Raw genomic sequence first — 288358 nt, forward strand, 5'->3', positions numbered from 1 at the left:
AATAAATAAAATAACCAATATTTTTTTTTGTTTTTTAAAAAAAGAAAGCTTAAGGCCAGTCTGGGCCATAAAGGAAACCCTGTCTAAAATGAAAATAAATTGAGAGAGATGAGGGAAAGAGGGAGAGAAGGGAGGACGGATAGAGGGAGAAGGAAGGGGAGATGGGAGCAGAGAAGAGCTTTTAAAAGGTAGAGTCACAGAGAACAGTCCAACATTTGCTCCCTTCCTGCAGTCATGTGTCTGAGCGCTAATTCTTCTCACTTGCGTGCCAGGGAGCTGCTTCAAAATGAAACCAGAGCACTCTTAGCCTGCAGGTGGCTCTGGTAGCCAGAAACAGCTGTACGTTCTACAAGGACCGAGAAGTAGGGCAGCATATTTTTTTTTCCAAAACAAAGACTGAGAAAACCACAGCTGCAGTTGGTGGGCAAGCGACATCCTGGTTCTGAGTTTGCAGTGCCCGAAGGAGGAGTTTTGAGGCCAGAGGAGAGGTGGGGTCACCTAGGAGCTCCCGAATTGTCAAGATTTCAGAGACGTTTCTCAAAGATAAGCGCACTATTATTTTTTTCTAAAAGGAAATACATAAAACTTGGGGTTGAAATTAAAGACTAATGTTTTCTCCCACAATCACATTTCTCTCTCTCTCTCTCTCTCTCTCTCTCTCTCTCTCTCTCTCTCTCTCTCTCTCTCTCTCTCTCTCTCTCTCTCTCTCAAAGTTGAAACTAAAGAACCATGGTGTTTTGATCTCTGTGCTGTATGCAATGGCAGACATATGCTGGCAAGTTTAAGATGTCTTTTCAGTTACAAATATTAATCACATAGCTGTCTGGCCATGATGGTGCTGGTCTGTCGTTCCATAGCTTGGGAGGCTGAAACAGCAGGAGTATAAGTTCAAGGCCAGCTGGATACAGAGCAGGTTACAGGACGGCCTGAAGCACCAAGACACCTATCACATTTTGGTGATATCTGCCTCACAGGAAGCATAGAGAATTATGCCTTTATATCTTGCCTTGTCCTGTGAGACAATAAATCCCATTCTCCAAAGACTTATGCACCTTGGATTCCTACTGCCTCCTTGTGGAATCCCACCAGATGTCCCTGGCTTTTCTAGATTATCAGATCCCAAGGTGGAAACAGGAAGTGTGACCAGAACCCTGGGCTCCAGGCTTTGTCTGCCAGCACGTTGGAAAAGCAGGAAGCCAGATCCCAGCCCAGACTTCACAAATGCAAACGCTGCATTTATGAACCCCTAGTCTTCACTGTCCCTGATGGATTTGAGATAGGTCACCAACTTGTATGAATTAGGGCAAAGCCAGAGTGAGTCTCGGGGCTCTTGTTGTCTTTTGTGAAATGAGGGCATATTGGAGTTCATAGGCTAAAATCGAGGCGTCTACAGGGCCAGGAAGCCCTGGAGGACAGTGTGCTTTCTTGCCTGCATCTCAAAATCAGCCAAGGCCAGCCCTGTGTTCACTCCATGTCACTCCACCCTAACCTCCTTGCCTCAGGCGGTTTTCTGTTGGTATAAACACCAATGACTTTGATTTGTAAAGGGTAGATTTATTTAGGTTTTCAGTTCTGGGCACTGCAAATCGAAAATCAGGGAGCCGCATCTGGAGAGGCCTGTGCCTTTTTGGTAAGCCAGCCATGATGACACGCATCTCTAGCTGCGAGACCTTTGTGTATAAATCCATTGTAGTTGCTAAATCACAGCCTCATTATGCAGTTTTAGAATCCGCCGATGCCATGTATCTTCTGGTGTCTGTTCATTCACTCATTCGTCCACTCTGTGGTGATTAATCTTCATTGTCAATTCGGCTGGACTTAGAACCACCTACCTCTAGACATGTCTATGAGGATGTTTCCAGAACAGGTTGACTGAAGAGGGAGGACCCAGCCCTAGTGAGTGGTACTGTTTAATTGGCTCAGGTCCCAGATTGAATAAAGGAGAAGGCGGTCTGAGAGACAGGAATTCTCTCCTCTTTGCTTCCTAACTGCAGAAGCGATGTGGGAGGGGCTGCCTCATGCTCCTCCCACCACAGTACCACGAAAAGAAGGACGGTACCCTCAAACTGTGAGCCCTAGTAAACACTTACTTACTTAAGGAGCTTCTGCCAGTTATTTTGTCACAGCAACAGGAAGCGTGCACACTCCTTCAGTGAATACTGAACTTCTGCCATGTACACGGTCCTGGCGATGCAGTAAGGACTGTGGTCCTGCGTCTTAACAGATTCCTAAGCAAGCTGAGATGCTGGGGGTCGCTGGGAAGCTGGGATGCTGGGGGGGGGGGGGTCTCTGAGAGTCTCAGGGAAGCCGAGCAGCCCTGGGTTGGCCAAGCTTCGCTTCCACCGTTTCCTGTTTCACAGTTGGTACCTTTCTAGTGCCTGACACACAGGAAACCCTTAAGTAAGGGAACACAACAGTCTGTAAGTGTCTGAAGACGGAGACAAGCCCTTTTCCAGCTCATCCTCCAGAGCTGGCCTCCAGCATCTTTCTTCTCTTGGGTCATAAACAGATGCCCCTCCACCACCCCGTATCAGTCAACTGCCTCTGATTTTTCTCTATTTGCAAGCCTTGTCTGTTGCTGTTGAGGCTATTTCTGTAACCTCTTTGATCTCTCTCTTCTGCGGGGGGGGGGGGGGGGGGGGGGGGGGTCTTTTTCCTGATCACAATTGTTGTATTCTTCAAATCACAGTGGGGCTCCCTCACCTGGGAAACTCGGTTTGCCGAAGGGAGAGGAGAAAGTACCACTTGGACGCTGTGCCCTCTCCTCCCCCACCCCAGCCCTGCTCCCTACCCCTGTGCCCTCAGCTCAGGGCAATAACCAACACCGAGTCCCCTCATGCAGCTCTGCAGAGGACCCGAAGCTGCTTAAATTAGCTGTCTCTGCACTTACTTTCAACATCTAATAACACCTGGCGATTTCCAGAGCAGTTCACAAACCACTTTGACAGGGCTGCATTTAATTTGAGCACCAACGCCCTTCTGAGGTAAATGGCTCTACAGAAAAGGAGCTGGGCTTAGAGGGAGCTGGTACCTCCCAGGAAGCCAGGGGGACTAAAACAGCAAAAGAAGGCCCAAGTCCAGAAGAAAATCTAACACTTTCCACACATATGGTCTATCTCACCTCCAACACAATTACTAAGGTTTCAGGACCTGGTCAGTGTTGCAGATAAACGTGTCCAAGAAAACAAATAGGATTAATCCTAGCTTTGAGGGAAAAAACGGCCACACCCTCCTTGGTGTTAGCGCTGGTTCAGTTTGGAACCATAAACAAAGCTAGTAGAGAGACGACAAAGCTTCTATTTGTATTTCATTCTGGACCCTCCTTGGAGCTGAAAGAAAAAGAAATGGGGAAAGCCACATTTCTGTCTCATTAATGTTCTGCAATGCCACAGGGAAGTTAAGCCAGCTTGGCTCTGAGATGCTTTTCCTCTGATGAAGTTGTGCAGCCATTTGCAGACAATGAAGGAAGGCACTCAGCCAAATCGCCAGCAGACCACTGACCTGCAAGATGATTTTCCACACCAACAAGCTTGATCTGGGGCACAAGCATACACACACACACACACACACACACACTGCCATTAACACATCCTCACACAAACACATCCACACTCACAGATTCATGTTGCCATTAACACACACAAACACACCATATACACATACAAACACGCACAGATTAGCACTCTCACACTTTGCCCTCTGCTCTGGCTGATCAAGTTACACGTGCACAGACCATTTATTACAGGGACTACTAATTGCCTTCTTGTCTGTGTCTTTGTTAACTTGAGGGGTGCCATGAGTTCCTGTAAGTGGCTGTGGGAAAGAGCTTGGAGTCCTCCTCCCAGATGAACTGGTACCATGGGTGTTTCTTAAAATCTACCCAAGCTAGGTGAAATCCTTCAGAGTTCCCTCTTCAGGGAGAGGTGGCCTTCCTGTGGAACAGCAGACTAATTGGTTGTCCAGTGCCAAATGGTCAGCCCTGAATACATACATACATACATACATACATACAAGTAACATTGTACAAACTAAACAGGCCTTTTTAGAGGGGAGGGGATATGTATATACATATACATAGAAGTATACAATAGCAATTTTTAAAAAAAATTTTTAAAGAGGTCATGAGGGGCTGGTGAGATGGCTCAGTGGGTAAGAGCACCGGACGCTCTTCCGAAGGTCCAGAGTTCAAATCCCAGCAACCACATGGTGGCTCACAACCACCCGAAATGAGATCTGACACCCTCTTCTGGTGTGTCTGAAGACAGCTACAGTGTACTTACATATAATAAATAAATAAATCTTAAAAAAAATAAAAATAAAAAAAATAAAGAGGTCATGAATTTGAAGGAGAGTGAAGGTTTGGAGGGAGAAAAGGTAAGGGGAAAATGCTCTAATTTAATTATATTCTGAAAAAGATAAAGTTTCTCCTCTTCAAGAAGTTAGCTGTTAGCTCTGCCATACATGTTGGGCCAAGTATTAAATGAGCCAGATGTAAGTGCCAGGAGTTCCTTGACACAAGGCCTGGATGGAGACTAGGAGATCTTAGCCATCTGGTCACCCTTCTAACTCTCTAGTAACACAGTCATTTCATCCGTAAACAGGCATGCTACAGAAGCCATGACACCATAGGCAGGTATTCTTACACTATCCAACATAATTTCCTAACCTCAATATCACAGGCATTCATGACAACATAACTCTTCCCAGTGAGAGCTGTCCTGTGCACTAAAATATTTAGCAAAGTGTTCCTCATCTCTACTTGCTGGGTGCTATAGTTTAGATCTTGAACGTTTTGTTGTTGCTGTTTGAGACAGGGTTTCTCTGTGTAGCCCTGGCTGTCTTGGAACTTGCTCTGTAGATCAGACTGACCTCGAACTCAAGAGATGGGCCTGTCTCTCTGCCTCCCAGCACTGGGGTTAAACACATACACTACCAAGCTCAGCTTATGTTTTTAACTATGAAATAAACTGGCTTCTTCTGCCACATTTTCCCATCTCTGATACTCTACCATTCCATGGAACTTGAGTAATAAGCCAACTGACCAAGAGATCTGAAACTTCCAAAACTGGGAGCCAAAATGACTTTATTATTATTATTATTATTGTTGTTGTTGTTGTCGTCGTCATCATCATCATCATTGAGACAGAGTCTCACTATGTAGCTCTGATTATCCTGGAACTCACTATGCAGACCAGATTGGCTTAGAGCTGCCTGCCTCTGCCTCTGAGTGCTAGGATTAAAGGCATACACCACATTGCCCATTGATCTTTCCTCTTCTAAAAATAAAAAATGAGTTACTTTTATTTTACGTGCATAGGTTTGTTGCCTGCATCAATGGCTGTGTGAGGGTGTCAGATCCTCTGGAAGCAAAGTTACGGACGGTCGTGTGCTGCCGCTATGTGGTTGCTGGGAATTGAACCCAGGTCCTCTAGGAAAGCAGTCGTCAGTGCTTCTAACCACGGAGGTATCTTTCCAGACCTCCTTTCCTATTGTTATGTTAATTACGTTTTTTTTTTGTTATAGTGATAAAAAGATAACTAACACACCTGTAGATTCTACAAAGTCGCCACAAACAAGTCTCCTGGGACATGTATATTCCTGGATGAGCTGCACTTATATACATAAATATCATTGTAGAAATTGGGTTACTTTCTTGGTTATGATAGTCTGAAATTGCTGCCATCATCACTGCCCCTCCCCCTTTCCCTGTGTCTCTCTAGTATCTCACTAATTAGACTAGGCTGGTCTTCAGCTGACAATCCTCTTGCCTCAGCCTCCCACGTGCTGGAATTGCAGGGTACCCTGCCACACCTAACACACCTTACCATTCCATACTCAGCAATTACATATACCTTCATAATGCAAGTGTCAATTAATTATGTGGAGAAAAATAGAAAATAGTGTGAAGTCATTATAATTTGAGTAATGACGGCCTTGTTACACTGCGATACATTTGTCAGTTCCTCTTGTGGGACCTTCTTTAAAAGGTTCTGCTTTTTCTCTTACAGCGCACACTTCTAAGAAAAGCTTGCATTGCACAATTTGTTTTCAATTTTCTTTCGCCTAAATAGGGGCTGGGGTAAAGTAACCCGTAAATGCAAGCTGCAGAGTCAGTATTTATAAAGCATCTCAAAGGGCCTCTTACCCTTGTCATAATAGAGCAGGTCGGGAACCCAAAGAGGAAGTAAAACAAAGACAAGAAAAGATGATCTTTTAAAATTGGAATATGCAATTTCCCATGCTCTCATTATCACTGTTTGCTGGGATAGCAGGATTTTTTTTTATGAGTTGTTACTGCCTGTGACCCAAGTAAAGGGAAAGCATTCATTTATCAGTCTTTATTTCTGAATAAAATACTGTGGGATAAATGTCTTTCTGCCTTTGCAGCCCTGAGTTCCTTTTCCGTTTCCGTCCAGGACCGGCAACTGTGTATCAGAGCTCCCCACCAGCATCTTTGTTTCAAGAGACCCAAAAGCAAACAGCGTATATTGCTCGGCTTCTTGGTGAGTCACGCAGCTTATTAAAAGCATAGCAAGGCAAGCAAGAATGACTAATGAAACAAATACAAGAAGGTTTCTTGTTTTGTTTTGTTTTAATTAAAGAAAGTTTACTTGGCCCGATGTTAAGGTTCCTTTGGCTATACTTCTTACCAGTTTAAACGCTTGTATTTAAATGTGATAATTACCTTTAAGCAATTAAAGCAATTCCAGTTTAGATACAAAGCAATCTGATACAAAGCTGAAGAGACAGCTCAGTCAGTCAAAAGTACAAAAGAGAAAGCTGACTTAGATCCCCAGGACCCACATTTAAGAAGGGGAAAACATTGGCTTGGTGGTCCATAGTGCTGGAGGTGAAGGGCAGATCTCTGGGGCTCAATGGCCAGGAAGCCCAGACTACTTAGTGAGTTCCAGGCCATTCAGAGTCCCTATCTCAAATAAGAAGGAGGACAAAGCCAATGGTGGTCCTCTGGCCACCTCCATGTACACACACACACACATGCTCACGAACACACACACACACACACACACCCCGAAGAATAGAATTGATAAATGAACAGAGACTAAAGGCATGAATACTTCTTGCTCAACTGTGGATCTGGAACCTGGGGATCGTTAGGACAGGAATTTCAGAAATTTCATATACCAATCCTTATTTATATATTCATTCATTCATTTATTAACTAATAGAACGGAAACCACACCTGCAATCTCTCAGGCCACCTGAACAGGAAGCCACATGTCTGAATAAGTACTTCTGTTCCTACATCCTCTTCTCACATCTCGAGGGTGAGGAGTCTGAGGTTTCCTCCTCGGAGCTCACTGCTTCCTGCAGATAACGTGCTAGATCTCCCATCAGCACGCACTGCCTTTTCTGCATGGATAACACTCAGCAAGAAGATGCCGATTAACCCAAACTCTGCTTGCAGTGGGGTAACTTTCTAGCTTATCACCATCAGAGAGGGTTTGCTTAGCACAGCACAGTTATGTCCCAGAGTTCTGAAGCCATTTCCACGAACACTGGCTGGCTGGGCACCGAGGTCAGTGTCTGTCTAGGTACATTTCCTGCAAGTTCTTTAACTCTGTCTCGTGATGTCAAAAACATCAGAGTAGCCGTGGTCCAATTGCTGCTTAAAGAGTCTGTAAATCCATAGATTTGGATGTTAATCTGGCTCGAGATCTGAGATACACAGTGACAATAACCTGAAAATAAAATCATGACTGTGTGTTTATAGTGATTTTTACATATTTTTAGGTTAAATGTTACCATAAACAATGGAATCTACAAAAACAAAACAAAACAAAACAAAACAAAACAAAAAAACCAACAGCACCATTTAAGGTTGGATTTCAAAGTCTTCAAGAAAGGAATAAATCAGAGCACTCATCATTACACTTAAAATTCGACACAGTTCACCAAGTGAATCCTGGCTGATGAGGTGACTGTCTTACACTGAGAAGGCCCCTGCATCCACTTGAAGAGAACAGCATCCAAAGGGGAACCGCACTTACGGAGCCACCACAATGCTCCAGACACTGGAAGGGAACCCAGGGAGAGAGTCTTCCTGTATGATTTCAGAGGCAGTAACAGGCAGGGTATTTCAGGGGACAAATAGGTAGAAACAACAAGATAACATTGAACCAAGAGACACTTCAGGATACGCTAAGGAAAAGCATGCTCATTAAACGTCTCAAGCTAATCACCGCTGCATCGCACCATATAATGTTGTTGGGGCTATTAGAATTAATAATCATAATCATCGTTTATTATGAGGGCAGCGTAGAGGGCAGTTTTGCAGCAGTGGGGAGATGAACAGATAGACTTGAAAGCAAATCTCCCCCGAGTCCTGGGATGCCGAGCAGACCAGCTCCAGGAACAAAGGTTTTAACTACTTCATTATTGTAAAATTACCACCTGACCACATGGAAGGCAAGGGTTTTCTTCCCAGCTCAGTTCCTGTAATTGAAGGAGATGACACTGATATATACAGCTGACTCTGGCGACTAGAACCAGGAGTATGTGCCAGTTGGGAGCTCAGATGTACTAATATAGTTTTCTTTTTCAGAAGTAATCCCCCCCAAAAAATTTATCTTGTCATTGTACTAGTCAAAAAATAAGACAAGGGCTGGTGAGATGGCTCAATGGGTAAGAGCACTAACTGCTCTTCCAAAGGACCTGAGTTCAAATCCCACAACCACATGGTGGTTCACAACCACCCATGATGAGATCTGATCCCTCTTCTGGTGCATCTGAAAACAGCTACAGTGTACTTATTTATAAAAATAAATAAATCTTAAAAAAAAAAGACAAAAACAAGGTAAGACTATAAAATAGAATTTCAGGAGAAAATAAAAGGTTCCATCAATAATAACTTAAGACAGTTTGTTAATTTAAACTTTTACTGATATAATTGTAGATTTCTGTGCCAATATAAAAAATAATATAGATAATTCTTTCTATCAGTTTTCCTATGTTGCAAAACAGCCTACTACTATGAGCAAAAATTAGCATTGATTCAATTCAACCCGAATGCCTTATACATATCTTCCTGGTTCAACATGTTTTAATGTTTGCATGCTTCATTCTGTACGGTTTTGCTACACATGTGTGTCTAAAACATTTTATTTTTAAGCCCAAATTACCAACAGCATACAGACTATATTGACCAATGTACATAAAAACAGAAATTTAAGACGAGCCTGAAATGGAGGGGAAAAAAAAAACCCCAACAACATAATTTGAGATATTCTAAACCTGAATGGGATTATATTAACTTAGCATTGTAAAATTCATGAGCTTTATAGATGATAATATAGGAATTTTTTTTAGATTTAAATGCCCACGTTTGGCTGGAGAGATGGCTCATTAGTGAAGAGCACTGACTGCTCTTCCAGAGGTCCTGAGTTCAATTCTCAGCAACCACATGGTGGCTCACAACCATCTGTAATGCTATCCAGTGCCCTCTTCTGGTGTGTCTGAGGACAGCTACAGTGTAGTCATATATAAAAGTAAATAAGTAAATCTTAAATGCCTACAATTGGGCTAAACACATTTATTTCTCAGGGTTCCCATCCTGACTGGCTCATTCAATCACAGAAGTGGTCAAGTCCCAGTATCAGCCGTGTGCAAGCTGGAATTCCAGAAAGGGGCTGAACAGTATAGTTTCAGTGCAGCTGAGATGCCCAGGAACTGACTGGGCAAGTCTCATACTGAACACATAGGCCTTAGGACTAAGAGCGCTCTTGTCCAACATAACAAGAAAACAGACGCCCCAGCTCAAGTGGAAAACACAAATCTGCCATCCTGCCACCGTTTTCATTTTATTCAGCTCTAAACTGATTGGATTCTGCCCTGACTTGGTGATGGCAGATATTTACTCAGTCTACTGTCTGAAATGTGAATATCTTCCAGGAATATACTCACAAACATAACCTGAAACCATAGGTACCATCAGTGCAGTCAAGGAAAATATGCAGGCCTCCCAAGGGCACAAAAGCAGAGGTCCTCAGGCTTACTTGTCACTTTTATACGGAGATGTCACATAGAGGTACTTCTTTCTTATCTTGTTTTTTGTTTTGTTTTGTTTTGTTTTGTTTTTCAAGACAAGGGTTTCTCTGTTTAGCCCTGGCTGTCCTGGAACTCACTTTGTAGACCAGGATGGCTTCGAACTCAGAAATCCGCCTGCTTCTGCCTCCCAAGTGCTGGGATTAAAGGCATGCGCTGCCATGCCCCGCTCTTTCTTATCTTTTTATTTTTACGTTTCCTCTTAAAATTAATTCATTCACTGAATCCCTCAGGATCCTTCCTAGCACTGCAGCACACCAGCTGTAGCCTCTCTTCCCACCACTCCACTCCTCCTCCTGTGGATCCCACAGGATCCCAGGCCCTGGACTCCCTCCCTCCGATTGTTGCTGTGTCTGAGCTTCTTCCTCCACTGGGCAGGCCACAGGCCCTGCCTGACAGACCAGGTAGGATAACCACAGACCTTCTCTGCTCTTTCTGTTCCCCAGCAGACTCAATACCTCCCTTCCCTCCTCTCCATACCTCCTGTGGTATCCCACAAACTATTTAATCCAGATTCCTAGACCCAGGATAAAAACACCATCAGTAACGGCCAGGACATTGTGTCTCCACTAGAGTCCCAGCTATCCTACCACAGCAGGCTCTGAATGTTCTAACATAGAAGCACAGGAAAAAGACCTTAAAATCACCATGTAAGGATGATACAGGTCCTTAAAGAGGAAATGTAAAAATCCCTTAAATAAAATAGCAGGAAAATACCAACAAACAATTGCAGGAAATTAATAAATCCCTTTCTAAAAGGCAGCAGAAAACAAAAACAGTTGGGGGAAGCAAACTGTTAGAAGGCCTGACAATGAAAACAGAAGCAACAAAGAAAACATAAACTGAGGGAATTCTGGCAATGAAAATGTTAGGAATTCAAATAGGAACCATAAAGGCAAGCAGATAATAAGATATTATCATATTATTCAACAGATAATAAGAGATGGAAGAGAGAAGCTTAGGCTTTGGGGATATGATAGAAGAAATAGATATATTAATGAAAGGAAATGTTAAATCTAAAACAAATTTTGACACAAAGTATCCAGAAAAGCTGGTACCTATGAAGAAACCAAACCAAAGGACAATAGGAATAGAGGAAGGAGAGGAATCCCAGAAAAATATTTTCAACAACAACAAAAAAAAATGATGGAAGAAAATTTCCTGACCTAAAGAAGGAGACACCTTTAAAGGTAAAGAGAAGAATAAAAAGTCCCAAATAAATTGGCCCAGAGAAGGAAGCCCCCTTAGCACATAATAATTAAAACACAAAAACATTCAGAACAAAGAAAGAATATTAACATCTGCCAGGGAAAATGACCAAGTACACATGACCTCTCAATGGAGACTCTAACAGCCAGAAGGGTCTCGATGAATGTGCTGCAGACTCTAAGAGATCACGGCAGCCAGCCCAGACTACTATACCCAGCAAAACATTCAATCGCCATACGTGGAGAAAATAAGATATTCCATGATAAAGTCAAACAAATACCTACAAATCCCGCCTACAGAAGATGCTATAAAGAAAACTCCAATGAAAGGAAGTTAACTACACCCACAAAAACACAGGAAATAAATAATCTCACACCATCAAAACCAAAAGAAGGGAAACACATACATTCTCTGTTACACACACACCACCACCACCAATAATAATTACAACAACAAAATAAAAATCAACAATCATTGGTGATTAATATCTCTCAATATCAATGGTCTCAATTCCCTAATGGATACACAGACAAACAGAATGGATGTGAAAACAGGATCTATCCTTCTGCTGCATCCAAGAAAAAACACACCTCAACATTAAGGAAAGTTATTATCTTAGGATAATAGATTGGTAAAAGTTATTCTAAACAAATAGATCTAAGAAGCAAGCTGGTGTAGCCTTCTCAATCTTAATATCTAACAGAATAGGCTTCATACCAAAACTAATCAAAAGAGACGGGGAAAGACACTTCACGATCATCAAAGGAAAAATACTCCAAGGTGACCTTTCAATTCTTAACATCTATGACCCAAACACGATTACAACTTGAATCACATATTGACTGAGAGTGGAAGTGGAAGGTTTCAATACCCTACTATCCACAATGGACAGGTCACTCAGACAACAGCTAAACTGAAAAATACGGGAGCTAACAGATGTTATAAACCAAATGGACCTAAGAGAACACAGACCATTTCATCCAAACACAAGAGAATATACCTTCTTCTCAGTGCTCTGTGATACTTTTTCCAAATTTGAGCACATACTCAGACACAAAGCAAATCTCAAGATACAAGAAAATTGAAATAATTCCTTGCATCCTATCAGCCTACCATGGATTAAAGCTGGAATTCTATAGGATCAACATAATAAAAATGACTATCTTACCAAAATCAACCTACAGATTCAATGCAAGCCCCACCAAAATTTCAACACAATTCTTTACAGACCTCCAAAGGACAATTCTCAATTTCATATAGAAAAACAAAAATCCCTGAATACCTAAAAAAAAATCCTATACAATAAAAGAACTTTTCTAGCAGTATCACCATCCCTATTTCAAGCTTTACTACAGAACTATAGTAATAAAAAAATAAAAACTCAAAACTCATGACATTGGCATAAAAACAGACAGATTGATTAGTGAAATTTCATCAAAGACCCAAATGTAAATTCATACACATATATATGGACTCTAATTTTTGACAAAGAAGCCAGAAATATACAATGGAAAAAAAAGAAAAAAAATGGTGTTGGTCTAACTGGATGTTAGCATGTAGACAAATGCAAATAGATCCATATCTATCACCCTGTGCAAAGCTCAAGTCCATGTGGGTCAAAGACCTCCACATAAAACCAGATACACTGAACCTGGCAGAAGAGAAAGTGGGGAGGAGCCTTGAATGCATTGATACAGAAGAGGATTTTTTGAACAGAACACTGATATCCCAGATGCTTAAGATCAACAATTAATAAACGGGACTTCGTGAAACTGAAAAGCTTTTGTTAGGCAAAGGACACTGTCAATAGGACAAACCAGCAGCCTCCAGACTGGGAAAAGATCTTCAAGTCCAAATCTGACAGAGGTCTAATTTCCAAAACATATAAAGAACTATAGAAACTAGATCAAAATCCAAATAATCCAATTTAAAAATGGGGGACAGATCAAAAACAGAGAATCCTCAATACAGGGATCCCAAATGGCTGAGAAATATTTAAATAGATGTTCAACATCCTTAGCCATCAAATCAAAACTACTTTGAGATTCCATTTTACACCTGTCAGAATGGCTAAGATCAATAAATAACACAAGTGACAGCTCATGCTGACAAGTGTAACCTCCCCTCCCCAGCCTGAAACCTGTTTGTTCAGGTTTCAGTGTTAGAGAGCATGGGGCGGAGCTTGCCGCCCTATCGTCCTGCCACTCCCACTGCCGCTGCCTGCCACCTAGCTGTTCCGGAGCTATCACGTGGTCACCTGAAGCTTTACTCCAGGATGATTTGGCGGGAATTGGCCCCCTTCCCCTGCTTCATAACCCAGTGTCGGAAATAGTAAAATCGAACCTTGATCAGACTGATTGTCTTGGTTTTGTGTCTCTCTCTCGCGCGCCGCCTAGTCCCCCCTCTTCTCTTCCAGGTTTCCAAGATGCCTTTCCAGACTAGAACCCAGACATGTGAGCCGCTGGCCTGCCACAACAGACAAGGATATGGAACAAAGGGGACACTGTTCTACTGAAGGTAGTAGAGCCACTACGGAAGTCAATATAGCTGTTCCTTAGACAATTGAAAATCCATCTAACTCAAGACCCAACTATACCACTCTTAGGCATATACCCAAAAAGAAGTTCCATCCTATCACGAGGACACTTGTTCAGCCATGTTCGCTGCCAGAAACTGGCAACAACCTAGATGTCTCTCAACAGGAGGGTAAAGAAAATGTGGTACATTTACACAATGGACGATTACTTAGCTATTAAAAAAAAAAAAGAGGTCATGAAATTACTAGACTAGAAATTATGGGTGGAACTAGAAAAAAAATCATCTTGAGTGAGGTTACCCAGACCCAGAAAAACAAATATGGTGTGTATTCACTGATAAGTGATTATTAGCCATTAAGTCAATGATAAGCTACAATTCATAGACCTGGAGAGATTAAGTAAAGAGAAGGGCTGTAGTGGGGAAGCATGGATCTCCTAGGAAAGGGGAAACAGAGTAAATTTTGCAGATGGACTTAGGGCAGATGGATGGGAGCCAGAGGGATCAAGTAAGTGGAGGGTAATGGGATGGAAGACAGGAGTGCAGAGGAGGTGACTAGAATTGGGGGGGGGGGGGTGAGGAGGAGCCTAGTGTAGTGGAAACATCTTGGAATCTATGAGAGTGATCCTAGTGATGACTCCTACTAATGAGGGATGCAGAGTCTGACCTGGCCATCTTTTGTAGCCAGGCAAAGCTCCCAGTGGCAGTACTGGACTGTATTCAGTTGAGTTGTTGGCCTCGAGTGTTCCATGGTAATCTCCAAACAACTCAGGGTGATGTTAGGGCAGAGGGTTGCTCTCTGAGAAATGACAGCAGGGCCGCATTGCTGAGAACATCATCCACCCAGCTCATTGATGTGGAGAGGTCGAGCTGGTGCATGCATGGAGCCTTTATCCCTAATCTCCTTGGTCAGGCAAGATACACTGCTGACTACTGAAAGAGAAACTTGACACCAAGCCAGCCACAAAACCTTTGACCTACAATCTGTCCTGGCTGCAAGATGTGTTGGGACAATGATGGTGCAAAACTTCTGGGAGTGGCCAACCAATGACCCGATTTAACTTGAGGCCTAACACTGCTTGGATGGCCAGGAACAAGAGACTTGGATAAACCAGAGAACCTAGGGTCAGTGCCTTGTCGGGTTGTCATCAGAGAGGTTTCTTCCTGCAGCAGATGGGAGCGGATGCAGAGACCCATAGTCAGACATTCTGTGGAGACAGGAGTCTAAATTGGAGGCCTCTAGTAAGTCCTTCCTCTCAGAGCTCAGGAAATCCCGTGGAAGAGTGAGCAGAAAGACTGAAGGAGTGAGAGGAGATAGAAGAGACAAGGATAACATGGCCCACTGAATTAACTAAGCAGGGCTCACATGGGCTCACAGAGACGGAAGCAGCTAAGCATGGGGACTGCTGGGGTCTGTACCAGGTCCTCTGTGTGTATGTTGTGGCTGTTAGCTTGGTGTTTATGCAGGACTCCTAATGGCTGGAGTGGGTGTGTCTTTGACTCATTGGCCTGCCATTGAGACTCCTTCCCTCCTGTTGGGTTGCCTTGCCCTGCCTAGGCATAAGGGTTTTTGCTTTGTCTTATTGGATTTTGTTTTGTTGTGTTTGGTTATTGTCTCTAAGAGGTCTGCTCATTTCTGAAGGGAGATGGAGGGGATGTGGATCTGGGGGAGAGGGGAAGGGAGGGAGAGCTGACATGATCAGAGGCAGGGGAAACTGATCAGAATACACTATATGAGCGAAGAATTCATTTTCGATTTTTTTTTAAAAAGAGACTCAGTACAAAGGTTAATTCATTCAGAGGGTAATTTTTATAACAAAATTTAATCATATACATTCCATAAGCTCTACTGAACCCCTCTTTTCTTCCAAATAGTTCCCTCCTACTTTCATGTCTCTGGGTGTTTGTGCATGTTAACTCAAAATGTTATTCTGCCACGTTCATTAAAACAAGCCCAAATGTACAGAGTGCTCTCTATATAGGTCAGAATACTGAAGCACAAGTCAACATAACAAACTTTCACAATTCAGTTAGAGATTGCTAGCTTCAAAATATACTTTAAATATTGGATATATAAAATTTACCCTTATAAACACCATTTGCTCCTACAATACATATTTAAACATGTCTGACTGAAAAAGGACATTTCACTGAGCATTATCAGGGGAAGATAAAATGAACTCCGACTAGTGTTTTCATCTTGATCCCGCTTAAGACTCAGAAATGAGAAGTCCTAGCTGCAGAATTCAGGTTCTGTGTGCCCAGGGTTAGTAACCAGGGTGGAGCAAGAGGCCCTGAGTGTGTCTGTAGGGATCCTTTCCTTCAGAGCTTTGATTTTCAGCTAAAACTGAGAGTGGTGATGAGATCAGCCGGCTTCCGGAGAGCTACAGATGACCACAGGACTTCCCCCTTCCACCGCCTTACTTTAGTTCAGTTCTTTCGAGGCAGCCTGCTACCAGCTGTTGGTGCAAAGAGAAGACAGGGACAGAAAGTAAACATTTTTAAGGCAAAACAACCAATAAGTCTGCAGATTTGGCAACAAAATCAGCGTTCATCACTTAAAATATGTGTTGCAAAAGTCTCAGTCATTTCTGGGAAATTCTGTGTAGTAGCCATTCCAAACTTACTTTAAATGGCGATTGAGATTGGAAAATTCACACTCTCTTGTGTCTTCTCTGTATTCTCGTGGTTAGCAACCTATGCATGAGTTGGTTAGAGCTGGGCTCTTGCTCTTTGAGATTCTGTGGGAAAGTGCCACAGCACCACAGGATAGGGAATTTCATTTCTCCATTACGTCTCTTCATTGTTTAAACAAACAAAACAACAACAATAAAAAATACGTAATTGTCATACTTTTATGTATGTATGTGTGTGTGTGTGTGTGTGTATATATATATATATATATATATATATTACTTAAGATGGAGTTCTGTACCTCTTGATTTCCACTTCAGTATAATAAACAGTGTGCTCAAGTCCATTAACATAGACCCAGCTACAACATATATGAAATCCATAAAAGCGGTGTCTGGAAGGAGGCAGCTGACAACTCTGTCATCACTAGAGACTTAGGTTCTTTCTAGAATGTCACTGTTCTTTTTTACATACATGTGCCACCTCCTGGTCCAAGAGGCTACTCTAGATCTCGCCTCCACATCCAGAGTCTGACCAAAGAGGAGGAAAAGGGGAGGAGGCGTATCCTCAGCTCTAAGGACATCTTCCAGAAGTTGCTTATATCATCTCATGCTTACAGATCCTTTCCCAGACGTGGCCAGATGCCATATCTAGTTACAAGGGCAGCTGGGAAACAGAGCTGTTATTCTAGGTGGCTGGTATCCAGGAAAATACTGGGACTTCTATTACAAGGATGGCTGCTGCATTTGAACCAATTTACGCCTGTGATACCACCTTCTTGCCTTCCTTGTTTCCCTTCCCAAATGAGAGAGTATCAATCTGATTCCAAAACAATGTCTGGGTCAGGCTTACTCTTGGGAGGAACCATTGCACAGGAAAAGGTTTCATATGTGGATACACGGATGCAACCCTCTACAAGGGTACAGCTTCATGTTGTCCTTCCATGTCACTGGGTTGGTAAAATATTCAGGCTTGGTCTAAAACTCCCACCAGCAAGGCCTTCTGTAATCTTACCAAACCATTAAACCCACCCTTCCAGAATCCCCTCCAAGGCTGCTGAATTGGGATTCACTTTCCAACCCATGGACTCTCGTGGATACATTTTGGCTTATAGCATAGCCTTACCCAGACTATATGAAATTGAGAAAGACCTTGGGGGTCCCAATGAAGGAGTTGCAGAAGAGACTGAAGGAGCTGATGGGGTTTGCAGCCCCATGGAGGGAACAACAGTGTCAACAGGAGCTCCCGGGGACTGGACCACCAACCAAAGAATACACATGGAGCAACCCATGGCGCTAGCCACATACGTGGCAGAAGATGGCCTATTGGACAATAGTGGGAGGAAAGGCCCTCAGGCCTGAGGGTGTTCAATGCTCCAGTGTAAGGAATTGCCAGGGCAGGCAGATGGGAGTGGGTGGGTGGGGGAGCACCTTCATAGAAGCAGGGGGAGGGAAAATGGGATAGGAGATTTACAAAGGGGAGACCTGGAAGGGGGACAATATTTGAAATGTAAATAAAGAAAATATCCAAGAAAAAAAGAAAAAAGAGAGAGAAAGACTTCTTTGAAGGAAGAGATGCTATGACCAAATGTGCCAGTTGTATGGTCTGAATGCATATTGTTGCCCATTGGTTTGTGTTGAAGGCTTGGTCCTCAGCCGGTGGTGCTGTTGGAGGAGGGGGGGGATTGGTTGAAGAAAGAAGGCCACTGAGGGCATGCCCCTGAAAGGTAAATTGGAACTCAGGTCCCTTTCTCTCTCTCTGGAAGCTTCCTGGCTGCTTCAAGTTACACAACTTTCTCTGCTATGTGCCTACCTCCTTCACAGTTTTCCTTGCTGCACCAGACCAATAGATCCTGCCAAATTTCCAAAACCATGAGCTAAAATCAAATATTTCACCCATTTTAAATTTTTTCCAGGTATTTTTCACAGTAACAAAACCTGGTTAATATGTTAGGCAATCAAAACAAAACAATAGCCTAACTCTAGTCTGTCCACTCTACTATGTTTCCTGTTTTTTAAGATGAGGTAACTACTCCAGAACTGAACAGTCAATACACTCCAGTCACTGCTGAAGTGGAGAATAGATAGTGTGGAGAAGTAGAAACTGACCTATTATATCTAGAAGGCCTCTCAGGGCTGGAGAGATGGCTTTCTCATCCAGTGTGCCCAAGTTCGGTCCCCAGTACCCATGTCAAGTGTCTTACCACCACCTGTCACTAAGAGATCTGATGCCATCTTCTGAATTTCATGGAACTTTTATTCACAAATGCACATACATCTTCCACACACATACACATATACATATAATTAAAAATAAAATAAATATTTGAGAAGTTATATTTACAATTAAGCCTATCTAAATATTAAGGCATAATTCATAATTCATAGAATTCTGATACTGGAGCGACAAGCCCAGAATGAATTAATGGAATTTTTGTGTCCTCATGAAATAATCTCTTGAATGCCATTGAGACCTGTATTCGTTGCCTAAATATAGTGAGAGATTTAAAGGAAGTGAATACCCTCAATCTAAATTCTCTTTTTTCAGAATTCATTTTATAGCATTACTATCTGATACTATCATGTCCAAGTTATAGCACTCGGCTCAGTTTCTCATTTCTGTAATATATTGTAGAAAATGTCGAATTTAAAGAGAGTTGGGTCTGAATCTCAGTTCAATTTGAACAAGTCAAGTCACTAACCTTGGTCAAGCTTAAGATTATCCTGTGTAAACTGAGGATTGTATCACAGTGCTTACTTCATGGAGTCACTGTGGGGATTAAAACAGGTCACATGTGGTGACTTGTCCCTTAGCACAATGTCTGACACACAGGTGCACACTACAGCTATGATCATTATTATTATGACTAATTGTACCTGTACTGGGTATACAGTAGGTACCCAATGGATATCTGTTTCTCTTTAACAGGGATTCTTTTTGTAGTGGTCCCGGATATCAGATCATTTCCTATGTACAGGTCATAGCTGACTTCTGTTTCAGGACCAAAATAGTTGAGGGAAATGGAAATACAGAGAGATGGTTTTGGAGATTAGACACTGAGAATACCAACCTTTTGCCTGAAACCTAGTGTTGCCTTATAATCACAGTCTCTGTGGTCAGAAGAAAGTCATGAACCTACTCGTGCTGACTACTTCGCTTCAGCACCAAAGCATGATCCTTCATCCTGCAGGACACACAGCCAAAGGGATCCCCAGACCCAAGTTTTCCAAGGAGGCTCGAGAGACAGTCATGAGTGTGGGGATAATCATCCCCCAGGCTCAAGCACTGAATGAGGAGGGGTTAGTGGAGTGCTTTAGCTCAGTGGTTCCTCTGAACTTTTAGGCAGATGTGCAAGACTCACCTGAACCATGAACTAGTTCAAGGTCCCTCACTAGAGGAGGAAAACAAGGACTCGTGTGAGCTAATGGCAACCAGAAAGACTGGTTAAACAGGGTCCAGGACCTTTTGGTCAAAATGGAAGAACTTTGGCCATAAATGCTAAGGAAAGAGAAAGAATTTCAAGATATTCAACACTGGGTGTCACTGCCAAATTCTAATCAAGGATCAGTCCAAAAGAAATACCCATCAAATTCTTAGGAAAGTAGGCTGGGATGAGAGATCTGAGAGGGACATTGGCTAAAACCATAGGGTCAAGTGGCATCTCACCATACTGTCCTAGTTTTTCATTGGTATTGTTATTTTTAAAGACCGGGTAACCCTGGTCTTGCTTGAAGATCAATATGTCCCTCAGACTGACCTTGAACTTCGAGTGATCCTCCTGCCTCTGCACTAACCCTCTCGGCCTTCTTGGTTTCTTGATAATAAAAGTCCTGCCAGTTTGTCAGTGCTGCTGTGACCTGTGGACTGGTAACTGATTCTAAGGTACTGAGTTTACCCCTCATTTCCTCTCTCCATTGCTCTAATGTTCCCTGGCAGAGAGGCAGCAGCCCTGTCACTGACGATGCTGGCACAGAAGACAGTCTGCACATCAGCTAGGCAGCTCCAGAAGACAGAGCCAGGAATTTTCTGTAGTCTTTCTCCCAATTTTAATTTTGGAGCTCAGACCTCTCGCATGAAAATTTGTTTATTTTTGAGACAGGGTCTCTCAATATAGCCCTGGTTCTCCTGGAATTCACTACGTAGATCAGGCTGGCCCAGAAGTCACAGAGATCCACCTGCCTTAGCCTCCGAAGTGCTAGGAATCAAGATGTGCAGCAACATGCCTGGCTATTTATTTATTTGAGACAGGGCTTCATGTAGCCCAGACTATCTTCAAACTTGTTTATAGAGCCTAGGATGACTCTGAATTTCTGACCCTCCAACATCTGCCTTTGAGTACTTGGATTAAAGCTATGACCAATCACAGCCAGTGTACACAGTGCTGGAGATCAAACTCAGGGCCTTGTATATGTGAGGCTAGCACTTTACAAACAAGTTTCTTCCTAGGCCTCCACGTGGATAAATATTTCAAAGTATAAAAATAATTAAAATATCCCTTCCGTTCCTCCTCCCTTTGAGATGTGCCTGCAATCATCAGTCCGGAGTGTACTCGGAGCTTTGGAAACAGGATACTCGGCCCTGCAAATGTGATGGGCCATTAGTCCCATGGCTTCTTTAGTGACTTGGGTCTGAAGCACCAACTCCTAGTTTTGACCAAAAGCAGTTTTGAGATGCTCTTGTGCCTGGTTCGGAGAGTGTCCAGTTTCAGCCTCCCCTCAGGTTTCGGGTTTGCTGAAGTCCTCTCTAGATTCACATTGGCTCAGGCTTGGTTGGCTTGGCTGGTTGGGTCATGTTCAGGGTTTTGTGTTTGTTTTTTGTTTTGGCTTGGTTTTGCTGTTAGAGAGAAGCCCCTGGAAGGCCTGTGTCTTACCCCTGATAAAACTTAAAGGCAGTCTGTTTCAACTTTCTGGAAGCCACAAGAATGCTCTATGGTAAATTCCTGAGGACCACTTTACTGGGGGCCTTGAGGGTAGGACAGGAAAGAATGACAAGGTTGTCTTATGGCCCAGGGATCGCTGGGCTGCTGTAGTTCTACTGAGGTCAAGGCCACATCTCTATTTGTAAGTAGGGATGTAATTTCCAATGTCATTCATCAGGTGAACGGGTGGATTTATCTAACTAAAGCACAGACCAGCAGATGACCTGTCTGGGAGTTTTGCCACATCCATACTGGCTGCCCAGAGTGAACTATTGCTCCCGAGAGCTCTGACCTGGCAGTGGACAGAGAAAAGCTTGTTCTCAGTTTTCCTGCCCCTGCTGAGATATCACAGCTCTCTAAAGAACCCAGTCAGGCTCTGAGAGAACAAGAGGCAAAGGCTGGAGGCGAACTGCATGAGTAAGTACCTGCTTGGTCAGTACTCTGTCTTTTCTGTCCCAAAGCTATTACCTGGGTTCGCCTGGACTCCGCCAACCATTTCTTGGTTTGCTTCCCTACACCCACCCCCTCTTCTCTGCCACTCTCACCCTCTGGGAACTGTCTTTGCATACTCATTTCATGTCCTTCTGGTATTTACAACTTCAGTACCAAGTCCAGGAGAGCAAAGTAACCACCTACATTTTCCACAGAAGCTGTTCTAATGCTATTAGGATGTGGGACATGCAATGCTGGCTCGGTGTCCTTTGACACTGTGTGATGGACTGGCAAGATCTGTCACAGAGTCACTCTATAGACAGAAAGGCTTTGTTCTGGAAGCCTTGCATTTGTGTGTGGGGGACCGAGTATGCATGGGAATGCGTAAATGTGTTCATTCAGATGTGTGTGCCCCCTGATGCATGTATGAAGGCAACGGTAAGCCCCGGGTAGCTTTCTCTACTACTCTCTACTTATTATTACTTGAGATGGGTCTCTCTCCAATCCTGGAGTTGGCTCTTCGGCTAGACTCTGGAAGTAAAACATTCTCTGCCTGATGATCATGCTACAAGAAAATCATGGATACCAGAAAACAAGGACTCGTTTTTTACAAAGTTTTTATTTTTGATCTGGGTCTTACAATGTAGACCAAACTGATCTTGAACTCATAGAAACCCACTGCTTTCTGACCTATGACTGCTGGCATAAAAGGCATGTACCTTTTTTTGCCTGGCAAAAAGGGACTTTTATGATGAAGCTATTTATTGGGGAAAACATTATAAGTAACATATAATAAATAGGAATTACTTGGAATCATACTTTTTTTTAATTAGGTATTTTCCTCATTTACATTTCCAATGCTATCCCAAAAGTCCCCCATACCCTCCCACACACACACACCCCTACCCACTGACTCCCACTTTTTGGCCCTGGCGTTCCCCTGTACTGGGGCATATAAAGTTTGCATGTCCAATGGGCCTCTCTTTCCAGTGATGGCCGACTAGGCCATCTTTTGATACATATGCAGCTAGAGTCAAGAGCTCCGGGGTACTGGTTAGTTCATAATTTTGTTCCACCTATAGGGTTGCAGATCCCTTTAGCTCCTTGGGTACTTTCTCTAGCTCCTCCATGGAATCATACTTTTAAAAAAATTGCCACACCATGAGCATTTCAACTTTATAGAAAAATTATGGGAAAGTAGAAATTAGCCAACATCTCATCATCGAGAGAACGGCTCGATGTTAAAGTCACTGTATTTCCAAGCAGGTTTTAGTGTAAACGTGCACTTGGTTTTGACTGCATGTGTGTGGTTCTAATGGTCTGTATTACACCTGTCAAGAAACCTAGGCCTCAGTACTTGTATCATGTGTATCACCAGGCTGTTCCATCCTTCCATGGTAGGTTCCCACACAAGTCCTCTTGCGACAGAGGAAACTTGGTGACTGGGTGATGAGCCTGTCTCCAGAAACCTCCTGTTTACTTCCTGGTCTATGGCTTGCACCAGTCACATGCCAGCCTTAGACACTGTCAAGAATGGCCCGGTGTGATCAACTCAGAAGCTATGAATTCTCTACGATCAGCTGAATTACCATGTAAGTAGAAATCAGGGATCTCTGAAGGAGAGATTTCCAACATTTACTGAGTGCATGGATGTAGGCACTGAGCATCAACAACTATCAATGTCAGAGAAAGAAACAACCCTACTTACTTACATGCCACAGTGGAAGGAGTCACTGCAGCTGCAGAAATGAGCTTGCCAAAACCAACCAACCAACCAACCAACCAACCAACCAACCAACCAACCACTAAACAGTCAAGACTCTATGTGGTGAGTATGTGAGGTGTATTCAGGGAAATTAAACTTGGGAGAAAACAGAGGGGCAAGTAACTTGATTTCTTCAATTAATAAGTTGCATGGAACAGAAGAGGCAGGAGATGGAATTTATAGATTAAAGGGGGAGATGTGAGGATTATAATACAATCACTGTGTCTGAGTTCCTTCCAGTCCCAAGTCAACCTGCTAAGGAATCATGGTACTTTTTAAGTACTGAGGACTTAAACCAGAACAGAGTGTTGGATGGCCAAGGAGCCAACGTTAGTTTTGGTGGGTGTGATAATATTTTGATTAGAACTTTCAAGATTCTTGATCATTTAGAGATATTCACTGAAATATTGGCAGATGAATAAGATGTTTCAATATAACATGATGGTAGGGAGAAGAAAATCCTTATAAGTCAAGGTGGGTCACAAAGTACTGACTGTTAAATGAATCTCAATTTTATTTTCCTGGTTAATTATTCTATTTTAACATATTTTTTACTTTTTTCTAAAATTGATAAGAAAAAGTATGGCTTTTGATCTGCAATGCTTTAATTTACTCAAATATTCTATATATTTATCAGATAAATATATAGGTTATTTCTCGAGTGTGTTATGCGAATGGTGGTGTCTTTTCTTTTTCATGTGTTAGAACCTGGTAGCCAATTACAGAGTGGGCCTGACAGATGTGCTTAGGTCATAGGAAAGGGATGAGATTCCAGGGAGCTCCCTCACCCTTTAGTTACATCAGGACAGGGTTAGCCTTTCCACAGTAAGGGGACAAGTGTGGTCTAGAGCAGAGAGCAAGCCTTTAGCAGACACCAGGTCTTCTGATGGTGTCATCCTGGCCTTCTTGACTCCCAAAAATGTGACACTGAAGTTTTGGTGATGGCAGCATGAATGGACAGATGCCATGTTCTCCAGTTATAAACAACGCTGCAGTGATGATCCTTTGACGTGTTTCCATGCCAGGAAAGTCCTGACCGTGAGACTGTTAAGGCAAAGGGCAGATTGTCTACCGGAAATGACTTCCTCTAACAAGCTAAGCTTTGTTATATTTTTAAAACATGTAGGTAACCCCAGGCTTTTGGCTCCTATTCCATTGGGTTTGTGGATTCATTTTAGAATAGATTCCTTCCTAAGGACAAGGTTCTTCACTTTGCCTTGCCCCTGGGTAGTTTTAGTTCTCCTCGCTGATTTTATGTTGACTTTGTAACTGGACATCAGTCCATTCCTGATGACATCCACAAGCGCCTTTGATTTTAATTTCAGTTCATTTCCTAAAGGTTTCAAAGTATGGTTAGGTCAGGCCCAAAGTGAGAATAGTTTAGGTGGTGTTTGCCCAGAGATCTGGGGAAGCCCACTCCTCCTGGTCTTCTTGTTTGAAGTCTCTAGATATACATACTAAGCAAAGCATGCGAACGAGATCACTGTTTCAGGCTTGATACAGGCTGATGTTAAGCTGGTGCAAATTAGACCACAAACATTGTACTATAAACATCTACAATACTCAGAGCCCAACCTGCCTGTTGAAATCTGCTCTGCTCGTCCTAGCACCCCACCCACAATCTCAGTCCTTGTTCTTAAAATACTGGGAAAGGCTACTTTGGAGCACACCACTGACCAGAAATTTGTACAATCAATAGTCAAAGAGCATTTTGTTCAGCACCTTGCTGTTTCAGGCACAAGGAAGAAAGAGCTGAAGAAACTAAAACGTCACCTGCCCTTTTGGGGAGGGGTTCGAATGTTTTCTCTTCCCTCCAGCTTTACATAGAGCAGTGAAAAGGGTCACTGCCCGAGCCTATCACTAGACAGGTACCCTATGAGCGGACAGTATGCTACCCTAGCTCCGTGACAACTCTGCCTTCTAGGACAGACATCCATAAACGCCTCTGAATTTAACTCATCAAAAACTGAAATGGGGTTAATCATGATGGTGCATGCCTACAACCGTATCTGAGGGATTGGTTGGTACGAAGAGTTCAATGTCAGATTTTGCCATTTGGTCTCAAAATACTTTTTGTGTGTATAACTGCATCACCTAAAGCATCTGCTCCAATTTCAGGTCTCTTGGTCCAGCGTCATCACACGCTATCAGGGTACTATGGGGATGCAGCAACTGTATCCCCGTACTTCTTAGACAGACTCTTGTTTGTTTGTTTGTTTGTTTGCTTGCTTGCTTTGGTTTTTTGAGACAGGGTTTCTCTGAATAGCCCTGGCTGTCCTGGAACTCACTTTGTAGACCAGGCTGACCTCGAACTCAGAAATCCACCTGCCTCTGCCTCCCAAGTGCTGAGATTAAAGGTGTGCGTGTGCCACCATGCCGGGCTTAGATATACTCTTAAGAGGTTTATTATTGAGTGAATGTAGCCACTTACTTTGATCAAAAGGACCTTTGAATTCTTTATCACTTTAAATGGTTAACCAAAACTTGCCTACTTCTTTGACTTACTTATAAGACTAACTTTCTTACATTGTAACATATTTATATCACTGAAACAATCCCTGCGTTGATCATGGTATTTATTGTTGGATCCTATTTGATGACATTTTATTTAGGATTAAAACAATATGTCATCTTTGTCAGGTTTTATCAGCATGCTTTGTGAGATATTAAACAGTAAAATGCTCTATTTTAAAGGCAAAGATTTTGGGCCCATAAACACGTGACACACCAACCTCACACTTTTTTCTGGCCTTCCACATCTTGTCCTAACTTCATTTTCTTTTCTCTTTAAGCCCAGCCCATTGTTATACTAAGTTCACAGACTGTTGTTTAGCCTAAGCTGAACGTTCAGCCTCTGAACAATGAACTTGCTCAAGACAAAGAGGGGATCAAGCCTGCCTCTTCCAAAAAGCCCTTTGTGGATCCTGTGAACCAGCCTGTAGTTACACTGCTAAGGCCTTCATTATCTGACCCACTTTTTAAAGTCATTTGGAAAGAAACCACATGGTCAAGAGGTAAAAGAAGCCCTGTGGAATGAAGAGATGGATTTGAGTCACCTCTAATCATATGGCCCAAGGCAAATTACCCAAATCCCCATTGTCTTCCCCTAAACTGATGTGTATATATATAAACACATACATATATGTATATACATTTACTATATATAGCACAATATTTTAATGTATGTATATAATGTGAGGGCAAAAATCAAGAGGAGGAGGGTGGGAGGCTAACTTGTTTGAGGCTAACTTGGGCTAATACAGAGCCCCTGTTCCAAAGCCATAACATTATCTCTTCTCTTTGGACTTTTCTAGTGCACACTGCTCATAACTGTAGCCACTATGTAGCATAGCAGCCTTCTTTCTGAGCTTGCTCCTCCTAACTGAAATTTGATCACTAGCCCCACAGGCTCCCTTCTCCCTAGTCCCAGTAACCACCTCTCTACTTTCTGTTGGTGCGACTTGACTTTTTCAGTGCTCCTTAAATGAGATCCGTAAGTATTTGTGCTGTATGTCTACTTTGCTTAACATCTTCCAGGTTCATTCCAGATCGTCCCAGGTGACAGGATTTCCTTCATTTTAAAACCGGACAGCTCTCTGGGCCCTCAAACAAGAGACAATGAGGTGGGCCTCCTGGATGGAGTTGCTAAGACTGGACTAGCGCGCACAGAATGCAATTAGCCTCCTATTTCGCAGCAAGCAGGAAAACCAGCGCCTTTGAATGTAAGACCTAAAACCAGAGAGACGCAGGTTCCCCGAAATCGGGGCACTACGCTAGAAAGCGGGGTCCAGCACAGGGTCCCCAGAGAAGCCAGGGTCTCCGGTCCTGGCCGAGGAGGGAGGAGGGGCGCAGCGCGCAGCCCCCTCCCTTCTCTTTGTCCCCTTCCCCTTCCCTCGCTCCCTTGAACTCGCTCTCCTCCTCCCCTGGTTTCTCTTCTTGCTCCCGCGGCCCCCTCCTCCCCGCACGGCTGAACTCGAGCTCAGCCCGCCAGGCCGGGCCGCTTCAGGGGGAGGCGCCAAGTGTCCGCTGTTCTTGGCCCCGGGCGAGCAGTCCCCGCTGCCGGGGAGCGGAAAGGACGCGCGGCGCGGAGGTAAGCCTGCGTGTGGGCGGCAGGCGCCGGTGGGCGGGCGAGTCCCGGGGGCGAAGGCCAGGCGGAGGCCTCACCCTGCGCCCGGCCCGGTGCGCAGCCGCTGCGGGGGCAGGGCGCAGCGCCAACCCACCCCGGCCGGGGCCCGGCGCGCACGCGCGAGCCCGTGGACCAGGTCGCTGCGGTGGCTCTGGGTTCACGTCCCTTCCCGGGCCCTGGGACCGCTTAGCGGTGCGCATGCGCGCAGGCCCAGCCTGGGGGGGGGGGGTCCGTTTTGTGCGTCGCCCTGAGGCCTCGGCTGTGGGGTTCCCGCTTCCAGCTGGGGGAACCCCTGCCCCCGGTGTCTCCAACCCTCCCGTGCACGCGGCGCGGGCTAGCGGTGACGTTTCCAGGACTTTCCGCTCTTTCCCGCCCGCAGCCGCCTCGCCGACTCCATGGCGGCACACGCTTTAGGCCTTTGGTCCCCGAAGTGGAGGGATGGCTGGGAAGGCCTGGCTGTCCTAAGGGTTTTCAGTCCTTTGGGCGCTGCTGAGGCCGGAAGTGGAGGAGTTTAGAGGTGAAAAACTTTCCGATGCCCCTTCTTGGCGGCGATGGAACTTCCGCCTGAGTTGAAGCTAGGCTTCCAGCCGACTTTTTGCCTTTCTTTCCAAGGTAAAGATTTAAGTCGGACTGTAGCAGAGGACTTAGAGATGCTGCTCCCTTGCACACCCAGAGATTGCCCTGCCTGCACGGACTAAGCTTGGCCACATTGGGCCACTTGACGAGATTGTTGTGACAGTCAGAGAGATTTCATAAATGTGGCCACGTTGGGAAAGGGAACAAAGAGAGGTTCAGTGACCCAGGACCCCTTAGAGGCCCTAACTTGAAGTTTAGGTTTAAATCGTGAGCAAGGGGTGTATGTGCAGAGTTGGCCTGGTCCAGGTTTGGTCCTGCCTGTCACTGATCCATCCTGTCTCGGCTTCAGTCACAATTCCATGGAGTCCAAAGCCCGATACCTGAAGGGAGAGGCGAACGTGTTTCTCTTTAGAATTATCTTCCATCTTGATAGAACGGTTTTGGCCATTAAAGCCGAATAAAAGAGACCGAGTTCACAGTCCTGTGGAACTTGGTTCTTTAGTGCATTCCTGTGATGGTCACTGTTTAACGGTCATTGAGTCCGCTCTGTATTCGCACCTTCCCAGTAAAATCTGTCACCGTACTGGCCAATGGCATGCAGTTAAGTCATAGTTTCCAGGGCTACTATGAAGACTAGCAATGCCATAACTTCTGTGCTTTCTAGTCACGTGCTTATGAGTTAAACCGAAAAATCCTGATACTTTCAACTCTTACCTATACACTGGGAAGAGCAGTGACATCTGTCACAGTGGCAGTTCTGTAGGCTTCAGGACGGAGCATTGAAGTATTCCCTCCTAAAAGGACTTTCCATTCACCACAGAAAACGAAGAAGTCAGAATCTTTCATATAGGAAAAACTAACCAAATAACCTCTACAGATGTGCTCAGAAAAACTACATAGCCAACTTTCCATATCCTTATATTCTGCAACCGTGGATTCAACAAATCTTGAATTGGAGATATTAAGAAAGATCCTTGACTGGACATATAGAATTTGGGGGGGGGGGGTTATTATTAACAATAAAATACATCAGCGTTTTAAATTTAGTTTTTTTCTTTTAAGACATGTACTTCGCTGGCTCCGACTGGCCTGAACAACGTGTCAGGGTAGCCCAGGTTGGCCTCGAATTGAAGAGTCTCAGCTTCTCCAGTATTGAGATCACAGGCACCAAGCCTGGAAGGAGAGCAATCGCCCACACTAGTGTTAGTTCTCGGGCTGGCTGGAAGTACACAGGAGCGGGTGTGCCTGGCTGCGTGGCACATTGCAGCTTTTGTAAGTGACTTGCTGGGGTTTGGGTCCTGCAGCAGTCTCACTCTACTCTGGCTTACTGTACCTTAATGTCCCCTGACATGAAGTCATGGAGATAACTAGTGTGATGCCATGATTTTAGCGATCGATCCCTAGAGGTGGTTTTATATGAGCCAGACAAATGTAAGCGGCCATTGGCTCTGTCTGTAGAGGACTTAGAGAAGACATGGATGAAGAGGGACTGTTTTAGGACATAAAGTGTGGTTCCATTGAGGTCTTTCATTTAAATGAAGTAGATCAGACACTCTTTTTTTTTTTTAATTAGGTATTTTCCTCGTTTACATTTTCAATGCTATCCCAAAAGTCCCCCATACCCACCCCCCCAATCCCCTACCCACCCACTCCCCCTTTTTGGCCCTGGGGTTCCCCCGTACTGGGGCATATAAAGTTTGCAAGTCCAATGGGCCTCTCTTTGCAGTGATGGCCGACTAGGCCATCTTTTGATACATATGCAGCTAGAGACAAGAGCTCCGGGGTACTGGTTAGTTCATATTGTTGTTCCACCTATAGGGTTGCAGATCTCTTTAGCTCCTTGGGTAATTTCTCTAGCTCCTCCATTGGGGGCCGTGTGATCCATCCAATAGCTGACTGTGATCATCCACTTCTGTGTTTGCTAGGCCCCGGCATAGTCTCACAAGAGACAGCTATATCTGGGTCCTTTCAGCAAAATCTTGCTAGTGTATGCAATGGTGTCAGCGTTTGGAAGCTGATTATGGGATGGATCCCTGCATATGGCAATCACAAGATGGTCCATCCTTTCATCACAGCTCCAAATTTTGTCTCTGTAACTCCTTCCATGGGTGCCTTGTTCCCATTTCTAAGAAGGGGCAAAGTGTCCACACTTTGGTCTTCATTCTTCTTGAATTTCATGCGTTTAGCAAATTGTATCTTATATCTTGGGTATCCTAAGTTTCTGGGCTAATATCCACTTATCAGTGAGTACATATTGTGAGAGTTCCTTTGTGATTGGGTTACCTCACTCAGGATGATGCCCTCCAGGTCCATCCATTTGCCTAGGAATTTCATAAATTCATTTTTTTTAATAGCTGAGTAGTACTCCATTGTGTAAATGTACCACATTTTCTGTATCCATTCCTCTGTTGAGGGGCATCTGGGTTCTTTCCAGCTTCTGGCTATTATAAATAAGGCTGTTATGAACATAGTGGAGCATGTGTCCTTCTTACCGGTTGGGACATCTTCTGGATATATGCCCAGGAGAGGTATTGCGGGATCCTCCGGTAGTACTATGTCCAATTTTCTGAGGAACCGCCAGACTGATTTCCAGAGTGGTTGTACAAGCTTGCAATCCTACCAACAATGGAGGAGTGTTCCTCTTTCTCCACATCCTCGCCAGCATCTGCTGTCACCTGAATTTTTGATCTTAGCCATTCTGACTGGAGTGAAGTGGAATCTCAGGGTTGTTTTGATTTGCATTTCCCTGATGATTAAGGATGTTGAACATTTTTTCAGGTGCTTCGCAGCCATTCGGTATTCCTCAGGTGAGAATTCTTTGTTCAGCTCTGAGCCCCATTTTTAATGGGGTTATTTGATTTTCTGGAGTCCACCTTCTTGAGTTCTTTATATATATTGGATATTAGTCCCCTATCTGATTTGGGATAGGTAAAGATCCTTTCCCAATCTGTTGGTGGCCTTTTTGTCTTATTGACGGTGTCTTTTGTTTTGCAGAAGCTTTGCAATTTTATGAGGTCCCATTTATTGATTCTCGTAGATCAGACACTCTTTACTCAGGCACTAAAATAACTATTACTCTTACAGTATAGCTGTAGGGAATGCTCTTATTTCCCTTTGTCCATTGGAGATTATCATATTTAATTCCAGCTTTAACAGATCTGAAGAGAAGTTAAAATGCCTAGTAGATATTGCTGTTTTCAAAGTTTATCTGACATTATAACAAATCAAAATTGTTGGAGAAAGGATGCTGGGAAAAGAATCATGAGTGTGGCAGAGAGGCATTAAAGTCTCCGTCCAAGGCTGAAAACAAGTGGGCCCATGTGGGAATGCCCCCTTACGCAGATCAGCCCCCCATCTGTAAAGAATATTCATAACGTCTGTCATGGGATGCTTCAGGTGACCCTTCTCGCTTTCCTTACCTGGAAGGAGCATGTGTCTCTTTCAGGTGGTGACCTCAATCTGAAACCATGATCTGAAGGAGATTGAAAGTACAGTAGATCATTAAGCATCAGGCTGACACTCGAGTGTGTGTTTTTAATGTTTTCAGCTCTGCTCATCTAACCTGAGCTAATGTACATTTGTTCTCCCCACCCCCAATACACTTTTGAGCTAACAAGTGCTGATGAATGATAGCTAAACTTGAGTGTTTTCTATACTGTGCCAAGTGTATACAAAAGGATTCCCAAGAGGAAACAAGTGGAGGTCAAGGATCCACTGTGTTCAGGAGTCATGTTGTTGAGCCAAGTCTTTAATAGGATAATAGTTACCTCATCTGTTAATACCTACTTAATCATTGTATGTATAAGAAATTACATCTCAAATGGACTTACAGATGGCTCTCTGTGTCAGCTCATGTCATTTATGGAGCAACATAAAGTATATTTTCCCACTTGACGGTGACGTTTTGTCATCAGTGTTGAGCTCAGTAAACTGAAGACTACCTCAGCATTGCTGGAGGCTGGTTTACCCCTTGCCTCACTGCGAAATTTGGAAACCAAACAGACAATGACAACAGCAGTTATGTGCCACCGTCAGTGCACCCCTTTCCGTACGCACTGGGTGGCACTTCCTTTGACAGTGCGCTGGCTTTCCCATTGCTCCTGCATAGTTCTGTCCACCTGGTTATCCACCCTGGTGCACCTAGCAGCTGACTATTGACATTATTTTTATTCGCTAGATGTAATTGTCATCTTGGAGGCTTATGCCTCTGTCTAACACATGTTAGGCCTAACACGGAAGCTTCTAGCGCCATACAATTTTATCGAGGCCTAGACTGTTTTCAGCCTTTGAAACCGAATGTTGAATAAACTCACCCTTCCTAGTTCTTTCTGATTGCAGGCTGGCTGATTTCAACTCAGGTGTTCTGGCTCAAACACCCCTCAAAGCTGACTGTTTCAATCTGACTTCTCTCTGGGCCACTGACTGAATTGTTCTGCTTGGCCTCATATGCTTGGCAATATGTTCTAATCTTCCGTCTCTTCTCATTCTGTCTTGTTCTCTCTTCGCCTATCTCCAGCTTGTTCTCTCTGCAAACTGTAACACTCCTGGTAGAGCTGCCTCCTCTTCTCTCTCTCTTCTCTCTCTCTCTCTCTCTCTCTCTCTCTCTCTCTCTCTCTCTCTCTCTCCCTCTCCCTCTCTCTTTCTCTCTCTCTCCCTCCCCCCCCCTCTGCTGTTCCCTCTTAGGTTCTCTCTCTTTCTTCTCGTGAGTTGGGTGTATTCTGTCTCTGACTCATTCTGTCAAATCTTTTCTCTGACTCACTTTGTCTGCCACTCAATTAGAAGTCATTTCCAAAGATGGGTGCTTCTAGAAACTAACTTTACCTTCATTGTCTGGGACTAAAGGTGTGTACTAAGAGCATGTCTGCATTCCCGCCCCAGGGATTAAACATGCATGCTAAAGACTGAGCCACACCACAACTAGAATTTTTTTTTCTCTCTTTTTCTTTTTTTCTGTAAATAGCCTGAGGGCCCACAGTTTGATCAGACATCTTGCAGCAGTCAGGTGTCTTACTGTTATCATTTGTGACTTCCAGCATCTCATTCAAGAGGAGCTGAATTATAAACAATGCAGTTGACCAACTGAGGCTGTGTTTTGTCACTTTACATACTTACATTACCTGTAACTCAGGGATGACACTAATAAAAGGAAATGATACTGTTTGATTTCTCAGTGAACACGTGTGGGGACCCCCATGGTCATTCACTTTGTCTGCAGCTTCCTTACATACTGATACTGTAAACCCTGCTCTCCTGCACCGCCTTCCTTTGACTCAATAAGGAGAATCTCGGATGGGAGAACTTGCCAGTAGCATTGAGTTCTCTATCACAAGGAAAATGCATTATGTCCCTCAAGCCTGGCTTTAGAGCTGATCTCATGGAATTGAATTTAAAAGCAAATCTTGGATTTCTCTGAGGAATTCCTCCTCTTTTTTTTTTTTTTTATTTTCTTCTGAGATGACTTCTCATAGATAACTTATCAGCGTTTAGAAGCCTCCGGTCAGCCCTTAGCTCTTCAGGCTGTCTGCAGCACTTGAGAGGCGGCTCTTTCTGTCTTCACGGTTATGTTCTTTTACAGCTTTGTTTCCCCTCCCTGGAAATGCAGACAGTAAGACAGCATTAGTCAAGTGACTTAGGCAAATGAACAAGTGCTCCAGCATCACCTTAATGCCTCTGTGTGTTCCTTGTTTGTAAGTAATGCGCCACGCTGTGCTGCAGACAACTCCTTAATAACGATTATTTCACTAACAGTGAAACAGCTTTGTAGGGGTGCGAAGTATTCACGCTGTTCTCTTAAGGACCAGGAAGGGATATGTTGGTCACGTTATACTCCTTTTGTTTACCAGTCTTCAGCTTTGCTGTTACTAACAGGGTTGAAAAAGCCTACAAAATATAATATATTCAAATGAGGAGTTAGTCTGTCTCAAACAAGGATAATTTAGAAACAAGCTATCAAACTATACAAGTTTAAGAAAACAGCTGGAAAAAAAATAGCGAAACGGATGGCCCTAGTGGATACTCATTTGGCAGTGAACCCAGGGCTCCTGGGCTTCCAGCTATGAGCCTTGGAAAGTGGACACAGGGGCAGGAGCTTCCTCTGGTAGAAGGTCTTCCTTTCTCATCTTGGTTTGTATCTCAAGGAACAAACAGTGATATCCCATAATGTTATTTTTATTACTTTAAACAAAAAGAGGAGATGTAGAGGAAACTGTTTGCAGAGCGTACTATGGAGTATGTAAATAAGCCAAGTCATATAGCCTGCTATGGAGTATATATATGAGCCATGTTGTATAGCCTGCAGGAGTTGGAGGATGCAGAAGCAGTGAAATTCCATGCGGTAGAGTAGTAAGGGCACCCACTGTGGTCCCCACTACTGGGACCAACTTACTGTAGGTGTGACACTGTTACTCTGAAGAGTTGTCCCAATATGGATATCCACGTCAACTCTGGTCCTTCAGGAACACTGCCTTTCTTTACAGAAAAGGGGGACTCCTGGAAGCCAGTATAGAGCAGAAATAGAAAGCATTTGTGTTATCCATCCTAGCATCACCAATATTCAACATTTTTTTTCCTAGCTCAGATTCTCCTTGCCAGGCATTTAGAATGTTGTATTGTTCGATCGTATTAATTTGTTTTTAAAATGGCAGAGGGAATCTTGGTTTAGAAGTCATCATTATCAATATTCTATGAAATTCCTGTGTTCGTGGCAAAGGTAGAGTCACAATGGCGGTGCTCTGGTTTTAGTGTTGGTTAACATCATCCCACTTACAGACTGGCCGTGAACTGACAAGGTAGCTAGCTGAGGATGGCTTTGAACTCCTGACCTTCCTAAGGACAGGGATCGTATGTGTGTGCTAGCACAGCGATCCGATCCTGCTGATTGGAAACGTGGTAGCATACAGATCCATCGTTATAATTACAAGGGATCTTTTAACTTTGGCGTCACCTTCATCAAAAAATTTTCTGTGAGAATTCTCATCACAGCCTAGCCGTGAATTAGGTTACATTAACTGAGGATTGTGTTCTCTGTGCCCTTAAACTTTATCAAGTGGTCTGTTACACCGTTTGTATTATTTTGTGATATAGTGGTTTGTTCAACATTGCTAAATCTAGGAAGTTATTTTTAGAGGTTTATTTTTAAGTGTGTGTATGTGTGTGTAGGTTTGTACATGTGTGAGAGGGTGCTTGTAGAGATGGAAAGAGCTGGAGTGCAGACAGTTGTGAGCTGCCCACTGTGGTGCTGAGAGCCAAGCTCTGATCCTCTGGAAGAGCAGAAAGCTGCACTCTTAACTGCTGAGCCATCTCCCCAGCCCCTAGAGAATCTATATTAGTTGATTATGGTATGTTTGTGCCACGGGTTGTCAGTCTGTTGGTAGATTCTGTTCACCCCATTTTTTGTTTTTGTTTTTTATTATTCCTTAGGATTTTTTCTCTGGTTTGCTACTACTGCAGGCTTCATGTAGGTCATCTTTTTACAACTGTGAGGTCACGTTAACCACATTCTCTTTTACATTGAACAGTATGGAGTGACATGGGACTGTGATGGACAGAAAAGCAGAGTAGTGTAAACAAAGAGATTCACTGTCTCATGGAGGAGGGGTGAGAATTATTTAATAAGATGATGTATTAGTCACCATCGTGTTGCTATGACACAATGCCGAAGGAAAACCTTTAAACAGAGGAAAGGCTTACAGCACAGTTTCAGGCCTCTTGCTTTTGGCGCATTCTAGTTGTAGCCCATAGTAGAGCTGAATGCTTACTGGAAACGGAGAGAGGAAAAGACCAAAGATAAGATATGTCCTATGGCTGGCAAGGTGGCCCAGTGGTTAAGAGCACTGACTGATCTTCCAAGGGACCTGGGTTCAATTCCCAGCATCCACATGGCTTCCCAAACCATCTGTAACTCCAGTCTCCCAAGATCCAGCACTGTCTCCTGGCCTTTTTGGGCACTAGGCCAATGTATGTTTCAAAGACAAGCAAATACGTAAAACCTATACATGTAAAATTAAATACATGGGTGTGTGTGTGTCACACACATGCACACACACCCTTCCAAGGCATGCCTTCAGTGTCTGTTTCCTCCAACTAGCCCTACCTCATAAAGATATCCACCCTTCCAGGAGCCTATGGAACTAAGATTCCAGTAATCTCTTCATAAGGTTGGAGCCTTCACAACCTAGTTGCCTTCCAAACACTGCTGCACTTGGGACCACAATGAACACATGAGTTTTGGGGATAAATGTGTGAAATTCATTCCATAATAATTGGGTCCATATATGCATTAAATAAATAAATAAATAAATAAATAATGTGGTGACCCAAACACTGTGGAGCTGTTTGTCAGAGTGCAGACTGGCTGAATCATTTGTGTGCCTTTTACCCCTCTGCAAGGACACCACTGTCCCTAGGTGCTGTGCCCTGTCAGTTTCTGAGGGTCTAGGGGATAAAGATGAATCCTGTGATGAATATAAGCATCTTTAGCTCCTTGGCAGCAGTTAGTTCTGGATGCTGCAGCCATCTTCTCTCGTGTTGTGCCTGTCATAGCTTACATTTCCCCACAAATCTACTATTCTTTGTGGTCTGTGCATCCATGTCTTATTTAAGAAAGCTCTTGCTGGGTGAAAGGCATAGGCCTATAAACATAGCTTTGGGGAGGTTGATTTAGGAAGATTCCAAGGTTTGAAGGCAACTTGGGCTAGGTAATGAGTTAGTTGTTGGCCAGCTTGGGCTATACAAAAGGACCCTGTTTCAAAAACAAGCAAAAATCTTCCTGTCCATGTAAAAATGTCATTGTTTGGCTTTTATATTTCATGGGGCTTCTTTTTTGTTGATGAGTACAGTGAGAGTTTATTGTGTGCCTGGATGTCCTGGCTTATGTACTTGGAGGCAGAGCAGGGGATCTAGAGTTCGATTTACATGGTGAATTCCAGGTCAGTCAAGGCTACATAGTGAGACCCTGTCTCAAAATCCAAAACCCAACTTTGTTAATATGTATTTTTGCATTTGTCTCATTGTTCACACTGTTGAAACCTTGTCTTAAAACTTATAAAAAGTATATCCAGAAGTTGCATTTTATCATTTTAATATTTTCTATTTATGTATCTCCACTGCTATTTTTTAATAGGAGAGATGATACGATTTAAGAAGCATTTCCCTTAAATAATGGATTGTTAACTTTGGAAAATTGTGTATTTTCTTTTTTTAATTTCTCTAATAGAATTTATGTGCTTATATTTTTAGTCACATTAACTTTTTTCTGGAAGACAGCTTTACAAGAATTTAGTCGGACCAAATTTCAGGCTCCAGAACATTCCACCAACCAGGTACAGACACTTGTCGAGGGGATGCTCCTAGCCACTCTGTGTAAGGTATCTGGGATGTACACAGGAAGACTGCCCCAGCAGTAGGAGCAGGCAGACCAGCTGTGGCCTTGTGACATCATCATGCCATCATTTACAAGGTTCTCACTCGAAGACACTTAAGTTACAAAAATGTTACACAGCAAATCTCAGAATGTCTTTGGTAATTTTGCAGTTTTGGTTAGGACACACTCGTGGTTGGCCCCTGGCCCGTGCTTGTGACTGATGGGTGGCAGGTTGGATATGCCCCCCAAGAGGGTCCAAGAGCTTGGACGCACTCCTGGGTTTCATTCTAAGTTCTGATCTGACCGGGTAGTGCTATTAGTCAGGTCCCTGAAGTACCCTAAACTAAAATGATTATGTTCTGGATATTGCAGAGAAGAAATGAAGTGCACGCTAAATGTCAGCGTTCCACACACAAGGCTTATGTTTTACAGGACTGCTGGTCACAGTAGAAGAGTCATGCAGGTGACAGAGACAGCTATAACCCCCTACACACACACACACACACACACACACACACACACACACACACACACACACTGCATCCCAAATGGTGCAAATTAGGGAAATCAGTTTTCTCTGTCGTAGCTGTTACTTTGACATGGTAGAAAACAAGTCTACCATCATCTTTCAAACAATACTAAATGTGTTTACATTATTTCACATTAGTAATTTGTCTTGAGTTATTTTTAAACTTTGACTAACTCTGGATAACATGGAATTCTTAGCATTAGAATTAATTCTGATTGGCTCTTATGAATACTTCCCCTTTGAATGTGTTATTTCCTTATGCTAGGCATACAGCTACATTTTTACCTGACTAGTTTAGTAAACAGAATGGACTATTATTACCAGTGTTCTTAAGGAGTTGATTATATTTACAGTGATCAAAGAAGGATACAGCTAAGAGCCATTTTTTTTTTTTTTTTACATAAAATGCTGAGGATTCCTAGTCACTGATGGAGGTTCCCGTGCCACTGCAGCAGGAGACCTAAGGGGCAGCGAGAGCGGCTACCTCTGTTTGCTCCTTCAACCTCTCCCTCCTCCCCTCCTCCCAACTTTCCCTCTACTCTTCCTAATCATTCCCTTCCCTGCCCCTTCCATCTTATTTTTATTTCTGTGATGCTGGCATTGAACCCGGAACCTCACCCATCTGCTCTCATTGAGCTACACCCCTAAGCCCAAATCTCTTTTCTCTTTTTAAAATTTCTTATTCTAGTAAATTTGGTGTTAAATATGAAAAAGGTATTTTCAGATCGGTTGAGGCTACAAGAGAGGGGAAGGGCACCCTTAAGTGCTTAGGCCAGGGATTGTTGCTCAGTGGTAGCAGTGCTTGCTCTGTGTGTTCGAGACCCTAGGTCTGATCCCTAGCACTGAGGTGTGGGAGGGAGCCTCAGTAGGCATGCCAGATTCTAATATAAAGACCCTATTTTCCATAACTTGAAACATAATGTATATGTGTCATATGTCCTGGTAGCTCTAGTAACAAAGGATTGTGGTCTCCTCTCTTGAACAAGCTTGCCAATTAATAGAGAAAATAAGTCACATAGTGTGAGGCAGAACATGTGGAGAGTGCCATTCTTGAGGTTGCAAAGAGAGAAGCCTATTGGGTGAGTCAGGAGGCACAGCAGTAATGGTTACAGTAGGGTTTTAAGAAAATGAGGATTCCAGCAGATCTGCTGAAGTGCCATAATATATGATGTTGATTAGCTATAGCAAAAATATTTTACCAAGTCAAATCATGTAATTTTACAAGAGAAAAGCTTTAAGTGATCTCTCTTTTGGTTTTAGTTTTGGGTATGCAAATGGTCTGCCCCCGAATTTCACCTTCAGCAACTAAGTAAGCTTTTAAATATAAGCAGGTCTTTTTAAAACTGACTTTTCAAACATTAGAAAGAATTCATTGTCATTGTCTTAAATTCAAATTTTCTGAATGCATTAGTCTTTATAAGACCACTTCCAGTTGAGAAAAAATTACAAATTTCATCAAGAACATATAAAACACTGATAAGGGTCATGGTGACATTTGACCCCCGCTTGATTATTTTTAATCTATCTTTTTTGACTTTTAGTGACTGAAGCACATATCAGATAAGATGCTGTGATAGCAGTGCTTGTAAGATGCATTGCATTGAAGTAATCAGAGCAAACCTAATACATTAGAAAACAGTGGCCATTACTAAAGACAGGTTTTTTTTGTTTGTTTGTTTGTTTTCTTTGACAGGGTTTCTCTGTGTAGCCCTGGCTGTCCTGGAACTCACTCTGTAGACCAGGCTGGCCTTGAATTTAGAAATTCCCCTGCCTCTGCCTCCCGAGTGCTGGGATTAAAGGCGTGCACCACCACGCCCAGCTCTAAATACAGTTTTATTTAAGTTGACTCTCAGAGGGAAATACTGCTTCATTTACACTGTGGTTGAACCACAGTGAAGAGCCTGCATGTCTTCCCTGGGGTTGCCCTGCTGTCACCTTAGCTCCTGTTGTCACTTTGATGGGAGAGCGGGAAGTTACTAATAAGCAAAGAGTATTCAGTGATCTTGCTACATACTTGATAGCTTCAGTTTCAGACTTTTGTTATTGTTGTTGTTGTTAAAGTCCAGGGTGACAAAGCTGCATTCATCCCTTCAGCTGTTCATTCATTCATTTCATTCATTTCTCCTTTTTTTTTTTTTCCAGCTTAGCAGATCATACATTCTTCAGGAGCTGAGAGCTGATAAGTCTCTTCTTCACCGTGATTTGAAACTTTCCAGTCTCAGAAAAGCTGACCAAGGTGTAGAATTTTTTTTTTCTCTCTATTAATAGAAAAGTCATCTGTGAGATGGGAACTCCTGAGCACTTCCTTGTAGACAGAAGGACCTCTGTTTCTGCAGGGTGACCTCTCCAGACTTCAGGAGGATGGTCCCCTTTGGAGCTCCTGAACAGGAAAAACCACTTGTAGGGCTTAGAGCTGTTGCCTACCATGCTAAAGGCATAATTTTGCTATCACCCGCTCACCATGTCGGGACTTCTTTTCCCTGTTAATGAGAAGTAACATAACTTTGTTTGTCTGGCACAAGGACTTCCTTTGTTGCCCAGGTGTCTCTAATTCCTTAGCCTCCCCAATGCTGAGGATACAGGAACCTGCTTTATATAGCAGTTTCTGTGTGCCTTCATGTGGCATGGCCTCCTGATTTTACCACGTACTTTTTCCTCAGGGACTGCACAGGACTGATCCATATGGAAGAAGAAGGGCCTGGTTTCTATGGAGAAAGTGGCAAGGTTAGAACAAAAGCATGCCTTGGAGCTTCTCTGTTGCATGAAACAACCACTGTTCACCTGGTGAGGAGAGCAGGGAGATCACAGAAGTCTCCCTAGGAGACACTGGCAGGGTGGTGCCTGACATGCCAATACATAATAGTATAGGGACATAGGATGTGGATGGGGCCAGCAAGGAGCTGATGTCACCCAGGAGGTTGAGACAGGGCTTCCTGGGATGGTGGCATTTGGACTTCTTAAGGACGTAAGTGTCTCTTCACAGATGACTGGTAAAAGGCTTTGCTTAAATAATGTTTATTCCTTTCCCAAATATTAAAAAACAAATAAAAATAGTCATAGAAGCTACGCTTCCAACTCACTGTGCTCTTTTATTCTTTCCCATCACATCTGAACATTACAGTCAACCAGCTTAAGTCAATACAGTATCCAGTGATGCTGTTTCCCATGCAGTATCCAGTGATACTGTTTCCCACCCAGTATCCAGTGATACTGTTTCCCACCCAGTATCCAGTGATGCTGTTTCCCATGCAGTATCCAGTGATACTGTTTCCCACCCAGTATCCAGTGATGCTGTTTCCCACCCAGTATCCAGTGATACTGTTTCCCACCCAGTATCCAGTGATGCTGTTTCCCATGCAGTATCCAGTGATGCTGTTTCCCACCCAGTATCCAGTGATACTGTTTCCCACCCAGTATCCAGTGATGCTGTTTCCCACCCAGTATCCAGTGATACTGTTTCCCACCCAGTATCCAGTTGATGCTGTTTCCCATGCAGTATCCAGTGATGCTGTTTCCCACCCAGTATCCAGTGATACTGTTTCCCACCCAGTATCCAGTGATGCTGTTTCCCATGCAGTATCCAGTGATGCTGTTTCCCACCCAGTATCCAGTGATGCTGTTTCCCACCCAGTATCCAGTGATGCTGTTTCCCACCCAGTATCCAGTGATACTGTTTCCCACCCAGTATCCAGTTGATGCTGTTTCCCATGCAGTATCCAGTGATGCTGTTTCCCACCCAGTATCCAGTGATGCTGTTTCCCATGCAGTATCCAGTGATGCTGTTTCCCATGCAGTATCCAGTGATGCTGTTTCCCACCCAGTATCCAGTGATGCTGTTTCCCACCCAGTATCCAGTGATACTGTTTCCCACCCAGTATCCAGTGATGCTGTTTCCCACCCAGTATCCAGTGATACTGTTTCCCACCCAGTATCCAGTGATGCTGTTTCCCACCCAGTATCCAGTGATGCTGTTTCCCATGCAGTATCCAGTGATGCTGTTTCCCACCCAGTATCCAGTGATGCTGTTTCCCACCCAGTATCCAGTGATACTGTTTCCCACCCAGTATCCAGTGATGCTGTTTCCCATGCAGTATCCAGTGATGCTGTTTCCCACCCAGTATCCAGTGATGCTGTTTCCCACCCCGTATCCAGTGATACTGTTTGCCATCCAGTTTCCAGTAGATATTATTCCCCATCTTGTATCCAGTGATACTGTTTCCTATCCAGTATCCAGAGAATATTATTCCCCATCTTATATCCAGTAGGTATTGTTTTGCACCCTATATCCAGTCGATATTGTTTTGCATCCTGTATCTTTTAGATATTGTTTGACATCCTTTTCTAGTAGATATTATTTCACATATTTCAGCCTGCCTATTGATTGCTATCTTGTGCCTTATGGTAAGTTTACAAACTATATGCTCACCTCCATGAAACAGTTTAATATTGTCATTTGTTATTTTTCTACTTGAGAAAATAAAAAAGGTAAAAATTCAATAAATTATAATAATTATATAAAGCTAGCATAGTGCACAGAACAGCCTGACTTTGAAATTCAAACACATGCTGACATGAATGTTATGGGTGAATCCTCGTAGGAATTTATAAAAGTAACTTACAAACTACTGATAAAGATTGAGAAACTTACAAAATGTAGCAGAGGACTGACTGGAGAGATGGCACAGCAATGAGGAGTGCCTGTTGCTCTTGCCGAGGACAAGAGTTTTTGGTTCTCACACTCTTGGTTCACAGTCATCTATAACTCCAGCTTCAGAGGAACTAAGGCCTGCTCATCTCCTGTCTGTCTCCTCTCTCCCTCTCCCCTCCCTCCCCCTTTCCCCTCCCTTTCCCCCCTACACACACACACACACACACACACACAACGTGTGAATAGAAAAATTCCTACTTCCTTCTGGGAAGAGATTTCATAAAATTAAATGAATTCACAGAAACAGCAGTGAAATTACCTTACTATATACAAAACGTTACCTCTAGGAAACCTACAAAAGGTGAGGTATTGCACGTATTTTTTAAAGACATTGTTTTACTAGTCATGCTCAACATGATGTTTTGATTCTTCTATATAGACTGTAGTTTAAACTGAATTGTGACAGCTTGCCAGTTCGCTGTGCCCATACAGCGGATTTCTCAGTAGATACAGAGCCTGTTTGTTCCAGACCGTACACCCAGACTAACAGGGTGTATCTTAGTCTCTAATTCATGGCAGGTGAATTTCCGGTAGTATGTTTTCCTTGTCATAGTTAATATCTCATTACTTGCATTTTGCAAAGAGATGCCAGCTACAGGTAGGGGCAGTGGAAAGGAGGTGAATTAAGTAGTATAAGAATTCCAAAGGAAGTGATCATGTAGTCAGGAGGGTCCATGAACCACCTGGGAACTAAATTCCAGAGACACTGTCTTAATGATGAATATTGTGAGGCTCAGTTTCCTACATTTTCTTGCTCATGACCAGTTGTCTTAGGTTTCTGTTCTGTGAAACAACATCATGACCATAAGCAAGTTAAGGAGAAAGGCGTTTATTTCTGCTTAGACATTCACATCACAGAGCATCACTCCTCAGTGCAAGAGCTTGAAGGCAGGGGCTGATGTAGAGGCCATGTAGGGGGTTTAGTTTACTGGCTTGCTTCTGGCTTGCCCAATTTGTTTTCTTATATACCCCAGGCCCAAGTCTAAGGAGACAGGTTCTTGCTTAAGATTCCTTCTTCACAGATGACCCTAGCTATTGTGTCAAGTTGATAAAAATACTGGTCAGCACACTAGCGATTCAGACAATCCCTCACCTGACAGTGGAAGACTAAAATGTAGGCATTTCTGGCACACAGAATGGTTGACACATGATCGAGGCTCCTACATGTGCTGTGCAGTAAATCTTTGTACGTTGTGTCTCATGAGTGTCCTGGAACAAAATGCTACATTTCCATTCAGCTACTATTAAATATTGTCTCCAAATAGTATGTGCATTTATAAATTAAGCTATCAGTCTGCTATGTAATAGTTCCCTCACGGATTTAAAAGATGGATTTTATATGGCTACTGCCAAGCATCTAGCTGTCTCACAGATTTGAAAAGCAGTAATATACTCCTATGTCTAGTGTGCTTGGACTATTTGTGGCTACTTTGCATTAGATTGTGACCTCCTAGGAAGGAATGGTGGTGTCTTATTTTATGTCTTTAATTCAGTAATTCGATCTTACCTGACATTTCCCTGCTCAGTAGCATTTCTTACTAAATGTAGGACTGCAGATTGCATGAACCTCATTCACACAGAGCAATCCTCCTGTTCAGAGACTCATGACCTGAGTATTATGCAGATCTGTACACGTTGCTCAAGGAGATGGTTCAAGTGACTAACTTGTAGACAAGTGTTTAGGAAGTGGTTAGAATTTACAACTTGATTCTTGGTATCCAGAAAGCCACTTGATGTTGTAGCAAGGGCCAGGATAAAATCTCAAAGCATGCTTGAAAGGAGAAACGGCTGAGGTAGTTAGTAATCAGTTACTACAGCTTGGCAATGCATGGGAAGCAGCCACTGAGGACTCTGTGAGGGTGGTACACTGGGCCCTGAGGGAAACTTTTTGCTCAGCACTCAGGTGTACATGCATGGGCCTTTGTTCTCCTGCACCTTGAAGGAACTGATCTTGTGGGGTTGTGTGATCACTGTGAAGACTAGAGAGAATATATAAAAACCATAGAAGACCACTAATAACATCTCCATTAGATTCTTTATGCCACGTTTCAAATTTTACTCTTCTTAAAATTTACAGAAGGAAAACAAATTAAGCAGACCTCATAGGAAATAAGATTCCTTCATGATATGAGGAGGTGGGTACTTTAAAATAGAATCTTAGACTAGAATCTCACAACGCAGGTCTGTTATCTGTGAACCAGCTTTCAGCAAGTCACTCTTCTTCCAGGAGACAAAATACATAGAAAGAATTCTGATTTTATGTTAAAACTCGTTGATTTCCAAGTTAATATAACATCATCCTATAAAGCCTTCAGTTTCCTGAAATACCCATCATGAGTGTAGGGACCTAGCCCACATCACTGCAGCTTCTTGTACATGGGAGATTTAAAAACAATGCCAGATTCCAAAGTGAGGTTTATTTTTGCATGCCCACTGATACTGTTTGGCAAAATGCTCCGGTGTTTAGTGACTGAAAAAACAGTAATTACTGCTTCAGAATTGAACAGAGGGAGACAGCCATTGCTGTTGTCCCAGATATGAAAGTAGAAGGTGTCATTCTTGGCCTAGGGCTTGCAACTAGCCTGAGGAAACATGGAGCGAAGAGCTGGAAACAAGGGCATGCAGCCACCCATCAGACATTTTTTTTCTTTATTTAATGAGTACTGATTGTATACAAACCTTCATTAAAGGTACCAATGGGGTCGTGATGGGAGAGAATTTAGATATGTATATTTTTAAAATGTAAAAGTTAAGTATATAAGTAAAAGTGTCTCCAGTGTACAGACAATTGAAAACCACTTTATGACACATATATGGTCCTAGGAGAGAGGGGCATATGGTCATGAAGTTATCATGCACTGTTGGGGTTTTTGTGATCCTCCAAGATTATGTGCCAAAGTCCAATAGCCAGGACTTCAGTGCAATCAATTTATGTGGGCATGAGGTCACTGAAGTAATGAGCTTAGTTAAGATGAGGTCATTAAGGTTGGTACTAATCCAGTCTGACTTGGGTGTTTCTCAGAAAGGGAATTTTGGACACAAAAATCCACATACACGAGGCCGGCAGTACAGACAGACAGACAAAGGGAAGAAAGCCTTTTGCAAGCCAAGAAGTGGAGCCTGGAATAGATCTTTCCTGAGGGCTCTTTAGGGGCAAGCTAGCTGACACCTGGATTTGGGACTTCTGAGTCTCCAAAACTGTTAGTACATGTGTTACTTTTTCCCATAGTATGGTTGCCCATGCTAATGAGCAAATAAGCTGTCTGGATGGTTGGTTCTTAGTGATGGTTGCTTTGAACGTCAACTTGCCACAAAGTAGAATCACTTTAAAGGGAGCTTTACCTGAAGAAGTGTCCGGATGGTCTTGATTGGTGTAGGAAGGTCCACCTTGACTGGGTGGCACCTTCAGGTAACAGACCAGATAAAAAGCTTTTTCAGAAGGACGATTACTCCCCTCGCCTCGCCCCCCGCCACCCCTCACTCAGCTTTCCCTCTTGACACCAACTTGGTTTGCCCTGTCGCTGCTGCTGATCTCTTCCCTGCCAGTAGATCCAGCGTGTCCAAGTATCTGCTGTGGACTAGGGACCACTGGTTCTCCAGGAACTTTCTGTGCTTCCCGTAGCAGATTGGGACTACTGAGTCCACACCTTGTGGGCTGAGTAACTACTGGTTGTCACCTGCCAGTGAGTGAGTGGGGAAGCAGAAAGTGTGGTCCATGAGGACCACATTGTACCACGGGAAACCTAATGGGCTTGCTGATTTATTCAAGCAGAAAGCAGAAGTCTAGGGAGCGTGTGTGACCATGGACTTTAAGGGTGTGGGATAGTGGTAGAAGGAACATAAAGTTGAATCAGTCTGAGTTTGTCAATATGAGCCCAGTGAACATTGATTCTAGATTTACTATTAAACCTTGCACCATTTAGGGAAAAAGACAAAGGTACCAAGAGTTTATTTGACTGGTTAGTTGAACTATTTGGAAAAAAAGATGGCCTAATGGGATTGGGCCTGGTATTCCTTGTTTTAGTGTCGATAAAGTGATTTTTAAGGCATAGGGAAACTGGAATACTGGAGCAGATTTGTTGCTTAAAACCTAATCCTCCAGAATGGGCAGCCCAGAAGACACACCCTTCACTAATACTGTAAGACACAAATGGTGAGAGGGGTCCCAGCACATTTGAAGAGCTTTGTTGTTGCCCTTGTCCTTGTGCCAGATCTTAGGGTTGGAGATGCTGCTGCACAGTTGGATGTATTAAACTTGATGAGCTTAATGGGACCCCAGAGCAGTAGGCCAGGAAGTAGCATAGAACTGCCAAAGGCAAGATGAACCTGCTTATCACCATAATGGGCATCACAGGCAAAACAAGGCCCATAAAGGCCTGTGTCTCAGTTTGGGTTTCAATTGCTGCAACCAAGCACCATGACCAAAAAGCAACTTGGGGAGAAAGGGTTTATTCAGTTAACACTTCCAGATAGATTATAGCTCATCATTGGAGGAAGTTAGGACAGGAACTCAAGCAGGGCTGGAACCTGGAGGCAGGAGCTGATGCAGAGGCCATGGAGGGGTGCCGCTTACTGTCTTACTTCCCTTGGCTTGCTCAGCCTCCTTTCTTACAGAACACAGGACCACCAGCCCAGGGGTGGCACCAACCACAGTGGGCTGCCCCCCCCCCCATCACTAATTGAGAAAATGCCTTACAGCTGGGCCTGGTGGAGACAACTTCACACACGTGAGAATCTTACCATGACCCTTGTGCTAAGTTGATACTTAAAAGCAACCAGTCCAGCCTAGCCCATAAAGGGCAGTGCAAGGCAAGTGAGTTTTAGATGGCATGGACCTTTGGGACTAGAAAGCCAATAACTGTGTTTCCTAGGATGAAATAGATATGTTTCAGTTTTTGTTTAATATGTTTGTGTAGAAACAAAGGAAAGAAATGTTACATTGGGTTGCAGTAATGGGGATTCATGGCCCATCAGTCAGTTTTCAGAGCTGAGGCAGTTTACAGACCTAGAACCCCTTGAATGAAGGAAAGACTAGGTCTCCCTAGGGGGGTGGGGATGGGGAACCATGCTAGAAGAACTAAGAGATATGCTCTTAGCTATCTCTTAGTTTCACTGTACAAAGATGTAGCAGCTACCCTCCTTCCCCCAGCCTCTGTCTGCTTAACTAGCCTGTTTCTATAGCTACATTTAAGCCATAGCCACAGTTTAATGTGCTGTTAACATTCAGCTGGCCACGGTCCACACTTGGGTGGGTGGGTTGACTGTGAGGATCTGATTTTGCCCAGGCCAGTGGCACCTGGTTCAGAGCAGTACCGGGAAGGGCTATGTGTAGTTCTACAGCTGTGAGTGACTCTCAGCAACACACAGCACCAGATGTGGGTTACTCCTATTCAGGCCAGGTTAACGACTCTGGAGAAAGAAGAGTCAAAGAATGTTTTTGTTTGTGTGTTTGATTGGTTGTCTCAGTATATAAGTCTGATTCCTTTCAGTCAGTACAGGCTACCCTGTCATCGTTGAAGATGTTAGATGTGGGAAAGTGGCCAATTTTTTCCCTTTGTTCTGAGGAAGAGTTACAGTTGATTCGTCAGGCTTGTGTCTTCGGCAGTGCTGGCAATGAAGTTTTATACACTACAGTCAACGATGAGGTAATTTGGAAGAAAAAATTCAACCACCCATATTTTTAGTAATGGGTTTGTAAGTTGAAGACATCCGGGGAAACTAAGGAATGAAAATCCTTTAAACAAATATGGAAAGTCAATTTTTATTTATTCTATGACAAGGCAGTTTGCTTTAGGAAGGCTGCCTGAGGTAATTTATAGAATTTTCAGAAATGGAGTTCCTTGAACTGCCTGTTTTTTTTTTTTTCCCCACAGATTTTTGTGCTTGGCACAAACTGCAGTGGCTGTCTGGGGGTAGGCGACATTCAGAGCACTATTGAGCCTCGGAGACTGGATTCTCTAACTGGCAAAAAAATAGCCAGCCTCAGCTATGGGAGTGGCCCTCATGTCGTCCTTGCGACAACAGGTAACAGAAACTCAAAGGACAGGTTTGAAGCATTGCTTATTTGTTAAGAAATAAGACCAGTATGCCCTGAAATTGAGAGCAAACTCTCTGATTGAGCAAGAGTTGCTGGCTCTGCCCTGTGAGCTTGGCCATGCGTTGGGCAACATGAAGCAGGACTGTGCTGGAGTAGCAGGGTAAGGTGGTAGATAACACATGGGGTCTAAACGGATGCAAGACATGCACTCAGCCTTTCTGTTCTTAGTGAGTGGAATTATTGCGTGACAACTCTACTTATTTTGGAGCTTAGGAAGCCTACACTTTGAACTTAGATTCCTGGGCTGTGAACTGAGAGACCAAATGTTCATTTTGCTATCCCTCTAAATCTTAGCAGTCTGTGCTTCTTTCATTAAGTAGTGGCTGATAGAAGTTTGCCTTAGTAGTGTAGAGAGAACAGTCTCTTGGCTATGTCACCAGAATTTAATTATGCCTTTGAGGTGTACATTCCAGGACTTTGGGAGGGGATTCCAGTATAGGCCCGATTATTCAGACCGTTTCTTAGTTAAAAATGAACTCAAGCCTGAGGCTGGAGTGATGGCTTAGCAGTTAAGGAAAGGTGAAGTCAGGTAGGGATAGGTCAAGTAAGGATAGAGGAGACCTATAAGCTGTTCTGCTGTTGAGACACCTACCTGCCTAGCTGATGCTGAGCTGTGGTTTGTACACTTGAGGTAGAGGGTTACAGGTCAAGGTACTGTGTAACTGGAGTGTAATAGGAGACTTCCTATACCCTGGGACTGCAAAGGCCATACCCTCAGCACAGGATTGGCCTCTTCCTAAGGATTGAACACGAGGCTTTTCTTGGCGAATTCCAGAGAAGGAAAAGGAGAAGAGTGAGTTAAACCATCCCTGAATTTGCAGCTATAGATCTGTGTCGCATTAGACTGAATGGTCTGGGGAGTCTCAGGCCATGAAGTATATTAAGAGTGTGATAGAGATTCATGCAGATCCTTTCTAGCACAGTTGCCTCTACGGAAGCCTGGAAGGATCATCAGAGACAGCTTTTCAGTGTTAGTAAGCCACATGTGATCTAAGATAAGCAGTTGTGGGCACTAAGGCACTGTGGATGTGGTGAAAGACACATCTTGTGGCCTTTCCTTGCTGATTTAGAGTCAGCCAGTGCTTCTCTCCATTAAATGCCTGCTTCGGTCAGCTGAGCGGAGGGGTGGGGTTTGTACGGAAAGGACTAAAGTCTGCAAGCAGCGGACACTCTCCTGTTTGGGAACGTGGCTCCTGCTCTTCCCTGTCTTGGTCTCTCTGATCAGATAACAGCGTAGGCTTGCTTGCTCATGTGGAAAGTGAGCATGCATGAGCACTGCTACACTTGGGTTGGGGACAGCACCACAGCTCAGTCCAAATGCCAACTTCCTGTAGAGTCTAAACACAAGAGACCTGGTAGACGTAGTAGACAGGTGACTAGTAAACATGAGCTGTTAGAATATCAGATAAGATGGCAGAAAAGAAAATATCTGCAGAGGAAAAAAAGATCTACATCATAGAAGATTTGGAAAAGACCCAGTGAACAATTATTGTCAAGTGAACCTTGACTGGACAAATTCTATAGCAGTTTGTATAGCACAAAAGAAGAAAATCAAACCAGACAATCAGAGAAAGCCACTCAGAATACAGCCTATGCAATGCGGTAGAAAACACAGATAACAGGGAGCATACATGTGATTCATTTATTCAAAGTGCAGAATCAGAAAACTAAATCATTTTATGGAAGGTACGCATATCTAGGGCTTTGGGGAAACATGCTATGTTTTGGCCTGAGTAGTATGTGGGTGTTATGATTTGTTATCCATAAAATTGCACATGTTTTATGAATTTCTATAATTGTATGAGTAATATAATAAATTTTAAAATTTGGTCATCTTATCTAAAGGAAGTGAAGATCCAGAAGACTTAAGGAACACCTGACACTTTGATTTTAGCACTTTACTTATTCAGAAACCAACGTCTAGCTATATTTTAACTTTATGTATTTCAATTCCATCATGTTGCTTGGATGTGGAAAGCAGTTTGTGTTTCCAAGTAGGTTCCCCCAGGAGGGGAATTTGGAAGGGAAGTCAAGCATCCTTTGCTGCTGAATGGTGGATTCCATCAGTGGCAATCCAGGCGCGGGTTGTCCTGTCCTATAGAGAAGCACAGGCTGTGACGGCTGTTTACCTTTTTCTGTTTTCAGATGGAGAAGTCTTTACCTGGGGTCACAATGCTTATAGCCAGCTGGGCAATGGGACAACGAATCATGGTTTAGTGCCCTGCCATATCTCTACGAATTTGTCAAACAAACAAGTCATTGAGGTCGCCTGTGGGTCTTACCATTCTTTGGTTCTAACATCTGATGGGGAGGTGAGGATAACCAGCCCAAGCTGCCGACCTGACTTTCTCTCTATCTCTCTTTCCTTTTGTCAGTAGGATCTATAGATTCCTTTAACTACCCCCAAAATGTGATTAGGCAATGAAATTGAATGTCATTGTCTTAGTTTGCTTTGTACTGCTGTGATAAAACACCATGACCAAAAGCAACTTGGGGAAGAAAGAGGTTGGTTTTTTTTTTTTTTTTTTTTTGGCTTTCAGGCTACAGTTCATCATCCAGAGAAGTCAGGGAGGAAACTCAAGACAGGAACCTAGAAGCAAAAACTGAAGTAGAAGTCACGGAGGAACTCTACTTACTGGCTTGCTTCCCATGGCTCAGCCTGCTTTCTTCACTTGATCTTAGCCAAAAGGCCGAGAAGCGATTCCGCCTACTTTCTTATCCCTCGCAGGACCACCAACTCAGGGGCGGCACTGCTGCCAGTACATGGGCCATGCCACATCAATCATTAATCAAAAAAATACCTTACAGACTTGCCTGCCACCATCTGGTGGAGTCATTTTCTCTTGAGTTTCTCTCTTCTCAGATATCTCTAGTGTATTAGTCAGGGTTCTCTGGAGAAACAGAACTTATAAAATGAATCTATCTATGTATCTATCCATCTATATTCATCTATCTATCTATCTATCAATCATCTATCTTATCATCACTCACACACACACACACACACACACACACACACAATGGAATTTATAGGCTATGTAGGCTATAGCTAGTACAACAATGACTGTCTACCAATGAAAGGTCCAAGAATCCAGTAGTTATTCAGTCCATGAGGTTGCATGTCTCAGCTGGGCTTCAGTATACACTGGAATCCTGAAGTAGACTCTAATGGAATGGCCTTGGGAGTGAGGCAAGATCAAGTAGGCAAAGAAGTACGCTTTCTTCTTCCATCTCCTTTATATCAGCTCCAGCAGAGGCTGTGGTCCAGATCAAAGGTAAATCTTCCCACCTCAAAAGATCTGGGTAAAAGGTGGACCTTCTCACTTCAAATGATTTAATCAAGTAAGAGTCTCTCACAGGTGTGTCCAACCATTTGCTTTAGTTAATACCAGATAAGTCAAGTTGACAACCAAGATCCATCACACCTAGCTTGTGCCAGGATGTCAAAAGGTAACCAGTTATGCTGAGCTAAGCAGAGATATTTAACTACCCACCTCCCTCAAATTCAGCCTTATTCTTGGTAGCCATTTATTGCCATGGTGGTTTTATTATGAAGTTTCCTTGTATGTAGTAAGGACTTCAATCACTACAAATCTTAAAAGGACCCATTATTACTTTTATATTGCTGTATTATTAATTTGTATTACTTATAAAATACCAAATCCCAAAATGTTGAAAACTATGGCTGAGGTGGAGAGGTAGTTTTGTGTCATGTGATAGTTTTACAAGTGTTCTGTAGTACGCTCTCTGCCTGTACTGGGGACGGTGAGGAAGCTCCCTGGGAGGGTGCTGAGGTGCCCCGAGCGCTGGCCAGTGTCCAGTAGTGGCAGTTATGAGTCGTTCGCTTTGTTTATCAGTCTTTTCTTTCCCATAGGTGTTTGCCTGGGGTTATAATAACTCAGGGCAAGTAGGATCTGGGTCAACAGCTAACCAGCCCATTCCCCGAAGAGTCACCGGATGCTTGCAGAATAAAGTAGTTATGAGCATCGCATGTGGGCAGATGTGCTCCATGGCTGTTGTGGACACTGGAGAGGTAGGAAAGTTGTTTCATACTTTTTGAAAAAATGTTTTCTTCGCCTCCTTAGTGTCATATAATCATGACATGCTCCTCACAACAGAGCTGCTGAATGCTGAGTTCCCTCTCTTTCACCAGGTCTACGTCTGGGGTTACAATGGCAATGGGCAGCTGGGCCTGGGCAGCAGCGGCAACCAGCCCACCCCATGCAGAGTGGCTGCCTTGCAAGGCATCCGTGTCCAGCGGGTACGTCTTCTGGGGGTGGGGGGTGCACTAGAGCCGAGTGTCCTCATGCATGTTCAGCTGCTGGGATGCTTCTGCTGAAGTAAAGGCAAAGCCTTCCCCTGAACTAAGGTGCAGATCTTCAGGGAGATGCTGGGTCTATGGTACTGGTGTGCGCTGTCCTGGAAATGTAGGCTTCACACCCTTTCCTGAAGTGTCTTGGACAACATATACACCAACAGTTTTAAAAATCTTCATGCCTCTTGGCTTGTAGTAAGTCTACTCTTAGAGAATTGTCCTAAGGAACTGAAGAAAGAGACTCTTATAAAATTAGTTAAGTCACAATAAAATTCATTAATATATATAATTAATATGCATTAAAAGCTACAATTTTAACAAAGGAATTTTGGGGAAGAGAATAAACAAAAAATGGTTAAGATGAATGTAAGAAAAATAATTTACTAGTGTAATGGCAAATGAACAATTAGATAGATGATGCTGTTCAGGAGGCAGTCTCACATTAGCTCAGGCTATTTTTATACTTGGGTTCTGCAGCCTTCTAACTACAGAGATTATAATCTGTGTCATCACACCCAGGTTACAAAGGACTTTTAATAATAGGGAGATCGCACTGTAATAAAGGTGTTAGGTTAAAAAGATACAAGGTAGCTACATATATATGCTACCACTTAAAAATGTCTAAGTGCATATTTCTATATCTGAATAAGTAGGAAAAAATGATGTTGATCCCTGATCATGCCGAGCCCTGATCTTGAAAGATTTTCATATTTACACGTTTCTCCATTTTCCACATTAAACATGTTTTCCTTCAATAACTAGAAGAAAGGATTAATGCGTCTGTCTTACCCTGGGCTCATTGCCCTTGGTTTTTATAACAGTAGTCAATGCTGTTGGAGAGCTGGGTGCAGTAGATGAGCCAGCTGAGGAACTGGGGTTGCTATCTGCAGCGCTGGCCATTCAGCTGGGCCTGTGCTCGTTCGAAGGGTACTTGTTAATGTAGTGTTGGCCTTTATGGGCAGGCTGCCTGCCCTTGGTTTTCAGTTCAGTTCTTAACCTACTCTGTAGCCGTGATGAAACATTTCCTGTTACTTGCAGACCTGACTTTTTTTTTTTTTTTTTTTTTTTGTCCTTTCAGGTTGCCTGTGGCTACGCACACACATTAGTATTAACAGATGAAGGTCAAATATATGCTTGGGGTGCAAATTCTTATGGCCAGTTGGGCACTGGCAATAAAAGTAACCAGTCCTATCCTACCCCTGTTGTTGTGGAAAAGGACAGGTAATGTGTACATTTCCAAATCGCCTTAGTCGTCTCTAGTAATTAAACAGCTCTTGGAATTCATGGTATAGAATTGTGGAAAGTACTCTTATCATTAGACTTGTCTCTAAGCAGATTGTCCATTCCTTTTTAAAAGTTGCCTTGTTGCCGGGCAGTGGCGCACGCCTTTAATCCTAGTACCTGGGAGGCAGAGGTGGGGGGATCTCTGAGTTCGAGGCCAGCCTGCTCTACAGAGTGAGTTCCAGGACAGCCAAGGCTCCACAGACTCTCCTGCTGTCAGCTCCCTGTATGTCATTTGTATGTCAGCCCCAGTGCTGTCCTGTGCAAACTACAGTGACTGAACTGTCACTCGCAGTTCTGTGTGTGGCTGTCTTGTAAGTGCTTTCTCCCCTTTTTTTAATTTTTATCTTTAAGGAGAAGCTGGTAATGTTTGACATCTGCCTTTTATAGCTTGGGAAAATGAAGGTACTTTGTAGAGAGCTAATTCCCAAAAATGATGGTACTTTGTAGAGAGCTAATCTCCCAGCTACTTATAAAAGTGGCCAGTTGGAAGGAAGGGTGATTTTGTTGTTTGAACTTCCAAACTATTGCCACACAGAGGAGTGAAGTGTTAGAAAATGAGAATTCAGTTTTATGCACTGATGTAGTTTCCAAACGATCCTAATGCTTGTGAAAGCTTCTGGCTCCTTTGGGCAGTCATGTAACTGTCTTTTCCATCATCTGACTCAGTGGTATGACACATAAACATTACACTACTTCCCCTATAACCCAGTGATACTGTCGCTCTAGAAATTAATGTGCTCTTCCCATTTTTATCCCACATGGTATTTTTTTATTTGATTTAAAGTGACTACATGCATAAATAGAGTGCTGGCACGTAGGCACTTCTTTCATCTTTTTTCCATTGGAATTCTTAATACATGTCATTTTATGTACATGCTGTAAACATAGTCAATCTTTTTTTATTTTTGAGATGTACATTTTATTTATTTTTAAATTTAAATTTTATTTGTAATTCATTTTTCATACTCCATATTCCATTCCCCGCCCCTCCCCATCCAGCCTCTAACTGTTCCACATCCCACACCTCCTCCCCACCCCACCCGGTCTCCACGTAGATGCCCCAACCCCCTACCCCACCTGACCTCTAAACTCCCTGGGGCCTCCAGTCTCTTGAGGGTTAGGTGCATCATCTCTGAATGAACACAGAACCGGAAGTCCTCTACTGTATGTGTGTTGGGAGCCTCATATCAGCTGGTGCATGCTGTCTGTTTGGTGGTCCAGTGTTTGAGAGATTTCAAGAGTCCAGATTAATTGAGACTGCTGGTCCTCCTACAGGATCAAGACTGCCCTTCTCCTCAGCTTCTTTCAGTTTTCCCTAATTCAACAACAGGGGTCAGCTGCTTCTGTCCATTGTTTGGGTGAAAATAACTGCATCTGACTCTTTTAGCTGCTTGTTGGGTCTTTCACAGGGCAGTCATAATAGGTCCCTTTTTGTGAGCGCTCCATAGCCTCAGTAATAGTGTCAGGCCTTGGGACCTCCCCTTGAGCTGGACTGCACTTTGGGCCTGTCGCTGGACCTTTTTCCTCAGTCTCCTCTCCATTTCCATCCCTTTAACTCCTTCAGACAGAAACAATTATGGGTCAGAGATGAGACTATGGGATGGCAACCCCATCCCTCACTTGATGTCCTGTCTTACAAAGCCCTGGAGGTGGGCTTTGTAAGTTCTCTCTCCCTACTGTCAGGCATTTCATCAAAGCTCCCTCCCTCTGAATCCTGGGAGTAATATGGTCAATCTTATAAAACCTATATAGATCTGTAAAAGGAAACTTTTAAGTTAAGAGTTTGAAAATAGGGCCTTTGACTCCTTAAATGGGGAACAGGAGAGATAGTGGAGGCTGATAGTTCAGTGCTGAACTGGTATAGTTTCCAAAGAGATCAATGAGAACGGAAGGGATGGCTTAAGACTGTAACTATAGCAACACCTTAGACCGCCAGCCAGCCAGTAGACACTTTGTACCCTGCCTGAGCAGTGTTGCTAAAGGTCACACGGAGGCAGCAAGGACAGAAAGGTGACTCACCAGCCCTTCCCCAGGGTGCTTCTGCACTCACCTTAGCATCTCCAAATAGACTGGCTTGGACTGCCCTGCTTTCTCTGATGAAGAATGAGACCACATCTTCCCACTGGCTCACTCTGGAGCAGACTGTGGGCCACTAAAGTGGAGGAGAGAACAGGAAGCAGAGAAGCAATGAAGGGGAGGATGGGGTGCCCGTGGCTTCCGGGCTCTGAGCATCCTGCCCAGCATCCTTGACTGAAACCCTGGGGTTTCTCCTGTGCACTTGTGCGCTTGCTGGTGTCCACACAAGTGTGCTTGGTGATGCAGGATGGATATTCTGAAAGGACCATCCTGTTCTCTGTAGTTTCCCAGCATTGTCCTTCTGAGCTTGCACAGTGTCAGGCAGGCCTCAGTCGCAGGCATGTGGCAAGAAAGAAATGTGTAATCTGCTAGGACTTGTTCCATACCTCCCTGCCCTTCCCAGTGGCTAAGGCTCATTCATGGGTCATGACTTTCTTCTTACTCTTCTGGGGCTCCTTCCAGCGAAGCCTAATTAGGAAGGGATTGTATGGGTGGGGCAGGGGATGAGTCTATAGTTGTTAGTGCCTGTTCATAGAGAAAGAAAAATGAAACCTATGTACACTGGATTCTCTGCTCAACCAAATGAAACACTTTTAAAAGGTTTGGCACGTGTGTTCTTAAGTTTATCCCATAAAGGCATATTATAATTCATTATAATGTAAAATTAGCCAAGCCTTGAATTTTTGATAATTCTGTGGCCTCTTGAGGTCTTTAGTAGTCCACTGGGTGGTTACAGAACCATGTAATTCCATCTGGGAATTAGATTCTTAGTCTTTCTGTCTCATAGAATGCTAGTGAGAGTTGAGATGTCTGAGTGCTTAACAAAACAAAGCAGCAACAACAACCCCCCTTTTATTAGCTGCTGAGCTCTCTGTATGTGGAGTTCACTGCAGCAAGACTTTAGCCATGCAGTACGGCAGGGCCATAGTGTTCAGGGCTTTCATTGCAGGGCCGTGTCTGACTCCTCCTTGGCTGTTCATCCAGGTTACCCTGAAGATGGGGCTTGGCTGAAGCAGTGCCCTGCCCTGGGTCCTCCCAGATACCTCCCAGCTGTCTGTCATGCACATTGTCCTTAGAACACTGTCTTCTTACCTCACCTCCTTGTCCAGAGCTCTTTCCCACTTACCTGTCACATCAGCTCAACACTGAGCTCATGGGCCTTTGTTGTAAGAGACAGCATGGTTCCTAGCAAACCCCATGGCTTACTTGCCCCTACACTGAGTTGTCTGTTCCAGGTAGAAGCTCCTATCAGTGCCTCTTTCCTGTCTTACTATGCCTCTCTGCCTGTAGCTTGGCTATAGGTTTTCCTCTGCCTCACAGTCTCTGTGCTCCTCTGACAGCTCCTCTGACAAATCCAAAGTCTGCCAGGCCCAGTAGCTCCCAGGTCTGCTGTCTTACACAGCAGAGCTGGTAGACTGCTATACTCTCGTTTGCTGCTTCTCTCCAGGTGGAAGCCGAGCTCCAAGTCTGGCCCCTGCAGCACCTGTTTGAATGATGTTGGTCATGGGACAAGCTGCCCTTGATGCCCCAGTCTTTGGGACTACCTCATTTCATTGCCTCTGGGACAGTGGCTGCTTGGTAGCCTGTGCCCAGCCTGTCTATAAGTTGTGCATTTTGCTCTCCCTACCTTGAGTTTTTTTCCCTTAAAAATACAATAAAGCCAGGCAGTGGTGGCACATGCCTTTAAACCCAGCACTTAGGAGGCAGAGGCAGAGGAGGAGGAGGCAGAGGCAGGCAGGTTTCTGAGTTCAAGACCAGCCTGGTCTACAGAGTAAGTTCCAGGACAGCCAGGGCTACACAGAGAAACTCTGTCTCAAAAAAAAAAAACCAAACCAAACCAAACCAAACCAATAAAACTGATAATAAGAGTATAAATGATATGGCTTATACAAACTACTTTTGCCTCAGAGCTAGTGTTGTGCCCAAACCAGGATGGCTCTGATGACCGCCACTGAGGCCCTTATGTCTTCTGTGAGGTGAGAGCAGTGGGCACATTTTCCTTCTAGTAGATGGATTTCATTGGCTGAGTCCTCCTGTTTCCATATCTGCTGAAAAGCATATACTTAGAAAACCAGATCGTTTGGGCCATTTTCCCACTGTGCAGGGCCAGTCTGCAGAGCACCAGCTGTGGAAGTCAGTTCCTTGATCCAACCACACAAACGTTAGGAGAGATTAGACAAGGTCTGCCAACCCAAGTGCATGACCCCAATACAATCTCTGTGTAAGAGGCATTTCACTAAAAGCTGTGCAGCGATGAGTTAACCAAACTGCCAGACGTCCTGGCTTTGCCCTAACTCATGAGACTAAAAGTCAAAGTGGAATCTTTTATGCTACATTTCCAGTCATGGATCTGAAAACAAGTTATTTATGTAACCTAAGGGATCAGGATTAGTACACTAGCCACAGTTCCCAAACAGTCCTATTGAAATCGCGTGACACTGTAGTTCCCCGTTTTAATCCTTAGACAGAAAGGGTCACTCAGCTGGTCACTCACGTCCCTGTGGTTTTGTTGAACCGACTGACGGTCTCTGTTTCTGCTTATTTCTTTCATTCCTTCTGTTTACACCCTCCTTTGGCTTAGCCCACTTCATCTTGTGGCGTGAGATTGCCCAATTGTAGATGTGAAGAGAGAGAGCAGGAAGTTCTGATTTGCAGGAGCAGCATAGAGTGGAGGCCCTGCTGTGCTGATTGCTGTACCAGACACTGTGCCCAGCCCATATAGGGATCCACTCGGTATATCACATCCTTTTAGTGTGCAGAAGGCCCAGGAGCCATCAGTGTAAGGCATCCTCTTGGCATGCAGGAGGCCCGGAATCCATTCAGTAGATCTCATTCTCTCAGCATGCAGAAGTCCCAGGGTTGATCTCTGGCATTAAAACAACAAACTATTGAGTTCATTGTACAGAGCAGAAGCCAGGGTGACTTTTCAGCCCTCTCCTTGTAAAGTACCTGAGGGTTTGGTTTTGGTGACAGGGACAAGCCCAGGGCAGTTTTCCTGCTGAGCTAGTTTATGTATAGAACCCCATCCTACCCTGAGATTTTATGCATTGACCCAGGTAAGATGATCCATGCCTTTATTATCTAGTTAGTAATGCTTTTAAGGATTAAACATTGCATGTTTGTTTGTTTGTTTGTTTGTTTGTTTTTCTAGACAGGGTTTCTCTGTGTAGCCCTGGCTGTCCTAGAACTCACTTTGTAGACCAGGCTGGCCTCGAACTTAGAAATCTGCCTGCCTCTGCCTCCCAAGTGCTGGGATTAAAGGCGTGTGCCACCACGCCCAGCTTAAACTTTGCATTTTTAACTCAAAGTAAGATGGCATATATTTTTAAGGCCTATTGGTAATCAATAGATCCTCAAGTTATAAATGTCACTTAAGTATGGTTCCAGCATTTGGTGGCTGAAAGTTTAGGAAGTGAGTTGTCCAAGTCTTGCTTTGTTCTTTCTGTTCCTTGGGCCTATCCACTTCTGTCAGCTAGTTAGTCGGCACAGTCTGAGACAAGTGCACTCGGGGAAGGAGAGGCCAGCTCTTGTCTTCCTGTTAATGTATCTCTGTGGTGTTTGCTTGTGAATTTAGAATCATAGAGATTGCAGCCTGTCACTCTGCCCACACATCTGCTGCCAAGAGCCAGGGCGGGCACGTGTACATGTGGGGCCAGTGCCGGGGCCAGTCGGTGATCCTTCCACATCTCACCCACTTCTGCTGCACTGATGACGTGTTTGCCTGCTTCGCCACCCCTGCTGTCACTTGGCGCCTTCTCTCCGTGGGTAAGCTTGTCCTTATCCTCTTGGGACAGTTCTGAGAACGAGGAAGAGGACTGGTACTTTTGCTGTGTGACCTTAGGACTTTGGGTACAGGATCTAATGAACTTCTTTCTGGGGGCCCTCAGGGAGGGGAACTAAAACTATTGGGAACTAACACAATACTAATTAGAGGTAATTTGATGTGATTGCTTTCAATCTGAAAGTTGTCTTTTATTTTTTTTATCTAGAAACAGTCTAGACATTCTTTTTTTTTTTTAATTAGAATCTTTTTTTTTTTTTTTAGATTTATTTATTTATTATATGTAAGTACACTGTAGCTGTCTTCAGACACTCCAGAAGAGGGCGTCAGATCTTGTTACAGATGGTTGTGAGCCACCATGTGGTTGCTGGGATTTGAACTCCAGACCTTCGGAAGAGCAGTCGGGTGCTCTTACCCACTGAGCCATCTCCCCAGCCTGACATTCGGACATCTTAAATCTGATTCAGTTAGTGAAATAGTTGGAAACATTTTTGGCTTTGGCAAGTTTACAATGAATGTTCAAAGGCGTGAAATCCATACCCAGAGGCAAAAGCCTTGTATAGCTGTCAGTTGTTTGGGGGATTCAGCATTTCCTGAATGCCCAGCGAGTAGGGGTCTCCTCCTTGCCGTCATGTTCAACTGTGACTGAACCCAGAAGCACTGTGTTGCTTTCCCTTAGAACCCGACGACCACCTCACTGTGGCCGAGTCTCTGAAGAGGGAGTTTGACAACCCTGACACTGCAGACCTCAAGTTTCTGGTTGATGGAAAATATATTTATGCTCACAAAGTCCTTCTCAAAATTAGGTAAGAGTGGGCCTCTGTGGGCAAGAGTGTCTAATGATCCCTGGGACCCAGATGGTGGGTAGGCACACAGAGCTGGCTCCCATTCATGTCCTCTACATGCCTGCTGTTGTGGGTGTGTGTCACACTAAATAGATGTTTAAAATAATTAGTAAGAGCTGGTCTCTTTTGAGGAGTGAAATTAATTCATTTATCAATCACTTCAGGTATCCTGACTCTTGAGTAAGGGAACTGTGCCAGACACCTGAGTAATTAAGAGGCAGCTCTGATGAGGCTGTTTGTGCCCTTAAAGCACACAGTGTCAATGGGGTAGGAGTGGGGGAATGAGACAAGATGTGGAAGGCAAGGTGGGCCACAAGTACTGGGTTTGTTCAGGGAATAAGCCATGAAAGCTCTGGCTGTAGCTTGGTGCTGAGTATGTTTTGCCCTTGGAACAGAGCCAAATGCTCTGATTTACTTTACTGCCTGGGGCCTGAACACAGCCCTGCAGACAGCCCTGAACACAGCCCTGCAGACAGCCCTGAACACAGCCCTGCAGACAGCCCTGAGCACAGCCCTGCAGACAGCCCTGAACACAGCCCTGCAGACAGTCTTGAACACAGCCCTGCAGACAGCCCTGAACACAGCCCTGCAGATAGCCCTGCGGACAGCCCTCCAGACAGCCCTGCAGACAGCCCTGAACACAGCCCTGCAGACAGCCCTGAACACAGCCCTGCAGACAGTCCTGAACACAGCTGGATTCAGATACAGCCATGCTGGAGGAAAAAAAAAAGTGGTTTTTCCAGACCAAGAAGACCTGGGTGATACCAACACAAAAATGTTTTAAATCACACTTATTACATTTACATTTATAAATGTAAATAAATTACATTTATTTATGTGAGCAGTGCATGATATTCACCTTATCTTTGTTCCATGTCACAGTCTCTGAAGCCACCACCCTACCTGCAGATAGAAAAATCTTCCCCAAAGATCCCAAGTCCCATACTGAGCAGCCAATGATTTTTTTTCCTTTCATACACACTACGCATGTTCTAGAAGCTCATATGTATGAAATTATATAGCATCTCTTCTTTCCTGCCTGCCTCTTTCCTTCCTAGCATGATGATCTGGGACTGTGTTGCCACTGTGTCAAAGATATTGAAACCCTCTTTCCGTGACTCAGAAACCCAATATGGGATTTTGGTCTCAAGTTCCCATTGAAACCCAATATTAGGTATTTTGGTGTCAAGTTCCCATTCTGAAAGGTCACATAGTGCCACCTGGTTCACTCTCACCATGGAGCCTATACTTTCACAAAGGAAATGGGGGTTTAGTTTACTGTGACAGAGCACACACTGTACATGCTCAGCCCACACCATGACAACGCACTTTATCATATTTAGCAGTATGGTGTTTTCTCTGAGGCAGGGAGAAGAACCAGGCCTACACTTGAGCTTGTGGTTTGTGGCAATCTTTGTCTTTCTGAGGCATGACACGTAGCATTCTCCGAGTCTGCCTGTGTCCCAGTCTTCTCCTTTGTCTGATTGCCATGGGGTCTACCACAGTGATGTGGCTTATGATGATTTCTATTAAGAGCCTGTCTTCACATAAGTTCACAGTGTCAGTAACTAGGGTTAGATCATCACCTGGGAACTTTTAGGGACATAATTCAGACAGAATGGAGTAAAGAGACATAATTAATCAGTTATAAAAATAATACTTAAAAAACAAACAAACAAACAAAAAAACAATACTTATCAGTAAAGATAGTGAGAAGGAGGCCAGAGATCCCCTGTCTCTCCCCGTCTCCCTCCCCTCTCTCACCTCCCTGGGCCCCATCTCCCCTAGTCCAGCAGGCTGCATTGTCTGTCAGCTGCTGGGCCACCTGCAGCAGCAGCAACAGGCTGCATTTGCAGTCTTGCCGATTAGGCAATTGAAAAGCAAGGAGCCAAGGCAATGACAAGGTTTTTGGCAGTGTTCTGTGCCTGTACGAAAATGCCTGAGATAAGTAACTGACATAAAGGTTATTTGCTTACTTAGTGCGACTGAATTGTAACTCCAGCTTGAAAGCTTACCTTGGCTTGGGGTTGATTTGGAGGTTTTGTTTGGGGCCTACTAAAAGGCACCATATCTTGGTGGGAAGTGCCCACTGGAACCACCCTACTACTGTCACAAATCAGGGGTCACAAAGGAGCTTGGTCTCCATAAGTCCCCTTCAGTGCATTGCCCCAGTGATAGACCCCACACTAAGTTCCCTTCTCTAACCCTACCTCTTAAAGGTTCTACCACTTCCTATTATTGCTAGCAAACAGGAAAGGTATACAGCTTCAAGAGAAAGTCTTCAGGTAGTCCCTTGACTCCAGCCTAGAACCTGGGCTATGATCTTCCTTTCTTCTTTCAGGTGTGAACATTTTCGTTCTTCATTAGAAGACAGTGAAGACGATATTGTAGAAATGAGCGAGTTTTCGTATCCTGTGTTCCGAGCTTTCCTGGAGTATCTGTACACAGATAACATCAGCCTCTCTCCTGAGGAGGCAGTAGGTAATCATCACAGACCTTACCAAGAAATTGGCGAATGTTGAATAATTAGGAAGGCCAGGAGACAGACGCTGTGACGTTTGCAGGAGCTCTTCTGGTGATGCTGAACTTGCGCTTTTCTCCTTTTGGTACTTGGATGTAGCATTTGCCTTTCTCAGACTCTGCCACTGAGCTACACCCTCAGGCCCAGAATGCAGACTTCCCTTGTCACTACTACATATGAAGGTTGAGTGGGTAGGTCTAGTAAGAGGTCACTAGAACACCGATCACCACTGGAGCATCACAGGCAAGCATGGAGGGAAGGGCAGATGGTGAATCTTGTCTGTGAATGCAGAGCCCTAGAAGATCTCTTCGTCATTGTCCCAGAGTAGATCAAGGCCATGTCTGCTACACTCGGCTGTGAAAGTGGGCATTTTAGGTAACTCAGTTAAACATTTCACAATCTGAAATCTATTATATAGATAATAGATTTTTTTTTTCATTTGGAGAAATCAATGAATAAGAATGTGAGGGTTGAAGACCAGGTCATGCCCAGGGAAAATAGCCTAGCCAAGAGAACAAAAGAAGAGTCACTGATTAAAGAGAAAAGAAACATTAGCAAGTAACAGAGTGCCCAGGGTCAGAGCATGTCCCCACAGTACACTCTGGGTGAGTGCTGAATAAGACGACTCCAGATCAGTCTTTGAATTTGGCACAGTGAAGCCCATTTACGTGTGGGAAGACTCAACCCGTGGGGCAGCTTCAGACAGTGGCAAGAGAGAGAGACAGCTAACGAGACTGCTCTCTAAGAGACTGCTCTCCAGGAGTGATGCTGAAGAGGAGCAGAAAGATGGGTTGGAGGACGGGAGGCAGATGTGCCCATGACAGGGGGTTCCTTTGTGTTATTTGGTGCTGGAACAGAAGGCAGGCTTGGCCCGCTGAGCTTGTGCACCGTGTCACTGCCCACTCCCAACCCAGTCGGCTTTCTTTTTAATTCCGTGACAACATATGTGCTGGTGGGCATGGCCTCCAAAGATTCTGCTGACCCGGGAGAGGGGAAACACAGAGAAACACAAACCTGTTTTATTTCTAGGAAAAATTATTCAAGCCATTCTGATGTTAACTCCTATCCGTTGTCAGTGTCAGCTCAGCTCAGCTGTCTTCCCAGGGTGCTGTGATGGCGTCTTGAGTGCTGTAGAGCTCATTTTGCCTGACGGAAGCCCGTCACAGCCCTTTGAGCACTGGACCTCAATGGTCAGGTGCTCAGAGCACACCCGCAATAAATTCTTCTTTCCATCAGGATTGTTAGATCTGGCTACATTTTACAGTGAGACTCGGTTGAAAAAGCTCTGTCAACAAACTATCAAGCAAGGAATCTGTGAGGAGAATGCTATTGCCCTGCTCTCTGCTGCTGTCAAGTATGATGCCCAGGTAAGAAAAGCATCTTCCAGTGAGCCACAGTGGGTTAATGGGTAATGTGTAGGTAGATGAAAATGCAACACACAGAAATAAAGTCCTAGAGAACTTATGTGACTATAATGACATCAAACGTGTCTCAGGAACATTAGAAGACACTGTGAAAGGCCAGGAGACCTAATTTCCAGTGATTAAAATCTTTCTACATCAAGCATGAAATGACTGTCAGGTAAAGGAGCTTGCTGCCAAGCCTCACAGTGTGAGTTCAGGACCCACATATGGAAAGAGAGAACTGTCTCCAAAATGTCCCTGAGCTCCATACATGTGCTGTGACATGCACCATAGACAAGCACACACACATAAATAAATGACACATTGAGAAAATGTTTTCATAACATACAATAAAGCAAGTTCTTCATAGAAAAAAAATGAAAAGAAAATATGGGCAGTTTGACTGGGAAAAAAATGAGCCAAAGGACAAATGGCAAACATAATGAATGAGAGAAGCAGGAGATGATCCTGCCCTTAAAGAGCACATACTTGCACGGGGAGATCAGACGTGGTTTGTATTTCCTTCTCCTTGCTCTCTTCCTGAACTTTCTACAGTGGCTGTGTATTGTCAAGATAAAGAAAGGAAAGAGCCTTAATTTAGAGCTAAATCTGTAGGAAACAGGCCATAGCTTCTTGGAGTCAGCTTCCTCTTGGTATAAGGATATCCTCCCTCCTCATTGACTTTTTAAAAAATAGATTAGCGAGGGAGACTGGTAAAGACGGAGTGCCCTTTTCCTTTTTGGTAAACAGTAACATGCTTATGTAGGGATTCTAAGTCTGCGGGAGGAAACAATGCAGGGAGCAGACTTTATGACTGTCCCGTCCATAGGGCCTGGCTGCCCCCAGCACCCCAGGGCAGAGCTCAGTCCGCCTTCCTTTACTTTCTATTAAAAACTTTGTTTTGTGGTTCTACACATTGAATTTTAGAGCTTTGTACTAGCCAGGCAAGAGCTGACCTCTGAGCTATATCCCCAGCTGTCTTCTGTTTATTTTGAGGCAGATCTCACTACTAGTCCAGGTTTAACCTTGAACACTTTGTAGCCCAGACAGGTTTCCAACTTGCCATTTTCTTGCCCTTGGGCTCTTAAGTGTCTTGAAAAATAGGCCTGAGCCACTAGGCCTAACTTGTATATATTTTTAAATTCTTAAAACTTGTATGTATTTTTAAATACTTGAAGTTTCATTTTTCATTCAATATTTAAACAAAACCAAAACACCATGCAACTGTATCCACATGGAGTAGGTTGGTTGGTAGTAGGGAATGTCCAGTGAGGTGGCTGCGTCCACCAGTAAGTGGTAAGGGTAGCCTCACCCAAGTCGTTGGCTATAGGAATGTTGAAAAGTGCTTGAATTCTAATTATACTTGATGTCTTGGATGTGGGATGGGAATGGGGAAGGATAGATTAAGGTTCATGTCAAGAATTTTGGGCTGCGTAACTGAAAAGATGAACAGTCTTACTGTGTGATGGAGTGTGGTGAGAGCACCCAGTCAGTCGGCTAGGGCGACTAAGAGCAGCATTTTAGGAGATACACTAGGAATCTGGTCTCAAGGGTCTGTGAAGCATGCAGAAAAGACATCAGTGAGCCAGTCTGCAGTGTAGGGAGAAGTGTCCTGAGAGCTGTAAGAGGACACTAGCCGAGGACTCTACAGAAGTACCACGGGAAAGTCACTTTTAATGTTGAATGAAAAGTGAAATTTCAAATATTTAGAAATGCACAATTCAGGACAGGTGTTTCAGGAGTTGAGAAAAATCCTTAAATACTCTGAAGCTCTAGTGAGTCAGGTTGCATGCTCTGCTCCAGTACGAAAGCTACATTGTTGCAGTGGAGCCCTGCGGAAAGGCCTGAGAGAATGGAAGCGAGGAACTGGCAACCGGAGAGCCAGAAACAGCTTTTCCTGATCATTTTACTTACAGATTTAATGGGAAACAGATTGAAGGGCCGGCTGAGATAATCAATGCATGTTTGTGTAAACAGGTCAACAGCTTGAAAAGCAAGCTGATAGGGACAGTTGCTAGAGCATGTCCTCAAATAGGTGGGGCAGTGTGACCTAATGGTAGAGCCAGGAGGTAGGCCTTATATTAATCATGGACCATTCACTATGATACCCAAAGAGGAATGTCCACAGGTTTTTAGCAAGAGGCAGAAGTGAGGAGAAGGGCTTTATGGAGCCTCTTCTGAGTAAAGCAGGAGGCCCCATTCGCTCGCATAGCCAGAGTAAGAGGAAGTATTGGATGACGTATGAGTCATGTTCCAGAAGGATGAACAGGGAACAGAACTAAGACCTCTTATTAAAAGGTGGCTGTGTAAAACAATAGCATTTAAGTAGAGAAAGTGTTGGAAAAATAATAAAGAGCTTGTCTTATACAGTCAGAATTCTCTGGGAGGTCAGTTCTACTCTATATCAATTTATTTAATCCCACGAACTCTTTCTGAATTCCATTTTAAAAATAATTATGGGAAATTCCCAGTCCAAAAACCAAAGGAAGATAGACCTAAGTGGTAGTTTCTTAGGAACATTTGGTTTCCCAGTCATTATTAACTCTCCTGACTCTGGATCTCTAAGACACTGAAGGGCTCATCTCCCCACCTCCATAGCATCAGTCCTGGTGTGGGTGGGCATCCCTCCAACATTCTGTCGAACTCAGCCTAAGCGGTGCCACTCTGTCATGTATCCTTTCCTATGCTGTCTGCTACTGAGTGGCTCTCAGGGTATTTGGCATTTATCCAGACAGCACATTCTTGTTGTCATGCAGGGACATGACTATTCCGTTTTGTCTTCAAGAGCTCATGTGGGGCAGAAATGTCCCACTGCCACTGAGACTCCAGCAGACTGCCAGTCTGTTATGGGATGGCATGATTACACTCCCCTTGTGTAGCTAGTTTTCTTTCTCACAGGGGAAATGTCCTATGGGTTCGCGTGCATGTTGGCATGGCTGTTTATTTTTCTGCATTCATCTTCAGCATTTGCTAGAGTTTACATCCATGTATTTAGAGGAAAGACTATAATAGGCAATGGACATGTATAATTTCTTGGGAACTGTTGAGAGCTTTATATTTTATAAATAGCTTCAACAACAGAGACAGAACTTTAAACTTTGAATATGAACAGGTGGTGGTACCTTTGTGCTGAGTCAGATCATACCTGGGTGTAGAACGCTTCCTTAGAAAGCCTACTCTGCCCGAGGATTTAAGCTCATTCCTCAGCACTGATTTTATATAAATACATGCATTTGTATTGATACATATGTAATTCTGTAAAAATTACTTTGGCTCTGGAGACTGAACCCAGAGCTTCACCTGTGCTAAGCACACAGTCCACTGCTTAGTTACTCCTCGTTAAGATTATCAAGGGTGACTGTGATGAAGTCCACCCACCCCACCCATTGTCCTGCAGAGAAAAATAAGGATGTTAATGACCCAGGCTTCCTGGCATTAGCAGTTGTCATGTTGTCCTTTTGTCTACAAACTCTTCACAGGCAGAAGCATTTAAAAACACAGGGGAGGGCAGTGCTGTGAACAAGCATTGAAAGGGAAGGAAGGGATGACTGGAAAAGGTGCTGGAGGATGCCTAGCTTAGGTTCCTCTTTTGGAGGAAAAGGCTAGGCATTTGGCCTGGCTGCATTGGACTCTTGTGTTATGTACACTTTCAGAAACACGGACTAATTGTAGTTAATAATTGCTGTAGCTGTATCGCGCTAACAGTCCCTCCTACTGGTCATCTGATCCTTTTTCTGAGAGAAATTCTCTTGCCTTGTTGGGCTGCACTGGGAATATAAACTCATCAAGCTGTTGTTGTTGCTCCTAGGACTTGGAAGAGTTCTGCTTCAGGTTCTGCATCAACCATCTGACTGTAGTAACACAAACGTCAGGCTTTGCAGAAATGGACCACGATCTTCTAAAGAACTTCATCAGCAAAGCCAGCAGAGTCGGAGCCTTTAAGAACTGATCCTGAATGTGGAAGAGAATGCTTAAGTCTTCCCATTTCACCCCAGCAACGATAAATAAATACACGAATAAATAGTAATTACCCAAAAAAAGCCATCGACAAACAACTTCTCTGTAACTAACAGTGTTGATGAGAACGACATCTGGCCAGATTCTTGTCGTCTGTCAAAAGGCTGTAGTCAGTTCTCTCTATCTGCCTACCCCGAGATTTACAGTAGCAGGCACTGAGTGCTCCAGCTGGGTATGACATACCACATAGAAGCTGAAAGAGTACCAGTACCAGTGCCTAGTGAGGAATCTCCCTCTCCCAGCGCGTGCCAACTGGAAATAGCTTTGTGGGTAGGTGGGTGGGGACTGTGTTCACCTCCTGTCTCTGACCAGGGATCTGTCTGGTATGAGCTTGTACAGGTCTCTTACATGCTGTCAGTCTCTGATTTCATACCTGTGTGTCCTGTTCTTTCAGGGTAGGCCCAATGCTTATGAGTAACTCGCTAACAGCTTTCTTGGCTCTGTTTTGTGTGTGTGTGAGTGTGCTTTTTTGTTTTGTTTTGTTGTCACTTTTGTTGTTTTGTTGTCACTTTTGTTGGCTAGTTGTCTTTTTTGGAAAGTTGGGAGGTTTTGGAAGAGGTTGAAGTCGAGAAAGAAGAAGTATCATCTAAAAAATAAACATTATAGTTACCATTTCTTCCTTTGAGTCACCTATGGTAGATATCTGTGGGGCATTGATAGTTTGCTAATCTGGAGAAATGGTTCAGTATTCAGCTGGTTGATACATAGTTATACAAGGAATGCTGTCATGCCCACATTTTTAGCCTCTAACATAGTGCCTTATATATAAAAGGCACTCAGTTAATTCACTGTCCATCATAAGGGTGCACCAAGAACAGCTAGAAGGTTGGAAAAGGAATAAACAAAATTAGAAGTCTGTAATTACTGATATTCATATTCTTTTAGTTTGTAATTCTGAGAAACTAGCTAATTTAGAGCATTATTAGCAATCATAAAATGCCTTAGCAACTACGTTGTCAAAGGCCCAAGGGCTACTTTTGATTTTCTACTTTCTGCATTAACTTCTCATAATGGCATTGTTGAAAATAAAACATTAACTTTGAATGTTACTTCTGGAATCCTATGCCTTATGTAATTGCATAAAGCCCTTTGATTTTCTTTATACTGAGGGTCTCTCTCTATAAGATTGATTATAGGTTTTTCTTGTAGCTAGCTTTTATGTCACTATAAAATAGGTTTCTTAACCAGGCACTAGTAAATACTAGATAGAAAGGAACACATTTCATGGGTAGCATTGTGATGGAGAAATGAGTTTCTAGACCAAAACAAGCCATTGTGTAGCAAAAGAGAAACTAACTGAACAAAATGTAGCACTGGATTCCTCTAAGTGTCTCACAATATGATACTATGTAAAGGAAATCTTTTTGGAAATAGAAATCTTATTCTCATGTATATTTGATAATAAAGAACTTGATAGAACAAACTGCCTTCTTAAATTGTTGAATAACAAAATCAAAGTATCAAACTTTTGTCTCATAGGTGGATAAAAATCCCTTTTATGATCTGTACTTATTAAAAGCAGATATTCAGATGTCTTATAGCAAAGTTGACCCTAAGATATAAATGGTTCCTATTTTTTAAAGGCCAGTTATTAATTTTATTGCCTTGGTGTTTATTGGTAAAATTACTGTATTAAGAGTTCTCCACAGTCACAGAACTTAGGAATGAGTCAATCTCTCCCTCTATCCCCTCTCTCCATAGATATGGAAGGATGGATGGATGGATGGATGGAAGGATGGATGAAGTGGAATCTTAAGGGTTCTTTGGAAAGTCAGTTGGATAGTGTTCTGCTGGGGCAAACACATAAAGGAACATTTAGCTGAAATGGACACAAGTGAAAGGCTAAGGCAGACTCCTGAAGGAATGTTTAGCTGAAGCAAACACAGGAGAAAGGATGTTCTGCTAAAGCAAACGTGAAAGGACACATGAAGGATTCTTCACTAACAAGCATGTATTGGTCCTCCTTACATTTTGTAGTTGAGCTGCATTTGTCAGGACTCCATGTGCACCAAAAAAAAAAAACCCATCAGGTGGTGTGCTGCTACTTTTGTTGCCACATCCTCAGACTTGGGCTGATTGACAGAGTGATGTCAGCTGAGATAGACACATGTACTGAGGCAAGACATGCAGAAGATACGTGATGTTTGGAGGGAGTATAAAAAGAACTTTATGGACAGTGGAGGAAGCTAAGCTTGGCTTGCTTATAGAGAGCTAGCTGTGCAATGCTTGTTAGTCTCCAGTCTTCGCTGATCTTTGATTCCCTGAAAGAGGCATAACCAAGAACAACTCCTGGCATTCCTGCTGGCCTCTCCTGCTGCTGACTCATGCCAAGGCTGAGCCCTGGCTGTCTCTGCTAGGTAGTGCCCTAGCTACTGATTCTTCTTTGCTATCCTGACTCTATTGAACTGGACTGCTGGTGTATCCATGAAGTGTCTGCAAGTGGATCTAGCTGCCGCTGCTAACCTGTGAACTAAAGTGCTGATTTCCAGACAACATAGATGGGAAATGCTCCAAAGAACCAATTCTAAACAGGTCCACTTGCCAAGAACCAATTCTAAACAGGTCCACCTCCCCTGTATCCTTTCTTTTCTACTACCTTTGGTGACTGGTGGACTACAAGAGAGGTTAAGGTGTTTAAGAACCTTCATTAGAAATAGGTTTTGAAAAAAATTAAAGATACTTAGGGGATTTACTGAAATAGCTTATAGGTTGTAGTCTAACCAATAAAACAATGGCTAGCTGTGAATGGAAAGTCCAAGAATCTAGTAGTTGCTCAGTCCCACAAGGCTGGATATCTTAGCTGGTCTTCTGTATATACTGGAATCCCAGTGAGGTAGGCTCCAATGCCAGTGAAAGGATGGATGTCCTAGCAAGACAAGGGCAAGTAGGCAAAGAGCAACAGTTCCCTTCTGCTAAGTCCTTACATAGACTTCCAGCAGAAGGTACGGCCCATATTTAAGGGTATGTCTTCTCAAATCCAGATTTGGATTAAAGGCATGCATTTGCATCTTAAGATTCAAATTAAAGGCCTGTGTCCTTCAGTCTTAAGATTCAGGTCCTCATATCTTAAAGGTCTGGACTAGAAGTGTATTCACCTACTTCAAACCAAGCAAAAATTTGCCCTCCACTTCTGGATTGTAGTTCACTCCAGATGTAGTCAAACTGACTAAATATAGTCATTATAGTTACTATTGCTGTGGTACCTTGACCAAAACAAACTTGGGAAGGAGACATTTATTTCAGCTTAATTCTCAGGGCAGGATATGAAGTAGAGGCCATGGAGGATTGCTGCTTGCTGTCTTTCTCTCCATGGCTTACAGAGCCTGCTTTCTTATACAACCCAACACTACCTGCCCACAGGTGGTACCACACACACTGGCCTGGGCCCTCCCACACCAGTGATTAAGAAACAGTCTGACAGACTAACCTATAGGCCAGTCTTAGGTATTTTCTCAGTTTCAAGTCCCTCTTCTGAAGTAATTCAAACTTATGTCAGGTTGATATAAAACCAGGGTAGTTACTTGTTTTAAAGCCATAAAATTTTTTCAGAGTTTTATAATTTTACATAAAAACTGAGATGGTATAGATATGTTCCTCTGTCTCCTACTTTACCAACATGTGTTACCCTGACACATTCAGCATCTCCTCCCGAGTGGTACACTTGCTCCAGTTGATGAAAACCTTCACCCAACCTTATCCTATGAGGGCTAGTTTGTAAGTTTCCCTCTTGGTACTATACCTTCTGTGGGTTTAGACAAATAAATACACTGGCTCACCTCCATTGTTCCAATATCACATGGAATAGCTGTGGTCTACCTATCCATTCTCCTCCCTCCTCAACCTTTGACAATTACTGGCCTTTTAAAAACATATATGTAGAAATATTTTTTCTCCATAACTGTTACGTGCAACACGTATGTGCCTATTACCTGCAGAGGGAAGAAGATAGGGCTGGAGTCCCTGGAACTAGAGTTCTGGATGGTTGTGAACCATATGGAATTGAACCGAGGTTCCCCCCAAGAGCAACAAGTCCTCTTGACTGCTGAGCCCTCTCCATCCCCTCACTGTTCTTCTGTCTTCAGTTTTACCTTTTCCAAAACACCACTGAAATCTTGGCATGCAGATTCTTCACACTACCTTCTTTTATGTAGTGATAGATGCTAAAAATTGTTCCATTCTCTTTCCATGGCTTAGTAGCTTTTTTCAGTGCTGAATAACAGTTCTACTCTCTGGACTTACAAGTTTATCCATTCACCTATTTAAAGGTATCTTGGTTGCTTCCAGGGTTTGGCAATTGTGAGGAAGTGGTCAAAGAACTGTACAGGTTTTGTGTAGACATATTCTCAGTTCCTTTTAGTAAATCACAAGGCGGTGCCTGACTGTGATCTTAGGGTAAGGTTGTGTTTAGTTTCGTAAGTCACTGCTGAGAAGTCTTCTCACTAGCAATGGAGGAGAGTTCTGTTGTCCCAGCCTTTGGTGGTGTCCAGCTGGTGTGCAGCGCTGCGGCTGACGCCCTGTGCATCCCCTGGATAATGCATGACCTGCACAGTTACTGCATGCATTTCCTTGACATCTGCTGCTTCTTTGGTGATCTCCCTGGACGGGTCTTTGGCTCAGTTTTAAATGACCTTGTGATTCTGTTGAACTTTGTATATGTTAGGTAACGGTTCTTTCTCAGATGTGTCTTTTGTAAACATTTCCCCCTGTCTGCCAGTCTATCTCCTCTCCACCTCTTTTTGACATCTTCTATGTAACCCAAGCTGGCTTCCCACATATACCGTCCTGCCTCAGCTGCTTCGGTTATGAGCGTTTGTAGCACAGTCAGATCTGTGTGGTCCTGTCTGATCTTATGTTTTGTATCCGTGTCTGGCGGAGACCCTACAGACGTCTCTTGTTCTGAAGCCCACAAGTCTGCACAAGCTCACGACTGCGCATGGCCTCCTCTCATCTACTTTCATGTCTGCTTAGATCTGCTGCTGTTTATCAACAAAGTAGTGTCCAAATGTGGGAAGGCCCTGCAGCCGGCAGCTGGCAGCTAAATAGCCGCCTACTGTCCCTTCCCAGTCTTTCTGTACCCTGCTGTATACGTTGCTTTCAACTTTTTAGTGTCTCCTTTTTCCTGTTTCTGGGAGGGCCTCACAAAGCATACAGCTTTTTAAACAAATTCATTTCATAAAAAAGAAGGCACAAGAGAACAGAATATATTAATATATAATACATACCATATGTACGCATAAAAAGTATATTTCTGTAAATCTGACGGTCATCAGAATGGAAAAGATGTGAGGAGAAACCTCAGATGCAGAAAACACTTAACTCAGAGACCATATCACGCCAGTAAAGCTCTGAACAACTAGTTTATTTTAAAATAGACAAACTATTATAGAAAATAGGAACATAGCAATTTGAATGTATAGTTTCAACCGGTACAAAAAACAAAACCAATAGTGCAGTGTCTGCAGCTTTAAGAAATCTCAAAGCAGGATCTCTGAAAATTCCTATGATTCTGTCACTAATTCTAACTTGAACTTACTAGCAAAAGACCTAGAAGTATGGTAAGCCCTTGACCTAAAACCTAACTAATCTGTGTGATGATCATGCAAAACTTAATGAAGAAATGGGGGAAGCTGTCTATTGCTTTTGTTATCGAGATAACTATCAAACTAGTAAAACTGAAACTAAATTGAGGACAAAATAGAAATTTGTTTCCTAACAAGACCAGATTTCTTTTCAAAAAGTATGGAGTTTAGAAAAAGTGATTTTCTTAAATGCTAGCTGATGCTACCTTAAATATCACCTATTTTAAATTATACCATCTCTAAATAAGTTAATCCCACAAGATAATTTAAATACACCTTTAGGTGGAGGGGTGAAGGGAGTGCCTCTTTTTTCAATGCAGCTGTTTTAATCTGAAGTTTCTGCACAGCTGGACTAGAAATGGTGTGGCTTTGAAGAAGCCAGAGTTATGAGACCAGATTGGCTTAAAAAATAGATAACTGCAAGTTCAAAAGACCCTGGAAGACGTACCATTCCAGAGAGAACACAAACATCCCCAGATGTAGAAGAACAGAGTGAACTGTTGAGATGTAATTAGACACGTCTATGAGGGAAAAACTGAAGGCTTCTATAGTTAACAGTCTGCTTGTAAAACACAATTAATTTGTATCTTGATTCTTCAGGACCCAAAAACATTAGAAAGTGCACTTGGGTTGTCCTGTACTAGGGTCCTCTTAAGCACAGTTGTGGCCAAACTTGACTTTCAAGTACTACATGGGTACTTATAAATTCAGTGATCTGAATGATTGAAAGAAAAAAAACAACCTTGGAGTATTATCAATAGTCTTCAGTTTAAAGTATGTGTTGGGTGAATAAAAGAATCGGTTCTTAGAGGGTCTGAGGTATGAAATCTGTGTCAGTAGTAAGACAGTATCATATGATTATACTTTTTTGCTTGTATTTCAAAAGTAAAATATGTGAAACAAACACACGGCACATTAGATTCTAATATTAAAATAGTCCAATGTGTAGAAATTAGTACTTTTTCCCAGTTTGTAACAATCTGTTTCAGTAGAAGATTCAAGATAATTTGGTTGAATGTGGACAGTCAATCAACTTGCATTTGGAAGACAAGACACATTTTCTAAGGGTATTCACGTTAAATTAAAAAAATACATATAAATTAATAAAACCAAGAGCAAACATCACACATGTGCCATGAGGAAAGGCAAAGTAGTCAGCCAGATGTAAGGGGGTTGTTAGGACCCCCTGCAGAGGCAGCCTCACTTCTGAGGGCAGCAGGCTCATGTTGGAAATGCAAACAACTTGCTTTCATATTTTAAATGGCATGATCTGCACAAGATTCTCAATCCTGTGTGCTATCAATTCTATACCATTGATTACAACATTGAAGTGGCTTACGAATCACCCACGCAAATATTCAGCTTGTACCTGCACATTTTATATCTCTAACATGAGCAGAACCTGGGAACTAGTCACATCCAGGAGCCAGGAGTCTGGTGTCCCCAGGGCTGAGGGTCCAGGGCCCTGAGGTCCTCACTTTTCCTCCTTGTTTGAGACATCCATGCTCTCATTCATTCTCTGCTTTTGCATTCGTGTTCGAGTGGAAGCTGGAAAAGCAACAAGGAATATTAATAGTTCTGAGGACTCTGGGTAAGTGGACCAGGGGCAGGCAGCCCACCATGTCTGCACATGGGGTCTTGTGGGGTGGGGTGGGGTTGGGGCACACAAAACTTGAAAAGATACAATAGAAATGTATTAATTCATATAACTAGTATTTTAAGTGGTTAGCATATTTAATTTAGGTTCAAACGACACACTTAAGGGAAAGCGCTTTAAAAAGTAGGCAGAAGAAGTACAGTTCTGCTATGTGCTTTCTCTGGCAGCTGCCATGCATGTCCAGTACCTGCCTGTAAGTCCTCATCACCTTCACTGGCAGTGGCCCCCCACAAGCTTCTAAACACTTCTACTTTTTCTAAGTCCCTTTCTTTGCCTATTCCTGGATCTTGCAGCAGCTACTCTTACTACCACAGCTATGTGCCTAAGACAACCAGAACAGTTAGAAAATACCACTTCCTTCCATCTACTTATTTTTTTAGTCTCATAATAGCTTAGGGTGAAATTAAATTTGTCATACTATTCCAAAAATAACATTCATTTTATTGATTTACTGTATATACAGCCTGTCTGTTGCAGTGCTGAGAACTTAACTCAAGACCCTGTGCACACTAGGCAGCAAACACTCTGCTACTCAGCGACAACCCCTCGCCCCACCATTCTAGATTGCTGTCACACTGACAGACCTGATCCCAATTTCCACCAATCTGACTTCCAGTAATGGAAACCTCTGTTTGAAACTGTCTCAAAGCCTGGAGAGTAAGGAAGTTTACCAAGCCCCTGGTGGTTTGTGTGTGCTCCATGGGTGGCCCTAAAGTTGTCTGCATGCCACCAGCACTGACTGGACTCAGTGGCTATGGAAAAGGAAGAGGAGATAAGGCTGGGAGTGCAGTTTAAGGGGAGGTGCCTGGGAGAAGTGGGAAGGTGGCCAGTGAGGGGAGAACTCCATACATGCACAAAATTTCAAAAAATAATATTTTAAAGTACAGATCAACATCAGCTTAAGGCTATTCAAAGTGTGCTGACCCGCACTTTGTGGAACACACTTAGTCTACCAATGTGTGAGGTAAATTGTATACGCCTGTTTGAACTACTAGTTTGTAAATGCATAAATAACTGTGCCACTTGAAGGAATAATGTGTGGATTCCTTCAGAGTAAAAAGGTTTTCTTCAGTGAAACCAAATGCTTCTTCCCTGTTTGCAAAGTAAGAGAGTGGGAACTTACTCATTTCCGCCAGTTTCTGTTGGAATTTGGACTCCGCTGGGAGATGTTTACTGCAGATTGGGGGGAAAAAAAACCACATTTTAAAAGCATGCATGCAACTTCCTGTAACTCTGCTGCGTTCAATGACATTTGTGCTATTATTTTGGTTTAATTTCAAAAGCTTCTAAGTGATCAAAAAAAGGTATCACAAATTTATGATCTTATACATTTTTAGTGGTTCTTATAAAGCATAATTTAGAATTTACAAGAGTTTTTTAATTTAATGTTAAAACTAACAAATTTGTATCAATAGCTGTGTAAGTCCATGTTAGACTTGTAATGTCTAAGTCATCATGAATTTATAGATGGCAGATCTGCATGTTGCTTTCCACTGTACCATTTTACACTTAGTATGTTGTTTTCTCTTGTTTTTCCAGACAAGGTCTCACTGTGTAGCTCTGGCTGCCTTTGATCTCCCAGAGAGGGGCCTCACCTGGCTCCCAAGTGTTGGGATTAAAGGCATGGGCCACCTTCTCCCACATCTATTTTCTTTAGTTGTTCTCACAAAGTGGTAAACTGGCAGGACAAGGCCTGAGGGGACTCAGGACGGGGCTGACAGTGGCTCTGTGCTCTGCTCAGCTACCTGGAGCAAGCATCTCCATGGTTCCTACCTCCCATCTGCTTCATCGGCTCCCTCGATGTCAAAGCGCAGCTTTTTCAGTGGTTTGGGGGGGTTGCCGCCTTCAGCACTTCTTTTGAGCACTCTGTCACTATTACACACCATCTGGTTTATTTTCTGGAACTTCTCAGATGTCTGTAAATTACAGAGTTCTTATTTTAAACCATTAAATAGACTCATTTTGAAGTCAGCAGCTACAAATTTTATTTTGAGATGCACCAAAAGTTAGGCAAAAGTAATCTCTTCATTTTAATTCTCTGCCTTACTGGACTAAGTGACAGATTTAAAAACAACTAGCATAAGGATGCCAATTCTGCCTTCATTAAACACCCATTCCTCCTGAATCCTCCCATCTATCCCAAGCAGCTCTGATTCTGTGCTACCCCTGTGCTGTCAAGCACTGGCTAAGCTTACGGCCTTGCTGGCACTCAACGCTTGAAACCAGGACTTCTCAGAAGCAGTAAAGGTGGATCATATTTCTAGAACTGAAATTTAAAAAAACCAAACAACCTTTTTTAAAAGACAGTTTTGATTTAGAGGATTCCATAGCAAGAAGCCGGCCATAGGAGCTGTGATTTACTGACTTGCTGAGGCTGAGACATGGATGTTGATATATTACTAACCATCACTGATAATGGATGGCATTTGTTGAAATGTTACTAATTTATAAAGGTTTTTAACTTAAATATTCAAAAACTTCACAATTTTAGTCCAGGCAATATTACTAGACATGTGACCTTGGTAAGACATGCCAGAACAGGCACACCACCTGATCTCACCCAGTAGATAAGAATGTGGAAACAGTCTGTCTCTTAGCTTCCATTTCATGACTGTCTCAGGCATGTATATTACATGTTACTTAAGCCAACAAATGAAATTAGACTTTCAGATAGAACTTAAACATGAACTGATTGGTGCATTAGATAGGATCAGCTTAATTTAATGAAAGTATATGTAGAGTACATATTCAACATGGCAGAAGCTAAGTCCCACGGCCTTATTACTACGTGGATGAATATTGTCTCCATTGTTTCACAGGCTGCAGTAAGCAAAAGGGTGATGACTGTTACAGAGCTGCCTTGCGTGAGGTGTAACCGCATGGTCCCACAGCTCCTTTGTAAAGCCCAGCAGCTACAGCCCGGCTTCAATCAGCTGTCACAGCAGTGAGGATTTGTAAAATGAACTTTTACATTTTATTTAGCATATAAACTCCAACCAACCGCTAGAGCAGTGGTTCTTAACCTGTGGGTCAAGACCCCTTTGGCAAAACTCTATCTCCAAAATTATTTGTTATAATTCATAACAGTATCAAAATTACAGTATGGTGTAGCAACAAAACTAAGGTTCTGGTTGGGGCCAGCACACCCGGAGGAGCCATAGGAAAGGGCCTTGGTGTTAGGAGGGCTCAGAACTAGCGCGTGCTCTCAGGTGTGCACACAGCTGTTCCATCTCTTTCTCCTCTCTTCCTCTGTTTCCCTTTTCTTTCTCTCTTTTGTTTTCCCCTAAAACAACATTAATGCTATATAGCTCATGTGGGCCTACAAATCACCATGTAGCTCAGGTTTGCCACAAACTCTTTTTTATTTTTTCTCTTTTTGAAACTAGATGTTGTTCATATATTTTGATCAGTCCCCCCCCCCACTGAGTTTCCCTCCATTTTTCTCTCCCACTGGAATTTATACCCCTTCTGTCTTTTGTTAGAAAACAAACAGGCATCTAAAGAATAATAATAAATAAAATAAAACAAACTAAAATATGACAAAACAAATAAACAGAAGAAAAATCATGAGGTGGGCACATAGATGCAGGGACACGGGTTGGTACACCTAAGAATCCGCTCAACACACAAACCGAAAGCTGTAATATATACATAAAGAAAAAAAGCCCTAGGAGACAAAAAGGAGCTTCCAAAGTTGACACTGAGTTTGTTTTGTGTAAATTATCTACTGCTGGGTACAGGACCTGCCCTGAAAATATAGTTTGTATCCTCAGAGAGACTCCATTAGAGAGAACTGATTTTTCATTTTCAAGTAGTCACAAATTCTTGATCCTTCTGCCTCAGTCTCCTGAGATTATAAACCACTGTGCTTGGCTCATCATGAAACCAATTATTTAAAAAAAATTATATTTATTATTGTTATATATGTGTGCACACTGTGTGTGAATATAACAGTATGTGTACTGTGGTGCACATGCCAACATCAGAGGACAAACTTTAGGAGTCAAGTTTTCTCCTGCCATCTTTCATGTGGGTTCTCGGGGTCAAACTCAGGCCCCTGGGCTTATGCAGCAAGCACCTTTACCCGGTGCATCATCACACTACCTCAGTTCCTTATTGATCAGAGAAAGACTAGCACCAAGAGGGAGCAGAAGGCAGCGGGAGGTGGGGTGAGTACGTACAGGAAGGAGTGTTAGAGCGCGGGGGTGGGGGGTGGGGGTGGGGGGGGGTGGGAGGAGGTCAGTGCCAGAGCCATGCTGCAGAGGCTATGGTGCTTCAGTTCAGAGTACCTCACTTCAAACTTCTGTAAACATTTCCATGAGATTATATACATACATGTTACCACATAGAAAGATATGTGGCCTTTGTCTTCTATTCCTGCTCCTAAAACCCTTGGAACTTCCCAAGTGATAAGGAAGATAGGGCCATCTTTTGTTCTAATAAAGAGACTCCTGATAGGCCCTTAGTATCAGTATGGAGTCAGAAAGACAAGCCCTGGTTAGAAGCTGGGAATTTTCAACCACAGTTCCTAACCTTCAGAGTAGGGAAAGTGGGTAGACATTTAGTTAATCAACTATTTGTACAAAATCCAGTCCTTTAGCATTAGGCTTGGGAGAGCTCTGGAGATGCGGACTCCACAGGAGCGGGCTAGAAGCCCCAGTGGACATCACCCTATGTGTCTCTTCATCTGGCTGCTCATCTGTATCTTTTGTAATAAACTGCTATGGTCAGTAAACCATTTTCCAAAGTTTTGTGAGTATTGTAGCAAATGGTCAAACTGGAAAAGAAAGATATTACAGGGATTCTCTGACTGTTGGCCAGTTTGGTTAGAAAATTAGTGCAACCCAGGAACTTGCCACTTATGACCTGGGCAAAGTTAATGACCTGAGCCCTGGAGCCAGTGGGATCCAAAGACTGCTGGGTAATCTGTCAGACTGAACTGGACCGGATGACACCAGCTATGCATACAGTTGGAGAATTCATGTTTCACTTTGGGAGTACTGGGAGCATAAAAACACTTTATGTGTGTATACAAATGACTATTTACATGTATATTACATAATCTCAGAGAAATGTTTAGAAAAACTTGCAAGTTTCCCAATTATGAATATTATTCAAAGTTAAACCTGATTTGAAAATAAACCTGAGACAGCCTAAAGGACCTATCTAGGCAACAGTGCCTTTAATCTCAAATTATGAAAATCTTCTATTTCTTTTTCAGTTGCAATATAAGTCACTGATGTCCACACAAGATGCTCAACAGCAGAACACTAAATAAAGTATGATGCAGGGGCACATAGCTCTTGCATCACACTGTCCGGTATATTTTATAGAACATTGCATGACACCACTGTTCATAAAAAATACTCACCCCAAATGATTCACCAATTGAGACCAAGATTCTGTCAAGTTAAGATAAAGTGTGAGTTAGTTGTGAGAACCAGACACAGACCGTGCAGACGTGCCGAGATGAACACAGGCACATCACTCTCAACCTCCACATATCAAAGGCTCCCTCTCCCTGCAACCGCCAACACCTGACACCCATCAGGGGGTTGTCGGACCAATGCTAGTATGATTAAGACATAACCAGTGAGAGGTTTTTTGTTTGTTTGTTGTTTGTTTTGGTGCTGAGAATCAAACCCAAAGCCTCAAATATGCTAGTCATGCATTCTACTACTAAGCTACACCCCAGCTCTTAGATTTGCAACAAGAATTCTGTGTTTGCAGAGCATAATTCTGCCATGGCCCACATTTAAAGAGGATTTCTAGAAAAACTTAAGATAATCTTTACTTAGTTCCTCATAAATCAACAAATGTAACTTCATTCTAATTTAAGTTACATTTGATACAAACTTAGGTCAATAAATAAAACTTAAAAGACCAGTAAGATGGCTCAGCAGGTAAAAGCACTTGTGGCCGAGCCTGGTAACTTGGGTTCAGTCCCTCAAACTCATGGCAGGAGAGAGTGACTCCAGCAAGTTGTGCTCTAACCGCACACATTCACAGTAGCATGCATGGCCCCACGTAGATAAAATAAATATAAAACAAAACAATAATAAAAAAAGGTCTGGTGAGATGGCTCAGCAAATATAGGCAACTGCTCCACATACCTGGCAACCTGGGTTCTAGCTATCGCAGAAACCCACATACAGGTGTTCAGAGAGAGCAGACTCTACAAAGCTGTTCTCTGTCCTACCCATGTGTGCCATGGCATGCAAGAAATATAACTTTATAGTGTATGCTTATAAAGTAATAATCAGGTTTTAATTAGTATTTATATTGGTATTTAGTAAATGCTATTTGTTATGTGAGATACTTATTCCATTTGTCTTCATTTCAACCACATTACAAGGGGTTGAAACTAGGTCCTTGTCAAATGTGTTAAGCTAAGCTAGAACTCTATCGCTAAGCTACATCCCAAAACTTTGACCTTTTAGTTTAAGACAGGGTCTCACCAAGTTGCCCAGCAGGTTTAGCCTCCTAAGCAGCTGAGATTATAGGTCTATGTTACCAGACTTAATCTTAGTTATAATTTATACTTTTGATAATTAAGGTGAAAAAGCATTTCTATATGTAGCTCAATAAAGAAGCAGTAGCTATGTAGATTGTCTTGTCTTCCATCTCTTTGGTTAAGTGACATCCTTCCATGCACATTTGATTAATCAGAATACCTAAACATGCTGCATGAACAGAATGCTACAGTACTCTAACACTTTACCAGTGATGTGCCCATTAGGATGCTTAATAGTGTGACCTTTTCCCTGGCTAAAATGAGCACCAATGCATGCTGGGCTTGTTGTCTCATTCCTGTACTTGAGAAACTGAAGCAGTGAGTTTGAAGCTACCCTGGGCTACATATTGAAAGATAAAGTTTCTTAGAGAAAATAAATTAAGATTAGCAATTGGGGGAGGTAGGAACTGGGAAGAGGGGAGGATTGCAATCAGAATGTACGGTGAATAAATTAATAAATTAATGGGAAAAAAGAATAGCAATACAGAACTGATTTTGATTAAGATCAACAAACAAGACCATATTATAGTCATAATATGGATTATTTATCAGCATCAGAAACTTCCTGAGTATACACTGCCATGTCATGTGGCAGCATGGGACGCTGTACATTTACCTAAAGACATGGTGTTACATCTTAGCATGTTACACAGTGAGCTGAGGATACCTGTACACAGATAATCAGTTACAAGGCGCATCATACAGAGAAGGATCTGGACACACACAACAGCCTTCCACCGTATTTCCAGTTATGTTTTACTTCATGTTTTTCTACAAAGTTTGAAAATGTAATCACAAGTGTGCATTTCTTATGTAATTACTGTACTACTCAGGTAGCTTCTAAGAAGCTAATAAAGTGATTCTTCTCACTTACTTTCTTGCCCACCAGGTACAAACTACAGGTACTGAAAACGGCTGCTGAGATGCCATTAACTATACTAGTTAATGGGACTTCTACTTTATAAACATCCAGCCAGTTTCAAGTAGCCCATGATAACACTTAAGTAGTCCAGTGAAGGGCTTCAAAGCCAGACTCCAAAGAGTATTTCCTTATTTCTGTTTCTGTGTGTGAATGATCTGTGTGTGTGAGTGTGAGCAAGTGTCTCGGAGTCAGAGAACAACTTTTGTAAGCTGGTTCTCTGCTTCTTCTATCCAGGACTCAAACTCAAGTCATTAGTTCTGTGGCGAGTACTTTCATGGGTGGTACATGCTGCCAGCCCTAATGACTCCATTTTCATAACAAGCAAAACACTATAATCCATGGATCTTACAGTAAATTTTGAATAAAGATTCTGGGTGTGATGGCACACACCTTTAATTCCAGCAGTCAGGAGGTAGAGGCAGGTGGACCTCTGAGTATGTACCCTGCCTGTTCTACTTAGCAAGTTCCAGGCCAGCCAACGGCTACATAGTGAGACCCAGTTTCAAACAAACAAACATGTTAACCTAAAATGTTCTACTTTGATGGCTTATGAAACTATTAGTGTTTTGAGGCACACGTGGATATCAATTCTTAAGCTATACACAGGAGAGACCTTAGCAGCTGGGCAAGCACGAGTGATACACAAGCCCATCCAGGCACATACCTTTTCTTTGCCCCCTCCCCCCAAAAAAACTTTTCACACATTCACTAAATGCACATAAAGAAATCAGACATCCAACAGCCTATCCCATTTTGAATTTTAAAAAGCTTTACATTTTCATGTTTAAATCAAAATTGCCAAGTGCAGTATTACTGCTTCCAGCATTCCCTTAAAAAGGAAACACCAACCTTGATCTCGGAGTCATTTTTGTGGGTGTTGGCAGACCTTCTGAAATTTTATAAGGACTCTTTAGGGGTGATATATAGATGTTACCTCCAGGAATCCGTAAGGGTGAACTAGAAAACTTGTAAGGGCTTCGAGGAATGTGAGGTATTGGTGACAAGGTAGGAGGCTAGACCCAAAACAAAAGGAAAAAAAAAAAGATCATTGATGTAGTATTTTGGTAGGATCTATTATTTTGTTATTAGATTTATCCAATTAAAGAATATTTTCAACATACCCTGGTGGAGGCATACTGTAAAATATTTGTTTTTAGTCTCTGCATGAAAACTGAGTTATAGAATACTATAATGGAATCAAACTCCTCTTCTCTGATCAAAACACGTTTAAAGGTCTAAGGAAAAAAAACACGTTAAATAAATTTAAGAACTTTTCTTTAACTTTTATTTTAAAATAATTGTATTTAGTTTTATTTAAGAACATATTTTATACAGAAAACAATAATCTAACAACGGCTCCTTTAGGCTGAAATTATAGGTACCCTATTTAAAGTGAAATGTCACCAAGGTGATCCAGAGAAGGGGCCTGGCAGCCACAGACAGGATGCTGGCCATTCTACAAGGGAGTTAGGCTGTGCTAACCAAAACCCAGCACCATCAGCACTACTATATAGACAACAGTCACTGGCCCGTAGCAGCCTTCAACCCCTCATCTAAAGGGCTTAGAACATGTACACCACTCTCCTGCAAGAAACAGATATTTCGTAAGTAGATTTTACAAACAATTTTTTGTTTAATAAGCAGGGTCTAGCTATGCAACTTCATACTTGTGACATCTTCTTCTCACTTATTCTGAATGGGAATTACAGGTCTGGGACACCAGGTGTCACTTGTATAAATGTTCATCAGGTAAAACTAAAGACATATTATGGAGTGCCTCTGTTAAACAATATATATGTAACTAATTTAGAAAATAACTCCAAATATATGAGGCAAACTAAACTGGTTTGTATCACTTTCCAAAAATACAATGACAGACTGAAACAATAACCCAGGATTCATTGCTGCATTCCAGGATAGTGTAAAATGTGCATCAGACCAAGTGTGTTTTACCCTGATAGCATCTGTGGGAGAGGAATTTAGAGGTATAAAATGGGCTTGCCCTGGGAAATTTTACTAGGTCTTTATAAGGACTGACTTATAGTATCTTTTCCTGTGGAAAAATAAAAACTATATATTATGTCAAAGTTTATTTCAAATATCCCAGTTATTATTATATACAAATATAGTACTATTTATGAAAATTTGGATTTCATAGTTTGCCATAGTTTTATAATTATACTTCAGGTACAAATAATTAACCAACACTAAAGAGGTAAGGATAGATAAGGATCAGATAAGGATATCTGATCTCTATTTAACAACGGAAGTAAACTAGGAATACTGATTTATTTCTCAGTCTTACCATGAGCGACTACCTACCTCCTGGGCAGCGTGAGGAAGATCCTTGTACGCAGTTACGATGATTTTGAACTTAAGGTCAATATTCTTCACCTTGCAGATGCCATACATAGAGCACATCATAATCTAACAAGTGAGTGACAGGGGCATAAAGGACGATATTACCTCACCTTGCTCTTTTAAGTATTACTAAAAGAAGGAAATTTAATTTCTTCTGAGTTTTCCCCTTATTCCGAGCTGTTCAAAAGTCTACATAAGGTATTTAATCAAAACATTTGTATTTACAGAACAAAATGCAAGCAGCTAACTCAGTTACTCATGACTGACTACCAAGTTTGTGAAGTACCCTGACTTTGGCTTCAGTTCTTTAGTTGAAATCAAAAGCACTGAAACTAGAACAAGCTAATTGTCTGATGAACTGTCCTGTTTTAAGGCTGTGTGAAAAGTTCCAAGCTATCAGCTGAAGTGACGTGTAAGAATCTAGGGAGTAAGAAAGCGCTGTTGGCAGACCTGACATTTCTCATGCTGTTGTGATCTGGGATCTGAATGTAGGCTGGATCTGTTTTGTTGCTCAATTTTCATTAGAACATATCCTTATGATAAATGGATTTTCTACATGGTATCTTTCAATAAAACAACATTTAAAATGCAAAACTAAGATTTGAAAATGATTCCCTGGGGCCTTAAATATCAATTTTTAAAACGGCTTTTTTGGTCTAGTTCAAGTGTTGGTCATTTCTGTAACATTTTTGCTTCCATCTGCTCTGAGCAAAGGTTTCTATTCCCCACCCCCTGCTCAGTGTCTGATGACTGAGTTTCACACTGAGCGCCACTGATGATGCAGTAGACCAACTCATAGTTTTCTTCTACTTTAATATCTTCACGTATCACTCATAAAACTCGGAATTGCAAAAAAAATATTTCTAGGAATCTGGCTTTCTCTTTTATAGAAAGTGGCAGGAACATAAAATAATAACTATTTATTTAAAAACACAGTGTACTGCAACTTATACATCCAAATACATTTTAAGTTATAATTATATTTTTGTTTAAAATATCATTCTTGTTGGGAACATTACCAATCTTACTGAAATAAGAGGATTATATGAGAATATTATGAAAAATTATGTACCACTAAAATAACTAAGATGAAACTAAGTTCCTCAAACTATGCAGAATGCCAATATTGACTGAAAAATAAAAAAGCTAATTTTGAATTGTTAAACAGTAAGTGTTCACAAAAAAAAGCTCATATCTATGGGACCTCATTGGTGAATTCAGCAAAATTCCAAAAAGAAAAAAAAAGACTCAATATCAATATCAATTCTTAAAAATTCTTCTGAAATTCTAAGTGCCCAACTATCTGTATGAAGCTAATACTTTGCTGATACCAAAATCACACAGATCAACAAAACAATGAAATAAAAATAATTTCCTTTATTATTAAAGAGAATAGAATACATAGGAATATAGTTAATAAAATAAATGTAAGGGGCTGGAGAGACGGCTTAGCAGTTAAGAGCACCAACTTCTCTTCTGAAGGGCCTGAGTTCAAATCCCAGCAACCATATGGTGACTCACAACCATCTGTAATGAGATCTGATTCCCTTTTGTGGAGTGGAGTATTTGAAGACAGCAAAGTGTACTTACTTATAATAAGTAAATAACACTAGCAAGATTTTGCTGAAAGGACCCAGATATAGCTGTCTCTTGTGAGACGATGCCGGGGCCTAGCAAACACAGGAGTGGATGCTCACAGTCAGCTACTGGACGGATCACAGGGCTCCCAATGGAGAAGCTAGAGAAAGTACCCAAGGAGCTAAAGGGATCTGCAACCCTATTGTTGGAACAACATGATATACTAACCAGTACCCCGGAGCTCTAGTCTCTAGCTGCATATGTATCGAAAGATGGCCTAGTCGGCCATCACTGGAAAGAGAGGCCCATTGGACTTGCAAACTTTATATGCCCCAGTACAGGGGAATGCCAGGGCCAAAAGAATGGGAATGGGTGGGTAGGGAAGTGGGAGGGGGGTATGGGGGACTTTTGGGATAGCATTGGAAATGTAATTGAGGAAAATACGTAATAAAAAAAAAAAGAATACAGAGGGAAAAAAATAAGTAAATAAATCTTTTTTTTTTTAAAGATTTATTTATTGGTTATATGTAAGTACACTGTAGTTGTCTTCAGACACTCCAGAAGAGGGAGTCAGATCTTGTTACGGATGGTTGTGAGCCACCATGTGGTTGCTGGGATTTGAACTCCGGACCTTTGGAAGAGCAGTCAGGTACTCTTACCCACTGAGCCACCTCACCAGCCCCATAAATAAATCTTAAAAAAATAAATGTAAGACTTTTATTCTGAAAACTATAAACTATTATTCAAAGAAATTAAAGCCTGGAAGGATGGGAAGGAACCGCATCCTCCGTATGGATTGAAGACTTCAAGCTACATGTGACAGCCCCCAAACCGACACATTATCCAGTGAACTTTCTTTCAAAATCTTCAGAGAAAATGACAAGTCAGTCCTAAAACTCACATGGAAATTTAAGTTTCAGGACAGTTAAATTGATCTTGCAAAAAGAACAAAGTACAATTGTGTCTCTTTATTCCAAAAAATTGGAATGCTATAGTAACTAAGACAATGTATTCTCACCAAAATAGCTACATAGACAACAGACTAGAAATGAGTCTCAGGAATAAACATGTGTACACTTAAAAAAAATCAATAGACTTTCAACAGCTGTCAACAGAGAAAAAGAAAAAGAATAATAATTTTAAAAAAGGATGCATTTCAAGAGATGGTGTGGGGATGGGCACAGCTCAGTGAAGTGTTTGCCACAAAGTAAGAGGCCCTGGATTCACACCAAGGAGAAAGAGTAAGAGGAAAGAGGGGGTGGGGCTCGTGTGCTGGAACAACTGGAGGGAGAAGTCCTCCCATGCCCTCTTGCAAAACTAAGTCAAAGTGGATTGAAACTGAAACAGAAAACTAAGAACACAAAGCTCTTGGGAAAAATGAGGTCTTGATGCCTTCAAACTTGACAATGTTTTTGTTCATACATCAAAATGCCAGTAGCCAAAACAACCAACCAACAACAAAAAAAAGAAGCAAAAAACAAAAACAAAAAACAAACCAAAGATGACCTGAAGTTTCTCAGAGGATAAAACATTTTCAAAATACATATTTCATAGAAAAAGATATATACAGAACATATTTTTTTTAAAAAAAAAATCATTGCAGCCTGTTGTGGTGGCTTGTGCCTTTAATTCCAGAACTGAGGAGGCAGACTTAGGCAGAGCTCTATGAGTTTGAGGCCTGTTTGTACACCACCATGCTCAGTGAGGAAGACTCTTGCTGTCTTTTCAGAAAGGATTTTAACACACACTTCTCTAAAGCAGATGGTCAGTATCATTAGCTATCAGCTACATAAGTCTATGATCCCAGCCCCAGGGGATCCAATGTCTCTGGCCTTCACAGATACTGTAAATATGCATGTACCAAACATTGAAATACCCTCCCCCACACACTTAAAAATAATAAATCTTTAAAAATAAAACATAAAGTGGTAAAGCCGTTTTAGAAAATATCCCAGCCATTTCTCAAAAAGGTTAAAGATTTAACATATGACCCAGAAATTTTACTTACATATACATAGGAAAAATAAAAATACGTTTTACAAACCTTATATATGAATATTCATATTATTCATAATACATCAAAGAAGAAATAATCCAGTTTCTATCAACTGGTGAATTATAAACATAATGTAGTATGTGACAGAAACTACAACACAGATGAACCTTGAACCTGTGCTCTATAAGGAAGCCATACTCAAGGCTGGGGATGGAGTTCAGTGGTAGAACATTTGCCTAGGATTTGCAAGGTCATAGAACTCAGTACCCTACCCTGTACACCTGCACACACACATACACACACACACACACACACATACACCCTACACATACACACCCTAAATATGAAATTACATGATTCTATTTACATAAAACGTTCAGATTCGGCAAATCTACAGAGAAAGAAAGTAGATTTGTGTTGTTGAGGACTCTCAGAGACAATAGAGTTTCTCTTTGGTGTGATAAAGTGGTTTAAATAAAATAGATTGTGTTAGTAGTTTTACAACTCTACAAATATACTAAATCACTGAACTATACATTTAAAAATGTATGCTTTGATAAACTGCTACACACTCCTCTAAATGTTTTTATCCCCTTTAAGAAGAAAAAGGAAGCTAGGAGGAATTATTCTGTTTATAAGCCCCACTTTCCTTCCCCTCCCCACCTTCCTGTTTTGGAGTCTCTGATTCTTTGTAAATATTTTTTTGTTGTTTTGGGGGGGTTTTGTTTGTTTTTTTCAAGACAGGGTTTATCTGTATAGCCCTGGCTGTCCGGGAACTCAGGAATCCGCCTGCCTCTGCCTCCAATCTTTTTTTTTGTTACTAGGATCAGAGCACCAGTGCTCTGTGTATGACAGGCAAATGCTTCACCACTGAACTTCAACACCAGCTTTTTTATTATTGAATTTTGAGACAGGGTCTCACTAAGTGGCCAGAGTGGTTTTGAACTTAACATGTAGTGCTGGCAAGTCCTCAAGTTTGTGAGTCAGCCTCTCAAGAACAGTTGTGATTACAGGCATATACCATATCATAGTTGTGATTACAGGCGTATACCATATCATAGTTGTGATTACAGGCGTATACCATATCATAGTTGTGATTACAGGCATATACCATATCATAGTTGTGATTACAGGCATATACCATATCATAGTTGTGATTACAGGCATATACCATATCATAGTTGTGATTACAGGCGTATACCATATCATAGTTGTGATTACAGGCATATACCATATCATAGTTGTGATTACAGGCGTATACCATATCATAGTTGTGATTACAGGCATATACCATATCATAGTTGTGATTACAGGCATATACCATATCTCCTGGTTAGATAGCTGGCTGGTCTCCGGCTCATGTCCATTTCCACAGTAAAATGAAATCTAGCTTATCACAATACAGAAAAGGTTAAATGTTTGTGTCATTAAATAGTTATTAAAATATATACCTCTAATTTGTAAAAGCTATATAAAAATATAAATGGCATTCAACAAGGAACTCTATGTATGTTATATAATGTATGGTAATATATACTACTAAGCTAATGTAGATGGTTACTTGAATCTAATATATAGCACACAGTCAACAATGAGCAGGGAGGAACGGTGGTGAAGTGACTGCTTTTCTTACCTGGTCCAAATGCCGGTCTCTCATGAGCTCATACTCATTTTGCAATGTATGCTGAAACAGGGTCCAGATGATGTGCTCTAGCTCTGGGTGGTCAGACAGAAGGCGTGCACAGAGTGTATTTAGTCGGAGATATGCTAGACGGTACACTGCAGACAGAAGGTGAAAGGGCCTGTTTACTGTCCATTCTCTAGTAGGAGGGGATTGTTTTTGAAACATTAAATTCCTTTATACTATTGTAAGTAGCATTTAAACAATAGTCTAACGTCTAAGGCTGTTTTCCTTAAATAAATGACCCCTAGTATTAGCAGCATTCCATACACAAGGCTCAGTAATACTTGCTGAATTAGCTGTTAAATTATGAAACCGAGGTAGAAGGGAAAGGTCATATGATCTTGTGAAATCAGACAGACAAAATACGATTTGCTTTGGTTCTGTCGGTAATTATCAGCATAGGTGTTGGAAATTTCCATTAAAAATATTAGAGCTGGGAGGACGGTGGTGGTACACGCCTTTAATCCCAGCACTTGGGAGGCAGAGGCAGGCGGATTTCTGAGTTCGAGGCCAGCCTGGTCTACAAAGTGAGTTCCAGGACAGCCAGGGTTATATAGATAAACCCTGTCTTGAAAAACCAAAAATGAGGGCTGGTGAGATGGCTCAGTGGGTTAGAGCACCCGACTGCTCTTCTGAAGGTCCAGAGTTCAAATCCCAGCAACCACATGGTGGCTCACAACCATCCGTATCGCGATCTGGCGCCCTCTTCTGGAGTGTCTGAAGACAGCTACAGTGTACTTACATATAATAAATAAATCTTTAAAAAAAAAAAAAAAAACCAAAAAAGAAAAAAAATAAAACCCAAAAACCAGTATTAGAGACATTATTATTTTTAAATAATGGAATTGCATGTGATTATTCTTTTTCCCAATCCCATAAGAAAAACTCTTACCATGCATCTTTCTATAAATATCAGTGGAACATAAACTTGAAAATTGTAAACTGTACTGGTGCAAAATGACGTGACAGAAATTTTAGTTTAAGAGTACCACTACAAATACAACTTCTGAGAGAAGGAATCTGAATTTTATACATTTACTCATGGTTCAAGCTGACCCTTTAAAGACTTGCATAAACAGAACTCTTCAAAGCTAACAATTTATCCCCACAGGCTATACTTGAGAAGGGTTTGTTTTTTGTTTTTTTGTTTTTGGAGACAGGGTTTCACTATATAGCCCTGGCTGTCCTGGAAAACTCTTTGTAGACCAGGCTGGCCTCCAACTCAGAAATCCACCTGCCTCTGCCTCCTGAGTGCTGGGATTAAAGGCATGCACCATCAATGCCCGGCTTAATCCTTGTTTAAAGCATTTCATATGCATTTAATTGTCCCCTAATCCCTGTAAGTTAATATTATTGTAGGGTGTATTATTATCATTTTTTTCATTTATAAGCAAAGAAACCAAGGCATAGAGATATCAAGTGATATGCTTAGTGTCACATATCTTAAGTACTGGAGCCACAACTTAACCTAGTCCATGAGTCTGTGCTCTTGAGAGGAATCTTTTACTGACCTTTTTTGTAAAACAGGGAAAGGGAGGTAGATTTCAATGGCTTCTGAGTATGGAAGGATGAGGCTGCTTGTGTCTCTGTATTTGCAGCAGAATTTACACGTGTAGTGGAAGTTCTTTTCTTTGGAGATCTTAGAGGAGAAAGATACCTAGATATACATACAAAGGATAAGTGTTCATTTCACACCCAACCCTAAATTGTGTTCAATTGTACTCATGTATTCAGACATATTTTAACTATTTGATTAATATTCTATACCAAATTCCAGGAGTCTGCTACTTAAATACAAGCTGGAAAAGCTAGCTTAACAGGAAAAATATGCTAACTTCCTAAACTCCAATGTCCCTGACTTTCCTTTCCTTTCATAACTGACAACTGTAAAATTACTTAACTTGTACAAAAGCAGGTCTCCCTTGAGTTCTAGATGCAAATATCCAATTATGAAATGGATAGTACTACTTGATCCTCACGCCTTCTATGGCTAAAGCAGAACTCTGGATTCCTTCACCTAATCTTTCTCATCTCAAACAAATGTCACTACATCACATCTAGTGTGTTAATGTAAGAAGCCTAGGAGTGAAATTTTAAAATTTCTCAATTTGTCCAGTTCCTCAAATGTGCTGCAAATCAAAGCAATATAAAACCTGTTATACAGAATACCCAGGACACAACCCACAGGACTCAAGAAGGCTAACAAGCCCAAGGACCCAAGTGAAGATGCCTCAATCCCACTTGGGAGGGAGAAGAAAACAGTTATGGGAGGAGGAGAAGGAGGGACTTTGGTAGAAAAGGGGACAGGGAACATGATCAGGTAGTGGGGGAAACAAGACTGAAGTCCTGAGGGCCAGCAAAAAGAACGGAAACAGGTAACCCTGGGAGGTAGGAGGGAGGAGAACCCTCTAGAATGTACCGGAGACCTGGGAAGTGAGAGACTCTCAGGACTCAAAGGGAGGGACCTTGGATGAAATGTCCAACAGTAGGGAGAGAGAACCTGTAGAGTCCACCTCCAGTAGAAAAACAGGGCATCAAGTGGAGGGATGGGGTTGCCATTCTACAGTCAAAAGCTCTGACTCAGAATTGTTCCTGTGTGAAAGAACTACAGGGACAAAAATGGAGAAGAGCACGAGAGAAAGGAGGTCCAGTGTGACCAGCCCAAACTGGGATCCAGCTCAAGGGGAGGCCTGGGCCCTGACACTGTTACTGATGCTGTGGTATGCTTGCAGACAGGGGCCTAGCATGGCTGCCCTCTGAGGGGACCAACAAGCAGCTCAAAGAGTCAGATGCAGATATTTGCACCCAATCAATGGACAGAAGCCAGGAACCCCTGTGGTTGAATTAGGAGAAAGCTAGAAAAAGCTCAAGAGGAGGGTGGCCCCATGGGTAGACCAGTAGTCTCAACTGACCTGGATCCCTGAGATCCATCAGACTACGAGCCACCAACTGATATGAGACCCCTGATACATATACAGCAGAGGACTGCCTGGTCTGGGTTCAGTCTGGGAAGATGCACCTAACACTCAAGACACTGGAGGCCCCAGAGAGACCTGGTGGGATGGGGGGGTGAGGGTCCTCTTGGAGATGGAGGTTGTGTGGTGAAGGATGTATGGGGTGGGGAGTGGTTGGGGTGGGGGGGGATGAGCAGGCCAGGAAGAGGATTAAGTCTGGACTGTAAAAAAGGATTAAAGAATAAAAATAAATAAATTTTAAAAAAATTCTCAATTTGTCCAGTTCTTCAAATGTGCTATAAATCAAGTCAATATAAAACCTGCTATTTCTACCTCAAAATACATTCCAGACCCTTCTTTTCCACCTTTAATGTTTATGATAGTCCAAGATACCTATATACCTTATTATTTATTTTAAAGAATTATTTATTTTATATATATGAATATACTGTAGCTATCCTCAGACACACCAGAAGAGGGCATCAGATCCCATTATAGATGGTTCTGAGCCACCATGTGGTTGCTGGGAATTGAACTCAGGACCTCTGGAAGAGCAGTCAGTGCTCTTAACCACTGAGCCATCTCTCCAGTCCCTGTATCCCTTATTTAAACTATTCAGTCTTTGAAATTTTCTTTCCATTTTCTTGACTTGACATCTCCTAACCCTCAAGCCCTACCATATTTCAAATAGCAACTAGATAGTCTCTTAATACAGATTATTCACAGTTGCATTTGTGTGTAAATGGTTTCCCACTACCTTATAACATCTAGGCATTTAGAGCCTCTAGCTCCAGTGTGCTGCTTCAGCCTTACACTTACTGCTCTGACTGTGAGCCACTTACCCTGGGTTTCTTTCTAGTCCATAATATAGGCATTTTCCCAAAAGAGGAAAAGTTTTGTCTGGGCAGCATTACGTTGCCTTCCAGGTCTCCAGTCAAACTATGACGTCATCTCCTGGGTCTCCCCTCCTCTCATTTCATTGGTTTCACTGTTTGCGTGAGTCCTCTAAACTAAACTCATACTAGTCTATTTGTTCACTGCTTCCTTCCTCTGAGATGCAAAGCCCTATAAGGGAAAAGAACCAGGCCATCTAATCGTATCAGTAACTGGCACTGTTAACCTAGCACTTAACAAATAACCATTTCCTGAATTACAGGAACATATAAAGCTGACTTATGTGAAAATATTACCTAACAAACAAACTCATGTATGAATACACAGTCTCTGTGGGTCAGAAATACTTTGGGTGGAAGTTACCATGGAAATGATATCACAGGAAAATGGTTTATCACAGAATGCTGTATTTCCTCACAGAATCAGGCAGAAACATGAAGCACATTTCTGTGAAAGGACAAAGCTAGAGGGCTTAAAAGAGCATAGTACTGTGATCTGACTACTGGGGCTCATTTCTATGCAAGCTCCCTTGTTTCCCTCATTGCTACTTTACAGATAACTGGTGCTGATACGGTATCTCCTACCTTATGAGGCTGGTATGAACATCTAGGAAAAAACGTGAATCTGACGTACTTATGTAAATGCCCAAATACAGGGAACCCTCACTAAATGTCAGCTGTTCTTCTCTCAGCATCACCACTACACACTAGCGATGTCTAATAGTCCATTACTCCACACTTACTCTGTGCCTCTCCCCAAATGGCCTGATACATATTCTCTGAAAATCTTTCCTGCTTTCTGGCTGTTTCAGAAACAAGTAAGTTCGGGCTCTTGGGATATTTCCTCTTGCTTTTCCCATTCTCATGTTAAAATCCTGTCTGATCATTAAGACCTATCTAAAGCAGCATCAGCTTTGTCATGAACAATTCCCCACTACACCGACACCATGTGATTCAGCAGCTTTTTACTTCTTTATTTGACCTTACTTGGGTCATGTATCTTATATTCCTAATGCTTAAAGAAAAAAAAGTATCTTAAGCAAAATTTCAGTCCTACAATTTCTATATAGCACTTTGAGTTTCCCTTATGGCCAGAGTATCTTTGCAGTTTGAATGAAAGCACAATGCCTTTACTTACATATCTGCTGCAGTATGGTTACTCTGGAGAGGGAGGCTGAGAGGACAAGCAGGTTCAAGGTTATCAGGTCCTTCTCCATCCTTGGACTGCTTAATGAGATCAAATAAAGGTGAATCCTGGATAAAAGAAAATGGCATTATAACAACATCAGCAGGTATGGTTTTTCTGAGTACATATGAAAACCATGCTTTGTTGTTGCAGGATATTTGACCACACTGTGAACCTGGGATTGTGTTATTTATTGAAAAAATTTACTTCTAGTTGTGGTGTGGCTCATCCCTTCCCACACACCTTTAGTCCTGCTGACCAGAATACAGACAGGTCTTCATATACACCTGTAATCCCAAACAATGAAGGTAAAGTTAGTTTGGAGAAGGAAGTTTGAAAGTGATGTCTAATTGAGTGGCAGACAAAGTAACAAATCAGAGATAGATTGACCGAATAGGATACGCTTAACTCTCAAGAGAGAGGAAAAAGAAGCTACTGGAGGGAGCCATGCAGAGAGAAAGAGAGAGAGAGAGAGAGAGAGAGAGAGAGAGAGAGAGAGAGAGAGAGAGAGAGAGAGAGAGAACAGAGAAAGTAGTCAGGGATGAAGACAGAACGAACGAGCTGGAAAAGGAGCAGGAGCCAGAAGATCAGTTAGTATGAGGCCACATAGAGCAATTCAGTCAGAGATGCCAAATTGAAACAGCTTGGAGGAAGGTTTGAGCCAAAACAGCAGCTCTGAACCAGCCATCTAGAGTTTAGAAAGAACAAGAAAGGGTGAGTCTATTCAGCCGTAAGCCTAAGAGGCTGAACACATTCTAGGCCTAGATTAGCTTCCAGGCCTAGGCTAGGTTAGCAGACAGAAGCAGTAAGTCTCAGTAAGAGGCAACGATTAGAAGACTAGGAAGCACTGTTGCCCTCTGTGACAGACAGGGCTAAGGAGCATTAACTTAGGCAGCGTGAGATCCTTCACTCCGTTTGGATTCTTACTCGCCAGTGTTGATACTGTGTGCATGCACATACAAAAATAAATGACCTCAAGTACTCCTCCAACATGCATCTTGGCTTTTGATTTTTTTTGAATATTCGCTTATATATATTAAGATATATTGGTGATAAAACCAAAGTTTAAGCACATGATTCATTTATGCTTCAAATATAACTTATACACATGGTGGACTATAATTTTATCAACATTTTAGTTAAATTTTTTGTCTCTGATAGATCACATGGGTTAGCATCATGTTTGGATATAGAAAGTTCTGAATTTGGGCTGGAAAATAGGTCAGAGGTAGAATGCCTTCTTAGCCTGAATAAAGCTGTATACTCTACTTCCAAAAGAACAATAAAAGCTCTGGATTTTGAATCATTTCAAATTTCAGAGCTTAGGCTAGTGATGTGAATTATTATTAGAAAAGAAGGTAATATTTAGGTAAAAGATGCACAAAATATTCAAAGAAAGTAGAGAGAAGAAAAGAAGTTTATGGGCAGAATGTAGTAAAACTGAAAACAACTAGTGTTTAAAATAACAGTTAGATCTCCATTAAAGTGGATTAAAAAGGAGAAAGAGGAGCTAATTAGTGTTAGGAACTGAAAGTAGAACATAATATAAAAGGTATGAAAGGTAACTGGGGATTTAAAAAGTTATGTTAATAAATTAGAAACTTTAAATGAAAAAACCCTACAAATATTATCAAAGCTCAATGAAAAATAATATAATTTGAGTAGTCTTGTCATATTAAAAATTCGAATCAGAGCTGGGCAATGGTGACACACACTTTTAATTCCAGTTACCGGCAGGCAGATCTCTGAATTCAAGGCTACCCTGGTCTACAGAGCTAGCACTGTTAATCTACACAAAGAAACCTTATCTGGAAAAAAAAGCAAAACAAAATAAAAACAAAATTTCGAACCATAATTTAAAATTGCTCCATAAAGAAAAGCCTTTTTTTAAACCAGAAAATTTTTACCAAAACTTCAAAGGAAAGATGCCTTGCTTTTAGTTAAGCTCTTTCCAAATTGAGAAAAATGGAAACATTTTCATATCTCCTTTTATGAGTTAGCACACCATAAGAAATTACAATGATCCCTTGTGTTGTTAAGGGAGACTTTGAAACTGACAGAAACCAGAAACCTGAAGTTAGAGAAATGACTCAGTGGTTATAAGGAGGTGTTGCTCTTACAGAGTAGAGGACCCCAGTCAGTTCCTAACACCCATATATAAAGTAGCTCACAATCACCTGTAACTTCTGCTCCAAGGGACCCAACACCCTTTTCTTACCTCTGTGGGCATTTGCACATGTACATACATGCATGCAGACACATAGACACACATGTATATGCATAAATAAAAATAAAATAAATCTTAAGAAATAGAAATTGCAATGAAAAAGACAACAAATTCTGAACACATACACAATAATAAAGCCACAATTAATTACATTAAATTCACTCTTTAAAAAAAAAAAGCAATGCCAGTGAAAGATGGTCAACATAAGAAGTCATAAACTGCCGAGCGGTGGTGGTGCACGCCTTTAATCCCAGCACTCGGGAGGCAGAGGCAAGAGGGTTTCTGAGTTCGAGGCCAGCCTGGTCTACAAAGTGAGTTCCAGGGCAGTCAGGGCTATGCAGAGAAACCCTGTCTTGAAAAAAAAAAAAAAAAGAAGTCATGAACTACTGAGTAATGAGAATGAACAGGGAATACCAGATATAAAACCCTGAAAGTGGAACACATAAGTTAAGTGCTAACCTACTCACTAGGATAAAACGGTAGCTGGAAGCCTAACAGTAAAGAAAATCAACAAGTCAAATGAACTTTTTTTTTTAATTATTTGATTTCATGTGTATGTCTTCTTTATCTGCATGTATATGTGCCATGTGCACGCAGTACTACGAAAGCCAGAAAGGGTATCATGTCCTTGAACTGGGTTACAGGTAGTTATGTGCCACATGGGAGTTGGGACTTAAACCCAGATCCTATGGATGAACACACAGTGCTATTAACCACAGAAACATCTCTCCAGTCCTCACATGAACTCTTTATCCTCTAGAAGGTCTGGAAGCCAGGCTACCAGATACCTTGGGCAGTGAGGTTAAAGGGAAATTAGCAACAGGAAGATTGCAGAAGTCCACCTAAAGCTAAGCTAAGCAAGGCATTTGCCTCTTCTCTTATATACCTATAGTGATTTAAAAAAGAGAGAGATTTGGTGAACATGAAACATAACTGGCTGTCCTGAAGTCTCTAGACAGCGTCTAAGAAGAAGCTACTAAAGAAGGGAGCATACGGAAAAGTTATGATCACTAGTATTCCATATCCAGACTGCTTCCTGTATCCACAGCCTAGGGTGCTTCAAACTATGCCCATACCCTCCAGGTATGAAAAGATAAGCATCGAGCTATGCTAAGAGAACAGAACTATAGATATTATCAAACCAAAGGCTTTATAATGAAATGCAAGTCATGCAAGTCACCACACAAAATCCCTCCTGTATAAACACAGTCTCCAGCTAACTTTTAGTGATTTACACATGAATGACAATCAAGTATTTCAGGCAAGTTTCTATTATGAAAGCTACAAAGTAAAACAAACAAAAAGTATCTTGAAAGAAACATTTCAGAAAAGAAATATAAAAAGAAAACCTGCTGGAGTGATGTTTTTGTACACTGTGTGAAGATGTGTCTTTGTCTTGGCACCTTCTGATCAGTGAAAATAAAAAGCCTATGGCCTATAGTAAAGACAGAATAGTAAGGTGCAACATCTGGGCAGAAAGAGGAACTCGGGGAGAGTCAGGTGCCACGAGAACACAGGGGAAAAGTCAGGCCAGGGAGAAATGAGAGCTAACTCCTAACCCATGCAACAGAACTTAGATTGTTATAAATGGGATAATTGAGCTATGAGTTAGTTGGGAAACAAACCTACTTTAGGGCCCAAAGCTTTTATAAATAAATATAAGTCTCCATGTCATTATTCAGAATAAGAACAGGTATACAAAGAACCATGATTACAAAAGCCCAGTAAATTAAGTTATTGAATAGTCCTTTTGAATAGCAAGTTACTCATGTCTAAGAAATACATACCCAGATGGTATGTTTTCTTACCCATCTTAATTTCATTCACCTCATTTCAAAAAACATAAGGAACTAGGTTTTCTTGTTTTATTTAAAAGTTTTATAAATTTTATGTATATGTATATTTTTGCCTACATGTATCCTATATACCACATGTACATAATGCCTGTGAAGGCCAGAAGATATTATTAGATCCTCAGAGACTGGAGTTACTGATGGTTATTAGCTACAATATAGGTGCTGAGAGCCAAAGCCAGGTGTTCTGTAAGAGCAGCAAATGCTGCTAATAGCTGAGCCACCTCTCCAGTTCTGTTTGCTTTTGAGACAGTGTCTCACTATACAACCTGGCCTGGCCTGAAACTTGTTATATAGACCAGTTTGGCCTCCAACTCATATCTTTCTGTCTCTGCCTCTTGAATGCTGGGATTAATGGTGTGTACCACCACACCCAGCAAGGTTTGCTTTTCTTTCTTTTCTTTTCTCTCTTTAAGGATTTATTTATTATTATATCTAAGTATACTGTAGCTGTCTTCAGACAGCATCAGAAGAGGACATCAGATCTCATTATGGATGGTTGTGAGCTATCATGTGGTTGCTGGGATTTGAACACAGGACCCTCGGAAGAACAGTCAGTGCTCTTAACTCCGCTGAGCCATCTCTCCAGCCCAAGGTTCACTTTTCTTAAAGTTCTACTTTGTAAAATAGAGATATTTGGGTAAGATTATTTAAATCACAGTATTGTGAATCCAGATGATGCAAAGATCAGAATTTAGACACTTCGTGTTTAACACAAAGTATAAGTATTTGATGATACTATTATTATAGTCTTTATAAATGCCATTTACGAAGGATAACATATCTTTCAAATGTAAACAGAAGCCGAGTTATCCATCCATCCAGAGTACATATGTCTATTTGTCCTTCATTCAGCATCGTCACTTTATGTCTCTGCATAATAGGAACCAATCATGCTCAATCATGCAACAACCAAAGCACATGCCCCTTTCTCCTGCCCTCTGTGCTTGCTCCTTCTTTGTCTCGGATATTCTTTGCCCAGAACATCCCAAGGCTCAACCTACATTATTATTGACATTTGCTCAAACAGCACCTCCAGAGTGAAGCTTCTCCAAACATCTTGTTAAGAGGGTTTAACTCCCAATCCATCTCACGCACAACTGTTCCAATCTTACAGCACTGGTCATGACTTGTCACTCTATGTGTTTCCTTGCTTATTAACTATCTCTATTAAAATTCAAGATTCAGAAAAACATGGGTTTTTACCAGTTCACAATAGTTATTTCAAATGTTTAAAACTGCTTTGCAAATAGTAGGGGCTAAATAAACATTTATTGAATAAATTAATAGAGTGAGAAGATTAAAGTCCTCCAAATTCCTTGATATTAATTCTATTTTAAAGTAAGGATAAATACACAAACACACACACACACACACACATTTATATATATATATATATATATATATATATATATATATATATATATATTATATTGGTTTTTTGAGACAGGGTTTCTCTGTGTAGTCCTGGCTATCCTGGAACTCACTCTGTAGACCAGGCTGGCCTCGAACTTAGAAATCTGCCTGCCTCTGCCTCCCAAGTGCTGAGATTAAAGGTGTGCACAACCACTGCCCAGCTTTAAAGTAAGGATATGGTTCATGTGGTGGTGCACTCCTTTAATCTCAACAGAAGGAGATGGATCTCTGTGAGTTCTAGGCCAGCCAGGAGTTTACCATGAGTTTCAGATTAATTACACCTATACAGTGAAACACTGTCTCAAAAAACAAAATAAAAATCAAAACAGAAAAACCAAAACCAAAACCGAATCCTTTTTCTTACAATCCTCTCCACACAATACTAGCCAAATAATAATATGCATCATAGCCACAAGATATGAGCATGTCAACTGTTTCAGAGTGACTGTTCAAACGCTTTCATTCGAGTAAAGCACCAAGTAATACGACAAAGTATTCTGTGTGACATTGAGTAAAAAGAAAGTCTTCTCAACAGCAAACCATCAGGCTCTGCGCTAAGGCATGCATGTGTGAAGCCCGTATGGCAGTGGCCAGCAAACAGACATGCTTCCTACCTGTCAGCTTTCTGTAGTCTAGTGGGAGGAGACAGACAGTGATCTTGCAAGAACTAACCTTGTGATTACAAATTCAGAAAGTGCTCTGAAATAATGGCAAATATCTGCAAAATGAGTAAAGACTCATAGTGGAGGGGAATTAATACTTTAAGGGGAACTGATACAGTGTGAGAAGCAGACATTAAAAAGGGAACAAGACATAAACGGTCTTGAAAGGAAGTTAGGATGTGATGAAAGTAAAGGATGCTTTGCCAAGTTTTGAAGAAAGGGAAGAGAAAGTTGTAAGTGAATGAGGAAGCATAGAAGGGCAGTTCAGAAGTCAGGAATGCCTGCACTGCTGAAATGAGGAGACATGAACTGTCCAGCAATAATGCTATGATTAAGATTTACAAATAGGCTAAGACAAACATCCAATGATTAAATGAGCACAAATAACCCCTGCCTCTTAACTGCGATCTCTAGGCCAGAAAATGAAAATCACCAGATATCTGCCTTGGGAATCTACCAAGTATCCTACGTATGTACACACACACACACACACACACACACACACACACACACACACACTCTCTCTCTCTCTCACTCTCTCTCTCTCTCTCTCTCTCTCTCTCTCTCTCTCTCCTACAATGGTAAATGCTACATCAAACTACTCTTAGAGGCCAAGTTTTTAACAATAGTTTCCTTCTAGTACAGTATTGTTACTAAACAAAAATAGAGCAAGCTGGGTATGGTAGCACATATCTGTAATCCAAGCACTCAGGACAGTGAGGAAGAAGGACAGAATCTGAACTATCCTGGGCTAAGAAGTTCCAGGTCAGCCCAGGTTATACGGTGAAGTAAGGCCCAATCTCAGTAAATAAATAAAACTTAAAAACTCGCGCTATGGTCTAGAGGTGTGACTCAATGAAACAACACAGACTCTAGTTAACACACCGTAACATTCATCTCATTGGCCTTGGTGTCTGCTGCTTTACTTACTAGATACATGGAGTTCACAGGATTTTATAAACCATGTAGTTTCTCTGAAATTAAATTACTGTTAAAATATATGTGCCTGTGGTTTGTAAGCCACCCAGTCTCAGTATTTTATTTGTTGCACTAACAGACTTTGATATTTTAACAGGGATTCTGACAACTGAATCATTACTTTTAAGGTCAGACCTTGGAAGTTTAGATTATGCTTAGAATGACTATAAGATTCTTCTTCACCATCTTTTTAGGGGGTTGGTGAGGAAGGTTCGAGACAGGGTTTCTCTGTGTAGCCCTGGCTGTCTTAGAACTTGCTCTGTAGACCAGGCTGGCCTCAAACTCAGAGATCCAACTGCCTCTGCCTCCTGAATGCTAGGATGCATACTACCACAGCTCAGTATCTTTCCCACTTTTTAATTATAAACTTTGACTATTTCTCTGAAATATTACAAATAATCTTAGCAATACAGATTGGAGTTTTAAGTTATATATAATTTCTTTCTATGATAACTATGTTAAAGTTCCATTTTACGATTTCTGTTTATTAAGAATAGAATAGGGATGGCTCAGTGGTTAAGAGCACTGGCTGCTCTTCCAGAGGTCTTGAGTTCAATTCACAGCACCCACATGGTGGCTCACATCTGTCTATGGGATCCAATGCCCTCTTTTGAGGAGCAGATGTAAACAAAACATAGATTGAGAGATGTCTCTACTCCCCCTTGACAAAACAAAACAAATTATGTATCTACATATCATTAATTTGAAATGATGGTTCTTTTTTGTTAAAGTAAAGCATAGAATTAATATTGAATCTGGTCGATCATAAATTCTTTATAGGGCTGGTGAGATGGCTCAGTGGGTAAGAGCACCCGACTGCTCTTCCGAAGGTCCCAGAGTTCAAATCCCAGCAACCACATGGTGGCTCACAACCATCTGTAATGAGATCTGACTCCCTCTTCTGGTGCATCTGAAGACAGCTACAGTGTACTTAGATATAATAAATAAATAAATCTAAAAAAAAAAAATTCTTTTATAGCAGATCATGTTAACTCACAAAATACTTTGATGACTATGGTTAATAACACAACGGAATCAGGCTTATTTCTTTCATTAATAGAAGTCTATCTTCATGATTCTCTCATATTTAATAAGAATACATCTACTAAATGTGAGGTTTCATGCTATTTTATATACATTCCTTCACTTAATCCTTATATGTTTATAACATAGATACTATTACTCTATGCATTTTACAGGTAAAAAATCAGAGGCATGAAAGTTAACATACATGCACATGACGTAATCGGGGTTTGAACCCAAGGCTACTGGATTCTAAAACCTGTGCTCTTAGTGACTCTGCTAGGATACAAGCTATGCTCGTCTGTCCTCTCTGTTCTCTCTTTGCCTGTTGTGCAGCTTTTAAAACCATATTTCTGCCTTGTTATCTGCCCTACCTGCAGTTCTACCTCTCAAAATCTCATCAATCCATCATCTGAAAATGGCAAGACAAGTAACACATTAATGGAAGTCCCTACCATATAAGATACTCTAAACAAAAGCTTTGGTACTGTCACATTTGGATCTGGGTTATGTCCCTAATGTTCATGTTCAAAGCTTAGTCTCCAGCCTGCGGCACTATTGGGAGATGATAAAATGTTTAGGAGGTGTGGCCTAGTGGGAGGAAGTGAGGTAACTAAAGGTGTGATCTTGAAAGGGCTATTGCAATCCTGGCCCCTTTTTCCCTCTGCTTCCTGGTCAGCATAACACGGTTTCCTGTGTTATGTATTTATGGCTTTGATACTCTGTCCAACAAGACTGAAAATAATGGAGAAGCAACCTTTGAAACCATGAGTCAAAGTAACCCTTACTCCTTTAAGCTGATTTTCTCTGGTACTTTGTCAGAGATTAAAAAAAAACTAACATAGGTACAGAATGTGCATATAATCAACCATCAGTAACTCTTCCCCAGTGCACCAATGGTAAGGCATGACTGTTTTACTTACATTGTTTTATTTCCTATAAAACTCTAGGAGAAGATACTATATCTTTTACAAAAGATACAAATTAGCTAAGAGTAAACTGCTAGGCATAGTAAGTAACACAGCTGTTATCACCTCAGGGTAGAGGGAATCCTATGAAAGAGGGAGGAATTCAAGAGGGAGGAATTCCATGGTGAGCCAGGAAGCACTCTCCAGAGCACTAGGAGAGGGCAGGCCAGGCCAGGCTCACTTGTGACAAACTTCTAGCTAAAAGGTCTCACGACAACTATGCAGGCATGCTGAGAACCAAGATTCTAACCTATGAGCCTTTGGTGATGAAGCCAAGCTATGACAAATGAGACGGTATGTATAAAGTGCTTCAAATGGTGCCTGGTGTTGGTATCAGCAACAGGCTTGGCAGGTCACCTCTGAACCCAGTGACATCACCCACAGGGGTCAGGGAGCCATGCATGGCAACTGTATCCATTCCCAGAGTCCACTTCCCACCTTTACCTTCAAATGGTTATATCACAGCCTAAATAAAAGGCAGACCCTTCCTGACCTATGCACCTTTTTCTTCTCTCTCCTTTCCCCTTTGTCTCTGCCACCCCCCTTTGTTTCTGCCCCCACAATAAACCAGCCAGGTGGAACTGCATTAGCCTGGTATGATCTGTCCAGACACAAGCCGTGATTCTAACACAACGCCCAGCACATAGCCCTTAAGAAAGAAATGATCAGGGCTGGAGAGATGGCTCAGTGGTTAAGAGCACTGACTGCTCTTCCGAAGGTCCTGGTGGCTCACAACCATCCGTAATGAGATCGGAACCCTCTTCTGGTGCATCTGAAGACAACTATAGTATACTTAGATATAATAATAAATAAATCTTTTTTTTTAAAAAAAAAAGGAAGAAATGATCAGTTCCACAAAACTAAAACACAGATTGTATAATACGGTAACAAACTTACTTAAGGATATCTAAGGAGGTGATGAACAAGGCATAAATAAGACTCTGAAAGGATCTTCAAAATAAAATCCCAGGGTCTGATATATGATGAATATTCAGTAATACTTTTAGAATACTTTTTACTATCTTGCTTCTGGAGTAGGGGGAACAAGCTGCCATATACCAAGCAGCTATGGAGAGGCCACAGCTAAGCAGTAAAGCCTCTGGCCATCAGCCAATGCCAATAGCTATGAGAAAACCTCAAAGCCAATTCTCCAATTCCAGTAAAGCCATAAGCTAGCTGTGAAGCTGGCTGGCAACTTCACGATCTCTCACGAGAATATAGGAGCCAAAACCACACAGCTATGGTGCTTCCTGACCTTCAGAAATTCATATGATAATAAATACTTGCTGTTTTAATTGCCAATAGATAACTAATAACCTCAGCCAATTACTAATGCAGGTAAATTTTGATTTTTAAAAACATTATGAAGGAAGATGTAAGACACTGGTCTTTTTCTCTGCAGCACTGTTGCTCCCCAGCACTCAGGGAGCAACTCTCTCCAGATCAGGCAAGTTGCATCATGACATTACTTATCTGGCTAAACTAACTGTCAGCATAATTGTTCTCTACACATTCGTTGCTTTGGTACCTAATCCTGTGACGGAAACCAGATTCTCACTGTCAGTAAAGTTAGTGTGACTCTCATCAAATAAACAATACTGTCAGAAAAATGGAAGCTCTAAGTACATTCTAAATGACCTTCCATAATTAGCATGCATTTCTAAAGCAAGCACAAACTCCTCCAGAGATTAAAGTATGTCAACACTATTCAAACAAAATGCTCCCAAAAGAGACCTGATTGCCTAAGTAAAAGTGAAGTCTCCAGTGCTGGTAGAAACACTAACAATGGGGAAGTGATGGCAGGAATTGCTATTGTTTGCTGGGTGTTTTAAGGAATATTATTGGATCTACATTACAGGAAATGTTTTTGTTCTACCCTAAGCCAAGTTCTAAAACTGTTTTGCCTCACAAACAGAAACTAGGATAGAAAATAGAAAACTTCTGGTGATGGCCTTTCTGCTAGTTCTTTTCCATTTATTCTTGTCATTTAATGCTAGACACTCTGTCAATATATATACTACTAGAGCTGCTGTGTGGCTTTAACCATATCTATATATTTCCAGATATGCATTTACGGCTAAAGTACTCTTTCAGATTCCAGGCCCACATTTCAAATTGGATACTAAAGATTCCCATGCGAATATATCACAAATGTCTCATCTCTAATATGTCTAAACACGAACACTCATTCCCTGTATCACTAAACAGCTCTGGCAGTACTGTGAGGGTAGCTATGTTATCAGTCCCCTGACCTCCGATCTCTCTACACCATGAGAATTGTCCTTAGTGATGCTGGTTTCATTCAGCTTCTAAACTCGTGGTTCATTCCTTTAGCGTATCTGTGTCTGCTTCCGTGGACTGCATAAAGTAGCTTTGCTTTTTATCTACTTTGACAAGATTGTTTTAGACTTATTTTATGTATATTAGTATTTTGCTTGCATGTATGTATCAGCACCATGTGTGGTGCCAGATGTCCACAGAGTTCAGAAAAAGGTATATGATCCCCTCAAACTGGAGTTATGGATTATTGTAAACCACTATGTGGGTGCCAAGAACTGAACCACTATGTGGGTCCTCTGGGAGAGCTATAAGTCCTCTTAACCACTTAGCCATCTTTCCAGTTCCTGTTCTGTTAAGATTTTAATTGGGTCGTTCTTAGACTATCTGCATACAGTATAGTTACTGATAGTATCTTGTTTTATCCCATCTATTCTTTGGTTCCTTTGGGCAAAGGCACACATGCAAAAGAAACTTAATATAGACATAAAAGTTAAACAAAACTGAATTCACCTAGAGGTGGAATTCAAAGGTAGAGCATATGTTTGGTGTCAATATGCTCTACACACACACACACACACACACACACACACACTTTTAATTTTTTTTTAAAATTACATCATCACCAGATTCCGTGTTACTCACTAGTAATTGTGAATTGTTTTTTTTAAGTCCACTCAATGTTTTTTAAATTTAAGGCTCATCTAGTGGCAAAACTTCTTGTCAGATTCATCTCCAGTGATACCATGAAGTGTGCTCCCTGAAAAGCCCTTTCTTTTGTTTTCTTTTCTTTTTTTAAAAAAATATTATTATTTACTTATGTGCATATATGCATGTATCTGGGCTTGAGGTCAGAGGCACCCTCTGGAGGCAGAGTTATAAGCAGTTTGAGCTGTCTGATATGAATTCTGGGAATTGAACTTGGGTCTTCTATAAGAACAATACATGTTCTTAACTACTAAGCTATCTCTCTAGGCCTGAGAAGCCCTTTCTATATTACAAGGCAGGGAAACAGAATCCAATACTCTCCTTTAAATTGTACATTTTCCTTAGCTTTTACCACTTCTGATCCCAAACTGTTTATTTTACTGAGTTCATAGTGAATCGGACTGATTTTTAACACTTTTGAGACAACACTGCATACTTTCCTACTTTCTAAAAGTATCTAAATGTGCATTCATAAAAAGAAAAGCATGCAGGGCAGTGGTTGTGCACACCTTTAATCCCAGCACTTGGGAGGCAGAGGCAGGCAGATTTCTGAGTTTGAGGCCAGCCTGGTCTACAGAGTAAGTTCCAGGACAGCCAAGACTACACAGAGAAACCCTGTCTCAAAAAAACAAAACAAAACAAAACAAAAACAAAAACAAAACAAAAAACAAAAGACAAACCAAACCAAACAAAACAAAAACAAAAAACCCCAAAAAAGAAAAGCATATGACTATATAACCATAAAATTATGTAAGTATAAATTTTTATGCCTGTCTACAGATGAAAATATTTCACAGGCAACATTCTGGACATATCTACAATAGGTACTGAGCCCTAATTAACATGCATTTTCACCTCATATACTAGCTCATTCACTTCTCATATTGTTTAGAAAAAAATAGTAGTTAAAAATCACTTTGGGAAATTCATGGTAAGAGACAGTTTAAAAGATGCATTAGAGGCAGAAGAATCTCTGTGTGTTTGAGCCCAGCCAGGTCTATGTAAGAAGTTCTAAGCCAGGGCTATGTAGAAAGACTTTGTTTCCAAAGAAAGGAAGGAAGGAAGGGAAGAAGGGAGGGAGGAAGGGAGGGGTGGATTTTTAAAATCATACACAAAGAAGTGTTCCCTTCCAAACCTTATCCCCTTATATGAACTGAGGCACATGTGCTTGTATTCAAACACATACATAATATACATGCATATACAAAGTAAATTTTTAAAAAATTCATTCTCAGGGAAAAGCAAACATGCAATGGAAGACATCACGCTAAGCAACTCAGTGGCTCAGAGAAAGGTAGTCACAGGCTCAGGTAGCTCAGCGTGCCCAGGGAATCAGAACATAGGAGGGCAGGCCAGGGGTTGTTTCTAAAAGGCAAACAGAATCAGAAGGTTCATATAAAATTAGACTATCATGTTATCATGGAGAAAGGACATGGAGGATACTAATATAAAATCCTGAGCGTTGGGCTAGAGCAATGGATCAGAGGTTAAGAGCACTGAATATTCTTCCAGGGGACCTAGGTTCAGTTCTCAGCACCCACATGTCAACTCACAACTGTCTGGAACTCCAAGATCTGACACCCTCACACAGACATACATACACGCAGGTAAAACACCAATGAACATAAAAATAAATGATCTAAAACAAAGATTAAAGGAAAAAAAAAAAGGTTCCTGAGTGTTCATTCAAGCATAGCTGGGACAAAATACAGTTAATACATGCTACCGATGATACTGGTGTCAGGGAAATTGTACACAGAACACAATGGAGTACCTTAGGGCAATAGAGTATAGCCAAATCGCCAAAGAGCAAAAGAGAAAAACTTAATGACTAAACAGGGAGAAGTCAGGAGAGATCTGACTTGTCATGAAACTAACATGGGGTGATTTGTAGGGTGATGGTAAGGGGAGAGGGTCTCTACATGGCCCTGACTGTCCTGGAATTCACTTCTTTGAACTATTAAGTTTGATGAACAATATAAGGACCTTTCTTCATTTATCAGATGTCATTCAAAACAGAACTCGGAAGTAGACATGCTGAACGTATCAAGTGGAGGTGCTATCAATGATCTTCCGCTGGGCAGTGGTGCTATAGGCCTTTAGTCCCAGCAGAGGCAAATCTCCAAGTTTGAGGCCAGCCTGATCTACAGTGTAAATTCAAGAACAGCCTGAACTACACAGAGAAAGCTTGTCTCAGAAAAAAAAAAACAACAAAAAGACAAAAAAACAAAAGAAAAGAAATTCCCAGCCAGGGGTGTTGTGCCACCTTTAATCCTAGCACTTAGGAGGCAGGGGTAGGTGCATCTGAGTTCAAGAGCAGCCTGGCCCACTACAGAAAAACCCCTTCTCAAAACAAAACAAAACAAACTTGTACTAGAAATTTTCAATTGCTGTGAAAATCTTTATAAGAGAAACTGGATGGATTTATGAGAGAAAACTGAAAAATATAAATTAGAACAGCCTTTCAGTGATAGGCCAGCTAAAGTTAATCCCCTGAGATATGCATAAGCCAGTTTTATTTCACATCTGTTGCGACTTCCCCCTGTCAGCCAAGCCCTTGGTCCGTTTCTGAGCTTTCTTCAGGGAGCAGTGAGAGTGTTTTTCACACGTCCACAAAATGTTTACTTGCTGACCCCACCCCCAATACAGACTCGGTTTTTTGTTTTATTCAGTGCTGATCCCAGAGCTTGGAAAAGCAGCGGGCACAGAGTCAATACTAATGTTGAATAAACAAAATCAGTGAACAGATGGAGAGAACATAAGCAGGAAAGGTTATTTTTTTGTTTTGTTTTGTTTTGTTTTGTGGTGCTGGGGATGGGGCCTTGGACACTGAGCGAGCGACACCCTTAGCCCGGCAGGAAGACTTTTAAAGTACATGTCCTGTTTTCCTATGTTTGTGATCAGGACAACAACCCAGCAACCTTTATTGGTCAGGTCAAAGGGTCCACCTCTGTTTAACAGAAACAAAAACAAAAGGCCAGGCTCTGACAGCATCTCTCCTTCCGCTCCTTTGTTTCTAGCCACCTGAGGCAGTGCTGGCAACATCTGCTATTGATAGGAAACCCTCATGTTTCCTAAGAATTGGAATCTGTTGATTAAAGTAATTGAAGTGTCAGACTAATAAAAGTGCTCATGGGCCTTTTGCTGTGACTTGGGATGACCAGTGACTCAAGAGCCTCACCACACATCTACATCTAGACTGTGGAGTGCTCCTATCTGTAAAGAGAGAGCCTCTTTCAGAGCCTGGGCCTAACTGGATTAAGAGCCCACATGCCTAAAGTCATTATATTTCTGGTTTTAATTATATCTGCAATAGAGCTCATATAATTAATCTTAAAAACATGTCATCTATTTAAAAATGCAATATTCACTCACTTCCATTTTTGGAGGTAAAAACTTTTAAAGATAAAAATTCTATATTTGGGTACTAAAAACTTCTTAAGTTAAGGATAAAGTAACGTGCTTATTTAGACCCTCTCTGCTTTTTGTTTTATATTATAATTTGTTATAATTATAATCTTAAAAATATTTTAAAAGAAAAATTCTTTTTGAATATTATATAAGACATAATATGATCACCTTTTTTTCCATTGCGTGGTGACTAACAAAACCATCTGGTTAAACCTTTATCTTTCCTTAAAAACTTCACACTTTATATAACTCGTAGCTTTTAGTGCCCTATTTTTATTTGTTTCCTTTTTTTGTAAATTTTATTTTTATTTATATGTGACTGTGCCCACTGAGGTCAGAAGGTATCAGGTCCTTGGAGCCAGAGTGGAGTTACAAGTGAATGTGAGCCAGCTGATATAGGTGCTGGGAACTGAACTGGGGGGTTGCTGGAAAAGTAGCAAGCACTACTAAGCACTCGGCCATGTCTCCAGCCTTTTAGTGATGATCTGATCCAGGCTGCCAAACTAGCTAGCCAAGAGTTCCACCACTGTCCTAGTTCTATTACACCATTAGAGAGCTCTAACTAGTCCAATGTGTGAAGTGCACAGTAATTCAAATACACAATCCTTCTCAAAAGGCAAGTCTCTGTCTACTCCAAGACCAGCGTCTGTAACCCATGATCACACTAACAAACTGCATACATGGCATCACTTAAGGCCATCTCTTCTTCTGGCATACATGAAACACAGGCACTCTTATCTGCTCACTAAAAAGTAATGAAAGAAAGCTCATTGTTCTATGTCATCTAACAACTTAACCTGTATCTGAAAGATTAGAATACTGTGGCTTACTGCATCTATTCTAGATTTTTTGTTTGTTACTTGCTGTGCATGCATGTGTGTGTGTGTGTGTGTGTGTATTTTACAACCAAAATTTATTTCACTTCATTTTGTTTTTAAAAACCATCTATTAAGACAGAAGGGCATGGTTAGGATAGATTTTATCCAAGGCAAAAGTCCAAATTTAAGAACCAAAAATCCTTTTATTTCAAGATTAGATTTCTTTCCATTATGCACATACAGAATGTATTTTTTTCACTTGACAAACATGTATAAGGAACTGGGTTCAATACTTATAAAGTAAGGGCTTGTTATCCTCCACCCACTGTGCAATCCTAAGAGATCATAACTCTAAATTCAAGTTTCTTCAATTGTAATTTTTTTTTGAAATTTTAAAACAGAAGGCTAAGGTAAAAATTATTCTAGAGATCTAATTCAGTATTGCCTTTTTACAACTTTTACAACTATAACAGAAATTAAATTACTTAATAAAGGTTGGATTTTTAATACCAAAGATTAAAAACCAGGCCAATAAGAATCGAGTTTAATTGGTCTTTCCACTATTTCTTACTTCATCCAAAGTAGTTGGGCGACTTCTGAAAGCAACCCATTCTGTTATCATTTACTAGAATTTCATTATCAGATTAAACCCTTACGTCCCAAAGCATTCCCTGGACTCTTCTGATAAGAATTTAGGGTGGGACTATATTATTTAGTATTCCTCAAAGAACAAATAATTTTCTGTATATTCAGACGTGATAAGTATTTGGATTATACTAATGGGACTACATAAGGACTCATTTTTGTGAACTCTGGCTCTAGAGCTTTCAAGACATGCTTGGAGAACCTCCTTTGTTTTCTGAGACAAAATGACCGCCTGTGTAGTTCCTTGAACTGATTATATAGCCCCTAGGCTGCTTTCCAACACTCTCTTCCTACCTTAGCCAGTGGCGTGCTGAAATTATAGACACAAACCACGAGACTGTTTTTCCCCCTCAGAGACCTCATAGTCTCAAGGTCTGGGGGTGTGGGGGTAGGGTGGGGAGGCTGGTGGTGCAGAAGGGTCATAACTCTCTTAAAACCAGGGAGGGCCTTACTGCTATCTCTTGGTTCTGCTCCTCCCCCCACATCTGCTTCAGACTTCCTGTGGTTCTACCAGGGTCTCACCAAATTAACTGGCTGGGATTAGGAGTGCTGGAGTGATTCTGCCTTTCCCTGTAAGAATATAGCTCCTGCTGCTTTACTGGGTATAATAAGGAACTTCGACTTGGCCCATTTATTCTGTCTCTTACACATATTTCTTCCTCTTTGTTCCCTCTTCCCCTCTGTGGTACACATTTCTTGTCCAGACTAGTTTCAAAATTCTTAAACATTAAGGATAAAAAGTGACTTCCTGATACCAAAGAGTGAGAAAGCAAATGTGACACCTTAAACATTCAAAGAATTCAAGGAATCTGAAGCAAATAAAAAGCAGGAAGGGAACTTTGTAGAGCCTAATTCCTTTCTTTTACAGCCAAGAAGCCAGACTCCCCACAGGAGCAAGGGAAAAGGACTGAAAAGGACAAGCAGAGTTCTCTGCTGGGAGCTCTTTGCACTGCATTTTCCTACTCCCTGACCCCCTTAGAAAAAGATGTATAGTCTCTTTTTATTGCCTACAGCACAAAGCTTTATTCATGCATAAAGAATCTACACTAGTAAACGACAGTCTAGATTCCTTCTAGATTTTTCTATAGAGAAAATCCTTCAAATATTTCAGAGATTATACGCAGATATTTTTGGAGAATAGCTAGCAAGGCTTGAGATCCTCCTTCAGATCTGTGTTTCTTGTGTGCTCTGAGCCATGGTGTTTCAGAGTTCCAGAAAGGTAGGATAAAACCAGGGCCCAAGGAAGGAGATTTCAAGGGCCCTGGAGTCAGATCCTGTGCACTAAAATGGTAAACTTTACTCTGCACTGAACCATATATAGTTAATCTACCAACTGATAATATGCTTAGCTAGAATCGTAGTTTGACATTTGATGCTTTTCCTAAAACAAAGCTAATAAGAAATGTCCTTTGGCAACTAAGTATTTTTGTCAACAGGAAAGCACACACATGGATACACATGTGAAGATCCATAGTGCATTTCAGAGCTGAAAGGAGGCTTTCCAGGATACTCTTATTACACAAAGGCAACACATACACATTTTTTAAAATAAAATATATCCGATTCCTGCCATCACAAACCTTCCTTTGTGTCTTAGATTACCATATCATTTTTATTTTACCACTGTGTAAATAAATTATTATTTAAGATTTTATTTTAGTTAACACTTATTACATTTAAACTGAATAATTTTTAGAATGGATTTGTTTAGAATGGTGTTGCTTACACTTCTCAGTTTTAGAGTTTCATTTAATCATTTGCTGGGATGCTGGAGTCTGAACACAGGGCCTCCTACATGCTGAGGGTGGAGCTCCAACACTGTTCCAGCCTGCAGATCTTAAAGTAAAAGCTTTTTTTAAGCCCCCCCCCCCCCATGTATGAGTGTTTTGCCTTCTTGTATGTCTGTGCACTGAGTGCACGTAGTGCCTGCAGAGTCAGACGTGGGTACTGGATATCCTGGGACTGGAGTTACAGACAGTACTGAGCTGCCATTGGGTGCTGACAATCAAACCTGGGTCCTTTGAAAGAACAGGAAGTACTTCAAAATGTTAAGACATCTTTCCAGCATGCCCACCTAGGTATAAGGATTAAAGGCATGTACTACCACACCCAGCAAATTAGTAACCCTTTTAGACAGACTTTCCTTTACAACTCTTATATCACAACATCCTAAAAATCAGCTGACAGTATATTTTACTTATTTATTTTAAAGACCTATTTATTTATTTTTATATGTATAAGTGCTTGCCTGCATATATGCATGTATATCACATTCATGCATGTTTTCACAATGAAAGTAAACATGGACAGTACCAGGACATACAACTATTATATTTTGTAAAAATGACAATAAGGGGGCTGGCAAGATGGCTCAGAGGTTAAGCGCATTGGCTGTTTTTCCAAAGGTCCTGAGTTCAGTTCCCAGCAACCACATGATGCTCATAAGCATCTATGGTGAGATCTGGTGCCCTCTTCTGAACTGGAGGTGTACAGGCAAGCAAAACACTGTATACATAATAAATCTTTTTAAAAATGACAATAAGGAAACTTAAAAGTGGATCACTCAAATTTTATATTTTTCCTAAAATAACTATTAACAGAAAAGTTTCTTCATAGAGAAGAAAATGTTGTTAAGTGTCCCTTTGTTCATTACTGCACTCAAAGTTCCCATCTTCCAATAGGAACACATATGCATCTGTTTTCCACACCAAAACCAAAGCAGAGAAATCCAGACCCTCAATCTTTACCGCCTGTAATACTGTATTATTTGATCATAGATGACTTCTTAATCAAAACAATAAAAAGATTATAATTCACCATCAAAAGTTGATGAACATTGACATAATCAAACTTAAAAGGTATAGAACACATGATACATGTACTTAAGTATACATCTTAATATGTAAACTAAGGTTTCTATAGAGAAACTTGCTCTTAAATGCCTTCACTGACCCCAAATGAAGAGTTTCAGCTTCAAATTTAGAGATGAAAGTAGATTTGGAATATATCCCAACACACAGCCAACGTGTAAAAGAAACTGAAGGGAGAGACGGAGGAAAGGAGAATAAAATCATGGACCTACAGTTAGGTAAACAGTAGAACTGAGATTCTCTGCTGTAAGTTATTTCAATTAACTCAGAAGGGGGGAGCCGGTTTTACAAAGCACAATTTCCCACTATGCTTATATTAAGTTGTGGGCAAAAAGACTGACACTGTACTAAAAAGTAAAAGTTTTGGAGTACTGTTCTCACTACTGAGCTATAATCCTCCAGGGAAAAATACACATACTTAATGTAGTCTTTGGTGTATTAAAATTGAAATAGCTTTAGAAAATTAGTTTCAAAGAAAAATGTTAGAACATTATTTATCAAAAACTAAAGAGATCCAGGATTAAAGCTACTCACAGTCATGCCAATTAAGTTAAATGCTGGAGAGCAATTAAAAAAAAAAAAAAAAAACAGATACTAAGAGAAGCAGGACTGCCTGCCTCAGTCAAAGCCTTTATATAAACTCTTAAGGTTCTGCCTTCAGTCATAAACAGTTCTTTAATGTGTCCACTCATATCGCTAACATTTCAATTTATAAATATATATACACCCATCTGCATTTTATTTCTTTAAAGAAGGCACTATCCCAACTACAAGAGCAATAGAAGAGAATCCACCTTATGCTTCTTTCTTTCTCTTAGTTATTACTAACTAAAGCAAAGCAAATCACTTTGGAGAAGTTGTCAGAATCCCCAGGAAGCATTTTGGCATAAAAAGAGTTAATGCCCAACTCAGCTGGACAGCCAGTGACCATTTGCAAGCCTCCTAGGTACATTCCCAGCAGACACATTATCAGATTAAAAGAACTGCAAACAACTGGGTTGAAGCCTTCCTTTGTCCAAACCCAGCCTCTTCTTCCTGTGATGTCATATTACAAATCTGGGAAGCCTTTCTTGCTCACTTCAGAGACAGCCCATCTCACAATACAGCTGGCAACCTCCGAAAGGCCTCTCCAGTCAGCAAGCGCTAACATGCTTAGGAATTTATCTGGGATCCTTTAAACGACTGCCTATCGCCATCCGGAATCAATGTAGAAATACAAAGTCTGAGAATAAAAAGAAGGAAGAAGTACCCGAGGACGACGGACGGGCGGACGGACGCACAGCGAGTGTTTGTGACTGAAGTAAGGCTGGTTTGGACCTTGGCGGCTGAAGCACAAGTTCCCATGTGGACTGGTCTTGTCCGACTTGGAACAGTTTTTCCTTACACTTTCAGCTTTATGGGTTGGCTTCCTTGACTGCATTTTCTGTCAGTTAACTAAACTCCGGACTCATGGATTTTCTCGACCAGAAAATCAGACTATTTTCCTGAATAATCTACTAGAAACTCGGAACACATTTCATGTTTCCTTTGAAGAGTTAAGAGAAGAAAGTATAAGAACAGGAAAAGAAACAAATAATTTGCAAATAAATTGGCTGCTGCTGTGACCACATCTGAACACCAAGGGCGATCGATCGAGCGCTGCAGACAAAAGGACTCCTGTAAGCTGTACTGCCCGACAATGGTAAGCTCCAACGGCTCCCACTGCCCTTACGACGACTCCTTTAAGTACACTTTGTATGGGTGCATGTTCAGCATGGTGTTTGTGCTTGGGCTGATATCCAACTGTGTTGCGATATACATTTTCTTCTGTGCCCTCAAAGTGAGAAATGAAACTACAACATACATGATTAACCTGGCAATGTCAGATTTACTTTTTGTCTTCACTTTGCCATTTCGGATTTTTTACTTTGCAACACGGAATTGGCCATTTGGAGATCTGCTCTGTAAGATTTCAGTAATGCTGTTTTACACCAATATGTATGGAAGCATTCTGTTCTTAACCTGTATCAGTGTAGATCGATTTCTGGCAATCGTCTACCCATTTAAGTCAAAGACTTTAAGAACTAAACGAAATGCAAAGATCGTTTGCATTGCTGTGTGGTTCACAGTGATGGGAGGAAGTGCGCCTGCAGTTTTCTTTCAGTCGACCCACTCTCAGGGGAACAATACCTCAGAAGCCTGCTTTGAGAACTTCCCAGCGGCCACATGGAAAACTTATCTCTCCAGGATTGTGATTTTCATTGAAATAGTGGGCTTTTTTATCCCTCTCATTTTGAACGTAACTTGTTCTAGTATGGTGCTAAGAACTTTAAATAAACCTGTTACATTAAGTAGAAGCAAAATGAACAAAACTAAGGTTTTAAAAATGATTTTTGTCCACTTGGTCATCTTCTGTTTCTGTTTTGTGCCCTACAACATCAACCTCATTTTGTACTCGCTCATGAGGACGCAGACCTTTGTTAACTGCTCCGTGGTGGCGGCAGTGAGGACCTTGTACCCCATCACTCTCTGCATCGCAGTCTCCAACTGCTGCTTTGACCCTATTGTTTACTACTTCACCTCAGACACAATTCAGAACTCAATAAAAATGAAAAACTGGTCGGTTAGAAGAAGTGACTCCAGGTTCTCTGAAGTTCAGGGCACCGAGAATTTTATCCAACACAACCTACAGACCTTAAAAAATAAGATATTTGATAATGAATCTGCAATATAAGCTGCCTGACTAAGCCACTGGGACTGCTCCGTGTTCAACTGTGAAAACTGTGTTCTTGGGAACTATCTCTCCAGCTCCAACTGAAAATATTTTTAAAGGAAGTTTGTGTCTGATATGTTAAACATTAAAATATATTCTATTCTTGTATGCACGCCATTTTGCTTTCTTGAACCACTTTAACGTGTTCTTTCCTCATTAAAAAAACCTCCATAAAGTTAAGGTCTAAAAGCAATTATGATTTAAATAATGTGGTATCTGTACGTTTAAAATTTTGTATATCATGAAATGATTTAATCAAAAATCTGTTAAATGGTTTTATACTAAACCCAGATGTTGTTTAAGGAATAGTTTACTAAGTAGATTTCACTTATATTTTATTTTAGATTAAAAGTACTTATCATACCTTCAACTGTAAACAATGAAGAAAACCAGTTTGAAATAGTCAAACATTTTTAGAGCATTTCCTCCAAGAGACTACTGCTGTTTTCTGCATGACATTTTATCTTTTTAGGCAATTCATTAAAAAAAAAAAAAGTTATCTAACTATAGTATATTTTGAAATTACTATTTTGATTTATATTCTGGCTGCAACACCCAATTTCAAAATGGTATATAGTATAAAAACTTAACATAAGGAAACTAATAAAATGTTATCTTGCTAGGTAAATTATTTTGAAAGTACAACAAAAACTTTGTATTTTCAATAATGTTGGTCTAGAAATTACCAGGACAGTGAAATGCATGAGTTTTTAGAATGTGATACATAGCGAAGATTTTTTTTTTTTTTACTTCTTTTCCTCTCTCACTTTAGATCAACTACAAAGGGACTGAAAATGTTATTTCAAGTGGAAAAAAAAAAAACCTTTTAAAATGTTAAACGTATTAAGTAAAGACATAGTTCTTTACATAGAGAGCAACAAATCTAGAAGAACAAACTACTAAGCACAATTATATTTTCATTATACAAAACAGACAAAGGCATGGCTTTGAGACAGAAAAATACCAACTACATCAAAACTTGCATTTTCCAACATATCCTCTTCTAATTTAAGGTATTTTGCAAAGTTTTAATTTTAGAAAAATGATATACATTTGAATTCAGAGTTAGCCTGTATGGTAAAGCAAGTTAATCTTTCAAGTCTGAATACAGCATGAACACACACACACACACACACACACACACACACATATATATATATATATATATATATATATATATATATGGAGAGAGAGAGAGTGTGTGTTTGTTTGTTGTTTGTTTTCAAGACAGGGTTTCTCTGTGTAGCCCTGGCTGTCCCAGAACTCACTTTGTAGACCAGGCTGGCCTCAAATTCAGAAATCCACCTGCCTCTGCCTCCCGAGTGCTGGGATTAAAGGCATACGCCACCACACCTGGCGAACATATATTTTATAATACATAAATTTTACTTTTTTCTGAGTTTGGGCTGCAATGATTTTTGACAAAGCATAATCATTTTCTATCTTAAATAAGTCTCTTTGTAATAAATAGCACATACATGGATGTTTTCTTTAAATACCCATGGTTTTTTATAGGTAAAGCTAAATGAAAATAAACCTGTAACAAAAACAAACTAATGAAAAATAAGCATATCCTAAGAGATGTATATGTTACACACACTGAAGTTTACTTCAGTTGCCCTATAGGTTCCTGTACTTGATATCACTCCAAAAGAATGAAATGCATGTAGCAGTCTTGGATATACACTGTAGAGTTGAAAAGCAGCGAGCAGTCTACTGATCAAGAGGAAAGGATCATGGAGTTCTGCATTTCTCCGAACTTTCTATGTGCAGGGTTCATGTGAAAACCCTAAGGAGGAATCTCAAGGCATGTGTCTTACTTTAAAATCCTAGAAAGGCAGTCATCAAATAACTGTCACTACTAGACTCAGTGGAGAAGATCTTTTTGCCCTTGTCTGAACAACATACACGAGTCAAAAGTTTTGTAAAATTCTTTAATTTTTTTGTTTTTTCAAGACAGGGTTTCTTTATGTAGTCTTTGCTGCCCTGGAACTTGTTCTGTAGATCAGGCTGCCCTTTGAACTCAAGAGATCTACCTGCCTCTGCCTCCTGGGTGCTAGCATCAAAGGTATGCACCACCACTGGGCAACTTTTATAAGATTCTTAACAAAGTGTCACAATAGATTAAAAAGTTGTAATTTTCTCATCTTGATCAAATATTATGGGCAGGTGATACAGCCGGTGTACAGAGCTTACCTATATGTGAAGACCCGGGGTTTAATACCAACACTACCGAAAAAGAAATTTAAAATACTGGGTAAATCTTACCTATCTAGACAAAAAGAGTATCACAACAAATTTTATGTTATTTTCCTCTTTGAGTGATAAAATGTGAGGTAAGTTATGTATTTTAGGGTTTTCTATTTCCCCTTCACTCACAAACATACATGAAAACACTGAGACTATAACTTTTTATTACTTTAAAATGACAGTATCAATCCTGCCATTCCTGCTCCTCCTCAAACAGTTTTCAACATCTTCATAAAGGGACAGATGATAGAAGCCTTCTTTTTACATTGCCTTTCTTCAAAGAAAGGAAGATCAGAGTATTGTCATGGAAGACAGCTTTATGGCACCCTAAAAACTGGCTCCAAACTTAATATATATGTTGTTCATTGTCTTTCCATAGAAAAATTTAAAAAAAATCAAGATACTATCAAGGTTCTGAACAGGCTTAATATTTACATTTGAAATAGTAACAATAAATGTGAAGTATGAATCCTAATTATAAGTACTGATCATTAAAGAAATTGGCCACTCAGCCAGGAAACAGAAAACAGAAAATGAAGCAGAGTTCATACTTCCAAAGCAGAAAGACTGATTTGTGGATGAAACAGCCACAGAAAATGCATTTGGTTATATGTGGTAGAACCCTAATGAACGTTATTTTTGACACATATTAAATTATTAATGCCTAGAAGAATCTTTGCTAGTTTCTCAGCAACTAAACTTCTTTAATACTTACAGGCCATCCAACTCCAGATGAAAGGAAGATAAGACCCACTATTCTTCACTATAAATTTAGTTGTTCAATGGAAACCATGTTATAAAAAGTTCTTACCCAAGGACAACATTTCAAAGTAATCATAAAATAACCTGTTTTTAAAAAGTTCTTTTGAACTAGCCTGAAAACTGAATTACCCATTGGTAACATGACTTCTGAAATGTTCAAAATTCAAGGGGAATAATCAAGAAATGTATGAGTATAGAACATACTTGAATTGACAATTACTTGGTGATTGACAATATGGTTCAATCAGCAGTATTTTCTAGAGACAACTTATATTCATACAAGTATGAACTCTCAAATTTTTATTTTATCTTACCATTTTTACTCATCTGCTATTTTTCAAAGATGGATTTTTAGTATTAACTCTGTGTGTGTGCACGCGCATAGATTAGATTCCCCTAAAGCTGCAGTTACAGATGATTCTAAGCACCCACAATGGATACTGTGAACTGACCTTGGGTTCTCTGGAAAAGCAGTGTGTTCTCTTAACCTCTGAGCCTTCTTTCCAGGCCCTAACTTTTTTTTTTTAATAAAAGAAAAATTATCACAACAGGCCAATTATTTTAAAAATTGTTAGTTAACTCCAGAAAAACTCCTCCCCTTATCTACTTGTTTGAGTAGTACCTACACTGAGTATTAATTCATTTGGTTCTAATAATTACCCTATTCTCATTCTCATTCTCATTCTCTCTCTCTCTCTCTCTCTCTCTCTCTCTCTCTCTCTCTCTCTCTCTCACACACACACACACACACACACACACGTACATACACACAGATAAAGAATATGAGACTGTCAAATATTCAGTATTCTGGATGACAACTGCAATGGTGATCTGCATTTTATTCTCCATAAATAATTTTAACATTCTCCTTAACTCTGATATGACCAAATGTATACTCATCATGCTTAGCATACCAAGTGGGTCTTTTCTGAGTGAAGCCTCTATGTTATCAATAGATGCAGAAAATGTCCTCCGTTATTATTATTTATTATTATTATATTCTTTCCTTGATTCCCCCCTCACACACACACACACACTGATCTTTCTTGGAGAGAAGAACAGAGAGAAAATGAACCAAGTACCGCTTGATACGGAGATAAGAAGTAATGTAACCTAATCCAATAGCACAGAAGTTTCTTGTATTTTTCTCCCCAGGAAGAAAATTGCATTTTACCTCTGCACTCCTAGCACACTCAGATCTGCTACAGAAGTCTCAAGGTAGCTGTTCCTGCTCAGATTCTCCATTTGACATCAATAGGAAACTGCATGCCTGGGTGTTTATGTGTATACAAAATTTGAAGGTTGAGCCGGGCAGCGGTGGCGCACGCCTTTAAGCCTAACACGTGGGAGGCAGAGGCAGGCGAATTTCTGAGTTCGAGGCCAGCCTGATCTACAAAGTGAGTTCCAGGACAGCCAGGGCTATACAGAGAAACCCTGTCTCAGAAAAAAAAAAAAACAAAACAAAACAAAAAAACAAAAAAAGAACCCATCAAAAAATTGAAGGTTGGCTGGTCAGGCATGTATAGATGGTCCCTGATTTACAGGATGCTCACTTACTTTTTAATACAGCATGAAAGTAGTATATACATTATGTGGAAACTGTACTTCAAACTGAATTATCTTTTCCCAGTTAGTAATATGTTCCATGATATCTCTTCAGTAAAGGCAGCAACAGAGTCACAAGCTTCCTGGCAGCCACTTCATGACAGGCCAAACAAGTTACTCTGTGGGTTAATGGCATCAAAGGCATTTTTGACTTATGATATTCACAGCTTGCAATGGGTTTATGAGGACAATTCCCACAGTTAGACTAGAACTACTTATATGTGTATAGATTATGCACTGCATAATAATTAATACTAGGCTTCAATCCAAGCTGCATACCTCTGATTTACCCGCAGAGGAGCAGACACACTTGCAAGTTCCTGACAGACTGGCATGGCTCTCTGAGGCAAGGGTCCAGGAACTTCATGTTTGCAGACCACCACCACCACCATCTACCAACATGTTAGAATCACAAATTCTTGAACTCCAACCCAGAAACTTTGGGGTTGTACCTAACAATCTGTAACCTGTGTTTTTCTAAGACTCAGATAATTTTGATACATACCAGCTGGTACTCTAGAGAATTCTGGCAATGACAACTCCTGTATTTGCTTCGAGGTTGAAGCTCCCATCTCCCTGAAAGCACTTTGCTGTGTGTGTTCTTTGTATTATGATCTGTTCTGTTACACCCATCAAAACACCCTCATTTCGTTTTTATCCTCATAAAATGAATTAATCCCTCTACTTTCTTTGTTCTTTTCCTCTTGACAGTCTCAGCTCTGCTGCGTTTGTCCCGTCTATGTGAGTCCTTGTGTGAGAGTACATTTCTGTTGTTCTACAATGTCCTGAGGATAGAGGAAATAAAGGTTTGTGCTCAGAAGTTTGTTAGTTTGAACTAGAAAAATCATTTTAAGAAATAAGTATATAAAAGAAGGTTAGCTGGATAGAAACAACAAGAGAAAGGGGAGGGAAGGATACTGGAGGAGATGGGAGAGAGAGGAAAGGCACTGTACAGTATAAGTTACACATGGGAAGCCACACTAATAATAAACACCTTTACTACAGCGAAAAACAACAAAGGCTTCTTTCATAAATCTTTTCATTCTGAACAACATAATCTTCAAAATAATATTTTAAAAAGAGCTACTTCTCCAGCTAATTTTACCAGTCAGTATTAGCACGCATTTAAGAACATAAAGACACAAGTTTCAACTTGTAATATTTGTAGTATTTTGAAATTTAGAGCCAGGCAGTAGTGGCGCACGCCTTTAATCCCAGCACTTGGGAGGTAGAGGCAGGAGGATTTCTGAGTTCGAGGCCAGCCTGGTCTACAGTGAGTTCCAGGATAGCCAGGATTGCACAGAGAAACCCTGTCTCAAAAAAACAACAAAACAAAACAAACAAACAAAAAAAAAACTAAAAAAAAAAAAAAAAAAAAAAAAAACCACAAAAAACAAAACAACAAAAAGAAGGAAATTTAGAAACTTTTTTGTAATATCAGCATAAAATATTCACTCCGGACAAAACTGTAGACTGCTCAGGGGTTAGCTATACTACCTGATGAACAGAAGAAGCAGTTGATTTAAATAAAAATGGCTGCTTAAGTAACACTAAAATTATATTACTTATATCAGTCATGAAATTTCTGCTGGTGGCTAAAACGACTGGTTTCAAAATTGGGCTATATTTTATGTGCTGGTCTTTAGGATGTCTCCAGAGTAAAGAGATAGAACACACAGTTCAGTAAAATTTTAGCTACTAAAGAGAAAAACAACAACAACAAAAAATATGTTGGTTTTAAAAAAAGAGGAAGGAGCCAGAGGAGAAGGAAGAGGAGAAGGAAGAGAAGAGGAAGGGAAGGAACAAGAGGAGGAGGATGTAGAAGAGGAGGAGGAAGAGGTTACAAAAGCAGGTTGCAGAGAGAACATATTTGCATGTCAAAGCAACCTTCAGCCTTTTCCAAGAACATGGAATCGGTCACCTTCCATTTAAATTGAACTGTGGAAAAGTTTGCTTCAGATTAACCTGTTAAATGTATGAAGCCAAATGAGCCTGGTGGTGTCTCACACGCACAACGCTACAAATATCCCATCTGGAAAGACAATGTAAAAGCTATTCTAAGGAACAAATGAATCCAGTGACTCCTATACCTAATCCTCTCTCGGCTGTTCTCATTTCAGTGTTTACAGAAAAGAAACAAAACAAAATGAAAACAATGAATTTAAAAACTAGTATTTCTTAGTACTAAAAGGAAAAAAATCCCAGAAAAATTATCCTAAGATATGCTATGAGCATAATGATAAAAATGACAAAGCATTTTAATTCCAAAAATAAAAGTGACTTAAAAACAATTATCTATTAGATGGTTTTGAAAGAAATCATAAAAAAGCATAATAAAATCTTAAAGGGAAATTCTGTTATATATAATTCTCTTGTTTTTTGTCTTCCTTTTTCTGAAAGAAAGGAACCTGGGGTACTAGGCATGTTAAGCTACCTTCTACCTTGTACTACATATCCAGCCCTTGAGTTCTACATAGCAGAGGCTGGTCTTGAATTCATTATCCTTCTGTCTTTGCCTTCCAAGTGCTTAGGTTACAGATATACACAACCATGTCTAGCTTCTCTGTTATATTTTAGTGAATGGTAATACACAAACAAATAACAAAAAAGCCACCTAAAATGTAGCAATAATAATTCTTTTTTTTTTTTTTTTCGAGACAGGGTTTCTCTGTGTAGCCCTGGCTGTCCTGAACTCACTCTGTAGAGCAGGCTGGCCTCCAACTCAGAAATCCGACTGCCTCTGCCTCCCGAGTGCTGGGATTAAAGGCGTGCACCACCACACCTGGCTAGCAATAATAATTCTTAAAAACCCAGAAGAGTTAGAAATAAAATTTCTGTTCTACATTTCATTAATGTTGCTTTAAAAAATAAACTTTTAAAATTAGGTTTATTTGTTTTATTGTGTTGGGAAGTAGGGAGAGCAAGCAGACACCAGCATACACTTATAGAAGTTAGAAGTACTGGGGACTGAACTCAAGCTGTCAGGCTTGGAGATAAGTACCTTTACCCATTGGCCTGTATCTCTGACCCATATGTTTTAAATATATCACTTATAGCAACACAGGAAAAGACGAAAATCAAAAACAAACTAACAACTTTTGATATTTGGTGATCTTGAGCAAAATTATAAAATATTAAAAGCCAATAAAGTAAGTTTAAAGAGCACACATGACAGGGCTATAAATACACATGCTGAAGTGACTCTACAGTGCTGGCACAGAGGGAACAGCAGGGCATCAATGCTTAGGAAAGAGAAAAGCTGTGCTGTTTTACAAAATGCAGTCAGGAGCTTCAGATGGCTTAAGAACAACCGCCCTATGCCCTTCACTCAGGGTTGTCTAACTCTGCTGGAAAGACCTAGACAAATCCTGATGCTACCCAGTTAAGATGAACAGTTCATTCATTTCTCTTCTTCTTGAACATCTAGAACTCTATCTTCACTATACTAGTTAGGAAATCACAAGCTGAAACTGGAGATGTCAGGACTGTATTCTCTTACTTCAACGATCCCCGTTCATCTTCTAAGTTAGAGCTGGTGTACTTCCATTCCACAGGTAAAGGACAGAAGATACTTCTTGGCCTTTCTACAGTTGCTGTCTCTTGTCCTGTCTGTACTTGAATGGTGAACTAGCATTGCCATGGGGTAATTTCTAACATGAATCATAAGCAAAGCAATATAATAAACTCCAACTGCCACTTAGCAGCCAAGAGTGGTCACATCCAACAAAGTGGGGCTCAAAGACCTTTACCCTCCTGAATATTTACTACTTGGAGAAAGTCACAGGGCAGAGGAGGCAAAGGGAAAAGTTCTCAAAAAGGGGAGTGAGCCAGGATGAACAATCCCAAACTACTGTGCCCTCAGTTCTCTGGTCTTAAGAAATCATTGTATAGGTGAGGAAAGAGAACAAAGCAAGGGAAATCACAATTAAGTGTGATGTTTCTCAGTATCCTTTGCATAAATGATTATTGTCCCTCATAACAGCTCCTGCAGCTTAGTGTGTCTCCACTTTTAGGGCAGAAAATTCAATATAGTGAGTCATAATTTACTTAGAAATATACAAAGGCATGATATCTGACAACGTCTGAATCTCAGGTCTCTTTATGTATAGCCTAGCAACAGCAGTGTTATTCTTCGAGGCTTCCATGAGGAGTAAATGAGATCCAGCAACCATAGCCCACGTGCCTGTGCTGGGGACAGCACAGCAACAGACTAAGAGGCAAACCCACTGCATGGACCCAAATTACAACCATCTAACTAGTCACATGGAAAAGACAGCACAGAAGTTGGGGACAAACTGCAGCCAGAGCCTCAGGGGTGTTTCCGGATTACTCTGTGCCTTGGTTTTTTTCACCTACAAAAATGGGATTCTATTTCAATACAGCTGCAAGAAGTAAATAACTTTACACAGTAAGAACCTTTTTACAGTGCTTACACACATTCCCTCTTATTGCTCCTACACCAAACATTTCATGCAGAAGTGGGAGTCATTTTGATGCTGGTCTATATATGATAATCAGGAAGATTCCAAAGGAACGAGCACTGCTTCACTAACCAAGTTTCTACACGTTGTTAAAATTATTCTTAAAAAGCTAGATTGACTGATCAGCTGACTGATGTTTAGTTTTTAAGACAGGATCTCACTATGTAATTTTAGTTGGCTTGAAACTCGCTATGGTGACCAGGCTGGTCTTGAACTCTTAAATTTTGCCTGTCCCTGCCTTCTGAGGGCTACCACACCCTGCCTTGGATTTTTTTAAAAATAAAATTTAATTTGTTTAGCATTTTGAGCCAATGCACAAAGTAAAAGGATGGGTAATGTATATTGTTTGAATGGTGTGGTGGGGAAGGGACAAGATGGATTACAGAGATTTCTCCACAGTGAACCCCACCAATTTCTCAGTGCTAGTGACTTAAAGTTAAAGGAAACAAACACATGGAGAAAAGGATAGGCTTAGGATTAAGTATTAGAAATCACGTAAGCAACAGTTAGATGTGGAGAAGGTTTTATGTTCAAAACCATAGTCAGGTCTTCCGCAGGGGCTTGAGGCTTTTCACAGCACTTGTAAGAAGCCTTCTACTGATTTACACGTATCTTCTCTCCTTCAGGTTTTCTGTTTGGAGTGTGTGTGTGTGTGTGTGTGTGTGTGTGTGTGAGTGAAATATAAACACACTGATTTCTTTATTGACCTTATGCAATTATGAAGACAATTATTAAATTGAGCTTCTGTTTTAGTTCTTTTTAAGTGCCTGAATATTTACATCTCAATGAATAATTATTTAGATAAGAAATTATTCAGTATGCTACTATCCTCAATTTTATTTGTATTTCTTCTGCATATCTATATATATGAATTCTCCCTAGTACTCTCTTTGGTTTTAGTAGGTATACTGTGCTTTGTCACATCATGTGTCTAAATAGATATCATCATGGCAATAAAAATACTGTGACCAACTTAACAGAAATGACCTGGTAGAGCAGCAGAGCACTTCACTGGAAATCATCATGGGATCTGGAAACAAACAAATCTGGTTTCAAATGCCAACAGGGTGGCCTGGGCAGTAGACTCTTCTTGAACTAGTCCCACATTTAGAGAATGGTAAGACGACTTCCCATCAACTCAGGATTCATATGACAGTTACATTAGGCAAACATTGTCCAACGGTAACTGTCCTAGGTAACTGTTGCCTATCTAGCCAGACATTTTGTACTGTTACTAATGTTATAAGGTAACTTCCTCATGTGCTATTACTAGGAAACTTTCTCATGCCGGAGTTGATTGTATATTCTGTTTTGTTCTGTGCTTTGGTGTTCTTGGGAACCAATCACAATAGAAGTCAATTAGAACTGCTTTGTCTAGTTAGCCACAATAAGCTTGGATCTGAACCACCCACCCAGTAGTACTTCCTGCATTTGTGTGTGAGCTCTTATGGTGTCTTGCTTTTATAAGCTGCCCTGGGATGGACCCCTATATAAGAGACATCTGCACCTATATAAGAAGCCATTTGGACTAAAACTTCCATTTTGAGTAGGGGGTTGAGTTAGTTTAAGTTCCCAAGACCCCCTTGAGAACTGACAACCTATGTGAGAGAGACATACACATCCCAGTTGGCAAGTTAAGACATGAGTGTTAGACAAGCCAAGTCCCCCACCACAGTTTCATACTCCAACCAATGAGAACAGGATAATTTACAACAAAGACATGTATCTAAGGAAATTCCCTGTCTCTAAATCCTGATTGGTGGAATAACCTGACACAGACATTTGTGGATTTCAGGCTTTCAAGCTCCATAGGATTCTGCCTTGTCACTGCAGTTCAGCTCCCTGGTCTAGACTTTGTCCCTGATTGATCAGTCTTGGGGTGTGCATTCAATAAACCAGCCCTGTTTGACTGAGGTCTGTGTCGGAGTGGTTTGTGCGGCAATTCCCATACCTCAACAGATAGAACACTGAGGTGATTAATAAAAACATCTGATTCTTCTCACTAATATTAAATGTCTTTCTTCATTTGAAAACTAGAGTCATGAGTACATTTTTCTTTGTCTTTAAACAACCAATAGAGAATTTTACTTAAAAGCCCTTTAAGAATATAAGTTCATCTAAAATCAGTCATCAAGTATCTTGCTACTCTAGAGTGAAAAAGGGCTCATGAGTCCCTAAGGAGCTAGTGACAGTTGATGGCTCCTGGGGAAAGGAGCATCTACTATCTTCAGGGATTTAGCCTCTGATAGGCTGTTCATGGCCCAGTGGATGGTTCCATACCCAGGAGTATATGGGCAGCAAAAAATAGACTCAACAGGTTATTTTAGAGGATCAGGATAAGTAGGAAGACAATTTTGGAAAGAGCAAAGAGGTGGAGAGTAGATCTAGTAGATCTGGGAGAAGTGGGGTAGGAATGGAAGTAAAGTATGATAAAAATACATTGTAAAAACACTCTCAATTAATAAAAAGTATGTTTTTAAAAGATTTACAAAAAGAAAGAAAGATAAAGAGAGAGAAAGAGGGGGGGAGGAAGAGAAGAGAGGAAGGAAGGAAGGAAGGAAGGGAGGGAGGGAGGGAGGGAGGGAGGGAGCGAGCGAGCGAGCGAGCGCGGGCAGGCCTGGCAGTTGTGGTGGTAGCTTTAATCCCAGCACTTGGGAGGCAGAGGCAAGCAGATCTCTGAGTATGAGGCTAGTCTGGTCTACAGATTCAATTCCGGGACAGCCAGGGCTACAAAGAGAAACCCTCTCTCAAAAAAACCAGAATGATCTAAGAATGAACAGCAGGAGTATGTTGGGAGGAGAAGTAAAATATGATAAAAATACACTGTAAAAAGCCCTCAATAAAAAGTATATTTTAAAAAGACTCTGCCACCCAGACACCCCTGAGAAGAATGTGCATTTTCAAAGATCTCTCGATGATTCCTGTGTACATTAAAGTGTGAAATGCTCTACTGAGAAAATAGCCCTTACCATGGAAGAATATGCTATCACACAGTTATGCTTCGAGCCTTAGGGTATGAAGGACATGTACATTAGTGATTTAATTAGTGATTCAGAAGAGCAAGCTAAAGGCAACTTCTTTTTACATTTTCTGTCTTTCTTTCTTTCTTTTTTTTTTTTTTAAGGGATGGAGGTCTCACTATATAGCTGTCTGCCCTAGAATTCACTATGTAGACCAGGGAGCCCTTAAACTCAAAAAGACCCTCCTGCCCCTGTCTCCCTAGATATGTATCACTATACCCAGCTGTAAAGGCAGCTTCTTATAGGTTGGTGATATAACTGTCTTGGCAAAAGAGATATTCTAAAGACAGACACTCATGTCTTTCTCTGACTATCAAACTAATGAAACAATGAATCTCAAATTAAAATTTTCTTAGGAATTCCATGCTAAAGGAAGGGAAAGGCAGCAAGAGGAGGAACTGTATTTCCACATAGTTCTGAAACCAGAGAATAGAGCCAAGTTGACTACTGGGACCACACCTTGAAAAAGACGACCAAGTTACACATGCCTCTCAGACCTCATTTCAGGAGTCCACAGATGGATGTGACTTCCATTTGTTCCTCTTGCCAATGAACCACAGAGAGTAATTTTATCTTTCTCTGTATTTTACTATTACTTATTTCTTGTTTATTGGAGACAGGTGCCCTTGCAGGAGACAGGGAGCTTGTTTAAGATTCCAGAGCATAGGTTTTGACTCCCAAGATTCAAGCAACAGTAAGATTCCAAAACACTGAGAAATAAGCTCACTGAGAATAAGTGAGAAAAGTAGGACAACTACTGGTTTAAAAAGTTAACATTTGGGGCTGGAGAGATGGGTTAATGGTTAGAGCACTGGATGTTCTTATAGAAAACCCAGTTCAGTTCCTAGCACCTATGAACCATTAACTCCAGTTCCAGAGGATTTGATGTTTTCTTTTGATCTCTACAGGCATGAGGCACACAAGTGGTATATATACACACATAAGCAAAATACTCACACATATAATCAAATACAACTAAAAAAAGCAAACACAAAAGCCTGTAGCAATCTTTAGTGAATGAGTCCTTCAGTGCACTAACATAATCATGTCTGCAATGGCATCGTCAGCGTGAGAGCAAAAGCACTAAAGCAGGCTTTGTGAGAGAAGAAGGAAGCACAGACTGTTTCAAGAACCCTCCCACCCCACAAGCACACAAAGCTACTGCAGAAAGTTATCTGCTGTCTTCCCTTGTATAAAATGCCTCCTTGTTACTCAGGGCTGGCTTTTGATCTTCCTCAGGAGCAGTTTGGAGAGGGGCTGCTTTGTGCATTAGTTTGTTAATACAGGGTCTCCTTCTGTAACCTAGGCCTGCCTAGAACTCAAAAGACAAACTGCTGCTGCAGCTTTTGAATGCTGGGTTTTAGGTAACTGTTAGGGCCACCTTCATATCCTTGATCACTGCACATTCCCAAATCTGTTGTAAGCCGTCTCTCATCCATGTGTGCTCACTAGTTTGACTCTTGCTGGTCAGTCTTCCTTCCTTCCCTCCCTCTTTCCTTCCTTCCTTTTTTTTTTTTTTTTTTTTTTTTTTTGCCATAGCTCAGCACAGCACTGTAATTCACTTCTCTACTTGATCACAAGATCCTTGGAGGCTTGGGGCTATTTCTCAAGTTTTGTTTCTTTCACTTGGGCACTTGCAGTTCTTTCCAAATGGCTGATATGCAGAAAGAAGGAGAAAGGAAGGAAGTAAAGAAGAAGAGGAAAATGAGAGCCCGGTATTGTCTTGGAAAAAAAAAAAGGACTTTTCTTAAATAATTTAGAAACTATGAAGCAATTCTTTTTGTCAGAGACACACAACCTAAAATATCCCTGAGCCCTATTTCAGCCAGTATTGACAATGTATTCTGAACAAAATAAAATATTTTTCACTTTGACTGTGAAGTCAAGTCTCCCCAGTTACCCAAGACCATAATAGTGAAAATAAAGGTGTGATATTAAAGAGAAAATGGATCATGGTAAGATATGTTTTCAGAAAGAATTGATTTTAAGAAAAAAAAATCACATGGTAGAAAAAAATCACATTCCAGTCCCCTGGTTCTTGTGTAACTGTCAACATGGCCTGCGCTGTGTCACTGTCCTAACCCACAGTTTTAAAAGTTACTAAGCCAAGTAATCATTATCTCACAATTCAATTGTTTTCCTGTAAGGCACAATTCTTTGTAAACTGTAACTTAAAAAAAGAAAAGCCAGCGTATTGTTTCCCAGCCAATACCACAGGCAGGCAGGCCCACAACCTTTGTGCCAGTGCACCAGAGGTTAATGATTCACCACAGAACCAGACAATACAGGCTCTTTCTTTGGCTCCTTTCTTGGCTTTTACAGAGCCACAGGCTTTTCTCCCTTTTGTGTTCACTTCCTGTCAACACTGACTTTTCAAAAGATACCAAAACATCTCAAAAATCTGTTTATGAGTTTGCTACCAAATCAGGACTCAAACAGACTGAGTCACTTACTACCATAGTACTGGTGTATAATACTGTGCTTCATGTAATATCTGGGGAAAGAACTGACAAGAAAAATGTTTAACCTTTATATGTAAGAGTATAGTGATCAAAACTAATGTATAAGAGCATAGTAATCAAATTACCTGCATAAGCAAACGTCCTTGTGTTTGTGACTGAATGGAATCCAATGAGTATTGGACAGTATTTACAGAATTTACAGACAGTAAATTTACAGCCTGACAGTATTTACAGAAACAACTTTCTCGTTTTCTAGAGAGTATTAAGAGGAAATAATAAACTACTAGCACTTCGGTGTCTCCACAGAGTCAGCTGTACTCCAGGACAGCACCCACAGAAACACTGTCCTAAATAGTCCTCAGGGACTTCGACATCATAGTTATATAGATCTCACCAATCATGAAGCCTTTCACTTAGAAACTGACAGCCCTGCTGGAGAACAAGAACCAGATTTTATGGTTTTAAACACTACAAAACTGAAATAAATAAATAAATAAATAAATAAATAAAACTGTTCTCAAATGGTGAGCAGCAGGACAAAGGCCCACGAGAGGCCCAGGTGCACAGTGAGACAGCATGCTGCAGCCCAATGCAGGGAAAGTATTCTAGCCGAAACACCGACAAAGATGGGAATGGAAACCCACTGGCTCCCAACAAACACAAGTCAACAACACTTGAGGGGACAGGATTCACACAACAGAGCTGAGCAGATCTGTGGAGACCCACTTCAGCTGGGGCACAGCAGTCCACACCCATGAGATAACTCCCCAGGACTAAAGAGGAAGAAGCCCTGGGGAGCAGAGGCACTGCTGGAGTCCAAACTGCTTCCTACCTGCCACAGTAGACGAGCTTATGATCCATCTACAGGCAGCAGCAGGTAAAGTACTTACAAGATCACCTCTTGGATAGTGGGAGAAATTAGAAAAAGTTCCTGGAATCAGAAAGAAAGAAACAAAAAAGAAAAAAGAAGAAGAAAAGAAAAAGAAAAAGCTGGAGGGAGGAGAAAGAGTACAAAACAATTAAGTTACTTACAATTTAAATGTGTCCCAAAGCACAACTCAAGAAAAATTATTAAGAATATGAAAATAGGCCGGGCGTGGTGGCGCACGCCTTTAATCCCAGCACTCGGGAGGCAGAGGCAGGCGGATTTCTGAGTTCGAGGCCAGCCTGGTCTACAAAGTGAGTTCCAGGACAGCCAAGGCTACACAGAGAAACCCTGCCTCGAAAAACCAAAAAAAATAAAAAAAATAAAAAAGAATATGAAAATATCCAGGAACCAGTAAGGCAAAATTTACAATATTTGTCTAGTAAAATATCACTGCCAGGCAGTGGTGGTGCACGCCTTTAATGCTAGCACTCGGGAGGCAGAGGCAGATGGATCTCTGAATTTGAGGCCAGTCTGGTCTACAGAGTGAGTTCCAGGACAGCCAGGGCTACACAGAGAGACCCTGTCTGGAAAAACAAAACAAAAACCAAATCACCAAGAGGCAAAAAAAAAACCAAGTGGCTGTTAGAAAGGAGAGTATCAGTCAATAGGAACACATCTAAGAAGAATAGACATTAGAGTAAGCAGATAGATGTTTAAAAAGTTATAAATACCTATGCTCCATGTGTCCAAGAAGGCAAAGGAGCATAAATCTGTTAAAGGGATATAAAAGGAATCTAAATAAAAATTTCTAGAGTTAAAAATATAGTGTCTAGTATGCATATAAAATTAAGAGCAGATTAAATACTTCAGAAGAAAAATACCTTCAATAAGCTTGAAGGTACAGCTACAGAAACCTCTAAAATGAACTACCTCACACAAGCATCCTTTAAAAGAGGAGGAGGGGCGTGGCAACAGCCAGCTGTGAGACAACCACAAGCAACTTAACATACATATAAAAGAGTGGGACCTCAAAAGAAAAGGTAGATCGGTCAATAAAAATATCCTAACCTGTACATAAGGGCCTAGCTGTCCAAGAGTGATAAAAGCTACACTTTCACACACCCAAAGCAGAGAAAAGATAAAAAGGCATGTTATGGGAAAACTGATAAGAACCAACAATAGGAAGAAAACCTTACAGGGAGCCAGAGAGAAAGTCTTCCCCAGCAGAGAAACACACCACAGTGACTTACCCAGACAGTGTAGCAGCTTGTTTAAACAGGAAAAGAAAGCTGTAACCTAGATTTCTATGCTTAGTCAAATAGCTTCCAAGCATGAAGTGACCTGTTTTTCCAGCCACACAAAAGTTGAAATAGTCCTTATAGATAAATGTGAACACAAAAATTTAAATGAATGAATAAAAAGTTCTTGGAGAAAGAAGGAAAATAAATCAGATGAAAATCTAAATCTCTGTGAAAAATAAAGGACACCAGAAAGAAAAACATGTAAATAAATAAAAATACTCCCCCCCACCAAAAAAAAAAAAAATAACAGGGTTTCTCTGTGTAGCCCTGGCTGTCCTGGAACTCACTTTGTAGACCAGGCTGGCCTTCAACTTAGAAATCCACCTGCCTCTGTCTCCTCAGTGCTCACATTTTTATTTTTTATTTATATCTTATTCCCTCTCTTTCTCTAAAAGACAAGCAATAGGCTTAGCATGGTCCTGCGTGCTTTTTTAATCCCAACACTCAGGAGGCAGAGGCAGGTGGATCGCTGTGAGATTGAGGTCAGCCTGGCTTATAGAGTTGTAGGCCATCAGGGCTTAAAGGAAGGAAGGCGGATGGAGGGAAAAGAACTGATGAGTTACAGCAGAGCTAACACCAGTGCATTGTTTTTATAACTTCTGGTTGGATAATATGTACTACAGTAACAGCCCCAAAGCTGGGAGACAAATGGTAAGTATTCTGCTCAAATGTTTCTCTTTCCCATTCTTATCCACCACCCTTCCTTTTGTTTGTTTGTTTATTTTTCAGTTAGTTAATTCATTATTTATTTTGTTTTTAAGACAAAGTTTTACTCTGCTGCCCAGGCTGGCCCTGAACTTCTAGATGGAAGTAATTTTCCTGCCTTTGCCTCCAGAGTAAGGTACTGTGTCCTGTACACCTGGCTGCTAGATCCTTACACTACACAGAAAGTTGTAAAATAATATTCAAAAGTAGACTGAGATATTAAGGCCACATGTTATAAATCTTAAATTAATACCACTAATTACAAAATAAAATGAAGGAGTCTAAGTAGTAAGCCTACAGAGAAGATAAAGTGGATTAAAATATTCAATGCAGAAGAAGGCCAAAAGGAGGAAAATGAACAAGGAGACAGCTAAGAGGAAGACAGCACCAGGAGAGCTGAGTTCCAGCCATATTACTAACCACACTGATGCAGACTTCTAGAAGCTGAGCGTGGCGGCATGCTTATAATCCCAGAAGCTGGGACACAAGGCAGAAAGACTGTTCTCAACAATGACTGCAGCACAAACACGTTACAGGAGACACTGCCTCAACAGAAACAAAAAAACAAACACACAACAAATAAAACTCAGAGAGAATAGAGGAAGTGGGGGAAGGGACAAAAAAGGAAAGAGAAAGATGAGAGATAGAGAAATGAAATATTTCAAATGTCTCAAAGAAAGATTATTATCTAACTGATGACAATAAAAACCTGGATCAAGATCCAATGATGCACTGCCTTATGAAGATACTCACTTGACGAAAATGACACAAATAAGTTACAAACTAAATAGAGGAAGAGAGAGCCATACCGCTATTAACGGAAGAAAGCTGAAACACGTTTCCTACGTGAGACAGCTGTTGCACAATGCATCACCAGACAGAGCATTGTTCATAGAGATTAGCAGCTCAGACAAAGAGCACTACAAGTCTAACTTTCCCAGGCCTTTGCCTCTGCCCACCTAGGCCCCTCTGCACAGAAATCTTAGTCCCTTGTTCCCATTGCTCCTTGCTACACATGTCCTGCCCGGGTGGCTCTGACTCTCTCAGTCTCTTAGTTCCTGAATCTCTTCTTTGCAGAGTCTTCATCTCCATTCCTATTCAGTTTGCTCTCTCCTGAGATCATTTCTGTGAATAGAAAAATGCCTGTTTCTTAATATTACACTGAAACTTCTCATTTTTCTGTCAATCACGTCATCACTTCAAATGTCGCCAAACATTTCTGCTGATATAAATCTATACTTCATTAGGGTCCATGCAGGTACAACTTCCAATCTTGACCCTAAACTCGCTGGCAAACGCCCTCCAATCCCTGGCTGCACCGTTGCTCTACTGCACCTCCATAGCTGTACTCCAAGGCCTGACTGCACCTAATAACTCACCTTTTCTAATCTTGCAAGGTGATTCTGAGGAAAGAATGCCACCATACATCGCTGTGGTACAACTGCAGAGAGTTCGTTTTTGCCCTCAAAATGGCCTGGAAGTGTGCAGGGCGATTCTTTTGTCCTTCACCAGTCCACTCCACTCTTTCTATCAAGTCCCATAGTAACAACTGCCAACCGTAAGCACCCTCAAACTTTTCAGTGCCACTTCAGCCTCTCCACTCAGCCATTTTTATCAAATAAATAAAAAAAAGAAAAGCTATTAACTGGAGACCTGAGTCCTCAATTTCCTGCCAGGGCAGGCTTACTTGAGTGTTCCCCACTTTTCCCATTTGCCACAGCAGTGTTTTGCAACCCACAAGCTCTTCTGAAATGTGACCTTGACTCTCCTTAAACAGGAGGTGGCATCTGTTCCTCCGTCCCCTCAAGTTGGCAACCACTGTGACTGTTTTGACCAGCATGCAAATTCCAGATGTGGTCCTCTTAGAAGTCTTTTGCGGCCAGCTTCTATGTCAGAAGTGTGCCTACTCTAAAACCAAAATTCTCTGAGGAAGCACAGCATTCATATTAGACCAGAGGGCTAATGGGGTGGGATGCAGAGCCAGGAAGAATCAGGTGTGAGAGGGTCAGTAAAACCTAAGCCCAGCAGTGAAGATCTCAGCGGCAGAGCTACTGGCCCAGACTGTTGTACCACAGGGTCAGACAGCAAGTACCTGTAAGCTATTCCCAAAGCCTGTCTCACAAAATCATGGGCAACATAAAACAACCATTTGCACTACCACTTCCTAGCAATAGAAAACACTGTAGTTGTTTTTTGTTTTTTTCCATAACATTACATCCTCTCTCTTCAGGTTTTTTGTTTGTTTGTTTGTTTGTTTTGTTTTGTTTTGTTTTTCAAGTTAGCCCTGGCTGTCCTGGAACTCACTCTGTAGACCAGGCTGGCCTTGAACTCAGAAATTCGCCTACCTCTGCCTCCCAAGTGCTGGGATTAAAGGCGTGCACCACCACATCCTGCTCTCTCTCTTCAGTGTTAAAAGACAGTCTTCCCTGGGTTGGCACTGCCATAGTGGTATGCCACTTCTGCTCTCTGTACTCTTAGCTCACTGTGACTAGTCCATCTACTAGTCCTCTCTATTCTGACTATGGACTTCCTTGCTGCTAGAGTTCTCAATCCTTCTGGATGCTTCTACCGTGTCTGAAGTAGGCATGCACTCCTTGAGACTGTACACTCTCCCACTCATGCTTTTAACTCCTCTCTCGGTGTTCAATTTCACTTTCTTTTGTAGTCGGAATATTTTCTTTCCTGTGCATCCTTTTGATCTTAGAGCTCCTTGGCCTTTTATCTGTAGCCTTCTTTCCCCAAATTACATTATCTCCTTAATTAATATTACCTATTTTCTAAAGTTAATTAACTCAGCCTTGGACAAAGCACATCAGGATTCAAACGGAACCTCTGCCACTTAGCTTGTATGGTCTGGGGAAATATAACAAGCTTCTCTAGGTATTCATTTCCTCATCTAGAATATTACCACTTGGTAGACTACTATCAGAATGCAGTGATCAATTTTTAAAACTGTAGTAACATTCAGAAAGTGCTTACCAAACTGGCCAGCATAAGATAATTTGGCAGTAAAGATTGGCAATGTTTATTATATATATGTGTGGTAGCTTTCACATTCATATTCCTAGCCTAAGATTCTTTCCTAAGCTCAACACATGCTACAACTGACCTCAATTTGAATGGCCTAAAATTATTTTAAACTCAATATAATAAATTGCAGTTTATCCTAAAGAAAATTACGAGCCGGGCGTGGTGGCGCACGCCTTTAATCCCAGCACTCGGGAGGCAGAGGCAGGCGGATTTCTGAGTTCGAGGCCAGCCTGGTCTACAAAGTGAGTTCCAGGACAGCCAGGGCTATACAGAGAAACCCTGTTTCAAAAAACCAAAAAAAAAAAAAAAAAAAAACCAAAAAAAAAAAAAAAGAAAATTACATACAACCAGACTATCTATTTTCTTAAATGACACTACCACTGAGTTACACAAGCCAGAAACCTGGATATCATTGTAAATTGACCACCCCTGTCCCTTACTAATCCTTATATAATTAACTGCTACCTCTGCTATCATCAGGCCCCATACACTGTCTTAAGTGGTTTATATATAATAAGTCATCTAATAAGATACAAAGGCAATAAATGACTTTAGACATTGTAGGCATTAAACACAGTGAGTCTGTAAAGGAAGTATGACCACAGATAAATGTTCTGACAAGAAGCAAAGTGAAATATTGAGACACGGTGAGTCAAAGGCAGAGAAAACCCGTTCGTGCTCTGGCAGAAACAAATGTGACTGTAGGAATTAAACTGACAACTCCTGGGCTCAGCAGCAGGGGTATGAGTTGCTCTTGCAGATGATCTGATTTTATCCCTAGCACCCACATGGTGGCTCAGAACCATCTATGACTCCAGTTTTGGGGGATCTAATAGGCATGCATGTGGTATATAAATATGCATGCATGCATGCAAGCAAAGAAACATTAATATGGATAAAGGAAAAATAAATAAATCTTTTTTTAGAACCCATATTAAAAGTGGACAACTCAAACATTTTGGAGTCATAATACACCTGCTTTGACTTAAAATGTCTTCCATATTCTCATGTTTTGAACACTTGGTCTTCAGTTGCAAGGAGGCTCTGATAGGCTAATAATATATGAAGATATGAAAGCTAAGCCTAAGTTGCCATGGAGACCAGAGGATGCTGCAGACACCTGAACGGAGCTGACCAAGGAAGACACTCTATGGTCTGGGTTCAATCCCCAGTACATGAACATAGGCACATATATTTTAGGGGAGAGATGAAAATAATTAGTACTTCATTTGATCCCACCTACCATCAACAATACAATGTGAGTCCATTCTCATCAGGTTTTAGCACTACACCTACACACACACCTACACACACACCTACACACACACACACACAAACAGACACACATATATATACACACATATATATACACATATACACGTGTGTGTATATATATTTATATATGTACATGCATATACATGTATATATATTTATGTGTATATATGAATGATACAGAATCAAAAGTTGCTGTAGGTCTTGACCTGAGTATTCATTACATAGTTGCACTCATGAGTTAATGAAAACCTCATCTAATTTGTCACCTGAGATTAAATTATAAAATTATGAGATTAAGTGGATAACTGAGATGAGTCATGTCATATAAACATGATATTGTGTATTTTTCCTGTAAGAATGATTGCCATTTTATTGGAAAATTATAAAATATATCACATATACTTGAGCTTTCACAGACCTTAAAAAACTGAAATTTGGGCTGGAGATACGGACCCTCCCTTGCCCTTCCCCTACCCCCTCCTCAAGCCCCCCCCCCATAGCTGTACACCAGAAGAGGGCACCAGATTTCATTACAGATATTGTGATCCGTCATGTGGTTGCTGAGAATTGAACTCAGAAATTTTGGACCAGTGCTCTTAATTTCTCAGGAACCAAAATTTCAGTTTTTAAAAAAGATTTATTTGTTTATTTTATGTATGTGAGTACACTGTTTCTGTCTTTGTCCCATTACAGATGGCTGTGAGTCACCATGTGTGTGCTGGGAATTGAACTCAGGACCTCTGGAAGTGCTCTTAACCACTGAGCCATCTCTCCAGCCCAAATTTCAGTTTTTTAAGGTCTGTTAAAGCTTAAGTATATCCATGTGATATATTTTCCAATATAATAGCAATCATTCTTACAGGAAAAATACACAATATCATGTTTACATCATGACAATATCATGACTCATCTTAATGTTATCTACTATCAATCTCATGATTTTATAATTTAAAAATCAGACAGACATTAACAACATATAAAAAATAAAAATATTTTCATAGACTTTCACTGGCTGAGTGTTCCTAATCCAAAAAATTCTAAACTGAAGATTCTCCAAAACTTGAAATTTCTTTCATTTCATATCAATGTTCAAAATAAGTATTCTTATTATGCAACATGGTTTGAATTATTATTTTAAAATCTGAAAATCTGGTAAACCACAAGGTCTTACCTAGTAAAGTAGACTTGAAGAATATAACAGCACTTTAGGGGAATATATAGGATTTATTGCCTTTATTAAAACAAAAGTAGCTTGCATGCTCTATAGCTAACTGCCCATGGCACATAATTTCCACTCCTATAATGATATAAAAATGGTATCTACCATTAAATAATAGTGTGGACTTCAGATTATTATCTTTATGACTAAAACAAAATGATCAAACAGATAAAACAGAAAAATGTACATAATCTTTTAATTTTGTTGAAAAGTGTAAACATTTATTTATTTATTTATTTTGGTTTTTTCGAGACAGGGTTTCTCTGTATAGCCCTGGCTGTCCTGGAACTCACTTTGTAGACCAGGCTGGCCTAGAACTCAGAAATCCTCCTGCCTCTGCCTCCCAAGTGCTGGGATTAAAGGCGTGCACCACCACTGCCCCTCGAAGTGTAAACATTTATATTATGAACTTGGATTTTAAATAAATTACCTCAACCCTCAAGACTTTGACTTCAAAGCGCCGACTTTGATGAAAAGTTGCTCAGCAGGCCAGCTGGCCTGTTGTTCACAGCAGAACAAGCAGCAGCTCCCAGACCTGCACTCACACTCAGGAACTCACACCCACCCACACTCAGGCCATTCCAATATTCCACAGGTGATTCATTAAATAAACAACTGCTCCCTAACAGGTCACTTACACAGGAATACCTTCAGTTACTTAGCTAATCACTTACTGAAAGCCATGCAAGGGATTCCATGATTCGATGCTCACATCTTTCTAAATGTTTTATCATTTCTCTTGTCAAGTTGGCTTCCACTTTGATAAAACTTTCAATCACTTTGTAAAAATCAAAGGCTTTTAAATTAAGTACATTCAGAATCCACGGGAAGGACAAATCTGTTCCAGAATCAAGATGCTGTAATGTACTTCCTAAAAACAAGAGGAAAAAATGTGTCAATATGAAATATTATTGTCTGAAATGATGAGATTTGGAAGATCTTATCACACAAAACCAACATATAGAAAAAAAGGGTAAGCACTTTTTATTTACACAGCAGGTATTTCTTATTCTGTGGTCTACAGACTCTCAAGAAACTGGGTTCCAAATTTTTAAGTGTATGTGCACACATTCTCCTTAGAGATAGGAATCATAATTTCTATAAGATTTGCACAAGTTTACATGCCCTACACTAACACCCAGGCAGGTATCTTACCAGCAATTCATTATAATATCCACTTTAACTACCATTACTGCTTGGTTAGGATGAAATGACTCGAGGTTAAGAGCACTGACAGCTTTTCCAGAGGCCCTGAGTTCAATCCCCAGCATCCACATGGTGGTTCACAACCATCTGTAATGGGATCTGATGCCCTCTTCTGGTGTGTCTGAGGACAACTACAGTTTACAGTTTACTCACGAACATAAAAGAATTCTTTTAAAGGATGACTAGTGATGCTTTTAAGATTCTGCTAATTAGCCTGGCAGTAGCAGTGCTTGCCTTTAATCCCACAGAGCCAGGTGGATCTCTGAGTTTGTGGCCAGTCTGGTCTACAGATATATTGAGTTCTAGGACAGTCAGGGCTACATAGCGAGGCCCTTCTTTGAGCCCGATGCTGCAGGCCTATAATGCCAGATACTCAAGAGGCTAAGGCAGGAGAATTACAAGTTCAAAACCTGGTCAGTCTACAGACTGAATTCAATGACTCCTGAGATCCTTTCTTAGAACCAGTAAATATGAGGGAGCTGGGTTGCCTAGTCCCCGTCCTGAGTTCAGTTCTCAACACTTCAAAAGGAAATGGAAGAGAATTTGCTAGCTTTATTAGAAAATGATTTCTCTTAAAAATGTACAGATTGCAGTTATGAAGATTCAGTTTCAGTGATTACTAATTTAAATTCCTTTATCTATTTATCTATCTTTAGATAACTCTTCCTCTTTTGTTTCTGCAAGTGAAACATTTTAATATTTGCAACAATGTTTGAAAAGTAATATATTAAAAAAGAAAAGTAATATATTTTTCAGATTATTTTTTAAAAAAGTTATGAGCCTTATTGTTATTTTCTATGATCATTAAATTGTCATAGGTATTATAAAAACAGCAACCAATTAGGAAGTATTCAGTTTCTGGTAGACTCCTGCTCCTGGTCTCATGAGCACAGAGGCATCATAACAGCGGGGCACAGAAGCACTGCTGTTCTTCAATACTCTGTGGCACTTTACATGCTCACAAGCCTTTGTAGCCGTTTCATTAGCTACCTTTCCTGAATTCAATACACTCAGTGCGCAGAAGCCTCATAAAATTCTATCCCCCAGATGACTTAACTGACTGACATGTTAAACCATTTAAATAGCTGTAACTGCCAATTACATTGTTCAGCATATATTGATCTACAGTATGACTTTTCCTTCTCACCACACAGTTACACACAAAAAACAAAACAACACAAAACCACAACACAACTTAAGAATTTGTTTAAATTAAGCTACAATGCTTATTTATTAGAATTTAACTTACTGCTATACGTAGCCATTACAACTTCAAGAGCACAGGCCAATAAAGACATATGAAAGATGTTGTCATTTAGGAGTTTGCTAAAAGGAGAAAGAGTGAATAATTTTAAATAGGGCTTTTATAGAAAGAAATTGTTTTATTAAAACGAGAAAATATTTACCTAAAATTCTGAATGGACAAACGTTCTTCTTCCTAAAACAGATAATTTTTAAAAAACTTTTAATTGAAGCTTTCTTTGTGTCAGCATTAATTTTTTCTTTTTTTACTATTTTGTTTCCTTTAACTTACTGATTTAAGCATGGATTCCATCACACGGTAATACAATCGGACTCCAAGTTTATATCGCTACAAACAAAAGGAAAAATAATAAGATTTTACTGTTTCAGAAAGTCAAAAAGTTAATTGAATTTTGTTAAAGTCTTTTATTGAAACACATTCTGCTCCTTCTAGGAATCCGGCTAGCAGGAGATCACAAAGGCCCGTTTGTTTACAGTCTCAGGCTCACTATACACTGAGTGTATATATGCTGTGCTGGGCTCACTATGCACTCGTGCTGAGCACCCCCAGTAACCAGTGTAGTCTGTCTGGGGGCTGATGCTTCCCCGCTCACATCTAGCTTTTGTCACTTGCTCCCTACAGACGACGTGCCCGGAACTATTTTAAACATTTTACACATCTAGTATAATCCTTTTGGTGATGCAGAATATTGATTTTTGAAATAGCTAAGATTAAAAGAATAGTTTCTGTCTGTAAAACTCAATGATACTAGCACAGGCCAAAAAGAGAAAAATAAAAACAAACAAAAAACTGAAGTTGATTGAATCAGTAAATGTTTTAAACAAATGATTAGTTCTCATCAACTAAAAAAAGAAAAGAAAAAGTAAAAAGAAAAATTGGTGTTTGAATTACAGATATTTACACACAAGACTATTCCTTTAAGTGCTACATGGACTCAAAAGAATTTTGTGCATAATCATTTAACCCAGTGGTTCTCACCTTCCTAAAGTTTCCCGTGAGCAGCAGCAAACGCAACAGACCATCTGCCACTACCTTATCCCACTACACAGCACCACCGCAGCACGGACGGCAGCAGCTGGTGAGTTCTACTCTAAGGACCAATAGATGCGCCTCAAGTTACCTGTACTCCGATGTCAACACAGCCCTGGCCCACAGCGTTAGCAAACTTCTCTTTAAAGATGTGCCCAACATCCTTTACTCTCTTTAGGATATTTTCTTTTGGATTCACTGTGCAATTCTTTAAGAAATATAAACAGAAATAACTATTGAAGTTATGGCGTAAACACTTCTACTCTAACAAAGCAACTGACACTACAGAATGTGACACTATAGAATGTGACCAGTCAGCGTGCAATCCCACTGCTTGTCAGACACGAAAAGTATTCAGTACACTGGTATTGAATTTTTTTTTTCTTGGTTTTTCGAGACAGGGTTTCTCTGTGTAGCCCTGGCTGTCCTGGAACTCACTTTGTAGACCAGGCTGGCCTCGAACTCAGAAATCCACCTGCCTCTGCCTCCCAAGTGCTGGGATTAAAGGCATGCACTACCACTGTCCGGCTGTTATTGAAATTTTAAGCCAGTGGTTTTTAACATTCCTAATGCTGTAACCCTTTAATACAGATCTTCATGTTGTGGTGTCTGCCCAGCCATACAATGTTGTTGCTATTTCATAACTAATTTTCCAACTGTTATGAATCATAATGTAAATATCTGATATACAGGATATCTGATATGCAACCCCCAATGGGGTTGCAACCTACAGGTTAAGAAGAGCTGTTTTAAACAAATAAAGGTTATAGACAAAACATATCTCTCAGCCTTTCCATCTATCATATGTTCTCATAAAGTATCCTCAGTTATGAATTGCTTTAGTGGCCTGGAAAGATGCTAGGCAGTTAGAGTACTGGCTTTCCAAGGACATGGATTGGTTCCCAGCATTAACATGGAGGCTTAAAACCCTCTGTAACTCGAGTCCCAGGGGTTCCAATGCCCTCTTCTGGCCTCTGCAGGTACTGCATGCACATAGTACATTAACATACATGCAGGCAAAAACAACCATATACATAAAAACAAACTAACAAAAACCCCCAAACTTTTAAAAAAGTTTTTAAAAAATACTTTTTAAAAATGTATATAACCTTACTACTCAAAAGCAAATGAAGAAGTAAAAGCAAGATTTGAGTTTTGTTTCTTTTCCTAGTGAAATGTTCTTGAAGAGAATGCAGAATTAGGAAAATCATTTACTTGTATTTTCAGGTACACAAGTCAGGAGAATAATTACAAGTGATATATTATAATAGTCTATAACCTATACTATGCTATACTAAAATGTGTTACAAACATTCTTGTCTCCTATAATCAGACTAATTTTATATTTTATAATCTTGATGTCTCATACACATTCAAAATATACTAAAAATAAACTTTCTAAATTTAAGATTATAATTCTTTTTGCACAGTGACACTAAAAATGTAACGCACATAGAATGTCAATAACTCTGTATTTCCTAAGGAAAATAGCATACTAATCTTAGGAACATTATACTTACACACACACACACAAACAAAGACACCATTTCCCAGTGTAATATTATTTATGTCAAAATGTTTGCATAATTTCTAAGACTTTATGTATAGGAAAGATGGAATTATTTTTTTCCAAAAAAGAAAAAAATGAAGACAACTGAATATAGAAAGAAGTAAAATTTCCAGCTATGGTGGAGGCAAGAAGATTTTGAGTTCAAAGCCAGCATAGGCTAAATAATGAGTTTGAGGACAAAATGGGTGGATATAAGTATGTATGAATGGATGGATGGATGAAGAAAAGGAGGAAGGAAGGGAGAGAAGAAAGAGGGAAAAACCAAACCAAAAAGAAAAAGGAGGAAGATGAGGAGGATAAAAAAAACCACACACACACACACACTCACACACACACACACAGACACACACACACAAACACACACACTCACACAATCCATCATGGTCTCCACAATGTTTGCCTTGAGCCCGTCTGTCATCTACACACCAATTATCTTCTGACAGTGCATGAAGCTTCAAACTCATTAAAAAGCTAAGCTATAAATTCTCCTTAAGAAAATGTCCCTGAGACAGAATTTCTTGTTTAACTAAAGTAACTCAAATAAAAGGGAGCTCCTACCTACTTCAAAGATGGGAGCAAGTATTCAAGAAAATATTGGACGAGAGATTAATTTCTTTAGTATCTACATTATCCTTGCTAAAAGCTGTAAGCAATTGGGTAGATATATGGCAAATATTCTTGGCCTATAGAATTATTATTTTATAGAAGCTGGGCAAATAAAATCATATTTGAACAATTATTATGGATGACAGAACTTGTTCTGCTAATCTCTGGATTATACAGTAGAAGAGAACAACATACTATGCTAAAGACTGGTTCCAGTATGAGACAGAGCATTCGCAAGTATAAAAGGCACTTAATTATATTAATTCATTTGTAAAGGCTCCCAGCCAGGTGTGGCATGACTATAAATTTCCCTGTCACTTAACCCTTAAGTAAGACACGAAATGAGGGGACCACTCGTAGATGCCAGTCACCAGTCACCACTCTTTCTGTCTTGTGTTTCTGAGGGAAAGACAACATGAGCTTTTAAATATTAAATTTAGGGTCTTCTAGGAATGGGAAGGGCTATGTGAAAGGTAAGTCCTATTAGCTAATAGAAACTAAAACAAACAATAGTTAGACTCACAGAAGACTTAGCAGCAATGGGATCTTAAAAATAGGAAGATAGTATTTCAGAGAACTGAGGAATAGATAAATTATAATATATAGTGAGCTATATGTCTGAATATGACATGAGTCTCATTACTGTGTATTCTACCTTAAATTTAGTAAGAAAAAGCATATATATTGAGCAGTAGTAGAAAACAGAAAGAGAGAAAAGATGGGCTGGGGACATGGCTCAGTGGGTAAAGTACTTGCTATGCAACCATGCGATCCTAAGCTTGGATCTCAGCCAACAACCTGATGTGGCAGCATGCATCTGCCATCTCGAAGTGGGATGCAGAAATGAGAGGACCCAATCCTGGGGGCTCACTGACAGCTGGTATAGCACTCGGTGAGCTCAAGTTCAGTGAGAGATCTGTCTTTAGGAATGAAGTAAAGAACTACAGAAGACAGACACCAGATGGTGAACCCTAGACTTCACAAACACACATATATGCAGATAGATCCATATACAATGTGAAGGAAGACAAAGGAAAGGGAAGAAAGGAAAAGGGAGTAAAAAAAGAAGTGACACATAGTTTTAATCTCAGCACTGGGGAAGCAGAGTCAGGGAGATTTCTATGAGTTCAAGGCCAGACTGATCTACACATCCAGTTCTAGGCCAGCCAGGGCTACATGGTGAGATCCTGCTTCAAAAAGATAGAGAGAAAGAGAGGAAGGAAGGAAGGAAGGAAGGAAGGAAGGAAGGAAGGAAGGAAGGAAGGAAGGAAGGAAGGAAGGAAAGGGAGGAAAGGGGAGGAAAGGGGAGGGGAGGGAGGGGGAGGGGAAGGAAAGGGGGGGAGGGGAAGGGAGGGAGGGGAGGGGATGGAGGGGAGGGAAGGGAGGGAAGGGGAGGGAAGGAAGGAGGGAAGAGGGGAGGGAGGGAGGGAAGGGGAGGGGAGGGAGGGGGAGGGAGGGAGGGAGGAAGGAGGGAGGGAGGGAGGGAGGGAGGGAGGAAGGAAGGAAGGAAGGAAGGAAGGAAGGAAGGAAGGAAGGAAGGAAGGAAGGAAGGAAGGAAGGAAGGGGATGGAAAAAGAGAGTGTCTTAGAGGGAAGTGCCTCAGTTGCAAGGAAAGTAGCAAACATAAGAAAAACTTAACAATATTTAAATAAAATAACCATCAAATTTGGAGCAGTTCAAAGAGCAACAAATAAAATACCAAATAAGTACATTTTGGATTAAAAAAAATAAGTGTTTTAAAATATACTTAGTACTTTAGCTTCTAATTTCAATTTTCTTTTAAGATATCACAAGTGATATTTTACATATGGCTTACATTGAAGTAGGAAATCAGATTTTCTGATGGCTGATCACTTGCAGAATTTAAAATCACCATTAATTGTTGAATAGTATTCATAACAGTCCTAGAGAAGAAAACAGAGGAAGAAGCATTAAGCCACTAAGAAAGAAAATGAGGAAGAATGAAGCACAGCTATCACATATCCCTTTGGGGGGTGGATGTAATCTGGATTACACATCCTAAGTCACAGTGCACTGAGGGAAGTAAAGGAGGGAGGAACTCACCCCAGAATTTTGTGCAAGGTACAAGATATGGAACTACTTTCATTTTCTGTGTGACCAGTAGTGTTTGTTGAAGATGCTGTCTGTTCTTCAGGGTATATTTTGGCCTTTGTCAAAAGTTAGGTGAAGTGGGAGCATGGGCTTATGAATGACACCATCCTCTCAAAAGCCATCTTTAGATCCAATGGAATCCTCATCAAAATCCCAATGCACTTCTTTGCAGAAGTTAGAATGATAATCTTAAAATTCATGTGGTGATCCAAAAGACTCAGGATAGCCAAAACAATTATGAAAAATGGAAACACTAGTAAAGGCATCCTATTAAGCACATCTCTTAACATACCATATATTCCATGTATCTTGAATAAGTTCTAAATAAAATAAAATCCGCTTACCATGTATAGTTTAAAAATTACAGATTACTTAAGCCTTTTAGAAAAGTAGTATCATGAAGTATAATTGCAGAACTGATACACTTACTAATAAAACTAAGTACCATTAGTATCAATAGACAATTACCTGTCAAACTAATGATGTTTTCCAGAAAATACACCTTATATTTTCATATTATATGGATACATAACTGGCATCAAAATACTATTCTTTCAAGAAAATATTACAATTAAATGTTAATACCTCACTCTCCAAGACTTCACTGTGTAGTATAGGCTAGCCTCAAGCTTGCAACAACCCTCTTGATTCAGCCTCCCAAATCTGGAGATTAAATAAAGGACCACTATGTCTATCCTTAAATTTTATACGCTTTGAAATAAAGACAGTAAGATACTTAGAAACTCATGTGAAGAATTAAAAGAGCCTTCATTACTCCTTCAAGAGGAGAGTAAGGTCTTGAGAAACCATAAAAGTCACTATTGCTGGGGCTGGAGAGATGGCTCAGCAGTTAAGAGCACTGACTGCTCTTCCAGAGGTCCTGAGTTCAGTTCCCAGTGACCACATGGTGGCTCACAACCATCTGTAATGAGATCTGATGCCCTCTTCTGGGGGGTCTGAAGAGAGTGATAGTTTTAAAAGTCACTATTGCTAAAGCATAAAATTTGCCAGTTTCTCAGGACCTCCACAGTTCTATAACTTTGCATGCAGACATACACTTGTGTTTTTTAAAGATTGGTGTTGTAGCTTTGCTTTTGAGACATTGTATGGGATGCAAAGAACCACAAATCATTTAGGGCTGGAAGGCTGATTAAATATAATACAAAACATGCCACATTCTCAGGTTTCTCTATACTTCATATTTCACACACTACATTTTTATAGTTACTAGAGATTAATCTAAGTCACAATGACTAATGCCACAAATGACCAACTACTAAAAACAAAACTGCAGACTTCTTTGAAGCAACTGACTCAAGCACTTATTTTTTGATACTGGTACCTTCCCTCAGATTCTTGGCTTTACGCTCTAGGCTCCAAGCCTTATCAGCTAATTGTAGCCGAACTTCTATCTGGTTCTTCTGACTGCATTCCACACAGGTCAACCCTTACCTTCTTCCTTTTGTATTTCCTGGCTTTGGGCAGATCCATGTGTTCTCATGTTTTTAACGGATGATCCCCAATCCGTGGGATCCCTTTGCTTACTAGAATCTGCATACATGCTGTTAATATTGGTATGTGAAACATGAAAGCATCACATTTGTCACAGCTGTCCCTGGTCCTTCATTCCTACCACTATTCACTTGGTCCTGTCCTTTGGCATGTCTCAGCTGAACTACTCCAAAAGATCAGTGTAGAGAGTCCCACTCACGAGGCATGGACAGGAAAAGAATTCCTCAGGTTATCCTCCTGTGCACTGTGCTCTAAGCACTAAGATGCACTGACAGTCCTGTTTCTAACCTGTCTGTCTTCACTTTTCTTCCATGAGCCACTGATAGGTAAAGCTGTAAAACTAAAGTCTGGGCTGGGGATGTAGCTCAATGATAGAGCACCTGCTTAGCATGTGCAAAGCCTTGAATTTGATCACCAGGAAACCAAACAAACAAAAACTTCTCTGAGAAATCAAATCTGTGTTTATCTTTCCTTGTGTTTATCATCCATTTAAAACACAGAGCACACCATGCACTAGGTAAAGTGAGGATGGCATACTAGTTGATCCCTGCTTTCTATTCCTGCAGTTTATCCCCCATCTTACAATTAGTACAGAGCAGCTAGTAGTTCCCAGATCCGTATGCTGTGCCACATTTCAGCGCCTCTTTATATAATATTACCCCTTGGTAAAATTCACTTGAGACAAATTCCATACACTTTGTGTCACTTTGTGTCACGAGCCTGTTCACATATCTACTGTAGCTGATAAGTCTCACTGCTTGCTTGCAATGTACCAAGCACCATGGCAGGTCTTAATTATTAAAACTGTGAATAAAAACCCATGGTCCATATAGAAAGCAACTTAAAGGCTATTGTTGGTATTAGTGAGAAAACATGTAAACATGTAAATGGATTTATAGTTATATCATGAACATAAAGGAAGAACAGATGGCAGTCCACAGAAAGAAGAATTTCAAGAAAAAAATGCCAAGTATGAAGGCTCTCAAGTACAAAAGAGCTCTGACAATTCAAAAACTGAAAAAAGGCCAGTGTGTGGCCAACAGAGTAATCAAGAACAAAACGAGGTTGGCTAGGCAACAGAAAACAGGTCATGTAAGGTCTTAGGTATTGTTAAGGAATAAGCTTTGTATTCTAAATTCAAGTAGAAGCAATCAAAGGGTTTAAGCAGCAGTCACACACAATTTAATTTACATTCACAGACTATTATTTCCAGGCTCTGTGGAAAGCAGATTTATTGGTAGGAGAAAGCTACAGTGGTAAGAAATGAATGACACGATCAGTTAGGTACTAAACAAATTCAAGGAGAGAGCTGACTTGCACAAAGGTGGCAAGGGTGGTCAGAAACGGGGGAAAGCATGTGGAGCCCTCAGATGGATCTGATCATTAGAACCAAAGTGGGATAGCAGTGCGGACGGGACACAAAGTAACTCTAGGCTATGCAACATTAAACAGATGTTTCTCCTTTCTGAGCGAGACATACTTTTAAAGTTATATTTCTTATACATAAAAACAACCAAGTTATATTTGTAACATAAGCAAGTCATAAATCGACAAAACAGTCCTCCATACACATTTGTTACAGGCTGTGCAAATACAAAGTCCAACAAAGAGCAAGTCTGAAGCACTAACACAGACTGAATAAACAATTATTGAAAACTGGACCCAGGAAAAGGCATACCTAACTGGAGTGTGTGGAGTAACCACGTTTGCCTCTTCATCAGGGTTGTTTTTTCGTGGCGTTCTCTCTGTTTCAAAACTAAATGATAAGTAAAGTAACTCATACTGAAATTTACAATTTGTGTTTATGCACCAAAAAGCAGTTATTACTTAATAATAAATAACAATAATTCCTGTTGTTGAGATCATCACACGAATGTTCACTATATGCTACGAAATAAGTGCTGCCTGTATGATTTTTTTGTCACCACCGTTCTCCAGCATGGCTCTCCTTCATGGTTTACAGAAAGTCGTGCACCAACCACGACTTTCTGGAAAGCGGAAACTGATTTCTGGCTGGTGGTGTTAATGGCTAAGCTTCGTGAGATCTTAAAACAATGCAGAACCCATTTTTCAGTGCGCTATGCTGTCCAAAGATTTCATTTCTACTTAGAACTAGAAACATTTTACTGTGTTTAACTTCTAAATTATATGTTTTAATTTCATAGTAAAATAATTCTTTTTAAAGAGTCAAATTAGCTTTATATATGAACAGTTAAAAACTGTAATTACTCTCAGCCATTTCCTATTTTAGAAATCTTACATGGTAAGTCAAGAGGATATTTTCTTAAAATTGTTTGAAATATCAATTAAGCAACAGCATATAAAAAAAGATGGAATGAAAGAGAAAACTCTTGAGTAAACTAATTAATTCAACCATTTTCTTTTGGTACACATTTAAAACTTATCTAGATGACCAAACAAACAAACACAAAGTCAGAAAATTGGCTTAAGAACTACTTTACAGTAAATGTCTGTTTGTTACTACCTGTATGTTTAAAGAACTACCTTTGCACTGGACAAAGACATTTGAAGATAACCTGCTACAAAAGATGCTAAAAGATTTATAAGTTCATGAAAATCTACATAACATATGAGTAATTATTAATCCAAATAAAAAGCATACCAATATATAAACGTTATGTCATTGCAATACCTGTCTATAGGATCAGTCTGAAGTGTTTTATCATGATCCAAAAATAGTCTTGCATCTAAATCTTTGTTTTTAAGATAAACTTCTTCATAGCGTTTAGAAAGACTTTCAACCTCAAAAGAAAGAAATTGGCAGTTATTCCTTTTTGTGTTATGTCTCTTAGAATATATAAGTAGACTCCATTAAAGAACTTTTATACTATGTACATTTAATTTTAAACCATACTGAGTCCAGATCCAAAGTAAGACTGGTCTAGAACAGAACATTACACATAAATTTTATTATTTTTTTTTTACTATTTTACATATACATTTCACTTATTAGAATTTTAGCTAGTTGAGGGTCATCACGTGCTGAACACAAAAAAAGTTATCACAGGTTGACCATTTCCTACCCAACATGTTTAGAACCAAAAGCATTTAATATTTTAAATTTTTTTAAATTTTTTAATACTGGCATATAAAAATGAGATATCTGAAGGACAATATCTAAGTACAAAATTAATTTATGTCAGAAAGACATATTATTGTATGCAGAGTATGAAGGTAATTTTAGACAACCTTTTAAAATACTTTTGTGTTCTGAGTAGAACCTTTCACTTGTGGTCATATCAGTGTTAAAAAAATAACAAATCATTAAGGGCTCTTACTATAACCATGATTTGCTGTGATTTTTTCCCCCTCCTTCTAGTGTTAGGGAAAAACCAAGAGTCCTGTACATACTAAACACACATTCCACTACTACTTGAGCCCTTTATAGTGTTCCCTGCCTAGTTTGGTTTGTTGTTGTTCCAGTGCTGGGGACAGAACCCAGGATATCTGACATGTACTCTACCACTGACCTACATTCCCTTGCCCTTTCTGTGGCTTTCAAATTCGATGCTTAAACTTGGGCTAGAGAGATGGCTCAGTGGTTAAGAGCACTGAGTTCAAATCCCAGCAACCACATGGTGGCTCACAACCATCTGTAATGAGATCTGACGCCCTCTTCTGGTGTGTCTGACGACAGCTACAGTGTACTTATAATAAATAAATAAATAAATAAATAAATAAATAAATAAATAAATCTTTTTAAAAAATGCTTAATCTTGCCGGGCGTGGTGGCGCACGCCTTTAATCCCAGCACTCGGGAGGCAGAGGCAGGCAGATTTCTGAGTTCGAGGCTAGCCTAGTCTACAAAGTAAGCTCCAGGACAGCCAGAGCTATAAAGAGAAACCCTGTCTCGAACCCCCCCCCCAAAAAAAAGCCTAATCTTGAGGTAACAAAAACTGTATTATAAAGAAAAAAAGGTAGAAGAATGCAAATTGTGTGTTTTTTCCTACATTAATATACTGGGCAGAGTGGTGACTAATCCATGGCTAAGATTAGTCATCACTCCTGCCCTACCTTAGAGAGCACAATCTGACTGACAATTATATGTGCAATACTGAAAATGTCAAGTTTCTCTTAAGGTACCCACTTTATTTAGGATACTCTTTAGAGTTGAGAACAGGAGGTTTCTAATGACTAAGGTAGAAATAAGACTATTAAAAGTCCAGGTCCCAGACAAGTGGTGCCGGCTCATGCCTTTAATCCCAGCACTTGGAAGGCAGAAGAGGGCAGATCTCTGAGTTCACAGCCAGCCAGGTCTACACAGTGAGCCATAGCTACATAGAGAAACCCTGTATGAAAAAACAAGGACAAAACAAACAAACAAACAAAAGACAAAAAAGACCACGCCCTTCTTGCTTTCCCAGGTCAGTAGTGGACCACTCACTCTTCTGCCCTGTGTATCAATCTTGTAAGAAAATTTGCAGTTTACTTGAAGAGGTTCTACTACAACATACCACTGAGCCTTTGAAGCGACAAAGTTCAGTCACTTGAAAAGCCATCTTGCATAGAGCATGCTCAGCGCAGAAATCACACCACCTCAGAACAGTGTTCCAGGAAATTCACCTGCCCCAGTTTGGATGGGACAGTCCCCCGCAGGAAACAAGAACCCATACATACTTCCGTCAGACTCTTGGAGACTCTTTGTTATCTCTGCGTTTTCTGTTTGTTTGTTCTGCTTTTGTTTGGTGTGCTATTATTGTATATAGTCCTAGAGTTCATCATGTCTTTCAAGAGCATTAGTACTCTGGCCGTACAAATCCTCCCATACTCTTTCTTCCCTTCCCAAGTCTTCTGCTGCTCTCCTGTCATTCTGAACTTCAGGGTTTTCTGTATCTATGTAAAATCTAGAATCCACAGATTAGAGCAAACATAAGGTATTTGTCTTTCTGTGTGGTGATGCAATATTCTGAACTATCTATTATATTCTAAGAGACTGGAATTTTTGCTGTACCTCACAGCCAAAGTTAATAATATACCTTGAGGCCGCTTACAAATGAAGACTAAGACACTGTGTACTCAGACTGCTTAACCTACCTTTAAGACTACAATGTAACCACCACCAACCTTACCTGCCTTGAATTTCCCACCTAATCAATTTTTACAACCTAAGCTAATGCATAGCTGCAATTTTAAATTGCACGCACTTCCATGCCTCTGACCTAGATAATGCATGTATTTAATTTACTGAAAGCTGCAAAAGCAGAAGCTGAAGAAAACCTTCCTAAAATCCGTGACAAAATTTCAAAGCAACCCTTTATGGATACTGCTCGATTAAAAAAGAAAAAAAAAAAAAAAGGTCTTTGTTATCTGGATTGGCTGCAATCAGTTGGAGCCAGTGAATTAATCCCTTGCTTAAACTTCTAAAGATTTCTTTGAGGTATCCCATTCTTCCCCCATGCAATGTGTTCTATGCTGTTCAATAAACAGAATAAATCTCTTTGTTGGGGAAAAACACCACTCTCACACAAACACACACAGCTCAAACAGCAGACATGCAATCACAGACATTGAAACAGACAGACACAAGGACAGCCTTTAGGCGGGCTCAGATTCAGATGCACAGTAGACAGAACAGAAGACACAGTGAGTGTCAAGTAGAGAAGTCAAATCTGGACTCTTTCCTCGTTAAACAACTCCAAGAAGTACTTTTCTTTCTTTAATGTGACACTGTTGTATTATTGGTAACTCAAAATTAATCACTGATATGCTATCATCTGCACATTTCTGAGTTTATATTATTTTACTTAATATTATGATCTCAAAGCCTATGCATTTTCCCATAAACAGCATAAATGCCTTCATTCTCCAAAGTGTTAAAAAACTCCATGTATAAATGTCATATTTTCTTTATCCATTTCCTGAAGAAACATCTAGACTGATTCTATAAATTAGCTATTATAGCTAGAGCAGCAATAAGCGTGGCTATACAAGGATATTTATGGTATACTGTCATAACATCTCTGGAACATACACCCAGAAGGAATACAGGTGGGTCATTTAGTAGTCCTATTTTAGTTTTTTTCAGAACTTCATTATTGATTCCATCAAGACTAGACTAATTATATTCCCATTACATATATATATATGAATGATATATGATAATACAAAGATTGATAGCTTCCAAAGAATTCCTCTCATTCCATAGGCTGTTTGTTCATTCAATTTCATGCAGTGCCTTTTAGTTTCATTCAATTGCTGAGCAATCGTAATCTTTCATTTTTCTCAGAAAATTATGTATCTATTTTAAAGTATTCTACCTATGTTTTTCTGTAGAAGTGTCAGTTTCTGTTTACATTGAGGACTTTGATACAGCTATTTGACCTTCATGGGATGAGAACTAGGATCTAATTTCCTTCTTCTGCGTGCAGTTTCCCTAGGATGGCCTGTGAAGAAGCTGTGGGCTGTCATTTTGTTTCGGTATCTGGTGGCATTCCTTCCTTTCCTGGGTCATGGAATAGTGAGGAATGGTGTTGAAGTCAGCAGTGAGTGCACCTGTACCTGAGCTTTTCTAGTGGAGAGACTCATTCCCTTCCCAATATCACTCTAACAGTTCTGTTTCTATACTCTTGCTTTACTTATATCCTGAAATTTATCCACTTTTTCCAGAGTTTCCTTTTTGCTTGAATATTAGTTTTGAATGGTGCTCTAATGATCCTGTTTTGCATTGGTATTTGTTTCCTTTTCAACACCTAATTTTATTAAGTTGGGTCTTTCTTCTGGTCCATTTGGCTCAAGGTTTATCAATCTTGCTTATCTTTTCAAAGAATAAACTCTTCATTTCACTGAGGTTTTGTTTTGTTAGGGAGGGGAAGAGGGAGGGCTCAGGAGCACATAGGCTAGCCTCTAATTTAAACGTTTGCCTCCCCCACTAGCACTTTTTTTTTAGTTATCCATTCCATTCATTTACACCTCAAATGATATCCCACTTCCCATTTACCACACCTCCATCCCACATCTGCCCTCTTCCCTCCCTCCCACTAGCACTTTTAAGGACAGTGAATGAAGGCTCATCTCTGTACCATGTGACCCAGCACAGCACTTGCACACATTGAACACATAACAAGCATTAAGTAAACTCCTAAATCGAGTTACCAAGCCAGGTAAAAGAACCAGCTGTCCAGCTTTCTAATTCTGTGTCTTCTGACAAACTATGGTAACTTACACATCTGAATGTACGTCTTTACAACCTTTGTCACCACAGAAAGTTGTCTTTAGAGTTCTACTCAGCTTAGTTTTCCTTGAGAAATAAACAACTGACATAGAGTAAATTGATTTTAAGAAATGTAAACAATGATTCCATTCCCCCAAAGTCTCAAACAAACCATACTAGTTTTAACTGAATTTTTTTTCAAATTACCTCTGGAAGTCCATTAGATGATACAATTCCAAGTGAATTTATAAAAGGGATAAAATTTTTGAAATAAACATTTTTCACCTGAAAAATACAACATTTGAATATATAAATCTAAAGTTATCCAGTAATATGATGATATATTCTAATTTAAAACAAAATCAAATCTAGTCCTAGTAACCCTTCACATTAGCCGAGCTAACTGCCACTTACATTACATTCAAATTAATGACACTAATTTATAACTCATTTGATCGTTTACTTTTTAATAATGATTTCATAAAACAGAGCTTGAGTGGAAAACTGTTAATGGAATGGGACTGATGGCAGGAGGAGACATTGAAACGACATCACTTATAAACGCATTTAGATTACTGGTTGCTCTACAGTGCAAGGTGCTACAGAATTTTTAACCAATTGCTCTTCTTAATCTAACTTTTTTTTCCCACTTCTTTTTTCTAACAAATAAGAATTAACACAGGAATTAAGTGTAGGAAGCACTCACTATTTTTGTTTCCTAATTTGTTCACACTTACCTAAGATATTTACTAATCAATCATTAAAATTAGCCACTAGTTATATATCCATAAATGCTATCAAGTATCAATTAAAATATTAGTTTTTATTAGCTATGCTTGAATAGTAAATGTGTAAAGATTCTAAATTCTAGGAATAAATTCCTTAAGGTAAAAAATGTATTTATTCTAATATGCAAAATAAAATTAATTTTAAGTAATTACAAAAAGCCAGGGAAATAGAAAATGTATTTACTACTATTTGTTCCCTTATGACGAAACAACAGGATTGAGACAGAGCTACTTGTACGACATTTGTCAGCTTATTTGCATGCGTAACTTGTGACCGTAGAAAGAGGGAAAGTGAACATCTGGGTTAACATCTAAATGTAATATACCCATACAGATACAGAATTCATAAATTAGTAAGAAGCACAGACAGCTGGCAATGGCTCTAACCCTGCTTTAATCAGCACTGGAAACAGAGGCTTCCTCCTTCCCAGAGTTGTCAGAACTCCAAAGATGCAACACTTCACACATCTGATGATGAATTATAGACAAAATTTCAATAAATAAACTGTGAGAGAAAGAATGTATAGGATGAACAGAGAGCCTGGGAGACGTGTCCTAAACGCTATCAAAGGTTCAGCGAGTGATGAGCAACCAGCGTCTGGAAACATGTCTCTGCTCATTACTACAGGGACGTGGGTCCATTACCTGTAAAAGTCCTTTCAATGCCTAGATTCTTGAAGAAAATAATTACTATATGTGCTTAAGTTCTCCCCAACAGTTATTAACAGCTGATATTGTATTTGGAAAGAGAGTCATAAAATACTAAACAGAAAATGAATGCTAGATAACTTTAGCTTCATGGAAGTGAGAAACCGAGGTTTCTTGGCAGGGTGTTTGAGAACACTATGGATATTAGTAAATTCAATGGAATAGAAGAATAATACATTTGAAAACTATCATCTTCATGATACAATCCAGTGAGTACAGAAGGGGGCTATTCTCTTTAAAAGCAAAGTAAGAAAGTATAAAACTATTTTTTCCCAGAATTTTGTTCCTATGTAATAGAAGTGGTCCTACTTAAAAAAAAAAAGTATGCTCACAAGAAGTATATATTGACAGGTAGACGTAGCATATATATCTACTTCAGCTGTTTTAAATAAAGTGTAAGAGAAATTACCTCATCTATATTACACTTGTGTTCTTTACAGAGAACTTCGATAATTCTCGTATCATTTTCTAGTTGTTTTGCTATCCGAGCACTCCTGTTCTGACCTCTTCTGGGTGTTCGAGGCGAACCATTAATGGGGATTGCAGCTGTTTCTGTAAAAATGGTAAATTAGAATAAAAACAATTGTGTATTCCACATTGACCATTAATGAAATTGGGCTGAGGATGTAACTGAGCTGGTAGATTAACTTGCCTAGAAAAAGCATGAAACCCTGGGTTCAACTGCCAGCACCACATATTCCAGCAGTGCTGGTATAGACCTGTAATCCCAGCATTTGGGAAGTGGAGGAAGAATCAAAGTTCAGTACCACCATTGTCTACACAGCGATGTCAAAGCCAGCCTATTTCCAAAATAATTAACATTAAATAAATTATAAAATAATGCTACACTGTAATTATAACTAAGATGTCTGAAATAATCCTGGTAGAATTTTATTCTGCTTATTATGGTTTACTATATAACAATTTTAACTTATTAATTCATGATTATTGGGACACTCTTGTTCTGTAGAGCTGGCAATCAAATCTAGGGTCTTTATGCACGCTACACAAATGCTCTATCACTGAGCCACAGACTGCCCTTGAATATCTGTTGTGATGTATACGCTGCTACAAATTTTTGCAACTCACATTTTTCTTTTACTCCCAATCTCATTCCCCAAAAGCTACATCCCATAAACCCAGAGAAAGTCTGACAAAAAATTATTTATGTTACTTGTAAGTGTATTTTACTCAATATATATGAGCAAAAATATTTCCTAGGCTGCTGAGATTGCTCAGTGGCAAAGACACTTGATATCAAGGTTGACAACCTAGTTCAATCTCTGGAACCCATTCACTGGAGTAAAGAACTGACTCCTGGAATCTGTCCTTTAATTTTTGCACACAGGCCCAGACATAATCCTCCCACTTGTGGTGTAGGGGGCTGGAGAAATGGCTCGGTGGTTAGGAATACTGGCTGCTCTGTCGGAGTACCCAGGATTAATTCCCAGAATCCATAATTATCTGTTTAGTTCCAGGAGATAGGATGCCCTCTTCTGGCCTCATAGGCACCAGGTAAGCATGCATGCTGGCAAAACACCAGTACATATGTTTAAAAACAAACAAAAAACCAGATCTAATATAAAATGTAAGTACACAGCAAGAGGGATCCATGAATAAAGGCCACTGATACCCATGCCTGATGCCCTGAGTTTGATCTCTGTGACTCACACAAACAGAAAAACAGAGAACTGACTAAAAAGTTGTCCTCTGACCTCTACTTGTACTCAGCCACACTACACGTACCCCTCACACACAAATAATATCAATAAAAATAAAATTCTAAAGTGTGATCTTCACAAAAATAAATAAAAGATAAACATAATATGACAAATTGTGATTTTCTTAAATAATCTGTATTATTTTGAACGTTGCTGACCAACTAAGTTGACTCAGCTATTAAGAAGATTACAGGTGATTAAATATGGTCTAGCCACTCTAGAAATCAGTGTGGAAAATACTCAAAAGCTAAAACACATCTACCATTATTACCCAGCTCTCTAATTGAACTTAAGACCCAACAATAAGGAAACCATGCCTGGTACTTGAAACCTAGCCAACTACCTAAGGGCTAGTGATGTTACAGATACTGGAGAACCTGCAACCCCCACTTTATTAGACCAGTATAATTCCTAATAACAATCTATAAACATCTGTCCTTATACCACAGAGAAGTACTCTTCAGTCCTTATCAAGGAAACTTCTCTGTATCACAGATGGAGACCTTTACAGAAAATCACAACCAATCAAAAATGCAGGGCTGTGAAGCCCAGTCCCGATGGATAAACCTACAAAACTCTAGAGTCCTTACGGCTCAAGGGCCCTTGCAGACAAAGGGACAGAAGGCTGCAAGAGACAGAACAGGAAAGCTACATGTCCTAGAAGCACAATATGTTGAATAATTCTCAAAAATTTCCAGATTATGTTTTCCCAGGAAGTCATTGCTCACAGAGATGAATTAGGCTTCACCATTTAATCCTCTTCAACAGCACCTTTAGACTTGATGTTTTGATCTGTTATCTACTAATAGCACTTCTATCATTCCAGCAGCTAGGAATCAGCTTGTCCTTAGTTTAGTTTATATTTCTATAGTATAAAAGTGATTCAAGGTTCTATTCTTGTGGTGACAAAAAGAAACATTTCTATTCCAAGAAACTGATTTATTTACACTTAGATTTGCTTAATGTCATCTAACTAGATCAGCAATAGTTACTTTTTTTTCTTTTATTGGATATTTTCCTTATTTACATTTCAAATGTTATCCCCTTTCCTGGTTTCCCTTCTGGAAACCCCCTATCCCATCCCCTCTCCCCTTGCTTCTATGAGGTGCTCCCTCACCCACCCTCCCACCCACTCCCACCTCCCCACACTGGCATTCCCCTACACTGGGTCATGGAGCCCTCACCGGACCTCCCACACTGTGAGCTAAAACAACCTCTTCTTTCAGTAAGTTCATCTCATCCGATTCTGTCACAGAAAACCAGAGCTGAGAACAAAAGCCAAGTCCACACCTCATAATGTTTCATCATCCTTCAGTTTTAGGACCATACCAGTCCTATAGACAGTCAGTAGGTAACTGCTGAAGAAAAGGAGAGGAGCGCTGTATTGTTTACAATACTTACTGTATGGCTCTCTGAGTAGTGCAGGAGGCGAGAACTTAATAAAATAGTCAACTACACACAACATTAGCTGAAATGAGATTACCAGGTCATCTTCCATCTGTAATACTTCTCCTAAAATGAAAAAGATGCACATTTAAAAAGTTTTAACTATATTTATCTATTATTTATTTAGCTACCTGTGTGTGCATGCACATATGTTTGTAAGCACATGCATGTATGTGTGCATGTACCACAATGCACATGTGGTAACCAGAGAACAACCTGCAGGAGACTGTGCTCTTTTACTCCATGGGTCCCATGACAAACTCAGGTTGCCAGGCTGATGGCAGGTGCCTTACATGCAAAGCCATTTCACTGGCCTCAAGAGTCCACTTTAAAGAAAAGCTAGAGACTGGTACCTTTAAATTAGATTTAAAAAAAAATGTGGGTAGTAATATATTCATATGCTCATTCATTTGCTAATCACTACAGCCACGATAAAGACTTTTCTCTTTTTTATAAAAAACAAAATAAAAATGAGATTTAAAACATAAATGCAGTTACAAAATTAGGTATTGTTAATCTTCCCTCTGGATTTTAAGATTAAGGATTACAATGATTATTCTTTTTTTAAAGCAATTTATTTATTTATTTAATGTATGAGTACACTACTGCTCTATTCAGACACACCAGAAGAGGGCATCAGACACCAATAACAGATAGTTGTGAGCCACCATGTGGTTGCTGGGAATTGAACTCAGAACCTCTGGAAGAATAGTCAGTGTTCTTAACTGCTGAGCCATCTCTCCAACCCCCAATAATTAATTCTTATTAAAATCAACTGACACTGTTTTTTGTAAAATTTACTTCCTATTTTGGTATGACTTGCAAAACTCACATTTTCCAGAAACCATACTGAAGCACAATGCATGCTTGTCTTTTATTTAAAATACTTATAAAATATCTCATATGCTCAGTTTAACCCCCTATAAAATATTACAGTAGCCAAAACCATCAAGAAACAACAAACTCAGAATATAACATCCTAACATCCTAACAGTTTATAATATATATATATATATATATATATATATATACACACACACACACACATACACACACACATACACACACACACACAACTACAAGGCTTATAAAATAAATGCATGATAGGTATTTATATACAAATGTAAATTATTTTAAAATATAAGTGCACATTTTCTTGTGGCTCTCTCTCTCTCTCTAAGACAGAACAGAAGTGTAGGGGCCAGAGAGATTGCTCATGGTTAATAGCACTTGCTGTTCTTGCAGCCGATCCAGGTTAGCCTAACTAGGTTAGGCTCCTAGTACCAAGTGTCTGTTATTCCCATATCAGGAAATCTAATGCTGTCTCTGGCCTCCACAGGTACCTGGCATAAAGATACATATATGCAAGCAAAACACTCATACACATAGAAGATAAAAATAAATAAATACATTTTAAAATAAAGGAAAAGCTTGACTGATTCACTTTCTCTCTTCTGGGTACCTGCTAAGCTTGTAATAATGGCAATGAATATTGAAACTCCCAAATATGTGAGAAAATTAATAACTCTGCATCAGGTAGGTGTCCATATGGTATGGTACAGAAGAATGTTTGCAATGAATTCAGTAAAGAAATATTACAGGAGTGTAGACAGCAAAGGAAAAAAAATCAATGATATGAAAATGTCACTATAAATTCATTTGTATGTTAAATAAAAGCTAAGCTAGTGAAGAAACAGGGATGAGATTGCTATCAGGTGTTTCCAAGTAAGAAGCAAACCACAAAGCCCGGTCAAACAGCCTCTCCCATGGTAAACAACCTTCTGAAAGGAAGGCACACATTAGCCAGGGGCCAGGAGAGGCAGTGCCAGCCTGTAACAATGGAGCAGAATGCTCAGCTTTCCACCTTCTGACTTGGAGAGAGAAGTCATTGCTACAGAAGGTAAAAGGAACCGGTGCTGGATCCCAGTATACAATGCTGCCTGGGAAAAGAGGGGAGGATAAAGTTTGTCCTACAAAGTCTCAGAACTGCAAAGGCTCCTGGCATTCCAGATGAATTCTCTAGTCTCACCCTTACCTTCTGTAAGGTAGTATAATACCTGTTTATAACACACTGCAATTCTTTTTTTTTTTTTGGGGGGGGGGGGTTTCTTCCAGACAGGGTTTCTCTGTGTAGCCTTGGCTGTCCTGTAACTCACTTGGTAGACCTGGCTGGCCTTGAACTAGAAATCTGCCTGCCTCTGCCTCCCAAGTGCTGGGATTAAAGCCATGCGCCACCACTGCCCAGCTTCACACTGCAATTCTATGGGGAATACAAACTAACTACATGTTAAGTGCAAAATGAATGAAGGGAGGGCCTCTCAAACTACCTCAGAGAAAACCAGTAAGATGAAGGGGAAAAGCACACTCAAAAGAAAAAGTAAAATCACAAAAGGGGAGAAAATCAGAGAACCTAATAGGAAGAGAATATCTAATAAACAAAGAGACAAAGTCGGCGCTCCTGCATTCCAGTGAAGTCCCAGAGGAAAACCATCAGCTCAAAGGTAGCCTGAGCTACATGCCAAGTACTTGCTTTGAAACAAACAAACAAACAAACAAACAAGGAGCTTACTGATCTCAATTTATATAAAAACATGGTGTCAGATGAACTAAGACAGAACTAGGATAACGAAATGAGTTTAGCTCAAAACAGACAAAAGACAAGATGAATAGAACCTGTATGTAATACAAAGTCGGGGGTGTAGCTCAGTGGCATAATATTTGCTTGACACTCATGAAGCCTTGAGTTCAATTTCCAGCATTGCAAAAAAAAAAAAAAAAAAAAAAAAAAAGATTTAAAATCATTAAAATGACAGAAAAATATGAAGAACAAAACAATCTGATATCATGTTCAGAGAAGACACACTGAATAAAATAATGTCTTAAAATACAACATTAGTAAGATGTCTCAGAAATGAAAAACAGAATGCCTAGTTTGTTTGTTTGTTTGTTTGTTTGTTTTAAAATAAGTATTCCAAGACAAATGAATGCAGGATGATACAAATCAACAGATATCCTAGTAAAAATATTAAACCTCAAACTTAATATTCATTTACTTTTATTTCTACATATGAGCATTTTTGCCTGTATGTTTGTCTGTGTCCCTGAAGGCCAAAGGAGGGTAACAGATGCCCTGGACTGGAGACTGTGAACTGCCATGTGGATTGAAAGCAGGACTCTGGTGCAAGTTTTAGCTTTAGCTACTTTAACTAGTCGACTAAAGATGGCTTTATCTACTGAGTTGTCACTTCAGACTTAAATCTCAAGTTTCAAAAAGAACTCATCAAGTCCTCAGCAACTAAATGACAGCAGGGACCTTAAGTGAGCCTCAGATTTCCTAAAAGTAACATTCACTACTACAAAATATTTCCTTAAGGGACAAATGACTCAAGAACAGGACACACAGTCAAGTTGTCTTTCAGGGATAAATGCTGTGGACACTTGCCATTAACATGACAAGCATTTGGAAGATGACATGAAAAGGCCTAGTTTTTAAAATTCCACAGGTTGGAGAGGTGGCTCAGCAGGCAAAAGTGCTTTCCACCAAGCCTGAGGCACACACACACACACACACACACACACACACACACACACAGAGTAAGTAAATAAATGTACAAGATAATGTTAAATCCTTGATGGTACAATCCAGATAGCTAAGAAATAAATCAAAATCAAAAACTCAGAAACAGAGAAGCTATAATAAAGTAGTTACAAAGGGCACAGAATGCACTTATACACAGAACTGACAGTAAAGGCATGTAGTAACTATAATTACAGATGAATAAATGTTATAGTCTTCAAAAATGAGATGAAGACAAGAGGATGCAGTAGTCAGAAAGTGGGAAGACAGGGAGGATGATGTTCCAAGAGTGATTCTTATCACTGTTTTCAAAGTAGACTGGTGTGCAGTGTTGTAGACTTTCCTCTTCCTGTCTCTGGCTATACCACCCTCAACATGCCCAATCTCCGCTGCTCTCAGCTGCTAAGGGAAAAGGTCTGGCTAGTATTGAGTAGAAGAACTCCCTCCTCTCTAGGGGGACCGTGACGGGATCCTGTTGTTTTCCCTCAGCACAGTATCCTGGAATCTCGTCTTTACTGACTAACTAATCATCACAGCTTATTTCCATCTGACTCTCCGTCCAGCAATTTCTACTTTCTCCAAGTCAGAAGGAAAAACCCTAAGACTTCACCCTGAATTTGGAAGAGGTAATGGCATTTAACTATTCTACTTTTTCCTTTTCATTGTATTAGCATTCTCAAAACACAAAGTCTAAAAAAGAAAAGTAAAGATGCTATCTTAGGAAATATTTTAAACTCCATGTAAAGTGACCAAACATATTATTTCCATTTCTTATTTACTTTATTTTTAATTTAAATAAATTTTTATAATTTAAAATTCACCAGGCCCTGACTTTTATCCCCAACACCACTAAAAAAGGAAAATGCAAAGAAAATAGAGAAGAAAGGGGGAATGAGAAAGAGATCAGGAAGAAAGGAGGAAATTAAACATTTCCAATGATGCTCTATTACCATAACTATAAAAATGCAGTTAATAAGCCATGCAGAGAATACAGAAGGATTTATTAATTGAATAATTTTTTGTACTATTCCAAGTGAACAATTTAATCACTATATTTGACACATCAGCATTCAATAACACATTCACTTACCTTTAGCTAGTAAAAAAGTGATCCAAGAAATTTTTAGCACCAACATAGAATTTATTTCAGTAGATAACCTGGTAAACAAATACAAAGCAATAAAAAAAAAAAGTCAGACACTGACAAAGTGTTCCCGCTTTACTTTGGGGTAGTTTGTTTTAATTATAGACTTGAGTTAAATAAATACATAATGAAATGCAACCGTCTTTAAATGCAAAATTTGCACCTAAACTCATCTAGTTCATTTGGTGTGCCTACCAAAATATTGATTCTAATCTAAAACTATATAAAGCCCATGGTACACTAATTTGTTTCTAATTACCTTTATACTTGTTTGCTCTGTTTTTCTAATTAAAATGAACAACAACAACAACAACAACAAAAAAAAACCCAAACAATTAGGTGGCTTAGATCTTGTCAACTTAACACTTTACCTTGATAATTTTTCCACAGAATGATCACTCATTAGAATCGACAGATTTATATGAATTAATATATGCACAGTTTGCATTTCTATCAATCACTTCAATGCCAGTGCTTTAGTGGGGCAGGAAATCTCCAGGATTTCTTGAGCTATTTACAGAGAAGAACACTGACGTACTGTTCAGGAATTTAGGATTTGTAAATGAAATTTTTTAATGAGTATGAATATTTTACCTATCTGTGTGGTTTGTGCACGTCTTGTGTGCCTGGTGTCTGTAGGGGCCTGAAGAGGTCATCACATCCCACCCCACAGAACTAGAAATACAAATAGTTGTAAGCCACCATGTGGGATGTTGGGCTTCACGCCTGGGTCCAGTCTTCTCTCCAAATCCCTAAATTGAGAATGTATTTGTTCTTATACAAAAGTATGCAGAGCCTTGTTGATAAAATCCCTGTGATAGATCGTTAATAAAAACTTAATGAATGAACTGCATTTTCCTCAGAAAAGTGACAGAGAACACTGAATTCCAGCTAATTGGTTCTCTCTGCTATATAAGTAAGGCACATATTTTTAGAAGATAAACAAATCCAAACAGGATTTTACCACTTTAACTTATAAAGTAGTATGTTTTTATTACCAAAGTTATCAATATGTTTGAGATTAGTCCAAAAAAACAAATTTTAGTGAAAAATTACATGCTACTTACGCACTGCTGGGTTGTGTCAAATATATAAGTTCACATGTCCTGAAAAGAAAAAAATAATTTCAGTAAAATAACAGCTTAAAAAAACTTTTAAAATACTTCTGCAGCATGAGTCATTAGCCTTCTAAAAGAAAGTATATCTGCTTACTACAAAATGCCATCTCACATCACCATGTTCTAAGACAAAAGAACCGGCTTCTGTCACTCACTGTTAAAACCAATGACCAGACCAGACTGTTAGCTCAGTGGGTAACTAACCAATAAGTCGTATATATCTCTATAATTTACCCTATAATAAACAAGCTCTGACATTGCAGTCTTCATACTCCAGAAAACTGGACAAGTAAATGGGAAACGGAAACCTTGATTTGATTCAAAGCCACCAACATTAAAGCTAAATTATTCCAAACGACTAGTCAACAAAAATCTTAAGGTACAAAGTGCAGGGCAGCCTTGTAAGGCCAAATCAGACTATGCCATCCCCAGTGTAAAAGCATTCAGCAACTTTCCACTGTGCAGGGCACAGCTAGCTTGCTCCTGCCCAGCCCCCATCCTACCTTCCATACATCAGCGCTCAAAGCACATCCGGTCACTGTTTTGGTGTGCACATGCTCAGCACATACCTGACACGCCCAGTTCCTGTCCCCGCTCATTTTTCTTGACACATTTCTATTTCTAATCCCTATTCAGAACTTCCTTCCTCTCTTTTTCCTTAGTCGAACTCACCAGTACCGCCTTCTCACCTAGTTAAGATCCATGATGTACTGCATCATCTACTTAAACTCGATACTCTTCAATCCAGCATCACAGCCATAGCTGCATTTTCACGTGTACATGTTGTGGCATGTGCACATGTGAGTGTATGTGGAGGCCAGAGACTGATGTCAGGAATATTAAATTGTTCTTTCATCTTATTCTTTGAGGACAGGATCTCTTGATCAAACTCAGAGCTCATGGAGATAACAGGGTACTAACAGTTAATTCTTTTTTTTTTTTTAAAGAATTATCTCATGTATGTGAGTACACTAGCTGTCTTCACACACACCAGAAGAGGGCATCGGATTCCATTGTTGTGAGCCACCATGTGGTTGCTGGGAATTGAACTCAGGAACTCTGGAAGAGCAGTCACTGCTTTTAACCACTGAGCCATCTCTCCAGCCCCTAACAGTTAATTCTTGATGTAGCTTGTTAATTTGATTACAACAAAACAGCTGACATCATACATTTTCTTAAAGTATATTCCATAAACACTTCTTGTATAAGATCTTAACTGATGTTAAATGACATTATGGTTTGTGGTTTGAATGTGAAATATCCCCACAAGGATCACACTTGAGAAAGAGAGTCACAGGGTGCCGGTGGGGTGGGGGTGGGAGTTAAGGCTTTAATAGCCAAAACCCACTTCCTGTTCATGCACTCTGCTTTCTTTTGAGGGATGCCATGTGGTCAGGAGCCTGCTGTTCTGCCACCATGCTTTCCAGGTCTGCTGCCACATCTTCCTCACTGTGAGAAACTGTATCCCTCTGGAACTGTAGGTCAAAGTAAACCCTTTCTCCCTTAAATTGTTTCTGTAGGAGTATTTTATCACAGCAACAGAAAGTAGCTAAGGCAAATGTAAGTATCAGTCATTTAGAAAATGCTGAACTCAATCAAACTTCTAAATATCTTGCATTGCCTTGGTGTTTTGTGACTGTCTAAGAGGGAATACATTATGAAAATACAGTATTATACAGTGTTTTCCAAACAGACAATGTCTTATTTTCTTGTTTTAAAACCTAATAAATGTTTGGGCCTGTGAGATGGCTGAGTGGGTACAGATGCTTGCTGCTGGGCCTGGCAATATAAGTTTGAAACTGAGACCCACATGGTAGAAGGAGCGAGCCAACTCTTTCAAGTTGCCCTCTACTCTCCACAACTGTGCTGCTGTAGCCCACATTTGCCCACATTTGCCCCCCCCACACACACCCCAAAATTAAAAGCTATCATGAAAGCGCTATTTATATGTTATCTCAATTAATACATTAACAGGTATGTAATGGCTATACTTGATCGTCACCTTGACCTCATCTGGAATTAACTAAAATTCAAAAATCTGTTATCTTTAGGAGGAGAAAAACACACCTTTAACCCAAATCTAGTCTGGGTCACACCTTCTGCTGGGAGTCTATATAAGGGAGAGGAAAGCTTTTGTTCTTTGCCTGCTTGTCCTCCCCTTGCTAGCAAGTCCATTCCTTCATTGCCACTAGAGCCTACTTCAGGATCCCAGCATACACTGAAGACCAGCTGAGACATGCAGTTTTGTGGACTGAGTGCACAACTACTAGATTCTTGGACTTTCCATTCATAGTTAACCATTCTTAGATTAGCTGGACTGCAGCCTGAAAGCCATTCTAATAAATTCCCTTTAGATATAGATCTAGAGATATAGATACAGGTCCATTCTATAAATTCTGTTACTATAGAGAGCCCTAACTAATAGGTACTCTCATTAACTTGATTTAGACATTAGAAAACTATGTACCCAAGTTAGGTAACTCATTTATCCAAGATTACATAGTATTTACTCAGGATCAGGTTAGAATGCAGACCTGAGTGACTGCTTCTCCTCTAAGCTCTACTGTAACCCCCTTCTTTCTCTCTCATAGATAATAGCTACTGTTTTTGATAGAGAACAAGAAGGATGGATGATGAGCTTCTACCCTCTCTGTTGTAAGGGCACCTTGTACTTGATAATACAGTAAGGCATCTATGCATATTTACTATGAACAGCTCATTGTGAACACACTTTAATGGTTGTCTATTGAGTAGCCCCAATTCAGGTGACACTTCAAGAGGACTGTAAAACCCAGCTTCCCACAGAGATAACAAAGGCAAACTACAGAAAATAGAGAGAGAATCTCAAGCCAGACCAGAGGGGCAGAGCCTGCTCTAGAACCCTGACTGCTCCCCTTCCATGTCAAGCTTGCTGGCTATAGATTACAGGAGAGATAACTCTAGGAGCTAATTGGTTGTTTCTCAGACTGTGAGTTTTCTACATCAAGGACATCTCAAAGATTCAACTGGAATGTGGACGGTCATCATGAACTCTCATATTCCAGTTGTGTTAGAAGAAAATTCTTTGGGAACTGTGGTGCTATATCCCACAGACTTGACTGTAAACACTGTTGCTTATACTGGCCCTTAGGGAATAGGATACAGAAAGATCCAGAGCACTTCAAAATTGTCTATATAACTGCTAAAGTTTTTGAACTTCAATATGTAGTAGTTACAATATTCTTTTCTGTTTTTATGTAATTTAATCAATTCTCTATAACATTCTTCTCTCTGCCCTTCCAAACTACTTAAAAATTACTCTTCAAAATACAGATACAGAAAATTCTTAAGACTTAGTAGTCTTGAGATTAATATGAATATAAAGGGAAAATGTCAGCCTAATGGTTTATCTATTGATCACTGCTCTGTTTAGAGAAAAATTAGAGGTAAACCACCTAAACAGAATATTTTGTAAAGCCTAAAAATCACATATGAGACTATTTCATTTTCTAATACCCTTTTTTACCTCTCTCTCAACTCCCAGGATATCAAGTGCACTATATCAGAGGAAAGTATAATAAAGAAAGAAGCAAACAAATCCCTGAAAACAGAAGCTGATATTAAAGCAGAATCATATAAGAAAGTAAAACTACTTGGAAGTATCCAATTAAAATTATTATAGCAGAAATGTAAATGGGGAAACTCACAGGGCCCCACCCCTAGACAAATAACAGACAATTAAGGAATGAGAGCAGGAAGAATAATCTATCTCCTGGGGAGAAGCCTATTAATTGGTTATCCCATACCAAATGGTTAGCATTTAAATCATATACACACAAGAAACACTAGACAGACTCAACAGGTTATAATTACATGTTTATGTATATACATGTAACAACAACAAAGAAAATGAGGTGCCAGATTTAAAAGGAAGCAGGAACACAGTGTGGGAGAGGAGGGGAGGTGTGGGAGGAGTCAGAGGAATAAAAGGGAATAGGGTGAAATGATGTAATTATATTTTAATAACAAAAGTAGAATAAAATCACTATAGCAGAAGACAGTAAGCACTGTACCCCAAGTCATTCCTGGCCCTCAAATTCTAGATCTAGAAATCATCTAGTCAGTTTTTAAGGCACTGATTTGTGCAGCATTTTCTTTTGCTCTTAAAGACTCATTTCATTTTTACTTCTGTGTATGTGTGTGTATGTCCGTTGTTTAGCACAAGTCTGTGCAAGTATCCTGCACAGACCAGAAGCTGAAGTTACAGGTGGTTGTAAGACACCTGAAGTAGGTGCTGGGAGCTGAATTCTGCAAGAGCAGTAAGCATCTTAACCACTGAGCCATCTCTAGAGCCTACCAGAAGATTTTAACAACTGGTTCAGAGAAATTTTTGCGTACTTTGTCTATCGTGGATAGGAAACCTCTACTAGAATTCTAGCAAGCTTCTTCTGAGTCACTTCAGGTGATGCATTAGAGGCTTGGGTTTTTCCCTTTTGCACTGTCACAATCATAGTATACTCTGATTTATATATTTACATTACAAGCACTTCTTTACACTGTTATTCCTCATCAAAACTAGCTTATAATTGTTTGGTTATAATTATAATATTTGAAATACTTAAAATTCAGTTATAAAGAGCTCATTTCTAGTTTTCAGACATCTAAATAATATCATAACAGAAATCTTTCATATTTGGGGCCATAGTCATATGAAAAATAAGATGACATTCTACTTGGAAAGATTGCCTCTGAATTCCACGGACTACCTGAATTGTCTGAGCTGAACTGAGCACAACTGCACTCAACTAAACTGCACTGAACTGAACTGCTCCAAACTGTACTAAACTATTCTCTCTCCCTCCCTGCTCTTTCCTGCCTGTTCCTTAGCCTCTCCTTCCTGTCTGTTCTGGTGAGAACTGGGCATATCCTATCTCTGACTCTTTCCGTCAAATCTTTCTCTGATTTGTCACTTTGTCGGTCCGTCAATTAGATATCATTGACTGGAATCAAAGGTATGTTCTAAATGAGTGTCTACATTCCAGCCAGAGGGACCAAAGATGTGTATTACCAGATTCCAGCTGGACCATATCTTTGGGTGTGATCTCTTGTCAGAGTAGCCATGTTGCTCAACTAAAATTCCTCTACAAGAATTGATTGCTTCTGGGCTGGCCAGATGGCTCAGCAGGTAAGAGCACTGACTGTTCTTCCAAAGGTCCAGAGTTCAAATCCCAGCAACCACATGGTCGCTCACAACCATCCATAATGAGATCTGACGCCCTCTTCTGGTGCATCTGACGTCAGCTAGAGTGTACTTACATATAAGAATAAATAAATCTTTGGACCTGAGCTAGCAGGGCTAACCAGAGCGAGCAGAAGTCCTAAATTCAATTCTCAACAACCATGTGAAGGCTAACAACCATCTGTATAGCTACAGTGTGCTCACATACATAAACTATATGAATAAATCTTCTTTTTAAAAAAAGAATTGATTGCTTCTGATGGAGGTATGGCTAGGGAAGGACTCAGTTTTCTTTAACATGAGATCCACCAGGATTTTGACCATGCACCAGTGAGTACATGGGTAAGCTTGTTTTTTCTTCTTTTTCTTCTTTTGTGGGGAGAGAAGTCCTAAAGTGGGCAGGACAGGAAAGTGAGAGGGCTTGGGATACACGATGTGAACCCCCCAAATCAATAAAAATATTATGACAAAATATAAGTCAAGCTTAGCCATGACTTTCCAGTTGAACAGTACAGGTAGAGTCTTCTCAACTACCTCTGAGAGCACAGATCACAACTTGGCAACTGGTCACACACTTTCTATAGACAATATGGTTTCTTTCTAAGCTGGAAGAAGTTAAAATTTAGATCACTATTTAGAACTACAAGTTCCACTAGACAAAATGAAAATCAAGCTCAAAATCTGAAGAAGCAAATGACATAAAAGGCTGGTAAAAACAGTTAATTTAGGGCAAGTACCCAGAATGTTTAAGAAATAATAGCAAAATGGATAAGGTTAGGGGATAATGCTTAATACTTCTATTACCCATGATAGTTTCCAAATTGAAGTATCAAGGTATAAAAATAAAAAACAAAGAATGAAAGTGCAAGCCTAATAAAACTTTTATCTTACCGTTCTAATTTGCTGTAGAGTGCACATAACACATTATACTTCTTCAATAGTCTTGACATAGCATTATCAACCTTGGTACTGGTATCAATTTCTTTTAATAAGTCAAAGAATTTATAGACACTACAAAAAAATAGAAAAAGTGCATGAGTAGCTATCAAAATTTGCTTTATTTAATTTTCAAAGCATGTGTAATTCAATTCAAAAGACTGCCAGCTCTACACTAGACCACTGTGTATTCTCTGGAAGGGCTATATTTGGTTTTACATTTTATTAGAAGCAACCCAGGCCCTAGTATCTACTTACCCCAATTATATTTATTTAAAATTAAGAAAACAAGAAAAGCAGGGGCATGAAATATGTACATTTGTGTTTCTAAATATATATGTATGAGCTTTTAAATTAAAATTATTATCAACTGATACATAAAAGCCCAAGAACTGTACATTTTAGGGAAGTAGCATGTGATGTTTTCACACGTGTAAACACTGCATAACAAAGATAAACATACCAATCTCCTCAAACATTTATTACTTGTACAAAGCAAAAACATTTAAAATACATTCTTTCAGAGTTCCACAATACATTGTACTTAAACACTATACAGCCATCTGTATCTGTATGTTTTTTCAAAACATATAGTTCATTCTAGTGCTTCCATTTTCATATTTGAAACTCTGTCCTTCTTCTACCCCTAAAGCCTTCCAGTCTCCAACAAGGACAGGCTAACTTAACTGCACACAGCCCCCCTTCCTTCCCCCATCAGGTTGCCCTCCTGTACTATACCTCTCTACACTAAGTGCCTGATCTCTGACACTGCATTCCAGACAGCTTGTGCGGGACTGCTCTGTCCATGTGGGGCTGCCCAGCCTGTGATGATGATCCCCACCCTGTGAATGTCTACCTCACCTCGCTCTGATAACCTTTCTCACCACTTGGCATTTCCTTGTCATATACACACTAACATTCTTTGCCTTACCAAAAGCTTCATGTTTAAATAGAGAAAGTGAAAAACTGGCTAAAATTTTACATTGTTAAACAACTTGTAGTAATTCTAAAAGTTGTTTTCTATAAAATTAATCTTCAATATACATATTTTCAATAGGGCAGTAAGGCAGACATGATCAGATAGCTCTCATATATCCATTACCATCTCCTCCTACTCTTGACAAAAGGTCTCATACTCCTGGCTGGCCTGGCATTTGCTATGCAGACCAGTCTGGCCTTGAACTCACAGAGATCAGCCTACCTCACACCATCACATCTGACTTCATATATTAATTTCTAATTGACTTTGTATATAAAATTGTACAAAAGCAGCTAAGTAGAGCAAGGAATAGTCATTACAACTATTATAAGCTGTCCAAAGCAAAGCCAGGTAAGATAGTACATGTCTATGGTCCCAGCACCTGGGAGTCTAGAAAGATTACTTAAGGAGTTTGAGACCCACCTGAGAAGTACAAGGCTACACCTCAAACCAACCAACCAAAAGAGCCTGAGATAGTCAGCAGGAGGCAAAAATCCATGTGACAGAGGATATTACAAAGTGTTCAGGCCAAGAGGGGTAAAGCAGTGTTGATAGCTATGTGGGAAGTAAAGAAGGATGCAGGAATGGCAGAAGACAGCAGAGATCAAGATGCTGATTGGAAACTGCTTTGAACTTCCATCAATACAGTTTAGGGAGTTAGTGAGAAATGCTAAAGTTAACCATGAAGGACTAGGTCAGAGAATGAACTGTTATTCTCGCATGGGCCCTCTGGTTTACATTTATTTATGCTGTATTGATTAGAAGGGAAGAGAGAGAGGGTGAGAGAAAAGGAAGAAGAGAAGAGTTCATCATGTAAATTTGTAGAATCCAGAAAAAAAAGAGAACCTCAGAGCAGTGCATGTGCTTATGAGGAGTACCCCAAACATCTTGGGAGGGACCGAGTGCCATGGAAACGAAATTCATTCGTGAAACAAAGATGTCTCTTTCTAGGGGTAATTTAAGAGAAGGGATGGGAAGTCAGTGCCTGTGGTATTAGAGACAATGACTCTTGTGTTATTTATATGCCATGTATGTATGTATGTATGTATGTATACACACACACATACACACACAAAGCCTTTGTTTTCACACTTTATTTAACGGTAGTAAAAAAGTGCTATAAAATGTAATGATTTAATCTACTTAGTTTAGCTAAAATACTAATTATATTGAATTATAAATTAACTCACTGAAGATATACATCTATTTAACAATCTGGTAAAATTATTTACTGCTGTATTTTGTAAATATGTTACAAAGGAAATAAGATAAGTCCTGTGAGTTTAAGATGAAACTCTACAAATTACTAGAGAACAAATTAATAAAGTTTAAAGCTAAAAAATGTTAAATGCCTGGGTCAAGTGTCAATCAATACTGAATATATGGCAGTTTTTATGTAATTATGTAACTAAAACATCCACGTACGCAAAAGTCTTCAACATAAATAATTTTTATCTAAATTTAAAACAGCCACCTTAGGCCGGGCAGTGGTGGTGCATGCCTTTAATCCCAACACTTGGGAGGCAGAGGCAGGCAGATTTCTGAGTTCGAGGCCAGCCTAGTCTACAGAGTGAGTTCCAGGACAGCCAGGGCTATACAGAGAAACCCTGTCTCGAAAAACCAAACAAACAAACAAAAAACCCAAACAAGCAAACAAAAAAACCCCAGACACCTTATGTTTGAAAAGATTTTTATTTTTTCACTTCTGTGTGTGTATGTGATTGTGTGTGTGTCTGTGTGTGTGTGTGTTTGTCTTTGGTATGTTCAGGTGCCCATGTTCGGTCCCTAGCACCCACAGGATGACTCATGGTACCTCTAACTCCAGCTCCAAGGGCTCTGATGCCCTAGCCTGGCCTCTTCAAGCACTGCACATGGTGCACTTACCTGTAGGTGAAACATAAAATAAAAAATAATAAATTCTTAAAAAAATACCTCCCCCAAATTAAGTAAGCATTAACTAATCCCAGCAGAGAATTAAAATTCATTATTGGTCCCAAATCCCTTATATTAAATTTAATTTTAGCATTTCCACCAACTTTTTAATGTGTATTAAAACGTTAATAGCCCTTTTTAACTTCAGGATTTTTCAGTCAGAGCTTTTACCTGGTTTCTATGCTTTTCTGTAGCTCAGTGAAAGTGAATGGCATCTCATCTAGATCAACTGCTGCGATAAAGATGCAGATGCCCCAGAGTTCCTTCTTCTTTTGAATATATCCTTCCTAGGAATAAAAAGGTTCAAGTATTTTATTAAATCATCTGCACACTGGATACCATGTTAAAATTGATTACAAATGATTTTCTCATTAAACATAAAAATGTAATTTTAAATTCTTATAATGGCATATACTTGAAAATATTTAATTTTACATTAATATAACACTCAATTTTTATTATAAGGAAAAAAATTATGAGGAGGTTCAAAAAGTTAAATTACTATTTCCTTTGGAAACTTTGAGTAAGTTAGTTATTTGAAAGTTTGTTTTCTCAGTAGTCCAATATCATTAAAGCCACATTAAAAGATTCTAGAATTTTTTAAAACTTGTTTTTTCCAGGGAAACAAAAGCTGATTTCCTTTCAGAGTATACGTATGCCTTTTACTCTAATTCATCCATTTTTTTCCCCTTTGTTCAGTCAAGAATTTTCTGGGCTTGTGCAATTTCTCAACTAAGCCACCTGTACAAGGGATTACATGCACACATTACTTTACAAGGCTTAAATGAAGCTATGTTTAAACCCTTGACCACAGCCCAGCACTCATTTAGTAACTGATGAGCAATGAGTAACACTGTAGGTAGAGTATTTTTCAGCATACCCCCCTCAATGAAATATGCCACCCTCTAAATGTATGTTTTGTAGGTAAAATCTGGACCCTATTGTGTCAAATTATCTATGGTCTAATAAGCAGGTAGAAGCATGGCCGAGGAAACAGATGTAAGGCATTTTACACCCTGTGTGCATTTCATGTACCAAGGGAAGAATGAGAGGATCTAGAGTATCAAATGATAATTTATTATCAAATGATAATAAATAATTATCCATTGTGGATAATAAATAATTCACCATTGTCCAACTGTAAACTTTTCCTTCTAATATAAATACTTTAAAATATAACTATACATCCAAAATAGTTTAAATTAAAACAAATTACAATATTGATGATTGGTAAGGAAGAAGTAGAATAAGACAACTGAATCCAATGACAAGTGGTAAAATGGCTATGATCATTTTGCAAAACAAGTTTGGATAGTTTTTATGTATTTAAATATACATTTTCTATATCACTTAGAAATTCTATCCCCAATACTTATGCCCAGAAGAAATTAAAACACTAGTAATGAATATAATCCCAAACTAGAAACCAACCAAATATAATAGAAATAGAACCAAACAGAAATAATCAAACTGTTAATTCTATAAATAAACTGTAATAGAATTATGCAGCTGATGCTATCTACCAAAAAAGAAAAGGCCCTACTAAATGTAGCAACACAGATAAGTAAAAATTATTACACTGAGAAAAAGTCACCCAAAAAAGGAAAAGCTAGACACAAAATAGTAGCACAGGTTCTGTGCACACATAGCTCCAGGGAAGGTAAGGACTTGTATTTAATGTCAGACACTAGGTACGCACTACTCAAATCAAGAGGTCAGGCGCCAGGGAATGACCACAAAGATGGGAAGAGAACCTTCTGGTGTGCTCAGGAAGCTTTAATCCTTGCTGGTGGTCATTATATGGGAATATATCTCCATCAACTCAATAAATTTGATTCAGAAACTGTTACATATATCCTACTACTGAAACTGAAATATATATATTGTGATTCAGCATTACAATGATAATTATATAGTCTCAGAAAATAAAAACATCAACTTTTGCCTGTTTTTATTTTTTATTTTTGAGATTTTGATATAATTACACCATCTCCCCTTCCCTTTTCTCCTTCAACCCATTCCATGTACCCTCACCCCATTAAATTCATGGTCTCTTTTTCATTAACTGTTGGAAATGTGTATTTATGTGTATGTCTACCTGTGTTCCTAAATACATAAATACCTCCTCATTTTGTACTTTAATTGTAAGTGCATGTTTTAAGGGCTGGCTATCTGGTCCTGGATAACCCACTGGTGTGCTCTTCCCTGGGAGAGACTACGTGGCCTGCCTCAGCAGTCCTTAGTTGCCTGTAGATCTGATGTAGGGCTGGGGTCCTGTGAGCTTCTCCTTTCCATGTCAGCATGTCTTTTGGTGTCCTCCTTGTTGCCTATGCTTCTTAATAAGGCTAATTTTTTAGAAACTACTAAGAAATGACAGCTGCTTGCTGCTATAACTCCTTAATCCTCTCTTCTGGAATTTTTAAGTGTACTTATCTCACTTCCTCTCTGCTGCTTTGCCCCTAGCCACCTACCCCTGTTGAACATAACTGTCCTCGATAGACCTGCCTATAGCTGCTACAGCCTTTTCTAAGAAAACTCTCACACTCACATTTAGTAACTAAAGACGACAAAAATTATTATATTGTTTATTCATCTTTTCAACACCAGAAAAGGGTTTCTGTGTTATGCTGGAAACTGAAGCCCAGGCCTCACACATACTAGGCAAACAAACCAAAACTGAGCTACATCCCCTTCCCTAAGAGCCTCAAACTGTATTAGAATAAAGCCCTACAACTGAATTAGACTCTGTCTGCTTTGTGCTCTCTCTCTCTCTCTCTCTCTCTCTCTCTCTCTCTCTCTCTCTCTCTCTCTCTCTCTCTGTGTGTGTGTGTGTGTGTGTTACTGTCCCTGAGGCTTGCTGCTCCAGCTCGACTGGCTAGTCATGGCGCTGGCCTCTGCCAGCACTGGGGTTAGTGTTCCCTGCTTGAGTGTGGGTAATCTGAACTCGGGTCTTCCTGTGCATATAGTAAGGGTTTTATGCACTGACTCGTGTGCACTTCCCAGAGTAAGAGTGTTTGAATTCTCACTTTTTTTTTCTTTTCTGGCTCAGTTTTTAGCGATGCTATCTATGAAACTTATCTCTAACACAGTTCCACACTGATTTCTTACATGTCCTGCTCTAGAATGTTATGTCTAGGGTTCATGTGAACTAATTTTTCTAAGTACTATGAGACAGAAAATTCTTTAAATTCATATTTATTGGCAATCCACATCAAGCTGGTAAAGGTTTGAGTACAACTTGGCAGAAACCGGTCCTCTCCATTTACCATGTAGGTTCCAGGGATCCAACTGCAGGTGTCAAGCTTGGCAGCAAGCACCTCCACCCACTAAGCCACCTCCCAAACCCTGTGAGTGAAGTGTTCCAAACAGATAGCCAGTTGTTCCAGCTTCAAGGTTGAAAAGAACAGGCTCACTCTACCGAATTACCTGTGCACCTCTCTAGAAAACGAGCTGACAATGCATGTGTCCTCGTGCGGATCACTGGTCCTTTTGCACCAATACCACAATGTCTCCATTAGTATAGCTTTAAAGGTTCTGGATATTTTTTAATGGAGTTTGAGTCAAGATTTTTCTGTCAGCTTCCCCAGAAATGCTATACTTTAAACTCATAGTTTTAATTTCTATTTTAATGCTATGGCTGAAGAGTCACACTAAGTTTTTCTCCTTCAACCTACCACTGTGAGCCTTTTTTCCTTTCTTCTAAAGTCCTCTAATATCCTTGTGCTCTTTCCTGTATCTCTGTGTTTAACTCCTACCCGTTTCTACCCTTCCTTTAATAAGCACCCTGCTCACTCCCACAGCCCTGCCATCATCTGCAAACAGAGGGTCCGCCTCTCTTGCTACTTTGTAGCACAGTGGCTCTGGGGAGCTACAGGATTTATTTCCAATCCAATTTACAACTAAATTGAAAACAGGTTTGTTTTTGTTTATTTGTTTTGCTGTAATTGCATAAACCTTTTTATAAAGAACTTGCAAATAAAATTTTTTTCTTAAAAATTATAAAAGGAAGGCTGGAAGAATAGATCAAAGGTCGTCCAAAGTGTTCATTACTTCGTTAGACAATTCAAAATCAGTTCCTGGCACATCATCAGGGGGCTCACAACTGTTGATCTGAGTGGCACCTGGGATCTCCAGCTTGCATGAGCACCTGCACGCCTGTGCATGTACACATAATTTTTTAAAAAGCTTAAAAATTATTAAAGGGAATCCAAAACAGCACTTAAAATTATTTACTGCCCCAGTACAAGGGAACGCCAGGGCCAAAAAAATGGGAATGGGTGGGTAGGGAAGTGGGGGGGAGGGTATGGGGGACTTTTGGGATAGCATTGGAAATGCAATTGAGGAAAATACGTAATAAAAAAAATAAAAAAATAAAAAAAATTTACAAAAAAGTATTTCTCGATGAAATCACACACAAAAAGGTAAAACTTGTGGAGGAAGTGTGTGGAGGAAGTGGACTTTGCAAAACTGGGGAAAAAAAATCTTACCTTTCAAAAACCAGATTCAGCAAATGCCAAATCTTAGAATAATGTCAACTGAACAATACGCTGTCATGATGTTTTGAGAAATTCAGTTGTCCAGCTAAGCATCCACCCAGTGAAAATAGCTGGGGAGCTGGGTCAAGATCCTTGTAACAGATGTTCTAACAGCTACTTACATACCCATAGAGTGGGCTATCTAAGTATCTTCAAATAGAGCGGCTAAACAATGCTATGGCTGAATTATGGGCTCACACAAACCCTAAGACATTTTCAAAGACCAGTACAAGCACATGGGGATGCCCAAGGTGCAATGTTTAAGTGAGAGGAAAAAATCTACAAAATTATTTGTATTTCTTGATTCCAATTTTGTAAAAAAAAAAAAAAAAAAAAAAAAAAAAAAAAAAAGGTAAGGAAAGGAATATAATATATCTAAAGTGAGTTCTTATTTCTAGAGCTATTAGGATCATAATCAGCTTTCATTTTCTTCATTAATTCAAGATATATATTCCTAATTAAAATCAACTGCAACAAAGAAGATGCAACAGTAAAAACTGCTAAATTTATGAAAAGCAGGATAGAAAAATCAGAAATATGATAAAATTATTAAAATATCAAGACTTCAATTATATATTAACAGTTTAAATCAAAATATACAGCCAACACTTTGCATGGCTATCTGCTATGTGATTTAGTGTTCCTCTGAACCACCTTAAAGACAACCCCAAATCAGTGACAATTTATTTGACCTTGCTTTTTGACAATGTTCTCACTTACCAAAGAGCTCCACCAAGTGGTGACAGTAAGTATTTCGAAAACAAAACTGCAGTGTGAAAAACTTAACAACTGAAGCTAGCTGAACATAAATCTAAACTGTAATTTCACAAGGTAAAAAAGCCTTATGAGATTGGCAGCAGGAAAAGACGCTCTTGTCCAAAGCTGATCCTTTGACTTTTATATCCAGAGCTCCCATGTGCCATGACATGCGTGTGGAAATTGTCCTCTGACCCCCACACTCATGTCACATAGCACGTATGCCCCTTCACACGCACAATAAGTAAAATGTAATGACAGTAAACGACTAGCACATATATGGAAATATGTACTCTTCAAGCCAAGAATAGCAAGGTTGCATTAAGCATTAGGTGTGCAATAGAAAGTCTTGAAACAGGAGAGCTACTTCTTTCTATGCTTGGGTTTCCTCTTCACCTAGGTTTTATATATGAACAAAAGAAATAAGATACTAATATGTCAGGAAACCCCATCCTACTTATACAGCCTGAGCTGGCAGCAGTCAGTATTAAAGGCATTCTTGACTATGCACAGAAGATGCAGGAGTGGCAGAGTCACAAAGGAAGGTAAAGGCTACCCTGCTTCACTCAATCAGTCTTTTTGCTTGTTTTTAAGTTTTTGAGACAGGATTTTTCTGTGTAGCCCTGGCTATCCTGGAACTTGGTCTGTAGAGCAGGCTGACCTCCAACTCAAAAGATTGGTCTGTCTCTGCCTCCTGAGTGCTGGGATCAAAGGTGTGTGCCACCATACCTAGCCAGCTGCAGTTTTTGTTTTTGTGTTTTTAAATTTATTTAGCTTAGTCTAGTCTATGTACATTGGTATTTTGACTGTAAGGATGTCTGTGTGAGGGAATAAGATGCCCTGGGACAGGAGTTGCAGACAGTTGTGAGCTGCCATTTGGGTGCTGGGAATTGATACCTGGTCCTCTGGAAGAGCAGCCAGTCTCTTAACCACTGAGCCATCTCACCAGCCTGCCAATCAGTTTTAACAAGACACACTGGGGTAGAGAGCAGGTGAGTTAACCATCTAGTTACATGGTAGATTTGAGTGTGGAGTTAGCTCTACTCCAGGAAAACATGGATCTGGAAAGTTCAGGCTTACCTGACCCTATGATGAACAACCAAGATTCCTTCCTTAAAGACTGGATACAGATCTCAGTGTTACAGCTCTTCCTTGTCTGTGTCTGACTTGCTTGCTTACTTTTACCTCTATCTCAACAAATTTATAAGTGTCTTGAAAACAGAAAATTCTAATTTCTATTATACCCCCCCCAGAGTCTAGTACACTACCCAGCACTAAAATGACACTAAATGCAAATATCTTAAAGTTATAACAACGTCTATGCCTTAACATAGGATATAGTAGCTTTCAGATTTTCCTTTTTTTTTTTTTTTCGTTTTCCTTAACATGATCAGAAAAGCAAGTAGCAACAGAATCGCCCAAGAAAAAGTCTGTTGATTCTACCCTGGTTTCTTTAGATCTCATCCACATTCTAATAGCAAATCAATTAATTGCTTAGCCAAATAATTCAAAGAAATGACTGACAGGCCTCATTTTCTATACAGGGCACGTAACTGGCCTAGAATTTAGATCCTAACATTCACTCATGATTTAAAAAAATATCTAGCAAACTATAAATTAAGAGGTATTTCCTCAACTTAATAAAGACTATCCACAGAATACCAGCTGTTAAGTCAATAATGACCATGCTACAATCTATAGAACTACAGAGGTTAGGTACAAGGTAAGGAATTAAGGGAGAGATGGATAGACCTCCCTAGGAAAGGGAAACATTATCATTATTGGGGGGGAGGGGAGGCAAGACCAGGAGGATCAAATATAGAGGGAGATAAAGGAAGGAATGTGGAGATAAACAACCAAAATTAAGGGCTATTTGAGAGATAGTATAGAAACCTAATACAGTAGAAGCTCCCTAAAATATATACATATACGAAGGTGATTTAAATAAAATCACCAAGTAATGAGGGAGACAGAGCCCCAAGTGGACATCCTCTGTCACCAAATGAATCTTCCAGTACCAAGATTGGGTTACATCTAATTGAGTTGATGTAAGTTGAGTTGGCCAAAAAAGTCCCATGGGAACCCCAAACAACCCATATTGTTGCCAAGACTATAGGTTGTTTTTCACAAACTGATAGCAAGGCCCCACTGCTGAAGACAACACCCACACAACCCACTGACCATGGAGAAGTTGAGCTGGTGCCGACACAATGTCTTCATCCCTACAGTCTAGCATCTTTGCTATAGGAAGGTACTCTGCACTACCAAAAGAGAAATGTAACCACCAACTCAGCTACAAACTGTTTGATCTACAATGGTGTCCTACCTACAAGATCCGCTAGGGCAATGGTGGCACAAATGTTGTTGGAGTAACCAACCAACATTCGATTTGACTGAAAGCCCACTCCACAAGATGGAACCTATGCCCACCTTTGCTTGAATGACTAAGAACCTGAGATTTGATAGCCCAGGCTCCTAGGATAAAACCAAATGTTACTATTCCACTAACAGAGTATGGCAATAAAACAAAACTACTAATGACATTCGCTATAGATATATATATCAGTGCCTTGCTCAGCCATTTTCAGGGAAGTGTTCTCTTACAGCAGATGAGAAAAATACATAGACCCACAGCCAGACATGATGCAGAAAGTAGAAGACCTTGGAACACTCCAAGGGAATGTCCTAAATTCCCATTGTCCCCATCAATCTCTCCCCTCAGGGATCATGGGACTCCACAGAAGAGGAGGCAGAAAAAGTGTACGAACCAGATGAGTTGGAAGGTCAAGAAAAGAGTACCCTCTAAATCACCATGATCAAAGTTCATATAAACTCACAGAGAGTAAGGCCCTCCATGTATATTTTATGGCTTCCATTTCAGTATTTTTATTGAATTCCTGAGTGAATGAAGGAGTGGGTCTCTGATTCTTGTGTCTTCTCGGGCTATGTTCCCTAGAGCTGAAAGAAAAAGAGAATGCATGTCCCCATCTCTAACTCAGTAGCAATATGCAGCTGATACCTACTTGCAAATGTAATGTAATTTCCTCTAAGGCACTCACTCTCACTGGAGGAAACAAACTCCTCTTAAAGGTGGGCTGCATGCTAGCAGTGCCAGCAGAAAAGGACTCAGCAGTCACTGAGGTTCCTTGTCTCACAACATCATGCCAAGGCTTCTCTAGTTCTTTCCTTTTAAATCTTATTGTTTTATTTTATTTCATTTACATGTTTCTCTTGTTTTACCCCATAGGTCCCTTATGGCTCCCAGTTTAGTGTTTTTATGGTGTTCCTGAGTGAGAGTGAGAGGGTCTTTGTCTCTAGTGCCTTGCCATGGGCTCTTTTCCTTCTGTTTGTTTGTTTTGTCCAATTCTGATGTGTTAGTTTTTAAATTTTATTTTATTATTATCCCTTAGAAGCCTGTTTGTTTTTTTAACGAGAAAGGAAAGGGGTGGGTCCAGATAGGAAGGGAGATGGAGAGGAACTGGGAGGAGAGAGGGGAAACCTTAATCAGGATATATATGTGAGGGGGGGATCTGTTTTCAATAAAAAGGGGAAAAAGAATCTTCATAGAAAATCTATAGCTAATATATTTATTGATGAGAGGGTAGAAACATGGTATCAGCATTATCCTTTACCACACACTGACATCATACAGAATTCAAGAATTAATGCAATAAAACAAAAAGAAAAATTAAAAGTTGTTTGGACTGAGAAGAAACAAAAATGCCTTTGTTTAAAATTATTCAATCATTTTTAGAGAAATCCCCAAAGACTCAATAGAGACAATGAGATCTATTAAACATTCTACCAAGAATACAGGATACAAGGTTAGGGCACAAAACCCAGCTGCTTTGCTATATCCCAACAAATAGACTGCAATTTTTAAAAAATACAATTAAGCAGAATGTGGTGCACATGCCTTTAACTCTTGATTTTTGTGTGTTTGCATCCACCCTGGCCATAGTGAGCTCCAGGCCAGTCAGGAAGGAATATATATATATATATATATACATACACACACACATATATGTATATGTGTGTGTATGTATGTATGTATATATATATATATACATACATACGTATGTATGTGTGTATATTTTTTTTTACATGAGCATCTAAAATGGAATAGTTAGACATAAAGCTAATAAAGTCTATACAAAATCAGCCTGAGGGAAACCATAAAATTCTAATTAAAAAATAAGAGACCTAAATAATCAAGAAGATCTATAAATCTAATAAAATGATTCTAAAATCAACAAGGCATTATAGTGTGAATAGAAATGTCCCCAAAAGGTGCTTTAAGCAGGGCTTAATGAGCCATCCAAGTAAGAGCATGGAAGGCAGTGGTGCTAAGGACTGTAGGGACCCAGCTCAAGAAGCTTCAAAGGGAGACAGTAAGTGACCCAAAGACCATTCTTGTGTGATTTTGAAGAACACTGTGGTTTCTTTTATCGTCCAAAAAAGCTGCCTGTGCTAAACTGGGTTAATGATGTTGGCAGAAATTTCAAGAGAGCTTAGTACTGACTCTGTCACTTGGTTGTTCGTGGTCACTCTTATGCAGATTTATAATGAAAAGGATCAAGCTGAGCAAGGAAAAATAGAAAAATTATAGCTTGAGGAGAAAGGGGGAGCATCAGGAAATGAAATGTTGGTGCCAAGTCCAATGCTCAAGGAGATAAAAAGGTTTAAAGAATAGCCTGATGATAAATGGAATAACGGAAACTCTAACCTCAGGGAAAGATGCCAACCAGCTAAGCTTTCAACCTGTGAAAAAGGAATTGAAGAAAGGGCTTCAGAAGTGAAGGAACCCATCAACAACAGAAGAGAATGTAGATGTAACTAAATGAGGGGAGCATGTTCCAAGCCCAGAAGCAGCAGAACTTGGCAGCTCCAGCCATGTGGTTCTGACTTCAGAGTCAAGAGTACAAGAAAGGGGTTGTGGAACTCCCCCAGCAGCTAAGGAAAGCCACTAAAGCTATGTGTGCACCAGGGGTGTCTCTGTATGGAAGCCTAGAGAGGCAATTGCTTGAAGTTGTAACGGTGAAACCTGGATTATCCTAGAACCCCCAAGATGTCAAAAATGCCAAGTTGTGGGACAGATGCCCAGGAGAGCTGGATACAGGGCATGGAGCCAGTCCAAGTGGAAGAAGTATGTTGTAGGCAAGAAACCTGCAAGTTGTTGGTGAAGGGCACTTTGACATCAGACGTGCAGATACAAGACTTGGAGACTGACGTGATGGCTGTTGTTCCTTTGGCCCATATTTTCTCACTACTCTCCCTGTCTTCCCTTTTGTAATGGCAATATATATTCTGTGCCACTGTATGTTAAAAGTATGAGATATGATTTTTTATTTTGATTTTATAGGGATTACAAAATTTCCATGAGTCTCAGAAATGACTTTGAACTTTGGACTTTTAAACAGTGATAATACTGTTTTGAAGTTCAACTGAATGGATTTTTTTGCATTATGATGTAGCTACAAGCCTATGGGGCCTAAGGAATGGAATGTGGTAGCTTGAATAAGAAAGCCTCCACAGACTCCTATATTTAAATGTTTAGTCATCTGGGAATAGTAGTACTTGAGAAGATAAGTAAGTGTGGCCTTGAGGCTTCAGAAGTTCAAGCCAGGCCCACTGTTTGTCTGTCCATCTGTCTCTATCTCTTCCACCTGTGTTTTCTTTTTTCTTTTTTATATTTTTTATTAGATATTTTCCTCATTTACATTTCCAATGCTATCCCAAAAGTCCCCCATAACCCCCCTCCCCACTCCCCTACTCACCCACTCCCACTTTTTGGCCCTGGTGTTCCCCTGTACTGGGGCATATAAAGTTTGCAAGTCCAATGTGCCTCTCTTTCCAGTGATGGCCAACGAGGCCATCTTTTGATACATATGCAGCTAGAGTCAAGAGCTCTGGGGTACTGATTAGTTCATAATGTTGTTTGACCTATAGGGTTGCATATCCCTTTAGCTCCTTGGGTACTTTCTGTAGCTCCTCCATTGGGGGCCCTGTGATCCATCCAATAGCTGACTGTGAGCATCCACTTCTGTGTTTGCTAGGCCCCGGCATAGTCTCACAAGAGACAGCTATATCAGGGTCCTTTCAGCAAAATCTTGCTAGTGCATGCAATGGCGTCAGCGTTTGGAGGCTGATAATGGGATGGATCCCCGGATATGGCAGTCTCTAGGTGGTCCATCCTTTTGTCTCAGCTCCAAACTTTGTCTCTGTAACTCCTTCCATGGGTGTTTCCACCTGTGTTTTCAGACACAGAACTCTCAGCTACTTCTCCAGCACTATGTCTGTCCGCATGCTACCATATTCTCCACCATGATGTAATAGACTAAACTTCTGAAACTGTAACTAACTCCCCAATTAAATGTTTTGTCTTTTAAGAGTTGCCAAGGTCATTGTGTCTCTTCACAGTAATAAAAGAGAGGCTGAGACATAAAGAGACAGCAGGAAATAGAGAGGCCAGAAATCAAGATACACAACTGTAGCCTAGTATAATAATAGTCTTTGATAAAGACGCAAAACACAATACTATGGAAAGAGATACCTTCCCAGGAAATAGTGCTAGCAATTATACATCTTCACACACACACACACAAAAGTTACAGACTCAGCCCTTCCATACCACACAAAATTAGTTAACAATGGCCCAGGAAGTAGGAAGTAAAGGTAAAGCAACAAGGCTAGCAATCTAGCACAGTGCTAGCTGAGTGCTTTCCCACAGTGCAATCTCCAATAACACACACACACACACACACACACACACTGCACAAGCTTGGCATGGTAGCATAAGCTATAACTCCTGGCAGTGAGAAGACCAGAGAATCAGGAGTTAAGGCCAGCTTAGGCTGCACAGTGAGTGTGAAGCCAGCCTAGGCGACTTATCAAGATCCTGTCTTGAAACCAATGCTTGGGAGCTGCGAAGATCGCTCAGCAAGTGAAGTAGTTTGCCATGCAAACATGAGAGCCCAAGACTGACTCCCAGAACCCACATTAAAAAGTCAGGCATGATGCTGCATACTTGAAGTCCCAAATGATGGAGGTGTAAACATTGATTCCTGAGCTCCCTGGATGCCAGTCTTACCCTAATAGGGAAATCCTGGGCCAGTCTCAAAAGAGAAGGTAAACAGAGCCTAAGTAGTGAGTGATACCCAAAGTTGACCTTGGGGCCTGTATGTGATTACATGTGGGTACACACATCTATGCACATGAATGCATAAACACATACATACAAAAATGTGTATGTATGTTTATAGCAGCTTTACTCATAATTGCTAACATGTAGAAGAAACCAAAATACCCTTTAGAAGTAGAATGGATAAATAAATTGCGGCACAAACAGATGACAAAATATTATTATTCAACACTAAAAAGAAATGATCTACCAAATCATTAAAAGATGTGGAAGCTTAAATGCATATTATTATGTGAGAGAACCCAACTGAAAGGTTGTATACTGTTTAGCTACTATATTACATCCTAGAATACGCAAAGCAATATTTTTTGTTTATTTTTTTTAAAGAACAGTGATTACTACAGGTTGAAAGGAAATAGGCAAATTCAGGATGAATAGACAAAGAGTATTTGTAGAGCAATGAAAGTATTCTATATGTACTATAATCGCAGACACATACCATTAGACATTTGTCAAAATCAACAGACCATTTAACATCAAGAATAAACCCTCATGTAAACCATGGACTTAGAAGTAATAAAGATGGGCAAATGTAAACTCATCAACTAACAAATATACTACTTTGAAAGGAATTTTAACAAAGAAAAGGCACAAAAAAAATAAGTATCAAAACTAGAGTTTGGCATAACACAATTAAAAAGTTGGGGAATAATTAAATAACTCAAGACACTTAGAGACTAGGCACAGAAGGACTCTGACCCCTAAAACACAGGAATCTTAAGTGTGAGTCACACAAATGCTCAAATTAACTTGCTAAGAAACAACTGCAACAGCAGAACAAGCAGTAGGAACAAGAGAGTAGTTGCTCTTCAAGAAATGGTTAAGCAGAGCTGGGAGTACAGGAAAGTGGCTGTGGTGTGAATGCCGTTTATCCTGTCTGAAACTCTTCTTGAAATCTAAAGGCTATCATGACAGTAATGGGGGGCTGGAATGTTAAGACGTGGTTAAGGCACTAAAGAAATAATTGGCATTACCATGGGGATCTGGTCTTACTGTGATGGGTCCATGTGTCTGAGTGAGCGCAAGAGCCGGTTCTTAGAAAGTGAAGCTGTCCCTCAGGCTGTCTCTTCTGCCTGCTCCAGCTTCCCCTGCTTTTTCACCAGGCTAAGACACAGAGGATTTCAGACTTTTCTCTCTAGAACCATGAGCCAAAATAAATTTCTACAGGCATACAGGCATACCTGTAGAGATTTTTGTAACTGTGGCTACTCTCTCTACAGCAAGCCTACTGGCACCACAGTTACAAAAAACAACGTGCTTGCTCTATGCTTCATTTTGATTGATTGGTTTGGGTTTTTTGTGACAGGGTTTCACTAGGAAGTCTGAATAGGAATGGGCTCATATATTTGAATACTTTGTTCCCAGTTAGAACTGCTTGGAAAAATCAGGAGCTGTGGCTTTGTTGGGACAAAGTGTGTCACTGGGGGCAGCCTTTGAGGTTTAAAATGACTCTTACCCTCCCAGTGTGTCTTTGTTTTGTGTTTGTGTCATAAGATGTGAGCTCTCTTCATGCTCCAGTGTCACGTCTGTTTGCCTGCTATCATGTCCCCACCATGATGGTCATGGAGTTTTAATATTTTGAAACTGTAAGCCCCTAACAGACTTTCTTGTGTAAGTTGCCTTGGTCATAGTGTCTTATCACAGCAACAGAAGAGTAAGTAATGAAGAAAAAGCCCAAGTCAACCTTAAACTTGTGACTCTCCTGCCTCAGCCTGAATGCCAGGATTACAAATGTATGTTTCTATATCCAGTTTCATTTTTTGGTCACATTTTGATAACTCTCATAATACTTGGCATTATTTTCATTATTACTATACCTTATGGTGATCCACAGTCTTATCTTTAATACATGATTATAACTGTTTCAGGGAGCCATTGAGTTATACCCATATAAATCAATGAACATAATAAATATGTGTTATAAAATCCAACATACTGTTCCCTCATCTCTTTCTTAATCTCCTTATGAGCCCCTATTCTGTGAGACATGAAACTCTGTGAAACATGAAACTGAAACTAGGCTCTATTAATTATATATAAGTATATACTGTTTTTGTTCAACTGAAAAAAAGTGGCATGTATCTCTTACTCTAACCCCAAACTATTAGACTTGAGAAGTGTGAGATAGACACTCTTAGGTGTCAACCTGACTACATCTTGAATCTACTAAAACAAAAGCAGGCTGTATGTGGTACAGACGCCTTTAATCCCAGCACTGGGAAGCAGAGGCAGGCAGACTGATGTGAGTTCAACGACAGCCTGGTCTACAGAGCATGTTCCAGGATAGCTAGAGCTATACGGAGAAATTCTGTCTTGGAAAAACAAAATAAAATATAACAACAACAAAACCACAAACAGCTGGGCACGCCGCTGAGGGATTTTCTTGACTGGATCATTTGAGGTGGGAGGAGCCAACCTAAGCCTGGGTCACACTTTCTAGTGGCAGCCCACATAAAAGGACATGGAACAGTAAGTTTGGGTTTGCCCACTTGCCCTCATTCATCCTGGCAAGTTGAAACATGTAGCCTCATGGACTAAACAACTACCAGATTCTCAGCCTTTCCTTTGAGAGACAGCCATTGCTGGACTAACCATTAACAAATAAAACAAAACCTGGATGACAGCACGCGTGCTTACAGCATGGTTTATTAAATAGTAGAAGCCTGCTGTTAAAATCCGAAGACCTACAGATGAGAAGAGAAAAATCTTTAAAAATATTTTTGCTTAACTGAAAATGTACTTGACTACCCTAGGGCTCTAAAAGAGATGTACCAGGTAACATTGTTTTCATACCCACTGAATTAAAAATCCATCAGCAGTATAAATCAAGGAATAATTCTGACTTCCAAATCAAAATTTAAGAAACATTATGTAAGTCTATAGCTGCCACAGACATTGAACTCTTGAACACATCCACCTGAACCCAAACTGAAGTTGCTCTACCTCCTTTTAACTGTGTGTGTGTGTGCTCATCCACGTATGCACGTACGAAGGCCAGAGATGGACACTGGGTATCTTCCTCTACCTTAGTCTTCTGAGACAAGTTCTCCGCTGAGCCTGGAGCTGGCCATTTAGATTAGGCTGGCTGACTACCAAGACCCCAGGATTCATCTGTTTCTGTCTCTCAATTCTGGGGTTACACAAAAGTGTTGCAGCTGTGTCAGGAGTTAGGTAGGCAGGTGTAAAGGAGACAAATGAATTCTCACACTTGTACAGCAAACAATTTACCCACTGAGCCATGGAGATGGTTTGTCTTTTAAGTACTAATCAAGTGCCAATTAAAATGGAATTTCTGATTGAATTTGTTCTTGTAACCATTTCATACAGGTGGGTAGTGTACTCTGGCTATTCTCATCCTCGCCGTCTCATTTCCCTCCAACATCCAGTACACACTCCCTCCTGGCCAGTCCCCTTCTCACACTCAGGCCCTTCTGTTTTGTTTTGTAACCCAGAGTTTAACAAGGGATGCCAGTGCAACCTGAGTTTGCTACCATTCACTGGAGCACGGTGAACTCATCACGAGTACACAACTGAAGACAGTGTCTGCCCCTCCCCAAAAATCCATCAGTAGCTCATATTTCAGCAGGGAGGGGTAAGGCCAAATGGGCCTCTCACCGATCTATGATTGACTGTTGACAAGCCCAGGCCTGTGCAGGCACACTGATGACAGCTGCTGCCACTGTGAGATCATGATTGCATTGGCTGTGTCATGCCCACAAGGCAGTCTTTCAGGATAAGATAGAATTTTGGTTTTTTGTTTTGTTTCTTTTAAAGAACAAAAAATATGTAGAGTTTGACTCAATAAATTACCTTGCATATATTTAATATGTATTAACTTATTTATATTCACAATGATTCCAAGATCTGGAAATTACTGATAGCCCATTTTACGAATGAGAAAACCAAGGACTGGACATTTAAGGTCGTTTGCTCAAGAGTGTGGCATCACCACATGCTTTATTTCAGAAACAGCTCATTCTGACTAGAAATCTTAACCCATCCTCTCTCAATAAACACCATCCACTTTCAAATGCCAAAAAGGGTTCCCCAAGTTACTACATTTCTCTAGTTTCAGAGAATAGACAACTGGGACCACAACAGCTGCTTTGCAAACAGGTTCATTCTGTCTTTGCATTTGCTTCTCTGAACACATTCCATTATTCTTAGGCCAACTCTCAACATTGAATACTCTCATAGTGTAAAGAAAGGGTTTGCTGACTTACAGCAGGACAAAAGAATAGTCTTCCACACCCTTCAAAATGTATCAAGTCCTAAAAGTAACACAAAGTCCTCTATTGTCCTCTTCCCCCACACAACCAGGAATAATTCATATATTCTAATTCCTATCATGACCTCCACTAGAAAGTAATATTTTAAATTATGCAGTTCTACGGAAAGGTAGGAACAAAGCCAGGAAGAGAAGGGGGCAAGGCAAGAAAGCAGTCACATTTATTTGTATATATTTAATTCTACAGCCCAAAATGGTTTCTGCTACTAATAGAACCTTTATACACTGCTGATGGGAATGTGAACTGTCCAAGCCAGCCTTACCATATGATATATCCATTCCCAGATAGACACCCAAAGGACACAAAGTCAGTATACTACAGATACCCCTGCACATCCATGTTTACAGAAGCACTGGTCACAGTGGCCGTAATATGTTATCAGTCTATATGTCTGTCAACAGATAAATGGATAAAGAAATGGTATGCATACACAGTAGAGTTTTAGTTAACCAAATCATGTTGTTTGCTGGAAACTGAGTCATCAGATAAAGAAAATTAAGTCAGACTTAGAACTATAAACATCTTATATTTTTCCTTATTTGTGGATCCTAGATTTTACATACACACAGAAAGCTACTTGTTTATATATACTTAATGAGAGATCAGAAAGCTGACTAGGACAGTAAAAGAAACCAATGCAGAAGGGAGCAGGCAGCGAGGAAGGGAGAATAGTGAGGGTTGAACAGTCTCAAAGAATATGACAGACTTGAGGTACATTATTTTTATGAAACCCATTACCATATAACGAATATATGGCAATTATAAAACAAAGGCTGGCCAGCAAGGTGTCTCAGTCTAATCAAAGTACTTGTCAGCAAGCCTGACATTCTGAATTCAATCCCCAGGAAAGGCCCATGTGGTAGAAGGGGGGGAAAGAACTCTTTCAAATTGTCCTCAGACTCTCCAAATGCATGTCACAGCACATGACCAGCCACCCTTATCCATAGCTATATTATCCACATAAACAAACCAGCTTTTTATTTTTATTTTTTTAAGGAATAATAGCTTGTCTTATAACCCAAGTACCTGGGTTATATAAAGGAATCTTCTAGTTTAACTTAAAAATATTTACAGATTATCAGTGTGTTATGTATGTGTGTATGCATACCATGTGTGTATGGGGAGGTGACCATGTCACAGTGCATGTAAGAAGGTCAGAAAACAGCACTGTGACGACAGGTCGTCCCTTCCATGTTTATATGGGTTAGTTATATAGGAACTAACTCAGATCATCAGGCTTCTGTAGCACTTTTACCCGCTGACCCACCTCACAGGCCTTTCTTCTTCATTAATTTTCTTCAGTGTGTATGTATGGTATACACACGTATGTGTGCGAGAAACCACATGCAGAGAACAGCAAAAAGAATCAGGTGTCCTGCTCTATCATTCTTTACCATATTCCCTGGATACAGGGTCTTTCATTAAGCCTGGAGGTGAACTGGCAGCCAGCAAACCCCACGGATCCTTCCACCTATCTGCACCACAAATGCACGTGTGCTCACGCACATGCGCACACACACACACAGAGAGAGAGAGAGAGAGAGAGAGAGAGAGAGAGAGAGAGAGAGAGAGAGAGATATTATAGGTGCAAACAGCCACACCTAGATTTCTTTAAGTTGTGTATTGGGAATTCAAATTCAGATCCTCATTTTGTGCAGCCAGCACTGTGACCCGCTCCCCAGAGGGATTCTCTCAGTACAGTCTGCTGACTACTGGCTGGTGTATATTAACAAATTATATTGTTGAGGTTAATGTCAGTAACCTTCATCTTCACATTTCCTACATAATTCCCTGTCTGTTAAGTTCTGGAGTTTGCAGCCAAGCTTACAGAAGTGATTCATCCAGATGTCTAAGAAAGGAGGGTTTTATCCCTGGAGTTTCCAGGGACCATTACTATTTGCATCAATTTTATTTTTTGAAGACATTATTATTTTACTTATTTTTATTTATGTGTAAGGTGCCTTGCTTGCATGCATATCTGTGCACCAATGCATTTCTAGTGCCCACAGAGACCAGAAAAGGACATCAGATAACCTGGAACTAAAGTTATGGAAGGCTGTGAGCCACCATGTGGATGCTAAGAACTGAACCCAGGTTCTCTAGAATAAAAGCCAGCATTCTTAACTGCTGAGCCATCTCTCCAGCGGGCATGTGTGTCTGTTTAGGGGTATATACATAACTGCAGTAGCCAATGGACTGAGTTACAGGTGGCTATGAGCCACGTGACATAGGTCTCCACCTATGTCTTCTTGAGATTCTCAATGAGAACAGCAGTTCCTTACTCAGAACTGCTGAACCAACTCCATATGCCACCGTGCCTGCCTCTATTTGTTTCAATGTTGAACAGGGATCATTCAAAGGGTAACCTGGAGACTTTAAATATACTACTTTAAAAAAATCTAAATTCCAAACTAAAGACACTTTCTCTTTAATAATCAAATAAAAAGAAATAAAGTATTGAGTAGTCTTAAAAGTTTGTAGGTTTTTGACTCAGTAAATTAGCTTGTGAGAATTTATTCAAAGAAAGATATCAGAGAGCCATTAATTTAATTATTTACAATTATCAATAACTTGCTTGTGCAGAAATTATTCTTATGAAGGATATGTCAGCATAAACAAGTTACTTGGAAAAAACTACATATCCAACAATTAATTTTTTAAAACTCCAGTGGTTGTTATATTACCACTAGAAACTCTATTACCAAATAAAGTTTATATGTTTATATAATTTAATAATCTAAGAAAATTCTCATGATAAAGCATGCATGGGGCCCTGAACTTGGGCCCAGCACTGGATAAACCTCTGAGCTAGGGGACACACCCTATAATTCACTCAGGACACTACTCAGAAAGTCAAGGTCACCCTTGGTTATTATATAATGAGTTTAAAGTCAACCTCATCTTTATGAGTCCCTATCTCAGAAAAAAAAAGGAAAGAAATATGACTCAAAAAAATCCTAGACAAACTAATTAAAAAAAAAAAAAAACAGAAGAACCAAATTAAAAATAAAGATGTAAAGGAGATAAAAACAGGCTCTGATGAAATCCAGAAAGGAAACAGCTTACATTCTTCCCTCAAACTCCTAGAAAATCTAGAAGACATGCAGCATAAATTCCTAGAGCTATATAAGCTACCAAAATTAAATTAAAAAGATATGTGAGAAAAATTGATCTTAGAAAGCAATGAGACTGAGGCAGTGTAAAAAGTTTCTTTCCGAGGAGAAGCCATTGCCAACGGCTTCACTGCCACTCTACCAAACCTTTAAACAGCACCTCTCACCAACCCTGTGCAAACTGTTCCTTATAACAGAAAGGAGCAGGCTCTATGAAACTCAATCTACTAAACCAATACTCCTTTAATATCAAGCCTAGATACAGATAAGACAACAAAATGAAAAGCATACACCAATTTCCCTGCAAAATTCTCAATACAATTTTTGCAAATCAAATTCATAGGACACAAAGAAATTCATCCACACAAGAGCAAACTGGTTTCATCCCAGGGACACAAAGGTAATTCAACATACAAAAACTGGTATTTAATATAACTCACATGTACACTTAAAGACAAAAGTCCTGATTATCTTAATAGCAGCAGGAAAGGTTATGACAATGTTTAGCAGCATCCCTTCTTGATAAGGTTCTGAGGAGAGGCTAAAGTGCCTGATTTACAAGCATGAGTGCCAGACGCAGATCTCTAGCATGAATATAAAAAATAGAATGAATGAATGAGGCCAAGCATGTAGCATATATTTGTAATCCCACTGTTAGAGAGGCAGGCAGGTCACTGGGGCTCACTGGCCATCCAGTCTAGCCTACTTACTGAGCTCTAGGCCTGTGGAAACCTGTCTCAAAACAAAAACAGTGAAGAGAGAAAAAAAGGAGGAAGGGTAGAAGCACGTGAAGAAGGACACACTGGAAGCTGTCTTCTGGCTTACACATGCACCTGCACACACATGAAATACACACACACACACCACCCACATGCTTGGGGAAACAAGAAATATAAGAAACATCTCAACACAATAATAGCTCTATACAACAAACCTATGGAAAATATCGCTCTAATTGGGGAATGACTTAAAGTGTTTCCTCTAAAATTGGGGATGAGGAAAAGGTCCTCACCCTTACTGCTCCTATCCAATATAATGCTTGAAGTCCTCGTTAGAGCAGCAAAATGTGAAATGAAAGGGATGCAAATAGAAGGGGAAGAAAGCATCTCTATTTGCCGAAGGTATTTGATCCTGTATTTTAAAGACTCCAGTAGAAAACTCTTAGATGTGTTAGATACTTTCAACACAGCAGAATATAAAGTCAACAAGCAAAAATAAGTACCTTTCTACATACCAATAACTAACTTGCCAAGAAAAGAAAAGATCCCATTCCTAACAGCTTCAAGAGCATGGTGTTACACACCATTAATCCCAGCACTTAGAGCAGAGGCAGGATCTCTGTGCTTCAAGGCTGCTTGGTCTACATAATGAGTTCTAGACCATTTAGAATTACAAAGCAAGACCTTGTAACAACAAACAAACAAGACAAAAAATATCAGCTTCAAAAAATAAAATGCCTAAGGATCAACATAACCAAAGTAGTAAAAGACCTCTACAGTGAAAATTTTAAAACCCTTAAGAAGATGAAGATACTAGAAAATTAAAACAAACAAACAAAAAAGTCTTATGCTCTTGAATTAGCAGAACTAATACTGTGAAAATAGTTAATTACCAAAACTACCTATAAGCAATACAATGCCAGGGCTATTTCTAGTGACATTCTTTACAGAACTAGGATGATGCCACTTCGCAATGTTAGTTTGAATAGCCAACTTGACCCGGTGTAACATTACTAGGAAGGCAGTCTTCAGGAATTACATAGATCAGATTGTTCTTTGGACACAGCTATGGCAAACTGCCTTGACTGCCTTAATTGCTGGGGGAAGACCCCACCCAACCTTTTCATTGAAATGGGAAGACCTAGCCTGAGAGTAGGCAACACCATTCTAGGGTTTTTGCCTCTGAACTATATAAATTTTCATAGAGAAAATTCTATGAGTACTGGGCATGCATGCACTTATCCCTGTCTGCTCTTTATTGTAGATGTGATGTGACTAGTTGTTTTAAGTTCCTGCCTCTTTGACTTCCCTATTATGATAGGCTATAACCTGGAATTGTGATTTAAAATAAACCTTTCTCTCGTAAGTTGTTTTTGGTCAGGATATTTTATCACAATAGAAATGAAACTAAAATGAAATGACAAAACATCCTGAGTAACAAAAGCAATACTAGGCAAGTGTCAGAATAGTTGATTTCAAAGTATACTGTAAAACCATAGTAACAAAACTGTATGATAGTGGCATAAAAATACATAGACCAACAAAGAATTCAGAATTAAACCTATACATTTATAGCCACCTAGTTGTTGACACTGGGGGAAAAAAATCCTCTTCAAATAATGCTGAGGTAATTGGGCATCTACCTGCTGTAGATGTTTAACTCAATCAATATTTTTTGCCCAATATCAGGCCAGTGAGATACTTTAATGGGTAAAGGCAATTGTTAAGCCTGATAACCTGCATTCAATTCTAGAAGCCATATGGCAGAAAAACTGACTCCTGAAAGATGCCCTCTGACCACAACACATGCAGTGCATGAGAGCATGTATGCACACACATTAAACAGATAGATAGACAGACAGATAGATTGTGATTAAAAATAACACAGGGCTGAGTGTGGTGGGGCACACCTTTAATACCAGCATGTTGGGAGGCAGAGGCATGCAGTTCTGTGAGTTAGAAGCCACCTTGGTCTCCATAATGAGTTTCAGGGCAGACCAGGAAAAATATTTACCAACTACACATCAGATGGTAATATCTAAAACTGATAAAGAACCTCAAATTTTAAATATTATTAAAGCAAATCATTCACTCAAAATATAGGTTAATGAACCAACTAAACACAGTTCTCAGAAAGAGATATACATAGGAGCACTAGAAATTTGAAATGGGGAAATGCAACTTAAAACTGCAACTATATTAGGGAAAGAGAGCCTAATACACTGTTGGCAGTAAGGGAGAGCAGGGCAAACACCGTGCAAGTCAGTGTGAGGTTACATAAAACTGCCATTCCACTATCATATGTATGTCCAAAAGACTCGACGTCAAGACACCAGAGAGATCCATGTTTCCTGCCATACTACTAACAATAGCTAAATAATAGAGCAAGTGGAGATGTCCATCAACCCATGCACAGATAAAGAAAACCAGTCAATATATATAAAATAGAATTTATTCAACCACAAATAAAAATGAAATCGCATTATCCTTACAAAAATGAATGCAACTGGAGGTCATAATAATCAAAATAAGTCAGACTAAAGAAAGATAAGTATGTTCTCTCCTATGAAGATTCTAAACTTAACTGAGTGAGTGAGTGTGTGTGTGTGGTCATGAAAGTTGGAAGGGGAGATGAGAGGAAGAGAGTTTTAAAGCATAGGGGAAAAGAGTAATAGCACAGGTGTGACACAAATGCAGGAGAAGCCGTCTAGAGGTGGCAGGGGACTAGCAAAGGGAAGATAGAGGGATGGGAAAGAAGAGTGGGGGAGGAGATGAACAGAGAAAACAACAATGGTGTATCTGTACAAAAACTGTCACAGTGAAACTCGTTACTTTGTATATCAGTTTAAAATGAAGTCAGTTCAATGGTTGTGGGTACTTGCCCAGCAGGCCTGGCAACTTGAGTTCAATCCCTAGACCTTCACTAAAAGCAGAAGGAACACAGCCTCCACACCCACCACCTCCACCATCAGAGTTATCATCGTCAGAATCATCACCACCACCACTGCCACCATCACCATCACCATCAGAATTTTTTTCATTTAAAATAAAAATTAAAAATCTAAGAAACCATTGAAATAAAAAGCATTCTAGTGCCATCAGAGGGTACTCTTGGATAGTGAAATTATCACTAACTTTACTTTTATATATTTTACTTTCTAGATTTTCTTTTTAAAAAATTAACTCTAAAAACATTCTTACCAGGATTCCGTCCACGGATGAAACTTTCTCCCAAGTTAGCCAAGCTCTTTCTCTGACATGATCCGGTACCTTTAACTTCTGACATAATGCAATAAATTCGGGTTCTTCAATTTCTTCAAACTCAAGCCTACAAATTAAAAAGTTACAAAATTGATACACTTACAGATCCAACTAATTAAGCAAATACTTGTTTCTATAGTTTGCATATACCAGCACCGTTTTGAAAGAGAACATCTCTGAGTGCTTTAAGGTCTTACTTTATCTTTGAGAACCATTACACATCATTTAAACATATGCTTATCTTTTTTGTGGGTTTTCCAAATAAGACTAGCACAAAGTGAAGAACACTGCTAGCATGGTGAAGCACATATACTCCAGAGCAGCCGGACAGCATTGTGAGACACAGCAAGTGCACTAGCTAAAGCACACTGGGAAGACGGAACAACTGTCACAGCAAAAACGAAAAAAACCACACCCTGGTCAATCCATACATTCTCTCCACCTTCCTGTATTTCTTAATGATTAACTTGATAGAAATGATTGCATCACATATTTCAGTCCTATCTCTTTGACCTTTCTTAACTGTAAGCTTTTAATGGCTAATTCCTTTCAATTTGACATATAACAACAACACTAGGAAGAGCAACTTAATTCTTGAAATTTTACTATGATCCTATGCATGGTTTTCCTGAGTCCCCACATCAGCCATACTTGCTAGGTCTTTCCATTCATGTTTTACACATCTACCATATTAGGGAAATTAAAGCAGTCACTAGAGGCATACCAAGTGGGAATTACCCAGGTATGAACCATGAGTCTTAACTCCATCATCTGTGCTCCTGACCACTTTTCCAGCTGGGCAACTCCTTCTTCAAGCATAATTAGCGTCTGCATATTTCAATAATGAAAGTGTTTCAGTCTCCTAGTCTCAGCTTCTCTTCCACATGTAGTACTTAGGAGAGAGACAGTGTAAAAGAAATAATACTCCAGCTGTCAAAGCAGACTTGTTCTCAGTGGAGATGGACTGGGTTGAATCCATACCTAAGCTATTTTCTAAGCTTCAGACTGAAGCAGTCCTCTTATCCTTGCTAAGAACAGGAATGCACTACATGATGTGTCACTCAGTAAGGCAGTTTACAACAGTAGTCCTGTAAGATTATAATGGTGCAGAAACATCACTTACAGCCCATCTTAACCAGCATAACATTGTGGCACAATCCATTTGCTATTTGTGCAGTTAGGGAGATGCTGCTATAATCAAGCTGCCACTGGTAGGAGAGAATCATATATACAAGGGCATACAATGCCTGAAGCCATTATGTTACTGGCTTGTGTGTTTACTAAACTATAGCTTTATCATTATTTTTCAGCATATTTCTATAATTAAGAGATAAAGTTTACTGCATAGCAGCATGTTTTGTTATACTGGCAGCAGCTTTGTATCTGTAGTGTTTACCACTTCTCTTGCTTGTAGCAAGACAGCACAGTGACTGATCTATATATCATCAGTGTTTGTCTAAGTGTATTCTCCAATGATCATACAACATTCATTTAATGGCAGTTCAGAAGAGGTAGCAAATCCCTATGGTGAACACACGTGACAATAGGTAATTCAGAGATCAACTGTAAGTGCTTTTGAGAACCTCTGTGGCAATGAGTAACCAAGATGAGACTATGTCTTGTAAAGTTTAATTTAAAGGAGAACTTTTTGAGAATTCTCCAAAGTTAAAAGTATATAAAAGAGAAAGAAACTGGGTCTGTCTTTCCCCCAGGCAATGACCAGAACTTCAATGTTCATAGTTACTCTACAATAATCAGTAATAAGTCCAAAGCTGTGTAGATGGCCTGGAATCTTGTAGAATACTTTACTGCTCTTTCTGAAGTGGCGCTTCCACACACTGGATACATCAGAGTTTAATTAGAAACAAAAGCAAACTCTTCCCCTGGAACAGTTTTTATTCTGTATTTATTTTTTAAGAACATGATTTTTATTTGATCCATAAGAAAATCCATCTAATATGAATTTTAATAGACTTAGACAAGCAATTTCCAAAATTATTTCAGTCTCTTAGGATTTGACCTGAACTCTGTTAAGAGTCTGGGTCTCACAAAGAGCCTTGATTGATGCTCAATAAGAAGAAAGGAGCTTGATAGCCCATCAGGGCTACAATCCCAGAACTTGGGAGGCGGAGGCAGTAAAACAGAGAGCTTAAGGCAAGCCTGGGTTACAGAGTCAGAGTAACTAAAAACAACACAAACACCCCCCCCAAAAAAAAAAAAAAAACCTCGAGAACTTAATGATGGGCTAGAAATTGGAGGACTGTGTGAGACAAAAACAACTCCCATCTACAATGGATCTATACTCTCAAAACTAGTGCTGACAATAACAACAATCATATTGTTTCAATTTCTGTTACTTAATCACACAGTAGCACAGTCAAGAAAAAAAAATGTTGAAATACAATAAATATCTCTCTGTTGTTCTTATTGGATCCACATGAACTTAAGTTTAGATTCCATTTAATAAATGGAGAGAAAAGTTCTTTGAGAGAATACAGTACCAAACACAAGATCAAAAAAGAAAAAAAGAAAAAAGGGAGGGGGAGGCACCAGAATCCGTGAATGCTCAAAGGCAAAAGGCAAGAAATAATGAAGCATGCTGCGGGCCAATCAGCACGCAAGAAGAGTTCTACCCTGGAAAAAAAAGGGGAACAAAGTTTAGAAACTTCCAAGCCCTTGCATTTAAATGTCTCCTGAAACTTTTGCCCACATACAAACTCTTCTAAGAGTTCTGCTCCATCAGTCTCCACAGATGGCTTTAAATCCCCGGGGCCTCAAAGCATTGTTCTAAAGAAACCCCCACAAAGCCCGGGAGCTGAGGACCCCGTGAGCAATTGACACCCACGACCCTGCGTTTCGCCTACAAGGCTTTTCTTGGCCTCTCCCAGGGCCAAGCTACCGATGCAGCGCAAGCTCAGAGAGGGCAAGGTTCCCAACTGTTGCATCGCAGGATGACTGCAAAAGAGAAAGTCAACCCACCCCGGGGGTGCTTCGGATCTCCACGGAAGAAAAAAGGGAGGAAGAAAGAAAACAAACACCGGTCGACTTTTTTTCTTTTTTTTTTTTTAAATATTTATTTCAATTGTTTTTGCATCTGACCGGGGCTCTCCGGGACCCGCCGGCTCCGCGCCTGGGCGTCGCTGGAGTAGAGCCTGCACCTGTCACTTCGCTCGGGAGCAGGAGCCCCACCCGCCCGACACCTGTCAAGCCGCAGCCCAGACCCCTTCGGGATGCCCTCCCCGTCGCCCGCGAGCCCGGGACCGTGTCAGCGCGCCGCCGCCACCCCCGCAGAGATGGGGGACCAAGGGGACCCCGGAGACCCGGGGCGCCGCTTCTACCGTCAGCCCGGCCCCGCCGAGATGCGCCCGCCCGGCGTCCCCGCCGGGATGCACCCGGCGTCCCCGCTCCCTTCCCTTCCCTTCTCTCCGGCCCGCGGCGGCCGCGCTCCTCACCTGGCCAGGGGCAGCTCTTCGGGGCCGCTGTCCTGCGCGGGGTCGTCCTCCCGAGGCGGCGGCGGCGGCGGCGGTGGCGGGGGCTCGGCGGCCGCGGCTCTGCGCGGGGCTTTGGGCGGCATGACGCGCAGCGCGGGCCGGCGCGAGCAGCCGAGGGAGGCGCGCGGGGAGGCGGGCGGGCGCGCGCGCACGCCGGGCACGCCCCGTCCTCACCCGACTCCCGTTACAAAAATAATGGGAACGTCCCCCGAGGAAAACCGGACGCGCCCGGCAACCGAGCGCCCGGGCCAACCGCGGGAAAACGTCACTTCCGCCCGCGGCGTCACGTCCGCGAGGCTCGCGGGCCGCGGGCGTCAGTGGGGAACCGGGGCGGCGGTGGCGGCGGCGGCGGGCGAGGGCGAGGGCGCGGGCGGGAAGCCGCGGGGAAGCCGCGCCTGCCCGGGCCTGTCTCCGCCCGCGTCGTCCCCGTGGGCGGCGCCAGCCGAGGCGGGGCCGGCCCGCTGCGAGGAGCCGCGGCCTCTGGGAGAACGCTGGACAGGGCGCGCCCCTCGCCCGGCCCGCGCGGCCGGCAAAACAAAAACAAACGTGCCCGGCCAGTGGGAGGTGGGCTCGGCCCGGGTGGGCGGTCCAGGGTGGGGCCATTGGTGGCCTTCTGGAGACAAGGGACGATGGGCGCTGCACGCACAGACTATAGTCTTTTGATGGGGAAACTGGAGGCGCGGTCCGAGCGGGACAGATCTTAGCGGGAAAGTAGCTTTTGAAAACCAGTTTGCCAGGCGGACCCGACTTTGAAAAATCGTTTACAAACGCAGAAAACCAGTTGGCCGTGTTCATGCGCACGATCCGGCCTCCTTTCATAATGGTTTCTCCGAGACAGCCGGTCAAACTGGGACTGGGAAGGTCGGCATTCCACTTTTGCGGGTTGGAAGTGGGGAGTTCGGGGAGCTAATTTGCCCGCGTCACATTAGCAGGTCCGTGGAGAGGACTCGAACCCAAGTAATATTTGTCTCACCATGTCACCGACGCACAGACACCGGAAAAGAGCATACTTTATACTAGAACTACCTACCGCCACCAAAAGCTGGCTCAGCAATGGTAGCTTTTCTAGTTACTTTTTACCTGTCAGTCAACATAATTTTCTCTCTTTGTCAGTCCTTATTCACACAACTCACTAATTGAAGTGCTGTGAATAAAATACAGTTGTTCTGGTGTAAACTATCTTGGAACAGCTGAGCAAGGACTGAGGAATCGAGAATTTAATTGGGTAGGTTGCAAGCCTGGGCTTATTTTCTGCCTTGATGTCAGATGTGTGAAGGATACATGGGCCTCCTTCAATTTTCAGACTTGTCTAACTTCAGAAGCCTTCTAGAGACCAAATGTTTGTCAGGAGGTAGAGCCCCAGGCCCTGATGCAGCCACGGAGAATGAATGGAATTAAAATAGCAGTTGAGTTCACTTTGTCTCAGATTTAGGCAAGAGTTCAGGCTACAGTCTAGGTTTGGGGAAGATAAAGGATAGACTGCGGGAGCCTGATCAAATAATATACAGAAATGATACAGTCCTGCCTCATAATTATCAGAGAATGTGACACTTGGCCAATTGATGCCACCTTGGTATTTGTGGCAAGCTACTCTTAAGTTTGAGGCAGAATGGCAAAGGAACCTGGGTCCTCAGACGTGTAACAGAGCTGGTGACCGGTCATCTCTGCTGGTACTGACCTCAAATCAGCTGATGGTCAGCTATTTGTGTCAGAAGTCATTGTAACATATTTCCCCCATAAGCCCCTTTCAACATACAGATCAAAGTTGAGCCTGACCTGGTAGCTCAGGCCCATAATGCTCAGAGCCTAAGGCAAGAAAATCCTAAGTTTAAGACGGGCTTTGGCTATAGCGTGAGTTGAACTCCAACCCGGGCAACTTAGTAAGACTCTGTTTCATAATAAAAAGTAAAAAGTCTGGGATATAACGTAATAGTAGAGTGCTTACTTAGCATGTGAGGAGCGGTGGTTCCAACACTCAGGGACAAAGAGAAAGAGACAGAGGCAGAGATAGAGAGAGACATCATTACAGCCTTAGAATCTAAGAAGGCATTGGCCACATGAGAACACAGGGCAACCAAGGAAGGCTGGGGAGTTACATTAACTCTCCATGTGTAGATATGACTTGTTTTGTTTGAACCTAGTTCATCAATACGATTACAAATGAGATTTGTTTTTCTCAATTCTTGATCATGAATGTAAAAACCTGTTTCAAAAAAAATAAATGGGGCAGCGCTGGAAATGTAGCCCAGGAGAGTGGGTGTGTGCGGAGGGGATTTGGTGGTGAAGGAGAAATGGAGGCAGGGAAGGAATTTGAAAAGGCATTTAAAGTGTTTGTGTTTCTGGTAGTTTGCCACCTGGCTAATGGACACCTCCTTCCTCAGGCTCTCGAGGTCTTCAGGTGGTCTGCAGCGTGTGTGGGGTTGTTGGGTGGGATGGCTGTGCTCTTGTCATATGCCAGGGAAATTTTAAGGTGAGTTTGTCCCTCGCTACTCAGAATAAGTAGAAAGCTGTAAGAATATAAGTATTCATTGTTATTTTCAAAGTCCTTTTCATTTTTTTTTAACTGAGCCTGGTTTTGAAAAATCACAGCTAAATTAAGGATGTAAAAGTTTTGTCATTTCTTTTGGATTTTATAGTAGGTTTTGCTTTTTTTTCTTAAAGCCTGTCTCACTTTGTCAGTAAAAGACACACATCTGTAATGCATTAGTAACAGTAGTAGTAGTAGATTTCACAATAGTCACAGAAATTATTCCAAAGAATTAAAGTCCTATGGGTTTCTCCTGACTTAACTGAGAACTGTATTCTCTCATTTATCTAGTAGGAGGCTGAGACAGAAGGATTCCACATTCAAGGCCTGCTTGGGTCCAAGAGTGATTTCACAATCAGATCCTCTCTCAAAATAAAAAAAAAAAAAAAAGTTAAAAAAAAAAAAATGGGGCCAGGCTGGGGTGTAACTCCGAACACTTGTCGTGTGTGTGGGCGCCAGATCCAGTCTCCCATACTGCAAAATAAACAGAAATTCAGTCTCCCACTTATTTGTAGCCATAGCTCTTAGCAATGGCAATAAAAGCACCAAATTTGAATGATAATTATGTCTAAAATAGAAAGAAATTAGTTAAGCATTAGCTAACCATTTTGAATATTTACTTTCCACCAAAATAAGCTTCACAGCAAAAAGTCCCAAACCCCAGCCTAGGCCAGAGACCCCAAACCCCAGCCTAGGCCAGAGACCCCGAAATCCAGCCTAGGCCAGAGACCCCGAAACCCAGCCTAGACCAGAGACCCCGAAACCCAGCCTAAGCCAGAGACCCTGAAACCCAGCCTAGGCCAGAGAACCTGAACTCAGAAGTGCACCTGCCTTGGCCTTCTGAGTGTTGGAATAAAAGCTGAAATACACCTGGCCTGGCCAGGATCTTTCTTTTTCTGTAAAACAATTAAAATAGAGCTTTAATCCTGTGAGCCAGCTTTTAAGACAGGATGCCAACAAAAGACTAAGGATAACCTTTTAAAATAAAGCATTGCTTCCTTCATTGTGGATAAAAGTTTATTGCCTGGAGTGGGGGATGGGGGGATGGAGAGATTATTAAGAGCATTACTGCTCTTGCAGAGGACCCAGCACCCACATAGCAGCTCACAACCATCTACAACTCTAGGTCTAGGGCTCCAATGCCCTTGTATGGCCTTGACAGGCACTAAGCATGCATGTGGCACACAAACATACATGCAGGAAAAACACCCACATGCATAAGAAAAAAAAGTATTGACTGAAGTATCTTCTCCCATTGCCTTCATACATTTGAGAGAAAGGTTGCTGTAGTAATGATAGTGTTACTAAAAAAAAATACAGAAACATTTTAGCTAAGCATTGCCTTCAAGTAGCCTGTCATCAATCTAAGCAACCTAAATGTAGCTAAAATGTCTCCTTTAACAAGCAAAGAACACAGCTCACTTCTCACATTATCTGTACTTATATGCATGGACATATTAAATAAAGTTATTTTTGTAATTCTCTTCTTCCCATTTTATGTTCGCCCCAGTTTTATTTGTTAAATGTAGTTTTATTTCTGGTTAATCTGAGAAAAAAAATCTAAGTTTATATTTAGAGTGTCTTTGTTATTTGTTTTCATTTTTTCTTCCTGGCAATTCATTGTGGTTTTCTGAGACAAGATCTTACGCTATAGCCAGAGCTGTCCTGGAATTCACTGTGTAGCCCATTGTCTCAAATTCCTGGCAGCCCTCCTGCCTCAGCCTCCCAAGTGCTGGAATTATGCCCAGCTTAACAGTTTGTTTTTATTTCACTTTCCAAAAGTTCAAGACAATTGGAAGGTTTAAAGGAATGAACAGTTTCTGTGCAGAGAGTATGGGAAACAACTGGCCTCTGAAGAACTTCTGCTCTCTGCAGTGGACCCAGGATTAGGACTCACGTCCCTTATGTGTGTACTTCTTAGATTCTTTCAGGTTTTGGGAAAGGAGACCTGCTACTCTTCTCTCCATTACTAAAGGCTGGTGATGAGCTGGGATAGGGTAAAGGGACAAGAGCAAGGGCACAGGAGCCCTTTCTGCATCTTCCTGTACTCTGTGATGACAGCGAGTGCTCAGCCAATCCCCCCACCCCATCTTCCCCATGCTGAATGTCATTCTTCCTCTCTTTATAGTCATTGTGCCCCTACCCAATTCCCCCCACCCTGCCACCAGTTCACACACCTCAGTAGAAAAAAATAGGATTGGTTCCTTCAAAGTTGTGGTTTCCATCTGCAGGACCCGCTGCATCATTTCCAAGGTTCTAGAGAAAATGAAAAGACAGAATCCCTGTTTTAAAATTAGTAAGAGGGCCAGGCAGTGGTGGCACACGCCTTTAATCCCAGCACTTGGGAGGCAGAGGCAGGCGGGTTTCTGAGTTTGAGGCCAGCCTGATCTACAGAGTGAATTCCAGGACAGCCAGAGCTACACAAAGAAACCCTGTCTCGAAAAACAAAACAAAACAAAAATTAGTAAGAGGGCTGGAGAGGTGGCTCAGAGGTTAAGAGCACTGGCTGCTCTTCCAGAGGACCCAGGTTCAATTCCCAGCATCCACATTGCAGCTCACAACTGCCTGTAGCTCTAATTTCAGGGGATCTGGCACCTTCTCAGACATACATGCAGGCAAAATGCCAATGCACATAAAGTGAAAATAAATAAAACTTAAAAAGAATAATATTCTTTTAAAAATTACCAAGAATTTCAAGATCGTGACATCAGAGCATTAAAACTATTAAGATTAATTCTGTGATCTAGCACAAGGTACAGCATGATTTCATAACTCAAAATATGCACAAAGCCAGCCAATCAGTGAAGAAAGATCCACAGCCATGCTGAACAGACGGATGTATCCCCAGGCCTGGGCTGGCCTTGGCACATGATGCAGAAGTTTAAAGTATGCATATAAATGACCCTAACAATCCCATTTTTACTTCATTAATCTTATCTCCAAATACAATCACATTGTGACGTAAAGAAGTCGAGGTTGCCAGCATTATGATTGGAAGAAATACAGCTCAGCTCATAATATTTGTGGAAGTGATTTTTGACATAGCTCTAAGCTCTCCTCTAATAAAGAGGGTAAATATTTCTCAAAGGTTATGAGGGAAGACATTAAATATCCACATGTATCTAGCTGTCACATAGGCTCTAACTTGTATCTCAAGGGCACAGAGGGATAAAGATGACAGGCAGGCTTTAAAAAAAGAAAGGAAAAAGCCTTTATCATAATGTTTGTGTTGGCCTCACATTGTAACACCCTCATTGCATGCTCAGCACTTCCCTGCCAGTGGCCAGGGCCAGGAAGGGTGACCAAAGCAAGCTGCTGGATTACTGCAGTCCGAGCTGAAGAAGTTACTACACTACAAGAAGAAACAGTCCCACCTCCAAGTGACATGGTTTTGTCCCATGAAGAAAAGCAGTTACTTGTGGTTTAAATGTATCCCTCAAAATCCATACATTGGGAACTTCATCCCCTACGCTAAGAGCTGAGACCTTGAAGAGGTGACACACCCTTTGATATTTATCCTAACATTATGATAGACCAAGACAAGAGCTGAGTGAGTTTATTGACATTTTCTACAACCTAATCATGAGTTACATGCTGGGACTGAAGACACATCTCTTTCCTTACCAATTATTAAAAGCAACCATTCTTGAGTGCACAAAATTTTCCCCAGTTCTCCCCACATCGCCACCAGCCCCTGCCATGAAGAATGGGATCTGATTAGTCATTTCATTTACATGTGGCTCTTCTCACCATTCTTAACATAAGGTAGGTCCTAACTAAGACAACCAACAGATGGGTGACAATAAAACCTTTTCCTGCTTGGAAAAATACCACTATTGTTTTAGATTTCTCTTTTTGTGTTATAAGGATAAAAATATTTTGTAGTTTTCTCTATTTTATCCCATCGTCTTAATAATTTGACAGTCCATACATGTTTCTTTTAACTCCATCATTTCAGTTTATCTAATGGTTGCCAGTTAAAACTGGTATAGTCCCCTCTTCTTCTAATGAGTAACGGTTTTCAGAGTCACATGACCTCTTCTTCAAGATCCATTGTTCAACATTGCCACATTAAGGGTAACATTTCCAGCATATGAAATTGTGGGAACACATTAAGCCATAGCATTACTTTTCCCTCTTGAGGATAAATCACTGCAATTACAAGTAGAAGGTTTCTCCCTGTGGTGAAGTGGCTTTGTTCATTGGCTTGGATTGTAACTGAGGAGTTGCTGCTTTGGTCTGTTTCAGGCAACGTGAGTGGAAAGAGAAATACTATGCTATAGAGTATGGTCTAAAGGCACATAGGCGACAGACATATTTCAGTAATGCAGAAGTTAACTACAGTGATGTTAGCTGACAATAATAGAACCTACGTATCAATGTATTAAAGGGTCACTTTTACTTCTAGTAAATGTCTACAGATAGGAGTACCACGACTAAGTGAAGGTTCTGTTCAGCATAGCCCTTAGGGACACAGGCACCTTGAACTTACAGCTTCACCCTTTCTAGATAGTGCCCAATGTTCAACATGACAATGAAATGTGAATTTTATGTGTATGGGTGTTTTGCCTGCTTGTATGTCTAATGCTCACATATGTCAAAAAAAGGTCATGGAATGGGAGTTAAAGACATTTGTGAGCTGCTATGTGTGCTGGGAGCTGCTATGTGTGCTGGGAGTCTGGAAGAAGACTTTTTACCAGTGCTCTTAACTACCAAGCCATCTCTCCAGGCCCTTGAACTCTAGTTTTTAGAGAGTGTAAGCTAAGATAGTTGGCACAAGGAGAATCTATTGACCCTTAGAACACTGCATAATGCTTGCATGATAACAAGACTGCCCAACGATTTGTTTTGAGAACCAGAATGGGATGTTGGAGCTGAGTTACTCACTAATCCTATGACAATAAAGGCGCCTGGTACCTTGAATAGTAGGCAGAACTCACAGTAATACAATTACTAAGGCTTCACACCTTCAGCTCATTGGAATGCGACGTAAGTAGGAGGTGGACTAAGTGGTGGCCATGATGTTTGATTAGTACAGGAACAAGCAGAACAGTTGTGAAGTGGGCTGAATTCTGTTGATGAAGTTGTATACTTTGCAAATATCTCAGAGCAGCTTGTCACTGTAAGAAAACACACTGGAAAATCACTTTCCTGTACTGGCAATTTGTAATCAATCTAATTTCCTGAAGCCTAAACACAGGCACAGGATCTAATTGTAAGAACAGGCAAAATGAGAGGAAACACAGGTTTTCAGGGTCTCATAGGTCCACATATGTTCATTGAAGGCAGGGGGTGGGGGAAATCTAAGATAAGATTTAAGAGACATTTGGAGTGAAATGTTTGAAAATATTGAACTCCCACCACTTGAACTGTATCTTATTCAGTGAATCCTCTGATAATGTGCTATAAACTTTCTAGCCATAAAATTTTAATTTACTGATTCATTTTTCTTTGGACTACTATTCAAGTCCAACCAACACTTCTCAGAAAGTTCACTTTGGATGGCATATGCCAAAGCACAGAAAATAAAGTCTAAGATCTTCAAGGTCCCATCTCATTGATGGAAGTTGGAGTTGATGCTTTTCATCTTCTGAGAACATAGATTTTGATGTAAAGGACAAGTTGTGTCTCTCATATCCTGACACTAAAGAGCGAGATGATATCTTAGTAAGCATCTTCAGAGGGAAGTGAAACTCAAACCGACTCATCATGTGACTTAGAAAGCTTTCAGTTACAAATGAATACCAAAGTCAGACACTTCTCTTAGTCAGGTCCAGGCTGCTGTGTAAGCTGCCACAATCGAGCCAACCCAGAGCTCTGATGATGCCAGGGGTGTCTGCTGTAGATAAGTGTTACTGAGCATCTTTGGTAAATTCATATGGGAGGTACACCCCTGAAGGTACACCTTGGAGCAAAGCAATTACTTTTACAACACTGAGTTTCCTTCTTAATTGATTTTTAATATTATTAGTAGCAAATGTGCTTGTGTGCATGACATAGCACATGTGTGGTGGTCAGAGGACATCTTTCAGAAATTGGTTCTCTCTTTCCATCTTGGCTCTGGGGATTGAAGTCAGATCCTTCAGCTTATGCAGTAAGAGTATTAACTGCTGAGACAAATCACAAGCCCATCACGAATTCCTTTTTATTTGAATTACAAGCAGCTTCTAGGAGCAGGGGTCAAATTCTCCTGATATCCAGTAGGAAATTGAAGCCCTGAGTCATGACTTCAGGACATGAATTCTGCCAACTACCTCATTTTGGAAGTAGGTTCTCGCTCCAGCTGAGGTGCCACGTGAGAATCCATTCTAAACTATTGTCTTAATTGGAACCTTGAAAGGGACCTATTAAACTGTGCCCAGACCCATAAAAATTGTGAGGTTAAAAAAAAATGTGTGGTTTAGTCTGTTTTGTGGTGGTGCTGCTGCTTGTGGTATTGGTGGCACTGGTAGTAAGATTTCTACCTGGTGAAATGGTATACTCTCTCTAGAGTTTGGCTCTCTCATGGTTTGACTTTCAATGACACTAAACGCAAGCCAATAATATGACCCCATAGCCCCACAAAAGAGGAAAACAGGTTGACTTGTATTAGTAGTATATTCATAACAACTTTATTTATTATAAGTAAAAGTCCTTTTAAAAACCAAATATTAATACAAGAATGGATGAAGGCACTTCCACACCCTGGGTGGAACAGAGGAGCCCTGCAAAGTCCAGACACTCCAGGAACACCGGCTTTCTGAGGTGGTGCGAGGGGACACAAAATGTTCTCTCAAAAAATGGAGCAGGTCGCCCTGTGGAGCTGGGACTTGGAGTGTCACGCATGCGTCATCTGCAAGATCCAGATGATCGGTGCTTGTCTTGGATGTCAGAGCTGAAAAACAGCGTATTGTGTTGTGGTCTGGAGAGGAGAAAATCATCTCTTCCACAGCTGCTTCGTGTCCCTGGCAGTGAGGCAACCATCACTGCCCTCCCCGGCGGCAGGATTGCATTTCTCCAGAGTCTGCTGATGTTAGTGGTAACGTTTGCATTACATACGGGCTTGCAACCCTCGTAGGTCTTGAGGTGGAGTGCTGGACAGAAGCTAGAACACGCCAGTGGACCGATTCTTCAAATAGAAAGGATGCGTCTGTGGTCCTTCGGGACTTACCAAAGGCGTGGTTTAGCATATTGTCAGTTTACTTTTTGGAAGCGCTACAATTAAGATGCTGTATTAGAATTTTGTTGTTGTTGTTGTTGTTACCTCCTCTTAGAAGTGCCATTTAAAACTAAAAAGGAGAGAATGTCAACATTTGCATGACCTTTATCGTTTCCCTCTTGGTGTACAGGGGCTGTGAGAGCAGCTGCATTCACAGAAGAACATTTGCATATTTATGCCGGGTTGGTTTCTAAAAAGAATGTTACGGTAACAAATAGAACTCAGCTTAAAAACCTGCCCCGAAAAGAATAGATGAAGCAATTCTGACATTTAATAAAACACAAAGAATACTGCTTTAAATGGAAGGGACTCTTGAAACTCTCCAAACATGAATAAATCTGAAAGGCTTGCTAAACCAAGAAAAACAGCACAAAAGGAACATTATGCATATGAACCCATTTTTAAGACACTCTAAGACAGACCAGCACAGCCTATGGATCAATGGGTGCTCTGGACCAATGGGTGCTCTGATCAGGGAAGGTGGACATTACTTTGGAGAAAGTGATGGTGGGCATGCTTTGTGTTTGAGGTACTGGTCATACAAGTATGCCCTTGCCCAAACTATTTTTAAGATTTATTTTTATTATTTCTAGATTGCACATGTGCGTGCGTGCGTGCATACGCACACAGGCACTCTCAGAGGTCAGAGGCATCAGATCCTCTTGGAGCTGATGAGTGGTGATGAGTCACCTGTGGGCACTGAAACTCCAGCTCTGGTCTTCTGGGAGAAGAGCAAGTGCTCTTACCACCGAGCCATCTCTCCAGTCCCCCTGTCCAAACCTTTGATGTAACAGATCTTGCTCCTTACATCCTCAGCACCCTCATGGATTCTTAGTAATCTCCAGCATGTATCAGGATAAGTTTTAACAAAGCTTCTGAGCGAGCTCCAGCTAGCTGATCAGTGAGATGCTACTCTATCAAGCCACTCAAAGCAAGCAGTTGTAGAGACGCAAAACGCAGAACGGCCTGGAGCAGTGGACCCTGAAGTCGAGTCCAAGTGGGATGCCTGGAATCAGCTGAAGGAAAATTACCAAGAAAGTTGAGGGAGGGAGGGGACACTGCCTAGACAGCAGAGTCATACCACTAATGTACTGTGATTTTCTTTCCTCTGTTAGCATAAAAATCTCATTGAACATGTTGGAACACGGTGTCTGGGATGGCCAATCCTATTTGGCTCTAGGATAAACTATCTCTTAATCCTCTTTGAGGTGAGAGCTGTGTTTGTGCTGACAAAGGTGAGAGACAATCTCAGGTGCCCATTCTTCCCTCGATTCCCACCTTGTTTGTGGCAGGGACTCTGTTGTTCTCCACACTGCACACACAGACTAGCTGGCCCTCAGGTTCCTGTGGATGCTCTTGTCCCCACTTCCCAGTTCCTCACAGGAGTCCTTGGTTACAGGCACTGGCACTGTGCACATTTGGCTTTTACATAAGTGCATGGTAAGCACTTTTACCCACTGAGTTATCTCAGCACTGCTTTTATTTTTTTGTATGTTAAGTTCAGCCTGCTTCTCTGTTGAAACTATTCATTAGTTCTAAGAGTTTTCTACTGGCATATTTAGTCTTTTATGTATAGGATCGTGTCATCTGCAAATGGGCAATTTGAGTTCCTCCTTCCCAATTTGTGTGTGTACCTTCTGTTTGTCTCTCTTGGCTTTACCTCTCCAGCTAGGGCTTTAATAATAACATACTGAACATGAATGGAAAGCATAGACTGTACCCTTGTCTCATTCAGATTTTAGAAGAAGCTTTCTCACTGTCCCCACTCAGCACAATGATGGTTATGAATTTGTCATAACATAGCATTTATTGTGTTGACTTATGTTCTTTCTAACCCTGGTATCTTCAAGGCTTTCATCATGAACAACTGTTGAACTTTTTGATGGTGTTTGAGCCCTGATGGAAATGGAATGACTGTAAGCCTACTATGTACGCTTACTGATTTGCACATGTTGAACCAACTTTGTATCCCTGCCGTAAAATGAACTTAGTCATAGTTCTCTTAGCACTTCTTAATGTGCTCTTGAATTTGATTTGCAAGCATTTTATTAAGAATTTTCCATCTATGCTCATTGTGGAAATTGTGTGTGTGTGTATGTGTGTGTGTGTGTGTATACGCGTGTTTGTCTGGTTTGGGTATTAAAGTGACAGTGGCTTCAGAAAAATCTAGCAGTTTCTTCTCTTTCTGATTTTAAATTTCTATTTACTTGTATTTTGTGTGTGTGAGAGAGGGAGAGAGAATGAATGAATGAATGAATGAATGAATGCTAGTGTGGGTACCCATGAAAGCCAGAAGAGGTGCATCAGATCCCTTGAAGCTGGACTTACATGCAGTTCTGAGTCACCTGACATAGGTGCTGGGGCCTGAACTTGGGTGCTCTGGAAGGGCACCAGGAGCTCTTAATTCCTAAGCCATCTTTCCTTCCCTTCTCTTTCTACTTTATGGAACAGTTGAAAGAGTGTTATCTCTCTCTTCTTTAAATATATGGTTGAGAATCCATATCTATTTGTGGCCGCTCTCTCTGTCTGCCTTTCAGGGACCTATCTCACTCTTTCTCCCTTAATCTGGTATTATAGGCAACTATATGTATTGTGTTTCTGTTGGATGCAGTCTTCTCTGGCTATCTGTTAAGTCCAGGTGTGAGCCACTATGAAAATGCTATAGCAGAAACCATTACTTTGCATACTAATTTAAAAATCTAAGAACCAAGTGGTGGTGGCACACACTTTTAATCCTAAAAATTAAATTAGGATTTAAAATACTGGGAGGCAGAGGCAGAGGCAGAGGCAGAGGCAGAGGCAGAGGCAGAGGCAGAGGCAGAGGCAGAGGCAGAGGCAGAGGCAGAGGCAGAGGCAGAGGCAGAGGCAGAGGCAGAGGCAGAGGCAGAGGCAGAGGCAGAGGCAGAGGCAGAGGCAGAGGCAGAGGCAGAGGCAGAGGCAGAGGCAGGTGGATCTCTATGAGTTCAAGGCCAGCCTGGTTTAGATAGCAAGTTCCAGGACAGCCAGGGCTATATGGTGAAAACCTGTTTCAACAAATAAAAATAAACATAAATAAACAAAAACTAAGAAGAAAACGAATTGTTCCTCTGATCACCACAGGAACATATTAGCACACAAACCAGTGTAATAAAAATGTTAAGCATTTGCCGTGGTTGTACAAGAAACATGGGAAATCACATGTACTCTGTATGAAAACCTCAATGAAAACCAAAGCCTTACTGGACATTCAGTTGGCTCTTGTTTTTTGTTTTGTTTTGTTTTTCCTCTTAATTATCTTTTCCTTCTAATATTAAAAAAGTCACTTCTTACCCCCACCTTTTTCCCAGTAAGACTCCATATTCTTCCTTTAGGTCACTAAGACCCACATTTATGTATCACTAAGAATTGTTTTTCCAGAGCTGGGGAAATGGCTCCATGGTTAAGAGCACTCATTGCTCTTCTAGAGGACCTGGGTTTCACTCCCAGCACCTATGTGGCAGCTCACAATCACACACACACACACACACACACACACACACACACACACACACAACCTAAAATCTTTTTTTAAAATGCTTTTTAACACCAATAGAACTAGGATAGTGAGATGACTGATAAAAGGCATACTTTGATCATGTACTATGGGACACATGTTAATATGGGAAATTAGCATTCTGAAACAAAGGTTTGTGTGGTGATTTCATATTTCAACCCTCAAATCACCCTGTGTAAAAAAATTGTAACTGTTTTTCTCTATATATTTTTTCCTGTTTACAGACTTAATCCCTTAACTGGCAACAAGTGAAATTTAGTTAACATCCATCAGAGAGATATACTGGATTCATGTGACATCAATACTGGGGATGGGGCCCCTGGTCCCCAGGAGTCTGGCTTTACCTCAGCTGCTATTCGGTTACCATCTTCTTTTTTTTTAATTTTTAATATTTTTTTATTATGTATTTTCCTCAATTACATTTTCAATGCTATCCCAAAAGTCCCCCATACCCCCCCCCCACTTCCCTACCCACCCATTCCCATTCTTTTGGCCCTGGCATTCCCCTGTATTGGGGCATATAAAGTTTGCAAGTTCAATGGGCCTCTCTTTCCAGTGATGGCCAACTAGGCCATCTTTCGATACATATGCAGCTAGAGACAAGAGCTCCGGGGTACTGGTTAGTTCATCATGTTATTCCCCCTATAGGGTTGCAGATCCCTTTAACTCCTTGGGTACTTTCTCTAGCTTCTCCATTGGGAGCCCTGTGATCCATCCAATAGCTGACTGTGAGCATCCACTTCTGTGTTTGCTAGGCCCCGGCATAGTCTCACAAGAGACAGCTATATCTGGGTCCTTTCAGCAAAATCTTGCTAGTGTATGCAATGGTGTCAGCTGGAATCAGTTTGGAAGCTGATTATGGGATGGATCCCTGGATATGGCAGTCTCTAGATGGTCCATCCTTTCATCACAGCTCCAAACTTTGTCTCTGTAACTCCTTCCATGGGTGTTTTGTTCCCAATTCTAAGAAGGGGCATAGTGTCCACACTTTGATCTTCATTCTTCTTGTTTCATGTGTTTAGCAAATTGTATCTTATATCTTGGGTATCCTAAGTTTTGGGCTAATATCCACTTATCAGTGAATACATATTGTGTGAGTTCCTTTGTGATTGTGTTACCTCACTCAAGATGATGCCCTCCAGGTCCATCCATTTGCCTAGGAATTTCATAAGTTCATTCTTTTTAATAGCTGAGTAGTACTCCATTGTGTAAATGTACCATAATTTCTGTATCCATTCCTCTGTTGAGGGGCATCTGGGTTCTTTCCAGATTCTGGCTATTATAAATAAGGCTGCTATGAACATAGTGGAGCATGTGTCCTTCTTACCAGTTGGGACATCTTCTGGATATATGCCCAGGAGAGGTATTGCTGGATCCTCCGGTAGTACTATGTTCAATTTTCTGAGGAACCGCCAGACTGATTTCCAGAGTGGTTGTACAAGCTTGCAATCCCACCAACAATGGAGGAGTGTTCCTCTTTCTCCACATCCTCGCCAGCATCTGCTGTCACCTGAATTTTTGATCTTAGCCATTCTGACTGGTGTGAGGTGGAATCTCAAGGTTGTTTTGATTTGCATTTCCCTGATGATTAAGGATGTTGACATTTTTTCAGGTGCTTCTCTGCCATTCGGTATTCCTCAGGTGAGAATTCTTTGTTCAGTTCTGAGCCCCATTTTTAATGGGGTTATTTGATTTCCTGGAGTCTACCTTCTTGAGTTCTTTATATATATTGGATATTAGTGCCTTATCTGATTTAGGATAGGTAAAGATCCTTTCCTAATCTGTTGGTGGTAGTTACCATCTTCTTATTCACTACCCATTTACTGATTTTCAAGAATCCATTCCACTGAGTCAGGGAAATTGTGGGGTGCTGTCTGGGACCCCATGTGACCATGACTTACCACTGAACCATCAACGTGTCTTCAAACCACACTGTGGCATGCAGAACTCTGTAAGCTGTCACAGCCTCATGTCCACCACACACAATGTTCTTCACTGAGGTGTGTGAAGGCTCTTGGTATGGTTTGTCCGCAACTGGGAGGCTAGAGAGAAAAGGGGAAGCTAGCTTCAGGGAAATGTAGCCTGTAAACCCTATCTCAGAATTCAAAAATCTGGTATCTCCTTGAGTTCCAACTTGAAAACATTCTAGATTCTAAATGGCCTCTCCACCCAGTTCCACAAACAGCTGCTATTTCTGTTATGTCCCTTTCCCCACGGGACATACTGAGTGTCCCTCTCAGCAGCTTGTACATTTGCTCCTCACTTCTGTCGGCCAGTCCTTCTTTTCCCCTCTGAAGGCACGAATCTTCTTACTAGCTCATATTACAACAAGCTTGCATGACCATGCTGAGTCCTCCTCAGGGTTTATGAGAAAAGGAGATAATTACAAAGATGCTGCTCTCATGTGAGCTAAAGTTAGACATCACACAAAGGCTTCTAAAGCCACAGAAGTTTGTGAAAGTAATTTTCCATTACAAAGATCATTTCTGAGTCATTTCTCTGATAGAAAGGTAATTTTTCTTTTGTAGTTAAAGTTTTCACCTTAAGCAGGTAAAATACAGGTTTATCTTGTTTACGGCCATCAAATGATGACTTTCTCGTAGGATCTGAAGTATAATTACAGAATACACTGGAATGGGCCTGGAGCTATACCTCAGTGATAGAGCACTTGCCTAACAGAGAGAAAGCCCTAGGCTCATTCCACAGTTCTATAGAAAGTAAAAAGAACAATATCAACCAACCAGACCCCCCAAAGTCCCCAGGGACTAAACCACCAACCACAGAGTGCACATGGAGGGACCCATGGCTCCAGCTGCACATGTAGCAGAGGATGTCCTTATCTGGAATCAATGAGAGGGGAGCCCCTTGGTCCTGTGGAGGATAGATGACCCAGGGTAGGGGAATGCTAGGGAGCTGAGGCAGCAGTGGGCAGGGGAGGGGGGAGCACCTTTATTGAGGGAGGGGTAGGGCTGGGGGTTTGTGGAGGAGAAAATGGGAAGGGGGATAAAATTGAAATAAGCAATAAAAAATATGGGGAAAAAACGTAAAAATGAATAGGAAATGATGTAGAATTGTGGAATAACTTATCTAAGAGTTAACCCATTTCTCTCTCTCTTTTTTTTTACTTCTCTTTATGAAAACAATAAAAATGACAATTATTTCCTTTTTTATCCCCAGGTATCTGTATGGGGGAGGAGACAGAACCAGACCCACAGGCTTTCTCCCCAGGCATCCAAGGGTCTTTTTTAGAAAACAAATTCTGGGGGCTGCGGATGACTCAGTGGTTAAGAGCACTCTTCCAGAGAACCCGGATTTGATTCCCAGCACCTGCAGAAGACTCAATGCACTCTCTGGCCTCTGCAGGCAATACACATAAATAGTGCACAGACATACATACAGGGAAAAATATCCATACACACCGAAGTAAATAAATCTTTAAAAAGAAAAGAAACTCTAGATATTAAAGTGAAAAGTTAAATAGTAAAATGTGAGTGTGGTTAGAAAACTGCTCCAAGGAATGGGTAGTTTTCGTCAGTGTGCTGTCTCTGTCTCTGTCTCTCTGTCTCTGCCCCTCTCCCTGCCTACCCCCACAGTTCTTCTACTTGCTGAGTGAATGCTCCATCTCTGAGCTGTATCCCTCAACCTGATACAGAGTTTTAAAGACGTTGAGGGTTCTAAGCATGATGGCACTGCCTGTAATCCTGGCACTCAGGAGAGAAACAAGAGAATGGCTAGTTGAAGGTCAGCCTGAACTACACAGTGAGACTTTGCCTCTAAAACACATAAACAAAAACAAAGTATGGAATTCAAGGAGAAAGAGTACCAAGCCCTCTTTAGCCATTTACATAGTATGTACCAGGTGTCTGTCTGTCCATCTGTATCCATCTATCCATCTGTCTGTCTCTTCCTCTCTCTCCCTCTCTCTGCACCCCCCACACTCCCCCGTGTGTGTGTGTGTGTGTGTGTGTGTGTGTGTGTGTGTGTGTGTGTGTGTGTGTTGCCTATGTATCTATTTTGGGTGGGTCAGAGAGGAGGAGAGACTGAGGTGACAGAACAAGAGAAGTCAGCCACCCACTCCAGTAGCTGTCTAATATCTGCATGTCACACAGAAGGGGAAAAAAAACAGCTGGTGTCACAAATTTTGAAAGTGTCTGATGTTATAGAACTACGTTTTTACTCACTTGGTGGGCACAACCTGTGCTAATAGCTCTTCTGGATTTATTCTTGTTGATTTAGTCATCTAATAAATATCTATCAATTCCCTATCCTTTGGGTACTTAGATCTAGAAGGGGTGTGTGTGTGTGTGTGTATGTGTTTATGTGTCTGTGTGTCTGTATGTCTGTGTGTGTCTGTGTGTCTGTGTCTGTGTCTCTGTGTTTCGCCAGGAATCAAAGACATGAGCTAGGGAATGATTGATCACTGAGCTACATTCCCAGTCCCCAAAGGAACCTACATCCATGAAGACTATAAGCAAATAGGGCAGGCAGACATGATAATTACTCAAATCATCATTATAAACAGTGAAGGAATAGCTATTGAACTAAGAAAGGCCTAATCTGGGACTGTTCTACTATAGAAGCTCTGCAGATAAAATCACTTTGCCGCTTGGCAGTGGTGGCGCACGCCTTTAATCCCAGCACTCGGGAGGCAGAGGCAGGTGGATTTCTGAGTTCGAGGACAGCCTGGTCTACAGAGTGAGTTGCAGGACAGCCAGGGCTACACAGGAAAACCCTGTCTCCAAAAAACAAACAAACAAACAAACAAAAAAACCCAACAAACAAACAAACCCACTTTGCCACTAAGCCTGGTGACCTGGAGCCAAGCTCTGGGGGTCCACATAGCATGCCCTGGAACACATGGAGATACACACACACACCTAAATAAGTGAAAATTTTGAAAATATTCAATAAGAGATGGGGACCTCCTCGGGTTTGGAATCAAAGCCATTCAATAGAGATGAGGTGTCCTTTGAACCATAGTGTTAGGCCAAACTGACTTTAGGATGAGGAATAGAATCCTTGGATATGAGATGGCAACCTCAAATACTTGAGACCCCTGGATGAAAGAAACTTGGTTTGATGTCAATGTCCACTCTGGAAGCTTTTATAGTCTAAGTTGGGGAGCGAGCAACTGCGGCTGCTAGCCAGGGGTCAGTGAGTGACTCTAGAAATTAGTCACACAGAAAAGCTTTTGCCCACCTCCAGCTGAATCCAGGAGGTGAGAGTTACAGAACTAGGGTGAATGAAAGTACAGACTGCTTCTGGCAGGTCACTGAACCCCTGCACAAGCTATGCAAAGGTAGTGAAGGACTCCACTGGCGTCTCCTCCCATGTTCATTAGAAGATAAAGAGCTTCCTCTTTCCATGAGAAGATTAACTGATGGTATGTGTAACTTGGGCCACAGCTAAATGATGGAATCAGGGAATAGCAAACAACTTGCGTCCTTATGTAGGGCTTGATTGTTGGCAGTTTAAGCAGTAAGCCTTGTGTTAGAAGTACACGACCTATATAGATAAGTGTTCTCTTTGTGCTGACACAGAACTTCTTGTGTGTAGTTTAGATGTGCTAGTAGGCTCTCTGTGGTTTTTACCCAGATGAGGCTCAGGGGTTGGAAGGTAACATACGTTTTTGACAAAAAAATGAGATCTGGTATCACAAAAACCAGATGTAAATAGGGATAAGCAGCAAAGGCAGTCTGCTGTCCAAGAAGCAGAAGAAACGGGTTCTTGGAATGCTTCTGCACGAAGACAGGAATTGACAGAATTACAGTTCTCCCGGGACACTGAGGCAGAAGGATAACTGGTTTGATCCCAGCACAGGCTTCGAAGTGACTTCAAGGCCAGGTTGTGGCTACATAGTGAGTTCATTTCCAAAAGAAAAACATTCTAATTTTCCATAACCCACGCATTAGTTTTTATCCAATTAAACTCCTTATCACCGGACATTCGGAAAAGAAATCTATTTAGTGGGTATTTGGATCAAACCCAACACTGAGAAAAGAGACCACTGTCTTTCAAACTTCCCATTTTCAGGCAGCAGGCTTGCAACATGGCCTTCTATCCACATCTGTTATCAGGCAGGAGCTGCACAGGGTAAGAGTGGGTTCCAAAGCCTCTTATACATAGTCAAGATGGGAACCTCCAAAGCCCCCCTAGGTGTGTCCACCATGACACACAACTTCCTTTTGATTCTCCTACCCTAAAGCTACCTCATTCCATGTGGGGGAACTCTTCAACTTAGGGAAGCAAGGTTTATTATGAACGATGAGAAGCCACACTTTGCTGATAAGACTCAAGTGATCAAGACAAAATTCCCTCTCCCTTACTGTACTTTAAACCAAACGTTAGCTCATCTGTAGGGTGTCGTTTTCTCAAGGGAGTTGAACAAGCTAGTTTTCACTTTCCACACTTTATAATTAGGTCATATCGGTTGTCCAACAAAGACATCTAGAATAGAAAAAAAATCCAATCTTGTAAGTTTGTGCTTGCTTCCTAGATAACAAATGAGTTCAAGTGCATTCAGGATGGCATGACTATAGACTGCTTTCAGTATCACATATCTGTTATTTAGAATAAGTCCTAACAGTAAAGATACCACATGCTTTACTGGCTTTTAATGTGAAGAAAACTGGCTGTGTTTTCCTAAATCTTCAAGTCTAAATGACAATCATAAAAATTATATGTATTATAGGTATTTTGTCTGCATATATGTGTCTGTGTACCATGTGAGTACCTGGTGCTCTAGAAATCAGAAGAGGGTGTCGGGTCCCTTGGAATTGGAGTTACACATGCTTGTGCGATGCCATGTGGGTTCTGGGAATCAAACCTGACACATCTCAAAGAGTAGCTAGTGGTCTCAGTGGCTGAGGCCTCTCTCCAGCTCATATGGTAAGTTTTCTTCTGTTTTTTTTTCAGCCCTGGCTAGCTCTAGATCAGTGGTTCCCAACCTTCCTAATGCTGCAAACTTTTAATACAGTTAGTTCTTCATGTTGTGGTGATCCCAACCATAATAAAAAAGTTCTTAAATTCTCAAAGAGTAAATAAAAATATTTTATATTTTACACATACATATATATGTATGCATATATATGGAGACACACACATGGCACGAGTTGGGGAGACTGAATCAGAAACTTCAAACATACTACATAGTTTTTGTCAACATGACACAGCCAGGGTCACTGGTAAGAGAACTTAGAAATGCCTCCATCAGATTGGACTGTAGGCAAATCTGTAGGAATTTCCTTGATGGGTAATTAATATTGGGGGTGGTATACTGGGATGGTGCCCTCCTGAGCAGGTGGTCCTGGGAGATATAAGAAAGCAGACTGAATTAGTCATGGGGAACAATCCAGTAAGCAGCATCCTTCTATGGCCTCTGCTTCAGTTCCAGTCCCCAGGTTCATGCCTAGATTTCCTGCCCTGGCCTCCCTCAATAAACTATACATAAACCAAAGTAAGCTCTCTCCTCCCCAAGTTGCTTTTAGTCATCATGGTCACCACAACAATAGAAATCCAACTAAGATACCAAGATAGTCTGTGTTTTAACAAAACAAACCTTCCAAGTAGTTCTGACTTGCTGGCCTAAATAAATCCTAAATCATATAGCATTCGTAGATTACAAGACTAAATAGCCTAACAATATTAATTGTCTCAAATGTCTATCGATAGATGAATGAATAAACAAGATATGGTAATTCATACCATGGAATATTATCCACATAGGTACACTGTTAAGTGCAATGAGGCAGGCATAAAAAGACAAATAATGTGTGATTGCCCTCAAATGAGGTTTGAGAATTCATACAGAGAGGAGAAAGTGATGGTGTGTGAAGTGGTTCAGTAGCTTAAGATACCTGCTGCCAAGCCTGATGATAGAGTTCCGTCCCTCGTACCCACAGAGTAAAAGAAGAGAGCTGATTCCCACTAGTGGTCCTCTGTGGCATGTGCACCTCCATGTCTACACACAAATAAACATGTACACACATGCCTGCACATGATAAGTAAACATATACACCTATATGCCTGAACACAATAACTTTACTTATTATTAATCTTATTTTATTGTTAATTGAAAAGGAAAAGGAAGTAGTTGCCAGTGTCTGGGGAAAACAGGGAATAGAAATAGGTTATTAAATAGATTTGGGCTCTCTGTTTTGCAGGAGAAAAGGTTTCTAAAGACTGGTTGTGGGGCTGGAGAGATGGCTCGGAGGTTAAGAGCACTAACTGCTCTTCCAAAGGTCCTGAGTTCAAATCCCAGCAACCATATGGTGGCTCACAACCATCTGTAATGAGATCTGATGTCCTCTTCTGGTACATCTGAAGACAGCTACAGTGTACTTACATAAAATAAATAAATAAATAAATAAATAAATAAATAAATAAATAAATCTATCTTAAAAAAAAAAGACTGGTTGTACATTATGAGTGTACTTCATAGCACCAAAATGCTGAAATGGTCAGCTTTAAGTTTTGTGTATTATACAATTAAATTTCATTTAAAGAGTATCAGTAAATTTTACTGTATGGATCATATTGGATACTGACTCAAATATACAGACATCTATAAACTTTAGAAAGGAACCAAAACCAGTTGTAAATTTCAGGAAAAAAAAAGCTGGGGGTAATTGCATACTTAATGATATTAAATTATTATTGCCTGGTTTTCAGTTCTTATTTTAAGGATTTATTATTTATTTATGCATATGTGTGAGTCTCTGTGTGTGTGGGTGCTCACACGGGTTGGATGAAGCCATTGGATCCTATGGAGTTGGGGCGCTGACATCTAAACTTTGATCCTTTGGAAGATCTGCCAGTGCTCATAACCACCAAGCCGTCTCTCCAGCTCTCGTCCAGTTTTTTTGGTGTAACATAATGTCTTGTTTGAAATCTTAGCTTTTAGAGATGCATACAGAGATGAAAATGCTTAATGAATAGAGCTTGGCTTAATGTGCTCAGAGGATAGGGACATAGATAAGGCTGGTTGTGAGCTGATAGGAGCTGAAGCTGGTTTATGGGTTTCTCTCTCCTCAACACACCCAATACATGTGTGCATTATATACATATTACTATATTACTACACAGCCCACATAATAAAATGGATTAATAGATAAAACTTAATATCATTATACCAGGCTTACAAGTGGGAGTAACAGAGAACCGTGTGTGTGTGTGTATGTGTGTGTGTGTGTGTGTGTGTGTGTGTGTGTGTATAATATACATATATAACTCAGATATATAATTCTATTTTGCTTGAATATGAGTGGCATCTGACTTCTAAAAATTTTTGGGTTTATGTGTATAGATGTTTATACTGCATGTATGTCTATGTACCACATGCATGCCTGATGTCAGCAGAGATCAGAAGAGGGTGTTGGATCCCCTGCAACTGGAGTTACTGCCAGTTGGGGGCTGGGATTCGAACCAGGGTTCTCTAGAAGAGCAGCCAGTGCTCTCAACCACTGAGCGATCTCTCCAGCTCCTGACTTTTATCTTTACTGCTAGCTACACAAAAAGCAAAGACACTACTACTTTGATGTCTATTCCTAGCTCACAATGACATGCTTGCTGGGTGGTATTGGGTTGATGTTTATCTTTAATATTAAATATTCAGAGAGCAAAGACACTCCATTTGTGTCCATTTATTCTCAGCTCACAATGGCATGCTAGCTTTCAACCTTGTCTTGTAAAGCTGCTTCCTTCTGTCAGACACCCTGGACATAAATATCTACTCGCACTTCCAATTGCTCAGAAGCCAGAGTCAATAGTGGTGTACATCGTGGCACCATCAGTTCCTGTACCTAGTCCAGAAATAACATTGGGAAATGGGTCGCTAATGTACACGTCTGTCTGCTGAAAGATATCCTGTAAGTCACAAGGTGTCAAGAACCTGTGGTCTGATTATTGCTCTGCAAACAGGACAGCAGTGGAGACGCGGAGGCTGAGAGTGAGGTTAAATTTACCCATGAAGGAAACAGCCAGGCCATGTTTATGAGCTGGTAGAAAACTGAAGAGTGAGCCCATCAGCACGCTGCTTCAAACTATTGTCCCCGAGCTGTTGCTGAAGAACAATTAGCTGTTTCCTGCCATTTATTTCTAACCTTCACATGTACGGTTTGAAGCAGGGCATGGGGAGGGATATTTGATTCTTTGGTTTTGTTTTGTTTTGTTTTGTTTTTCCCCAAGACAGGGTTTTTCTGTGTAGCCCTGGCTGTCCTGGAACTCGCTCTGGAGACCAGGCTGGCCTCAAACTCAAGAGATCCATCTGTCTCTGCTTCGCAAGAGCTAGGATTCAAGGCATGTGTCACCATACCCAGCTGAGTAATTCTTAAAATGTATATTTGCTTAAACTTATTCACATAGATGATGATGTTTAAAAATAAGGGAACTGGGCTGAAGACACAGCTCAGTTAGTTGGTGGAGTGCTTGCCCAGCAAACCTAGAAGCCGGGGCTCAGTCCCAGCACCACAGGAACCCGGTATGGTGCTTCTCACCTGGGACCCCGGCACCAAGGTAGTTCAAGGCCATTCCCATAGATATCGTCAGCTTGAGGGGCCATGTGGGTCTAAATGAAATACTCAGAGTAAACAAATGAATACATAAATAAACAGACTCATGAAAATATAACCCTAGCCCTACTTAAGATGTATTTTCAGTCTGACGAGATGGCTCCGGTTCAGAGCATGTATGCTCTTGCAGAAGACCCAAGTTCAGTTCCCAGCACCCATGTCAAAGCTCACAACCACTTGTAATTCTAAAACTAGGGATCTGATGCCTCTGGCTGGCATAGGCCTCTTCTCTTTTGCTCCCCTTATGTTCCCCTCCCCTCTCCTGCCTCTCTCTTCCCCTTAAGAATAATTTAAAAAAAAATAAATTAAAAACGTTTTCTCTCCCTCTCAAACATCTGTCTTTGGTCCTGGCCCTCAGCCTCTGCTAGGAAATCCTTCCTGGCCCGTGTTTTATAGAAGTATAATAGGGTTCTGAATCCATTAAATTCAGTATTCACCCTAAGCATATTGAAAAGATTATGTAAGCATTCCCCTCTGTCTCTTCAGGGAAAATGCTTAACTCGGGTTAAGCCACGCCATGGCAGCACATAATAAATAAAGGACAGTGGTGCTGAGTTCAAGTCATGGTTTGCAATCAAAGTAGCTGAGTGGTCAGCTAACAAGCCCTCAACCCACCGGGGCGCCACACTCTTCATTCTACATTGAGATGCTTCCGGCAGATAATCTTTAGGATAGCTTCCAATTCTAGGATCTTTTAAACTAGCGCATGTGTGTAAGAACTGGTATGACTTATGACTCGAGATATACAGATACTCCAGAAGCCAACATCCTTCAGCACAGATGTATTTTGCCCCCCCCCTTTTTTTTTACTTACTTTAAGTTTAAAACACTAGCAGCCAGTGCAAGACATGATTAAGAGTAGGAGACGGGACAAGGGAAACAGGCCAGCGCCTTCTTTTTTCACCTACAAAAACGGAGCGCTTTCTAGAATTTCTTTTTAAATGCCCAAATGCCTGGTTAAATGTCAACTAAAATCTCTCAGGAATTTCAAGCAGCTGAGTTTGTGAAGCTCATCAAGTTGTTCCTAACTGAATACAGAGAATGGCCTTATTTGATGTTGGCACCACAGCATTTGGGGAATAAGTCAGTCTCAGGACTCTGAACTTGTAGTCAGACAACTCCAAGCCTCAATGCACGCTGAGGAGTCTCAGGCTCAATTTCCTTTGTATGAAGTGGGGGTGGGGGAGTATGTGTCTCTCCCACAAGGTTATTGTGAAGATGCTTAAAAAACAAAACAAAACAGAATAACACCACACACGCTTACTTCATAACAGGAAGCTAATGCTGCAGCCTTGAGTGAGTGTTTGCTGCTGCTGTTGGAGGAGGGGCTGGGGCAGGGGAACCAAGAGTTTTAAGCTGCACAAATTTGAGGCCAGCTTGGGCTATATGAGACCCCATTTCATAAATAAAATAGGTAAATAAATGGCTGGAAGGTGGTGAAGGAAAGATCTCAGGGGTTGAAATAGACTTAAGTATATATGGCAGCCAAAGTGGGCAAACCGTGACAACCCGATTTGAATCCCAGTTAACAAAAACCAACTATGAAAAGTCAGTTTTTAAGCCAAATGAGGAATATTGACTAAAGATTTAAGTATGAATTAGCTAATTTTTGTTGCTTATTTTTTTGAAGATAGGAATAATATCATTGTATTTCTAAAAGCTTATGTATGGCATTACATGTGAATGAGATAATATTTTAGAATAACAAAGCAGATGAATATGGAAGTCTTCAGAAAATGAGAAACAGCCGAATATCATTTCATACAGTTAAGTGGAAAGATAATGAGAATTCTAGAATTGTGTTTTCTTCTGTGTCTATGTTTGAATGTTTTTCTAACAAAAAGAAACAAGTATCTTTATCTTTAAAAAGCAAAAAAGAAGTGATTAGTAGATAAAAGACGCTTTCTTTTTCCAGACTGCCCCTGCTGTGTGCTCTGCCTTACCCTGAATCCAGATGAGAGAGCCCTGTACAGTCAGAACCATTTGCTTACGTTCCCCGGGTCCTGGCAGCAATGGGGGTGAGATGTCAGGAGGCTGCATGGCTCAGGGGCATTCGTGACACTGAAAACGGGGTTTTGAAATTCTTGCCAAGAGATCAGAAACTTGTAGCAATCTTTGCAGGAAGCTGAAGACTTCTGTAGGAAAACAACTTTATGTTTCTGAATACTGATGCTTTAAGAGCTATCAGCCCATGAGGTCATCAAGGCTCCAGCTACTGTTTCAAGTGGACTCTGCGGATCAAATCGCCAGCATGAAGCTGGGGAAGTTTATGATTATTATCGGGTATCTTTATATGAACGTGGTTGTGGTTTTATATCTGACCTCTATCTGTGACTTTTTCCATTCTGGTTTAAATTCTCCTTGTTTGCAATGCCTTGCCCTTGGTGATCAACCAGAGCTGGCACTCCCTGTCTTTGACCCAACTCCCTGCACCTAGAGTTGATGTAGTTTAGGAAAGACCTTAGAAGAAAAGATTGTGCGTGTGTGTGTGTGTGTGTGCGTGCATGTGTGTGCGTGTGCATGTGTGTGTGTGCGTGTGTGTGCATGTGCGTGTGCATGCGTGTGTGTGTGTGTGCGTGTGTGTGTGTGCGTGTGTGTGCATGTGTGTGCGTATGTGTGTGCATGTGTGTGTGTGTGTGTGTGTATTAAGATAGGGTCTCCTCCTATTAGTTAAGAATAGTCTTGAACTTACCACCCTCTGCCTCCTACTGGGATTACAGGTATGCCCCACCTTGCCCAGTCTCCACACTCTACCATTGGAGGAGCAGCCTCAGTCTTTCCAGACCAACTTCTGATTTTGTGGATTTGGTTTTGTCAGGTCTATATTTTATCAGTTACTCTTGTCTTCTGTTTGTTTCTGTTAACTGAACTTTGGTAGGTAGAACAGCCTGGTGCTTGCAGGAACTGTCATAACCATCTCTCTTTCCAAGTATTAGGGCAGGATGGGGCTCTTAAACCAGATTCACAGTCCTTGTAGTCATAGGCTGGTTCCAAAATGAGTAGGAATAGTATCAACATCAGTAGTCTGTCAGTCTACCAGCACCAAATAGCCCACCAACAGATAACATAACAAATGCTGATTCGATCTTACAGAAAGGTGATCTCGAGCAGTTTCCATAATCCACATCTCTTCTTGCACTGAAGCAATTACCCACAAAGACAGCTAAGCATATTATTCTTGTTTCAAGACCTTGGGAAGAGAGAATTTGTAAACTCCTTCAGGTAGAGCTTAGTGCGCGAGATCTCCACACATGGGTGCTTACTGCATGTTACTTATTGACCATCAAAAGACTGAATTTTCTGGGTCATCTGGTAGAGAATATTTTACTCTAGGAAGCACTGGCTTTTCAATGGTTAGGATCTGGGCTGGAGAGATGCTCACTGGTTTGGATCTCTTGCTACTCTTGTAGTGGATTCAGGTTCAGTTCACCTATGTAGTGGCTTACAACCATCAATAACTGGGGTTCTAACCCTCTCTTCTGGATAACACAGGCATCAGACATCCACGTGATACACAGACATACATGCAGGCAAACACATATACACACATACACAAAATAGTATCTGAGACACAGGACATAACAAAATTATTTCTTGGAATGGATAAATGAGAAAAGGCTCTTCTCCATTGAGTCTGCACTATGTACAGCCAGTTAGCATGCTAAATGAGTGGGCTTTCAAGCAAGTGAGTGAGCCTTCTCACAGAACACCATCTCTGGGAGGACCTTCACTTGTGAACTGGCCTGACCTTCAATACACTCTGCCATTTTCCCCCCCTCCAAGGTGATTCAAACAACCACATTCAAGAAATCCCACATTAGAAGGAATGTGAACTTCAAACATTGAAATTAGTAGCAGATTTCTTCTACTGTGTGCACTAAAAACAGAATGTTGGTCTTGCTTAATATGGCAACATGACTGGTGCCAAGTCTGAGGTGTATGTGGCCATTCCAACCCCTAAATAAATTCTAAGACCAAAAGGAAACAAAAAAGCCCCAGAAGAAGGTTTAATTTGTAACAGCAGTCTGAAGTCTACACAAGGAAGCCAGTCTCAACCCCCCCTACCCCCACCCTGCAACCCTGACAGAGAGGTCTCACATGGCCCAGACTGGCTTCAAACTTCCTAGGTAGCCATGATGACCTTGAAGTTCTGATCCTCCTTCCTCTACCTCCTGAGTGCTGAGATTACAGCTCGATACCACACCTGGTTTAGGAGGTACTAGGGAACTGAACCTAGGGCTTCTTGAATGCTAGGCAAGCACTTTACCAACTAAGCTACACACCCTTCCCCAAATGAAGCCAATTTCTTAAAAGGAGGCTACACAGAGCTATGTTAAGAACTTAAGCAAAACTCACTGGGTAAATATTACATATGTATTGTGTGCCAGCTGTCATTCTCAGAAGTGAGAACAAGAATAAAGTTTCAGGTTGTATTTAAAGTCACGTTTTAGTCAAAGAGACACACAATAAGCAAATAAGACAATGTGCGTACAATAAATATTTCAGGTGGCAGTCAGTATCGCAGAGAAAAGGGACACAGTATGGTCAGGACTAGGAAGGCCTCAGGAGATTTAGAGAAGACTATAGCTACTGGCCCATAAACGCCTGGGTATGAGTGCCATCAGATTCACAGTACAGCAAGATGGCAAAATAGCTTGGTGTGGGCTGTTGAACAGCCTGTATGGGGAGAGGAAGAAAGCAAGAGCTCTATGTCCTTTGCTTAGTGGACATAAGCTATGTCTGCCATATGATCTATAGAGAACCCAAAGTTCTAGGACCCCTACTCCCCATGAGAAATCGAGGGAGTTGGGATAAAGCTTGTCTTCCCATTCTTAGCTTGTCTGGTCCCTGCTTTTGCACTACCTACTTTAGAAATCTGGGGGATGACTAAGAGAATACAGTTTGCCTTGGGAACTGAATCCAGGGTCTTACTTGCTAAGCATATATACTACCACAGAACCACACCCCTAAGACTGTTCTAGGAATCTGAAGACAAGGCCAAGTCCTGGTGCTCATTTGTGCCCATCTTCTAACTTGAAGCTGTCTTTGTGGTCTGGCAAAGTAAGAACATGGTGCAAATAGAATTTTCTGCTGTTGCCAGTGGAAGTGCGAGTCTGTTCAGAAAAGGTGATCAGAGGCTGGATGTGGTGGCACAAGCCTGTAATCTCAAAACCAGAGAGGTAGAGGCAAGATTTCTGTGAGTTCTGGGCTATCCCCCAAATCCCAGGGTAGTCTGAGTTATATATTAGACCTGGTGTCTTAGTTAAGATTTTGCTGCTGTGAACAGACACTATGACCAAGGCAACTCTATAAGGCCACCATGTAATTGGGGCTGGCTTACAGGTTCAGAGGTTCAGTCCACTATCATCAAGGTGGGAGCATGGCAGCATCCAGGCAGGCATGGCACGGGAAGAGCTGAGAGTTCAACGTCTTGTTCCAAAGGCAAACAGGAGAAGACTGGCTCCCATGTGGTTAGAAGGAGGGTCTCATTGCCCACCCCAACAGTGACACACTTTGTCCAACAAGGACATACTTCCTAATAATGCCACTCCCTGGGTCAAGCATATTCAAACCATCACACCCTGTCTCAAAATAATAGTAGAAGAATAGAGAAAAAGTTTATCACATGAGTTTATCATGGAGGCTCTGAGGCAGGAATGGTCTTGGTATGTTCACAAGAAAGTGAGGCAGCCATGTGATGGGGAGAAGGGTGGCAGATGGTGCATGAGGCAGCCATGTGATGGGGAGAAGGACGGCAGATGGTGCAGGAGACTACAGGAGGTGCCAGATTAAATATGGTCCTATCTCAAATGCCATAAGAACTTTGGCCTTTATGTTCATCAAAAATACTAGGATTTGATCAAAGGAGTGACATGACATTGTTTCCATTTAGAACGTTCACTCATGGAATCCTGCACTGATCTTAGCAAGAAAGGATGGATGGTGGCATTGGCATGTTAGCAGAAGAGGATGGATGGTGGCACTGATGTGTTAGCAGTAGAGTAAGCTTTGGACATCTGCAGTTTGAAGGTAGAGTGCACAGGACTTGCTGATAGGGCAGATGTGAAGCCTATGAAAAACCATCCAGACTAATGGAAAAGGGAGTTGAAGAAATCCCAGGAAAGCTAGCAAGGTGGGGAGTGGGGTTGGAATAAATTTGGCATGCCAAGCCAGATAAAGCCTATTAGACAAGCAAGATGAGATTTGAAGGAGATCATAGCTTATGATCTGTAGGGGCGGGGGTAAATGATACGATATTTTAATTGCAGCTACTTGAAGGCACACATTGTATATATTTGACTAGGCCTTAACTCCAAGGTAATGGGGAACATATCTATAAGTTGGTCTTAGTGTTTGTGACTGTGAACCTAATATTTCTTGGGAACTGCTATAGGCTCCTGTGTTATTAATAATATATCAACCACTCCAAATAATAAGGTTTACAATAAAGGTTGTTTCACAGTGAAACTGTTACAGATTTAAAAATTCTATTCAATTTTGGGGATTTTGTTGTTGGTGTTGTTTTTATTTTTGAGATCGTGTCTCATGATTATAGCTCTGGTTGACCTGGCACTTATCATGTAGACCACCCTGGCCTTGAACTCATAGAGATCCATCTGTCTCTGCCTACTGAGTACTGGGATTAAAAGTGTATGCCATCATACCCAACTCATAACAGACTTTTAAAAACAAACTGTCCCCGAAGACTTATATGCGAATGTTCACAATAACTATCTTCCTACAAGGCTGTTCCAAATTGGAACAACCATGACTCTATGATATAGCCATGACAAAGAAATCATGGTACCCACAAAGGCAGAATACTCAGCACATGAAAAGGCACCACTCCACATTACTGCACTGGATAGAGCACTGGATGGAGAAGGGGCCAGGAAAAAAGACCTCACGGTACATGTGCCTGCATGACTCCAGTCTAACAGAGCCCAAGACCAGCCTGACAGGTTCTGTGGCTATAGAAACCACAAAGTCGCTGCAGCAGAAGAGGAGACACGGAGTAGAAATGGGAACAAGGGGATTTTCTGGAATGATGAAAACGTTCTGACCGTGAACATGGGCTACGATGAAACTGTCAAGTTTTTATTGAATTCTTATAATGTGCTTTTACCGCGTACAAATTACATCAAAATACACAAAATATGTGAACCCTGATGAAAATGATCTATGTTGAAATGCTAGGCTAAAAATTACCTTGTCTAAATTAGGGACAAACTCAGTGTTGGGTTTCCAATCCATCAAAGCAAGAGGGGAGGCGATCATCGAAGCTACTTCAGCTGTTGATCTCGCATGCATCGGAGGAGGCGAAAACTGTCAGCTCTGTAAGATTACAGGTAAGAGTGTGGGGAAGAAACAAGCACTTTTGTAAGTTGAAGAACGTTTCTTGGCTGGTGTTGCATCTATCAATCTTCAACACAACAGCAGAGTATCACACCATTGTTCAATGAAGGCCTTCCTTTGAGGAACACAGACAGGAATTTAAGACAGGGGGTTTTTTGGAGTACAGCTAGCTGCAGAGAGCATCTAGAGCCATCCGTATGGCCTAGGAGTCTCAGACTGCACAGGCTTCCTCCCTCTCTGGAGGTCGCAGAGTTTGTGATAGGAGTTGAGAATTCGGTAATTAGGGGTTCAAGTGTAACACTCTCTGGAACTGTTTAAAGCTAGGGAACTGAGTTTTAGCTCCTGAACTTGCACTTTGCTAATTACAGGTGTTAAGGAATGTTCTAAAAGCTTGCCATATTTATACCCAAGAGGAAAGAAAACATGCCTCCTCCTACTTATAGGGCTTAATGGATACCTTTCTCCCTGGCATTCTGAAAGCTCTTCTGGGTCTCTCTCAAGCTCTGCAGCAGACACATACAGGAGGTTAAGATAGGGTTGACATTGGGTAGCAGGACTCTTCAGTGTTCAAGTTCTTGAAATCACTGGGCTTTGCAACATCAATATCCTTTTGACTGACTGTGGAAGACCATGACTCCACACATCATCTTTGTGAACCACGGAGACATAACTTTGTCTGAAACATCTGCAGACAGATATTCTCAGCCATCCACTGCAGCCAGAGAAAAACCTTAACAGGTCCCCAGTGAACATTTTAATTAGAACAAGACTTCAGTCGTTGTGTCATAAACCTGGTGGATGGACAAGAGAAATATCCTTGCCAGCTAAGTTGACCCACAAGATGTGGGTTCCTGTGTTCATTTGACAAACACTTAGCTGCTTCCCAGCAGAGCTATGATGGACAATTTTGGCAGGGCACGAGTCTGCTTTACACGACTCCCTACTGTTAAGATTGTTTTCCAGGGTCAGTGGGAGGGAAGGTTCCGTGGGTAAAGGTGCATGTTCCTAGGCCTGATAACCTGAGTTTGATGCCCAGGACCCACATTATGGAGGGGGAGCACTCCAGCAAGTTGTCCTCTGATATTTTTGTTTGTTTTTGTTTAAAGATTTATTTATTATATGTAAGTACACTGTAGCTGTCTTCAGACACCCTAGAAGAAAGGGTCAGATCTCATTACGGATGGTTGTGAGCCACCATGTGGTTGTGGGATTTGAACTCAGGACCTTCAGAAAAGCAGTCAGTGCTCTTAACCGCTGAGCCATCTCTTCAGCCCCTGTCCTCTGATCTTAAAACACCTGTAAGAAATCTAAAATAAATAAATAATAATTTTAAAAAGAATGCCAAAAATGCTTTAGTTTTAGGGACAACCATGGCATACTATTCCACTGAGTAAAATTGTGCTTTATTTCTGCATTCAATGTGAAGGCCCACTGTGTTCCAAATACTGGAAGCACTGTGGTCAGAAAGCTTTGCTTATGGTCTAATGAACACAGAAATAGGCGGTTAGAAGACAAACAGGATGGTATTGGTGTATCTGGAGGATGAGACTTGCCTATCTATATGTTTCATTTCCACAGAACAAGGATGGGGCAGGGAGAGAAAACTGTCTCAGCCTGGGCTGGCAGCTCATATTACAATCAAGTGATAGAGATGAGGACATGCAAAACAGAAAATGGCAGAAAACACCAGTGGGGGCAGAATCTCAGGGCTCAGGAGATGGATTGTCCTACAGGCAGAAGAACCAACATCAGGACTTAAGGGGGCAACCTACTTTTTCAGAAGTAGAATTAGGAAAATCACTTGGTGTGTGCACACTGGGGATTCAAGAAGGAATAATCCAGTCACTAAATAAGAGTTATGTGCAAGGCACCTTACTAAGATACTGGAATCTAGGGGCCCGGAGTGGAGTGCATGTTATAGCATATTCCTGTCAGGCATGAGGGGCAGCACCAACAAAACAGAAAAAGAGATACTGGCATCTTGGTGTTAATATATTAAAATGTTTATCATACGAAATGCCACAAAAGAAAACTGTGGTGCTAATGACACCCAGAGACAGGATGTTTACCACTAGTCCACAAAAGAAGGAAGGTGAACAAATCTCCAAGGTTGAAGTACATGCTACCTCAAGAGAATGGTTTTGTGTAGCAATTTCCTTTGAGATAGAACCATTGTTCTTGGGCATACGTTCCTTAAGAAGCGGGATATTAACAGGGACGTGAAACATAAGGGTGCTCTAAGGGGAGGGGAAACATTCCATCTTGCAGGGAAATGCTTTAAACTCAAAAGTGAACAACTTACTAGCTTCAGGAAATCCCTGAAGCTGATCATATTCACTAGGCTCCTCCCTCTCCCAACATCTACAAGCATTTAGGGCTGCTAAGAAATACTCTCAGACCAGCCAAGCCACCTTAAAGGGATAAAGACTAGCTGAGTGGCCTGGAAGAGGCTCAGACTAAGCCACCTGGAAAGGGCATTCTCCATCCTGTAAGATAGCTGTAAGCTATACAGTGTTTCAGGTTCTCAGATTTTGTGAGCTATCACCCATGCCAGAGTGGGTTTTGGTGACACAGCTGTCTTGGAGTAATTACTGCTCCTGTAAATAACTCCTCACTTTACATTCTTGCATTCCTCCTTACATTCTTGTAAGAAACCTCAATAGAACTTCTTGGTTTAACAAGTAGGACTTTAGTGGTATCTTTACTTTGGTCTAGTGTCAGTTTCCTATCTGCAGTGAGTAGACATTTGTTTCTATCTCCCCAGGAAGAATGCCACACAACAGGAGGGGAAGAAACAGCTTCAGGGGAGAAGAACATTTACCAAGAAACCATAAGGCACCTTGTGGCAGGGTGGGTGCTTGGAGCAAAGGAAAGTTTGATATGTGGCTAGAGTATGGACTGAGACTCGGTTGTACTGACTTTCACTATTGGAACCAGAGGCTGAGACAATGCTTTAAACAAGGGCAGGTACCATGTTAGCAATGTTAAATTCATGACTTGAAGATTACTTTGTTAAAAAAAAAAAAAAAGATTACAATAGCATGTGTGTTGAAGTGGGCTGAGCCACAGCTTCAGTTGCTTGGGAAGTTCTTTGGTGATGGAGGATTCGGTGACTATCCGAGGATGAATTTTCTGGCTTGGCCTTTTTAAAGAGTAATCTTATATGGATATGACTATTTTGCCTGCATGGATGTCTGTGTAGCAAGTATATGCAGTGCCCCAGCCCAGAAGAGGGTATTGAATCCTCTGGAAGAATGGTCCCCATAGTGGGTCAGACCATTGTGAACCACTATGTGGATGCTGGGACCTGACACAGGTCCTCTGCATGAGTATAGGCATGCTCACCTGCTGAGCCAGCTCTCCAGCCCCTGGCTTGGCCTTCTTAACCATATTTCCAGTTTGACAGTAGGATGTCACTAAGTCATCTAGAAGTTACATCATACAATAAAACTCTTAACAGCCTCCTTTGAGGACTGGGGCTGGGACTGGGGAGTGAGATTGTCGCACACAAGGTAGCACTCATCCTTAGTATTTCTGAACATTTTTTCCTTAGTAAAAATATATTTCCTTGTAAAAGTTTGATAAATATAGAAATGCATGAAATTATGTATGTAATACAAGTAAAAAAGCCAGGGACTATCCAGCTTTGAGCCACTGTCCTGGATTCTTAGGTCGAGGGAACCCACTGCTATCCCTTCTGTCTATACTCAATCCGCCACAGAAAGTCAGGAGAATGTGAGTCACGTGCCAGTGGACGCACAAACAACATCAGAAAACATTGCCACTCATGGCTTCAAAGCTCAGTAAGTAGTTAAAAAATTCTTAAGGTGGTCTTACTGATGTTTTCAACATTACAGAAGCTTGACGTGATCAGCAGGGAACAGACACTGAACTATGCCTTACTCAAATAAGCACTAACTACAAAGACCACAAGAGAAGAACGGTGGTAATATCTTTGAGTAAAATAGCAAAGGGCTGTTGTCCTTTTTCTAAACAGACATGCCATGCTGGAGTCCTTGCTCAGGAAACAAAGCCTCAAATACTTGAACATGGCCAGAATCAGAGCCCAACACAGAACAATTTAGAGACACCTGGGCTTCAAGTTCTGTTCAGTGGAGTCTCAAAAATACTAAACTATTAAAGGTGCGCCTACCAGAATCTTAGGATTCAGCCAGCAACAGCTCCTAAGCCTATTGAAAAGTAGAATCTGTACTGTTTGCGTCCAACAATCCATTTGATTTTTGGTTTCATTATTAGACCATCTTTGAGTTTCTTTAAGCTGTAAACTCCTACTGCTGGCATTTGAGAGAAATATCACTCAGATCACTGTGTGCTTCTCCCCTTCAGCCAATTTACTAAAATTGGTAGATTAAAAAATAGTCAGGAAATGCAGTGAAAAAAAAAATTACACATTTAAAAGACAAACCCTCATTTACTTGCGCATCATAGGAGTGTTGGGGTTAAAAAAAAAAACAGCTTGAACTGCCAACAACTGTAGAGTTTATATAAAACACTTTCAGTCCCGGTTTAACCAGTCACCTCTTGAACCAGAGTCTCTCATTCCTCTGTCACAGATGAGCAAAGTCCCAACCATTTGTGTTCTAACTTGTGTGCTCTTTCTCACCCAGAAGCAAACAGGATATGCTACAAAGGGGGCAGGCCTAGGCCCACCTTGAGCCTTCACGCACAGCCATTTAGGGTACCTCATGATCAGGACTGTATCATTCAGACCTGGCCACACCCAAAACTCATGTTGAAATACTAACCTCCAAGGTTGTCAATGGCACTAGGGGAAGGGGCTTTTGTGTGGTCCGGTGGGCAGAGCCCACATGGTTGGAACCAATGTCCCTACAGCAGAGGGTCCAGAGAGAAGAGCGGGGGCTTCCTACTGGTGGCCTTGATTTGGGACCTCCAACCTGCACAGCTGTAAGCATCAAATACCTGCTGTGGATGAGCTGCTCACAAGTCTGTACCTCACTACAGCATCCCACCTACAAAGAGAACTCGAGGTCCAGGAAGGACAGCAGTCCCCTTGCAAACTGGAAACCAGCAGCCCTTCACTCTCTAGCTTATTCAAGGCTCCACCACAGAACCTGAGATCAAATGGTACCTGCCAGAACCACAGCTAGGGATTCTCAAATTCCTGGGAGGGAGACACCTGGCCAAGTGTGGGTGAGAGCACTTTTTCTTCCCCCCTTTCTGGCTTTAAAGATCTCAGCATGTGGTTGAAAGTCACCTGGAACCCCATGCTGTTTACATTGCCTAGACCTCATGCTCATCAGTTTCTCAAGGGCAGAGATTACAGGTGCACACCAACACTCCTGACTTGGGGCAATCTACTCAACTGACATAATAGTAATGGAAATAAAGTCAGGGACAACCCGCTAGTCTGATCTAGCCGACAGTGTAAATGTTCTGTGATATCAAGTGTTTGGCTAGGACCTTAAGAAATTCTTAAACCATTCTAATGAAACGTGATGCTGGAGCCCCACCCCCCACCCCCACCTGTGCTGACGGCAGGCAAACTGTGTGAAGTCAGTGAGGAGAGGCTGGGGTTGTTGCCTCTGCTTGCCACCCTGACAGAGCACTACTATAAATGCAGGAACAGATAAACACCCTTCTTTCAACTGCAAACCTTACAGAATGCCCAGGAATTCCCAAATGACAGCCTGACGGCGGTATATAAGGAGGATGGGGCTCTATCTTAGTGACTGCCATTTGTCTATCACCTTCAAGGTGCTTTGATTTACAGATCATAAAAATGCTTAGATGAAGGTCTGTCCAGTAATTATCATAACAAACTGTAACTCAGTACTCATTACTCGCTTACTGGATTATAATATAAGGCGCAACACTTTTTTTTTCCTTTGAGTGGAATCTATCTCTACACGTATCTGTATGTGTTGGCCCAATATGGGACTCTATTCACACTTGAATGTTTACAGGCCCCTGAAAAGCCATGAAATTTTAAAGCCTGGGAGACAGGAAAATGTAGTTGTCACTTTAGTAAATCCTCTCTTCTAGGGTAAGTTCTCATTCCTTAACCATCCGTTTAGTGCTCTAAAGCTCTGGCAGAATTACTGAAATAAAACTGAGAGGCAGGTGCCACAAAACCGCCTTCTGACCTCTCCAAACCAAATTCTTCGTCGACTCTTGAAGTTTTAAAAAATTCCAACCTAAAGTCAAAATTGAAATCTTTTGTTTCAGAAACTTATAGCAAAACTGTTCTTCGTGTCACTTCTTTTTATTCACAGGTATGTTACATTGTGAGCAGATGCCAGTGGAGGCCAGAAGAGGGTGTTAGGTGCCCAGACCTGCATTTACAGGCAGTTGTGAGCCACCCAAAGTGGGTGCTGGGAACTGAACTTGGGTCCTCCAGACCAGCAGTAAGCACCTGGGACTTCTGAGCCATCGCTCCAGCCCCACTCTCAGGTGTTTTACAGGTAGTGGATTCTGAATTCTTTCAGGTAAGAAGCAACCTCAGGTGTGGTTGCTATGATGGTGATCTTAACCCCCTGGAAGCTGAGGCAGAGACTCATCATGAGTTTGAGACTGTCGGCCTGATTTCCAAGTCAGCCTAGTCTCCAGACTGAGACCCAGTTTCAAAAACTGAAACAGCAACAAAAATCCCATGTCTAGCTTGCCAGGTTCTGTGGGACATGTCTATCTCCCTGCTACGAGAGGCTGGGCCCTAGAGATTATTAGTTACAACAGCACAGTGCGATCGTGTCTGAAATAAAAACCAGAACAGACTGAGAGCCACCACTTAGATCCACATCTTAGCTTCAATGATAACCGTCCGCTGAATGACAAGGGCCACTTCCTGTCAAGCAGCGTTGGTCAAGTTTGCCCTCGGTGTCACTGAAACAGCATCCACAAGAAATCTGATTTAGTAATTAATGGCTGATTTTATTTTTTAAAAAAAGCTGATTTTTATAACTGCATGTAGAGAACTAGACTTTATAAAATAGTTTCATTTTTTTATGTATGTGGATTACCTTAAAGTATGGAGACCCACATTACTTCTTTGGTTTTATCCTATGGGAAAAACAACGCACACTCTCATCGCATGGCTTTGTGACGTTTATATTCCATTCCACAGATATGGGCTATACAAATTAGTAACATGAGTTGTTCTTAAATTCCAAACATTTGTCTAAAATCTTATTACAGCAGAGGCCTAGGATATTAAAACATCAAGGCTGAAATCCTCTAAAGTAGTTAAAGCAACATTGAAGATACGGCACATTTTAATTAAAGTAGTATGAGAAGGTGACTTCAAATGCTAACAGACTAGGTAGCAGGGCTAGCATCTACAAGCAAGTCACTGTGGTCCCTTTAACATACGCGAATGACTATTCTTTAGGCATCCTTCCCTCATGGAAGTGCAGAATTAACACAAAAATCCAGATTAGTGATTTCCAAGCAATTTAGATTCTTCCTAGTAGGTAAGCTCTATGGAGAAGCGAATCTTATCTAGGAACCTGCACATTTGCTAATTCAAACATCAAAGACACCACACTTAGAAAAAAGAAAGGTTTTGTTTTCTTTTTTTAAGATAATGGTTTTTAATTGAGTTATTGAGATGAAGAGACAGTGAAGCCCTGTTTGCTACTTACATGAAAAGAAGATTTTAAAAAACAATCACTGCACAAAATACAAAGGGGCAGGGTATGCTGTGGCATTGAATTCCTCCCCACGGTTTTTCTTGACTTCTCAAGAACAAATTAAAGTCTCCACAGCAAATTTGTTCTCAAAATGCCGAATGGTGAAACAGTTACTGGCTTCCCGCTTCTGAATACCTGTTGGGAAAGGAAAGGGGGCTGGTTTTGGTTCTGTTTTAACTTGTTTAGTAACAAATACTCACAGTTACTCTCTAGACATAGAGAAGCATGCCACTCCTCTATATCCATCCCATAATTTGAAATTCGTGCTCCACTGGACCTTTTCATATATCCTAGCAACTGGTAACAGTGCTTTACAAAGGGTTAACAGACAGATGTGCTGCCTAGTCAACTTGATACACAAACTAGAGTCATCTGCAAGGAAGGAACCTTAATTCAGAAAATGCCTTCATAAGATTCACCTGTAGGGCATCTTCTTAATTAGTGATTGCTGTGGGAGGGCCCAGCCTATTGTGGGTGGTGCCATCCCTGGGCTGGTGGTTCTGAGTTCTATAAGAAAGCAGGCTGAGCAAGCCATGGGGACAGTAAACAGCACTCCTTCATGGTCCCTGCACCTGCTCCTGCCTCCAGGTTCCTTCTTTGTTTGAGTTCCTGTCCCGACCTCCTTTGTTGATGAACAGCAATGTAGAAGTATAAGCTGAATAAACCCTTTCCTCTCCAACTTGCTTTTTTGGCCATGGTGTTTTGTTGCAGCCACGGAAACCCTAAGACACATGAGCTCCAAGGTTTGGGAAATATTCTAGTTACATACGGTGGAGTCCCATGCCCGTGTGTGCTTGCAGAACTGCACACCAGGAGAGACAAACTTTGTTCTATCAAATTGGTTTTAGAAAATTATGAGGCAAGATCATGACTTAAATGTAAGACATCAAGTGGTAGGTTTCAGATGACTCAGCAGCCTGAGGTGAGAACAATGTCATTACAAGTATTGGCAAAGACCAGGAAAGAAGCACTTCTGCTGGGTGACACAATCCCACACAAGCCAGGCTGTGGCGTCACCGATGGATGGCACTGGATGATGTGTTCGGTCACACACACTTCTGCGTTGCATTTATAGTGGGCACATGCTGCTATTCTTACTGCTCAGGGGGAAAACAAGATTTAGTGACGGTAGAGCTGCCTAGGTCATGTCAGGGCTCCAGTCTCCTCACTTATAGGTCTTCCTAAGTCACCTGGCTGTGACTAGCCTCAGCATGATCCACAAGGTGACGGGACCTGTGAGAACTCAGATTCCCAAAGAGTCCAAGCGTGAGGCTGAAAGACCTCTTCTCTCCTGTGGCCCAGCCACAGTGAGGATGAAAAGTCAAACCTGACTCTTCTACATGCAAACTGAGGGGTGGGTGTGTGTCCCAAAGCAATGGCATTTCCTGCTGACTGATGGTTTCTATCTGAAGAGAGAGGGTTTGGGATTTCCATGATTCTAAATCTTGGAAAAACTAACCAAGCATGACACAGGTTCCCTTTACATTCTCACCCAAGCGTCATGGGAATTCTGACTCTCCTTACCTCTAATGGTTTCCCGGCGCTGCAGTTTGTAGGTCTCCTTGTCGTGACACAGTCGGTAGATGAAGAAGCCCAGGTTGTCCACGTTCTCGATGCGGTCGGTGATCACCATGTGCTCATGGATAAGGTAGGACTGAGGCAGGTAGGTCCCGGCCTGTGGGAGAAAGATGTGACATGGAGCTTTCTCAATGTGCACTGAGCGAAAGGCAGACAAAACTCTTTGGTGACGCTTTTAAAAGAGGATTTATGGATATTTAACTGGCTGCTTTTATAAATGTAGTCTTGGTTTTTGAATTGGAATCTCGCTTTTTCGCCCAAGCTGGTCTTCAGTTCCCAGACTTAGCCGGTTGTTTCTCCTCAGCCTCCCAGGAATGACGATAGGCATGGGTCACTATGCCTAGCAATACGTACGGTTTTGTTACAATACAGCCATGCCCAACTCAGAGGCACTGGAATTAAGTAGCTGGTTAATAGTTATTTTCTAGTGCTTTAGGAAAATTTAAATGTGAGAAAATTTTAACACTTAAAAACTTTCCATTTTATTTATTACTATGTATGTGTGTGTGTGTATAGCATGTGTGTGTGTGTGGTGTGTGCATGTATAGTGTGCATGTATAATGTGTATGTATAGTGTGTATGTGTGTGTGTGTGTGCAAGTGCACAGTATGTATAGGGCTGAGCATGGATGGCAGAGGCTGACTTCCTGGGCTTAGTTCTCCCCTTCCACTGTGGGATTAATGGACGGAGCACACGATGTCAGGCAAGAGCTTTTACTGCTGAGCTATCTCTCCAGCCCAATTTTGAATGTTTTTAAAAGATGTTATTTATAAAATTTAAAGCACTATAGATAAAAAGAAAACAACACACAAGTTTCAGTACTTTTTTTGGTAATTCCCTTGGCTACACTCCAGAAGAGTGAGCTCCAAGAATGTTAAGAGACTGTTAATTAGAAACAGCAAACACTCGGTACCTTGATGTTAATAAGGAGCTCCAACAGGTTTTTGGGCGGCATAACGATGGAAGTGTTCAGAGGAATCACGTAGCACTTGTCCAGGTTAAGGTCCAAATAAGCAGTGAGTTTCTGGAAAGAAGAATATGTCTCAGACAGGTGAGCAGGCCTGCGATGCACAGACTGGGCTGCTAAGAATCGTATCCACAAGGTGGGCTAGCTTTAGAACTTATAAATCACTTGAAGTTTCACAAATCAAGAACTTGGTGGGATCAGCAGACGAGGCATAGGCAGCGAGGCCTGAGAAGGCCGAGCCTCGGGGAAAGGGACCTAAGTCTATTTTTGTTTATCTCATTTGAGACAGTAAGTACTTAACTACGTAGACCATGCTGGCCTCAAACTTGTGCATCCTATAGTCTCAGCCTCCCCAGTGCTGGAAGGAGACGCACACTTGCAGTTTCCAACTCTTCCCTCCCTTCTCTCTCAAGTGCAAACTAAACCCTAAACTGAAGAATTCAGCAACTACTAAAATTAAAACTGTAAAACTCCTACTAGAGACCCTGAGCTCTTTTCCCAATCCTGGAACTGGCTCACCTTGTTGAAGTCATGCACAATGTTGGCAGGATCGCTGTCCGCAAACTCTGGTACAGGCACACTGATGAATTCCACTGCGTCTTCCTCAAAGATCTTAATGTTCTCTTCAATTGTCTGGTAGCGAGCAGCTGGGGCATCCGCAGAAGGCTCGTTCAGGATGACGTCATCTTTGATGTACTTTAGTCCACAGTAGTACACATCATCTGGCTGTGGAGTTGAAAACACTGTATTTCAGCAATCCCGCACACGGGAGACAGGTTTTTAAATGTAAGCCTTACTTCAACTGCCACCCCTACCTAAATAGTATTTTGCTTACAAACTCTTACTTTCCAGATGACACGTCAGACAGTTTAATTACAGAGCTAGCACATTCTTTATCAGGTTCTGAAGTTGTCTTTAAAAAAAAAAAAAAAAAGCTTTTCAGGAGGAGAAAGGCCGCTGATTCCCTCCCTACTCTCTGTGGTAGATAAGAACAGAATACGAAAGCTATCTGGTGTTAGGGAAATATGAAGAAACACGGAGCCCTGCTCCCACCTGTAGGCAGTTTCCCACAGAACACAGTCAGAAGCAGTGTTTGCCTTTCTTTCCAGACAGGGTTTCAAGTAGTCCAAGCTGCCCTGTACCTTGCTATATATATAGCCAAGGATAACCTTAAACTTTCAATCCTTCTGCTTCTAGCAGGTGAGAGCGACTACACCCAGTTTATGTGGTACTGAGGGAGTGTGCCCACTCACAGAAATAGGTAAATAAATGTATGTATAAAATATTTTTAAAGTATCTGTATATAGAGACTGAGGGCATGTAACAAAACATTTTGATGCCAAATGTTATCTTTGGCAGTGGAACTGTAAATTATTATTATTTTATTTTATACACATTAGTGTTCTGGCTGCACTACGACTGTGTGTCAGATCCCTAGAAATGGAATTACAGACAGTTGTGAGCTGCTGTGTGGCTGCTGGGAATTGGACCCGAGTCCTTTGGAAGAGTAGCCAGTGCTCTTCACCGCTGAGCTATAGCTCCAGCCCACAGATTATTTTTTCTGTACCTTAGGTGTCTTATAAAACAAAATACTACATTTAGAAAGATACACATAGGAGTGGTGGTGGCACACACTTAGCACATGAGTCAAAGGCAGGATCAAAGGTTGATGTCAGACTTGCCTACATAAGTCTATTCTAAAAAAATCAGTATGCCTTTATCTTGACTAAGACTAAAAGTGAGCATGGACTTCATATAAACTCTGGAGGAAGACTTCAAAATTAGTTTTGAAATCTGGCTTCGAAGCCTTTCTCCCTACTTGAAAACATTAAAACATCTGACGTTGTCAGCAGAGTGGGTTTGGGGAGATGATATCGTAAGTCATAATTAAGTGCAATCAATGTCTTAACACATTGAGTGCACTCTAAACACTAAGCTACAGGTCGCTTTCACCAAAAGTGACGTCGTCATCTCTGCAAGTCACCCAGCTCTTAGACACAGCAAGGGCTGTCAGGTAGTAGCCTCAACTGGCTGTCCAGGGATGACCTGTCAACATTGTAGCTGACATATTCACACAAGTGGCAATTCTGATGTACCTCTTTACTAGTAACTGCGGTGGGAAAAATAAAGTCCATTTTGAGAAACCATCCATGCCCAAACATGGTCACCTGGCTACAGACAGAAAGTACATGCTTAGAGCAAGGCAGGGACCACATTCTAATTCACAGAAAGAGGAAAAAAATTCAGGCTCCCCCCAAAAAAACATTCTGCAAAACTGGCAAGACTGTTCAGTGGGTAGCCGGTACTAGCTCCTAAGCCTAATGATCTGAATCCAATCTCTAGGATCCACACGGTAACAGGAGACAACCAGCTCCTCAAATGTCCTCTGGCCATGTCCCTTCCCCTATAAGTAAGTAAATAAACGTATTAGAAAATCTTAAATATATTTTCCTACTTATTCCTACTTACCTGAAGGGCAAAATACTTGTACAGGTATGCCCCTCCGAGGATGACACCAGCAAGCATGAAGGCCAGTCCAAAACACATGCACCAACACCACGCTCTCCTCTGTCCAACTGGAACCACATCACCTGGGTCCTGGAATGGAAACACAACAGCCACATCAGAAACAGAGTAACAGAAGGCTTGGGGTTATCTATGAAGATGAAGATCAAAGAAAGGTATGAAGGCTCTAATCAAAACTAAGCACGGAATGAGGACCGGGGCACCAAGACTCACCCCCACCTCCATGCCAGGCATGGACACTGGTCCCCAGAGAGACCTCTAGGCAGAAGCCTTCTCTCTCTCAATAGTCTGCCGACTAACAGTGTCCGGAGCGCTAATACAAGCCACAGTTTGTATTTTCCATACTCGACTTTTGGTGCCATGTTCTAACATTTGAAATTCAGAAAAGGCAACAACATGACCTTGGTCCCTCAGTTTGTGAGGCTGTTTCACACATCCAGGGGATTTCCTAATTGGATCACTTAGAAGACAGTTAGCCTTTACAGGTAGTTTATCTATTTTATTCCAGATATAAAACCATTCCTTAACAATCTATGGGAAAAACTAACACAACACTAACAAAAGATAGGACACTGAAGTTCTTTGGACAAAGAGAATCTAAAAATCAGGACAAAGGTATGTCGGTATAATTAATTCTGTAATTCCACCCTACCCGAATCTCGGTTTGATAATGGCTTTCTTTCATTTTCTTTTTAAGAAATAAAACTGAAACCCAGTATGAACTGTGGACATTATAGGGCGTCAGTCATCGAGACAGAACGGCTGGTGAATGAGGAGGAAAACCACGGTGAGACAGTGCACAGCCCAGGGAGCAGCTACGGCTTAGGGATGAGTCACTTAGGAATGGCAACTACATTCTACACTTCTTTTCTATGATAAGAGATCGTGTCTGAGTACTGATGGGCGACGTCCAATTCCAAGTCCTGTAGCCAACAAGAACAATGTTAGACAGACACACCCCATTGTTTTTTAGAGAGAGGTTTTCACACCATGTAGCTCAGGCTGACCCCAAACTTGTAGCAATCCTCCTGCCTCTGCCTCTCACCTGCTATGATTACTGGCATAGGCCATTACATTTATGGGGTTGGAAGCTTTAATTTTAAACACACAATCATGCAGAATAATAAATAATATTCAATGTAACGCTCAGGCCAAATGATTTGGCAAGGACTACATTTGAGGCAGCTCTCATCAGGGATGGTGTGTGGATGTTTAGATCAATGTATCTACTAAAGCGTGGAATGGGAGTGAATGGGGAAGAATTCATCAGAAGTCCTATTAGTGAGAAGTTCTAAGAATCTCACGTGTGGTAATATTTTATAGACCCAAACACATGGGCCTGCTTGAGCTTGCCTGACAAAAACATCACAGGAGAGGGAAAGTGTCCTAGCATAACTACTCTCAGAGTGGGGACAAGGGTGGGGGATGGAATGACAGATGCAAACAGTTGCTCTCAGCATTTGCTACCAGCTGTTCAGACAGCCAAGTGTGCACCAACCCAGCCCTACCTGCCAGGCTCCCTCCTGTGAGTCCATAAATCAGTGGCTACGGACCATGGGTGGACACAGACAAAGAATATGCAGCCTCACGGTTACATGGACAGCGAGTTCTCAGACTTTTTCATTTTTGATTTATCATTTTAACTATGTAACAAACAGTGAGTTTGAGAATAAATTACACATCGAATGTGTTTAAACAGTTGCCCTGGGCACCAGGAATACAGACTTTGCCAAGGAAAAGATAGGCTGGATCACTGCGGATAATAAATATACAAAAAGGGCCAAGCAGGTTGTGCGTATGTAGAATCATAGCACTTGGGGGTGAAGTGGGGGGCTTCGGCTAGTGACTGCTGTGAGTTGGAGGTTAGCCTAGACTACACAGGAAGCTCTTGGCCGGCCTTATCTTTCATATAAAACCCCTTTCTTATCTAATGAAGCACAAAACAACATGAACGTGGGCTCTGACAGAAAAAATGCAGAGTGAGACAGGATGGATTAAGGGAGAGACTTCCCAGGGAGAGAACAGGGCATGGAAGGACACCGGGCGAACGCACACTGCCAGGCAGAAGACAGTGTTCCAGCAAACGATGTAAAAGGTAAAGAACAAATAAAATCATGAAGGCAGAATATACCACACTGCAGCTGGGGGTTCGGTATGGTGGGAGGGATCCTAGGGAGAGAGAACTGGAACAGGCCACAAAGGGCCTTGGTATGGAGTTGAATTTGTAAGTTATTTTAAAAAGTCATTTTCCAGGACAACAGAGGAGACCAATTTGTTAAAGAACTTCGCTTTGGAACACTTATTCAAAGGGCAGCCAGTGACTCTGCACCTGAAACATGGCTCGAGAATAAAGGAATAAACAAGAGTCTATTTCAGTATCTAAATTATAGACCTTGAGTTGACAAACCACTGGGAGCCTCCTAAGAGCTGACGTCTTTAAAGTCTGCTCTCTTTCCTCTATATTGCTATTAGTCACTTGCTTTCTTGCATTAGACATTCATGTAGCGATCTTATCTCTTGCTCCTAGGCTAGAGGGTTCCTGTTTATGCGTGTTCACTCTGCATTCCTAGAAACTCTAAACCACTCTTGGGGCTTAGTTAACATGCAGATACTTGACGGCAGAACGAAGAAAGAGTTTAAGTTTTCGTGATTCACAAAAGTTGTATCAGCAGCCAGAAAGATAATGGAGGGGGACGACACAGTCACATAGGATCTGCAACGAGCTGGCAACCTGGCAAAGGCGGGAACTGCACTTAACCCCGCACTGTTAAGGCCAGTGTCGTGGAACACGCTGGGCAAGGTCCCGTACCAAAGTCAAGTGTGAACAGACCTTGCTTCTAACCGTCAGCAGTTTATGACCTAACACAGGTGTGACAGGCACGATGGCCCCATCACAAGCTGAGTCACAGAGCAAGGATAAAGCACATTCATTCAAGATAAAGGTTGTTATTAAGCCCCGTGTGGTGGCTGAGGCAGGAGAATTGCCACAGATTCAAGGCCAACCTAGGCTAAGGTAAGTTTCAGTTCAGTCAGGACTACAGTGTCAAAAACTAAAAATAATATTAATAAAAGTGTTGGGGCATGGAGCTCTAGAGCAAACCTTGTACCTGTTGGTTTACTAAAACTCACACCACAGCCTTTCCAGTCAGGGGGGCAAAGATGCGAGTCTGACCCTCCTTGATGTTGCACTTGACATCCCAGACAGTAAACAGCTGTCAATAGGCACAGGGTGAGAAAAAGAAAACTGTGGGAAACCTAACAAGGTCAATTCTACTAACGCTCAACTGTGATTAGACCTCACCTGTCCTTGGGCAGGGTGGCCTAAGTCTATAATCTCAGCATCTGGGCAGAAGTGTTGAAAGGACTAACAAGGTTGGGCCAGAGAGGTGACTCAGTGCTTAAGAGCCTTGTGGCTCCCGCCGGGGAGCCTGGGTTCCATCCCCAGCACACACATCAGGTTCCTGGGGATCGAACAGGATCCGTATGTGGTACACACGCCTTCTCAGGCACACACACATACATACGTGTGAAATTCAATAAACACTTTAATAAGTTCAGAGTAATCCTTCCTACCTAAAATGTTTTTAAAGAATGCCTAGGTTACATGAGAACCTGCTTCAAAAGAGAAAAAAAATTATTCATAGAGTCATTCAAACTTGTTCCAAAGTAAAACCAACCCAAATATTTATTAACTGATAAGGAAATTGCCATTTGTCACATTCGTATTTTGAAAACAAAGCAGCAGTGGTCCTGCATTTTGTGTGTGCTTCAAACATGTTATAACCTAAAGAGGAAAAGCCCACCCCCACATTCTCAGGAGTGTTTTCTTTCTCTTAACCCTAGTGCTTAAAGTCTGCATTTCAAATCTCTTACTAAACTCCAAGTCTGCTTTTAAAAGGACGGGTCTGTCCCTTCCTTGTCCTGATTTAACTGGAGGCACAGAAACCTCCTCCCTGCACGGCTCTCCAACCGCTGCGCCTTAACTGTGCTTACAACTCCCGCAGGCCCCACACAATTATCATCTTCTTATTCTTCCTCAAAGTCAAGATTTTAGCCCAGTTTATTAAAAGCACACCCTGGCCTACTCCTACACTCGAGAGCAGAGAAAGAAGTGGCTTTCAGGGTCTGGCTGGTGGTCCAAAGCAGGAGGGCTGCAGTTAGCAGGCAGCCCAGCCAGCTTAAGTTAAAGACATAAAATAAAAAAGAATACTGGAGATGCAGCGTGCAGAGTAAGTACTCCGAGGACACAACCACTCAGGCTCAGTCTCTGATACACAGCCACGGTGCAGCGGAATCGCTCTCTTGTGTTCTGGTAACCTTATCAGACAATAAGACAAGATTATTTAACTGTATCTTAAGCAAAATGAACTTAACTGCATTTTACTTCCATTCGTTATAAATGAGGTCACCTCAGTCAGTTCCCTGAGAGGCTTCAATAGATGGGCTTCATTAACATAGCTCATATAAAATGTAAGGTTTAAAAATTCTTTTATTACTCAGTTTCAAAGTAACAAATACTTCACATCCTTTGCTGCTTCTATTTGAACCTTATTTACATAATAAATGGATCACGGAGTTGTTTTATGAGATGTTTTTTCTAAAGTTCTCCAAATGTAATGTTTTGAATTTCACAGCAAAAGCAACAGTGGTGTCTTAGAGGCCATGTTACTAAAGAGAAAAATATGTCAAGTATTAGAAATGACAGATTCAGGGCTAGGGATGCAGCCAGTGGGTAAGCAGCTTGGCCAGCATACGTGAGGCCTTAGGCTTTGGGCTTCAGTCCCACCTGCGGAAAACCAGCTGCAGTTGGCACACCCGTGAGCTTAGCCCTGAGGATGCAGGGCCAGAAGGAGCACAAGTTCAAGGTCACCCTCAGCTGCACAGTGGATTAAAGGCCAGCTGGAGTACAGTAGATCCTGTATGAATGAATGAATGAATGAATGAATGAATGAATGAATGAAGTTCCAAACAGAGACAGTTTGGGGATGGGAAAACCATGGCATAAAAATACTAGGTATAAAATTAAGAACAAAAAAAACAATTTTTTAAAATATTGTTAATTCAAAATAGCATGTACAATGGAACCTTCAGAAATAGATTTACTTAGAATCATATATTAATTATGTTAGACTAATATAGGTAAATATTGACGGGGTATGAAACAATCCAAAGGCTGTCCCTTGGAGATTTGGGGGATAGTCTTCCCTTGGAGTCCTGCCAAGGTCTTGCAAATTCCTTCCTCACTTTTCTGTAATAAATCTATGTTTGCTCTGCTTAAAGAAAAAAAAAAAGATTTTGGCATTTCCTTGTATGCAAAGCAAAACAAATAATTTTTTTTTCAAATCAGGAGATAGAGGTGGGGGTGTGCGGCTCGGCATGGAGAGCGTGGCTGCTGTGCTCAGGGCTCGGAGTCACTGCAACACCTCTTGCTTACTCCGGGTTACACTGTGCTCTCTGCCGGGACAGTTCTACAGCCCCGAGGGCAGCTTTCCTTTACAGGTTATCATCACAAGGCTCTTCATGGGCAGTCCCCTGTGAACGGTCTCCAGGAAGTGGTACATTGTAAGGTATTCACTGCATATGTCTTAACTCCTATGCTCACAAACACTTTTACTGAGTACCACTAACTATCTTTCCCAGATTAATGGAAACTATTTTCTAAGGTAAATAGTAAAAGTCGCCATTAAGTATGAAAAAAGAGGAACTTGGAGGACACTTCTCTTTTTCCTCTTGGTATCAGGTACTTAGGATGACGGGATATGTACAGCCTGCAGAGCTCTCAGTCTTAGCTGAACGGGAGATGCTCCGCTCACCTGGCTTCAACAGCAGGCTACTTTTCTCAGGACAGGAACACCAAAAGAATAAAAACAGGTCTCATGATCTCCCCACCATCAAAAGCATCCAGAACCAAGAGGTGTAGGTGAAACAGAACCTCAGGCTGGCAAGTTAATAGACTTGTTCAGGACAGCAAATGTCTGCCTTCTTTCTTCTTCATTCCAGGATATAAATTCTGCTTCCTTTCCAAACAGGACTGTCATGTCTCAATTGCTAACAAGGTCCACATAGGAATATTACCTTTGACACATAAACAGGAAGCAAGTTCCCTGAGCTGGGCATGCGCTGAGAGGAGAAGAAAGCTGCTCTTTGCATGTCAGGGCCACAGTTCACAGCAGCCTCTGCCAAGGAAGTTAGTATTGAGCTGAAATTAGGAAGCACAAGGAGCACGCCGATGGGGGAGTAACCCAGTTCGTCTATATTTACAAAAGGGGCAATGAAGGAGAGCTCGCAGAGGCACTGCTGGTGCTAACAATACCACTCTGCATGCACATTTTCTTGCTTAACAAACTCTACAACATACAAGCAGCGGTGCAGGAAGAAAAACAGCAGTCTAAGGTATTGCATAACATTTTGAGAAATCTATAAAACCTGAACCAAACTGCTAGCATCTTACAAAATGAGCGCATGCCTAGATTAAATAAGCAGGTCAGAGTGAAAAAGAAGAGACTGGGTGTGGCTGTAAAAATCAATGCATTTACTGCTGAAGCATATCAGTCAATTCTGTATCATCAGGGAAAGGCAGAGTATCTGATGCAAAGTAAAATGCTATTAAATATTAATTTATGAGTAACTTAAAAATCGATTCCTTTTCTGCAGTTTAAGATCTCCTCCTTTGGCCATGGTTCAGAGATGACCACCGGTTTTGTAGCACTCACTCATTCTATGCTTTCTAGAGCTTTACCAACAACAGCGTATGAAGCAAGGAGAAATGACAAGAGCTCTGTAAGCAGCATTGCATACAAGTTTTACCTGCTGTTAACAGGTCCAGTCTCTACAAGGAGCAAGCAGCTGGCAGTAGCCGGGCTTGCCTCCCACCAGAATCTGAATGTTACTAAGAACAACTCTTTTTAGGAACTCTTTAGGAACAAACGATCTGATTGGTTGGTCTTGGTTCCTTGTCCTACCACGCTTCTGGCTCTCGGATGGAGGGATAAAATCTCCTTGTGAAAACAGAGGTGACTTTTTTTTTTAACATGCTGTCAGATTCATAGGACATTTCTCTACTGTTCATCAAATTATATGGGACAGTGTTATGAAAATGTACTGAAATCATATACACACACGAGGCAAAACTGTAACTGAATATTCAGGCTGCCAACATGCGCATTTTAAAGTAAATCTTGAAAAGCCAAGATATAAATGAACAGTTAAGCATGGTAAACACCTGTAATTCTTAGTACTGACGGAGCAGAGGCAGAAGGATCGCTGCAAGTTCAGGGCCAGCCTGGGCTACACAGCAAGTCCTAGTCAAGTCAAACCAGGGCCACACCACAAGACACTGACAAGACAGGAAAGAAAAGGAAAAATGAAAAGGATTCACTGAAGAGTAAAACTCAGAGCAGTAAAGGCAAAAGCAAAACCCCAAAGCGGGCAGTGAGCTGCCTTCCAAGTTACTCATGAAGTAGGCGGTCTTGGCTCTTTGGAGAGGAGATTAGAGAATGGTGGCTCATTGTTTCTAGGTCATCTTGTCAGGTCTTAAATTAGTGCCAATAATCCAGACAGTTTCCATTATTATCCATTATTAATTATCATTAGGCCTATTGTTAGTGCACAGGGAATATTCTAATTAAACTTTCAAAAGCTTTGGTGAAGGTGGAGTTGAAAGTCCAAATATTGATTTTCAGCTAATGTTTATCTTCTGAAAACTCAATGAGGTAACGGTAAAGGGAAAGCAAATGGCCCTGCGGCCCCACAGAACAGACACGGTCGACAGCAGAGGCTATCGACAGTCTCAGAGAGGGGAAGACGGCAGAGCATGGGGAGAAAGCCTCAAGCTTCTGCAGATGGAGAGCAAGCATAAAGCAAGGAAGACAGTGCAGGCAGCAGAGCAGGAGCCGAGGTATAGTATCCAGGTACCACAGCTGAGGTAGAACTCCATACTAATGGACTGCGAGGATTAGCTGGGTGCATGCATGCCTGCAATCCCAGCGCTCAGGAAGCGGAGACAGGATGAGTAGTGTGAACATAGGGCAAGCCTGGACTCCATCACTCTAGGCTACAGAAAGAGACTGTGTTGGGAGGGGGGGGGAGGGGGAGGGAGGGGGAGGGAGGGAGGGATCAGTGCACTCAGTTATGCAAGACTTTTACAAAAGTTTTGATCACAGACTTTTTTCTTTTTCTAAAGCAGATCAAATGCACAAAAGCAAACACAACTCAGAAGGACTGACTGATTCTCTGATAAGCGAAGATACAGAAGGGCGATTAGACTACTGACAGAAGATGACCAACAAAAAAAAAAAAAAAAAACCCACAGAAAATTATGCCACATTCCCCCAAGCTCCAAGAAACGATGATCAAATCCAGACAAAAGAAAAGGGTTTTATACAAGAAAGTGCAGTGCAAGCACACACATTATTCTGGGGTAAACACGACTTGTCAAGAACCGCAAAAGCAGTGGCTATCACTTTAGCAAAAAAGTTACTATGTATACCGAGACTAGATTATGTGTGTAGTGAAAAAACACACATGTACGTGCATAACTATATCCATCTTTCATAAGGATACTATCAATGGGTAATATTAAAACAGTACAAGAGTTAAAAATAAACATTTGGGAATACTACAAAGCAGCAGTATAAGCAAGTATTTCTGGACACTGTCACCCAGATGTGGCACGGAGGTCCTCTCCCCTGAAGTCCCCACAGTCCTGATAGTTTCCTTATAGGGCTAGGACACTGCTCTCACTTTCATTCTCTGTGGTGGGCAGCGCAGTCTCCACCAGCTGAACTCGTGACATCTTAACCGACAACATGGCTGTGCAGACTCCAGCTGACTTCTGTCAAACGGTTCCTTAAACACTGCACAACTCTGGGTGAGTTCCTTCTCAACTGAGTTGTTTGGCCATGCTCCTGACTCACAGACCAGCTGTTTGTGTTAGGAGTGTGAGTAGTCTGCCTTCTTTCTAACATAGCATCACCTTATAGAAAACCTGCAGAATGCAAAACCTCCTTGAGTTTATGAACAATTGTTTAACTTTGACTCAAGACGCTTTGGGCCCAAAATGTTTAGGACTCCCTGGTTCAGAGAACTGTGGAGTTCAGATCACGTAAAGCCAAGCAGTGTTTCTCCCATATAGATACACTCTGCTCAGCAAAGCCGCAAGCCAGAGTGGCCTGGTGGCCACGCTGTAATAAGAGACTACAAGTGAACATAATTGCTTGTGATTAATTTAAGGACACTGACATTAGACTATGCCTCTAGGGAGAGGAGAGACACTTGCACTAGAATAGTGTCTGTCTCTAAGGAGAGAAGGCATGTTGTAAAGGAAAATAAGTAATTTTCCCAGTTGGTGGCAAAATTCTTTCCACGTGGACTGTGTGGTGTTAGTTCAGGTACATACATGTAAAATGATCTGTCACTCAAGAGCATACATTTTTTTGTGTGCATAACTGCACTACAGCCTCTAAAAGTGTATTCTACTAAGACACTGCAGGCTATTTACATCTTAAAACTAAATTAATTCTATTGGTCCCTAATATGTACTGGAGAAGTACACATTTTAAAACCCTGATGGTTTTTATGTCGAAGGACTTTGGAACAAGGAAAGTGTTAAATACTGTTCTACAAATGACATGAGCTGGTGCATACAGAACAGTATCACAGACATAATATTCCAAAGCAGGAATGACTGGCAGGGGTGAGGGGTGTGGCTTCTGAGGCCTATATTCGCTGTGCTGCTCATGGAAACGGATGCAGAGACCTGAGGTGATTTAGTCAACACAGCACTTGAGAGATGAAGGCAAGGTTCAAGTTTCCATCACTAACTGAATTGATGTGCAAACTGTTATCACTAGCCCCCTTAATTGAGGGTACTGGATAAAAAGGAGGAATATCACTTTTTCATTCTCTTTCCTCTGATCATTAGAAAATGTAGGCATCATTCCTAGTTCCTGTGCCACAGAAAGCCAAGCATTACATCACACCTGAACACAGAAGCCAGACTTCGCTAGCTTGCGTTCTACATGAAAGGAGATTATAAAATGTTGGTCCACCTCAAGCCATTAGTGTTTCTAGCTAAATTAGTATATGAATCTAATGATTTGCCTTTAAAGCTGCAGTATTACAGGGTATTATGTGGAGTAGCCCAGTGGTAGAGCATGGGCTTACTATATGGGCCCCGTGACCAAGAAATAACCAGTACCAGCATTAGGGTACAAAGAGTGTGCCTCATTTCTTTTAAACGAAAACCAAAGAAAATCTAACTTGACTAAATATGCAAAAACTCCAGCTTCATCAATTCATATTCTTGGGTATAAGAGAAGCAGTTTGCCATGATGTTTGACATGGCTCACCCTCTTCTAACTAAAACTGATGGGACTGGGGACTTTATACACCAGCCAAAAAGTAGAAGCACTAAATGAAACACTAAATGAGTAACAATGACCTAAGCAGGCTGTCTCTCAAACTCACCTTCCCTAGTTTAACAGGGATCTTTGGATACGGCGGCGATCTAAGCAATGTAATTAACAATGAGAATTGCCTTTTTGGCTAGGCATGGTGGTGCATGACGTGCGTTCAGTACTAGGACTTAGAGACCCAGAGGGAGGAGGAGGAATGCCACGGGTTTGAGGCCATCTGGTCTACCTAGTAAATTTCAAGCTAGCCTGGGTTACCAAGCAAATCTCTGCCTCAGAAAACAAGTGGAGAGAATGAAAGAGCAAAAGAAATAAAATGGTCTGTTTGCTTTTTGCAGTAATTAATTTTAACCAGGTACAATGGCTCAAGCCTGAAGCCAACTCACCCAGGAAGTCGAGGCAGGAGATTGCAATGAGCTCCAGGCCAGTGGAGTTACACAGTCCCAGTTCAGCCTAGGTTACAGAGTGAGACCCTGTCTCAAAAACTTTTAAATTAAATGTTGCGATCATATTTAATACAAAATATTAAGATTTATGCTTTATACTCATTACGAAAAACAAAATCAATTTCCAAAAATAATCTGACACTAAAAGTTAAAGATTCAGAGGCAGGTGTGAAAACTTGTATCTGCCGTCTTCACACTCATGGACTCCTGAGTTCTGAGGTCAGCCGGTCTATCCAGTCAGTTACAGAGCAGCCGAGACACAGTGTGACCTTGTCTCAAAAATAAATAAAAACAAGTAAGCCCCAAGAAACTTAAAACTTTGAATATTAAAAATCCAACAAAGCTTATCCCTTAAGATATGGAATCCAACTACCTGGCTGAATACTTATTATATAAACAAAACTGTTTACGCAAGTATTTCAAATTTTAAAAGTGGTAAATTTCCAGCTAGGAGCAATTGCTCAGGTCTGTCATCTCAGCACTTTTTCAGTCTTGAGGCAGGAGGATAGCTCTAATCCTAGACCAGCCTAGACAATAAAGTAAAGCCCAAACAAACAAATGGATCCCTATCTCAAAAAAAACAAAAGAGGTTCTAATGCCATGCACAGGGTCAGCTTCTCAAAAACAAACTAGGTACTTAAGTTGCTAGCATTAATGAACCAACCATGGGTGTTATTTCACTATTAACCTCTCTTCAGTCATATTCATATTAACACCACGTCATGAGTCACTCCAGGAAATCTGTAAGCATTAGACAATAAAGACAGTTAAGTTCAAAGTTAGGAGATTCATTCCCCCACTAATAATTTTTTTTAATAGCTCAATTTAAAATTTCTCGTTTGGAAATAAAAATTATCAATCCAATTTGCCCTAAAGCAGGACAACTACTGAAACACTTCATAGCTTTTTTTATCCCCCTCAACTCAATGTAAGGACTAAAATTCAGCAATTCTTAAAAATTTTTTCTTTCATTCAATTATTAGTAACATGTCATAAGCTGAAAGCTTGAAAGAATATGGATCCTAAACACAGAAGAAAGTAAAAAACCATAATTAAGGAGAGAGGGCTTTTTAAAAAATGGTTTTTATTTTCGTAATTTTTAAAGTTAACACACCAAGTAATGGGATTCGGTTTGGGAACGATGTCCTTAGGGTCACTTCTGCAATGTAATCCTAAAGCCTGAACTTTCAGCTATCTATCCCATAAAAGACTAGCACTGTGAAACTCCATGCAGACAGAGTAAGGGCCTGGGCGACCTAGCTGTACACAGGAACTGAGGAATCACAAGCACAGCCCAGTGTCCCCATTCTCTGAGACATTCAGAGTCTAAAATCTTCCTTTATCTTCACAGGGAGCAGCTACGGCCTGAATCCTCTGGTGGGAAAGTCCCTAACTCCTCCTTCAGTCCCCAAGCTCTAAGTAAATGACATATTTAGGGCTGGAGAAGTAGCTCAGGGCGAGCGAGTGTAAAACCCTCTTCTAGCATGGACAAGGCCCTGGGTTCAATTCCCAGGACCACAAAAGTGGAACACTTGCCAGTTAAAAGTGAGCACCTGTATTTTGACCCATTTCTTTGTCCGGGATGATCTTTACTAACACGATGTCATACAACGAGATCCAAGGGGCTGCAGGCAAAACATGAATTCGGGGGGCATCTCATTCCTGAGGAAGAACGCAGTTTCTGAAGTCACTTCAAGTGTTTGGGTTATGGTTTGATGGAACCCAAATGTCTCCAAAAACTGTTTCCTATATTCTTCTCTGGGCACTGACACACGTCAGGCTTTTGCAACATATAATAAACGCTTGGTACGTTGACTACTGGGTGCACTAAGCATACCTTTATCATAAATGAGTTTTCGTGTTTCTGATTTAAGAAAAATATATATACTGCTATCCACATAGAACTCTTAGGTGGTCCAGTTGAACTCCCGGAGTTCTTAGAAGTTTATGAATATGCTAAGGGCAATAACTGGCCTTGCCCACCTGGGGACTGTCATCCTGGCAGCTAACTTGTCCTCCAACCAATGACAATGACAATATGCAACGTTACCCACCCTCAAAAAACAGAGTGTCCCACCAGAGATATGCAGAAGTACTTATCTGTCTCCCAGCATAAAACCTCACTTCAGACATCCATATCCTCTACAGAGGTCAAGATCTAACAAATGTGAAAGTTTTTCTGGCTCCAGCCCGGCATGGTGGCACATGCTTGTCCCAGCACCAAGAGGCAGAAGGCAGGAGGATTACTGCACTTTCCAAGCTAGCCTGGTCTACACTAAATTCTGGGATAGCCAAGTCTACTCTATAATAAACATTTACAGCCAGTGTCTATAAACATAAATTACGATAATAGGCAATGAGATGCACTCTGATTAAAAAGAGCCAAGCTCCCAGTCCCCCAGTAGAGATCAACATGTCTCACTGACTGTCTAGTCATCCATTTTATGTTCTTCCTCTAACCCCCTAAGGCCGCAAAAAACACCATTACAAACTGAAGTCCAGATGATCAAACCAGTCAGTCCTGACTATGGAAATATCGAAAAAGCAGAAAGCACAAACTGGGATACACAGAGCCATCCTGTGACGATGCAGAATGTGTTTGTCACCCAGTGCCCATGCTGCCTGTTTCCTCTGCTCTGCAAGGTCACAGACTTAAGGAAGGGGTGAGAAGCAGGGACTGCAGCACGGGTTGTTGCTGATTCCCTGCTCCACAGTGAGGTAAGCACAACTGAACATTGGCTGGATTATATAATCCTCCCTTCTGCTTGGTTCCCTTTTCTTTGGCCTCTGACTCCATGCAGGACTCAAGGGAGGGATTAAACACAGAAAAAAAGAAAGGAAGCTGTCCGCTTGAGAAGAGGAGGACTTGTTTTTTTCCCCACAATTAAAACAATAGAATTGTTAGCTGGGTGTGGTGGACTATAATCTTAGCACTCAGAAGACCAGAGGATCTGGAGTTCAAGGTCATCATCAGCTTTGTTGCAAGTTCAAGACCAGCCTGGGCTAAGAGAGACCTTGTCTCAAAAGCCCAAAACAACAACTTTAATTGTTGTAAAACTGTAATTTATATAATCCTAGCATCTTCATATAATTTTTAAACTGATAGACCATCTGGTTTGACGCTTGAATTTTGACCCCCCCCCAAAAAAAATAATTTAAAATAAAATAAAGTCAAGCAGTTACACTGGACATACTTAGGGCTTCTATTGCAGTATTTGCACACATACTTTCCCAAGGTTCAAAGAAAGCTCTGAACACAAAAATCAAGGACTGCTGTCTGTACCATAGTATATCCTTATCACTTCAAACTGACCTTTGTCACACAGATCACGATACTATGATTCTTTGCTGCATCTGTCCCGCTAAAGGCCACGTGTCAATCAGGATGGGTCTGAGAAGATAAAGACTGTCAACTGAAAAATGTGGACGAAAAAAAAAATAATGCAAACTAGCTGGGATAATGTAATCAAAAGAAATAGCTGCTGGAACAGACAGCTAACGCAGAGAGTAGTTGGAAACTGTGACGGAGCTGTGGGGCTGCTTCCAGAAGGGTCTCATGCAGGGTAGGAGACAGCAGCAGAAGACAGCGGTGTAAATGGTCCTGTGTATGTATGTTACATAAGCCCCTGACAGGAGACAGCAGAATTCTTACAGATACCCACGGGGCACTCCTCAAGCACAGGCTGTACAAACAGGTCCATGGCTACTGTGTAAAAGTGCTAAAAAGGCTTTCTTTCCGAGTTCTCAAACCAGCTTGGTCCTCTTGACCAGAGGAAATGCCCCAGGCAGAACACATTAAGGCTAATTCTGTTCCCAGCCCGGGCGGTCGGACAAGGTGGTTGCCACACAGTGCAGCCCAAAGGAACATCAGAACATTATGTAATCACTCCGCAGCTCTGGGATGAGATCAGTTCTCTCGGTGGCAAGCAGGCTTTTCCTTTATGCCACCTACTCCCATTGTAGAGATACTGTCCCCACTGAGAAAAGGCTTCCAGCTTATAGCTGGAAAAAGAATTCATTCATTCTCTCTCTCTCTCTCTCTCTCTCTCTCTCTCTCTCTCTCTCTCTCTCTCTCTCTCTCTCTCTGTATTAACCAAACCAATTTAGCTGTGACTTCTGTGTGGCTATAGAAGAACACAAGCCCTCCCTGTTTAATCGAAGTATCTTCCTTTGGATAGAGAAATCAGAGAAATTCAGAAATAAAAGCAAAGTATACAGTTATAGACAGTAACTCTGAAATTAAATTATGGTGAGCATATGAAAAAAATCCTTAAGAGCTCAAAAATAAGACTGCTACTTCATAGATGGCAAGACTGATTCAAAGCTCCCCTGCAAAGTGAATTCTGACGTTTGTCTTAGAGTTTGAAACCTTTACAACCCTTGAATAAAAAACAGAGAAATGACTTCACTGATGCTTGCTTAGTGTGGGAGGAGTTATAGTTTTAGAATTTAAAGACCATATACCTATATAATATCAGTGAGAATGTGTATTTGAAGCTGGGCATGGCTGTGCACACCTGTAATCCCAGTACTTGGGGAGGAAAATGAAGGAAGGGCAGAGTTCAAGGCCTATCTGGGCTTGAGGAGACTCAAGCTATCTCCACAAACAAGAATACTGATATGGAGTTGTGACTGGGTTCTTGACTATGGGTCTATTCTAGATGAAAATGTGCATCCGGACAAAAGAGATATGATAATCTGCTATGACAATTTTTACCTGTGAATTCGAAACATGTTTTCAAGTCCAAGAGTGTTTGTACTAGGTCCAGGAAAACAATACTAAAACCAGAACCCTTAATCCTTTTAGGGAATCAGCTCTCTCGTTTCATCTCAGGGGAAGACAGTCATTTAAAAAAAATCAACATGATGTTTGCTTTTAGCTGGAACGTTTCCAGAAAACATGTCCAAACAGCCCAGACTGCTATTATAGACCCCAAAATTTTGTAGGGTATTAGTAGCCTGTTTCTTTACAGTAATTTTCATTAGATCACTAAAAAACAAACAAACAAAACCAAAACCAAAAACTCTCCTTACTACTTGTACCATGGACACAAACGACTGATTTTAAGTCAAAACTAAAATTACCCAAGTGACAATAGGTATTAAAAGTGTTAGTGAAAAACGACGCAGCACCCGCTGTTAGTATCCATAGGTATCAAATGTCAGAAGCCCTAAAGAGGCAAAAAGAAAACTTAGGAAACAATTATATTTATATTTAAAAGAATATTACTGTACATCACTTTTAAAAATTGAATCCAGTGACAGCGTCACTCAGTGCTAATGGGGGATGTGGTAAAACAAAGGTGAATTTTGTAGGGATGGGAGCAAATTCCTATGTTTTGGTTCCAGTTTCACTTATTCAGAAGTACCCACAAAGAGGCTGATAAGAGTCAACTGTTGGGTTACACGGGAACAGCCACAATAACAATTACTTTCACCTGGGATATTTGTTACAATAATAAAATCACCAGCCAGAAACTACTCCCAGTATACTGTTGTCTTCTCCTCTCTCCAGACCCCAAGGTGTTCACCTGCCAACACCGAAGGCCATTTGTAGGCAAGGGAGTTTGTAAAAGAAAAGGGCTTTTAAAAAATTAAGATGCTTACAGTTGCTGGACTTAGTCCAAGTGCTGTTCAGCCTAGAAACGAAAGTAGGAAACAACAGAGGTTTAGGCTTGTTATGATGTCAGCCATTTTAGGCACAGTATTTATACTGGAAGAAAAGTGCCAAACTCGGTGGTGGTGGTGCCTGTCGCTGCAGGTTCCCGGGCTACCAAGCCAAGTGCAAAGCCGCGGGACCTCGTACACCTGTGCAACTGTCCCCTCGGGGGTCGCCAGGGGCCAGGACCCCGCCCCGCCCGCTGCACACACACACACACACACAAACACACACAACGGTACCCGGGAACGGAGGACCGTCCGGGAAACCGTCCCCGCCAAGGGGACCCCGCCCGCGACCCCAGCCAGGACCTTGCAATCCACCGCCACGGCATCCGGAGGGACGATGAGCGCCTCCTCGCTGCTCTTGGGATCGTCCTTCTTGGCCTCCTTCTGGGCCAACGCCGAGTTGAACGTCACCTTCACCATGGTGCGGCCTGGGGCTCCCTAGGCGGCGTCGGCGAAGGCTGGGGTCGCGGCTGGCAAGATCCCGGCTGCGAAGGCAGCCTCGTCGGCCGAGCTCAGGGCACGACTCAGCAGCGGAGGAGCGAACTGCGCTACAGCAGCAGCGGCTCAGTGCAGCGCGGTTTCCGGCCTCGCAGCTGGGGCGCGGGCGCGGGGCGGGGCCCGGAGGGGCGGGGCCTTGGGGCGGGGCCTTGAGTGGGCGGGGCCTGGCTTCACGCCAGACCCTCCCTGGTTCCCCCACACCCCGGACTCAGCGGGAATCTGGCCAGGCTTTGTGGAGGGCGCGCCTGGTTGAGCTAGGACTTGTTGCCCCTCTGGGCTGCCTGGATTTTCCGGTTCTGAATTTGCTTCCAACTAGTTCTCCTCCGGGGCCCAGTGTTGCAGGTTGATAAGAAAATGGGGTGAACTCTGTCGGTTGGCTACGTAGGATAAGTTAACTTCTGGTAGCACCAAATTCTCTTTGATTGTGAGCCCAAAGGCCATGGAATTGAAAAATAAACAAACCCAAAAGCTCCGTTTAATCATTTATTAGTAAGCGACTTAGTAGAGCATAGGAATATTTGAAGCACTGTGTCCTAGTGTCCTGGTGATCTGACTTATCTCCCACAGACCTCACCCTAAGGTGTTGCCTGGTTGACTAAGCTGGTCTTTTCTTCCTCCCTCAGAGGTCAGTTCCTGCCTGGCCTAGTCTCAAGCCAATGACCAGGAACCCTCTTCATCCATTTGTATTCCTAAAATTCTGCACTGGTAAAACAAAATGTACCAACCGAGCTCATTTGTAAAAGCAAGCCAAAACAAAACAAAACAAAACAAGAAAACCATATTTGCTTTAGGCCAATCTGTGATTTGTGACAACGCACTTAGGACAAGTTCTTATTTTTCTTCAAAATAAAAAAATTCTCCTTTTTTGAAGAGGTTTTGCTTCTGGCTGACAGAAGACATTGGCCACACACTTACTGGGTTTACAGCCGTGTCCCCAGATGGTCCTTTGGTCAAATGACTGATCCTGTAACCTTCTCCATATCTTCTCCTTGTCCACCTACAGGAATGTCTGTTGGCCAGAAGGATTCTGCTGTGTCAGCTCTGGCCTAGGCCAACCTTGAAGACAGCAGCTGAGACTGGAGTTCTTGAGCCCCTGGCTCTACTCAAGGAGGGAATTGTCTTTATTTCTTTTTATTTTTAAATATTTAATTTTTATGCCTATGAATTATTTATTTATTTATTTTTGCCTACATGTACCTGTGCCTAAGGAAGTCAGAAAAATGAGTCAAGTCCCCTGGAACTGGGGTTACAAATGGTTGAGAACCGCCATGCGGTTGCTGGGAACCAAGCCTTGGGTCTTCTGGAAGAGCAACAAATGCTTGTAACCGCCGAGCCGTCTCTCCATTCCCATATTTCTATTTTTGCCTCTGGGATTGAATAGGACTCCATTCCATGAAAGAGAAGGTGAGGGGGTGGATTGTTTTATAAATAGAGAAAAAAAAAAAGTAAGCAGAGGAAAGCAGATTGTCATTCCAGAGTCACACTGGAAGCCGAGACAAGAAAGCAGAACAGCGGAGCCATAGCTCACTGGTTAATACTAAGGCCACACAGTGTCAGACAAACAGTGCTGATCGCTAAGTCAATAGAGTAGATGTCTGAGTTGGTCAGTCCTGAAAGAGGTTATTCCTGCTACAGATGAGTTTTATTAGGCATCGAATAGTATGGTATATTAAAAACAAAACAAAAAAACCCAGACCCTTACAGGGAAGAAAACTTCCCCCTTAAAACTGGGAGAGACACTTCCTCAATGGTGAGAGTAAAAAAATAAGAGAAGGTTGAGCTGCCTTGAGAGGGATGGTGCGGAGCAGCCAGAGGAGCCTCTTCTGAGGAGGCTTTTAAGCATCCCAGAGCAAAGGAAATATCAGACTTTTCTAAGTTTTGGAGGGTCTGGTTAAAAGTTTTGTATCATGTGATTTAGCTCAACATATCAGACACAACAAAGATCATGGAGGATTCAGGTACTGTCTAGGACCACAATGATGGGGGTGGGGTGGGAGTGGGGTAGGTGGGGACTCCCCTGCTAGGGATGAGAGCTTCTTAATCAAAGCTAGGTCTGATCTCCTTAGGAGCTTGCCTTGTAAGAGTAACCTCTGTCTTTTTAAGGGTTAAAGGGGGAGAGTTCATTAGCATGCCAGTTAGAGCAAACCTGTTGGAGAAGTTGAATCTTCAATCCTAATTTCTCAAGGACAAATCATTTCCATGGGGACAATGACCTTCCCTGTAAATTGACTCCATTTTGAGTTTTAGAACCTCCTGCAGGAGCTTAAAACAAGGTCTTCATACAACTTTTTAAAAGAGATGTTTATATGGCCTTGTCGGACATCAATGGGAGGAGAGGCTCCTGGTCCTGTGAAGGTTACATGCCCCAGTGTAGGGGAATGCCAGGTCAGGGAAGCAGGAGTGGGCGGGTTGGTGAGCAGGAGGAGGAGGGATAGGATAAGAGGTCTTCAGAGGGGAAACCAGGAAAGGGGATAACATTTGAAATGTTAATAAAGAAAATATCTAACAAAAAACTAATAAAAAAGAGAGATGTTTGTGAGTGGGAAGATGGGCATCCGTGTGCCATGAGGCATGTGTGGAGGTCAGAGGATAATTTACAGGAATTAGTTCTCTCTTTCTACCACGTAGGATCTAGGATTGAATACCAGGCTTTGCAGTAAGTGCCACCACCCTCTGAGCCACCTCAATGCCCCTTTAAAGTTTTATTCAAACCTTCTGTGCTGGTTAATTATGCCAGTTAACTTGACATGACCTAGAATCAGCTGGGAATTATCTAGATCAGGTTTATCTGTGGGGGATTGTCTTACTCATTAATTGATTTGAATGGACCCAGCCTATTATGGGCAGCACCATTTCCTAGGCAGTTTCCTGACCTGTATAGCAACGAAGAAGACTAGCTGAGCAGAAACAAGCAGGCAGCTCACATGGATTTGTTTCTCTCTGCTCTTGACTGTGAGTGTCATGTGACTAGAAACTTTAAGTTTCTGTCTTGACTTGGTGGACGGTAACCTGGAATTGTAAGCCAAGTAAACCCTATCTTCCCTAAGTGGCTTTTGGTCAGAGTATTCATCACAACACTAGAAATGAAGCCAGAATGCATTCATAGCTCAATGTTAGGATGAAATGAGAGAAAAGTCCTCAAAGCATTTGACAGTAGGTAGCCTAAGAGAAGACAGTCCTTTCTGAACAATACCATTTGTTACAACTCTTGGGAAACCGAGGCAAAGGGAGAATCAGCGAGGTAGACAAACCAGAATTTTTCCTCTGCCCTAGGACTTTTATTTTATAAAGGCTTGTGAAAAAAGACCATTATTTTGTGTGGTAGCAGTGAGCAACAGGATGAAAATCAGTTGGCTGACAGTCTGGGAATAATCGCTGGGTTTTTGCTTCTCTGGTTTGGTCTGGTGTGTCTACAGAGCTGTGTAGTGCATAACAACACAGATAATAAAGAAGCTGGCTTGAGACCAAATACAGCAATCCCAGTCCCGTGATTTAGAAAGTTGGCTTGTTGACCCTGTAAACTAAGGGGCGGTGGAGGAGGAGAGCGCATGACTCAACACAAAGCTAAAAACACAGAGCTAAGTTGCCACTGACTACCACATGTAAAGGGCCAGCCCCAGAAGGCCTTTGTTTTCCTTTCTCATGTGAATCTGCTTTTAAAGTGAGACTCACTTTACACTTCACCAGGATCCAAGCTTGCTCTTTCTGGGAGGGAGGCTAACATGGGGAGCTACACTCTAGCCTCCTCGTTCACTTAGATGTGTGCGATATGCTTGGGCTGTTTTGCTGCTGTTGCTTTTAGAAGTTCTTCCCATTCCCTTTCCCTCTGGTTTTTTTTTTTTTTTTCCTCAAGACAGCAATTCCCTCTTCTGAGAGGCTTTGAAGTTGAGCAGAGCGATTAGGAAGCATCTTTTGCAAACACAGAGGCCTTGCTGAAACAACATCACTGAATATGCCCTTTGAAAAGTGTTCTTGGCACCTGCCCTCACGCCCCAAGTGTGGCTTTAGCTAGGCAGCTTGTGGCTTTGTCTCAGCTTTCAAAGGGAAGTGGCTCTTCTAGGTTTCAAGAACGCTTCAGCCTCTACAGAGACTTCAAGACTGCTTTTGTCCCCATAACAGCGGCTGTCCTTCCCTGCACGTACATTTTCTCCCTCCTGACGAACGTGCTACGATCCACTTCTTGAATACTTTTTAAAATCTATGTGATAGCAGGGTTTTGTTGTTGTTGTTGTTTGGTTGTTTTGTTTATTATTGTTTAGTCTTTTGAAGCAAGATCTCACTTTATATTTTTGTCTATCCTGGAGGTCATAATGTACCCCAAGTTGACCTCAAACCAATCACAGTTCTGCTTTCAAGTACTGGGATTGCAGGCATGAGCCACCATGCCTAGTTAGTATACCTTGTTTATTTGTTTCCTGTTTACTTGAGACAGGGTCTCTCTAGCTAGCACTGGCTGTCTGGGAACTCTCTATGTAGACCAGCCTGGCCTCAAAGTCACAGAGGTCTGCCTGTTTCTGCCTCCTGAGTGTTGGGATTAAAGGCGTGTGCCACCATACCTGGCGTATAATCTTTGATTTTCTATTTTTTAACAGTCTTACTATGTAACCCAGACTGGCCTTGAACCTTCCTGCTTTCACCAGTATGGTGCCCTCAAGCCCAGTTTACAGCAGTTATTAAACTTAAGGAGAGGTCATCACAAGGGATAAAGAGATGATCCAACATGTAAAAGCACTTGTTGCTCTTGCAGAGGACCTGAGTTCAGTTCCCAGCATTCATAGCTGCTGGGTCCCAAATACCTGTGACTCTAGCTCCATAGAATCTGACATGTCTTCTGGCACTCCTGTGCACATAACTCCTCACCCCAACTGCATGTGCACACACACACACACACACACACACACACAGAGTTTAAAAATTGAATAAGTGAAAATAACACAATTTTCTATAATAAACTCACTAAATGATCCTCCTCCTCAAGATTGTTACTGAATTTTTTAGAGCAAATGATACAGTTTTGGCAGCCTCCCCCCCCAAAAGGTAAATCTCACCTGCCCCAGTAAAGCAACTGAAGAGAATCATAAAAATCAGAAAGAGGGAAGTTTATCAGTGTGGCCACACTGGAGGGAGGAGGGAGGAACAGATGTAGAAGTCAGGTGATCCCTATGTTCATCTTTGGGGATACTGATATGAACTTTGGGTTTAAATAGGGGAGGGATTAGAGCAAGGGATATGAGGTACACATCACTGAGCTAAGCTGTGGTCATGTACGTCGTTGCCTTAGCTTCAACTTTGCGGGATATCCAGAGGGGTGCCTGAAGGGAGAGAAGGAGGACCTTAGAGGTGCAAGATGGGTTAGGTAGGAGCGTCAAGGAGAAAAGTGAGCCAAATAAACAAAAAAGATGTAAAAATGAAGGCAGAGATGCCAGGTTTTCATTTGTATCCTTCTTTTTCCATTTTTCTCCTCCCCCCCACTCTGTTTTTTCTTTCTTACATGGTCTAAAGTAGCCCAGACTGGCCTCAAACGTGCAGTTTAGCAAGGATGAGTTTGACCTTCCCGAGCATCTTGCATTTACCTCTGGGATTAGAGGTGCGCACCACTGAACCAGCTGTGTGCTGTGATGGGAATCAAATCCAGGATTCGGTCCATGCTAGGTGTGATGGTTATTTTGATTGTCAACTGAACTACACCTAAAACTAACTAAAACCCTTAAATGACTGGGCAACTTGTAAGGAACTTTGGCTTAATTAAATCATTTTCAGGGAGAAGATCCACTTGTAGTATTGATCTTTGAGGTGGGAAGACACACCTCTAATCTGGGCCACACTTTCTGCTGGCAGCCTATATAAAGAACGAAGAAGGGAGCTTGATGCCCTTTGCCTGTTTGCTCTGGCCCTTGGTAGCTTTAGAGTCTTAAGGATTCAGCTGATACTGAAGACCAGCGGAGACATCCAGTCTCCTGGACTAAACAATGACTGGATTTTTGGACCTTCTGTTCACAGGCAGCCACTGTTGGATTAGCTGGACCAAAGCTTACAAAGCACTCCAATGCATCCTCTTTCTAGATAGAGAAAATCATTCTATAAGTTCAGTTACTCTAGAAAACACAGGCTAAGGCACTAGGCAAACATTCTACCAACTGGGATAGTATTTCCAGTTCTTCTGACTTTAGTTATATCTTATGGGCCTGAGTGATCACACACACACACACACACACACACACACACACACACACACACACACACATTTTTTCTTAAAAGCTTAAGCAGCTTCTAAGTCTCCTTTCAGAATTTTGGCTTGCATTAGCTATGCAATGGTTGGTGGTGTTGACGTGCCAGGATCTAGACTCATCTGGCAGGTGAGCCTCTGGGCTGGTGTGTGGAAGATTGCCCTGATTACAGTAATTGATGTAGGAAGACTCACCTTAATTGTGGGCTGTACCATTTCTGTGTAGGGGAAACTGGACTGTATAAAATGGTCCAGCCCATGGAGAAGACTCCATCTGAGAACATCCATCTCTCTCTGCTTCTTGACTTCAGCTGCAGTACAGCTCCCTCAAGCTCCAGACACCGATTGGCCCACCATGATTGACTGTAACCTGGAACTATGAACCAAAATAAATCCTTCTTCCCTAACTCACATTGGTCAAGGAACCCTTCTCCCATAACTCATGTTGGTCAGGGTATTTTACTACAGCAACAGGGAAAGAAAAATACTAAGATAGTCCCAAACCCTTTTTGGAATCGTCTTAATAGCAAATGCAGATCTCTTTGTATTCAAATGGTTATTTTTATCTTGTGGACATTTTTATCTTGTTTTGTTTGATATGAAAAAAATTAGATCTCCTCCATATTGAATACTTTAGTCTGTAGCTGTCATCTCATGGCTTCTCCTCATCCAAAATGAGAGGAACCCCACTGAGTGAGGGTCCACTATGTCCATGTTTAGAATATATTTCTTTACCATTAAAAGAAAAGGACAAAAAGAAAATGAAAAAAGGGATAGAAATAAACAATAGAAAGCATAAACAAAATCGAAAGAATAAGGAGACAAGGCCAGTTATGACCTTGCATGGCTCCCAGTCCTTCAATGTAGAGGTAGGAGGATCAGAAGTTCAAAGCCAGCCTCTGCTATAAAGCAAGTCTGAAGCCATGTGAGACTCTGTCTCAAGAAACAGCAGCAACAAAACTGGAAAAGTGGGATATCACAAAAGAAGGTGGTGGTCCAAGGAGCAGAGCCCATTCAAAAGACACAGGGCTTCCTGACTATCTTGTTCAAATGTGGGCATACTTTGTATTCTCACTGGTTAGCTATCCATGCACAGGGGTTTGACTCCTGGACTCTCTCTCTCGCTGGACACACAAGTCCCTGAATGTTCAAATCCCTTAAATAAGTGGGGATAGTATTTGCATATAACTTCTGCATATCATCTGCACACAGCTATGCAGCAAGCTTAGCCATCTCTAGATTATCTACAATGCCTAATTGGTGTCAGTGGTGAATGGATGTGTAATGGTGGTGCCATATTGTTAAGGAAGCGTACAAGAAGGAAAAGTGTGTAGAGGATCAGTAGAGATGCAGCTTTAAAAAAAAAACATTTTCAATATGCCATTGATTGGCTCTATAGATAAGGACACAGAGGGCTCATTGTACTGTATAAATCAACTGTTGACGGCATGATATCAGACTCTGGACTACACTACAGTAGCCTGGTACGGCTTCTTAAAAAAGAAAGAGTTTCAGTTGAAGTAATGGGAAGGGTTTGGATAAAGACAAGGGAAGAAGAAAACAACACCTCGAGTAAAGGACAACTCTGAGACCAAGAGAAAGGACGGAGCCAGGGAGACCGCACCCTCAGCAGGCAGAAGTAGCTGCTGAGTGCTTATTGGAAGTACGGCTGCAGTGGCTGTTGGTCAGCATATCATGTGTTAGACTTCCATGACTGTAACAAAATCCCTGAGATAATCATCTTATGGAATAGAAAAGATTATTTTGGACATTTCAGCCCATAGTTGGCCTTGTTACTTTGGGGCCTGTGGCAAGGCAGCATATCATATACAGCAGCACTGGGTTGAGAAAACTGCCAGGAAGCCAAGGGTGACAGGACACGATCATCCAGGATCCCATCCCATAATTTCTGTGACTTAAAGTCTCTCACTAGCCCCCGTCTATTAAGGCTCACCCTACTTCTCAGATGGCACTTTTCTAAGTAGACTGTAAGTGCTATATGTTGTGTCCTAAAAACCTTTTCAATGATCTAACTGCTAAATAACTTAAGATTAATATGTCTAGACTAGAGCCTTTTTCAGAGTGACTCAATATAGTCTACCCATGGTTTGATATGCTACAGCTCTCTATATTTTTACACATTTTGTGTGTATGTTATATTTTGTATATTCCAACTCATGGCACATAAAGTACAAATGTAATTTAAATCTAAATCAGACTAGAAAAATGTTCTAAGAAGAAAACTAAAATTATAAAAAACAACAACAACCACAAAAATAAAGTGGTTGGCTTGGGAAGCAGAAATTTCTGGAAACCAAAACTTGAAATCTCATGTTCTCAGACTTAATAGCCAGAGGACTTTGTTTTGTGTTCAAACAATGTTCCAGTTAATAGAATCAAAATGCTGGAAAACAACTCCGAGAGGCCTCTCAAACTTCATTTGCTGCCCAGTCCAAAAAACATTTATACTGTAAGGCAATACAAAGGTCATGCAATTTTTTTAGGGAGACTTTTTTTTTAAAGCTACAAGAAAATTAATTGAGATTATCACTTAACAAAAATTTTCAAAAATCCAAGGAAGACCTGAGCTACTTTGGTTTCCTGCAGAACTGTAGACAGTGACAGGTACCCATGGACCTAAGAGAGCTTTCCAGCAGGGGACCCGCACAACACACTGTATCTGGTAATAGTTCCTGGCTAATGTGGTGGTTTAAAAGAGATGTTCCCAACTATCAAGGTGACACTGTTTGGGTTGGTTTAGGAGGTGTGGCCTTGTGGGAAGAAGTATGTGACTGTGGCTTTGGGGAATTTAAATTTAAATAATTTAAAGAACCATTTCTGGTTCACTCTCTTCTTATGCTGGTGATTCAAGATGTGAGTCTGCCGCAGCTTCCTGCAGCCACGCCTTCACCCTGCCACTGTAGAGTCTAACCTTTTGGGGCCATAAGTCCAAATAAATGCTTTCTTCTATAAACTGCCTTGCTCACAATGTTTTATCACAGCAACTGAAAAGTAAATCCACAGGCCAGGAACACACACAGAGAGAGCAGTGTAATTAGTGGGATAAAAATAGTAAGAGAAATGGCTGGAAGTAGCTGGAGAAGGAGAAACTGTAAGCAGAATATATTGTACAAAAATCTATTTTCAATAATGATAATAAAAACAGTAAAAGCTTTATTCCATTCTTAGTTCTCATAGCTACAGGATGGTAACATAACCTAGGTTCAGACACTCTGGAGGCTCCTTCCTGTAACTTTGGAAACGCTTCTGAGATCAGCATAGATGTCTGTGTCTAAACTGTCCCTCATATTCCCAGCCACTAGTTGCCTAGATGCCAACCCACAGAATCATTTCCTGTGCTACTAGAGTCCCTTTCAGAAAACTCTTACGTCCTATACTTTAGATGTTTAATCTATTATTTTCCAGTCACAGATTCTAAGCTTTATGTATCAAGGTCTTTGACTCATACTGTGTGTGTGTGTGTCTGTGTGTGTGTTTGTACAGGGAGAATGACGAAGGTCTAGTTTTATTCTATATACAAAGATCCAGTTGTGCCAGGATCATTTGTTATATAGGTGGCCTTTTTACTAATGTATACGTCATAGCTTTTGTGAGAAGTGAGAAGGTTAAAAACTAAAGGTTCGCTTCTGGAACCTCTATTATATTCTATCAATCTCCGTGTTAGTTCTTTGTGACGGCAGTAGGCTGCTTTTATCATTGCTGCTCTGTTATACAGCTTGAAGTCAAGGGTAGTGACACCACCACTATTGTTCTTTCTATTAAGGCTTGTTTTAACTACTTGTGACCTTTTGCACTTACATATGAATTTTAGGATTTTTTTTTCTAGTTCTTTGAAGAATGCCGTAAGGATTTTGCTGGGCTTTGTGCTGACTCTGTGGATGCCGTTCGGTAATGCTGCCATCCTCGCAATATAAGGGCTGCCTATCTGTGAGCATGGGGCATCTTTCATTTCCTGAGTATTGTTCCTGTGCTTTCTTCAGTGTCATAAAGCTTATCCTGTAGAGGTCTTCCATCTCCTGGTTAAAAGTATCATGTGTGTGCATTCGCATGTGAAAATCTGAGGACATCTTCAGGTGGCTTTCCTTAGGTGCTACCTGTAACTTCAATGTTTCAAATCTTACTTTTAATATGGGTCTTAAATGCTCTCTTCCAGCCCACTATCCACCAGAGGTAGCGGGAAGGAAAGGCTATTAGGATACGGAGAAAGTTCTTTGGAGCAAACCCCAAATCTTCATTGTCAGGAAATCAGCAGTTCAGTTCACAGGATCCGGCGGCAGCAGCTTGATCCACTGGCAAATACCTCAAGAATACACCCGCAGTCCAGTTCAGTAGAATCTGGATAGCAAACATGAATCGGTAGCGGTGGCACAACCTAGCAGACACAGGCAGGCCTCAGCCAAATCAGCAGGAGTCGGCAGCAGTGCCTTTGCTGAGAGAGACACAGCCAAGACATCTTTCTCCTGGCAGCTCCTGGTCTCCTCTGCTTTTGCATCCTCTTTGAGTTTATCCCTAATTTTTTTTCCAGTAAACGTGAAAAAAATCATTTGCTCACCTTTGTCAATACCTCTGACTTTGCTAATTGAAGAGTCCCTTGCTTTTTGGTGTTTCATATTTTTTTATTAGATAGCATCTCATATAGCTGGATGTAATCTTAAATTTCTAATCCTCCCGCTTCTGTCTCCCCAGTGTTAGGATTATAGGAATGCACCACTATCTCCAGTTTTATGAGGTGCCGGGTAGAGCTTTGCACATGCTAGTCAAACACTCTGCTAAAATACGCCCTCAGCCCCATTGTCTATTCTTAAACATCTTTAAAATTAAATTAAACATGTTTGATTATGCTGATCTTCCAGTGTGTGTGTGTGTGTACACGTGCGTATGTGTATTTGTGGGTACGTGTGTTCTACCGCAGTCAGAGGCCAGTTTGTGGGGAGTTGATTCTCTTTTCCATCCAACTCAGGTCTCCAGTCTAGGCAGCAAGGTAGTTTACCTGCTGAGCCTTGTTGCTGGCCATAACTTAATCTTTAAGGTATCACAGTTACGGGGTTCATAATGGCATTTTCATATTTCCTTTGTCTTCCTTCATCCCCCTTGCCTGGCTGTCCCTGGCATTCTGTGCCCTCCTGCCGGTCCCTTTCTCAACATCTGCCTTTCTGCTTTTATGTCATATTTCCCCTTCTTTCCCACTCCTCCTTCCCTTAATTTCTCTTCATCTCTCATCATCCCTTGTCTAGTTTTATAACTACTATATACATATATATATACATATATGCATATACATATGCATATATATTATATATGCCATACACATATATATTTATATATATAGATACACACAGATTTAATTCTGGGTTCTGCATATGAGAGAGAACACGAAGTATTCTCTCTTTAGTGAAGTGATAGTTGCAGGACAAACCAGGGGTTATAATTGAAGATGCTCCAGGTGGAATGAAAGTAACAAGAAAAGAACCATGCTTTAGGGTTTATGCCAGGGAACAATTAATACCTTAACCAAGAATGTCTGAACTGAATGCAGTGGTGTCTGCCTGTAGCCTGTAATCTCAGCATGTGGGGGCAGAGTCAGGGAGACTGCCATAAGTTCCAGGCTAGCCTGGGCCAAGGTGAGAGACTCTGTCTCAAGAAAATTACAAACCAAAGCACACCAAAGCAAAACCCCTAGCTATATGAACAAAGGAACAAAAACCCAGAGAGAATATATTCATTATTACAGATTGCTTCCTGCAGCACACTCAGATACAGGGGTGTTGTTCATTTCTAACTATGCATATGCCCCGCCCAGTCTACCTCAAAGACAAAAGAATATGGAAAATGCAAACGAGCCCTCCAAACCTGCATGGAATTTTACCTTGAATCTGTAGTAACAAGTGTTTTTGTACTTTGAGTCATTAAATAGTGGTGAAGACGCATCCAACCAAAAAGCCACCCTCACTGTGAGTCAGCAGGCCCCCACAGAACCTGCTTCTAGATAACCTTTCATCTAGCTTCCCATTGGCTTATTTTAAGAAAAGGGGAGGTTTCATTTATTAAAATTCCAAGGAGCCAATAGAAAAATATCTATATAAAAAAAACCCTTTAAGTTAAAAGAAAAATCCTTAAAGGGTGTTCCAGGCAGCTCAAGTAAGTGCAGAGTCAGGATTTACCTTTTTGAAGGCGAGAGGAAACTCATGTCTATTAAATGTACTAAATGCAGATGCTTTTCCCCAGGATAACCATGGTTTGAATGCTCACACTGCTTAAAAGGCCTAAGAGCTTCGTCTGAAAGAAAGTATGTAGCCTAAATCAGCAATCGCATGGGGACCTGCATTTGCTTTAAGAGGTCACACGGAGGAAAAGAGATAACAGGAAAATCCGAAGCTGGCCTGGTAGCTCAGGGCTGAAAGCCCGGCCCCTGGGCTGCTAGTCCAAGAGGATTGCTGAGTGTGAGTGGGATGGTGGCAATCACAAAGAAAGCCTTTTACCAAGGAAAGCAGTGGAGGGGGAAAGGCCAAACACCATCTTCCCCAATCTGAGGTCAGGACTATTTCTTTCAAGTCACAGAAGATTGCGGCTGGGTATAGTGGTGACCATTGCAACTTCTAGGCCAGCTTCTGCTTTGTCTTATGAGACCTATCTTTAAAAGCAAACGAGGGCTGGAGAGATGGCTCAGGGATGCAGCGTGTACTGCTTGCTCTTCCAGAGGACCTGAGTTCATTTCCCAGAGCCCACATGAGGTGGCTCACAATCGCCTGTAATTCTAGCTCCACAAGGATCCTATGCCTCTGACATTTAGTCTCATAGAGAGACATGACGTATGCAGGATTAAGACATAAAAATACATCTTAAACAAAGACAAAACAAAAGATTAAAGGAACAAACCCAGTAAGACATTCCCTGGAAAAGATAAAACTGCATAGAGGCTACCCTCGACTCACTGTAAATGAAACAAGAGTGCTATTAATGAAGCAACACGCATTCAGGACATTTCTCAACGTGCCTTAGTCTCACTTAAAGCCACATCCGTTACTAAACGGGAGGCTGTACCCCACAGTGACTCTGCATTAATATCAGGGAGGAGGTGGTTCTTGGTGGTTCTTTCTGTTTTATTCTTTCGGGGCTACTGCGGACTACACTGCTGATGGGACATGCCCCTGCATCTACTATGTTTCCCTGGTGCACCTCAACTAGGTTTTCCCTTCTTTTTAAAACTGTTTATCTTGATGCCCTGGTTTGGGATGTCACCCGGTTGACCAAGTGCTTGTCTAGCATGCATGAGATCCTACATCCCCAGAACGGATGTGGAAATACACATACAATCTTAACACACAGGAGGTGGACCCAAAGGGATCAAAAGTCACAACTGTCCTCAGTTACATAGGCATTTCTTTCTAATTACATTTTACAGGGAGATAGAAGACACTCTGGAGGCATTGTAAAACCCTGCGTGGTAGCCATTAGCAGAGAAGAAAATGACTCTCATTCTGAGAGAGTAGAGTTAACTTTGGGAAGAACACAGGAAGGACCAAAATAAGCAAACTTGCATACTGCAGACACTGAAGATTTTGTTCTGTTTTGGTTTTTGTCTGTGTCTCCCTATGTAGTCCTGGAGGGCCTGAACTCACTGCATTGAACAGGTTGGTTATGAACTTGTATCAACCCTTCTGCCTCTGCCCTTACATGTTTGTTTGTTATTTGTAAGATTTATTTATTTATTTTATGTATACTGTAGCTATCTTCAGACACACCAGAAGAGGACATCGGATCCCATTACAGATGGTTATGAGCTACCATGTGGTTGCTGGGAATTGAACTCAGGACCTCTGGAAGAACAGTCAGTGCTCTTGACCGCTGAGCCATCTTTCTAGCCCCTCTTAAATGTTTTATAAAAGTCAGGTGCATCATAATAGGGATGAGAAAAGTCCCATTTAAAAAAACAAAACTGGGTTTGCAGGCATGCACAAGGATGTGGAGTTAAAGTACAATTTATAGGAGTTGGTTTTCTCTTTTCCACCATGTGGTCCTGAGGATTAACTCAGGTCAGGCTTGCTGGTAGATGCTCTTACCTGTTAACTAATCCCATCAGCCCTGAAAGGTCCCATTTTAATGCCAAACAAGTGGGTAGTTGCATACAATTGTGCAAAGATCCAGGTATTCATGGAAGATAGTGGGCTGAGGGATGGACACAGGGTAAGAGGTAGAAGAATAGGTGTATGAATGGCATTAGGGCCAAGTAGCTTTGCCAGGCAAGGAATTACACTAATAGACTCCAGTTGTGTGGTAGAACACATCCCAAAACAAAAATGAGGTACCCAGCTGGCTGAAGATAAAATATCCAGAAAATATTTTTACAGAGTTCAATATTTTAGAAGCGCCACTATCTTGATCAAATGATATCTTCAAACATCCAAGGAGAGAGGCCAAGACAAACACACTCAAAGTCGCTAAATAAGGAGTAAAGCAAGCCACTGACGAACCACAGCCAGCCTGCATTTAACCCTGTGACAACACAGTTGAAGCAGAATGTTCCTCGGTGCTGCTGCTCCTCTGAGGGAACTTTTCTCAGCCAGCAGGGCCAGGGCAGGAGGGAGCTACGGAAACCTAACAGACACAGAGAGAACCTAAACGGAGGTTTTAGTCTCACGCATCCTGTGCCTTTTTTTTTTTTCAGCTGCTATTTTAAAAACTAAACATTACATTTGTGGTTGAATTCTTTTCCAGGTTTAAGAAAAGAAAACAATTCATGAAAAGAGAAGGGTTTAGATGGAGTTAATGACCTTGCAAATGCAGACTCTTTTCTTCCTTGGTTTAAAAACAAACAGGGGGGAAATGTGGTCAAAGAGCAGGGGAAGGCCTTTGTCTGTCTGGTGTCCTGAGCTGGACCCACAGTGAGCCGAACAAACAGACCTTATCTCACGGAAGCCCGGCAAGCATCCCACCCCCACACCTGCCCCCACATCCCACCCCCCAAGCCCGGCCAGCCCGAGGGACATCTGCCTTGCTGTGCAATCATATCTTCTGTTAATTGGTGTCTAAGAGGCGATTTTGCTTACTCTTAAACTTTATTAAAACTAGACTATTTTCATAATCTTAATAAGAAAAGGAAAGGAGTTTTAATTAGAAATGCTTTAGACTGTTTTATGTGATTGTAACAGAATACTTGAAGTCAAGTAATTTAAAAAAGAAAGAAAGAAAGAAAGAAAGAAAGAAAGAAAGAAAGAAAGAAAGAAAGAAAGAAAAAAGAAAGAAAGAAAAAAGAAAGAAAGAAGGAAGGCAGGGTAGCTCTGACCATCCTGGGTAACATGAGATTCTGTCTTTTTCTTTTTTTTAATTAACTTATCTATTATGTATACAGGGTTTTACCTTATGCCAGAATTGGGCATCAGATCCTAGTATGGATGCTTATGAGCCAACATGTGGTTGTTGGGAATTGAACTCAGGACCTCTGGAAGAGCAGCCAGTGCTCTTAGCCTGTGAGCCATCTCTCCAGCCTGTGATCCTGTCTTTAAAAAGAAATGGGTGTGTTGGCTTATGATTTTGGAGGTTGTGAAATGGCATCTGTGTAGCTTTTGTGCTCTGTCATAGTGTGATGGGGCAGCACACAAAGAGAGCAGGTGTGGATGAGAGACTGGGTCCCTTTCTCATCTTATAATGAGAGAATCATCATCCCGAGAATCCCGTGTCCATGACCTATAACCCCAGTTACATCCCTACCCCCGCAATCCTGTGAAAACAGGAAGTTGAAGATCGTTTCTCACACAGTAGCATTGGGGAGACACATCCCAACGGCCGCAGAGAGCCAAGAGTTTCCTTGTGGCTTTGAAAACAGTCTTACTGCACTGCTGGTCCAGAGAATCCTTTGCTTTGGTGGTAGATGGCACAGAAAGCCCTTTCCCCATCCCAAACCCTGCTGTCATCATACAGCATGTTGCTACAGGCTCCTGCTTCCAGATAGCCCAACCCAGAGGTGAAGAGTCAACCTGAACAGAGGGGCATCTGGTAGACAAACGATTCTTGAACTTCATTAGGAAATTAGGCAAGATAGCCAGGAACAGAGATATGGCTGTAATCTTAGAACTCGGGAGGTTGGGGCAGGAAGAGCTCAGCTGGGGCTGCATAGTGAGCCTGTCTCAAGACCGAGAAGAAGAAACATTTACTTCAAGTGGAGCATAACAGGCATCAAGAGGTGTGTTTCCTTTACCAGCAACAATGTGTCATAGATAATGGTGTCCTTCCACAGAACTGGAAGACAGAGAAGGCTTCAGGAAACCAGCTACACCCTTTCCTTTTTCTCTTTCTTCTCTTTTCTTTCTGTTCCATTTTGTTTTGTTTTGTTTTGTTTTGTTTTTCCATAACAGGGTTTCTCTGTATTGCTGGCTGTCTTGGAACTCACTCTGTCGATCAGGGTGGCCTACACTTCAGAGATCCTCCTGTCTCTCCCTCCCAAGTGCTAGAATTAAAGGCATGCGCCACCACTGCCCAGCAATCTGCTACATTTTAAGCTTCCCAGTGTGTTGCTCTTCAGCACCATGACAGTTTTCTTCACTGCTCTAATAAATCATCATAAATGTGGCTGGAAAAAAAAAAAAACAGAGAGCTGTTATTACAGAGTTGGGAGTGGGGGCGCAGAAGTAACAACACTGTATCTCCCCTGAGATCAACATTTTGAAGGAACTGTGTTCCCTACAAATACTTCAGAAGTGAAGCTGTCCCTCCCTGCTTTCAGTTTCAGTCAGCTGCTGACACTGTAGTTTGCGGCCATTTATTTACTTATTGAAGCAAAAGCTCACGGTAGCCAGGCTGGTCTTAAAGTCCTGATCTTCCTACCCCTGCTTCGCAGGCGTTGGGATAGCAAGCATGCAGCCCCACATCCTGCTATCATTTCCAGCGTGTATGAACCCAAGTTCAGGTCCCTAGCTCACCACAAAGCCAGGGTGTGGTTGAGGAATTCCTTCACTGAAGAAGGTGGGGCCAGCAAGCCTAGCCAAACCCCATCAAACTCCAGGTCCAGTGAATAACTCTGTCAGGGATAAGACAGAAAATGATTGAGCAGGATGCCTGATGACCTCCTATGGCCTCTAAAGATCAACACCCCCATGAACACATATATACAAATAACACAGAGCAAACAATAACAGCAGCAACAACAAAAGCAGAACTGGATTCTCAGTCATACCAAAAAGACAATAAAGAAAACTCGAATGTTTTGATGCAATTAAGGAGAAATCAGCTGGAGAGACGAGTCAGCAGTTTACAGCCCATGCTGCTCTTGAGGTCCTGGGCTTGATTCCCAGAACCAACATGGTGTCTCACAACTATCTACACCTCCAGTTTCAGGGTGTCCAACACCCTCTTCTGACCTCTGCAGTCACCAGGCATGTACATGGTGCACATACATACATGCAGGCCAAACATGCATACATACAGACTTAAGTAAATCTAAAAAGACAAAAAGGAGAAAACATCAAAATTCTCTATTTTAGAGAATATGTATAAAATACGTAGCTGTTCAAATGGCTGAGTCTAGATTTTTAAATTTCTAAAATGATGCCCATGTGGGTGCGGGGTGGTGTATGCACATCAGTGCAGGTCCCCACGGAGGTCCGAAGAGAAGGTTGAATCCCTTGGAGCTAGCTACAATCACATGTGCTTGTGGGCTGCTGGTGTTGGTGCTGGGAACGGACAGAGCTCAGGACCTCAGGGTCCGTAGTTGCTGAGCCCTCTCTTCCCCAGCCCCAGAACAGCTAATGCTAGCAGGTTTTTTGTTTCTGTTTTTGTTTTTGCTTTTAGTAGCTACTCATTGGTCAAAATACTTTAAGTATATGTATTAATTACTTTTCTCAGGCAATGACAAAAAAAAAAAAAATACCTGGCACAAAATGGAGAAAAGGTGGAGTTTATTTGGCTCAGCCTCAGGATCTTGAGGCAGCTTCTGAATAGGCAGAATTGGGAAGCAGAGAGCAAAGAAAGCTGGCACTCAGCTTACTTCCTCCTTCATTCAGTCCAACCCCTAGCCTGTGCTGTCATGTTTAGGGTGGGTCATTCCGAATTGCTCAACCCAACTTAGAGCCTCCCTCATGGACAGGCCTGGAGGTGTGATTCTAGAATCCTAGATGATCCTAGATCCTGTCAACTTGACGATCAATACCAAATACCACAATCTACTAATTCATTTAATTTTCATACAATTTCCAGTGAATTGGTGACCATTATCATCTACATTCCACAGATAACCAGGTACTCATTAATCTATTTGCTGGTGACTGGCAGAGGTAGGATTTCAATGCAGCAAGGTGATTTCAGAATGCTCTTATATATTATGCTAGGTTACCTCTTGTTGCTATATATTCTTTTTGATTAAAAAAAAATGAGTGGCTGTTCAAGATGAAGAAATAAGCCAACATTTCTTCTTTCTTGCTGGGAGAAACCAGCTCCATATTTTGTGATTTAAAACAGCAGTTGCTTTTTTTCTTCACATGCCTTTAGCCTGGGCAGGGCTCAGCTAGCATCCTCCATAGCACAACCATCATGGCAGGGGAAGGCAGAGAAGTGACAAGTGAATTGGTATTGGCCACCTTCTGGGCTCACCCAGAGGGTCATTCCCCACAGCGTGGTGGTGGTTCACTTCCAAGAGGACACCTTGGAGAATACACAGTGCCACTTCCTCCACAATCCCCAAGTCAGCCAAATTGAAGCAGCAAACAGTTGTCACCTCTCAGGGAGGACTGTGTGTGCTGGCTTGGCTGTTGCAGGTTGAGCCTGTATGCTGAGTCACAAACACCTTTATGCATGCAAGAACTTGGTTGCAAGTGAGATATGCAGTAGGAAAATGTAATCACTAGGCTCAGAGGGTGGGGGGAGGCTACCACAGCTGATGTAGGTCAGTGATAGAACACCTGCATTAGCACATGTAAGGCTCCCAGGGTCAGTACCCAGCATCTACCTCATCCCCCCCCCCCCCCGAAAAAAAACATTTTTTTTTTTTTTTTTTTTTTTGGTTTTTCGAGACAGGGTTTCTCTGTATAGCCCTGGCTGTCCTGGAACTCACTTTGTAGACCAGGCTGGCCTCGAACTCAGAAATTCACCTGCCTCTGCCTCCCGAGTGCTGAGATTAAAGGCGTGCGCCACCACACCGGGCGAAAAAAACAATTTTAAACTTTCAAAATAATTTAAAAATTTAAAATAGTATTTGGGTTGGCAGAAGGTGCCTTATAAATTGGTTTATGGTGTAGAAAACTGAGAGTAAGAACCTTTGGAACAATACAAAGATGGAAATGTTGAACAGGAGGACAGGAAGCACAATGATTTTGCATAATTTAGTAATTATATAGATAGGAGAAATGTCAGCCAGGCTTGTGCACACCTTTAGTCTCAACAATTGGGAGGCAAAAAGAAGCAGGTTGATCTCTGAGTTCGAGGCCAGCCTGGTCTACAGTGTGAGTTCTAGGACAGCCAGGGCTACACAAAGAAACCCTGTCTTCAAAAACAAAAAACAAGACCTCAGAACTATCCCTTATCACACATATGCCCCCAGCTGAAGTCAGCATTGTTTTCTGAAACAAGGTCTTTCTATGTAGACTTACCTGGCCTGGTACTTGCTATGTAAGCTAGTCTGACCTTGAACTTGCTGACATCCAAAGCTCCTGTGCACACCATTACAAGCATGTACCACCATACCTGGCTTGCTGTGCTCTTTTTCTCTCATGCACTAGCTTAAGTGTATAGTACTACTTAGAAATTTTAATATATTACATGAATTAAATACACTGCAAGTTCCAATTATCTCAAATGTATGATATTAAAAAGGACTTAGAAGACATAGAGTCACTCTGTTTTATCACAGTTAAGCTAGGGTATAATGTTTATAAGGCATGCTGTGGGCTTGCACACTGCGTGGGCGGGCTCACCGGCTCATACCTGCAATCCCACTTGGGAGTGGCAGAGAGGAGACTCAGGAGTCCCAGGTCATTCCTGGCTGCAGAGAGTTTGAGGCCAGTCTAGGTTACGTTTGAGACTCTGTCTCGAGAACAAAACAAAGACAGAAGTTAAATATTTTCTTAAGAATATTCTTCTGGCCTGTCAGAATTTAGACTGATCAGGTTACAAAGGAGAAAATTTGTACTATTGGCTTGAAAATAACTACACAGGCCATCAGCAGATCCACATGTTAAAAAAATTCAAATATCAAAGCACATATAAATAGATTGCAAACCCCAATTTAAAATCTATTATAAAATGTACCAACTGATGCAAACTGTTGGTAGGGCCGCCTTGTGCATTCTGGAGGCAGTGCACAGAAGCTCTTTGTCATTCTGGAATATTCCAATGTCACAAGTGTAGAGGACTGGAAACAGCATCAGGAGAATCCTGTGGTTAGTCACTTTCTAAATGGAGGAAAACACACGTTTCCCTGGACACTTGCGCAGAGACACAGAGACCCTCTTCATGTCCTGATCGTTGCTGGGGTGTTAACCTTTCCTACCTCTGCAAAAATTGGCTCCCGGGAGGGATGTTGAGAGAAAGGGAAGCAAGAAAGCTTAAATGTCACTATACTCTGTGTCCCCCTCCCCACAAAGGCCACCACAGATAAGCATGTGGATGGCGCATCTGTGGTAACAAAGCATTGTGGACGTGACAGATGAGGATCAAGGGAGAAGGTTCTAAAAAGGTTTCATAGTTCCGTCTGACCCCAAGTCAGAATTGTGGTCAGTGATCAGGCATCCGGATGAGAACAGATGCTGGCTGACCACACGTGGGGAAAGGGAGCCTTGCGCACTGTTGGTGGAGAGTCAAACAGTGCAGTCATTAAGGAAATCAGTCTAAGAGGTTCTCAAAAAAACTGAACCAGAACTGCCACGTGACCCAGCCGCATCACTCCCAAGTGTATACCCCAAAGGACTTTATATCCCACTGCAGAGACAATTCCGAATCCATGTTCAGTCACTCTAGTCGTAAGAGCTTGGAAACAGACAATCTAGATGTTCATCAACAGAAGAATGGATAAGGAAAATGGGGTACATATACACTCTGCTGTGAAGAAAAATGAAACCATGAAATTTGCAGGTAAATGGTCAGAGCAAGGAGAAATTCTACTGAATTTAGGTCACCTAGAAAGACAAACGCAGCATGTTCTCTCGCATGTGGGCTCTAACTCTGAGTATTTTTGTTTTGTATGTTTAACCTGGAAGGCACACTTAGAATCCAGGGACTTAGAAACAGGTCACTGGGGGTAAGGGGATTGCTTATTAAATAAGAGGAGGCAGTAAAACAAAAGTAGAGAGGGGCATACGGGGTGGGGAGAGATTCAAGCATGGAGGGGGATGATGGAGGGAAAATAAATGGTGGGAGAGAAGATGGTGGAACGAGGGGCTAGAGGGGGTTCAACTAAAGTGAAGGTGTGTTAGCATGATGTTCCAAGGAGGGCAGGCAATGTAATCAGAGGGTATAGAACACAGGTGCATGGAGGGAGAAGGGGAGCATGATTCAGAATTAAAGGTTTAAATGGGAATGGAAGATTAGGGAGAGGGTAGGGTAGGGGTAGCTTAGTCTAAACTAAGGATATACGGAGACGCCTAATTTTCTATCATTTTGTATAATACTTCTAAACATACTACTACTACTACACAAACACACAGACACACAGACACACACACACACACACACACACAC

General features: G+C 41.2%; 4 protein-coding genes and 1 long non-coding RNA gene across 31 annotated transcripts in view; 3 read left to right on the top strand and 2 right to left on the bottom strand.

Moving 5' to 3' along the window:
- The window catches only part of LOC147001913 (uncharacterized), a 13824-nt gene extending 5141 nt beyond the window's left edge, over window positions 1-8683 (top strand). Inside the window, exons 1-3 of one of the 2 annotated variants that reach the window (XR_015044745.1) lie at window positions 5324-5464; window positions 6417-6503; window positions 7753-8683. This is a non-coding gene — a long non-coding RNA (uncharacterized LOC147001913). Of the gene's footprint in view, window positions 1-5323; window positions 5465-6416; window positions 6504-7752 lie in introns of those variants that run through there. The other variant, XR_015044746.1, reaches the window with a different exon arrangement.
- A 12907-nt stretch (window positions 8684-21590) lies between these two features.
- Window positions 21591-69217, top strand: Rcbtb2 (RCC1 and BTB domain containing protein 2). 25 transcript variants are annotated; one of them, XM_029468819.1, is made up of 18 exons: window positions 23532-23618; window positions 26348-26569; window positions 27093-27277; window positions 29320-29529; window positions 37495-37577; window positions 40290-40383; window positions 40808-40931; window positions 48345-48500; window positions 48729-48879; window positions 51098-51264; window positions 52827-52985; window positions 53106-53213; window positions 54346-54488; window positions 60202-60392; window positions 61088-61214; window positions 63595-63734; window positions 65011-65141; window positions 68986-69217. In XM_029468819.1, exons 7-18 carry the CDS (start codon window positions 40830-40832, stop codon window positions 69124-69126), a joined length of 1716 nt encoding a protein of 571 aa, XP_029324679.1. In that variant the 5' UTR covers window positions 23532-23618; window positions 26348-26569; window positions 27093-27277; window positions 29320-29529; window positions 37495-37577; window positions 40290-40383; window positions 40808-40829; the 3' UTR covers window positions 69127-69217. The 25 variants fall into 25 exon arrangements, with proteins under 25 accessions (XP_021036868.1, XP_029324675.1, XP_021036869.1 ...); XM_029468826.1 differs by lacking the exon at window positions 23532-23618 and adding an exon at window positions 44933-44990 and having other exon boundaries at window positions 40808-40871; XM_021181205.2 differs by lacking the exon at window positions 26348-26569.
- A 5245-nt stretch (window positions 69218-74462) lies between these two features.
- Rb1 (RB transcriptional corepressor 1) lies at window positions 74463-205816 on the bottom strand. 2 transcript variants are annotated; one of them, XM_085828760.1, is made up of 27 exons: window positions 205468-205816; window positions 201956-202082; window positions 178313-178428; window positions 175186-175305; window positions 169026-169064; window positions 167905-167972; window positions 163193-163303; window positions 160480-160622; window positions 158782-158859; window positions 154057-154166; window positions 153082-153159; window positions 149596-149683; window positions 145695-145811; window positions 144845-144901; window positions 144717-144748; window positions 144560-144636; window positions 142779-142975; window positions 96471-96586; window positions 92997-93142; window positions 91435-91580; window positions 86189-86293; window positions 84988-85101; window positions 84716-84879; window positions 81802-81832; window positions 78204-78346; window positions 77554-77603; window positions 74463-76358 (listed from the first exon to the last, which is right to left on the bottom strand). In XM_085828760.1, exons 1-27 carry the CDS (start codon window positions 205587-205589, stop codon window positions 76282-76284), a joined length of 2772 nt encoding a protein of 923 aa, XP_085684886.1. In that variant the 5' UTR covers window positions 205590-205816; the 3' UTR covers window positions 74463-76281. The 2 variants fall into 2 exon arrangements, with proteins under 2 accessions (XP_085684886.1, XP_021037313.1); XM_021181654.3 differs by having other exon boundaries at window positions 74505-76321; window positions 205468-205814.
- Window positions 117403-119238, top strand: Lpar6 (lysophosphatidic acid receptor 6). Its single transcript, XM_021181656.3, has one exon. It carries the CDS (start codon window positions 118053-118055, stop codon window positions 119085-119087), a length of 1035 nt encoding a protein of 344 aa, XP_021037315.1. The 5' UTR covers window positions 117403-118052; the 3' UTR covers window positions 119088-119238.
- Window positions 205817-243757: 37941 nt separating the features above from the next.
- Window positions 243758-266555, bottom strand: Itm2b (integral membrane protein 2B). The gene is made up of 6 exons (XM_021181633.3): window positions 266254-266555; window positions 249369-249497; window positions 247419-247625; window positions 246846-246956; window positions 245879-246029; window positions 243758-244489 (listed from the first exon to the last, which is right to left on the bottom strand). Exons 1-6 carry the CDS (start codon window positions 266368-266370, stop codon window positions 244404-244406), a joined length of 801 nt encoding a protein of 266 aa, XP_021037292.1. The 5' UTR covers window positions 266371-266555; the 3' UTR covers window positions 243758-244403.
- Window positions 266556-288358: the final 21803 nt, after the last annotated feature.

This window comes from Mus caroli, unplaced genomic scaffold, assembly GCF_978045245.1.
Source record: "Mus caroli unplaced genomic scaffold, Mus_caroli_1 scaffold_12, whole genome shotgun sequence".
Classification (NCBI taxonomy): domain Eukaryota; kingdom Metazoa; phylum Chordata; class Mammalia; order Rodentia; family Muridae; genus Mus; species Mus caroli.

What these genes read in the sequence shown, in the direction of transcription:
- Rcbtb2 (XM_029468815.2), top strand. Translation starts at nt 40,830, where the DNA reads ATGGAAGAAGAAGGGCCTGGTTTCTATGGAGAAAGTGGCAAGGTTAGA. An exon ending in AAACAACCACTGTTCACCTG is followed by an intron (nt 40,932 to 48,344) that starts GTGAGGAGAGCA and finishes GATTCCTTTCAG; the next exon opens with TCAGTACAGGCTACCCTGTC. An exon ending in CTCTCCTGAGGAGGCAGTAG is followed by an intron (nt 63,735 to 65,010) that starts GTAATCATCACA and finishes TCTTTCCATCAG; the next exon opens with GATTGTTAGATCTGGCTACA.
- Lpar6 (XM_021181656.3), top strand. Translation starts at nt 118,053, where the DNA reads ATGGTAAGCTCCAACGGCTCCCACTGCCCTTACGACGACTCCTTTAAG.
- Rb1 (XM_085828760.1), bottom strand. Translation starts at nt 205,589, where the DNA reads ATGCCGCCCAAAGCCCCGCGCAGAGCCGCGGCCGCCGAGCCCCCGCCA. An exon ending in AAAATGACTCCGAGATCAAG is followed by an intron (nt 81,833 to 84,715) that starts GTTGGTGTTTCC and finishes TTAACTTGACAG; the next exon opens with AATCTTGGTCTCAATTGGTG. An exon ending in GCCGATGAAGCAGATGGGAG is followed by an intron (nt 77,604 to 78,203) that starts GTAGGAACCATG and finishes CCCAATCTGCAG; the next exon opens with TAAACATCTCCCAGCGGAGT.
- Itm2b (XM_021181633.3), bottom strand. Translation starts at nt 266,370, where the DNA reads ATGGTGAAGGTGACGTTCAACTCGGCGTTGGCCCAGAAGGAGGCCAAG. An exon ending in CCGTGGCGGTGGATTGCAAG is followed by an intron (nt 249,498 to 266,253) that starts GTCCTGGCTGGG and finishes TTTCCATTCCAG; the next exon opens with GACCCAGGTGATGTGGTTCC. An exon ending in GCGCCGGGAAACCATTAGAG is followed by an intron (nt 244,490 to 245,878) that starts GTAAGGAGAGTC and finishes CTTTCCCAACAG; the next exon opens with GTATTCAGAAGCGGGAAGCC.